At 43.0% G+C, this 222008-nt stretch overlaps 2 protein-coding genes across 6 annotated transcripts; both read right to left on the reverse strand.

Moving 5' to 3' along the window:
- Positions 1 to 68009: 68009 nt before the first annotated feature.
- Positions 68010 to 101183, reverse strand: PARVG (parvin gamma). Its single transcript, XM_073316502.1, has 13 exons — positions 100927 to 101183; positions 95575 to 95670; positions 94985 to 95049; positions 89043 to 89145; positions 86988 to 87128; positions 86478 to 86593; positions 85347 to 85402; positions 83343 to 83365; positions 81390 to 81451; positions 81224 to 81292; positions 79235 to 79336; positions 71382 to 71454; positions 68010 to 69784 (listed from the first exon to the last, which is right to left on the reverse strand). Exons 2-13 carry the CDS (start codon positions 95651 to 95653, stop codon positions 69705 to 69707), a joined length of 969 nt encoding a protein of 322 aa, XP_073172603.1. The 5' UTR covers positions 95654 to 95670; positions 100927 to 101183; the 3' UTR covers positions 68010 to 69704.
- Positions 101184 to 104023: 2840 nt separating this feature from the next.
- PARVB (parvin beta) lies at positions 104024 to 201566 on the reverse strand. Of its 5 annotated transcripts, none has more exons than XM_073316514.1 (13): positions 201366 to 201566; positions 165086 to 165175; positions 159025 to 159095; positions 146740 to 146842; positions 140997 to 141137; positions 139280 to 139395; positions 132666 to 132724; positions 130931 to 130950; positions 125427 to 125488; positions 121059 to 121127; positions 118355 to 118456; positions 113192 to 113264; positions 104024 to 107560 (listed from the first exon to the last, which is right to left on the reverse strand). In XM_073316514.1, exons 1-13 carry the CDS (start codon positions 201478 to 201480, stop codon positions 107484 to 107486), a joined length of 1098 nt encoding a protein of 365 aa, XP_073172615.1. In that variant the 5' UTR covers positions 201481 to 201566; the 3' UTR covers positions 104024 to 107483. The 5 variants fall into 5 exon arrangements, with proteins under 5 accessions (XP_073172615.1, XP_073172652.1, XP_073172635.1 ...); XM_073316551.1 differs by lacking the exon at positions 201366 to 201566 and adding an exon at positions 194539 to 194600; XM_073316534.1 differs by lacking the exon at positions 201366 to 201566 and adding an exon at positions 181527 to 181668.
- Between the last annotated feature and the right edge of the window lie 20442 nt (positions 201567 to 222008).

A 222008-nucleotide genomic window follows, 5' to 3' on the forward strand; every position in this document is an offset into this window, starting at 1 on the left:
CTGTATTACAGATGGGGAAACTGAGGCACAGAGCAGTTCAATGACTTGGTCAAGGTGAAACAAGACAGGGATAGATTTTACTTCAGTGATTTAGAACACAACAGCATAACTTACACTATTTTTGTAGAGGGAAAAGCAGTGTGATGCTGCTAATGGTCATTTGGGAAAATATGCTCAAATGGTTCACCATGAGCACGCATGAATGCATCATCGTTCATATGATAGTTCAGCTGAGTCTATGGCTGTGACTACACTGCTGGTTAAGATCAGGTGTAAAAATTTTCAGGAAACATGGAAAAACAACATCAATAATAGCCAAGACCACTGGGTTGGCTTTGAATGAAAGACAGAGTCATTCTGGAGGGGCAAATACATTAACGAGCATGACTTTCTAGTGAACTAGTTATGACAGAAGATCACTTGGGTGAAATGACTTTGCATCCCCTGGGACCAAAAACAGAATGCAGAAATGAAGTGCAGCTGCTACAGATGCTGTCAAGCTGAAGGCTGGAACTCCACCAAGACAATTTAGCAGTGGTCAGCCGTGACGAAGTGCTGGCTAGGATTGGGAAGACAAATGGTGCAGTTACCTAGCGGAGGACAGCACTGCTGACAGAAAAAAAAAGTCTTGACCTGATATTATTTTTAAATTACCATTTTCATTAACAGGCCTTGGAACCAAAAGGACATATTTTAAGAATAGAGGTCAGACTTTTTAAGCGCAGTGTGAAGATCTATTGTGGAACTAGATTATGGGCCATATCCTCAGCTGGCAATTTATGTGAAGCAGTCCAGCCTACACCAGCTAAGCATCTGGCCCATAATGTTCAGCAATGAATAGTTTCCTCTTCAGTGCAGTGCTGTATGCATTAAATGTGATTGACTTTAAAAGCTGATGACTTTACCCAGAAAAGCAATATATTTTCCTCACACCTATATTTCCAACAAATGGTTTCACTGGATTCCTGAGTTACTGCGCACCAGATTTCTGCCCGTAAGTAAAAATAATCTTTTGCTGTGATCTTGTTAAATTTCACAAGCTAAATAGGGGTTGGCCCTTGGATGGGAGACTTTCAAATAATCCCCAGATGCTACAGAAATAGGGGTGTTATTTATAGCTGGACAAGCAATGGACTTTTCAGTTCACTGGCAATTCAAGTCATTTCAGACAATGTAAAATGAAAATTTTTCAAAATGTTTAGTAAACTGAAAAGCTGGAAAACCTTTTTAATGGGGCAAGTGAATCATTTTGTTTGCCAAGTCTTGAATGTTTGTTTCAATTTCAGACATTTTAACAAAAGCAAAGGAGGACTAGACTCATAGAATGAGGGAAGGGCAGAAACTCCCTTAAAACTTTTAGCCCAGTGGTTAGGCTGGCAGGTGAGAGACGCAGGTTCAATTCGCGGCTCAGCCAGATATGGAAAAGGGATTTGAACTAGCGTCTCACACACAGCAGGCCAGCGCGATAGCCATGGGGCTATGGAATAGAATATGGTATGGGTTGCTCTCAATCTCTTCTGCTGAAGCGGTTCAAGTTTGCATAAATCATTAAATAGTCATTAGAAAAGGGACCTGAACTTGGGTCTCCCACATCCTAGGTGAGTGCCCTAGCTACCAGGTAAAGGCATTCTCACTCTTTCCCTAGCCCAGGGACTATTCACGGTCATTCATTCAGCACAAACTTGCAAACAGTTTTGAGATGAAAGTTTGTCAAAATTGCATTTTTTGGCAAATAAACTACACACCACAAAATTTTTGCCCAATTCTAGTGTTAATGAATAAGTGATATTCGTCCCTCTGAATCAGCAATGAATCAACATCTCTCGGTAAAGGGACTGAAATTTGGATTGGTCCAAATTCTGGCATATTATATATTCAGTCCTAAATCAACGTCAAAAACAAGACTATTAGACTGAGCAACCATTGACAGTTTTAAGGTCTGATATTTGATGAAACATCAGCACTGGGGAAAGAAAAGGCTTACTGCAAAATTGAACCACCAACCTTCCCCAGTGGTACAAAGAATTCTTTCCTAACTGTCCGTCTGAGATATGTTAGACCTTAACCATGTGTCATTCTGATTATCACCATGATTTTCCTCACCTGCTTTTCAAATCAGACATGCTTGTAGCAGCCACTGTTTTGAGAATTCCTAAACCTAGAAGGTTAATGCCTTTATATCCTGTGAAAACAAATGGAATGCCAGCTTTCAAACAGTGTACAGGGTTAATCTCCAGCTCCAGCAGTCACTGCTAAAAAAAAAAATCAGGGGGGTAACATGGATGAGTGATGCAAAGCTGCTTAGAGTTGCCGGACCAGTACACATGCTTTCAGAAACAGCCAGCATTTCCAAGAACTGGTCTTGGATCAATGATCAGAAAGAAAATAATCATCCCTGTGGTGCTAAAGGGCACTGGTGCTAGAGGTGTGGTTTTTAGAGAAGACAGAAAACCAAGGTCCTGAGCACTTGTGGCCATTAAAGATCCCAGGAGAATTTTTGTAAAAGGTAGCAGTGTACTAAATTCTAATGTGAATAGTTCCCACCTCTTCTGCCTACCCAAACCCCGCTTTTCACTCCCTGTCCCAAATTTTATGTTGCATGGCTGTTTGTGCTTCTCAAGAGTGGCCACATATCATGTCTGTTCAATAGTGGATGAAAAGATCTTTATACAGTTTGTTCAACTGTTAGGATCTTTTGGATCCTTAAGGAAGAAAAGTATTAAAAAAAACAAAAAAAAAACACCAAACCTGTAAGATTATCATAGCAAGTTAAACTCTTGGTTTCAGTCTGTTAAGAAAACAGTGCAATCTGTGATGTTCTTGACATTAAAGGACATTTTTCAAAGGGCATCTAAATTTGTGCCTGCCACAATAGCTATTTTTTACAAATGGTGTAGTTTGACTGCTAGCTACACAACTGCTAAAACAAAGCAAAGTTCACAGGTGCAATTTTAGAGATTTTCAAAGGGTCACAGCACAACGTGGCCCTTAATGTCAAGGGTTTGTCCTAAAGCCTTGGGAGCAGATCCTCAGCTGGCATAAATTGTCAGAGTTCCATTATCATTGACTTCAGTGATGTTATAACAATTTACATTAGATGAGAATCTGTCCCACATTATATCTAGAGTAAACATACAAGCTCTTTTTTTAAAAAGGTAATGCTTTCTATATGTATCAATGAAGCAATAATGAGCAAATACAATTGGTTTTGTGCTTGGTAATTCATCTATAAAATTGTAGAAACTTACAAAGAACTCTATTACACGTTGCTGCCGTCTCACACTACAGTTCTACATTTTCCCACTCCTTTTTCTTCATTCTCTTCCTTTAAATCTAGTGTCTTTGGGTCAGTTTCTACTGTGCAGTGTTTCCATGCGCTACTGACTTCAGAAGAGCTTTGCCAAGTAATACGAGCGGAAAATTTAACCCTTCATGAAAACTTAAAAGAGCTATTGGTAATTGTTTACTAATTAAGTCTGCATCCTAATGACTCATATTTGCATGACAAAAATGCTATAAAGGTAATTTGCTCTTTCCTTGCCATTTTATAAAACTACTATGTCAATCTATAAAACAATTCTACAACAGTATTATTAGGGTGCGAAAACCAACAACGATAATGAATTACCAAGAACACAACGTTTCTAACTGAAATTCAGGCCTTCACCAACAATGATGCAATTATTTGTGTGAACAAAGACAAAACCCATTAGAAAGCCAGTCCTGAGGAACTGGACAGATATGTAGTGAATTATCACTGGTCACCTAGAGCTGGGGTAAACGTATTTTGGTCAGCTGCCCTAATTGCCTATGAGATGTTGAACACCCTCAGTTCCCATTAGAGTAAATGGAAAGCAAAAGCGCTCTGTATCACCCCCAGGAGACAGCACTTCACAGGAGTGGGCCCTAAGTCTTTGACTACTCATTAATTAGCATTAGGGTTGGCAACCTTTGAGAAATGCCTCCTCCCCTGCCGACAGAATCCCAGGCTGGCAGTGGGCTGAGCCGCTCAGTCTGGGGTTCCATCCGCTGGCCCAGCTCAGCCCACTGCTGGCCCCGCTTAGCCCGCTGCTGGCCCGGGGTTCCGTCCATCCAGGCCAGCAGCAGGCTGAGTGGGGCCAGCAGCTGGCAGCAGAGTGCCACTAAAAATCAGCTCACATGCCACCTTTGGCACGCATACCTCAGGTTGCCAACCCCTGAGTTAGCACATGCTCCCTGCCTTTCATCTGTACACACTAACCACACTGGTAGCAGGGGCTGCTCTTTCAAGATAGGGTCTGGAGCAGCCCTAGCTCTGTGGTAGTTGATAATGTTGACAGCACTGGCAAGCAGTCACCAGCAATGCACCGGAGCCAAATACAGGGATTCAACAGTAGGGTAAAGTATGGGGAGCCTGAGTACTGGTTACAAAAGCCTAGTTACAGATCGAGATTGTGTGGGGGAAGTGGAGGGGGGGAAAAAGGAGGACTAAAGAATACAGTGAAAAATTGTGAGTGTGCAGCCTCCATGCTGAATGCTTGGTAGGGAGAAAAGTAAGAAAATTGATGCTAGGAGTGTATTTGCTGTTTTAATTAAATCAAGTTCTGAGAGAGCTCTGTGTAAAAAATTAGCTCTACAGGTGTCTACCACATAACAAGCTGAATTGACATAAGCGGAATTGACATAAGTGAATAAATCCAATTTGTAAATAGCACTTCGTACCATCGGCAATAGAAGTCTAATTTTTCTTGTAGAATAATTCAGCTAATAAGTGTGCTGAAAATATTATACAACTGAAGCTGATAAATCCCAAGCTGCCCTTTCTGACTGCCTTCTGAGTGGAATATCCTGCAAAGACACGTTCCAGCCACGCCCAGCTCTCAGAAAATACAGTCTGGGCTATAACTCAGTAGCAAGGTAACTCCTGGACTCTGCAAGGATATACGTTCAAAGCAGCAATTTAAAACTTTTGAAACACAGTTTGAAACAATGACGGTACATCTTTAATGATACATTTTAATCTTGCTGCAAATGTAAGACTACAAAATGTAGTCTTGTAATTTATCAATCCCTTGAGGTAACAGTATTTACCAATAGCTATGAAAAATATTACCCTGAACTGCAGGATTTTAGAGATGAGGTAGTTAAGTCCCTATTACAATACACGGACTCAAAAAAAAAAGTGTTAACACTGGTATGTTTTCACATCAACTCCCCCTATTACTGAGAATAAAGGAAGACAACAAAATAAAACTTACATTCCCCCCTCCCATTACCCTTCTCCCTCTTCCAGAAAAGGTCTCCTGTGACGGACTACATCAGCACAGACTAGTAACAGTTACTACAAGTGAATTTTAATAGCAAGAGAGAGACTGTCAGAGCATGAAGCTCAAATGGGCTATAATTACATTCAGGATTTTTTCTCCACTCTGCAGATGTGTCCTCACCTCCCAATGATGATATTCAGGTGGTGTGGATCTCTCATTAAGATAAATTCCAATTCCTCAGAATTGTCATTTGGTCCAATAACTAACAGGATCACTAAGTAGCAGTATCATTAGATGACTGATCTTTCACAAAAAGATTCTAAAAACTCCTGAACTGTCATCTAGGTAAGTTTTATCTAATCAAGAAAAATAAAAGTGTGGCCACTGAAGTGGTCACAGTTGAACTTCATAGGGTTGCTCTCAGGTTTAACTAACTATACAAATTGCTTTGAGCTCCTTGGGTGAGATGTGCTAGAACAGTTCAAAATATTATTTACTGATAATCTTAGTAGAGAAAAATTATAGGATTTTTTTAAACATCTTGGTATATCAGTAAAAACAGTGCTTTCCTGGGATTTATGGCACTTACTAAAACAATTTCTGATTTATACCACCCACAAACCCTGAGATGATCCCAAAGGGGAAACCAAGAAGTGGCATACAGTTCCTGACCAGAGCATTACAAACATATTAAGTAATATAACTGGTTGAAAAATTGAATTTGTCCCATGGGAAATGCCAATATTTGGAAATCTGGTTTTGTTCCAAATTTGAATAAAAAAATCAGAACGTCAGAATTTTTGCAAAACAAAATATTTCATTTTGGAAAAAGGTCAAAATATTTCATTTTGACTATCACTTCAACTTTCATGTAGAATATTCAACTATGGTACGCTATGGTAAAATAGTTGAAATTATAACATAAAAAAACATTTTTATAAGGTCAAAACCAACCAAAATGTTTCAGTGATGTCCTGTTGAAATCTTTGACAAAAATCCATACATATACACACACAAACACACACACACACACACACACACTCACTCTGTTGGAAAAAAGTTTGACCAGCTCTATTAAGGAGCAACATAAAAAGTTCAAGTCACTTTATTTTTTGGGAGAGATCTTACACTGGTTTAAATTGGCATAGCTCCATTGACTTCAGGTAAGGATCTATTCCTTTCCTCCTATCCACACACCCCCAATGCATTTATTGGCAAAAAGTTAGAACATCATTTCAGAAGCTTTCCCGCATAAGAATGGCCATATTGGTCAGACCAAAGGTCCATCTAGCCCAGTATCCAGTCTTCCGACAGTGGCCAATGCCAGGTGCCCCAAAGGGAATGAACAGAACATGTAATCATCAAGTGATCCATCCCGCCGCCCATTCCCAGCTTCTGGCAAACAGAGGCTACGAACACTATCCCTGTCCATCCTGGCTAATACCCATTGATGGACCTATCCTTCATGAATTTATCTAGTTCTCTTTTTAACCCAGTTATAGTCTTGGCCTTCACAACATCCTCTGGCAAGGAGTCCCACAGGTTGACTGTACGTTGTGTGGGAAAAAAATACTTCCTTTTGTTTGTTTTAAATCTGCTGCCTATTAATTTCATCTGGTGATCCCTAGTTCTGACGTTACGAGGAGGAGTAAACAACACTTCCTTATTTACTTTCTCCACACCGGTCATGATTTTACTTCTCTCCATTCTGAAAACTGACCATTTATTCCTACTCTGTTTCTTATATTTTAAGCAGTTACCAATCCATAAGATGACATTCCTTTTTATCCCATGCCAGCTTACTTTGCTTAAGAGCCTTTTGGTGAGGGACCTTGTCAAAGGCTTTCTGAAAATTTAAATACACTATATCCACTGGATCCCCCGGTCCACATACTTGTTGACCCTCTCAAAGAATTCTAGTAGATGGTGAGACATGATTTCCCTTTACAAAAAATCCATGTTGACTCTTCCCCAACAAATTATGTTCATCTATGTGTCTGAGAATTTTGTTCTTTACTATCATTTCAACAGTTTGCCCAATACTGAAATCAGGCTTACCAGCCTGTAACTGCCGGGATCACCTCTGGAGCCCTTTTTAAAAATTGGCATCACATTAGCTATCCTTCAGTCATTTGGTACAGAAGCTGATTTAAATGATAGGTTACAGACCACAGTTAGTAGTGGAATTTCACATTTGAGGTCCTTCAGAACTCTTGTGTGAATACCACCTGGTCCTGGTGACTTATTACTGTTTAGTTTATCAATTTGTTCCAAAACCTCTTCTAATGACACCTCAATCTGGGACAGTTCTTCAGATTTGTCACCTTTTATTGGCAAAAATTAGATCATCATTTCAGCAGCTTTCCCTCATATGGATTTAAAAGTGAAAATAAAATATTTGTGTAATCAAAATAAGGCAGATGCTTACCGTAGGATTTTCCATCTCTATTCCCGTGAGTTAACTATATATATATATATATATAAAAAAATCTAATGACTTCATGCAATTGCCCACGTATGCACAACATTTATCAGCAACATTTTCATTCCTTGAATTTCATTCTAATCAAGAAAAACGCAGATGGTTCTTAAAAGCAGCATCTTCGCTACAATGCTGTCCTATCCGTCTTCATCATGTGCTCTGCAGACACTTCACAGCATTATTCGTTCTGTGCCAACTTAATAGGAGCTGGATTGCTTTGTAGTGCAATGCTGAGCATTTTTAAATATACACTGTCACTTTATTAACAGCAGGTCTATTGTGTTGGAGTTTTTTTTTAACACTTACATGGTCATTATGACTAGTAGTAAGTGTATCTCAAAGCTATTAGTGACTTTTATAGGTCAGTTCATTCGAAGCATCTATTAGAGTCTATGAATATGTAGTGGAAACCCAATGGCTGGCTCAGGCTGCTAACGCTGAATTATTATTAAATCTCATTATAAGCCTTGAAGTACAATGGTTCTAATGGACTGAGCCAGCAAGGGAAGGAAAGTTCTGCACACTGCTATGGTTCTTTCCACTGCAGGCTGAATTTAATGTGATACAGGCAAGATGAAGAAGGGGGTGCCTCTCAGGTGTCTTAGATTGTACAAGCGCTGCATAGGACCTGTGTGCAGGGTTTTTAAATGAGGCTCCCAGGCACCCTACAGCAGTAGGCCAGCGAGGGGGATCATCAGGACCCAGTCATGGCAGGCAAATTCAAATTCATCTCAAACTGCCCACACGGAGGCTTTTTAAAGATATGTCTGCATGCTTGTATTTGTACCACCAGCCATTTTTGAGAGGTAGAGAGGCCCCTCAGCACCCACTTTGATAACACAAAGCACATCAGCTAGAAAATGCACTTTTAGAAATATAAGTGACATACAATGCAAACTGGACTCTATTCCCAGCTCTGACATGGACTCACTGTACCTCCTTGGGCAAGTCAGTGTTTCTGTGCCTCGCTTCTCCCCGCATGTCAAATGGGGGCTGAAGATATTCACCCTCCTTTGTGAAGCACGGCAAGGTTCTTGGATGGAAAGTGATATTTAAGTGCCAAGTTGTTGGTTTTTAAATATGTAGCTTGCCTAGCATGACAGTTCTGTGATCCACACACTTTGGGGGCTCTATTTCAACACATACTGTGCTGTTCTGAGGATGGACGGTAGTGCCTTGAGGCCTCAGAACACTGAAGCCTGGTGTCTGGGGGCAAAGCAGAACAAATATGAATGAAACAGTTGGTCTTCTGATTACAAAGCCAAAGAAAATTAATCTGATAAACTGACACCCAAACAGTCACACATCATATATATGCTGATGGATCAGCATATTATATATAGTCATTGCTGATCCATCTGCACAACCTGCTACATGCCAGCTGCTTTAATAAAGATGAGATGGGAATTGGAATTGAAGACTCTTTAGCTATAAGATCAATTTTCTTTTTCTGAACACACACACTCACTCTCTGAAGTATTCCTTTAACGTCAACAACATTCCTTTAGCTCCTCATTCTTTTCATTTTTTCTTAAACAGCTCTAGCTATAAAATATAAGATTAGTAAGTGGTGAAAGTGACTGAAAACTATACACCGACACCAACCCTCTTCATTAGCATCCAATTTAGCATCAGACTGATAGATTGCGTCAGGAGATCTGGACTGGAGTCAGTCAAGTGTAGGTGGTAAAAAGGTCTTAACTGGACATCAGCAATCAAATCGCTGGCATGTTGCTTGTCATATCAGCAACAAAACAGCCAAATTGCTATGAGTTGTTAAAGAAAAAAGAGGATTCTACACCCATTAGATGCAAAAGGCAGAGAAATAGACATTGACTTTTACTTCCTCTTTTAGCAATACTGTAGTCCAGAAAGCAAGGAAAGGGGGAGAAAATTCTAAAGAATATTCACAAAAAGAAAAGGAGTACTTGTGGCACCTTAGAGACTAACCAATTTATTTGAGCATGAGCTCAAATAAAGAAAGAAAGAAAGAAAGAATATTCAGTGCTTCTAGTAAGGTTTAATGCATGAAAAAATATTTCAGCAAGATCCCTGAATCCCAGAGCCAGGGATAAAGAGAAATTTAATTCTTAAACTTATTAGTGAAAGTGTGTTAGTCTCCCCACACACACTGTTTTGATCCACTGAGGATTTTAGTAACAGAACAAACTTATAGCAGGTATCCTTATGGATAGGACTAAATTCTATCTGCCTTCCTTTTCTTCAGCTGGATTCACAGTATAAATCATTGGACATGTTGAAAACAAATTTTTCTGTATCTTCTTGTCAGTCATGAAGAAGTCTTTCCACATACAATTGCACCAAAGTATTGCATGTTAGCCTATCAAGCGTAGCTTAGATAGAGCCTGAGTCATTATGGGCTATATCTGGATCTGGTGCGAGTTGCACATGCTTCCACCAGCTCTGAATTTGGGTTTTTGTCCTTGGAGCCCAAAAGGAAATAGTGTGCTACAGTTTCTCGCTTGGTTGTGAAAAGTAACACAGGGCCAGATTTGTAAAGGTATTTCGGCACCTAACTCAAATCCAATGTGGCACCTAAGTGCCTAGTATGATTTTCAAAAGCACCTATCAGCATCTTTAGCTGCCGAAATTCCTTTGTAAATCTGACCCTAATTCAATTGGAACTTCAAAATTGGAAGGGCATGTGCTTACCCTTCCCCATACTCCCCAGTTCAGTAAGGTTCTTAAGCACATGAGTAGCCCCATTGGCTTCAATGGGACAACTTAAATGATTAAAGTTAAACATGTGCTTAAGTACCTTGATGTGGCATGGCCTTTAATGGCACACCAATGTGCTGTTATGTGGGAACTGCATAATTTGGGTGCTCAGGAGAGCTGAAAATTGCAGTGAAATGGTTATTCAATAAATTTAGCCTCTTTTCCTGTTCATGTTATTCTAAAACAAATACATTTGCTATTCAAAAGCTTTTGAAAATGGAAAACATTTCAGCCTATGGACTGGTTTGTGAACTAGTCACCATGATGCTTGTATGGAGTTCTCTCTATGCATCATTCACAATTCATGCTGTATGACTGCTCACCTAAGTCACTAGGCATTATTTCTGCTCCCAAATCCACACAGAGCTTTCAAAATGGCCTAGTCAGTCCTTCTGGTGTGAATACCCTTCAAAATAATCATTTGCACAAATATCTGCCTGTGAATATATTTTTGCACAAGTGAAAGCCACACACTCTTTCTGCAAACCTTCTTACAAACAAAATTTCCCCCGGCACAAATATTCACAAAAAGTGAATGGAAGTTCTGAGACAAAATCATAAGGGGGTTGTAAACAAACAGGACTCATTAATACATTTCTGTAATATTTGCCTAGTTCTAGTGGCAAGATCCATTCTCTGTCCATCAGGACGGCATGGAACTAGAGTGGTGCACAGGAAACCTGGTCAGTCCCAGAAGCAGAGATTGGAAATGCCTCTAGCAAATCTCTTGTCTGTAGGTGACTCGTGAAAGGCATCAACCCCCCCTATCTAGAAAGATGAATTACTCTGCCTGTGTCATTAAGGGAAAGCAGAGGAGAATATTAGTCAAAGCAAAATGTATTTCCAAATCCAATAGCTCCTTGCACCTTCACACTTCTTGGCATAATAAATTGTTACAGCTATTAACATTTATAATTATGACAAGCATTTTAGATGTTAAAATAACAGTCAACTGGATGGTCAGAAAGAAAATGGGCAGAGAAGCATGCAGTGAAAATAATTCTTCACTAACTGCTTTTTCCCCTTTACCATTTTTGGTGGATTTGTTTGTTTAAATTCTTTTCTATGTAAAATAATCAATGTGATAAGACTCTTTACTATTCCTCATTTTTCCTTTTCAACTATCTGTCCACAAATGATTTTCCCCTCTCCCCTGCCTTTTTTTTTTTTTTTGAACATTTCATTCTGTCTGAACCTATGATAAAAAAAGAATCACATTTCATTGTGCTCCATGAACACAGAAGAAATTCATTAAAGATTAAATTCTGCTTGCAATCCATCAAACTGCATTTTACACTTTGCAGTAAGATTATAGATATTTGGGATAGGTATCACTAATTAATTCACAAAGTGCCACTTTTTTAGTTTTCTTTCAAAAGCAGTTAGTCAGTCCCAATTCAGTTCCAAGGCGAAGAGATTGCAGACAAAGCCAGTGGTACAGTGCTGATCCAGTATTTAGGAAACCCAAGTTCAATTTTCTGCTGCAACACAGACTTCCTCTGTTACCGTGGGCAGGTCACAAAGCCCCTGTCGACACGAACAGCAAGTTTGTGGCAAAATGGGGTTTGAATCCACTCCATACTGGCCTGATGCAGACCAAACTGTTGTGCGGACTCTGCTGAGACACATTAGCAGTTCATTATTGCACTTTGATCTAGTCCCATTTCAAAGGGACTAGATCAAAGTGAATTAAACTGCTAATGTTCCTCAGAACAGTCCACGTGGACAGTTAGTCCTTGGCAGGTTCACCCCTCCACTTGCCATGAACTAATTGTTCATGTAGACAAGCCCTTAGTTGCTCTCTGCCTCAGTCCCCTCAGTAAAATGGGGATAACCACACTGCCCTACCACACACGTGTTGGGAGGATAAATACAGTAAAGATGAGGTACTCAGCTACTGCAATATTGGGTGTCATGGAAGTACATAAGAGAAGATAGAGGTTTACAACATAAAAGTCACCACAACCACCATCTTTGCTGGCACTCTCATCACTGAAGCCTGTCACAGCACCATCTACCTTCCCTGGCTTTTGCTAGCCACTGCCGCAGTTTCCTCCTCTTCAGCCCCTGCAATAGCTTCAACATAGGCTTCTGTAAGACAAGTAACATCCCTCCATGGGGTCTGGATTTATTAATGAAGTTCCAAAGGAAACAAAAACTCCCACCCAGCCTTCCTAGCTGGCTCTCAACCTTTCATGCAGGGCTCTTAGTCCTATCCCTGCTTAGACTTTCCTCTCTCTCCAGCCTTCCTAGCTGGCTCCTGCTCCCTGCAGGCTTGCAATCCCCAAGCTCTCTGCCTGGGAACTAGGGAGAGCCCTCCTGCATAGAGCAGCTCATTCAGCTCTCCTGCTCCTTTGAGTCTTTTTGCTCTCTACCAAGCAGCAACTCCCAGGGCTTCCTACATGAAGTCTGCCCTCTCCCCTTTGACTCTCCACCGGCTTCGGTTTTATCTATACCCCAGAAGGATTGATTTTAGCCACTTGGCCTGCCTGCTGTGGGATATTCTTCAGTTTCTCCACCTGGGGAGGTGAGCTAAGTGGGACATGGCTGAGGGTGGACCCACCTCCCTTAAAATTGCCAGTCCTCTGGGAGGACACCAAAGAACGAATGGCTATGGAAACTGAACCAGATTCTCACCCCTTCAAAAAGAAAATATACATCACATTGTGTGGAAGTTTGTATTACCGCTACCCCTGCTAACCTTGCTGTTTTGGAAAGCAAGATTCCAGTCTACAGTCTAGTTTTTATTACAGGAGGACACACAGGGACCAGCTAAGATCAGATCTCCCTTGTGCTGAGCAGTCTGTGTCTGAACAGCAGACAGTCTAAACAGACAGGCAAAAATGGTGGGAGAAAGCAAGTTACAACATCCTCATTTTACAGATGGAAAAAGTGAGGCACGGAGAGATAGGGGATTTTCCCAAATTCTTCCAGGCAATCTGTAGCACGGTTGGGAACTGAACCCAGAGCTACCGAGGGCCTTAATCGCAAGACTGTCTTTCCTCTCAGTCCTCCGAGATCTTTCACCAGCACTAAATCCACCCCCAATAAATAAATAAAAATCAAAGAAAAGCAGCTGTTCAGCTGCTGATAAAAAACATCACACTCCACTGTGAACCAGCTGATGAGGCTGCAGCCCAATCAGAATCAGGGTAGACAGTGAGAAGGGGGGTATTAATCTTGATGTTTCAATAGCCCTTAAAGAACTTGAGGGGGGAAAGTGTTTTCTTTCCACTTAATGAACCTCTCCCCAAAAGACTAGCTTTACCCAATAGCCAAGGTAATAGCCTAAAATCCCTACAGGAACTAGAAGGGGGAGTCTGGGTCTGGCCAACAGGGAAAGGTTTAGCTTCAACAACACCACAAAAGCCTCCTTCTGACGTAGCTGAACTACAGAAGCCCTGTGTAATCATTAATAAAACAGAAGAGAAGGTTTGCCAAAAAACCAAACTCTGGTTAAAAAATAGAAAGCCAATATCCACAATCTTATTTTCTGATGAGATTAGAGTCCACCAAGTAATTTAAAGCAGCAAAAATCCCAGTCATGACGACAAAAAAAAAATCTAACTTCTTTTATGTTTCAACAGAATTATTATAACGAGCAGCTGAGGACAGCGGGATTTTCAGATGAAAGGTTTACCATCCTAGAATCAAAAAACACGAGGCATAGGCTCTCTTTATTTGCATCGGAAAGATACAGTATATTACACAAGAGACCATCTCACATGTATTGACATGCTACTGTTTACAACTGCTGATGAGAGCAGCCCAACCAATAAGGGTATTCTCAAATACCCCCAAATTTCTAACCTGCCTGCAGTAAACCAAGGATGAGGTGGGATTATGTCAAAGCATTAGCTAATCCATTTCCAAACTTATTGCTTTAAGAGAATAAGGTTTCTAAAAGTTACTAACAGCCATTGGTTTAAATGTAGGGCAGTTGTGCAGAATACCCCTTCTTCCCAAAGGTCTCCAAATGTCATTGGTTGAAATTAATGGCACTCCACCAGGGATAAATGTGGGGGGTCTCTGATTCTATAGAAAAAGGGGCAGGTGGAAGAGATGGAAAGAAGAAGTATAAATAAAATAAAGGAGAATTATTTCCATAGAAAGAGAGGTAAGAAGTGAAGGTGAGGACCATGATGACAAGGGGCCCTTTAGATCAACTAGCCCAGCCTCATGCCAGTATAGGACTCTTCCCTATTATGTATTTACCAGTTTTCTGTCTAGACTAGTTTTACAGGTGATGGTGTTTCCACCACTTCCATTGGCAGCCTATTCCACACCCAAAAACATCTCACTGTCAGAATAGGTTTTCCTGATATTAAATCTAATATTAGATTTTTTTTTCCCTCTACATTTTAGACCCATCTGCAAATGTGGAGGTAGTTTCCATCTCTATTTCTAGATCCTTTGTGACTCTGTAAAAAATTATCTACCTGCTCTTCAGCTTTGATGCATTTTATAAACGGTCTGTAATCCATGGATTAATTTTCCCACTATGCTTCAAGTTAACCACAGTTGAGATGGAAATATTTCCTAGTAGAAAGATAGCTCTGAATGGGCCACAAACAGAGGAGGGCTTTAAAGTTCCCTGGCACTAATATATTGTGAACAATTACACACACAGGCTCAGATTGTCAAAGGGGTCACAAGGATTAAGGCACCAATCAAGGCCCTGCAATTGAAAGTCAATGGGATTTGGGTGCCTAGTCTTTGAAAATTCCAGGCATACTAAGTGGCACGCCAAGCACGATGCAGCCACATTTGCAGATGATACTAAAACTGGAGGAGAAAGAAATTTTTATTATACATGTAATTTTTATTATATATTTATATCTATACAACTATATTGTATAGATCTGGCTGGGGGTTGCTTCCTTACACAGCTTGGAAACAGGAAGTATTCAGCTTGGTTCTTCTCTGCAATTCAGCTGACGTGACTAGATGTGAAAGTGAAGACAGCATCTAACAAATAGTGAGCCTGGCCTAATTAGGTTTGTAATGAGTAGCTGCTCTATACCAAAAAAGAGGCCTTTATTCAGACGGGACTTTGAATTTTTAACAGAACACATTTTGAAAGAAAGAATGACAGAACCTCTGGGAAGGATCTGACAGAAGTGATAAGAAAATGCAAAGTGTTCAAACAGGTATTTCATGGCATTGTGTCTGCCATCTGCTTTTCTACTGCTAACTGTGTGATGAATACAGTCAGGAGTAGAAACTGCCAAAGTGGAGGAACAAGGAAATGCAAAAATTAATCAATGTTAAGGGGGGGAAAAAGCCCTCAGAAAGGAACAAAATGCCAGGGTACCTTGTAGGAGGTAAATGGGAACATTTACAGAGAAGTGAAGGTGAATGCAATTCAGATAGAGCTAAAGCAAAGAACACAATGAAGGCTGCACTGCACACAATGAGGGATAATAAAATGTAATTTCAAGTATATAAGATGAAAGAGGTCAACTGAAAGAGTCAGTAAGGGCTCAGAGATACAGGCAATTCAGTGACAGAGGCAGAGATAACAGAAAATGTAAATGAATTTCTTGTTTCAGTGGTCACATGGTGGGGGGGACTGATGCCATGAAACAGAAGGATTTTTTTTTAAGAAAGGATAAGCCAGAACTGGTAACAAAGAAATCAGAATTACTGAAGACATCAGGGCTATTCAAACTTCAGCACAAATTTGTAGAGGCTGGGGTGGAGGTATTTCTATCTGGGGAATAACCTGAGAACTCAAAATATATACTATGTGTGATGGGGCAGGTCACAGAGACCCCCCGTGGGACTGTCACCTGCTGTGCTGAGACTCTCTCTGAGCCTGTTTTCTCTGCCAGTTTGGGACTCTGGAACCCTGCCTTGTTGATCCAGACACACAAGCCTGCTGCAACACAGACCCAGGGTCTGAACCACGTCCCCAAAGCTGCAGACTTAACTGAAAACAACTTAAGAAGTGCTCCTGTCTCCAGCACCCAGACCCCATTGGGCTCCAAACCCCAAATAAGTCAGTTAAAGCTTATACAGGTAAACTCATAAATTGTCCACCCCCTATAACATAAAGAGAGAGAGAAAGAGAGATGCACAGCTGTTTGCTCCCCTAGGTATTAATCACTTACTTTGGGTTAATTAATAAACACAAGTATAAAAAGTAGGATTTAAGTGGTTTCAAGTAACAGACAGAACAAGGTAAGTTACTAAGTAAAATAAATCAAAATACGCAAGATTAACTTAATACACTAAGGATATAGTTACAAATACTAATGTCTCATTCTAGAGGTTATCTCAGGTACAATCCTTTTCAGACCAATGTTGTAGTTTATGGCCTGGGTCCAGCAATCACTCACACCCCCGTAGTTACAGTCCTTTGTTCCAGTTTCTTTGAGGCGTCTCTTTGGAGTGGAGGGGCCATCTCTTGAGCCAGCTGAAGACAAAATGGAGAGGTTTCCAGGGCCTTTATATTCTCTTGTGGGCGGAAACCCCTTTGTTCTTCTGTGCAAAATCACAGCAACAAGATGGAGATTTGTAGCCACCTAGGCAAGTCACATGTCCATGAACGATTAAGCTTTTTGCAGGCCGACGCCATGGTTTAAGTGTTAGTTTGAACATTCCCAGGAAACTCAGATGTGGATTGGTGTCTCCCAAAGTCTATTGTTAGTTAAGTACTCCCAATTACTTGAATAGCCCCTTCACAGTATGTTCGCCAAACCTCCCTTATGTGTTTCCTACAGCAAACACTTTAAATATAAGCACATAGCCAACGCTCATAACTTCAGATATAAAAATGATACATGCATACAAATAGGATGAATATATTCAGTAGTTTATAATCTTTGCAAAGATGTCACATGCCATATCTAGCATAAAGCATATTCCAGTTATGTTATATTTACACTTATAAGCATATTTCCATAAACATATAGAGTGCAACATCACACTGTGTATATCGTAAAGTCATACAGAACAGACAGAAGGATCCAGGGACTATTAAGGAAATACAGATCGGAAAGGCTGACTCCATCAGAAGGGAAAATATTGATTAGAGAGACTAGATATACCTGACTGGAACACTTAGTTTGAATAAAGATATCATTTTGGTAAATTCATGCAGCATGTCAGAACAAAGCTGATAGAATTTCTGAAGCAACAATACAGAGAGGTAACCAAGAGAATTTGAGATGTGTAGCTTAATGCGTAGTGCACTGGACTAGGAACCAGGAAATCTGGGTTCTCTTCCCAGTTTGGCCACTGGCCTGCTCTGTGATCTTAGGCAAGCCACTTCACCTTTCTGAAGACTCCAGCTTCCCTCCCACCCTTTGGCTTGTTTTATCTATTTAGACTGTAACCTCCTTGGGACAGGAAGTGTCATACCCAATAGGATGCTAGACACTACTGTAATACCAATAATAATGACATAATTTACCTCTATGTTAAAAAAGACTGTGATAGAGTATCACGCAAAAATGATAAAATGCAAAAGGTCAGCAGGAATGAAATAGGGATTTGGTGGCCAATTAAATGTCCCGGAGGATTAAACTGAATAGCATTAGGGGAAACACTTCTGTATAAAAGAAGTTAACAAGAAGAGTGTGACTATAAACATTACTACATCTAACAGAGAGGTCGTTTCGTGTATCAATGACCAAGAAGAAAAAACATGCAATAAGGGACAAAGGCTGTAGATCCTACCAAAGGACATTCTGTGCTGTACAGGCAGTGAGATATATTAGACAATCAGCACTGCATAATAGAAGTGGGAAATCAAATTCAGAATAGCATGGGCAGACTAGGAGCCCTGACAGATACTGGCTTTGTAATGTAGAGGCTGATGTGTGTGTGTATTAACAACTCTCTGCTGGATGGACTGCTTGAGTGTGTGCAAGAACTAGAGCAAAGCAAATAATTTGGAGCAAGTAATTTACTCACAATCGATTTAAACCTTTCTGTTTCTGAACTGCCCCATAAGACATTATAAGTTTGCTTTAATTTATTTGTTATTCAAAATTAATTCACTGATTACTTCTTGTTCAGGAGATTTTGCATGAGCAGTTCATAAGTGAGTATTCTAACCCAAACATTTTGTCAACATTTTACCCAATTTTTCATTCTACTATATTATCAAATTTTGAAAACTTTAAACCAGCTCTGGCTTGCAGCATTTGTCCACCTCTAACTTTAACTCAGTAGATTATTCTTTAGTTCAAATAGCAGAAGCACCTGCTTTGAAGCAGAAGGATGACTGATAGGTCTATCAAGAGGAGGATCAGTGGGGGACAAAATTCAGACTTTTTTGGAACAATACTTAGAAGCACCAAAAAAGGCAAACAAAGTATTAGAAAGAGAGAGGTATTGAACCCAAGGCTAAGTACATTTTTCTGACCTTGCACAAAAACAGAGTAAAATGACGACGGTCAAATGGAGACAGCACTCACACAGTTTGATCTGATCATGGCAGCATGTCTGCTGCAAGTGAGGTGTACGTCGCAAGCAAAATACTGGTGCTAGGTCTGCATGCCCTATGGTGCAAACAGGAGGAATGCTACCTATTAGAGCGGATAGAAAATTTTCTATCAAAACTATTTTTAAGTCAGGAAATTGGATTTTCAACTAAACAAAATTTTAACCTTAAAGTACCCGCCTTCTGCCAAAAAAAAAAAAACCCCTCAATATTTCAAACTGAAAAAAGCTGAACATCTGATAACTGAATACGTTTTTACTTTTAGATTGAAAACTGGATTATTTCAGCCAACAGCTTAAATATTTTGGATTCTGAAATACTGCCACAGTGCCTCATGGAATTATAGATATAGGAGAATGGGTGCCTCATGCTCCCAATGTGCTGGGCTCCCCACTTGGGCTTCATCTTCAATTACGCACCATTGCCGTGTGACTGCCAGGACTTACCACCTCCCCTCACCAAGAGGGGAGAATGTGCTGTATTAAGGGAGAGGTAGTCTGACCAGGGAGTTGGGCCTACAGAGGAGAATGGGTGCATGAGGCACCCAAGCTTCACCTCCCGTTAGACAATGCAACAGCAGGTCTGATTTAGAGTATTTTGGTTTTTGGCAGAATTACTTCTGTTTTCTATTTTTGCCAGAAACTCAAAAGTTTTTCACCAGGAGAGGGGAGGGGCGGGGAACAAAAACAAAACCCTTTTTTGGATCAATTCTGCAACTGGTCTTCTTAATTGGAGGCTCAACTGCACTTGGGTGCACGCTGACCTAGTTTAAACCCACAGATCCATGTGGTCAAGCCTCTCACCTTTCAGTATGCCCCCTCGTGGCCAAGCCCTTGATAACAATGCTCTCACCTCAATTTCCCTTTTTATCCCAGTTCAGAAGCATGGCCTGTGGGGCTTGGAATCTCTTTACAGCTCCAGCCCTTTGGATGAGTCATTTGAGTCTGTCCCCTTTCGGAGTAGTAAGGGGGTCCCACCCCAAGGTGCTAAGAACTCCATGATGGCCTCCAATAGCTAGTCATAGGGCCCAAACTCTCCTTCTCCTGTCTTCAGCAGGGAAGGAACAAAAAGTAAGTCAAAACAGGGACAAAAATAAAGTCCAGTGTTTTTGTGCAAGGTCAGAAAAACATTAGAACCACCACCCCAAATCTGGGCTTCAGCAGTCTCTTCCCCACTTTGGCAAGGGTGCTGGTAGGGGGACCCAGACACACCTGGTTCCCAGCCCCAGTGCCCTCTGATAGGCAGTTAAGTCTCCTACTGCCTCCCCTCTCCCCAGGCTGCTTCCTACCTGTGTCCTTTGCAGGCATCTACGGTATAGTAACCTTCCCTGAACCCTTCTGCCAAGAAATTGTCTCTCTCTGAGAGGTTTTTCTCAGTCCAATGCTATGGAGCTCTCAGCTTCTCCAGTAGCCAGCCAGCTCTGCTGGCCTTGCAGCTTTTTATCCCAGCTATTGCTAACCAGCCATTCAGCCACAGGTGAGGGAGTGATTGCCCTTTTCATTAACATCTTAGGGTTTGCTAGCCATGTCTGGTCTATTGGCTATTTGAACTTGTGTCAAATAGGGGAAGCAGGAGACATGAACTGAAACAAGGGTCAGACCTTAAAGGAATTTAAGCAGAATTACTTTCTACATAGATCAGTTAACCTACTGTGTAGAACAGTTTGCCACAGTGGAAGCAACTACTTTAGGTAAGTTTTGAAAGGCAGTTAGGTAAATATATGGGGTAGGGCAAACAATACACAACTGCTGAACTAATACTCAAGGAATCAATGGATATCTGGCTCTCTTCTGTCTTTATTAATTACTATGATTTTGGATCTGGCCTCTATGATTCAGAGACTATGGGGGATTAGTCTAATTATTTTTCTAGATCTACTTTAGTTGCAATAAGTTTTAATACCATAGTCAGATATTAAATCCTTCAGGGGAAGCCTCTGTATTAAACAAGGTATTCCAATATTGAAATGAGGGAGTACTGAAAGGCAAATTTTAGGTAACAGTGTATAGAAGAATTAATAATGATGGACTAAGCTCTGTGTTCGTAGTGATCGTACATCACCATTCAACATGCTGTCTTTGTTAAAAAGGCATTAGGTTGCAGCCTTCAAGGTGTTGTACGTATCAATTTCCTTTCTGAGAAAACAATTTACTTTCTAGGCTGACGGCATGAGAATTATATGTTATTGCTCCCTTTAACATGTGATCATAAGGCATTATTGTTCAACATAGGACATTATTAATTTATTATTATTAGGTATTGTATTACTGTAGCACCCAGAAATCCCAACCTAGGTCTGGGCCTTGCTTTGGCACTGCACGGGCACAAAAGTAGTCTCTGCCCTGAAGAATTTACAATCTAACTAGACAAAAAAGTAGGAGGAAGAATTCTTATTTTACAGGAGAGAAATCAGGGCATTGACCAGTTCAGTGTCAGGCCTACAGCTGGTTGAAACTTTCTCTGTTTTCAACAAAATCTTTCATTGAAGATTCTGTTTTCTACTAGATGTAGCCTAATATCACACAGAAAGTCACTGGAAGAGACAGGAATTGAACCCATGTTTCCTAAATGCCCATCTACTGCCTTAACTTCAAGATCATTTTCCCTATCTGCTCTTACTCACAGAAGTAAACACTGCAAGGTTGGGCCCATACATTGCAATAACCTCTGCATATGATGCTATGTTATGAGAAATAAATAATACATAAGAAATAATAAGTGATCAGATTTCTAAAAAGTCTGACTTTATATTTCTTTTCCTGCAGCTTAGATAAAATTCAACTCTCTTCAAATGTACTAATTTGCTTGGGCTCATACCCATCTATAATATTTATTATTACATATATTTAGCTGTTGAAAGCTTAATCTTTTGATCCTGAATTCAGCAAAGCATTTAAGTATGTTCTTATATCCATCCCTATGCAGCAAAGCTTTTAGAGGTACATGATTAACCTTTTGCTTGCATCCCATTGAAGTCATTGATACCTGAAAATGTGTCTAAAGTTAAGCACATGCTTAAATGATTTTCTTAATGGGACTACCTAGCTGAATCAGCGTCTTCAATGTTAAATTAATTCTCAATCAAAATTTTACTTCATATTATAGGTGGCACAGGTGATAACACCTTTACTTAAGGTTGCCCAACACTTCCCATCATAAGACCCATTTGCTTATAAATTTGCCAGACTTTAAGTATCTGGACTGAAATTACCCATGCTTGGTGTTTGCTTCAGGAAAAATGGTTTTTTGGAAAATGTTAGCCAAAACAGTTCAACCATTTCTCAGAATGTGTCAAAGGGAAAGGATGTTGTTTTGCCCATGTTAAAAAAATCCGCACAATCATGTTGTTCAGAAGGTCTAGAGCCTCCATGCTCTGGAGCAGGGACTTGAAAATTGGTGGGGAGGGGGCTCATCTTGGTATCAGGGAGGGGGATGGGCCTTTTGCCATCCTGGTGGGAAATTACCCAAATTTAGCCAAGTTATAAGCCTCTGAAAATCTCAGTTTGTACATGCTCAGCAGAGACTTGTTAGGGTTTGGTTGCTAAATTCTTCAAAGATTCTGTCTACATGTGGCATGCGCCATCTTGGGGCTGCAGGGCTGTGAGCCGCACTTTCCCAGCAAGTGCTGCTTCTGACAGCCGGGGGCTGCTGTGGTGCTGGTCACTGGAGCCGACAGTAGCAAGACCATCTCTTATGTGCTCTCGATGCTTCTGCTGCTGGGGGCTCAGGCATCATGGAGGAGGAAGGAGGCAGCAGCCTGGCTGGAATGTAGGAGTGAGTAGTCAAGCCTGGAGGGGTGCTGACTGGGAAGACTGGGTGGGAAAACTGGGATGCAGAACTTAAATGGCACGTGCGGAGACTGGGATGAGGAGTCGAGGGGTGTGTGAGCTGACTGAAGGGAGGAGAATGGGACATGGTGCTGAAGGGGGTGGAGGGGAAAACAGGGATTTGGATGAGGAGCCAGTGGGGTCTTGGACATGTAATCAAGGTGCAGGGATGGGAATGAGAAGATTGTTGGGGGAGAAGACCAGGACGTGGGCAGACTGAAGGGACCGGGGGAAGAAGGATCTAACCACTAGAGAACACTGCCCTTACTACCTGGAATACAACCCAGGATTCCTGCGTCTTAACATCTCTCTGCTCTCAGCAAATATCTGCAAACCCCCTGGCAGTGTACATCTCATCCTCCTGTACTAGCTGGCCCACTCACTAGCTGGGTGACAACCTACATTTGCTTTCATTTCCTGTCTTAGCTCAAGTTGCAGCCATTTGTTCTGTGGATCTAAAGGTTCCAGTTCTGCTGGATGGAGAAGCCATGTGTAGGAGGGCAGACAAAGAATCCTGGACAGAGGTAGGACCTTGGACTCCTTAGAGGACTCTGTCCTATGCCAAAAGAACTGTCCAGAGTTGAGAGGAAACTGAGACAGGGAAAGGACATAGAATTGTGTTGTTATTTTGTCTAGATCTGTGCATCTCTTATGCTAAATAAATAGTAAATTACATTTTAGAATCCCATGCAAAGTCTGGGTGTCTATTTGTCTTCACTATCGCATACTCCTGAAGAGGTAAACGGTAAACCAGAAGTCCCACAAACTCAGTGAGATGCTAGGGGACGTGTAAGAGCTGCTGAGGAAGCTGGAGGGGGACAGCACTAGTTTTAGGACCTAAACAATTGGATCACAACATCCCCATTGCCAAGAGGGATGTCAGACATGAGGTCCCAAACCCAGGGACAATGCCTAAACTCTGCCCCATCCCAGCAAGCTACAGGCATGCGAGATTCAGCATTTGAATGCTCTCACAGAAGTCAGGAGAGCGTCCAGCAGGGGGAGTTCAGCTAGATCTATTACAACAGACTCAGGTTCTCAGGTATTCTAAGCGCTCAGAGGCTTTTGCACATTTCATTGCTTCTATAAAAGGGTAAGATTTTGTCAGTTATTTTGAGTAAAAGTCACGGACAGGTCGCAGGCAATAAACAGAAATTCACTGCAGCCTGTGACCTGTCTGTGACTTTTACTAAAAATAAAAGGGGAGTGGGGGGGATGACAGCTGGAGCCCCACCGCAGAGGGTCAGGGGGACTGACGGCCAGACCCTCACTGCCACGGAAGGGGGCACAGCTCTGGCTCCAGCTCCAGCCAAAGCCCCACCCCCAACTGAAGCAGTGGGGGGGGGGGACAGGATACACAGCCCCCACAGCCAGAAGGACACGTGGCCTGGCTCTAACCCCAGCCATAGCGGTGCACAGCCCCAGCTCCAGCCCCGGCTGAAGGGGTAGGGTTGGGGTCCACACAACTCCCGCCCTAACCATAGGCATGGGGGTGGGGGTCACACAGCCCCAGCCCAAGCTATGGGCAGGAGGAATACATAACCCCAACCCTGTCCAAAGCTATGGGTTACCTGCCCCAGCGGAAGCTCCTGGGTGGGGGAGGGGAGCGTAATGCTTCAGCCCCAGCCACTGGTAGGGTAGGGAGGGCAAATCCATTTCTTCCCTGATCTCAATGACTAAATTGTATCCTTACTTATAATTAGACTCTCTCTCAAGAGATTTATTCATAGAATCATAGAATATCAGGGTTGGAAGGGACCTCAGGAGGTCATCTAGTACAAACCCCTGCTCAAAGCAGGACCTAATCCCCAACTAAATCATCCCAGCCAGGGCTTTGTCAAGCCTGACCTTAAAAACCTCAAAGGAAGGAGATTCCACCACCTCCCTAGGTAACACATTCCAGTGCTTCACCACCCTCCTAGTGAAAAAGGTTTTCCTAATATCCAACCTAAACCTCCCCCACTGCAACTTGAGACCATAACTCCTCGTTCTGTCATCTGCTACCACTGAGAACAGTCTAGAGCCATCCTCTTTGGAACCCCCTTTCAGGCAGTTGAAGGCTGCTATCAAATCCCCCCTCATTCTTCTCTTCTGCAGGTTAATTCATCATATAGCATCTATATATCCAATAATATCAACTGTTTGCTTGGCCACCCACTGTGGTAATTGCAGGGCTAGATATTTGTGCTAATCAGTCACACTGACAATTAATCTCAATTAGCTATTTACCTGATTTCTTGATCCCTAAACCTCCTGTTTCCAGGGAGCCCTGAACCCCTCTCCCATTTATTGTTGTCCAACACCCCATTTCCCAGCCACCTAACACACACACTCCTTGATTCCACAGAGATTTTACTTGCATGTCTCCAAAGAGATGATTGTACAATTTGTGATTTTTGAACCAATTTGAAGCAAATGAAGATGGGAGGGGCTACAGGGGCTTCCACAGATGGCAGTAGGCATCATGTGATCTTTTTCCTGGCCGCTATTGGAGCCTGCCCATGTGCTAGCGTCTCCAACTGAGCTGCCAATACAGCCCATAATTACTAGGAAAGGTAACAGCAGAGGAGCTCACAGAGCACCATTGACAGCATCAGGACTTTAAAGTACTAAGGACAAACAGAAGTTGTCGGAAAGGGATGCAATTTGCATGTAAAGGAAATGATAGGTACCTGGCCTTCTTGTTTCCAAATTTTGTATTAGATTTTTGTATATAGATGCCCTCAATCCCAATGTTAGTTTCTTATTTTCATGATATATTGAGTGAACAAAACAACACAATCCTTCCCTGAAAGAGGGTCTTGGGCAAGTCGATTTCATAGGTCTTTTCTGTCTCTCTCCAACTAGATCAGATACACAGTCATAGATGGAACAGATCTAGTGTTAGCTAGTGGTGGGCTACGATAACTGTGCATGGTCTGAGCTGGTGTCACTGAATAGCATGCATGTGCCATGCAGAAATCTGACCATTTTCAAAAAAACCTCACTCTCTCTTATATATAAATAAAATTTAGCTTAATAATCCAAACTGTGTCTTTCAAAACAAAATATGTGAGAATCTTATTTATTTGCACTTTTCTTGTCCTCGCCTGCAGAAGTAACAATTTCAGGAGCTAACACTTCAAAGACACAATAGATGACTAGAAGAGGCAATGATGAAAGGGTAGTATTAAAAAGGTCAACATTCATTGTCCTCTTCTTTTTTTTTTTTTTAATAGAGAAGCCACTTGTTTCAAACTTCTTTGCTTGAAAATATATGTAGTCACACTCTATATGGTATAATAAATTACCATCAAAAGAATACAGACAGCTTCCACAATCAAAATGCCATGGTCACCTCAATTCCCTCCCTAACTTCTAAGGCACCATACATGAGAGCTCAAGTATAGCAAAGGTTCAGTTTAGGCTCATATCTATAAAAATAAATTTAAAAAATTAACACTAAAAGAATATTAGTGAATTCATGTATTGTATACAGCAAGTATCTCTTTATAGCCATAGGCCATCCAGAGGCTACATACTAATTCTAGGCTGGAGGGATTCAGTTCTCAATATTTCAGGGAAAGATACCAGGTTGTCAATTTGTTTTAAAAATGGAGCAGGTTTTGGACTAGCCAATGTGAATAGCACAGAAATTGGTTGAGGTAAACAATGCATAGATCATTGCATAGATCATAGATAATTTTGTCTACTCAAAGACAAATTGCAACCTGGCACAGGAAAGACAAGGGATGGTATGCAGATAGCCTGACATCATAGACATGCCCTCTGGAGATATGCATTAATTGGGCTGAGATTGCTAAACTCAAGGGCTGGATTATGGACCCCTTATTCACAATGGCAATCAGTAACTCATACAAATAGTCCCACTGAGGAACATCAATATTGAAGTCAATCAGTCATCTTAAGGTGGAAGCAGAGAGGTTCACTGAATAGAATTCACTGAATAATCTGAGAATTTAGCTGCCAAACTCTTACAAGAATGTATGACCTGCAATTTTTCAGAGGCTTACAACTTGGTCAAATGTGGGTGGTTTTTACACAGAAACAGCAAAAGGCACCAAGGCAATTCCCCAGCCAAAGGTCAAGCCCCAGTTCCAAAATATGTAAGTGCTAGATCTTCTCAACTAAACAATTGTAAAAAAAATTTAAACATGGGATAAACACTATTTTCCCTAACCTCATTTTCAGAAATGCTTGACATATTCTTGCTGAAACTTTAAAAAACAAGTTCCTTATGAGACACATACCTGGCATCGGAAATTTGTGCCCAAATGGTTGCAGTGTGGCAAAGTTATAAGCAACTGAAATCAGTCTTATAATGGGCAACCTTAAATATAGGCAGAGCTACCAATTCTTAAATTTACATAGTTTAGAATAAAAATAACAGACTGTACGAAAAACTATGGTAGTACAGGATTGATAATGGGAGAATGTAAGGACCCTTTCATTTCTAGGCCTCATTTATTTAAATTGTGCCCAGGTCAGGTGTGACACCAGCCTGTTCATTGGTCTTTGTGAAGTTAGCTGAAGGTGTCAGTCCTCCTCCTAACAGTCAAGTATACACATCACAAAAGTTGCCATCACCATAATTGGGAAGTCTCACCAGAGAGGTCACAGATTGAATGGGGGCAGGGGTGGGGAGAAGGATGAACTACCAGCACAGAAGTGAGGCAATGTGGGGAACAGGGAAAGCTTGCACTACTCCTACCTGTGCTGTCCGTGTTCTGTGGGGAAACAGAAAAGTTCCATTTCCTCAGCTGTCAATATAACATCTCTCACCAGCAAGACATCCACATTTATATATATATATATATATATATATATATATATATATACACACACACACATATATATATATAAAGAAATAAAGTAGGATTTTAAAAGGACATCTTACACAGATTCCATTGGTAAGTATGTTTTACTGCATTAATACAAGACATTTTAACAGAACAACACACATGCATTAGTCACAAAATAGTATCCTACAGCTGCACCTCCTTTTAAGGACATCAGCAAAAGGCTCTGCAACTTCTAACACACACACTCTCTGTACAGTGCGCTTATGAGAACTAAGGACTTGTTTCTGCAAGAGGCTGAGAGGCAGCAGTTCTGAAGACAATAAGAGGTGAGGGGTCAGCACACTTCATGGGATTGAGCCCTATTTTATTAGCTGCATATTGGTTCTTCTCTTATCTGGTCCTAAAATTTTAAGGCCTAGCAAAGTCCTTATTGTACAGATACTATATAAAAGTATTAACTGCCCTCTGTACCAAATTCCAATATATCAGACTATAACTAGTACTATTTTAAGTTATATGCCATGTATTATTATTGATTTTTAAAACAAACTGACACATATGGTCAATGTTTACCGACGTTTCACTATCTCTAGCATGCAAAAAAAAAAAAAAAAGGAAGATTTATTTGCAATTTTGAAATAACACTTTCAAAGTACACTGAGTCCACTCCTTCAAACTGCTGCAGTGTTTGTACTGCAAGAAATAAATAAAAGGGTATTCAGTTTTAAAAGGGTCTGCCAAATGACCCTGAAAGAAATTATGTACTCTGAGGAAACTAAAATATCATAAGGCTTCTTCCTAGATGTCAAATGAGATTGAGGGCTTTTTTCATGAAAAAAGAGCAGGGCACAAATTCCACCTTCTGATAGCAGGTTCAGCTATACAAGACTTTTAACCACATGGGTTGGTTTAGTGCTATAGTTCCAAACAGCATGTATCAGTTCATGCAGACAGAAAACTAAGATGGGACATCAGATTCATGTATCTGATGTCCCAGCTTAGTTTTCTGTCTGCGTGAACTGATACATGCTCTTTGGAACTATAGCACTATATATATATACATATATATATATATTATAAAAATATAAAACCATGTTCCTCAGAATGCTTATTGATAGCACCAGGTAGGAGGGAAAAGTGTTTTTCTCCCTGCTTGTGAAACAGTCCCCTTTTTCCACGCAAGGAGACATTCAGTAGCTGTGTTTTTAAGAGTTGGTGTAAGGAGAGGTTCACTCATTTTCTCTCTATTGTCAGATTATTAAAGTCTCATTAAATTATTCGTCTCTGTCTTTTACCTCATTCCCCCATCCCTGTTAGCTCCAACCCATACACCTTTCAGCAGCAGTCTTCAGCTTTAAATTGTATAGGAGCTCTGATCCTGAGCCGATCAGAGCCCCTTTGAAAAGCTCTGAATGCCTTCATCTCCCATGCAAATCACTCCACAAGTCTATTCCAAACTCATGGTAAGTCCTGCCTTCCATCTTCTCATAATTTTACCTTAGGATGGTCCAGACATCCAAGCACCCCTCCATCTGAGTTGCCGTGAGTGCATAAGGGCAAGAGGCAGCCCTTCTAGCAGGCTGATCATATATCTGAGACATTTCACTTTTTTCTAATCCTGAACTGTAATGTTTGTGGAGTGCTTTGAGGTCTAATTCAGCAGAGGCTTAAACTGGTGCAACTCACCTTGAATCAGCCTGAGAGGGGTGTTCATGCAGTTAATAAAATTCATGACTTCTCACCAACCAATGCCTTATAGTTTGCTCCATAAAGTGCTCTATAAATGCTAACTATTATTTGTTACTGTAGACCACTACTATATACTCTCTTACCTTTCCCCAGTAGGCAGAACCACAGCTTCAAGTGCTTATTGGCTGTACAGTACATGTAGAAACCTCTCTAAGCAGGAAGACACTACATACAGGTCTGCAACCTTCTGAACCCACTAAAAGCAGGGAGGAAAGGAATCGTGTGATATAAATCTTTTCTGAGCTGTGTGTCAATTAAACTTACATGGGCATTTCAGAGAGACAGTTTCATGAAACAGAATTCCTGCAGGATTGTGCGAGTACTCAGAGCAAAGCAACTGCACCCTTGACATAATTTAGAAAAACATATGCTACAATTTAGGAATCAGTTTTCTCCCGATAATATTTTGACACTGGTATGATACAAAAGTTTAAAACTACAATATTTGTGTTTGGCTGCTTCATCCTGTGCATTGGCTGAATGTATACTGCATTACTTTGGATACATTAATCAGTACTAATTAGTGTGAGGTGAAAGTGCTGTTTGCGTGAAAGAAATGGTGCAAGTTGGAACCTGCTTATGTAAGTGATTTTAAAATACAGCCAGATTACAATGTCACTGTGCAGTAAGTAAATGTGTTGTACAAGGACACTGATCCTGAGACATATTATCAGCCTCCTTCAGTGTGAAATCTTGAGTCAGATTTTCCAGTGTTAAATGTCAATGCAAAAATGCATCTGATACAGAAGCAAAGGGCTCGCTGCTGCTAAGCATCAAGAGTTTAAAAGAAGCAGTTAATCCTTCAAGTGTGGTTCTACTCTGAACAATGACCCAATGAAAATGGCATTGTAAGGTTCCATGTTTATTCTCTCACAGTGACATCCAGATCAAAATGTGTTCATTTTGCCAAAAGAAACATGTCCTCTTCTAATGGCCATCCCTGCAGATTCAACTTGGAACCTGAAATTCAACCTAAGCTCTTTCCTTCTTGTTCATCACCACTTAAAACAGAGGTTCTATAGACTGAATTATATCTTCATGTTCACCTGTGCAGTCACCATTCCAAATCTGCAAATAGTGAACCCCAGTTAAATCAGTACAACCTTCTTCATTGGGATTGCACTGCTGGTAAAACTGAGCTCCTGCCACTTGTTGTGGTCACTTAAGTTTCTCAGAGTCCGTTACTCATTGCAGCCAGTATTAGGCATGGTTCTAGGGGTGGTACTACTTAGGGAGTTGCTTCAGTTAATTCCTCCAGTCTGTTTTCTCCCTCTCTGCCTTAAGGGGTCAGAAGGTTGCAACCCATTCAAGGACTTATTGCAGTGTCTTTACCTCTACACAAGTCAAGCCTCAAATGGCCTCATTAAACACAATACTGATTATGAAGAGAAAAATCAGAATAAAACAAAATAAACAGTCTCCATAATATATCTTTCATGTATTATAGGGCCAGATCCAACTATCACTGTAGCCTAATAGAAATATCCCCCACTGATTTCAATGGGAGCTTGCTCAGAGACACAATCAGCAAAAGTTAAGTCATATAATTACAGCAAAGAAATCTCAAGTATGCACCTTCTTCCCTCTGACCCATTTGGCTTCTCAGGTGTCCTCCCTCTTTGTGTTCTCTGAGTTATAGATTCTTTGGATCTGACAGGTGCTAGCCTGCCCCTTACAATACCAAGCGTCTCCCGTACAGGAATTTACACAGTTGTCCTGTCTGTGGAGTTGCTATTGCCATTTCTTAGGAAATTGCAGGATTCCACCGTGCAGTTTGGATTTATTTCTTGCTTTGAACAAACAGTTTTGTTTCTCTTTCTTTCTACACAATTTTGAAAGTTATTGTAAAGGGAGATTAACACAACCCACAGTTCTCTAGCAGGATGTTAGTAAATGACCTGATGAAAAATTAAACAAGTCACCATAGGAAATGTTGCTGCCGGGAATTAAAAACAAGGAGCCATGGCATATGCCTGCCTATGCTCATGTCCCTCATACAGCAGTTCATCAATTTTGTAATTTTAAAGGCTAAATAACTATGGTCATGCCTGGACTAGAAAAATAGGTCATGTTTAAATATCCACCTATGGATTTTGTCATCCAGGTAAACCTCCCCAAAACCAAAGGCTATCTGTTCTTTATTCTTACTCAGTAATCATGATTTTGCTTGTTCATACTTTTGTCTGGAAGTGACAACCTAAAGCCTGGTCAGTCTGCTTTTAAAGACTATATAATTCTTAGAATTAATTCTACCCAATATCAAATATGAATTATGTATAGATGAAAAGTAATCTGGCACACAACTCGCTCCCTCTTACCAGCTTGGCTCTACAGGGCTCACAGAAATAAGAAGTAGCAAGAATTTATTTTTGCCACTTACAAACAGATGTAGCTCTGAAAACTCCAAGGGTGTAGATTACTTAAGTAAGAATATGCCTTTTTAAAAAAAAATAAAATAAAATTTTCAACTGATGCCAATTTAAACTTGAAAACACAGCAGAAACGAAATTGGATAACAATTTAATTTTGTCTCTCTTGGTTTTCAGCCAGCTGTTCTCTATTTTGAGATTAATACGCAATATGTTAATGGTTAGCTGTCCAAGTGCAGAGGAGGGGAAACCCAAAAGGAAACAAATTAGCAACATGTCCAACTAGAACACGCTTCACTGGATTACAAGGAGTTTGCATGTTCTTATTTTGAATTCATTTTCTGCCAATAATTTGAAGATGTGGCACCCTTTATTCCAGAAGTTATGAGAATGTAAAATGAATTCTACATTTTCAGCCATCATCCCAAACCTATTTATCATGTTGTAATAACACTAGTTGCATATTCTGTGGCCATTTAGATCATGTCTAGATTGGGGATATATAGACTGGTTTTAAAACATGGAAACTAACACACTGAACTAACATGATGTCAAACAGGGCTCTGCTCCTAGTGTAGACAATACAAGGCATATTTAAAAGTGTTTTACCTTGTTGTGATCCACCTAGCTAATGCATGTTAAACTGTGATTTGGCCTGTATAGACTGGGTGCAAAATCCTGTTTAGAATCATGTTACAATGTGTTAGCTAACATAATTTAAAACATTATCTCTCTTCCTAGTCCAGACATGACCCTAGTCATTTATTTTTAAAATGACAAAATTGACCAAGCTGCCATAAGAGGGCATGGATGCAGGAAGGCATATGCCATGGTTTATTGTGTTAAATTCCTGGCAGCAACGTTTCCTGTGGTGACTGGCAAACTTGTTTAATTTTTCATCAGGACATTTGCTCACATCCTGCTAGAGAACTGTCTCTGTACCAAGAATATCAGTGTTAAAATTGGGACAAATTTATCCCTCGTGCAACCCATTGGCTTCACCGGAGTTAACAGCGGGGATTAATTTGGACCAGGCAGGGCTTTGAAAAATGTGCATTAGCACACAGTCACGAGTTGTTTCTCCCAGGTAGATTTTGTACAATCTGAAATTCCTAAATTAGCTTTTTAATGGTGTTTAAAACAATTGTGTTTCTAGCTTTTTTTTATTGCAATAATAGCTTTCAAAATGTCAGCTAGCACACTGCTGCCTTTTTTAAATACCCTTGTAGAAAAGCCTGCCTCTAACGAACAGCACTAGCAAGAAACACACCTCTTATTCTCCCTATTTGTTTCAATGAAATGTGACCTTCAAGCTTAGTTGGGGGTCATTTAAAAGCTAACATCCAACACTCAAACACTAAATGAAGCACGTTTTAAACCACTCCCTTAACGCTTCCATTTTGACATTCCCTCTTCCAGAATCCCTTGATATTATGAAGCATGTTATTGCCAATCCCAAGTGTTGGAGGTGGGGGGGAATCATGAGTTAGACCCCCAAAAAACATGAGAGTTATGTAATTAATAAATGTTGGGTTCTTTTATTGGCTTTCTAGTTTCTGAACCTTTACAGTTTACTTTTTCATGCTTTTCTTCACCATCGTGAGGGCTAGGAACTTTCTACCACTTTTAAAATGAGAGTTGAGATTCTCATGTAATCACATGGCTCCAGAAGCTGAGAATATAAGAGAAACAGAGCTGGGAGAAATTTTTGGATGAATAGTTTATTCATTGAAAGTGCCATTTCAGTCAGCCTGAAAGTATTCACAAATTTGATCCCATTAGTTTTGTCTGGGAAGAAGTTTTTCAGGGCCAGCTTCAAAAATACCATGCTTATTGGTTAGGGCATTTGGCTGGGACGTAGGAAACTTATGTTTGAATCCCTCCTCTGGGGCAAGGACTTAAACTCAAATTGTCTGTTTATTAGGTAGGACGCCTAACCACCAGGCTATAGGTTAGTCTTCCTTCAGGTGCTTCTGTTGAAGCTGTTCCATGCTGTAAACAGAGAGAGAGAGAGAGAGAGAGAGAGAGAGAGAGAGCATATCTCTATATTGATGTGGATTGAAATCTTCTCTCTGCCTCATTCAAAGGAGGGATTTTAATCCACATCTCCTACCTCCCACGTGAAAGCCTCAATCACCAGCCTAACGAATCGTTCTCACTCTCCTTGGCCAAATGAATATTTACATAGTTATAAAAAGTGGAACAGCTTCAGGAGAGAGGCAGGCTCATAGCAGTAGTGCCAATAGCCTGGGGGGCGGAGCACTCACTTGGCAGAGGGGACACCTGGGTTCTAGCTCTTCCTCCGACGAATAGTTGAGTAATTATAAAAAGAAGTAGCACAACTTCAGTAAGAGCTATTGAGAGCAACCCACCTCAGAGGCAGAAGATCTGAGATCAAGTCTCTGCTCCAGAGTGGGGTCCCCTACATCCCGGGCAAGTGCCCTAACCACTGGGCTAAGGGCTGCAAGAGGATGGTTGGGTGGATACACGTGGTTTTCTGGAATGGACTAGGCTTTTCCAATTTGCTCAAAAAATTCCAAACATTTTCAGAAACAAAGCTATTTTTTTTTTCTGATTTTTCAGTTTTCTGGCCAAACTGAACAATCAACTATTTGCCCGGCTGTAAAGAGAAACACAAAATATTGTGAGATTCATGATAAAAGTCATGAGAGTTGTCTCTTCTTCTTAGCCTATGAGCAATGGGCCTCAGGTGGCACGTGACCAGGATTCATCACCACATTTGGTCTGTTGGTCAGATGATTAGCTTTCCTAGCCCGGGCCAAGTACTCACAGGGAGTGCAACCTGAACTCTGATCCATGCCCCTCCTCCATGTTAACCCAAAGAGGGATCAAACAGAACAGCAAAGCAGTGAGGCAGAGCTCCTTGGAAGTACAGGGACTAAAGAAACAAACTGATTTCAAATGGAAGATATCAAAAAATGTTTGTGCTAAAATTGTTTCCTTTAAACTAGTTACCAGAGTACAATGCATTGGCATTCAAAGAAAATAGTATCGCTAAGGAAAGGCTACAGAAAGCTAAAATATAACTTGTTTCATATTTTGGGTATAAAAAATAGTATAATGCCAACTTTATTATATGTTTAAAAACCAGTAATTATTAAGGGCCAGATGTTGCCACTCTTATGTTGAGTAGCATTTTACTCCAATGAATAGTATCATTGGTTTTAATGGGACTACACAAGGAGTAAGGTACTACTCAACTTGATTAATGGTAGTAGAATCTGGCTCTTAATAATTTTCCAGTTACTAAATGCAGACATACTACTTGTGTTAGGGTTAGAAACCTGCCTAGCAAAGAAATTAGTGAAAATGATGTTTGCTATAAATAACACGATCATGGCAAGAGGGAGAAGGAGAGAGCATACATACAGAGAGAACACTGGGGGTAATTATCAGAAGTGTTCCAAGATCAAAGATGCTTGCTATAAGAATACTATATTCTGATGGACAAAGCAGTAACTCTGATGATTAAGACTATGTTTCAGCCATGGGTATTTTTAGTAAAAGTCATGGACAGGGTCACGGGCAGTTAAAAAGAATTCATGGCCTGTGACCTGTCCATGACTTGTACTATATACCCCTGACTAAATCTTGGGTGCTCTGGGGGGGTGGCGATGGGTGGCCCGGAACCCCACTGCTGAGGGGAGGAGGCAGGCTGTGGCACGTGGCCCAGGACCCCCGCTGCTGCTGGGGGTGGGGGCAGCCCAAGACTGCCCCAGCAACAGCCGGTGTGGGTGGCCCAGAGACTGCACAAGCTGCTTGGGCAGCCCCCGGGCCAGCCGCACTGGCCACTGCAGAAGTCACGGAATCCGTGACTTCCATGACCTCCATGACAGACTCGCAGCCTTACTGATGATCCATTCACCAAGAAAAATACCATTTGACTTAAGCAATGAAGCCAAAGATGAAACTGATAAGTTAAAGCTGAGAATAGGTGGAACAACTTACAGAGTTCTGTGGCACTAACTGAAAAGCCAAACAAAGCATGGATATGCATCACTCTAATTTAAATAAAGCCATAGATGGTGAACATTATCTGATGGAAACTGCTGAAGAAGTGGCATCTGAGCTCTCAGAAGCAAAATCATTCTCAGTATTACAAGTAGGACATGCATTTTAGCAAATAAATTTAGATGAGTCAATTTCTAACTTATTTTTAATATACCATTTGGACATTATAAATGTAAGTGAATGTTGGCATTATAAGATGATAGCAGCAGATGAAAGTAAAAATTATTTATAGTAGAACCTTGCTCATTTGCACATCACTAATCTTCACGCCCTATAATTCAAATAAACAAAAACAGATGTCTCTCCCCACATCACAGCAAAGACTGAATAGCAGAGTGTGGTAGAGTGTTCTCATTTCACTAATTCTATTCTATTGATATAGGTTCTTATATTGTCCTCAACACTGTAGTACCTAAGGGTATGTCTCCACTGGCAGAGTTACCTCTCTGGCAGTTACAGCACCACTCAGAGAGCGCTGAAGGGAAACCACTGTTGTGTGTTCACACGGTCAGCTGCCTGCGCAATAGCGTGTTCACACTTGTGGCACTTGCATTGGTATTCAGAGCGGTGCACTCTGGGCAGCTATCCCACAGAGCATCTCTTCCTCTTCTGCCACTAAGAGCTGAGGGAAGGCAGAGGGGGTCATGAGGCATCCTGGGTCCTGTCCCAATGCCCTGTGATGCATTACTTTGCATTCCAGCAATCCCTGTGCTTCCTTCTGTATTTGGCACCATCATTCAACAGTTTGTGTACTGCGTGTCCTGCCTCTTTGGTCTGCAGGAATGGATCCCGCACTGCTAACCAATATGCTGCTTGCTCTCACTATCTCATCAGAAGTGGCAGAGGAGTTATTCCTTAAACTACAAAGGCAAGATGAGTGCGACATTGATCTTGCCACACATAGTAGCTACGACACGAGATTGCTTGTGGCATTCATGAAGGTGCTGACCACAGTGGAATGCCGTTTTTGGGCTCGGGAAACAAGCACTGAGTAGTGGGATCACATCGTCATGCATGGCTGGGATGATGAGTGGTGGCTGCAGAACTTTTGGATGAGGAAAGATCCATGCATGGGACTGTGTGAATTGCTCGCCCCAGCCCTGTGGCACAAGGACATGAGAATGAGAGCTGCCCTGCCGTTGGAGAAGTGCGTGGCGATTGCACTGTGGAAGCTGGCTACTCCAGACTGCTACTGATCAGTAGCTAACCAGTTTGGAGTGGGAAAGTCGACCGTTGGATTTGGGTTGATGGAAGCGTGTAGGGCCATTAATCTCATCCTGCTCCGAAAGACTGTGACTCTGGGCAACGTGCATGACATTGTGGATGGCTTTGCACAAATGGGCTTCCCTCACTGTGGAGGGATGATCGATGGCACGTATATTCCAATTCTGGCACTGGACCACCAAGCCACCAAGTTCATTAATCGGAAGGGGTATTTCTCTATGATTCTCCAGGTGCTTGTGGATCACCATGGGCATTTCATAGACATTAATACAGGCTGGCCTGCGAGGGGCGTGACGCACACATCTTTTGGAACACTGGCCTGTTTAGGAAGCTGCAAGCAGGGACTTTCTTCCCAGACCAGAAGATCACCGTAGACAAAATGCCCATTTTGATCCTGGAAGACCCTACCTACCCCTTAATGCAGTGGCTTATGAAACCATACATGGGGAATCTTGACAGCAGCAAGGAGCGGTTCAACAACAGGCTGAGCAAGTGTAGAATGACTGTTGAGTGTGCTTTTGGCCGTTTAAAGGCCCACTGGCACTACCTATATGGGAGGCTGAACCTGGCCAATAACAATATTCCTATGCTTATAGCCGTGTGCTGTATGCTCCATAATATTTGTGAAGGGAAGGGTGAAAGCTTCACTCAGGACTGGACCGCTGAGGCTCAGCACCAGGAAGCTGAGTTTGAACAGCCAGAGACCAGGACTATTAGAGGGGCACAGCATGGGGCCATAAGGATCAGGGATGCCTTGAGGCAGCAATTTGAAACTGAAAGCCACTAATATTTGTTGCTATGCTTGGGATTGCAGTGCTTGTAATGCTAGGAGCTGATTGTGATTGGTGCAGACGATGCACTGTGAAGGTTTAAGAAAATTGCCTGTTGCTTTGCAGGGCTCTGTTTGCTTTTAATTAATGGAATAAAGATTGCTTTCAAACCAAAAGAATTCTTTGATTAAAAAAAACAACAACTGGAGGAGAGACACAAACAAAAAAACACATCAGCACTGTGGGGGGTGGGGGTGGGTGGGTCCTGGGATGGTTAAAGATTTGTGTATGTCCAGATATCCTATGCAACCTTGTCCTTTGGAGTACAGTGCAGTGGGTACTGTTCTTCAGCAGAGCTAAACTGCAGAGGGATGGGTATTGAGTGCATTGGATACTGGGAGTCCGCAGGGCTGAACAGTGATGGGGCAGGAGTGAAATGCAGCAGGTACAGACTGGAGCCAGGAGGTTGATAACAGTGTGTTGGTGGTGTCTGGGGGGCTCATGGGAAAGAGTTTTGCAACAGCAGCTGCAGGGGAGGGCGGGCACGGAGCTGCTCGGTTTGCAGTGCTAATATCGCCTGGAGCATGTCCACTTAGCACTCCATAATGTTTAAGAGCTGCTCTGTGGCTTCATTCTGGTGCACTGCGTTCTCCTTTCAGTCCCTCTTCTCGCTGTCCTGCCACTCCTTCAATTGTTGTTTTTCGGCCCTGGAGTGCATTATGACATCACACAGAAAGTCCTCTTTAGTTCTTCGTGGCCTCTTTCTAATTCTGCGCAGCCGTTCAGCCGGCAATAACAAAGAGGGAAGCTGGGCTCCCAAGGTCATATCTGTGAAGCCAAAATGCAACATTTTACAGAAGCAGTATTGTTTGCAACAGGCAGACCGCTGATTCAGTGATTTAAAACACAGCCACTATTCACATACCTGTCACTAACTGGCCGACCCCAGGCAGGAACACATGAGCCACAAGACCCACAAAATGGTGAGTAGCCACAGGGGCAGGGGAAATCAGTGTTCCAGGACCGTACTGTGCACTGGGCACATGGCTCTTGGGGCGAGTCAGCACTGTAGGGGGGACTTATAATCATTACCATCCCCACATTTTCCACAGGCTGTGTTCATTATGGAAGATATCTCGCTGCTGAGGGTGAGCAGGGAATCAAGGGAGGGTCTTTTCCAAGACTGTGGCTTCCGCTGGCCTTTTTGCAGCAATGGTCCCCACCCCGACCCCAGTGACAGCAGACTGGCGTGGGAAAGTTACCGTTAATGGGGCAAGAAACAAAGCAGCTCTGCCAAAGAACCTGCGGCAGTGGATTGCCCAGTATCTCCATGGGAGTTTTGTGGAGATCTCTGAGGCAGATTCCAGTGAAGTGAGGGAGTCAATCAACACCCTGTTCCACCACTCAGCCTAGGCATGTGGTGGCACACGCATCATACAGACACAAGCCTTCTTTCTGCAACCCTCCTGCCCCCAACAACTTGCTTTAGCGATTCCCAAAATCAAAGCCACTTACCGGGGGCCCCCTCTCCTGTTTGCGCTTCGCCAAGCTCCAACAGCTGTGGCTGGCTAGCCTCCTCCGGGGCAGAGAAGAGCTCCTGGCTGCATGCATCTCTGGCCTCCAAGTCGTCCTCTGCCTCTGGGTCCCGCTCCACATCCTTGTCCAAGAGTTCCTCCTCCTGGCTCGGTCCACTCTCAACTGGCATGCGAGCCAACAAAGTATCCACAGTGCCTTTCGCAGTGGAGGTGGGGTTGCCACCGAATATCGCATCCAGCTCTTTGTAGAACCAGCAGCTCGTGGGCGCAGCACCGGAGCATTGCCTCCCACGCCTTGTGGCAGGCGTTCCGCAGCTCCTTCACTTTAACCCTGCACTGCAGTGTCTCCCGGTCATGGCCCCTTTCTGTCATGCATCGTGAAATCTGTCGGTGGAATCATAATTCCTATGGCCGGACTGCAGCTGTGACTGCACAGCCTCCTCTCCCCAAATGCTGATGAGGTCCAGCAGCTCCGCATTGCTCCAAGCTGGGGATAGCTGGTGCGTGGAGCAGGCGTGGTCACCTGGAAAGATGCACTGAGACCACTGCACGTGTCACCGAGCAAACAGGAAGGAGACTTTCAAAATTCCCAAGGAATTTAAGGGGTGGGGCTGATGGTTGGTCACCTGAGGGCAGGGCAGCATCAAACCGATGACCGGAGAGGTGAGAACAGGCATTGTGGGACACTTCCTGGAGGACACTGTGGGACAGGCATTGTGGGACACTTCCCAATCGCAGCACTGTAATCGACCTCAGTGTCTTCACTGGCACTGCGGCACTGTAGTCCCGGCACAGAAAGCTACGCCTCTCCTTGAGGTGTTTTTTTTACAGCACTATAACTGTGCACTTTCTGCGCACTAAGTGGCTTGGCAGCGTGTACACCTCGGGAGTTACACCACAGAAAGCTGCTTTACTGCACAGAAACTTGCCAGTGTAGACAAGGCCTACTCATTTTCCAGTAGTGCATTAAGCCATGTGACCTACATCTGTCACATATATTGCCATGTGACAGATTTTACTAAGACTTCTGTGTTCTCACAAAATATCAAAATATTTACTAGTATGCAATAAAAGTAGTCCTACAAATAATTAAAATTCCACTGATCAGGTAGAAGAATAAAGTGTTGCATTATCTGTCTGGGGTTTTAAATGATGACTATTCTCTTATTTACTAATTTGCAAAATTCAGGTCAAGTTATTAATGTCAATTGTTTATTTTAAAAATCTATTTAGTGAATAGTTGGTAGAAACTTCTCTTTTGAAATGTATTTTCAATGAAAATTGTCTTTAGCCAACAGATTTTGGGGGGGTAGGATTAAATGAAACACTGAAAAATTTCAGTTACTGAGGTGCTATTTTGCAGAAAAAACAAAATGTTTTGTCCAACCAACTAGCTGCAGAAAACCAAACACTGTTTGAAAATACTCTGTGTTTTGATTAAACCCCTCCAAAAATAGTAAACAAATGTCAACAAAAATGAAAATGTTTTTTGTTGAACTTTTTCAACACGAAACAACATTTCTCAACCAGCTGTAATTCTGGGTTATATGATACGTTAAAAAGTGCCTCTACAGATCAATAGAGGCCTTTAAACATTCAATCACGCTCATTCTGATACCAACAAGAGTGAAATCCAACAGATTTCACAACACCAGAAAATTACCAGCTGGTATTAAAAAAAACAAAATACCAACCTCACCTACAAAGACCAGCTCTCAGTGTACTGCTGCCTCCTAAAAGCCTGGGGGAAGAGATGGACTTTGCAACATCCCCTAAGGGCAACAAATTTAAGCTATTTTGGACCAAGGGAGAGGAGAAATAAATTTCCCCTGGAGAATGCTCTGGCACTAACATCTCTCTTAAATTGAGAGGGATCCAAAGCAAGCACTTATGCCTTCCTACCACACCTATGGTCTGCAGGGGGAAAGAGGTATCTTTTCAAGTAGGGCAGTCCCAAGTAATTTAGGATTTTTTAGGTAGAACTAGAGAAACTGCCAACATCTTTTTTTTGGGGGGGGGGGGGGTCAGAAAATGCTGATTTGTTGAAACCAATGCTTTTTAGAGGGATGGGTTATTTATGATAAATTTCTCAACTAAAAATAAAATTGAGAATAAAGATTTGAAATAGTCAAAATTAAATATTTTGACATTTTCAAAACAAACAATTCTGGTTTTCCAGTTGAAACCACTCTGTTTAAAAATTCAAGCTAATTATAGTAAAAAATATAAAATTCAAAATCAAAATGAAACATTTTGAAATTATAGAAACAAAAAGTTTTGATTGAACTGAACTGAATTTTTTTTCAAATTTTTGGTTTGCAAAAATTTTTGACCTTGGGGGGGCGGGGGGGGCAGGGACGGCCTGATTCAGGATAGGAAAAATTTTGAAATCTCAAAAATGTTTGGGAATCAGGAAAATTATTTCCTATCCAGCTCTGTTTATAGGTTAAAATTTACCTCTTGAAGTCTTGAGACTTAGCTGACACTACGGTGGCGGTAAAAGAAACCGTACTTTGCTTCCTGTGGCATAAGAACATATCTTTGTCTCTGCCAGTTTCAGCACAGAATTCCAGTTCCAGTTTTTAGCCATCCTACCTCCTGTTTCAACTGAAGATAGTCATCCAGAAGGCAATGTGACCTTGAGGATAAAGCCAGAGAAAAGGGCATGTAGGGATAATTATATAAAGGACAAAAGAACCCAATAAATGTGTATCAAAGCATAGTTAGCACGATGTGCAAGAGAAAGAATATTCTCCCTCTGACCCCACAGCAACACTCCGTTCCAATTAACTTTTGAGGATGGACCACCTGAACAAGAGAGGTGTGCCCCAACTTCAAATCCCATAAATCCATAATATGGGTAAAATTTCTTATTGTCCAATGTCCCAAAAACTAGCTCAACAATGTAGCCAAGCTTTACAAGCTGAGCCAGAAACCATGTAGGATAGTAACATGGTACCCATGAACTTCCCAAAAGCATGGTCACTGACACTACAATGTCAGAGACATGGTTATTACAGGAGTACTTGTGGCACCTTAGAGACTAACCAATTTATTTGAGCATGAGCTTTCGTGAGCTACAGCTCACTTCATCAGATGTTTACCGTGGATGAAGTGAGCTGTAGCTCACGAAAGCTCATGCTCAAATAAATTGGTTAGTCTCTAAGGTGCCACAAGTACTCCTTTTCTTTTTGCGAATACAGACTAACACGGCTGTTCCTCTGAAACCTATGGTTATTACAGTCATTGAGAACTCTTTGCCTTGGTGTTGCCAAGGCCACCACACACTGAGGAACCCCAGCAACCCGTGCAGTCTTTGTGTAAGGCCCCATGGAACTAGAACCCAAGTGCCTGGGACAGCTGATGTTCCCACGTTGCCACCAGGAGGCCATGCAGAGCCACATCCAAGAAGCACTGTGGAGATTAGACGCCACAGGAAGAACCACCTGAAGGGTTCAGAGCAACAGCATCCTGCAACCCTCTGATTGGCCAAATGCAGTATTTAAACCTGGAGCGAAATTCTCTGAGCAACCACACAGACTTCTGGCTTGCTGTGACTCCAGACCTCATCTTTCTCCAGTCTCCAACCCCGGCCTGACTCTTGTCTAGTGATCACAGCACTACTCTGATCCCTGTTCACTGACTACTGCCTCGATGTATAGACACCAGCCCAGCTGTGACCACTAGACCAGACCATCAACACCCCTGTCCCTTACACTGTGCGGAGAAGTGGGTGAGCTGTACACCATCTTAATTCCATCCCAGGACACAGATACAAGGACACACTGTACTGAGTATTGACCGCCTCTGTTTCAGGTTGGATGAATAGCAGACATTCCTCCTCCTCTACAATTCCACTTAGGTTCATGCCATATTCAATGCCCTACCAAAACCAATACGGTAAAAATACTCCCTGCCACATCATCCAGCCAGCTGTTAGGAACGCAAAGTCAGGACCCTTATGCTTTATTAAATAACAATCATTGATAATTTGCTAATCACCAGTCTTGTATTAAATAGCATGAACCAATTACTGGGATCCTTATTCACTGATAGCTCTTTAAAGGTTATGAGGTAACAATACAAAACCAGTAGATACCATACTAAACCTCTTCATTTTAGTTTACACCAAACTTTTTCCTGTTTTACTCAATACTAGAGGAATTGAGAGTCTCAAATTCTTACAGCCAAATCCCCTTCCAGTGTCCATCTACCCAGCATGCAATAGCATTGCCCCACCTTCTCAGCCATGTTAACCACTCCCGCTAAAAATATAACAAAAACTAAAATGAACAGTAAAAAGATTGTGCACACAGAGGGCTTTGCCAGAGACCTCCAGCACATCCCATCTCGTACAATGGGGTTCTGGTCCATAACTAGGGCTCCTTGGCACTACACTAATACAAATTATACAGAATAATAATGTACCACAAAGTACCCACCCCCTTCCTTCAAGTATCAGTCTTTCATTCCCATACATAAGGTAGGTGTCAAACCCAGTTATGCCACTCTGGTTGGAAAGGTGAGTCCAACCCAGATAAGTGTAAGAAAAATCTTAATTTTACCCCAATCCCAGGAGAGTCTCCCCTTTATAGAAAAGGGAGCTGGGAGAGGAGTTGGAGACGATAGGTGGAATCCACACTGTACACAACGCTAGAGGGGGGCAAGCCACACCATAATACTACTACTTAGCTCCTATATAGCACGTTTCATCTGTAGTTCTCAAAGCGCTTTATGAAGACAGGTAAGGTTCATCTCCATTTTACAAATGGGGAAACTGAGGCACAGGAGCAGTGAAATGACATGCTCAGGATCACGCAGCAGGCCCGTGGTAGAACTGGCAATAGAACCCAAGTCTCCTGAATCCTAGGCCTGTGCTCTACCTGCTAGACCACATTGCCCAGAGTGTTTCCTGGCCACGACTCCTGAGAGTGATGGTACTCTTGTTGCTGGTGTCAAAGGGACCTTTATAAAGGGGCTAACCCGCCCCCCCAGATGCAGTCACAATTGATTTGGGAAGGCCAAGTAAGAGCTCTGGGATAGTGGCAGCTCTTTAAAAACAAGCTGCTGCCGGTGGTTCTAGGGGATCCTTCAGCCTAAAGATGTCAAGGTTCTATCTATCTATAGTTGTTCACAGCTTTGAAAATGTTACACCGGCTACTCCTTTCAAGCCATTGGTACAAAAAAATCGAGAGTTGAGCCGCAGCATTATTACTACTGAGAACTTATAAATACTTTATTTCATAAGACAACATATTCAGAAAACATTCTAAGGATAGCCCTCATTAAGGCATGATACAGGGTATCAAGTTGGAAATTTGCCTTTTGCTGCTGAAGTGATTTCCCTGGACTATAATTAAGTAAATGCAAACTAGTTGGAAATGTTCTTATAATATGGGATGGAAATGTTTGAAAATTCGATATGCAAAGTTTTGCTTTTGTTGTATATGTTTTTATTTAAATATACACAAAAAGGAGACATAAAAATGCTAAAGATTATTATTTTTATTCAGTATTTGTTGAGCACCTATGACACCATTCAATCTTGGCTCAAGTGTTAGAAAAAAAACCGCTGTTCGGATATGCACAAATTATGGAATGGGAAGATCAGTGAGGGGCAAGAGCAGAGTCCTATTGTAAATAATTTACCCTGTTATCCCTGGGGCCCCAAAGAAATGTACAAACATTAAGTAAATTAAGCCTCCCAAAACCAGTGTGAAGGTGTTCATACATTCATTTCACAGAAGGGCAAACTGAGATAAATGAGGGGCTGAGACTTTTACAGCAATTTAGCAACAGAGCTAGAAACAACTCAGACCTGGGTCTGATCTAACTTCTGATGAAGTCAATGGAAGGACCCTATTAACTTCAGTGGGCTTTGGACCAGGTTTTACATTATGTCTTCATAACAGAATGGGGCAAATACTGGGGGGAGAGAGAATTGAATATTTGGTCAGATTCCTAACTGAATTGACTTTGTATTTGGGCTCTTTTTATGTTTCCAGTATGTGAATACTTTAGTCTAGGAATGCTTGTGGAAACAGTGAATTTTAAGCAAATTTGGAAGATATTTCCATTTGCACCAGAAGCTTCATTTTAAGAATTATGCTTAACTCAACTTTAATTTATCTCCAATTTAACACACAACGAGAGCATCAAATAAGCAATTGTGATTCTAGGTGCATTGCTGCTTTTCTCTCAATGTGATTTTTCTACTTAATATATTTATTCATTGGAATTTTCATATATCCATTTTACAAAGCCAGAGATATGTGATTAAAGGGTTCAGCCATTTTGAGGCCTGCTCTCTCTCCCTCTCTCTCTCTCTCTCACATACAATGCTTCAAAAGGGTAATATTTATAGCAACTCACTCTGAACTCGGGCTTTCAGAAAAATTAGACTCTAATTTGATCATTAAATATTCAATCGCAGAATTGCATTAAAGTGAAACACTTTTTCTCCTTTTACCACACCTAGGCTGTTTCATTTTCTTAAATCTTTCCCATGTTTGTCCAATGTAACTTCAATAGCTTTCTAAAGCTCTATTTTACATCACTAGCACTTCTCAACTGGTAGGCAGGTGGTGGTAGCACATGGGGGAAATCTAATTTATTTCCTGCTGGATATTTCACACAGCGTCATCTCAGCGTGCAGAGCCTACTTACCTATCAGCTTGTGTACTACGGGGTCTGTTTTCTCCTCATTATTCACCTGCATCACTCGCCTGAGCATTAGTGGGCATTACACATGAATATCAATAAAGTAACTTACATCAGACCTACATGGCAATAAGCTACCGATGACTTTCCCGATCTGCTAATTCTAGCTATTCTTGTTGGCTGTAATTTAGAATTTCCATCTATCCTTCATTATCAGGATATTCTCAAGGTACAAATTTGATATCTTCTTGTTGCTTCGAAATCTCACTGAACTAAGTTGGAATGAAAATGAGGCAACCAAATGACCCAAGGTTAATAAGTCAAGTTGGAGGGAATTCAAAGAAGAGCAACAAAAAATGATGAAGGGCCTGGAGGGACTGATTTATGAGGAAAGTTTAAAAGAGCTAAATATGTTAATCTTGGTAAAAGGATGACCAGAGGGGAATGTAGAGCTGTGCACAAGAAGTATCTAAGCACCAAGGAGGGAGAGAAATTGCTTATGGTATTTGTCCAAGGGGACTATAACTTGGGGTAATAGGATGAAATTGAGAAAAGGAAAATTTCCCTAAATATCAGGTTTAAAATGTATTTGATAGCAGAATACCCTTCCCAAGGGACGCTGCAGAAGTCCAGCTGCTTGAGACATTTAGAACGAGGTGCTACAAAAAAATTTGTAATGGCAGGGAGCAAAAAAGGGTCTTTCTTCCACCATCGGGTCAGCCTTTTAAACAGGCTGATGTCAGACGTGACAAGAAGGGCAAGAAACTACCTGATTTGTGTAAGTTGGTCAAAAAATGAAGGATGGGTGTAAGTGTTAAGTGAAATTAAGTAGTGTGCTAGATGAGTGAAAGTACACTGAGAAGGAAGAAGCAGAGGTAAACAAATATGTAGCATTTAAGTCACTTCCCTATGTGCCTCAGGTTACTCATATGAGCGATGGATATAATACTACTTACTTCCTCACAGGGGAATTGTGAAGCTCACTTAATTCATGTTTGTAAAGTATTTTGGGATCCTCACAGGACATGTTTTGTCATTTATAATATTTGTATTTGAGAACTACTGAACAAGTATGGATGAAAATATAGAGCTGGGCACTGATTAGTCACGCTAGGGAATCCTCTGTGTTCAAATATTCCCTGCTCAGAGACTGGGTACCGAGAACAAAAATCAAAAAAGGAGGTAAACAATCACACTTGAAACAGAAGAGGAAAATGTATATGCCAACAAGCAGCTCATTAAAGCAAAATGCCACAGGCCTTTGCAGCTGACAATTTCCATCATGTGGGCAGAAGGATAACATATACTATGGCTGTGTTGAAGGTTATATCTTGGAGTGAAGGTAGGTGCCTTGCTTACCACATACATCATTCCTGGGTGACCTCTGTCCTGTGGTCTGGTCTTGGGCTATGAGGTATAACACTGTGGCTGTACTTCTTAGCAACTCCACGCCTTTCAGGGTTCAAACCAAAAGGAAAATAGCCCCAAGACCCAGGAGGAGCCAGGTCCCCTTCCTCACACAAAGCAGGGGAGGCAGTCTTTCAGGCTCTGCAGGAAGTTTTGCTTCCCACCCTTCTGCTTGGTTGAAGGCCAAGAGTTAGTCTTGGGTCTTTCAACAAAAGAAACAAAACTGGTCCCTCTTGCTTCCTCAGAGGGCTCAGGCTGGCAGTACTCTCAAGCAGTTTATCAAGTGGGCTCTAGTTCTGCTTGTTTCAGAATGCCAAAGCTCCTGGGCTGAGTGCCTCCCTTTTAAGGGCCCACTCCCAGGCCAGACAAACTGGTGTGGCGGGTTGGGGTTAACTGTGACCACAGAAGTTCCTTAAGCCTGCTTTGACTGATGGGGGTGTTATGTGTCCCACCCTAGGCTGTATTTAAGTTAAGGGGAACTCTGCATTGGGTGCAGGGAGGATAATGTGCAACACCCTTGGACTTGCAGAAAGCTCTCTGCTGGGTCCAGAAAGAGGGATAGGATGCCTTATAGGTGGTAGATACCTCCCCACTTTCCAGGTGGGAGAGGAGTGAAGACCCAGTAGGGATGGGTCAGAGCCCCTCAGGAAGTTAAGTATGCCCACAGCCAGTGGTGAGCTGGAGCCAGTTCACACCGGTTCGCTAGAACCGGTTGTTAAATTTAGAAGCCCTTTTAGAACCAGTTGTTCCGCAAGGGCCAACCGGTTCTAAAAGGGCTTCTAAATTTAATCGGCCAAAAGCGGCGCCTTAGGCGCCAACTCCACGAGTGCTCCAGCCCTGGAGCACCCAAGGGGAAAATTTGGTGGGTGCAGAACCCACCGGCAGCTCCCCGCCCCACCCCCGGCCCCAGCTCAGCTCTGCTCGGCCTCCGCCTCCTCCCCTGAATGCGCCGCCCTGCTCTGCTTCTCCGCCTCCCCCAGGCTTCCCGCGATTCAGCTGTTCGCATGGGAAGCCGGGGCGGGCTGAGAAGCAAGCGGCGGCTTCCCACTCAGGCCCAGGGAGGCAGAGAGGAGGTGAGCTTGGGCGGGAGGGGGGCACGAGGGGGGCCACCCGCGCTGCAGCAGGTAACCCGGGGGGGGCGCACAAAGGAACCGCTCCCCGCCCCAGCTCACCTCCACCACCCTCGGCCTGAGTGGGAAGCTGCGGCCTGCTTCTCAGTCCTCCCTGGCTTCCCGCCGAACAGCTGATTCATGGGAAGGGGCGGGGCGCGGAGAAGCAGAGCGGGGCGGTGCGTTCAGGGGAGGAGGCGGAGGCAGAGCGGAGGTGATCTGGGGCCCGACGTGGGGTGGGGAGCTGCTGGTGGGTGCTCTGCACCCACCAAATTTTCCCCGTGGGTGCTCCAGCCCCAGAGCACCCAGGGAGTCGGTGCCTAAGGCGCCACTTTTGATGTGATCAGTGGGGGGAGCGGCCGCTCCCCCTGCTCCCCACCAGCTATGCTCCCCCGCCCCTAGGAGCCAGAGGGACCTGCCGGATGCTTCCTGGGAGTTGCTTCAGGTAAGCACTGCTGGGACTCCCCACCTCGCCCCCCGGCAGGTGCCTCCAGCTCTTAGGGGTGGGGTGGGCACCCACTACAGTGGCCCACGAGACCCTCCTGCCTGGTTCTGGGGGCAGTCAGAGGACAGGGGAGGGGGGTGGATGGGGCAGGGGTCCTGGGGGGGAGGCGTCAAGGAACGTGGGGAGATTGGATGGGGCAGGAGTCCCGGGGGGCACGGGTGGGCAACGACCCCCTCGTGGGGTGAGGAGGGAACCCGTTGTTAAGATTTTGGCAGCTCATCACTGCCCACAGCATCTTTTTTAAAAAAAGAAGCGGAACTGGTTATGTTATTTTCTAGTGGGGATCGCTTACCCTCCCTTGCTCTTTATTTGCTGCAAATTAAGGAGTCACTTGCAGGGTCCCTTCTCAAGTAGATTTGCAGTGTGACTATCAGTTCAGGACCCAGTTTCAATTTGAATTTTCTGCTGCACTTTAAGGCACTAAACTAGGCAAACATGGGAGAAGCTAATACAAATAAACAGGGATATCAGAAGTCAGCCTACACTTTCTTGGACTGCACTATCATCTTGTTTACATAAAGCGATCATTCTAGTCCAGGGATCGCCAACCTTTGGCACGCGGCCCGTCAGGGAAATCCGCTGCGGGAAGCAGCGCAGACCGAGGGATGTGAACCGCGGCCAGTGGGAGCTGCGATGGGCTGAACTTGCAGACGATGCAGGTAAACAAACCGTCCCAGCCCGCCAGTGGATTTCCCTGATGGGCCACATGCCAAAGGTTGCCGATCCCTGCTCTAGTCTGTCAACCACCATCCTCAGCCTAAGTTGAGCTGTTGCCAATTTTTGTTAAGGCATTTTTGTCCTGTGTGGCCTGCCCTGATTAATCATTCCCTGCACCAGTCTCTTGCTTTGAAACAACAAGTGGGCCGGTACTCCGATTTTAACATTTTTCTACAAGGTTCATGATTTTCTGATAGTTCACTTGTATCCCTTGCTAGTAAAAGCAAATTCCCTCAAGATATTCTGCACCTTAAAACTCGGCTTTAATAAAAAAAAAAAAAAAAGAATTACAAGTAAGAATGATCATTTCCAGACAGCGATCATTTACCTTGTAATACAGCAGGTCTTAAGCAGATCTCATACACTTCGCTGGCTGCTAGGTATACACAGATCCAACGTTTCTGACACTGCGGGCTTGATACAGCTGTCACACTGGTGTAAATCAAGAGTAGCTCCACCAATAGCCGTAGAGTTACAGTAATGTAAAACCGGTGCAACTGAGATCGGGAGGTGGCGCTGAGTTTCAGGATAAGATCAGTCTCACATGGGGATCAGGTAGTAAGAGAGTCATTGGTAGGAGAGAGGATGTGGAGCGACCCTCCATCCCGTGCAGGTGAAGCTGAAGAACTAGCTATATCCCTTGGTCAATGAGGAGTATAGATTCTTCTAGAAAATGGCTGCTGCTGTACTTGGCTTCCTTATCATGGATGAGGGTATAGCACCAATGCCCCAGCCATACCCAGTCTCCATCTTGAAAATGGCCCTTTGGGGATCCTGGCACCAATGGAGGAGGGGAATACCTCACCATGCCAAGCAGATTCTCTATACTATGCAGTTGCTGCCTCAACACCTACACAACGTATGTGCACAGTTCAGAAAATGTGTCTCTCATCTATGCATCACCCTCCCCCCACCGCCCTACACAGACACCACCTAAGAACTTGCAGCAGGTTCAAGCTCATGGGCAGTGGGTGTAAGAGGCCAGAGGAGACTAAGACTCCCCAAACAGGATGCAGCACACCTTCTTGGAGGTGTGCCAGCCCACCACCTTGGGAACTCCACCGCCGAAAGGGCGTCCAGGCTGTACCCCTGCCCGCACTCCGGCCCAAGGCCCCCCTCCCACTCATCCTTGTCCCCCATGGCCCCACCCATGCTGCTCCTCTCCTGCCCTCGCTCCACCTCTTCTCCCCAAGGATCCCCCGCCCGCCACTCAGGACAGAGAGGTGTGAGTGGCAGGCGGGGGTGGCCTGGGGGAGGGGATGAAGAGGCACGAGTGGTGGGCGGGGGGTGCCTCAGGAGAGGGGGCAAAGAGGCAAGAGCATCAGGCAGGCAGGGGGGTCTTGGAGGAGGGGGCAAAGAGGCACAAGCAGTGGGCAGGCTGGGCCAGGCCTGGGGTAGAGTGGGAGCAGAGCGTGGACGGGACCTCAGGGGAAGAAGGGTGAGCAGGGGCAGGCAGGGGGCAGGGCCACAGTTCAGGCACCGGTGGCCCCCCACACACACACACTTCTAGGGAGCTTCCGGAGCTCATGCCCAGCCTCCCCAAAGGCAGGAGTCATATGCTGCCCATGCTCAAGCTCCAGTTTCCTCGATGGCAAATGAGGACACAATACAGCCCATGTCTACCCAATTTACCTGCCACTTATTTTCCTAGAATCCTTCAATTCCTGAGTACCACAAGTTCTTCCACGAATACTTTTTAATCCTCTTTGAACAGTAGGGCTTACTTCATTCAGTGGCATATACAACCACTATGTCAGTTTACACACACACACCCCTCCATGTCAGTTTCCTTATATGGGTAGTTAGTTATAGTTCACCCTTTCAGCCAAACCAATCAGAAGTCCTTCCCTCTGGGACAACGAAAGTCCAGTGCAAACAAAGAATTCACACAAGCCAAATCCTCCAGTTCTTATTCTCTAAAGTACCATTCTACAGTGCAGTGATCCACCAGATCGGACTGGTCAGTTCACAAATACAAATACAAAGCTCTTCCTTCAATCTTCTCTAGAAGGTCTACCCATCTTCGCTCCACCCAACTCCTTTCACACCCCTTACCAGAAATCACTGGTGTTCTTATTCTTCCTTACCAGAGTCACCAGCAGTCCTTCCTCCTTCAGATCTGATCAGAGGAGCGGCCTGAAAACATCTACTTGCTCCCTGAAGGTCTCTCACTTCACATGAAAGCTGATCAGAAATCCCACATTTTCCCCCATAAAAATCTCCTTTAGACATTTTTACCCCCCCAAATTTTGGGGGGTTCTGAGAGTTTTTTCCCCAATAAAATGAAAAATGTTGTTTCTTTTGGACTTAAAATGACATTTTGTTATTTGGAAACACTTTTCACACTGTTCTACTGTTTTCCACCTGGAAAAAATCAGAAAACAATAAGAAAGTGAGTGAAAATAGGTATTTTTCACCTGGCTGCCCTTTAAAGAGCCAGGACGTCCTTGTGACACACCTCTGTATACAAATATTGTTTCCACTTTTGTAATGATTTGTGGCCACTTTATTTATTTCTGATAACAGTTGAACATAACAAATTAAACTAAGTTGGTGTATGCTTCAACCTTTCAGTTTTTGTAGCTGAAGCATTACTGACTTAAACGGCATTTTCGTTTAATTTGAGGGCAAAAGTAACACAGAGTGGACTGAAAACATGACTTGCAAGAACTGTTTAACATGCAATCAGAATCACCAGATAGATATCCCCTTTATCACTAATTCAAAACATAACTGTTCTTCAGTACCAACTAGAGCCAATGAGAGATGCATTTTAGGTCCACATATCCAGAGTTTTCAAAATACTGTTATACTAACTGACATAGCAACTTCCTTTTCTTTCCTGATACGTTCACTTCTACACCAAACCTCCAACAGAGCGTTCATTTTATAATTCAGAAACCTCAGCTCAATCTCAGGAATAATATTTTGGCACAATTATGAGATATTCTCCACTAGGAAGCTATATGTGGACCATCTGCAGATACAAATGTGTAAACAACCTTGATAATAAAAATTCTACTGATTAATTGTCTTGAGGCCAGCCACTCTGAAATCTACTGTATAAAAACCACATAATCCTTTTAACACAGGGGAGTGGGGAGAGCTTTCATAAGTGAGCACATTTGAAAAGAAAAACAGAACATTTATGCAAATACTTAGCCAGTATCTTTCCATATTCTTTTTGTCTTATACTTAGCCAGTATTTTTCCATATTCTTTTTGTCACTGTTGAAGTGTGTGTACTGAAGTCTCTCTCTCTCTCTCTCTCTCTAAGAGTCTTCGGCATTTCCTCATGGTTGATCCTGCACTGAAGCCAGAATCATGTGTTTATCCATTCATCTGTCTCTCTCTCAGGGTTTTTATTCTGGTACCAATCACTATAGTACCTGACCACCCTTCATGCGAAGTCAATAGCAAAGCTCTTAGTGGACTTCCTGGAATCTTTTGGCACTTCTCCCTTTTCAGGAATTAATTTTTTTTAAGGTTGATCAGTTTCTAGATTACAATTTTTTTTTTTGGTCGGTTGATTGGTATTTTTGGGGGGGTGTCAATATTGTGAATGTCATTCCTGTGATGAAAAGGCCTTTTTGAAGAAGACTGCACTTTTGGACAGAATTGGGATATCACATTTACGTAGAGCATTCTCACTTATTTACAAAGATCGAAGAGGCCAGGAGAAGTGACAGGCTGGGAAGTACTCACAAGGCATGCTCTAAGGGCCTGGTTTAACTTCCATTGATATCAATGGAAAGACTCCCATTGACTTCAAGTCCCTAGATCCATATTGCTTTTGCAGTAATTAACTAACATGGGAAGATCAATTTTTAAAGAAATATGTGGGCAAATATATACATTTTATTGTTTGTTTCAAAAGAGCTATTGAAAAGTGTGCCCTCTTCCCCCAGGCTCTGGGTGCCTCTGACAATCTTTAAATAGAGAACAATCCCATTAAGTTAACAGACCCTCCCACTAACACGAAACTTAAACCTTTTCCAACAGACCTGCTCATAAAACCCACAATCTCCCTCCTCCCTCAAAGCCAAGGAGGAAGAGCTGGGTGTTCCCTTTTAGTCAGAAAACGCGACTATTTTGGACCATCACAGGAGCAAATTCCAAAGGCTGGGGATGGACCCTATAAGAAGATACCCTGTCAGTAGTCCCCTCTTTTATACTAATGGGACTCCAGTTCTAGAGCCTCTGCTTACCACAACTGTGGTAGCATAGAAGCAAATGAGAGGAACTTTTTAGGGTATGTCTACACTTCAAGCTGAAGGTGTAATTTCCAGCATGGGCAGACATACCCACACTATCTCTGAATGAACTAGCACACTAAAGATAGAAGTGTAGCTGTGGCAGAGTGAGCAGCAGGAGGAGCTTGCCTCCCAAGTACATACCTAGCATATCTGATGGGAATGTGCTCCCGCGCTGGTCCAAAATATGTCACAACAGGAAGTGTAGACATATCCTTATATACGAAGGTCCTAGGGCATTTAGGACTTTATAAGTCCGTACCAATATTATAAATTCTACCAAGGAGCCCACAGGCAGTCAGTACAGAGCACTGCACTTATCAAGAGACCCTTTGCTTAACACACGGGCTGGCCCATTCTGCACTAACTTCCATTTCCAGATTAATTTAAGACATAACCCCCAGACAAAGAATGTTACATTCATCCATGGTGATGGATGACAGTCACAAGATCCGCATCCTGGATGATATACTATGAAAGTACCTCTTTAAGGGAACAGGACAGCAGCAGCCCAAAAGGTGTGGATGGCTCAGGCTCACACTAAGAGCCTGAGACTGCATACTTTGTTTAGCACAGAGATCACTACCACTCAGTTGGTACAATCACATTCTTTTATGTAGTGTAGGTTGAGGAATGTAACTTTATTTTCAAGTCAGAACCCTGCTTCCCCCTCCCCGCCCTGGTAGTCTTTTCTCACCTTTTGCAGGTCACTTCTTATCCCAACTCCGCCATCTGTAGCACTCTGTGGTGTCCTGTGTTACTTCGAATTACTACACTGAGACTTGGTACCAAAGTAAAACATAGCAGTTGTCCGTTTCATTGAATATATCAAGCTGGGCTGTTAGCTTACAAAGAACTAACTAAACATTCTTTAATATGTGTCATGGTTTAAGGATTATTTTTATGTTACTTCGCTCCCCAAAGCCAGTACTATGACGTGGCATTCCATTTCACAGTCTAAGGCTTAATTTTCCGATAACTACACACTATGTTAACCTTCTGCCCTTTTTCTAGGTGTTCAGAGAAAAATGGCCAATTACAAAGCCATCTGTTCTTTTAACCCGTTTCTTAAGTGACTGAAATGTTAACTGTGCAAAGATTGAAATGTTCTTAGATTATTTATAAAGCCTTCTGTATTGTCAAGTCAATTTCTCAACCAAACACTGGTAGAACAAAGAGAAAGGGATGGGGAGGAAAGAGAAGAGGCACTCCATTCTATTGTCTGTTGACATATTCAAGATAAATGTTGTCAGCTTCAGACTGAAGTTATGTACCAGTGACCCTTTCCTTGGGCAAGCAGAGCCCCTATCTAAGGCACTTATATGACCCCATATTACTATAGTGTCTGAGCACCTCACAATGTTGAATGTATTTATCCTCACAATTCACCTCTAAGGAAGTGCTATTATCCACATTTTACAAATGGGGACACTGAGCCACAGAGAATCTAAGTGACTTATCCAAGGTCATACACGAAGTCTGTAGCAGAGCAGGGGCTTGACTCCAGGTCTCCATAGTGCCCTAACCACTAGGCCATCATTCCTCTCAGTCCTCCCTGGTCCATCTGAGGTCAAGTTACAAGCCTGGAAGGGTTGTGAGGGCAAGTTGCCGGACAGAGCTTCCTCCTCTCTTCAGGTGGAAGGAACCAGCTGAGACAGAACAGGATGAATAGGCAAAGATCAGATTCAGGTAAAACCAAGTAAAATCCAAGACTACTGTCTGTGATTTAGAAGAGATACACAACTTGGAGCAGAAAATGAAGAAAAGCAAAGAAAAAGGCACTGCCAACATCATTTTTGGGGAGTATGTAATTTTTCAACAGCACTCCAGATTTTTTTTTTACAAAGGTACTAAAATCAATTAAAATAATATCTGACACATAATGAACCTGGAAACTTCTCTTAGGAATAACTCAGAATAATTTGCTGCTGCTGCTATTTCACTAGACCCATATCTGATATTTTTCTTATACACTTAGGCAATCCTAAAAAAGTTTTAGTTTTATGGTCACTATCATTTTAAAGATTTCTTCTGTTTTTCTAGAGATGATACCAGTTCCAGTGGTATTCCCCATTTTAAGTGCAGAGCATATATCTGAAAACATTGGAATCTTTGAAAACAGAACAAAATTGGAAAGTGTGCTCGCTGTACCTTTAAAAAAAATCCTAATAATATCTTGACTATATCAGCTTGTATAATCAGCTTGTTTAGACTTCAGAATGTTTCCACCTTATGAATCCACCAAGGTTCAGAACATTTATCTCAGCAGGCTACAGAACTTTCCATTTGTCTTTATTACATGAAGCTGGATCATTCTAATTTCTTGTTTACAGGCCACTTAGGTCATTTTTGTATGCAGTTTGATTGACTCCAGTGATGGGAGGGCTCATTAGGATTAGCATATCCAACAGAGCTGAGGCAAAGTTCAGCTAAGTTTTGTAAAGTGCTTATCAAGCGGCTCTCTCTCTCTGAGTTCATCTCTAATAGACAAGCAATAGAAATATACATCAGTGTAACTTCCTACAGGACTTTGAAAAGTTATCCAATGCTTGTTCAACACCACCTTAGGAAATTGGGAGACTGAACAGGACAAAGTGATGATAATAAGCTATGAAGAAGTGGTGGCAAAGAACTTACAACACAAAGTTACTTAAGATATAAAAAGCATTTAGATAGCTTCTACTTTCTAAACTGACAAGACTAAAAAGAAGCCTGGTCTCAGACCACAAAATGCCCGATTAACCTGTGGAATTCACTGCCACTAAATAAGGCTACGATCTCAGCAGAATTTTAAAAAATAGACATTTATATGGATAACAAGAATATCCAGAGTTAAAATCATGTATTAAAAATGAACAAGAGTTTTGGAAGCTACATAGCAACCCTCAAGCTTCAGGGCACAAGCCAACCTGTAATTGTTGGGGGTTAGGAGGGAATTTTCCCGGGGGCAGTTATCCCATAAATGCCTACTGTAGGATTTCTTGCACCATCCTCTGAATTATCTAGTATTAAGCCACTGTTGGTGGCAGGGGATAAGACTGTAGAGACCACTGGTCAGATATGATATGAAAAGTCCTATGACTGTATGACTGAATAGCCTAGGAGATATCAAAAGATCAGGACCTGTGCATTAAAGGAGATTAACCTACTTTAACGTGCTTCTCAGAAAGTATAAGGATATGCATGTGAGCCCTGTAGAGACCACCTCTAGCCATTTAAAGTATTTATATAGCCCAGATTATCTCAGATTATCTGAGCACCAAGAAAATATATGGCAGAAACCAGCTATTTATAAATAAGGCTATTTGTCGCACCCCAGCAGTTGTGCCCAAGAAACTGAACCTGTGCTAAGTTGGGGAGGGATGGCTCTAAACGAGCATCCTTATAGTGCTCAGTGTTCACTGGGGTGGGTGGTGGGGAGATCAGATGAGCTGTAAACATGCAAAATTCTTTGAAAGTCCTTTGAACCAATTTTTTAAAAAAAGATTGTTTCAACTGAGCTTGTAAACTTTTATTTTAACTTTGGGAAACAGTTTACATATTCCTCTGGTGTAGAAAGATGTCACAACATGCTGGGATGAGTGTGACATTTTCTATACAAGCAGACCCAACACAGATTAATCACACTCCTCCGTAAACAAACATTCCTGCTTAGAAACAAATCTGTTTACACGGAGAAACCTGCGATGGGCTAGAATTTGGATCTCCAGATGCTCAGGCTAGTTGTTCCTGCAACAAGCTGTACCAGCTTCAATAGTCCAGGCAGCTAAGGCTCTGTGGGGCAGGGACCATTTTTTGTTCAAGTGTTTATACAGTGCCTAGAGTGCAATGGGGTCCTGGCCCCTGACTGGGGTTTCTAGGCACTACTGCCGTACAAGTGATAATACACTGGATCAGGAACCTCTGTCACAGCACCATGTTTAGATTTTAGTTCATTATGCTTCCAGATCAAGAAAGGTTTCGAATATGGCTTGCTTACCCGGTACAGAAAGGACAAAACTGTGTTCAAACTACATTTCAGTATGTGCTCTAGCCTAACCCCTTCACCTTGTGCTATCTTTAACACAAAAACAAGACTTCTGAATGCACCTTAATTTCTGTTTTTCAACAGATGTCTCAAAATGGCAGTGGGGTGTGGTGAATAAGATTGGAGTTTGTCGTTTTAGAGACCTGGATTCAGTGATGGAAGTGACCTTGCATAAACTCTCTGCTAACTTACATTAAAAATGGAGGATGGTAGAGGGAAGTTTTCGGCAGCTCTTTCCTGACCGTCTTCTAGTTTGGGGTTCATGGCCTCAGTCAAAATAAGGGTAGCATATTGCATGGAAATGTAAACAGCAATGAGAAGAGTTAAAATGTGAAGTCCTAGTCCCCTCTTTCCCAGCTCAAGTAACTTCCTCCCTAGGCTGTAGAGTTGGGGGAGTTGGTCAGTCAATCACTCTGTTTTCTTTCCTGATGGTGTTTGCATCACGGCAGATTTGTCATCAACATTTTTAACTCACATTATTTTCACTCCATCCATTCATTTTTCATCAGCGCACAATGAAAATTCAAGTCATGCTCAAAATTTGCATTCTGTGTTTTGGTTTTTGTCATTTCAGTGAGATTTTTACAAAATAAAGGTTTAAAGATCCTATTAATCTGAAAACTTCTGACACAACTTTAATCCAGGAGTCTACTCGAGCTGTGCTAATAATGGCTTTTTCAGTTTGCTGGCAAGGCCAAAAAAATTTTAAACTATTTTTACTTTGGGTTGAACTGAAAACAATTTTTTAAATTTAAATTTAAATTTTTTAAAGTATTTTTTGGCAAATAGAAAAGTCAAAAAAAGTCAAGTTAAGTCTAAACTTTCAGGCACTTTGACAGAAGTAAAGAATGATTGGAGGAGGAGGAGGAGGCCCTTCCTTATAATCTTTAGCACCATGGTTACGGTCCTGGGAAACCAGTATTCAGCTCCCCCCTGCTCTTTATGTGAGAAGGAATTTGAACATGGGTCACTGTAGTGAGGTGGACTGGCCTTCCCCAAACAGAGGAAGAGGGTGGCTCCACCCCCTTGTGGGTGAAGCCCTACCCCCTAGCTTCATCCCCCAAAAGCCAAGGGGCGGGGCTGGAAGTATAAAGGTGGGACCCGGAAGCTCAGTAGAGGCCCAGCCACTGGAGGGGACAGGTGGGTCCCCTGAGCATTCGTGCTGGGAGATGTCAGCAGGCCCGCAGAGTGCAGACGACTGGCCCAGACCGCCTGGATTGACCTGACCCCAGGGGAAGCAGACAACAGACCCGGACCGCCTGGACCCCTGGACGACCCGACCCTGCAGGAGACAGATGGCTGGCCAGGACCGCCAGCTGGCCCAACCCCGGCAGAGCTTCTGCTGGCAACGGAGGCCCCTGCTGATCACCTTACCTCACCTTGGAGTGGGAGAGTGCAAGTGGCCCAGGGGTAGTAGACCCCTGTCTGGCTGCAAAGCTGACAGTGAGCGAGTCAGCATGTTGAGGTCAGGATCCCCGCTGACGCGGTGGCAGAGCACTCCGCCACCCTTAGGGGCCAGGGCTGGGGCGCAGTGGAGTGGGAGGGCCTGCGTCCCCCCTGCCACCCAACCAATGAGTAGCAGTCTCCCCCTCCCTCAGGCTAGCTGAAGGAAAGCCTGAGTTAACTGACTTTGTTTGCAGCCCCACCTGAGTGCAGGTTGGAGCTGAGAGGCTTTGTTTACTGCCCTGCTCTGAACCAGAGCCTAGGCTGATTGACTGCAGCTCCACCTGAGTGAAGGCCAGGGGAGGTACTAGGGCTGCAGGGAGGCAGCCAGGGCAAGAAAAGACAGCAGTCCAACCCACTTGCCAGTGATGGGGTGGCCACTTCAGACTGCAGTTTGCCCTTGAGAGAAGGGGGTAGATGACGACTGGGAGTAGCCACTGAGGCAAGGTGGGTATAGGGGGTTGGGGTTCCCCTGGGAGGGGAGACCCAGAGTGTGGGGATGCTGCCATGGGGCAGCACCCCAAGGTAAGGGGCACCGTGGTCCGGGAGGATGTGGGGCCTGAAGTGATGGAGATAGGGGGGCAGGTAAGGGCAGGGGAGGAACCGGCCAGAGGAGGGTGTTGGATCATATTAAAGAAGTTCTGTATTAAAATCACAAATGAGTTTGATTCCCCATAGTTTAAATTCCAGGGTATTACTAATTAAGAGGTCTCTTGGTTTTTGGTACTGTTTCTCTCCCTCTATGTGTGAAACTTGCAAGCTGCTAATTGCGTTAGTACATTCTAAGACAAAGTCTGTTCTCAAAGCAATTTTTTGTAACAACTACTCACACAGAGAGAGACTCAAAGCAATACTCTGTAACAGAAACAGCACCCAGAGACTCCCTGTCCTTTTGTTGTATTCATTTCGCTTTAACAATTGTGATTAAAATAGAAATAGAAGATGTATGTGGATGGATGCTTGGTGTGGATAGTAACTGAATGATCAGGGAGGTGCCAGCCTAAGAATCCAGTGTCCATCGGCTGAGGGAGGTGTCAAGTGGAAATAACCAGAGGAACCCCGGAGGGCAGACTGGAATCCACCCAACATCCTCAAGAATGGGAGAACCAAAGAACAAGATAACATCTGGCAGCACGGATCCGTCAGGAATGTGCCATCTGCCGATTGATTCAGCAACAGCATGATGAAGCAATTCCCATAGACTGGCATAGGAAGAAATTCCTATAAAAATGGACTCTAGAAAGTGAGAACTTTGGGGTCTGATTCTGCAAACCAATGTCCAGGAGCATCAGATGAGCATCTGACAAGGCCCTGCTCCCTCCTCGTGTCCAGGCCACCTGGCCAGTGGCTTGGCATGAACAACTCTAAGACTGGTAACTATGATAACCTTGCAGAACCTGTGTGTGTGTGTGTGTGTATGAATGAATGTGTGAATAAATATGAAATTGAATGGAATGTTATAGCTATAACTAACTGCTTACTATGATTTTTTGTGTATTCACAGTAAATGTGGCATTTTGCCTTTTTCCCTTTAATAAGATCCTGCTGGTTTTTATTTTATTGGTATAACAAGGGCACTCCTGAGCTGGATGAGCTAATTCCCGGATTGACGAGCAGGAGTCGCTGCGGCGGTGAGTGCCCCGCCTGGCTACAGTCACCTACATGGCAAGAGAGTTGGTTAGCCACCGGACTAGGGAGTATTCTGGAGTGGGGCTTTCTCAGTCTCTCCTGTTGAAGCTTTTCCACTTTTTATATATAAATACATAGTCACTGAAGCAGGGTCTTGAACTTAGGGCATTCACCTAGGATTCGGGAAACCAAACTACCAGGCTCGCTCTCTTTCCCCAGTGCCTCCATAAGAGTCACTTGACAGATAATGTGACAGTAGATGGAGCTCAACAGTATTAGCACACTTTCTAGGTTATGTAGGATCAATAAAACTTGTTGCGTACAGCAACTCGCTTCTTGCCATTATAGCTCTTTACAGAAAGCACTTAAAAAGCTAAATATGCCAGCTGTAATACAGCATGGCCAGAGAGCAGCAGGAGAGTGTTAGACGGGAGCCTTATTCCCTGTAGAGGGAAGAAAGTTTGCTATAAATTAATTAGCAGGTGGGCTAAGACCAAGACCCTAAGTAAAGGGATACCTGGTTTGTGCAGAGGGAGCGCAGGAAGCCTCACAAGCTGAAGGGCAGGAGAAGGAAGTAGCCCAGGGGAAGGAACCGCTAATTCTAGTGGTTTACCGCTATCCCTAGGGCCCCCGGGGCTGGGACACGGAGTAGAGGGCAGGCCAAGGTCCCTCCCTCTCCACTCCCCTCCTCTAGGACACTAGTGAGGCAGTTAATACCCCAGTTCAGGGGCAAGAAATGGTGCCCTGAACTCCCTCCCCACCCCCGCAAGAAGAGAAAGCACGTGACCCATCACAGTAGTGCCGGCAATTTGCCACACAGCATAGACATGGCTCAAGACTTAATTGCACTTACCTAGCTATCCTTCCAAGAATCAAAATCGCTATTGTGACAAAGAATTAATATACATGACCTAACTTTTAATACATTTAAAAGCTCAGTTTTCTCATATGCAATATTGGAAACAAAGTATGGTTTTACAAACTTTTGAAATGTGACACACTAGATGTAAGAGGTTTCCACTATACTTTAAAAAAAAAAAAAGTCTGGCAAGTAAATTAATCCTACACATACAAAAATGTCTTTTTCTACTCACAGTACCACAAGTCTTCTCCAAAAGGGGTACAAACACATACACCCAACTGTTGGCCAAATCATTTAACATGAAGCGACTTCCAACATCTATCTTTTAGTTTAAGGAGCTTTTAGTAAAGCCGATGACAAAAATTTCACTGACTGCCCACTTTTGCTGAAATGTATAATAAGCTTAAGCATCATGCTGCACTCTAAATTCAATTGTCTGCCAAGAGTGAAGAAAATTTCTAGACAATCTGTTATTTTACTGGCTGCAGTCAGTAAAGCCTGTTGCACCATCTGCTCTGTGGAAAGTACAAGGTATGCGTTTTACATGGATTCTCAATTAGAGGTGGGCCAGAGTCAAAATTCCTGCTGTGGGGATCGGCTAAAAGAAGTTTCAACAGCAATTCTTGACCTTCTAGCTTCATGGAAAAGCATCCTAGACAAAGTCCTTCCATAACAACGTTATTCTTTTCTATACCCTTGAGAGCGATCTGTCACAACACACCCGGTCAGCAATCTTATCAGAACCAATAAGAACTAAGGGAGCATCGAGCCAAAACTGCCTTCTTATTACTCCAACTAGTTATCAAGTGCTCAGACATTACTGGGGCTATTCCTGTAGGTAAGTAAATAGTTGGATTCTCCAATACTGGTTTGAGGTACGTTAATTTTCTATGGCATCAGGAAGGGAGTTTACACTGCCATTACTTGAGCTGTAAGTGTCCTGGTAGTAAACTGGAGGCTTCAGTCTCAAGGGGTGTTCAGCCAGCTACATTCACCACCGTTAAAGTAACATGAAGTCCATCATAAAAGCTGACAAATACAGAGAAAAAATGCTTGAGACCAGAGGTGTTAATTACATTGAATCATGAGGCATGCAATGGCACACAAGTCATGGTGAAGACACAGAATAGGGCTAGTGTATATTTTCTATCAAAACAGGTTTTTGATGGAAAATAAGGTTTGTAACTAAAGTTTTCACAAAAAGTGGCCATGGAAAATTTTTAATTTTTTGTCAAAGAAATGAACACCCAGAACCAGAAATATTTTTTTCCTGAAATGCCACTGCAGTGCCTCACAGGAGTTGCAGTTCAGTAGCCTCATGCTCCCATTCTTCTCTATGGACCAGGTTCCCAAGCCAGACTTCATCTCCCATAATGCACTGCAGCCGTATGACTTTCCATGATATACCCCTCACCAAGAGGGAGACCATGGTGCATCATGGGAGATGTAGTGTGACCAGGAATCCCAGCCTATAGAGCAGAAGGGGAGCATGAGGCATGGGAACTACACCTCCCATGAGGCACTATTTCAGAATCAAAATACTTTTATTTTTAATTTTTCACCAAAACCTCCAAATTTTCCACTGAGAAAAAAAATCATTTTCTGGCCTACTCTACTCAATACTTACCTCGTTTTATATAATTTCTGAGGCTATGGATCTTTTCCACCTGGGTGGGTGAGATTTCATAGGTTTAAATTTTAGAAAGGCACCCTGGAAATGTCTCTGGATGAAATCCTTAAAGCCTTTCATATTGCTTAGTTGCTAAAGTTGAGGGGCTCAGGACACGCTTGTTTTAATGGAGTGAGAGAGAGCCAAATTTTGGGAGCCTGCAGCCACTGGGGTGTGGACAGAAACAATCAATGAAAAAAAGGTGTTCTGATGTTCTTTAAACCAAAATTCAAAAGGGAGATTTTTATTTTCAATTTCAGATTCAACAACCTGTTGGCTGAAAAAGACCTCTCTGGGTTTTAACCTTCAGTGATGCTCCTGAATTATGATTCACTTTAATCTCCAGTCTAGTGTCTCTCTCTCTCTCTTTTTGTGTTCCCCCTGGAAATGTGAGCTTCCATGTGAAATCCACCAGCCTCTGCATCAATGGAGGGGATGATGTAGCATGGCCTTTCTTCTGCTTTGTTTTCTGCAACCTCCCTACTAATATCACCAGTTATTTCTAATTCTGAAATAAATTCCTTGAAAAATAAAGCATGCAAAACCTCAGAACGGCTGTTAGTCCTTAGAGCAGTGAAGTTGTATCTTTCTTCTGAATTCAGGGGGAGGGGAAACTTTGATTAACTGATGTCTAAGGTTTAAAACCTAGTTGCTAATGAGATGGTGGCAGGTAACTCTGGGGACAAATGATCTCTTCAAGAATTAGAAAAGAAAAAAAAATACTTACTGCTGGAAGGAAAAAAGGTTTTTGCCTTTAGCAGGCAAACGTATAATGGTCATTTTAGGACTACAACTGCTTGTTGCTCCCAAATTTTAAGGGCCAGCTACCTGGAAAGAATGCAGGGAGAGGTTCCTATTGCAGTTTGGCCCCACACTGGGGAGTTCAAAAGTGATTAAGGAATCCCATAGGAAGTAGCTCCTGTCTTGTAGAGGGCCAGGAATCCTGATCTCATGAGTTTTACAGAGCCTGCTGTATTCAAATTAGTTATGTCTATTTGTTTTCCTTTTCATTCTATAACAAGTCTAGATGCTTTTGCACATCCACTGCATCCTGTGCTTAAAGCGTACAATCAGTGCATCACAGTAACTCCACCCTTCCCTCGGCCCTTCTTTCCACAGGCCTCCTGCCAGCCAGTGCCAGGATTAAAGAATTTTGGGACCCTATGCACAATGGAAATTGGGCACATCTTCCCTGCCCCCGGAAGGATGGGAGACATTAAGGTCCTGCCCCCACAGGGTGGGAGCCCCTGAGGTGTTGGAGAATGAACCTGCCTAGCTGCAAACACGCACAGGCTCCTGTCCCGTGGGTGGGGCCTGGTTCCCTGCTCCAGCCTGTGGGCTTTGCCACACGAGGCAGACGGAGCCCTCCTCTGCCCCTCACCCCCTACAATGCCCTGCCCCTTTCCTGGCCCACAAGGCCCTGCTGCCATAAGATGGGGGCCTTGTGCAAGTGCACTGAGTGCATATTGGGTAACTGGCCCTGCTGCCAACATTCCTGTCCTCAGAGATTCTCTTCCCAGTAGGGCTCTTCTCTTCTGCTGTCTGCTAGACAGTATATCTGCTTGAGAGACAGTACAATCTAAAGGAATAACGATGGGAGTGAGGCTTAGGACCCTGTCAATACTGCTCAAGTCTTTGCTGGTGGCTCACTGTGTAGCTACTTACAAGTCACTTCTCTACTTCAGTGTACCCATCTTTAAAATGAGGACAATATAACAAGCTGATAACACCCTGAATTCACCCTGAATTGTTTAGCATTCACCCTACTAGCAGCATCTTGGATCACCTGTTGAATATTTAATAGAACTGTGCAATATTTTTTCTGTCTTCTAAAATTATTTGATTCACTCAGAGCCATTGGCTCCTTAGAAATACTTGCCAGTCTTCAATCCATCATAATTCAATTTATATGCCTACTTATATGGTGTAATGAAAACAGAATAGATTAGAATTCTAGTAGCACACCCAATTCTCCCCTCGGGGAATACTTAATTTCTAGGATTTAAAAATTACAGGAGAGTTACATTTGTATATTTAATTATATGGCAAGGCAAATTATTCCATGACATGTCCATATTGGGGCATTACTTAAAATGTCATGATAGATTTGCCAGTAAATACAGAACAAACAGGCTTATTTTTCTTTTATTGACTGATAATCATAAGAGAAAAAAGAGAGCAAGTCTGTCACTGGTTGTGCCAGGCACAAATAACATCTTAGAATAATAATAAATAACTCTCTTTTCCCCAGTTCCATGCTGATGGAATATGTGCTTTAGCACGGTCACTCTGTATTTACTAATCAATGACAAATCTATAACTGTGTCCCATACATAAGTAGTGCACTTGTACATATTTCTATAGAAAATTATGGAGTGGGTGGCTGTCTAATGGATTACCAAAATTCTAAAGTATGCTTTACGAATCAGACATAGGCTTTTTATAATTAAACATATGCTTATTCAAGACATCACGCACATTATGAATTGGCTTAAAGTGTGAAAGACATTAAAATATTCATTTTTCAGTCTCTATTTTAAAGTTACTGATTCAACTACATTAGTTGTCATCCTTTTGAAAACATACATCAAAAATAAAAATAAAAGATTACTCATTACAAAAGGGCTTACGAGAACTTGAGGTGGAAAGGAGAGCATAGTCCATCCAACTATTCAAGAGCTAGATAGGTATCTGGCATAAATCGATCCATTGTCCTCAAAAGAGCTGTATTTATTTACACTAGCTGAGGATCTGACCACAAGATTTTAAATGCTATGAGATGAAATCTAAATATTTGCTTTCCCACAGCCCTACCTTCCGTTCCATTACATTATTTACTGGAACTTCCCCTTTACGAAAAGAGCACAAGATGTTCCAAAATCAGGACCATCTCCAATTTTCAAGACAGAGAATGATTTTCATTCATTTCAGAGTAATACATTTGAAGAGCTTTTATGTGATCAGCTGTGGGAATTGCACTCTTGATCTGGTGATGGAGGGGGCATGGTTAATGGACAGACATGTTTTGGAGAAAGGAAAAGGGAAAGTTTGAAGGTGTGCTTTCTGGAGAAAGGGATTGTGAGCCAGCACTTATGGATCATATTCTTGGCTCTGCACTAACTTGCTAACCTTTCTGTGCTTCATTTTCTCCATCTGTAAAATAGGGATGTTAAAAGTAGGAAAGGGTCTGTAAAAAGTAGGAAAGGTTTATTTGTGTGATATGGACTACTGCCTAGCTAGGAATTGGACTGAGATCACCAACTCATTTCACATAGACAACAAGGAGGCCGGTGGCACCTTAAAGACTAACAGATTTATTTAAGCATAAGCTTTCATGGGTAGAAAACCCACTTCTTCAGATGCATGGAGTGAAAATTACAGATGTAGGCATTATTATACTGACACATGAAGAGAAGGGAGTTACCTCACAAGTGGAGAACCAGTGTTGACAGGGCCAGTTCAATCAGGGTGGATGTAGTCCACTCCCAATAATTGATAATGAGGTGTTAATTCCAGGAGAGGGAAAGTTGCTTTTGTAGTGAGCCAGCCACTCCCAGTCCCCATTCAAGCCAAAATTAATGGTGTTAACTTTGCAAATGAATTTTAATTCTGCAGTTTCTCTTTGAAGTCTGTTTCTGAAGTTTTTTTGTTCAAGTATGGCTACTTTTAAATCTGTTATTGAGTAACCGAGGAGAGTGAAGTGTTCTCCTACTGGCTTCTGTATGTTACCATTCATGAGGTCTGATTTGTGTCCATTTATTCTTTTACGTAGAAACTGTCCGGTCTCGCCAATGTACATGGCAGAGGGGCACTGCTGAGACATGATGACATATATCACATTGGTAGATGTGCTGGTGAATGAGCCTCTGAGAGCGTGGCTGATGTGATTAGGCCCTATGATGGTGTCCCCTGAATAGATATGTGGACACAGTTGGCAACGGGCTTTATTGCAAGGATAGGTTCCTGGGTTACTGGTTCTGTTCTGTGGTTGCTGGTGAGTATTTGCTTCAGGTTGGGGGGCTGTCTGTAAGCGAGGACTGGCCTGCCTCCCAAGGTCTGTGAGAGTGAGGGATTGTTTTCCAGGATAGGTTGTAGATCGTTGATGATGTGCTGGAGAGGTTTTAGCTGGGGGCTGTATGTGATTGCCAGTGGTGTTATTTTTCTTGTTGGGCCTGTCCTGTAATAGGTGACTTCTGGGTACCTGTCTCACTCTGTCAATCTCTTTCCTCACTTCCCCAGGTGGGTATTGTAGTTTTAAGAATGCTGGATAACGATCTTGTAGGTGTTTGTCTCTGTCTGAGGGATTGGAGCCAATTCTGTTGTATCTTAGAGCTTGGCTGTAGACAATGGATCGTATGATGTGTCCTGGATGAAAGCTGGAGGCATGTAGGTAAGTATAGCTGTCAGTAGGTTTCCGGTATTGGGTGGTGTTTATGTGACCATAGGCCACTAAAAATACATCATCTAGTAATGACTTCCAGTCACTAACAACATGGGCTGGATTCTAACCAATTACCTAACGGCAAAAGGCTGTGCCTATACCATAGTACCAGTCCCCAGAGTCATTAAATCCCTCTGTGATGGACATTCTATTTCTGTATCCTCAGTAATCTAGCGGTGTTCTAATCTTCATGTAATGTTCCGGTAAACGTATCAGTGAATAAAGAACACAAACTTTTAAGGTCTTCCCCTTCATTAGATGTTTGGAGCCCATCAGGAGAATAAAACAAGATATCTACAGAGATTCATACATGAGATAACCCTAAGAATGTATGTCAGATATGAATCTTTTGGAATAGCTGATTTAATTAACTTTTGCTATTGAAGCAGGGTGCTCTTTTTTGGTAACTTGTTGGCGCCAGACATTGGATTTTCCTTTGTAAAATGTATCTTGATAATTAGCATAAATGCAAATGGCATTATGATGTTCATAGCGGTTTGTGGAACTCTCTCCTTCAGTAGCTTTGCATAATTATAATTTTTCAAAGCCAAATATACATGAAATGCAAATTTAAAATAACTTTAAGGTCAAATGAAGCTGAAGAAAGCCGCAAAGGGCATAGGACTTAAACACCAGGGTGGCAGTTAAAGGAGAGGAATGTGGCTTTTGCAGCCACAGTTACATTAGGGTGGGGATTGCGTGGGTGCATACCTTAGTGGCAGCTGCTGGAGGTATTGTACAGAATAGGTATCCTGTATAGTCCCAATACAGTTTGTGTGCCCCACAAGAGCAAACTCAGAAGTGGCAGCTACAAAAAGGTTTCAGTATAAACTCCCGTCAGTGCTGGACTCTGAGTGTTACTGGGATAGAATGAGCCACACCCCAACCCACCCTCCCATGCACCCTTGTAAGGGGGAAGGTGGAGTCATGTTAGCCTCTCCCCTTGCACTTAGATAGTGCAAAGACTAGTATTCAGGCTGGCCATAAGTAGGTGCACAAGAGTTGCAGGGAGAAGAGGGCTGCAGCAGGCCACAATGTTGTGTTAGATTAAAGGGCAAATAAGGGGGCTCTTTCATGGTTTTTTAGGAGGTATGGAGGACCGGGGAAATCCACAATACTGTACAGTGGATGGCCTGTATAGTCTCACCAATGTAAATGTATTTTAAGAGGCAAGCAGGTTTTTTCAAACAGTTCATGCCTTGTCAAGTTTCATACCGCTAGCCATTTTTTAAAATTATTAATCTCATCATCCTGCCTGAAAATGTAGTACAGGAGTTATTAGACTATGGGCTTCAAGCCCCCTTGGAATCTATCCATGGACTTCAACTCCATCATGGTGCTGCAGCAACCTCAGTGCAAGTACAGGTGCGAAGTTCTAAAAATGACTTCCAGCTCCCTCGCTGATAAAAGGGTGAGGTGTTGAAGCAGGGGCTGAGGTAGCACATTGACAAGTCTTTACAGCATTTGGGGGCCTTAGACGAAGCAAGGGGTGGATTCTGTTTCTGTGGCAAAATTCACAGCCAAGGAACAGCAGAAAACACTGGCCCCTGAATACGCACGTGCACACACATTTATATTATAGATAGCACAAGTTATATAACTGCAACTTTGCAAGCATACACACTTTTCAAAGCATATTAATACAACAAGTGTCATACAGGGTGTGCGCATGTGCAAAGTGGCAAACACATAGCTAGGGACTGAAAATTAAACCCAGCATACACTAGCAAGAAAATCTAGCTCTTGGTTTCACTCTTCATGTTTCTTTGGTCTTGTATTTGGAATACAAGCAGTACAAAACCTGCAATGTAGTCTTCATATCTCTGTTCACTATATCTGTGGATACACAAGAAAGAAACAAGCCTTCACATGTTAAAACACTGAAGATAATCTTTCACTTTCCCCAAATTACAATCTAACTACATTTCCTGTTTTGGTTCTTGATTTAAAGTTTTTAGATTTTCTTGATAACTGTATTTTTTGTGATTCTATTATAATGTGAATAGTAGCAGACATTGCCTTAACTCTTCATTTCCTGGCTTTGTAGTGTTTGCACTTTATTCTGTGGTGTGTACTTCCTGCTTTTTGAAGGTTGCAGTTTTCAGCTGCTAACTTCCATATTCTGAAAGTGCACAAGGTACTGCTAAGCAACCTCAACTCATGTTTGACAAGGGTTTTTGCTAGTTAATACATCAACTTGTATGCAAACTACTACTTCTTCCAAACGATGAGAGACATAGAGGGCTTGCTGCTCCTCTTCAAGTAATGTAAATGTATGGCTTTGTACTGAACATAGACCAGCAGTAGGACCACTAGGCCAGATCTTCAGCTGGTGTAAACAGTGTAGTTCCATTAAACACCAACACTCATCAGCTGAGGATCTGGCCTATGTAGCTGTACATAAATGATACACAGATGCTGGAGTTTATATTTCCCACATTAATCAACATTAGACATTATTTGAGGCAATCCTCCACATTTAGAGAAATGGATGTCCAATGCTTTTAACCCACTCAAAGAAAAGGTATACCCAGAGGCTTTCACAGATTTAGCTTTCACAGTTTAACTAGACTGGTTCACTGAACTTCAAGTTCCAAGTATAGGGCATAAAGGCTCCAATTTTTCACTGCATGCTCACAAATCACTCACATTGACATTAATGACAGCTACCCATGAGTAAAGCTGGTTGGAAAAAAACATCGAAAATGTTAACGAAAAAAATTAAACAAATTTTCATAATTCCCACACCTTCCATTTTTTGATTGTCTCTACCCAATGACGTAGGTACAGATAGATGACCATTCCATGTGCTCATATGTACACATACCCCAATCTTGTTCATGAGCGGACTACCCAACTGGGAAAAGATGCCATTTTTAACACTTGAATCGCTTTCTGGGGAACATGGTAAAATGCCCATCACTTAACATCTTTAAATAAAGACTTGAGGTCTCTCTAAAAATATATGCTGTAGTTCAGCAACACATTATTGGGCTTGATTGAGGAATGATTGGGTGAAATTGAATGGTCTATGTTATTTAGGAGCTTGGACTAGAGGATCATAATGGTCACTTCTGTCTCTAAAAATCTACTAATACATTCACATCCTGATTTTGGCAACGAGGTCCCACAGACAACACACTTACTCCTAATTGGTAATTTCAGCAACTACAGATGTATCTTACATAATTTCATTCTTGCTTTAAATGGTGTTAACTTACCAAACAGTGGGTATTGTAACAATAGAACTTTTTTTTTAGTGTAGACTAGATTGTTAAAATATGGGATATATACAGGAGATGTGAAGCAAAGGAAATGTTATGAAATATGTGGTTGTCATGTTGGAGAAGATTCTCTAGCTGAGTATCTTAGCTTTTCATGAACCAGAGCAAGAATCATTCTCTTCCAGAACAATTACTATGTTATGACTCACCTTCAGCATTGACAGGAAAATCTAGAAGACCTCCATCTGTCAGCAAAGCCACTGCAAGGTTAACATTGTGAAGCTGTTGATCAGACGAGATCAATGAAACAAAGTGAACTCAGGCCAAATATAGATAGTGCATGCTTTATTTCTTTGGTAGTTGAAATGGGAGTTAGCATTGCTGTACCAACATTTTTTTCATACTCTCTTTAGTTCTGGTGAAAAGCTTATAATCAATCACTTCTATCAATTACCAAATCAGAAAAATAGAAACCAAATTTCCTTTAAAAATTACATGAGAAGGGATGCAGAAAGATCAATTCATTTAAAAGTTTTCTGAAAATCTTGCATTAATGAGAGCCCCAAAAATTAAAAGTTTGATAAAAACACAGGGAAATGTTTAACAAATTAAATTTGCAGAAAGTATTCTATTTTTCATTTAAAATCCTAAAGGTTTGAAATTTTCTGAGCAGCTGTAAATACAAACATTAGGATAATGTTTTAACATACAAAGGTCTACTGATGATATCATCATGGATATCGCACTTGAGATATTAAGGACACTTCTAGGAATCAAGTATTTTTCAAGCTCTTGATTTTTATTTATTTACAGTTACATTCCAGATCCCATTCACCTCTTGATTTTAACAATCTAAAGTCAAGTTGTCTATTTACGTTCTGTCACAAGACTATTCCTTTAATGAAGTAAGAACAAAAACAAAAATTTAAATTGCTTCCTTAACCATTCTACTGCTCCTGATCAGCTTATCCTCCAGGAGGTACTGTGTACAGTGCTGGCATGCTGTGCTTTTTAACCTCCCCATGTTACGCACTTATGTCCAACCATGCATAAGCTGAGCAAGAGCTTATTGCTCTTTTATTTTGAACTAAAGTGATACCTTTATGTTCCACCTGGTTTTGTGATTTACAGATAACAATGACAGAGTTTGAAACTAGGTTTAGATTCTTCTTCAAATCCATGGCAGACAAGGAAAACAAGAGGATTATACAGAGCTACTAACTTCACCTGGGGATGAATAAAATGATTGTTTAATGAAGTCACCGAGTGAGGAGGATCAGATGTTTCCCTCAGCAAGTTTATGAGACTTCCACATAAAAGTAGAATGCTGATCTTTTATATAAATCTTAAGACACAGTACTGATACTTACTACTGATAGGCAAAATGGTTTGGATAAAGGGAGCACATTCATCTTTCTGCACTTCCAGATGGAACCAGAAGCACTGTAATACTGTTCAGCATTTCCAGCCTGATAGGAAGTTGGAAATATGAGAAGTCTTGGATAAAAGTCTACTCTAGTGGTTATAGACTCTTCTGCCCCATGCCACTAGCTTGTCTTCCTCTCCATCTCTGACATGTCCTCTTTCCAGCCTGAACACAGAAGCGAGTTCATGTGCATGAAGTGCAAGCTGGTGGCTGTGCTGGAAGAAAAGATTCTTGGATTGGAGGAGAGATACTACTGAGAATCAGAGAAGGTGAAGAGGAAATACTGTTACCCCAGGTTCAAGGAAGAAGGGACCTGGCCACCAAGGAAATCAGAGAAGAAGCCTGGCAGTTCATAACCACCAGAGGCATACGGTCACGGTCAAGCTTGCTTGCAAAAAGTTCTCCAACTGTCCAAGGAAGACAGATAATTCTTGTTGGAGATTCATACTCAGAAGAATCAAAAGAAATTCTGCAAGGCACAGGCAGACAATAGGACAGTGTGCGGATTTCCTAAAGCCAAGAAATGAGACACCACTCTAAGACTGGATAGGCTTCTGAAGTCGACAGGCATCACCATTGGTGATGATGCCTATTGGAACTAATGACACTGTATTGTGGGATATTTTGCAGATAGTAGATGACTTCAGGGAACTTGGAAGTATTCTGAAGAAGAATGTCCAAGTGATCTCTGAGATCCTTCCTGTCCCACGAGTGAAAGACGACAAAAGGCAGAAGATTCTGGAAGTGAATTGTTGGCTAAGTAAGTGATATAGTGTTTTGGGTTTATGGAACATTGATCCACTTTCTATGGGGAGAGGGGATTATATAGTCTGCATGGCCTCCATCTCAGTAGTAGGGGAACCAATCACTTTGGGGACAGGCTGGCTAGAATAGTCAGGAGAAAGCTAAACTAATAAGGTAAAAAGAGGGAAGATATGAGCACTCAGCACAAAATTGAGATGTTGAAAACAAAATTAATCAAGGAACCAAAGGACACGAAGAGAAGAAATTATTGAATTGCCTATACACTATGTTAGGAGCCTGAGTAATAAACAAGAGGAACTGGAATTGCTCATTTATGAGCATAAATTTGGTCTAGTTAGCATTACTGAAACATGGTGAGATGATTCTCACATTTGGAATGTTAAAATCAATGGTTATAACCTATTTAGGAAGGATCAAGTAGGGAAAAGGGGAGGGAGAGTGGCACTCTTTGTCAACAGTGGAATTACCTGTTTCCAAATCACCAATAACTTAGAAGAAAATGATCTTCAATGCTTACAGATCAATGTCCTAACAGATAAAACACACAGATGGAGTACCAGATGGTGTCTGCTATAGACCACCAAATCAGTGTTAGGAACAGGATAACCACCTCCTTTGCACTTATCTATAATGTGAAGGAAAATAAGCTGCATGATCATGAGGGACTTCAATCTGCATGACATATGCTGGAGATCTCATGCTGCCAGTACCAAAACATCCCTGGAATTTCTAAACATTATAGATGACAATGTCCTAACAAAAAAGTGTTGCAGCCTACATAGGAGAATTCTTTATTAGACTTTCTCCTAACAGATGAAGAGGAACTGATCACAGAACTAAAAATTAATGGTAGCTTAGGTACAAGTGATCATGATTTGCAAGCAGAATAAAGTCCAGACCATTAATATGTACACCTGGTTCTTTAATGGGGCCAATTTCACAAAGCTGAAAACAATTATGACCCAAATCAGCTAGAAGGAAGAATTTAATCAGAAAAATGTGAATGATAATTGGGAATCATTTACGAAAATCTTACTAGATGCCCCAAAAGCCACAATCAAGGAACAAGCCTGTGCTGGTTAAAAAAAATGACCTGGTTTAGAGGAGAAGTAGGCAGCTATAAAAAGTAAGAGTGAGTGTGAGTGTAAAAACAAATGGCATAATGGGGAAGGTGATAGTAATGAATACAAATCAGAAGTTGGGAATTGTAGAAAAATTATAAGAGAAGCAAAGGGACAGAGGAAAATCTATGGCCAGCAGAGTTAAGGACAATAAGAAGGAATTTTAAAAATATTTTAGAAACAAAAGAATTCTAACAATAGTATTGAGCCATTGCTAGATGGAACTGGTAGAATTATCAATAACAATGCAGAAAAGGCAGACATGGTCAATAAATAATTCTAGTCTATATTGGGGGGGGTGGAGACAGATGATATAGTCTCTTCATATGGTGAAGATAACACTCTTTCCATTCCACTAGTTACTCTGGAGGATGTTAAACAGAAGCTACTAACGTTAGACATTTTATATTAGGAGATCCAAATAACTTCCATCCAAGGATTTTAAAAGAACTGGCTGAGTAGTTTGCTGGACCATTAATGTTGATTTTCAATAAGTCTTGGAGCACTGGGGAAGTTTTCAGAAAACTGGAAGAAAGCTAATGTTGTGCCAAATTTTAAAAAGGATAAACAGAATGACCCAGGCAATTATAGGCCTGACATCAATCTCAGTCAATATAATGAAACCGCTGATATAGGAATCAATTAATAAAGAATTAAAGGAGGGTAAAGTAAGTGATGCAAATCAACATGGGTTTATGGAAAATAGATTAAATCAAACTAACTTGATATCTTTTTTAGCTGAGTTTACAAGTTGGGTTGTTAAAGGTAATCGTGTTGACATAGTATACTTTGACTTCTTTAGGGCATTTGACTTGGTACTGCGTGACATAGTGATTAAAAAACTAGAATGACATAAAATTAACATGGCACACATTAAATGGTTTAAAAACTGGCTAACCAAATAGGTCTCAAAATGTAACTGTAAATGAGGAATCATCATTGATGGATGTGTTTCCAGTGGGCCCCACATGGATTGGTTCACTATTTAACATTTTTATCAATAACCTGGAAGAAACCAGAAAAACATCATTGATGAAGTTTGCAGATGACACAAGATTGGGGGAGTGGTAAATATTGAAGCGGACGGGTCACTGATTCAGAAAAAACTGGATCGCTTGGTAAACTGATCACAAGGAAACAATATATGTTTAATACTGCTAAATGTAAATGTATACATCTAGGAGGAAAGAATATAGGCCATGCTTATATGATGTGGGACTCTATCCTGGGAAGCAGTGGCTCTGAAAGATTTGAGATCATAGCTGATAATCAGCTGAATATGAGCCCTCAGTGTGACACTGTGTCCAAAAGAGCTAATGTGATCCTTGGATGCATAAACAGAGGAATCTCAAGTAGAGCAGAGAGGTTGTTTTACCTCTGTATTTGGCACTAGTGTGACCATTGCTGGAATACTGTGTCCAATTCTGGTGCACACAATTTAAGAAGGATGCTAATAAATTGGAGAGGGTTGAATGACTAAAGGATTAGAAAATCTGTCTCATAGTGATAGACTCAAAGAACTCAGTGTATTTAGCTCAACAAAGAGAAGGTTAAGGGAGACTTGATTACAGTCTATAGGTACCTACATGAGGAACAAATTATTTAATAATGGACTCCTAAATCTAGCAGAGAAAGGTATAACCCAATTCAATGGCTGGAAGTTGAAGCTAGACAAATTCAGACTGAAAATAAGACATAAATGTTTAACAGTGAGGGTAATTAACCATTAGAACAATTTACCAAAGGTCATGGTGGATTCTCGATCACTGACAATCTTTAAATCAAGATTGGATATTTTTTCTAAAACAGTGGTTTTCAACCTTTTTTATTTCCAGAGACCTAAAAAATTTTGAATGGAGGTGCAGACCCCTTTGGAAATCTTAGACATAGTCTGCAGAATCCCAGGGGTCTGTGGACCACAGATTGAAAAGCATTGTTCTAAAATATATACTCTGGGAATTATTTGGGAGAAGTTCTATGGCCTGTGTTATACAGGAGGTCAGACTAGATGATCACTGTGGTCTCTTCTGGCCGTGGAATCTATGAACCTCCCCCCATCCCAATTCCTGCTCTCCTCTCCCCTCCTCCTGCTCATCCTCTGGTCCCTAAATCCCTCCCCTTCCTAATCCCTCTGCATTCCCACTAGAGTGACCAGACATCCCAATATTGGGGACTTTGGCTTATATACTCAGCCATACCCCCCAACCCCTGAGAAAAAAAAAAGTGTTACAATTTTTCACATTTACTATCTGGTCACCCTCATTCCCACTGTGGCTTCTTCCTCCTTTTCCTCCACGCTACCTAGGCCCAGCAACTGGGAACACTGAGAGAACAAGAGACAGTCTCCCTGCTCTCAGTTCCAGTGCCCAAGTCCACAATGGCCCCAGCCCACAATGGCCCACAACTACTGAAGAAGCAACTGAAGAGAAAGTCTTGTGCAGCCTTGCAGCTCAGGGCTTGGAGCATGCTTGGTTGCTCTGAGGGGATGGTACACGTGCAGTCCTGTCACACAGAGGAGCAATGAGAGGATGGAGCGTGCTCAGTGAAGACAGAATCTTCAGGGAATTTAGCTGCCACACTCAAACAACACTCTATACTGACCATGTGCCAACTGAGAGGCTTACAAATTGACCAAATTTGGGCAGTTTTTCACAGGGATGGCAAAAATCCTCACAAAAACCACCTCCTGCTTCAAAGAATGGAGGAGCTAGAACTTCTCAGCAAATGGGTTGTGAAAATGTTTTTAGTATGGGCAAAACAACAAAGTTCCCCCTAACCTTGTTCTCAGAAATAGGTGAACTGTTTTAGTTGGAAAAAAAAAATTCAGCCTGAGGCAGGTACCTTGCCTGGAAAAGTATAGCCCAAATAGTTGAAGTTTGGCAAAGTTATGATCAACTGAGAACAAGGTCTTATAATGGGATTTATGGGAAGTATCAAGGCAACCTTAACTATAGGTGAGCCTTCCAGTTCCACCTATAATAAAGGAAAGGGGGGAAGGGATAGTGCCATCCTCTGACATCAAAGGGAGGGTGGTGAAGCAAGAGATTAGAGAGTGCACCACCCATTGTTGCCACAGGATGAGCAGGAGGATAACTCCAACCACTGATGCCCTGCTGAGGAGATCTCTAAGAGGTAAAGGATAGTTCCATCCTATGTTGAGCAGGGTTCTGCCGCCACCACATTTGGTTTCTTTTCAGTTTACATACATTCTAGATATATCCTAATATCGATTTTCCTTTATTTTTCAGTGTTTTCCCCCCTCACTAGAATTCACTCCAATTTCCTCTGCCCAAGATACACAGACTGTATTTACTGGTTTTGAACTATCAGCTTTCAACTTGAGTAAAAGACAATACACAATAATGATCCTGAAGGTATGGCTGGTTGTCACCACCTTTTATAACAGGAATGTCATGTTTTAAATCTCAAAGGAGTTCTGCAGTGAAGGTTACAGTGTCATGTTCTACTGTACCAATTAATGTCTAAAATGTGGGGGAGTTAGAGTACATAAGGGATTTGGGGGAAGTGTTTTAAATTGAAATAAAGTCTCTGAACTACAGTAGTTAGATTTTTATATCACTCAGGGTGTAAGACAGGGAAAAAAATTAGTAAACAATGCTTTGACCAAAAGCAGTACCTGGGATTAACTTTGCTAAAATGAAAATTCTTGACATATTCAGTATCACAGCAGAGTGCTTCACACTCTCAGTGGATTCCTCTCTGAAGGCAGTGTCCAATGGGTAGAGGCTAGGACTGGGAGTCAGTAGTTCTGGATTCTAATACCAACTCTGCCACTGTCTTACTCTGCAATTTACCTCCAAAAAATGGAGATATCTACATTCCTCACAAAAAAGATGTTTAGGCATCATTAACTAACAGGGCTGGTCAAAAGAATGGGGATTCTTTTCTACAAAACTCTTTGAACAAACCAAAAACATGTTTGTTTTGTTCAAACTTCTTCATGGGTTTTACTGATTTTTTTCCTTCTAAAGTGATTTGAAATTAAAATGTTTTGTTTCCAATTTAATGGAATCAGAGCAAAAGAAATAGTGGAGAAAGAAAAGGGAGAGGGTGATTGAAGATGGAAAACTTTCATTTTGATTCAATTCAAATTTATTTTTTCCCCAAATCTAATTATCAGAGTTTTAAAACAGGGTCAGTATTTGACAGGCTGTATGTACTAGGGCTCTCAGCTTTGCTAACAGAGGTCAGGTGAATTGATGTTAGCAACAGCAGGAAACTTTTAGAAAAGTTACCTTGCCTACGTGGGGCCTTAGCAGTGGTTCCATCAAGTTATGGTTGAGGTACATTTGTGGGACAATGTGAGGGAATCTCTGTGGCCCCTACACTTGCTGTGTCACCCGTGTGGCTAAATGGAAGAAGCTGTTGGTCTAATATTGCATTCGCATTCCAACCCATACAACACAGAGATGTTTATTTAAAGCACTATGAATTCAGTGCATTGGTCTGGTTAACAAATGCAAATAATGATCACTTTCATTTTGTAGGATCATGGTAGATTTCAGTATAGCCTTGGGGACAGGGACTTGTTTTTTTAAAAAATTAATTATAACATGCTTAGAACACTCTTGTGTGTTGTCTAAAGCTGCTATCCTGCAAACTCTTGATCATATGATTAACTTTACACATTGTCAGTAGTGTCTGTGATTTCAGTGGGGCTAATCATGTGCATAAAGTACAGGTAAGGTGTTTGCAGGATCCGGGCTTAAGTAAATAAATAATAACCTACCATTTCCGTAGCACAGTTTGGGTTCAGGAAGAACTCCCTTAAATTCAGGAAATAGCCCCCAAGTTGTCCAATTAACAAAAGCAAGATAACTCCATCTGCAAACTATAAGAAGAATCACCTGAGTATTATTTATTAAATTGGCTTTTACCAAAGCCAGGGAAAAAAAGATTCAAAGAGTTTTACTCAGAGAGATAAATGTTCTTCTATGGAAAGAAGAATTGAGAATATACAGTATAAATTATACAAACTGGTGACTTATTTCTTTGACCCCAATTTATACACACAATGTCATTTCTATCTATATAAGGCTCATAAATTCCTATTAGTGTAGCAGGAATGTAACACTGTGTGGAGGATAGCAATACAAATGTCCCATATTTGAAATGTCCCATGTTTGAACAGATTTCAAACAAAAATAAATACGCATCACTACATAAAAGGAAATTTCATCTAGGATTCCTGATAGCAGTCCCTTCAAAAGCTCCATTCTTGGTAATTAACACTGCAGTCTCCAGCCATACAATGCAAGCCAGTGGAATTATTATTGCGTCAAAGGTTTTAATGGTTGCAGTGAAGTGTCAGCTGTAGGCTAGATTTCCCCCACCCTTTCATGTGCATGCCAAGAAGGAAAAAAGCACAAGGAACTTCCGCATCCCAATCTGCTTCCACTTGTTCACCCTACTCAGAGGCATGGGAGAATCACAATTCCTGTACTCTCGCTAGCATAAGAACGGTTTCCCTCCCACTTATGTGCCCCAAGAGGTGCCAGTTGCACCAACGGGAGGTGGGAGGAGACAGAGTTATAGCACCTCACCTCCTCACTGGAGTGAGCAGGCTGCACCCATCCTCACAGATGGTGCAGTGTGAACTCTCCCCTGTGCTCTGTGAGGGATGTGTCTGATGAGTGCAAACCCTGTTGGAACTCCTCCAGAGGTGGTGGCTCCACGTTGTTCCCAGCGCAGGGCTGTGCCTCTGGAACAATCATGCCCTATAAATAAGGCTACGATTTTGTCACAGAGGTTGCGGAACTCACAGGATCTGTGACTTCCGAAGACCTCCATGACTTCAGCCCTGGCGGCTAGGAGCTGCAGGGTCTTGCTGCCTTCCACAGCAGCAGGGAGCGGTGAGGCCCCCAACTGCCAGTCACCATGGGCATGGGGGGTACCCCACAGCTTCCGGCCACCGTGGGCAGGGGGATCCCCGCAGCTCCCTGCCAACCGTGGCGGGGCAGGAGGACCCCCACAGCTCCACATAGCGGTGGTACAGGAAGATTCCCGCAGCTCCCCACCGCTGGGGCTCTGAGCCCCCACAGGTGGTGGGGTCCCCGGAACTCCCAGCCACCCCGCAGTTGCCCAGCTCCTTCCCATTTTATCATGGATATTTTTAGTGAAAGTCACAGACAGGTCACAGCTTCCGTGAACTTTTCTTTATTGCCCATGACCTGTCCGTGACTTTTACTAAAAATTCCCATGACAAAAATCTTAGCCTTACCTATAAATTATGACCTAGATTTTCACAAGTGTCCAGTGATTTTGGGTGACCACCTTCAGGCACTTTAAAGGGGGCTGATTTTCAGAGGGCTGGAGGTCAGCACTTTGTGAAAACCAGGCCTCTCGACCATGTCTTAAGTTAGGCACTCAAAAAATCACTAGTCACTATGTACAATTTAGGCCTAATTTTCAAAGATGCTGAGCACCCACATTTCCAACATAAGTCAGTGGAAGATGTAGGGGTTCAAGAGCCTCTGAAAATCAGGACCTATATGACTGCAACCTTGGGATGGTGTTCCATACAAACCCCTTATTTTCAATTACTTATCATATTGGCATTAAAAATCCTCCCAAATTGACACTTGATATGCCTGAACTCAGGCTATGAATGAATGTGTATATTTGCCAAGTTTAAAAGAGAAATATAGGAATTTTGGAGGTGACAGGGAATATTAACGTAACCGACAGACATTTTAACATACATCTCAAAGAGTGCTACCTGAGAGTCAGCATCTTTCACGTTTAATCCTAATTTTCCAACATGCTTGTTGACAAATTGCAAAAGCACCTAAAGAATGGGAGGGGGGAAAATGGAATTTTTAGAGAATTCGTTAATTATATCTTATAATGCAAATGTCAATGCCTGTTTAACGTTTAAAAGTTACCTTTTTCACAGCATCCAGTTTGTCCGGTGCATGTGAGAATAATTCATCAAAGGCATCAGCTTCTATGGCAAAATATTCAATAAATGTTAATTGGGATTCTCTGGAGTAACTACTAGACCAGTGGTTAAAATAAACTGAACTGGGAGTGTGGGAACCCTCCCTGTAGAAGCCCAGGAGAAGTCGAGTTGAGGAAGAGCACTGCTCCCTGATATTCTCTTCCCCACTTCATATAAAAGAGAAGAGAGAGCTGTGCTTCCCCTGACTTTAACTCCTATGTCAGACAAAATAGTTTGTTTTTAATCAGCTTCCCTAATTTTCACAGGCATGGGTTCTCATAGTTTGTGCTGCCATTAGCATGAGCCCTAGGCAAGCTGCAGTTCCATGGGCCCTATAGTTCATCTCTTTTCATGTCCGCACCTTAACCCTGAACATTTGCAATAAAAATCAGTAGAAAATAAGTGGCATATATTACCATTCTTCAGTACCTGAAATTTCCATTGACATCAATGGGAGTTTTGTACAAAAACTGAGGGTGGAGAATGGCCCTACATTCAGTGATAGAAATATTTGCCCATAATTCTAAATCCATAGATTTGAAGGTCAGAAGGGACCAGTCTGACCTCCTGCATAACACAGAGCATAGAACCTCACCCAGTAATTTTGAGTAACATTACATGTGAGAATTAGGGCTGGAAATTGGAATGAAATTCGGACATTTTCAGTGAAAAATGGAAATGAAATTTTTGTGAATTCCCACCCCAGTGACCCATGAACACAATTGCTTTTGCCTGAGATGAACAAAGTTCTCCAACTCGATTAAAGTCAGGGGCATTATGCCAGCGTAATTAAGAAGAGATTGGGGCTTCTATGGTGTGGGAAGTGAATTCAGCTTTGTTTAGGAGAGAGACTACTCATCAAAATTGGCAGCTATACTACATAAGTATTGAGAGAGTGCCACTGGATCTCATTCTCCCTATTCAATTGTGGGTTCAGTATTGTTGGGAAACAAAGAATAATAAATCAATAGCAGGAATGTGTGTAAATCCTACAGCATTGTCACAAACTAGAGAGCCTTCTTCTGGAGCTAAGCTTTGTGTTTTTCTTCCTTACTTTAAGCAAGATATATTTTTTAAAAAATAGATTAAAGACTGAAGAGTGAATTAAGGTTTCTTCCTTTGACAGATTCATCTGCAGGTTTTCTGCATTGTCTCAGTTTATAAATGAAGACCACTTAATGAAATAACTGATAAAAAATAAATACATGTTCAATGAAATACTTTGTCTCTGCACTGGCTGTTACTGGTCATATGAATTGCACAGAAGAGAATTAAAGCAGCCCCATTTATTCACTGAGGGTGAAATTTACCCCTTTGCAGATAGCAAGGCTCAAACAGGCCTTGTAAGTCCCCAAAATGGAGCATAAGTGGTATAGAAGCCTTCTGCTGACCCTCTTCACCAGGGTGAATTTCACAATGAAATGTTTTACTTCCTTTGGTGGTTCTGATGGTACATTCAGCTTTGGATTAACCTGGTTGTTAAGGTCTGTTATCAAATGATAATAAAGTTTCAAAACGTTATTTTGCAAACTAAAGAAAATAGACCTGAATGAAACTGGCAGCAAGTCAGAAGCCCAATTCTACAGCTATTACACACATGAATAGTTCAACTGAAGTAAATGGGATTCATCTCACTTCACCCCTCCATCATTTTGCCTCCCTCGATTTTATTTCTCATTGCCAGTATGGCTTTAGGCTCTCCTGTGGGGTGATCAAGTGGAACCATGATGGGCCCAGTTCTGATCTCCTCCCAGTATTATACCATTGTAACTCCACTGGATCTCATGGGGATAGCCCTGATTTATCATTACGTCAGTGAGATCCGAATTGGATACATACAACTTTTGAAAACAGTATGCAGTAAAGAAACACTGAATTTGGCCTTCAGAGTACTTACTTGACTGGCCTTCTAAATTCTCTCTAAAGATTCAACAACAAAAAGAGAATTAGCAAAAACATATAGCAGAACTAATCCAATTTCTAAGCAAAGCATATCTGTGCCATAAGGATCCCTATGAAGTAGGAGATAGAATACAGAACCTCACCAGTTATTTGCCAGAGGTAGCTTTCCAACAGACAGTTTTATAGTGCACTGTATTTATGTGTTCTTGGAAGAATATAATATTTTAATTGGCACACAGACTAACGCACATTTATTTTATAAGCACAGTTTTCCAACGAGCTGCTCACAATACTAGAATTTGAAGTTGTGTTAACATATAAAATATAATAGTTGATGATGGAACTGTAGAAGGGAAAAACTGTTTCCAGCTCACGGTGCGACCTCCATAATTTCATTGTGTCCCATGGCTGAGCTCATATAATAATTAGAGAATCTCACAAACTGAGCGAGATCAGATTGTTCTTTCTTTACTACCAAAATAAGGAAAAATTGCTGAACTCTGGTAATGTATTAATACAATAGCTATAAATTAGTAATATGTAAACTGGTTTTGTTTTTATACAATTGCAGTTTCAACCTCAGATGTATAAACCTAACATGCTTGGTTTACTAACTATGTCATTTGTCAGGTTTTGCTAAGACCAGTCAAAACCAGTAAGAGCTCTGCAAGATGAATAAATGCCTCTACTTCGTCCAATGGCAGTAGTGTTTATTTAGCATGGCAGTAGGTTTACTAAGCCCTGAAAATGCTTAAATTACTGAACCGATTGTAACTAAATGGCAACCAGACATGATGTATAATTGAACTTTTTGGTAATAGCAATTTCAGAATTTTTTTCTGATCCGGTCAATGTGTTGGTGTGACGTATTGGGAATATGTTTATATGAACTTATGACTTTCAGTTTGATTTTTATGAACTCTTTGTGTGATTATATGCTTATTTGATTCTGTATGCTGTCATGTAAAAATTACATCTTCCCTCTTTTGCAAAGGGTCTGGCACCTAAGGGGTTGACCCTCGATAAGGACAATCAATAGTTTAATAACCTGGCCCTAGGAGGACAGTGGAGACCACTGGCCAGAGATTACTGACTTACTAATGGCTGTTATCCATGGTAACAAATATAGAGGATGCTGAAGGCCACATCTAGAGTTAGTTGAACACTGATTCATTGAAATCAAAATGTTCTGATGAAAATTTTGTGAGGAAGGTTTCTAAAGTCCAGGATGGAGTCTTATTAGTGAGTGAGACACACCAACCCACCACAGAATAGCCAATGCCCTACGTCCACCTAGGATGTGGGTGACCCAGGTTAAAATCCCTCCTCCAAACCAGTGACTTAACCAGCGTGAATGCCCTAACCTTTGGACTATTGCCTATTATTGGGGTGGTGTATCTTTTTTCTGCCTCTCTTGTATTCATTCATAAAATGTTTTGAAACATTGCCCTTTTGATCTGATGCAGAACAAAAACAAATTTTGAAATCTGGAATTTTTTCATAAAATGAAATTGTTGCCTTCCAACCACCCCTAGCCACAGCCCATAGGGGGCTAGAGGCTGGAATAACCCCAGGGGAAGGCCAGGAAGAGAAAAGGTCTAATAAACAGTTGTTAAAAGAAGACTTACTTTAGCAAGGGGGCCAAAACCAGAAGACAAGACTGAACAGAGAATGGTGTCAGAGGATCCTGGACTCACTGAAGGATACTGATTAATACCAAAAGAGCTCCCAGGAAGGATGAGGAAATTGAGGGAAGGTCTTGTGTTCAGGCATTTGTTGTTTCAGATATGAATATCTCTTGTGCTTTGTCTATGAGTAAAGTGTGACTGGTTTAGAAATTCCTTTGCAGAATGTGTGTGTTCCCTTGTTTTAATTCACAATGTCCCAGAAAAGTGAAACTGTAAATCAGGGTATCAACGTGGGTGGAATTCTGGAAAGCACATGCTTAAGTTATTGGAAAATGTATACAATGTATAAAACAAAATGTTTCTTCTCTTACCTGTTCTCCGTGATATATTCCACTGCATTTTCTGTCCTTAATCCTGTTAAGGTACGCTGTTAAACAGAAAGCCAATATAGAATAATATTTAACTGCAAGGACTATAGAAGGAAATGTGTTGGAGTAAAGGCAACTTTTATTAACAGTTTGCAGCTATAAACTTTAAGTTTAAAATATTCACAAGTGCTTAAGTGACTTAGGAACCTAAGTCCAACTGTCAAAAATGACTTTACTGGCGTCTTGTATGGTCAAGATCTAGATCTTCCTGTCAGAGGCTATCCATACAATAAAGCATTTAAATCCAGACTTTCCTCGATGTAAATGTGTAGAGAGCAAGCCCAAGGTATATGCATCACTTAAGTCCCATGTGTAGCCCTGCAAATAGGGATTAAGTGGACTTTAAGGGGGATATAGGCCTCATGCTATGTTCTATATGCAAGGGAACTTCACCCACAGTTAAAAATCTGACTCAGTATTGCCAGCTTCCACAATTATATCACAAGTTGTGGGATATGTGATGTTTTTCTTAAAGCCCCAGATCCTAGAGTCATGTAACTATGTGAGGATCTCAGTTTTCATTTCATTACCTAAATAAATAAAATTCTGAAGGTAAATTCCTAGCCCTCATAGGTGTGGAGAAAAGCTTGAAAATGTGACCCAAGTGCACCCTAAAGTCACAAAAATCAGAAAGTAAATAAAAAGCCCAAATTTTTAAAAGAAAAATCTCATTATTTTTAGGCCAATCTCAGGATTTTGGGAAGCAGACAAATGAATTTTGAACAGTTGGGGTTATAATCAGTTATAATTTTCCATCCACCAAGAGTAACTCTGCTTTCAGTCTGAATGCCTTTTATTTTACATTAAGTGGAAACAGCAAAAGCGTAGCAGGAAAGTCTCAATGACAAAGCATTGTGTTTGTAGTCTCTGTAGAACGCTACCTCTGAACTGAACACAAAATGGCTGGTTACTCCTGCAAACAACAGATTTCTAGAATTAAAAGGTGAATTACACAGAAAACAAAAGCAGAACAGTTATACAGTGATATTCACCACACTTTTCTTCCACTGTATTTTTTAATTTCTTGTGAGATTTCTGTGACCCCATGGCAGCAAAGGAAAGAGCCATAATTACCTCAATGATTATTACTTCCACACTAATATTTGAAGGGATAGGCAGATCAGGTTGGAAGTGCTTTGCTATTGCAATCAGAAGATATAATGTGCTCAGTAAGTCCTTCTGGAAGATAGCTGTTTCATGCAAAGAAAGCAAATTATAAGTAATGTGCAAACTCATTACAGCCTAATAATAATACTTTGCATTCCCATTGCCCCTTCCTGAGAACATTCTAGTGCTTTACAACCAAAATATGAAATATGCCTCCAAATATGCTTGTGAGGAAGGGCAGATTAGTCCCATTTTATAGCTGTGGGAATGAGGCACAGAAAGATTAAAGAGACCTGTTCAGGGTCAAATAGGAAGTCTGCAGTTAGACACAGGAGAACTGGGTTCAGTTCCTGGCTATATTTCAGTGCCTTAACCCCAAGATCATCCGTCCTTTAGCAACATCATCTTAGCCAAGTAAAACCCCAGAACAATGTATTTTTATGAGGTAATTTCCTTGCATTTTACTTCTCCACATACAATCAACACTCCATTTCAGCTGGCTCTCTTCTAGTTGTAAACACTGGCCCACAGCTTCCAGAATAACAGCAAGTTTACGCTTCTGTTTTTTTTCCGTCAGTGCCATCTTCTCAACATCCAGCCTGAGAGATCCTAGTTTTTCTGAGATGGAGCATAGTTAAAACAAAACAAAGCAAGATTGATGTGTTTTAACAGCACTGTAGAGACAATACAAAATCATAGCAGAAATACCAAAAAAAGTCTTGATGTAAGTGATCAGTATAATTTAATAAATTATATAACGCAGACCCAAAACCTGCAATTGGATGTGCATAGGTACTCCCTTGGGTTCATGCAGAATCTCACTGACATCAATAAGGCTCCGCACATGGTTCTGACTGCATGGTTCTGATTGCCCTGCAGATTGACTTTTAGCCACAAGTGGTCCACACCCTGGGTTTTACCAGTGGGAACTGCAGGAATCCAATGAGTGAATCTGCCCTGTAGATTGGTATATGTGCTGAGCACATAGCAGTTCATATAAAAAAAAAATCTTAGCTCATAGTTGTGACATCACAGCCCCAAATTATAAAAGAAAACCAATCCTATTCATGAGCCTGGTGGCACCACTATGATTTATGAGATTTAATCAGAAGATTAGGAGGTGAGGGCCAATCCAGTTGCAGTCAAAGTAGAGTGGAGAAGAGGATGAAGACCGCAGTAATTAGAGGGACGGTCATGGGGGGAATGGTAGACCATAACTTTAGGCTGGGCATTGATTCAAGAGGCCAAACCTTCAACTAGTATAAAATTGATGTTGCTCCATTGAAGTGAATATAGCCACATTGATTTTCAGCAGCTGAAGTTCTGGCCTGAGGTCTCAGACTATGGCTTTTAAATATATATTGTGACAAAATTCCTCCTCTACCTTGGTGGATCCTGTGCTTACTGGCAGATTTTGCTCACCTCAGAGATTCACAGTAGCCCTCAGTTTGGCCACTTTCGTGGCTCAAATCTGCCATTCACTCAGATAACCTCATCACTGGCCAGCATGGGGAAAAGGAAGGAGAACAATCCCCACAGTCTCTGCTGGTCCACCTAGTGGGTCAGGGGACAGGCCAGGGACCTTCCCCTCTGGTGGGACCCACAGTCCAAGTCAACTTCTCCTGTATCCAATAGGGAGTTGGGGGGGACTTGGGCCTGCCCTCTACTCCGGGTTCCAGCCCAGGGCCTTGTGGATTGCAGCTGTCTACAGTGGCTCCTGTAACAGCTGCGTGACAGCTACAACTCCCTGGGCTACATCCCCATGGCCGCCTCTGTATCCTGAACGCAGGACCTTCCTCCTGATGCCAGATAGCATTTGTACTCCTCAGTCCTCCAGCAGCATGCCCTCTCACTCTCAGCTGCTTGCACACACTTCACTAACTGGAGTGACAGCCTTTTTAAACCAGGTGTCCTGATTAGCCTTAATTAATTCTAGCAGCTTCCCAATTGGCTACAGGTGTCCTAATTAGCCTGCCTGCCTGCCTTAATTAGCTCTAGAAAGTTCATGAGTGTTCTGGAATAGTCCCTGTTATTTTACCCAGGGAAAAGGGACCTGCTTAACCTGGAACTAATGTATCTACCTTCAACCGCTCTTTTGTAGCCATCTGGTCTGATCCTGTCACAATACATATATATGTATAATTGTAGTGGTGATTCCAGCTGGTATTTATGGTAATATCATAAATCATATTCACTGTCATGGCTTACAATGTCATCAGCACCTCTTGGAGGTGTTATAACCTCAGACTTCAAAGTTAACCTTTTTACTCTCTATATAAACAACGGAATAAAAAGACTTTCCAAAGGTTGGTGGGGAAGGGTAGATCAAGCACCTGTTCAGGATTAGAATTACCACATATGATTCACAGTGCAGTGCTCGTGTCTATTTGAGTGCATTAATAATTAGTACGATACCAGCAAGCAAAGCTGTTCTTACAGTTTAGTGTGTTTGGTTTTTATTTTATCTGTGAGCTTCTGCACTGAAGAGCATGCGAGATTTATTAGGGAGCAGAGCTCAAAGAAGCGACTTACCCAAGAGATGATGAAGTATCAGCCCATCAAACAGATCTTCTTCCAGGCTTTTTACTATGATGTGTTCCTCTTTCAGGGATGTGTTAATCCAATCTATCAAGAGCTGCAGGGAAAAATCAAACAGTCAACAATGATATATCTGTTGTTGGAACAAAAAGTGGGAAAATAAATGGTAACACTTGACCACCACAAGAGTGCACCTTTCTCCTTTGTCTTTTGTTTTGTTTTCATCCTCCATCGAGTCTCTCCTTGTCTTTATTTTATTTCAGTCCTCTCTCTCTCTCAACATCATGCCCCTATTTTCTCTTTCCAACTCTCTTCTCTCTCCATTTTCATTTTCTCTCCTCCTCACCCACATCCGCTTTATTTTCAATTCATCTCACTAAGTGGCATATACACAGTATGTAATGGAATACATCTTTGTGTGGTAAAGGAAGGTGCTCAGATTATTTGTGTCCTCTCTGCTGTGGTTGATCGAATGTGTTTCAGCACTTCAAAATATGAAATGCTTAAAGGGTAGAATTCATTCTGTGCAGAAAGCCAGTGAAACCCACCGGTGAATATGTGTTATGGGTCCTCTTCTGTGCCTGATCTGCAGAGGGTATTAGAGTAGCAGCCGTGTTAGTCTGTATTCGCAAAAAGAAAAGGAGGACTTGTGGCACCTTAGAGACTAACAAATTCATTTGAGAATAAGCTTTCGTGAGCTACAGCTCACTTCATCGGATGCATTCAGTGGAAAATAAACAGCGAATGCATCCGATGAAGTGAGCTGTAGCTCAAATAAATTGGTTAGTCTCTAAGGTGCCACAAGTACTCCTTTTCTTTTTAGAGGCTATTAGTCTGTTACAGCCCAGCTACAGAGATTTGGCTCTAGCTCAAGCTGTGACAGCTCATGCTTTAGTTCTGGAAGCCCCCAGTTCTATGGTCCATGCTCATGTCTGTCCCAATTAAACCCTACTTGGAGGGCTTAATTGGTGTATCAGTTTTGTGCTGCTTCTCTGCCCAGGGGTGAATGGAATCCTGAATAAGCCTATTTTCCCCTCATTAGACTGTTCGTCAGGCTGAAACATTCCAGTCCATATTGTTACTCTGAAGACATGCTTCTCAAAGAAAAATGTATGAAAGAAAACTTAAAAACCCTATGAGATGTTTGAAAATTCACAAGAAACTAAAAAACCTCTCTGCTCTATATTGATGAGCTCTCGAAGTGTGTGTAATGTATATTCAAAGCCAAGAGACAGCAGCATTTCACTCAGTGAACTGTGGTTCTCTCTTCACCTAATGCCTAGAGTTCAAGTTCTGACGATGCATTGGATTAGTGCAGTTTGAACTGGCAAGCTGAGGGCAGTGGCATAAGCTGATGAACTGCACTGCTGAAAATAGAGTCACAAGCTTCCTGGTTCACCTGTTTTATCTTTTAACAGCCATCTCCCTAGCCTACAGCTTAGGCAACATTGCCTTACCTCTAGCTACCAGGGTCTCCCCAGGCAGCAGTACAGAGAAGTGTATCTGAAAATACAGAAGAAAAGAACAGGTAGGGAAAAGAAAAAGAGTAGTTGAAGCAGAACTTTGCTACTAACTTCTTCTTGCTTTAAGCACTTCACATTTTACCTGTAGTTTAATAATCTTGGCAACTGAGGTGGCCCATCTTGCAGCTTATATTTCTTTGCCCCCAAAGCCACCCTGATAAGAACACCCAATTAAATCAGGAAACTAATTTAATATTTTCCACAAGTGAGTTTCTTTGCTTCTCTAAGGCAGCCCTTGAAGCGACTCCAATGTCTCCCATTATAATTGCCTTGCTAAAGGCTCGGTGTCAGAGCTGTGAACTCTCCAGACAAGGAAGACAATGCCTGCCACTCCCCGATATGCCAGAAGGAATTACTGATGGTGAGCAACATAAAGCATTCTCTCTCTTCCCCTGGCCAGTGAGGAAACGGGTGAATCCAGTGGTTCTCAAACTTTTGTACTGGTGACCCCTTTCCCATAGCAAGTCTCAGAGTGCGACCCCCCCCCCCTTATAAATTAAACACTTTTTAATATACTTAACACCATTATAAATACTGGAGGCAAATAAGGGGTTTGGGGTGGAGGCTGACAGCTTGCAACCCCCATGTAATAACCTCCCGACCCCCTGAGGGGTCCCAACCCCCAGTTTGAGAACCCCTGGGTTAGTCAGTCAAACCCAGGTTGCATGGTCTGTAACCATGAATGGGGTCAACAGCAAAGCTCACAGGAATCTTCACAATCACAGGCTAAAGAAATCTTTTATTTTGGCAACTTGTGAAGAATGAATTCAGTGTCTTTAGTGATTCCTTTTTGCTATACCACCTCTCAGATTCTCTCGTTTATTAAAATATGGTAATGGTAAACCCTGTTGCAAAAATTAAATCCTTCATGAACCGATTGTGAGCTCATTAGGTTTTAGGAAACATATAATATAGAAACACACAAATATAAGTTTAGGGATTTGTGAATATGAACTATACATACACACCAACACTCAAAGGGCATTTTTAAAATACCTGTCACAAAGTCTGTCCTATCTCGGGGCCTCTCCTTCTGCCCCTCCACCCCCACGAACATGATACAGTTCTGTGGTGACCTGGAATCCTACTTTCGACGTCTCCGACTCAAGGAATATTTCCAAAACACCTCTGAACAGCACACTAATCCACAGAAACCTTCCTACCAACACTAGAAAAAGAAGGATTCTGCGTGGACTCCTCCTGAAGGTCGAAACAACAGACTGGACTTCTACATAGAGTGCTTCCGCGGATGTGCACGGGCTGAAATTGTGGAAAAGCAGCATCATGTGCCCCATAACCTCAGCCATGCAGAACACAATGCCACCTGCAGCCTCAGAAACAACTCTGACACCATAATCAAAAAGGCTGACAAAGGAGGTGCTGTTGTCATCATGAATAGGTCGCAATATGAACGAGAGTCTGCTAAGCAGCTCTCTAAACACCACATTCTACAGGCCATTACCATCTGATCCCACTGAAGGTTACCAAAAGAAACTACACTATTTGCTCAAAAAACTCCCTGAAAAAGCACAGGAAAAAATCTGCACAGACACACCCCTAGAACTCCAACCAGGGGTATTCTATCTGCTACCCAAGATCCATAAACCTGGAAATCCTGGACACCCCATCATCTCAGGCATTGGCACCCTGACAGCAGGATTGTCTGGCTATGTAGACTCTTTCCTCAGGCCCTATGCTACCAGCACTCCCAGCTACCTTCGAGACATCACTGACTTCCTGAGGAAACTACAATCCATTGGTGATCTTCCAGAAAACACCATCCTGGCCACTATGGATGTAGAAGCCCTCTACACCAACATTCCACACAAAGATGGACTACAAGCTGTCAGGAACAGTATCCCCGATAATGTCATGGCAAACCTGGTGGCTGAACTTTGTGACTAACCCATAACTATTTCATGTTTGGGGACAATATATAGCTTCAAGTCAGCGGCACTGCTATGGGTATCCACATGGCCCCACAGTATGCCAACATTTTTATGGCTGACTTAGAACAACGCTTCCTCAGCTCTCGTCCCCTAATGCCCCTACTCTACTTGCGCTACATTGATGACATCTTCATCATCTGGACCCATGGAAAAGAAGCCCTTGAGGAATTCCACCATGATTTCAACCATTTCCATCTCACCATCAACCTCAGCCTGGACAAGTCCACACAAGAGATCCACTTCCTGGACACTGCAGTGCTAATAAATGATGGTCACATAAACACCACCCTATACCGGAAACCTACTGACCGCTATACTTACCTACATGCCTCCAGCTTTCATCCAGACCACATCACACGATCCATTGTCTACAGCCAAGCACTACGATACAACCGCATTTGCTCCAATCCCTCAGATAGAGACAAACACCTACAAAATCTCTATCAAGCGTTCTTACAACTACAATAGCCACCTGCTGAAGTGAAGAAACAGATTGACAGAGCCAGAAGAATACCCAGATGTCACCTACTCCAGGACAGGCCCAACAAAGAAAGTAACAGAACGCCACTAGCCATCACCTTCAGCCCCCAACTAAAACCTCTCCAATGCATCATCAAGGATCTACAACCTATCCTGAAGGATGATCCCTCACTCTCACAGATCTTGGGAAACAGGCCAGTCCTCGCTTACAGACAGCCCCCCAGTCTGAAGCCAATACTCACCAGCAACCACATACCACACAACAAAAACACTAACCCAGGAACCTATCCTTGCAACAAAGCCCGTTGCCAACTCTGTCCACATATCTATTCAAGGGATACCATGATAGGGCCTAATCACATCGGCCACACTATCAGAGGCTCGTTCACCTGCACATCTACCAATGTGATATATGCCATCGTGGGCCAGCAATGCCCCTCTGCCATGTACATTGGCCAAACCGAACAATCTCTGCGCAAAAGAATAAATAGACACAAATCAGACGTCAAGAATTATAACATTCAAAAACCAGTTGGAGAACACTTCAACCTCCCTGGTCACTCAATTTCAGACCTAAAAGTCGCAATTCTCCAACAAAAAAACTTCAAAAACAGACTCCAACAAGAAACTGCAGAATTGGAATTAATTTGCAAACTGGACACCATTACATTAGGCTTGAATAAAGACTTGGAGTGGATGGGTCATCATACAAAGCAAAAACTATTTCCCCATGCTAATTTTCCCCCTCCTATTACTCACAACTTCTTGTTAATGGTTTGAAATGGGCCATCCTGATTATCACTACAAAAGTTTTTTCCCCCTCCTGCTGATAATAGCCCACCTTAATTGACTAGTCTCGTTACAGTTGGTATGGCAATACCCATTTTTTCATGTTCTCTGTGTATATATATCTTCTTACTGTATTTTTCACTGCATGCATCCGATGAAGTGGGTTTTAACCCATGAAAGCTTATGCCCAATGTGACAAAGTTCCTCCTCTGCCTTGGTGGGTCCTGCGCTTATTGGCGGATTTGCTCGCCTCAGGGGTCCACGGCAGCCCTCAGTTTGGCGACTTTCATGGCTCAAATCTGCTGTTCACTCAGTTAGCCTCATCACTGGCCAGCTTGGGGAAAAGGAAGAAGAACAAACCCCGCAGTCTCTGCTGATCCACCTAGTGGATCGGGAAACAGGCCAGAGACCTTCCCCTCTGATGGAACCCACAGTCCAGGTCAACTCCTCCAGGATCAAGTAGGGAGTTGGGGGGATGGAGAGATGGGGGGAACCCGGGCCTGCCCTCTACTCCGGGTTCCAGCCCCGGGCCCTGTGGATTGCAGCTGTCTTCAGTGGCTCCTGGTAACAGCTGCGTGACAGCTACAACTCCCTGGGCTACTTTCCCATGGCCTCCTCCCAACACCTTCTTTATTCTCACCACAGGACCTTCCTCCTGATATCTAATAATGCTTGTACTTCTCAGTCTTCCAGTAGTACGCCTTCTCACACTCAGCTTCTTGCTCCCAGCTCCTCACATGCACACCAGAAGCTGAAGTGAGCTCCTTTTTAAACCCAGGTGCCCTGATTAGCCTGCCTATCTTAATTGATTCTGGCAGCTTCTTGTTTGGCTGCAGGTGTTCTAATCAGCCTGTCTGCCTTAATTGTTTCCAGAAAGTTCCTGATTGTTCTGGAATCTTCCTTAACCTGGAGCTAATATATCTGCCTTCTTTCACTCTCCTGTAGCCATCTGGCCTGACCCTGTCACACCAAATAAATTTGTTAGTCTCTAAGATGCCACAAGTACTCATCGTTTTTGTTTTTGTTTTTGCTGATACAGACTAACACGGCTACCACTCTGAAACCTGTAACCTGCTTAAGTACTTTGCTAGACTGGGGCTAGAGTGCTCAGTACCTTACATGATGGAGCCTGATTACAAAACATTTAAAAACAACAGTTCATGTGTAAATTATAATTTAGTAAAAGAAATTATACCATTTGTAGTTCGTCCAACTTAGCATTATTGCAGGATGTAGGATTTATTAATTTCCTCTTTTCTCCTATAAATAGAAGTGAACAATATCCATTACAATTCTCTGATGTGACTAATGCAAGTTTTCTATAACAACTGCCATCAGTTCAGTATTGCCCCATTTTGCTAATTACACCATGAAAAAGTGTACTCATTTGTAATTTTATAGATTTCCTATGAGAGAGAAAAGGGCATATCAGATCATTACAATTGCCTGTTAGAAATTATCTTTCCAGGGGATTCAAATTGATGAGACCAAAGGGACACTTTCTAAAAATAAACAGAAACACAGTTTGGTTTGGTTCTTTTGTGAATTGTAAACCTCATTTAGAGGATTAACCGGAACTTGCATTGACTCTTCATAATCCGCCTATGGAGAGTTGGAGGCTAAATTCCATGCAAAAGGGTTACTTACTTACACTTGTCCGAACCTGGGAATAATGTTGTGAAACAAGTGAAATTCATCTGTGCTGAGAACTTTCATTTTTTTTTTTTTTTGGTTCTTTGGGTCCCTCCTCTCTCTTTCTTCATTGCTGGTTTATAAAACACATACCTTGAACAATGTCATTCTTAGGTGGCGAATGATGAAGTGCACTGGGCTGTGCAAAAGCAGTGAGAAAGTCTGGTTCCATTGTATTATTTTTTGCTCCTAGAAAATTGAAAAAAAAAATTCAAAATGTGCTAGAGCCAAAATGAGTATGAATGAGGGAATATGCACCAAATGAAATTATTTCTTTCAGCAGTTTTTGAAGTGTTTGTGGGTGACCTACTTTTAAACATGCAGCAACGTATATTTAAGCAACATAAAAATTAAAATGAAGTTAATCAGTTTTTTCCTGGAGATGAAAAGCACTACAGTATTCAAAAAAAGTCTTAACTCCAGTCAGTTCTGCTTAATCTGAATTAGATCAGCAAAATCCTATTTCAGTTCAGTTGATAAATGCTTCAGCAGGAGACATCGGGGTGCAAGTTATAAAAATGGTCAGCACTTAACTGTTTGGGATGAATAAACCAAGAATATAGCGAATCTAGAAGACTGTATGTATTTTAGAAGGAAGTTCAAAAAAGCTCAGGTTTTGACGTTAATTCCCTTCCCAACTACTACTGTCCTGAAATAAAATGGGGATGGCAACACACAAAAGGAGAACAGACCAACGTATCTTGTTAACATATAGAAGACTATGGAAGGGATTTTCAAAACTGGACAGGAAGAGTGGGAGAGGGTAGCAGATGCCAAAGTGGGGGTGAATTGGATAGGAGCAAAGAGGGACAAAAACAGGTTGGAGCACAGAGGCAGAAGGGTCTATAACCACTAGAAAACATTCCTCTCTATCACCTGGAATTGTATCTTTCAAAAATTTAAACATATCAGGGAGAGCAGAATAAGTTTGTATACACAAACGTAATCCTAGAATTTCCTAACATTAGAATGCTTGACTTTGTAACCTTAACGTTCTTTTAACATAGGATTTTTTATATGTAATATAAAAGGCTGAGAAAGCTAGGCTTGCTTAGTCAGGAATGGTAAAGAGCTAAAGGAGACTAAGATTCTGAAGAGTATAGTTAAAAACTGAGCAGTCTCTCTTTACTTTGTCCTATAATATAAGAACAAGAGGTTAACTTATTACACTAATGGCAAGTAAATTTAAATTCACTGCATCAGGAAATCTTGTCACATACTGTAACTGGATGTTAAGGGGTTGGATAATAACATTTGTAATTACAGTATGCAAGCTAAAAATAGGGATATTAAAATCTTATACATCAGTGTACAAAATTATCATCTGCCGGGGTCAGAAAGGACTACAACTTGCATCACCACCAGCCATTTATAATTATTATTGCTCATTATTTGTATTACAATAGTCTGAGATTGGTCTACATCATGCAAGACTCTGTACAAACACAGAGTAAGAGCCAGTTTCTGCCCTTTACAATGTAAACAGACAAAGGGCAGGAAGGGGAACAGCATTGGATAGCTAATCAGGCGCATTCTGGAAGCGAGGGCCACAGTTCACCTTCCATTGAAGCATCAAATCTTAGCTATTGCTAGAGGCAGAATATCAGATATCACGGATAAATAATCTGCCCGGTATTATTAATGCTATGTTCCTATGGCCTAATTGATAGAGTACTGCATGTGGACTCAGCACTGCCATGGACCTGCTGGGTGACCGTGGGCAAGTCACTACCCTCCCTGTGCCTCAGTTTCCCCATCTGTAAAATGGGGATAATGATACTGACCACCCTTGTAAAGCATTTTGAGACCTATGGAAGAAAAGTGGTGTATAAGAGCTAGGTTTTATTATGAAGGGGAAACACATTTCCTTCTTATTAAAAAAAGTTCCAAGTCTCAAAAACATAGGGGAAGAAGTAAATTTAAAGGAAAGTGAGGCACGCCTTGTTAAACATTCACATTGTGAGAATAGGAAAGCAGAATAATCAATAGGTGAGAGATCCACTGCAAACAGTATTGCACATCTGACATGGAAGATCTCTAAGGTACAGTTTCTTGCTCTGACAGCTTAAAACTCCAAACAGCATTGGGAGGGTCCCCTTAGAATCGTTCTCACATTTTTATCGGGGCTCCAGTGTAAGGAAAGTGCATGTGTTGTGTTTTAGTACAGACTTTGATGGTTCCATTTTGAAAATATGCTTGGCGAGACAATACTAGCAGAAAACTATGATTAGATACTTTCACATGTCAGTCTTGCACAACACAACACAATAGACACGAAATGCACAAAACCGCTGGAGAGAATGTATTTCATCATTATGGTTGCAAAACCAAATGTCAGCTCTAGAAATGCAGTTGGCAAGAATGGAATAATTATAAGAAATGGAGCCTTTTACTGCCTACGTAAGAGCAACAACTGAACTATTTGAGGAACGCTGGAACAAGGGAAATGAAAAATGTAATTAATATAGTGGAAGATTTTCATATGCACTAGTGGCAATTAGATACCTAACTTGAAAGTCAATGGGGGTTAGGTATCCAACTGCCACTTTTGCCTTCAAAAATCTTTCTCGGAACTCTTAGACGTGGGTACACTTACTGTAATTCATACCCTATATTGCCTCAGCGTTGCTGTTCCCCTTACCTTTGATATCAGTCACCCTTCCTTCAATACTTATGGCTGAAAAAAACTTGAACTGTCAACAATTCTGCTTCTCTCTAATAAAAAGTTAGTAACTAAAAACACACATGGGATATTGGGGAGGCCCCCAAAATCAGACACCACCTTTGAGAGTTTGGACCTTGGCATCTCAGTTTCCCCATCTGTGACGTGAGGAGAGGAACACCTGCCGCTGAGTGGTTGTGTGGGGATTCATTTGATGAGGACTAGAGAGAGGTTTCCCCGCTGCCCATAGTAAGGAGCATCAGGTTGCTGTGCCAGCCCAGGCTCAGACTAGAACCTGACTTGTGACTCAGTAACAGTCACCGTTTGATTTCTACTTCCCCAGCCTTGCTCCTGTGAGGGAAGTAATCTGCTCTCATCTGATAGCAGGTGTCAGTGACTTCCCTCTCTGCACTAGCTCAGCAATGCTGACAACCACATCAAGGCTCTGCCCATTCCTTGCCTTTGCCTGTCCATCTGCACAGGAGGGCGGAAGGGCCCAATGGAGGTTGCTCTCCCCGCCGAGTTGGGGCCCACCATACTGACTAAACCACCCAGAAGAGTGAGGATGTGCCAGACACCCCTTTACTCCGCTGCATGAGCATGTAGGGTGAGCCACAGTTGTGCCCTAATTATTCATGAAGCACTTTAAGGCTATAAAGGGACTAGATTCAGTAGGTATGCCACCGTAATATTAAATCAATGGATTGATGGTGGCCATCTTGGCTGATACAGTATGTACACTGAGAAATCTCCTGTTAATTCCAGGGAGAATATTGATGTGGGATTGTTTCAAGCCCTTATTTTACAATAAGGGTGGCTTGGTGTGCAGTGTCAGGCTAGTGACCCAGCATTGCATGTCTAGCCCGGTGGAAACCTAGATTGTAGATCAGAATTTGCTGCAATCTTCTCCCTCACAGGCCCTTCACCTCAGCTTCACCCCATCTGCCCTTCTTACCCTCATCTTCACCCCGGTCCTATCTCCCTCACCTCCTTCACTACCGTGTCCCCTCCCTCTTCACTTTTCTTTCCATTTAGCATACTTCCTTCCACCTAAACCCACAAAAAGGAGTGGGGGTGGGGGAAATCACAGCACTAACATGACATTTGCCACTACCGTACTGGGCAGTCTGCTTGGGTGTTCTACCCTTTTCCTCTCCCTGTGTCTGACTTGTCTATTGGGTTGTAAGCTTTTAACTTCAGGGACTATCTGCTACTCTGTACAGTGCCCATTTTTGCCACTTTCTCACCTCCCAAGCCCACCTGGGTTCAGAATGCTGCGGGGCCTGCCTCCTGGGAACGTTGACTCCTCTGATTTATTCAGGAGCTGTTTTGGCAAGCTGAAAAAACTTGGGGATCTCATACAAATTTATGGCTTAAGCTGGCAAGATGCTGAGCACCTACTGCTACAGGAGTTGGAGATCTCAGCATGTCACAAGTAGTACTCAGGACCACGCAAGAACAGGCCTTAAATTAAAAATTGGTGGCAGCGTACATAAATATACCCTTAGGGCTCAATCCAATAACCTGCTCAGCAGCTGAGAATGGAGGGCCTCAGCATTTCATAGGATCATTAGTTATTATTATTAAGGTGGATTCTGGATCAGGCTCCAAGTTACTCTCTAGTGAAGGGGTGGCCAAACTGCAGCTCGCGAGCCACATGTGGCTCTTTTACAGTTAAAGTGCAGCTCGTGAAGCCCACCACACCCCGCATTCAGCTTCTGCCCTAAGGAGAGGTGCTGGGTCTAGGGGCTTCTGCCCAACAGCGAGGGGGGGAGGTCTCAGGGCTTCTGCCCCATGGGAGGCACCTGCCATGGGGCAGAATTCCCTTGCCCCACCACCTTGCTGCAGGGCAGGAACTCCAGAAGGCATGCCCCGCAGGGCTGAAGCCCCAAGCCCCAGCAGGCACTCCCAGCTCTCGAACTTCTGAAGATTATTATATGTGGCCCAGTGGGTCAGTAAGTTTGGTCATCCCTGCTCCAGTGAAATGCTCAAAAATTTGATACAATAAGTTTCAGTTCCAAACAACCCCCCAGGATGTCTGTACATAGCCCAGAAAACTGCCTGCTAAAGGTTTATATATTGCACTAACATCATGGGGGAACGTGACTGTGTTTGGAATCCTTTTTCTATTTCAGTTCCTTAATTGCGCTGGGAGAAGTATTAAGATTGGAGTTTGTCATGCAGGCCCGCTGCAATAGGGCTCTGCAGACTATCTTTTCTATTTTTCTTTTCACTTCTTTTGCTTTCAGGCTATTTTCTCCGGCCTTGCATCCATGCATCCATTATTTACTGGTACATGGAGAACAACACTTGGAATAAAACAATTGCTAGAATATTGATTGCAACAATATTGTGTACTGGAATTTTTAAATCATATTGGCCTTACACTTGACTCTTTGAGCAAAATGGTATCACTTGGTTCTGTGTTCTCAATTACTGAGAGAATATCCTAAATTTTCTGAGATCTTGAGAAAGGCAGAAGCTATTTATTTTTCTGCATTCTGCTAGGGGTAGTCAGTGAATAAGTTTTCAGGTATGTCAAGAGTTGCTATAAAATTATAAGCTGCAATGCTACAGTTCCTTACTTGCTGAAAATAGCAGTTAAGAAGGTTCTGGATTGCAGAATAACCATTTTGTATTAATAGTTCAAATCACCCAACTTTTCGTCTACTATCCCTTCACAATCTGGTTCCTCAAAATTTCACTGAGCTATTACATATATTTTACTGCTCATAATGCTACCATAATTATAATCTACCATAGAATATACACGAAACACTTACTTTTGCAGATAAGGACACCAAGAAGTTTGAATTGATTTATTTCCTGTTGGAAAAAGCCAAAAGTGGTATTCCAAATAAGCTCAAAATTAGTACCAAAGAAAAGGCTTTCTAGTCTGAAAAAATAAAAACGGCATGTGTCAGGATTCAATCAATCCACCTAATTTTATACTGCTGCCATTAGAACACCACGATGAGAAAAGTAGGCAAGAAACAAAAAGAAAGACTAGTTCTTTGCACTCAGTTTAGAACAGTCCCTTACTTCCTCATTTTGCACTGCGGTTTTCAAGAGGTTTGCTTGGTAGCAACAGGAAAGAGATGACGTTATGCCACATTTAGCCAATATAATCAATTTGCATATGAACATTTTACATAAAAGAACTGACACCATGTTGCCTTTAATAATTCTTTAAGTGTTCCTCAAGGGGTGTATTCAAGGAAAGGTCATGGGAAAGGAGTATGAAACCTAGCATAGGATAAAGTTTTGGGCAGCTTTGTGTTGAAATTGCTGCCTTGCATCAAAGCAGCTTGAACATTATCAAGAGGCAAGTTACACACAGTTCTTACGTTACATTTTAAAAATGAAACCACAATTCTGTTCAGAGTCCTAATATCAGCAAGTATGGTCTCTGCTAGCATCTATAGTAACTGCAGTAAATGTGCATCTAAACCAGGGGTTCTCGCAACAAATTTTTGGTGGCCTCAGAGTGAGGCCAGCAACTCTTGCTGGTGGCCACACTGACACCTTTTTCCTAAAATTATTTCTTTTTCCTAAAGTTAATAAAGTAATATGCACATATATACATCCAAATCATTGTAGTTTATTTATGGAAGGTTTTGGGTTTTTTTTTTTTTTTTTTGCAAACTCAATAATAAAAATAAATGCACAATTATCTCTATTCTTTACTGGACCTAACAGAATAGAAATGCAAATAAGGTACTTTGCACCTTCTTGTCTTTTTTATTGTTTATTTTGCATTTTTGGTAAAAGTGGTTGTCTGTACAATTCTGAAGTAAATTTAAAAATGCTTTGACATAATAGTCCAAATAATAATGAAAAACATATCTGGGTGGCTTGGGTCTGGGGAGGAGGGGGCAGGGCTGTGGCTGCCCCGGGGCTCCTCCGGGCAGGTGTGTGTGTTGGAGGCATCTCAGGGCTTCGGCCAGCCCGGGGCTCCTCTGGCTGAGATGGGGAGGCACTCGGGGCTTCTCCGGGCTGGGGGCTTTTGGCTCCAGCCATAGGGGGTGTGTGCGGGCGGAATGGATGGAGTCAGGGGCTAGCATCCCCAAAAGGGGGAATCCACCCACTGGCCATGGGCCCGCCACTCGCCTCCTCACCCCCCCGCCCACCGCTTGCTTCCTGCATCCCTCCTCAGTCCCCCACCTGCCGTTCACCTCCTCTTACCCCACCCCCACCCACTGCTCCCCACCTCACTCCCCTGCCACAGACACCCCCTTCCTGCAGCAACAACCCCCTGGTATTTTACTGACAGGGAAAATTGTGGTCATACTGCACAGAACACTGCATCTCTCTCAGGAAATATACAGTAGCACCTACCATTCAGGTGATTAAATACTTTTCTTTCTGAAGACAAAGAGGCAAAACCGCTCTTCAGGATATAATATTTAGATTTTCCCCTAGTCTAATTAACATTTTAAAATATTGTAATGGGCATACTAATGGGGAAAGCCTACTAGGTCATATCCATCCAGTTACTAATGCATGATGATTCCCTGAAGTAAATTCAAGTGGTTAGTCCAATTTAGTTTTAAGCATCATAAGCAGTAAGGCTTCCTTCCCCCACTTCCCTTGGGAGATTATTTCACAGTCTAATGGGGCTCACTCTGATATCATAAACCACCATATTTAAGCTAAATTTTCCTTTTTTAAAAATGTCACATTCTTACTCCAAGTTATAGCCCCCAAGCACTACTCAATTCCTCTCCTTCCTCACCATACATCCCCATCAGATAATGGTAGCTGATTGCCATCCCCTCCCACATATACTCATTCATCATTCAACCACACTGACTGGGATTTGTTCTCTAAAGCCTTCCTATCACTAACTGATGCATTCACAGTCATTTTTGTTGCTGTTCTCCAATTCCCCCCAATTGCTTTCTACCGATAAGATGCCCCGATCTAAGTACGATAGTCTAAGTGGCGTGTGATGGCGTGTCCACCCCACACGAGCCCTGAACTGGTTAATATGGATCAGAAGGGGTCAATTAACCTTAGATACCGCACCTGGAGGGGACCCAGGGCTGGATAGGGCCAAAGGGCAAATGAAGCAGAGCTGGGAGGCGGGGATTGGGACAGCATTATAAAGCAGGGAGTAAGCACAGGAAAGGGTTGCAGGCAGTGTATCTGCAGTTGCTGTCTAGAGTAAAAAGGTGTTGGCCAGGGATAAGGAGGAGCTCTAGGGGGCAAGTAAGCCCTGGTGTCCTGCCCTGGACTAGGGAATCTTACAAGAGGCCTAGGAGGCGAAGTGGCCCTGGGGAATGGAGGACGCTCTGGGGGTAAACCCAGACAAAGACAAGGAGATGGAGAGGTGGGTAGGAAGGAGTCCAAGGACTGCAACAGCAGTCAAAGGGTCCCTGGGCTGGAACCCAGAGTAACAGGCAGGCCTGGGTTCCCCTACCAGCCACTGGCTAAGTGGCACAGAGCTGGAGTTGGAATAGAAGACTGCCTGGGAGGACATATGGACAGCTTGTCTGGTGGGACGTCATTGCCCTGGAAAGGTGGGAGAAGACTATATAGTGACTGGCCGAAGGGCTGAATCATCAAGAGGAAGCACTCCAAGTCATGGAGGTAGGATAGAGAGAAAACAACTGATTGCAGGGGCCACCATATGGGGCAAAAGTTAATTCCCAGACCCAGGCAGAAAGAGGCACACCTGCAGTGAGTGAACCCCTTCATATGCTGCTCTACCAGTGCCAGAGAGACAGACTGTCACGTCCCTGCTCTGTTTTCTAAGGCCTATGCAGACCAATATCTCATTGGCATCTTGGTCTTCATTAAATGCATTCTTCATTCAAGTCCTTCCTTTTATTAGAACTTCATCCATTAAGCAGGCCAAATAAGAGCAAGAAAGCTATGTAATCATTATTTGTTTATTAGAATAAATACAGTTGTCACAAACCATGCATTAAGTTCCACAACACTCCTGCTGTGATTTTAGAAAACATAGGATTGCATTGTAATTTGCTTACAGTACACTACTGTTACACTCTCACAAAGCCAGACTTGTCCACGGTATGACAAGTGCAGTATCTCATCTGCAAGGTTGGTTTTTTGTGTGGGTTGGGGTTTTTTTTAGGAACAGAAATCCAGAGTGAACATTGTTAAAAAATAGTAGAAAAGATTCTTAAAATACATTAATACACAAAGCATTGGGTTTCTATTAGGGCGAAAAAAGAAAGCTCTAAGTTTTTACATTGATGTAAATTCTTTTTTGTTGCTTTGCAGTCTTGTGAAACATTACGCCATAGCTGACCATTGCTCAGGCCTCTCCTGAGCCATAGAACAAGTTGTACGACAACTGGCTGGAACGGAATCCACAGTTCTGATGGTGAATCTACAAGGCACATTACATAGGCTGTATAGGCAGCCAATCTCATTAACCATATATAAATGTGGAAGCTTGAATGCTGGGCATGCCGTGGTCAAGAACTATGCAACAAGCCTCAGAATTCCCTGGCCTTTTCTACCCAACTAACTCTACACTAAGAGGCAGAATTCAAAATTTCCAGTAATACGAACAAAATATTAGCCATCCTGTTCTTTAGCACTGATGGGGGGACACCTATACTTTTAAGCTTTAAACCCAAAACATATTAGCCCATTAGAACTAGAGTGACCAGATAGCAAGTGTGAAAAATCAGGACAGAGGGTGGGGGGTAATAGGAGCCTATATAAGAAAAAGCCCAAATATCCGGACTTTCCCTATAAAATCGGGACATCTGATCACCCTAATTACAACCCACATATCAGGTATGTGATAGACTAAGAATGAAATAAACAATATTAGTTGGTGGGGAGCTATATCAAGATGATTGTGTTTTAAAACTGTTTGCTTTTGGGGAAGCCCTTCTTAAGTTAAAAGCATCCTGTTGGCAATTTGCCCATGCATATAAACTAAAAGGTCCCAAATCTGCAGTCCCCTGCTCACAGGAGTACTCATATAAGGACTATCTAATAGTCCAGTGGTTAGAGCACTCACATGAGATGTAAAAAACCAACTTCAGTTCAAATCACCTGACTTGGAGTGGGGACTCGACCTCAGGTCTCCCAACTAGCCCTAATTGCTGGGTTATGGAATTTTCTGGGGTGGGGCTCTCACTCTCTCCTGTTGAAGCTCTTCCGCTTCATATCCAATATTTGAGTTTAAGCAGGAGTTTAGGGACCTAGAGGACTAGGCAGCAGCTGAGCAGGGGAGTTGAGGATCTACATTTTGGACTTAGGTGCCCAGTTACGCACCTAAATTCCTTTGTGAATCTAGCTCTTACAATCTAACTCACTAGTTCTTCAGTCACCATAGCATCTCCCACAGTAGATGCGAGCTGAGTTTCGAATGGAAACAAGTAGAAACCTCCTCCCGCTTTTTTTTAAATTTTTTTTTTGGACACTAGCCCCCTTAGGCCACTTTTATACCTCATAAAGAAACAAAAAATAAGTGTTTTCTCCTTTTGCAAGTCACTGTTAAAGTGTCAAGCTGAGACAAAAATGTTAATGAAGAGAAGACTCTTCTGTACAATTACACCACAGTTCACATAGCACAGTAAGGGGACATGCGTTTCCTCCTGGTCCTTAATGCTGAAGGGTAAATTCAGTCCTGGTGTAAGCAGATGCATTGCATTTGTAGTCAATGAGAGATGGACCTCTGCTTACAACAAGACTGAACTTGGCCCAGATAACGCAGTAACACTGTCTTCCTTGATAGGCTGCTCTGTTAAATGCTTTACATAAAACCTGGCAGCCCATAAAATGTGACTAATGTGATAAATAGAAAGCAATAAGATAGTAGTTTTGAATCTCCTCCACATTCTAAGGGAAGGAATGCTATAAAATACAGAGCCCACAAATAACTTGCTTTAGCATTATAATACTATTTCTTTCAATAGCCCTGCCCATAACCTGCTCACACAAACCACATCCTAGCCTTGCCTTCTTTGTACATTTAACTACACCTATTGCATCATTAGACACACAGATATGTCTGCACAATCCGGTGAAGTCCATCAAGTGCTGTAACAGTTTCTTGTGACAAGGTAGATACATTCGAAGGGTAGAGTCTTTTCTCTCACTGACCTCAATGGGAGTTTTGCCTAAGGATTACAGCACTGGGTCCAGAGTTCACAGCAGTAGCAAAGTATCATTGGGAATGATGGGATGAAGTCAACTCATCACAGCATCACTGAAAGGAAACTTATGTTATTTTCAGCCCTGGGCTTGCACCTCTAAACTGTTCCAAATTCGGTGCAGTCCAGTCTGTTTGATACTGGTGTACATTACATGGCATTGTCCAGAATAACCCAGGAAACAGAGGCAAAATCTTACTGAAAAATGACCTTGCTTCATTTAATTTTCAAGACAAAAACCTGTAGTTCTGTTTACACACTTTGGGCTCTGTCGTGCTGTAACTGCCGTTGACTTCAATGAGAGCAGGAGTAGGTGCTTTAGCTTTTCCACAGGAAAGTAAAGGTCAACCTTGCACCTCTAAGCAATCAAACTGTGATTCCCCCTGTTCATTCCACGAAGGGTTAAAAAGAATGCATAAATCCAGCCCATCCATCCTTGACCAGCTCCTGACCGAGCTGATCCAGACTGCACATTTCAAGTGTGGCTACAGCTCCCTCCTCAGCACAAAAGGAGGGAGAGAAAAGCAGCTATGACCAGATGGGGCAATAATTCCATTTCTAGTCTGTGTGTAAACATCAGGTGGAAATAATACTGGGTAGTATGAAGTTAACATGAAAGGTAGAAAAAGCCCTCATGGGTTCTTATGTACAGTTTCAGGTGGTGTCCTTGGAAACAAATACAGTAACACACACAAACCTTATTTAATGGAAACTGTGCAGTTTCTAAATATATTACAATGCAATGTTGTATTTCTCACACTCAAGCCTAGCATATCTTCCACCACCAATGGTAACCAAGCAGTTTACAAAAGAAAGTATATAAAGGCACTGCCCCATCAAGAAGGGTTCAAGTTTTTCCTGTTTATCAAAGTAGCTAGTAGTAGATTTCTTTATCAACAGAACAAGAAAGCTTGTTGACCCTAGCAAACAGACCCACCAGGATCTCAGAGCAAAGATGTAAAAATGATATTTCAAAAGGGAGCTAACATAAAATACACAAAGTATTTTCAGTGGGCACGTCATGCAAAGAGGTACATGGAGATAATGTGAACAGAAGAAGGAATGCCATCATGCAGCATGGAATATAGTGTAAGGCACAATGGGAACATAGAAGGTGTTTCATTTTTCCCTTTTTTTTTTCTTTTCTTTTTCTTTCCTTAAGAAGGTCGTGAGGATTAACATCTCAGCAGCTTCCAGCATCACTCAACATTCTTGTATTTTGTGAACAGGTTGTACAAAACCCTGAGGGTAGACTTCAGATCCAAGTTAACAACATCTGTGGAAGAAAAGGAGAGATTCTTAAGGTTGGTTTAGTGCTACCTCCCAGTTGCCTATGAATGGAAGAAAGTGTCTTCTGATCTGTGAACTCAAAAGAATAAAAAATCAAATCAAATTTAAAAAATACAGATCCAGTTCCCTTGAATAGCATCATACAATAATCTTCAAGAAACCTTAGCCATAACAGTACTTTAATCACTGATATTTTTAAACTTCTCTCTGGAGGGGGGGGGAAAAAAGAACCCCCATCCCTCCCTGATCTACAATTTATCATAGGCTGCAGTGTTCTTGTGTCTCAGACCTGATATCTCACAAATAACTTTGAAAAATACTCCATGTTAGATACCATGTCACAGCTTTAACAATTTCTAGTGAGTTTCTACCAGGGAAATTACTAACCAGGGGTCCAGAGTGGGGATTTAAGTCTAAATTGTATATTTCATGTGAGGTTCTGGACCCACCGTATCTAGAACCTCTGCAATGACTTGCTATGCAGTGAGCAGGACTTAAACTCCTGCTTTGTGTGCCAAACCTTCCTGCATCCCCTCTCACTGTGCCAGAGTGTGGGTACATTTTCATCTGAGAAAGGAAGGGAAGAGTGCATCAACAGTTACAGTCCACCATAAAGACAGGCCGTCTTCCACCCTCCCCATTCTTCCCCTTTGCAAACTTCAAACTTATTGCTAATGGGCTTGGTATTCCCCCTTCTCAGATGTACAACAGAGAGAGTCTCTCTCTTTGCTCTTCCTGTCCTTTTGCTACGATAACATAGAGGAAGTGCCAGAGAGAAGTACATTCCAAAGGCTGCCAGGGGAAAGTACAGCACAGAGTGCCCTTGCAAGACTGGAGAGAGGATCTGCCAACGTCAGCAGCGCAGGAGAGGGGAAAAGCAGCAGGTAAAGATGTGGGAAAGGAAGAGGACAGGAGGGAAAAGCAGGGGAAACAGGAAGATGAAAAAACATTGAGGAGGAACAGTTCGGATGGAAGAAGAGGAAGGAAGAGAGGTAAAAACAAAAAGAAAAACCCCACAAACCCCATTCCCAAAAAAACGACGTTTTCAGTCTCCTCTCACCCTCTCTTCCTTAGTCTATTATTTTGCACAGTTGAGTGAAGAGAGACTCTTTGTCTTTCTCGTTTAACATGTGGATTGAAACGTGCTGGCTATAGAGCTCCACAGAGAGGACCCAGCACAGGCTTCCTCACCATGCCCTGCAAACATGCCTGGCCTGAAATGATCCCTTGTTGGGTAGGAGAGAAATTCATGCTCCATGAACATATGCTTCTCAGCCTCCGTGACGGGATGGGCAACTGGCTCTCAATTAGCACCATTTGAGGGGACAGATTTGTGCTGCACACACTTGTTTGGAAAGAAATTAACTATTTTACACAAGCCTCCAGACAGCCACCAGCATTACTAAATGACGTGCAGCCTCTATCAGCTTGGCCGGATTTTAAGTCGTGACTTAGAAGTGAACAGCTACATATCCAATTACCAGTTCCCAGCGTCATGCTATTCCCCCATGCTATCCTCTCTTCCTAACCTGTGTACGTGTGCATAAGCAGCAGGAGCAAGGGAACTCCTAACAAAGATCTTGCTTGTATGAAAAGGACCACTATAACACAGGAAGAATAGTCCTAGTTTTAGCAGAATTGTTTCTGTATATCAAAGTTTTCCAGAAGGTGTAGGAAGCTGTTTAACACCACAGTATCCCCAGCAGCACAACACTCCCAAATGGCCTGGGAATGTGTACTACCTTCTGTGCAACAGATCGAGTTGCCTCAGAGACAGATTTAAATGTGAATTTAGCCCTGAGGAGCAAAGCTTCTTACCAGCCATATCCTCCACAATCAGCAAGCCAAGGGGAATCTTTGGTGTGGGCCAGGGAAACCGACAGGAAGATTCAACCTAACGGTGCTGGCAGCCAACTTGAAGTTCCAATTCCAAATGTATAGCTCTGGTAGTGCAGAGCACCCTTACAGCTGGCCTATGAGGCTAGCTGAGGTTACTGTGGCATGGGCAATCCCTACCTGGCATAGAGCCTGCATAGCCAACTCTACACCATCCAGCCAACACAGAGAGTACTCCAAAGGAGGGAAAGGTGGCCAGAAAGCACTGCGCTCCACCAATCCCCCTTGAGTCCACTGCAGGCAGCTAGAACTTAGAGCAGCTGAGACCAAATCAGCCCTGTGCATTGGGGGAGCATGAAGGTGACAAAGCCCCCTTCTACGGCTGCACTAAGCACAGCTCCGCTAGAGCCAAAGATCAAGGACTGCATCTCTAGGTGCCCAGTACTGAGATTCATTGTCTCTGCTCTTTGTTATAGTACCTGGTCTGCAAGATAAGTGGACGGTGCAGTTTATTTGCAATCATCACTTAACAGGGATGATTGTTTTTTTAAGGTGACAGGTGGTCCTCTGCCTTCAGGGATTCTTAGGGTATCTGTGCCATTTCCCATTGCTCCATTGGTTTACTTCTTCCCTTCCCTCCTATTCTCAAGGTCCTACATCCTAGAGACCTCCCTTGAAGACGTGTGGGTCTTCTTTCTGAGTCACGGCCATAACTTCTGCCTCAGCTGATAGGAAGCAATGGGGAGGGAATTATGACATGTTGCTCACTCCTCCTGCTGAAAAGGGATAAACCCGAGTCTTTTACTTGCTAATATAATGTAATGATTCATAGAATTTAAGGTCAGAAGGGTCTACAATCTTCTAGTCTGACCTCCTTCATAAAACAGACCAGAGAACTTTACTATGTAATTCCTGCACTGAGTTTAATAACTTGTGCTTGAACTAGAATATATCTTTTAGAAATACATCAACTTTTAATTTAATGAGTTCAAGTGATGGAGAATCCACCTCATCTCTTGGTAATTTGTTCTATTAGTTAATTACTCTCACTTATAAAATCTATGCCTTATTTCCAGTTTAATTTTTCCTTTCAAAGAACTTCTAGCCATTGGATCTTGTTAAACCTTTGTCTGCTAGATTAAAAAGTAATGTAATATCAGATATAGCCTCACTGCATGGGTAATTATAGGCCATGAGATGAGAAGCACTGACAAGAGGGACACCAGACATGCCCAAAAAAACCCCATGATCTCAATCTTCTGCTCCTTGTAAGAGGAAGTTTGTGTGGCCAAAGCCCAGCCAGTGCTAACTGACAGAATGCCAACCAAAGGTGGCAATAAATCATAAAAATAGCCTAAAATAGAGTTTAAATGAATAATACCTCTACAACCTGTCAAAATCCCTTGGGAAGATAATAAAGCCGCCCACTAAAATTCACTCTACTTTAATGACTTAGGGCAAAATTTTGTCTTCAGATGTGTCTATTGTATTTAATGGATGTAACAGAGACCAGAATTTGGCCTGTAATTTGTGCAATGTTGTATACACCATGCAAGATGACTTTTGATATTTTATTGGGGTGGGAGTGAGTGGAGCAGGATATACTAAAATATTAAATTGAATACTAGACCTATCTCTTGCGAGTACTGCAGAAAGCACTTAGACTGCAAAGTGGTGTTAAAGTGCCCTGTCCTCAGAAAATCCTACAACAAATAATTTAAGAGGCCTTTACTACCCGAGTCAAACCAACTGTCCATCAATGTAAATAAATAGCTTCAACTGGCGCTTTTTCCAGTCCATTCAGGCACAAAGTGACACCAGTACAGTAGGGCATACACAGCGAATCCCACACATAAAACATTCTGTGGAGCGTGAGAAACTGCACCACTGCAAATTGTTATTCAAAGGGACACTAAAGTTTGCAAATGCCTGTCCTTCTGGATTCCACAGCAAGATGAAATAAAACTACTGCAACAAAAACAGCCTCCGATGCTACTGTCCCTTCCACAGGAGCAGCTGTACAAAACAGTGTCTCCTCTGTTGGAAATCACAGCTCTGTGTGGTGTATCAGCACCCTCATTCAACCCAGAGAAGCAGATGTGAACCGGTGCTAAAGGGGAACAGTACACACAAGACTACCTCCTGCAAAGCGGGGGGACAATCAGACCAAGACGACTGCCATATTAACTAACCTTGCCCTCCTACTTTTATTAATAAATTTAATTTCTAAAGGGTACAATAATCAGCTGATTATAAGACCATGTAGACACTGAAACCTGTCCCAGTTCTCAGGGCATGTCTACATTTACCTCCGGAGTGATCGATCCAGCAGGGGTCGATTTATTGCATCCAGTGAAGACGTGATAAATCGACCGCCGTGCGCTTTCCTGTCCACTCTGGCACTCCACCGGACCAAGAGGCGCAGGCAGAGTTGACGGGGGAGTGTCAGCGGTCAATTTACTGCAGTGAAGACACCACGGTGAGTAGATCTAAGTACGTTGACTTCAGTTACGTTATTCACGTAGCTGAAGTTGCACAACTTAGATCGACCACCCCCACTCCAGTGTAGACCAGGCCTCAGTAGGATATCCTCTGCTGTACACTGAATCAGAGGGCAAACCACATGGAGTCCGGAGCAAAGAGTAAAGTAACACTGTTTTGAATGCTTTCCTGCAGTAACAAACAGTAATGGTCAGGCTAAGCTACCTGCCTTCACCTCTTCTCCCCCTCCATCCCCTCCACTCCACCAACGATGCCAGTCCTGATTTTGATCCCGCTGCACCCACAACCGTCCCCAGCCCCAGTATATGGAATGTATTCCTGCTTCTGGTCCTCCAGGCTAAGATGTTCACATCATTCAAATCTCTCCTTTAGGTGCACTTTGGGAAAGAAGAAAAAAACAGTCTGAGACATGAAGATGGGCACATGCCTAAATCGAGTAACTAGGCGATCCTGATGCCGTAACCTTTTCCCTTCCTCACCTCATCCCCTCCCTGCTATTTATTATCCTCACTTGTCTCATTTAAAGTTAGACTGTAAAACTCCTCAGGCCTCCTTGTCTTTCTGTGTGTGCTGCAAAAGCATCGAGCACACTTCTGGGGTAGTCATAATGAAAATGAAGATTGCTCGACTGACAGTCAAGACGACATAATTCCTCCTGTTAGCCAAAGAGCAAACAGTGCAGAGGTAGTGCAAGATTCTTGACACTGCTCCATTAATTAGCTTCAGTACTCGGAGGTACAGCCTTTAAAAAGTCAAAAGCATAATTCAAGTCTTCATGCTCGTTCAGTACTTGGCCCTGCACCATAGGAGCCGATGGGAGTTTTTGTCACTGATTTGCATAGGAGAAAAATTATCCCTTCAGTTATTGATCTCTGTGATCAGGCTGCTCGCAAATTAGTGCTAATTTTTTATGTAAACTTTCCACTAGGAAAAAGACTGAGAACACCAACTAACCTAACATAGGCTTCTGAACAGCTTTCACATAGCACTATCACTTACTAAAATCATGGGCCTGACTTGAACCTGTTAACAGTTGAGTCTACTCCAGTTACGATGCACATTAAGGGAGATAATGCAGATATGCATAAGGAGTCTTTTGGATAAGAGGGAGTCTGATAAACATAAAGTTTTTCTGTGTGTGTATATATATATATATAATACATGCACCCACAACATTATTTCCTGATGTAACCCTGTTGACTTTAATGGAGTAACACGAGAGATGTAATTGCCACTATGCCTGTATAAATAGCTTGTGCCTCTATAGTGTATATATTACCTTCAGGACGAGCCTTTGGTTTCTTGAGCCCTCCATCTTGCATCAACTCAAAAGCGAAGGAAACATTATGGACCTGCAAAGAAGCAATTTAAATAAATTCCCAAATTCTAACAAATTGATGAAAAAGCAGTTACTTTCTTCTCCCTTCTCTTGACATCAAAAATAATGATGCTGGGATTTATTTTGTTGGTTTTAAAATCAACAACATTTGTTGATCTGAATCGCAGCTGTTTTCCTCCCAGGAGTAAAGACAACAGAAATCAAATCAACCGAGGGACTCATTTAAGAAGAAAGTTTCCAAATGTAAAGAGTCAAAAATTTAAGATGGAGTACAGTCTGAATTAGGAAACCCCACAAAAACTTGGCAGAACAATCAAGTCTCTGTGTTGGAGACTGGGTGTGCTACTGAGATCAATAAATCATACAAATGTAGGGCAGGGAGGGACCTGGAGAAGTCAAGATGTCACAGCCTTTATATGAGGGCAGAAACATCTGCATTTCTGGTGAGCTTTTCCTGTCTGTATACTCATGATAAATTATAGTGTTTCAGACTCTACGGAACAGATCATCTGCCATCCAAGCAGTAATTTTCAACAGAAAGCAGGTGACAATTAGGAAGAGAGATTAGAAGTAAGGTCAGGCTTAACATTTTCAAATTATTTTCACTAGATCATTACAAACTAAGTACCAATCAGCAACAGTAAACGGCTGTCCCTCAGTAATAATTAAGAGCAGTATCTTGACAGAGGAAAAGAGGGCTTCTGGGTTCTATGAAAAAGAAGACAGTCACATTAACAGAGAACCCACAAAAACTATTCTTAGAATTAAGGCAAAGTCAGAGAACAGAACAGGGAGACACACAGGAAAGAAAAATATGAAGAGGATCAATTAGGGTTAGTCTACACTGGCAAAGCTAAAGCGTTGCTTGGCTTGTGTGGGCACAGCGCTGGGAGAGAGCTCTCCCTGCACTCTAAAAAAAAACAAACACCTCCACGAGAGGCGCGGCTCCCAGCGCTAGTGCACTGTCTACACTGACGCATTACAGAACTGAAACTTCCTGCGCTCAGGGGCGTGTTTTTCTACACCCGACCCAGAAAGCCGCTGTGCTGTAAATTGCCAGTGTAGACAAGCCCTTAGAAGAGAAACCTGTTGGGGAGAGAATGTTAGTCTGAAAGGATTTAACGTGAGCAATCAGCTTTTCTTCTGGATGCCTACTGACGTTTAAGAAATTCTTCCTCTCTGCATGTGGAAAGGTAATTTGTGCAAAGAGATCTTTGTATTTTTGTCCCTTTAAGTGATTGACTCTGGAGATATGTGCCATGAGGGGGGAGATGTAATTAAAACTACTCATCTCAGTGAGTGAGGGAGTTATGCATACAAAACCCCTTTGCATTAGGATGAGAAAAAGCTCCCTTTGTTGGATTAATTGATCAGAATTGTAATCTTTCCTTCTACTCCTGTTTTTCCTTGATTTATTTAGGCAAAACCAATTTCAGATGTAGAACGAGATGCACAGTTCACAAATAAAAGCAAACTAATCCCTCCCCACGCTCACAGAGACACTTTCTTTTTCCATGTCTGGTTCAAAACAATATCTAATAACTTTGGTTCAGCATGAGTCTCATGCAGCTAGACATAAACAAGCAACACCACAACCACAGCTGAGTAGCTATGGCATATAGATAAGCATTGTACGATTTTATACGCAAGAAAATTCAACCCATAAGAGAGAGAGAGAGAAAGAAAGAAAAACTGGAAGAAAAAAAAAAAAAGCTAAGCAGTACCCATGAAGGGTTTTTTTAATGAAATAATAAAATATTCATCTTTCCCAACCTGCTCTATAAACATAGTCCACACAGAATATGAAGTCCATCATCATCACCCACTCCCTTGGCATTTCTTTATTAGGAAAAGAAAACTCTAAGATAACAAAAGATACACTCAGATCTTATCCTCAGGCTCGGTTACTCCTAGGTGTTTCTCTCATAGGATTTCTCAGACCACATCCTGGATTCTCGTCTCTCCTCTCCAGGAAGCCACTCCTACCTCCCATACATCCACATCTGGCAACTCATCATCACCTGCCTAAGGGAGTCAGCAAACCCCAGGTTGCTGTTTCTCAGCGGAATCGACACCGGTTAACAGGACAAGGAGTTTCAGGCAAATTCTTCAGTCAGTTACAATACTTTCCTAATTTGGTAAAATATATTTTTTGCCCTACAGTATGGTACAATCCCTTCTGATGAGGATGAGCTATATCCATCAAAGGTGAGTTGGGCAGTGAAGACCAAGTCCTTTAAGGTGTTGGGCTCCTCCTGGTAGACGCTGGGCCTCAACCACCTCCACTAAAGTCAGCAGGAATTGAAGGTGCTCAGCATTTTGCAGGATCATGCCCTTAAAGACTACTAAGTTCCTGCAACGTTACTAACATGTCAACCCCCAATGCAGCCAGCTTCACTCCTATTCATAACCCTGGAATGCACTATGCGCTCAGACCAGAGCTCCACAGAACCCCACCAGAACAAGGAGCCAACCTCGCAGGGGGCAGATACATTGTTTGTATTCCAGAAGCATCTAAGGCCTGCAACCAGGGTCAGAGCCCCACTGTGCTTGGCACTGAACTCACTGAGAGATTACATAGCATCAGTGGTGCAAGTAGAAATCATTTCTTGCTGGTATGCTGCACTCATGGAAAGGACACAAAGGGGAGGCACGTGACTGCCCCATGTGACCCCACCCACGTGACTCGTCCCCGCTCTGTCCCCAGCCTGGGGCCCCCGCGCTCTCCCCGTCCCCTCCCCATGATCCACATCCATCCCACATTACATGGGTGGGGGAGGAGTTGGGGCATGCTGCTGTACAGACATCAGGCAGGAGGACTCAGGAGACACAGCTGCTTGGAAGGGCTGGGGGCAGTACACCTGGTGGCCCCATGTTCTGTTCCTTTCACCACTGAGGTTTCTGGGAGATCAAGGCTCTCTGGAACTGCAGCGGCGAAAGGAACAGAAGAATGTGAGGCAGAAGCAGCTGCTATATCCACCGTCCTTTGGCAGGGCTGCTCAGGACTCTCCTGGGAACCGCAGTGGGGCAAGGAGCAGAATGTGGGGCCATCGGGCCCCAACCCAACCCCACCCCACCCCTGCCCAGCCCTGTCCTCCGGCGGGGCTGCTCTACAGAGCCCAGGCAGGAGGACTCAGGAGATGCAGCTACGTGGAAGGGCTGGGGTGGGGCTGGCTCCTCCTGTGTCTTTCCAGTACACCATACCAGCTATAAATATCTTACTGGTATGGCGTACCAGACCACACCACCGTACTTGCACCACTGCATAGCATGGAGAAGGATTACATAGCACGGAGGCTAACAGTGAACCAGGATATCTAAACCAAGGGCCATCCCTGAAATTTTTCACATGGTACATTCCAGGGCTCCCTGCTGCCCCTCTCCCATGCCCTGCAGTTCCTCCTTCTTGTAGCAGGTCTTGAGGCTGTCACTCAGCAAGTCCTGTGGGCAGAGCAGAGAGGAAACGAGCTGCTGGAAGTGGGAGGAGGTCGGGCAAGCCCTGGTGTAGGAGCCAGCCCCCCAGCAGCAGTGAGGAGGAGCAGAGCTGGCTGCCCCTCTGCCCACTCAGATTTGGTCCTGCCACTTCTCCACCATGATGGGGGGATGGCAGGGCCAAACCTCAGTGGCACAGTGACCCCTGTGCACCAGGTTGCAATGCCACTCACTCAATTTCAGCCCTGTGGCACACCCATTGTGAAGGAGGGCCCATGGGACCCAACCCGAGTAGGCAGTCAGCAGCCAGCGCTGCCCCTCCTCTCCATGGCTGTTGGGAAGGCCCAACACAGACAACCTATCGCCCCTCCCAATGGCATGCAACATTCACAACTTGCTTATCACTCTAGGCACCACTGATCTAGGCCGCCCCCCGCTGCAACAGCGTGGCAAATCCTTACCCTCTCCTCACAGCTCACTTCATCTGTGATGCCCATCCACAATAACCTACTTTAGCTCAGATGCCATCATTCACATCTTACCATATGGAAAGAAATACATGAAAATGCTTAGCTAGATAGACAGAACACTGGGAGACCCAGAGGAAAACTGTGTACCTAGATTACAAACCCCTTGGGGAAGGAACAATGGCCCCCAATTCTGCAGTGACTTGTGCACAAGCAGATCCCTGAGCTGGTGTAGATTCCTATTTACTTCAGTGCGGTTTTGTGTGGCATGCTGCCAATAGGGTGCTCATTGCAGGATCAGAGCCTATGTTTGACTGTGCATCTGGTACAGAGTCAATCCCACTATCAGTGCTCAGCAAATGAGTTCTAACCCCAATACAGTCAGAGACCGGCTGTGTGGCCTTGGCCAAGTCACTACTGCTCTGCGTCAGTTCCTCATACACATTAGAGGTAATATTATTTATTTCCACATTTTACAGGGAAGTGACAAAAATTAGGAAAGATAAAGGATGGCTTTGTGGTGAAGGCACTGGACTGAGACTCAGGACATCTGGGTTCAATTCCTAGCACTGTGGTGCTGACTGCCTATGCTAGTCTGGGCAAGTCACTTAGTCTCTTTGTGCCTCAGTTTCCCACCTGTAAAATGGGGACAAGACTTCCCGTCTCCCACCTTTTGCCCTTCTTATGCCTTTCTTGGATTGTAAGTAGCTCAGGGCAGGGATTGTCTCTTATTGTGACTATATACGATGCCTAGCAAAATGGGGCCCTGGTCTCAGAGTGGCCTCTAAGCATTGCTGTAATAATAATTAAATAAGTTATTCAATCTGAACACGTAAAAGTTCTATGTAAGTGCAAACTATTTATTATTTTATATCCTTTGGGTTTATAAACATCATCTGACCACAACTGTGCTGGACATCGCAGGACCTAGCTTTTCTTCTCTTAAATATGTTTATAGGTATAGTCATTCAGGAAGTATTGGTAAAGTCACTGGGATTTACACCTTTGTTTCACAGGCAACCTTTAAAGTAAGGATTCTAGGAACTGCCAAGTGTTATAACGAATGCACCTTCGCTACAGCCTTTGAAAGAAAGGATATGCTATACTCTGGCTTAACTGGGCATGAAGAGAATTCAGCCAATGGATGGAAAATAGCATGTGGGATATGGTAGTGAGCGGAGTCCAGATTGGAATTTCTACTCACCTTCTGATCAAAACTTTCAGGTGTTAAATAAAAGTGGTGGAGTGGAACAAAATAGTCTTCGAGCAGACCCATGAGCAATACCAAATAGACACCATCTGCAAACTGAGGAGAGATACTGGTGAAATTCCCAGATGACAGGCAAGAGGCATTTGGTTTCATGCGAGGCTTTGCAACCAATGAGAAAAATCAAGATAAACGGCCCAAACCATTTACCTCTACTTGCAGCACTTCATTAGCTGGTTTACAGACATTTAATAATCTACCTTCTGCCCCATTCAGGACTGGGAAGGAGTTTACTGCACTTGTGTCAGAAACAGTAGGACCCTTGGCCAGTTCCTCTTCTCCCCAGACTCAACCATCAAGGCCCTGTATCATGGTCAATATCCTTTCAGCTGAGGAATGCCGAACGGGTTTTTCTTTGGAGTCCATTGACCTAGCCCTAAGTGGCTAGACAGGTTGCTGCAGAGGGGCACAGGGATGTCTCCCCACATCTGAGTGCACTGTTTTCACCACCCTCACTATGAGTAACTATGTGCTACATTGATAATGGGAAACTATATCTTTAAAAGACAACCCAGAAGACCACACAAAACTCTTTTGCATGCCTTTTCCTTGTTTTACACCATATGTATGTTCACGTGACTTGGGATGAGGTGCTCCAACCCAAGAGGAGAGCCACACCAAGCTTATGAAGAGACCCACCAGTAGAGTATCACTGCTGTAAACTCATACAATTCCTTTTAAATGTTGGTAGGTACTGTATCTTTCAAAAAGAATTATCTATATTGGTTCCAATATGACCTGTATGACATCCCCTGAACTTTTTAATCAGAGATAAGGTGGAACATGCAAAGAGTTCTCTGGGGCAAGAGCAGTCTTTGTTCTGTGTTGTACAACATCCAGAACCATGGGGTCCTGGTCCATGACTAGGGCTCTTATGCGCTACAGTAATAATAAAGCAGTGCAACAATCCACAGAGACCTACACTTCCAAAACCAGAGCCACATAAATGTGGCATGGGATAAGCCACTACCACTTTAGCAGAAGCAGAAACTCCTGTTAGCTGTCAGTAGACTTAAGGGGGAGATTTTCAAAGGCACAAATGGCAGAGAGGTGCCTAACTCCAATTGGAAATGAATAGGAGTTAGGGTCTTTGTTGCTATTTGTTTCTTTTGAAAAATCTTTATCTACATCCGCTTTGTAGGCCAGCCACTAGAGGAAGAAATTCTCAAAACACTTGACCAGGTCTCATTCCATCTAGTTAGGGACAGTAGTACAGAAAACCCAGCCAGCACGTTTATGTACTACTGCACTATCTGACCAAGGTAAGCAATAGTTCAATGATCAAAATTCCGTGTTATCTAGTAACTTGTCAGACATGACAGCCTCTCAACCTACTTTCCAGAGCATAAAAATCCTTGTTAATTCTGACCACTTTGCACTGCAGTCTAGCAACTGCTTCCACCGTAAGTGCAATGGTGGAGTTCCAAGATTCTGATTGATTCCTAAAATAGAAGGTGTCTCATCTAACCAATATTTCCATTTATTCTAACCTCCCCTGGCCCATTTTCTTGTATTTTTTACATTCTTTGTACATTTCAGCACTGGTGAATGATGCTGGATTGACAGCCCTTGGAGATGAAAGATCTGTATGCATAAATCAGATACCGCATTGACAGCAATCATACAAGACTCTTGGGGCAAGCGGGTGGATCAAGTCTCCATAGCCCAATTAATCACAGGTATCTCAGCAGAGAGCTCAAGTCAATTTTTGTGATAAAGATAGCCAGGCCCCAGAACTGGACTGAAACCTCCCATTCACTAAGGCCCCAGAATTTCCATCAGTGGATGATCAATTTAATCTGTATCAGCCTAGGCCAGATTCAGACCAATTACCCAGATGAAATGCTCAGTAGTCCATAACCAATTCCCTAGGCTATCCAGTGCCCACACTTACTCTCCTGGGCAAACAGCAAAGAATAAGTTAACCATGTAGTCCCATTTTAAAGCAGTCTTTATCTTTTATGAACTCTCTTCCATTACACAGTTTAATTGTTTCTATTACAGCAGTTAGAGCTATGCAAGCTTCTGATATGCTCGCAGCTGAGTGAAAGCAACATGCCCCAGTGTCTCCAGAACTCACGTTTGATTGGGTTATAGTGTTTTGAAGGATACCCAATATCCAAACTGAGTTAAACACAGACAGACCTATGCCACAACAATTACTGAATCAACTGAGGATATCCTGGTTCAGATCAACAGCCTGAATTCACACAGTTGGAAAAGACATGCCCGTCACCTGCTCTCATCCATAGTTTAAGTAATACAGCGAGTGCTTTGCACATGTTTTCTTTGATGTGTTTGAAACATTGGTCTGAAACCCAGCCATATATTACAGTCAATAACACAAACAAATATTAAATATTCTAAAACTTCTCTCGTTATCTGAAGCCAGGCGAGGTTACAAATTACCAGCTGCATCTGCTATAAGTCATGTGTGCAATAAGTGGGCAAGAGAAGCAGCCAGAGGCAAACATTACTGCAAATAACCATCACCTACAAAATAAGGCAAACACACATGTGTATCCCTCTAGCAGAACTATTCACGTGTATAAAGAGAAGCACATGCAAAACAGTTTGCACAACTGGGGCCTAAATTTGTAATTTACACCTTGAGATTTATTTTCTTGTCTAAAACGCCTACCTGTGTTTCTAATTCTGTCACTTCCAAGTTTAGCTTATTTAGGTGTTTGTTCACAAAGGTGATCAGAGACTGTAAAGGAAGATGACAAGGATTAATGAGATTAGAAACAAGAACCAATGTCCATATGGTAGGGTTAATACAGCATTAGACTAAAAAGATTGGTAAACAATTGTCACAATACCCTCTTTGTCAGTACACACAAAAATAAAAAAAATGTAAGAATTAAAGTGATACAGCAGTGTAAATTACTATCTCCATTGCAACAGTATTATGGCAGGAGTCACCTCTTACAAGTTATTTTTCTTAGCATGCAAGCACATTTTTAATCTTGGAGGAAATGCTATGGTGGTGTTGGTTCAGTTGCCGGTTCTTGGGGGAGCCATGGTAAGCAGCAGGAGTGTGCACTGCCTGCCCTAATTCTCCAAAGAGAGCCAATTCTTGCACCAGAACTGTTCTATGGGAATTGGGCCTTGGTACTGGGCTGAGATTCTTGAATGAAGGGATGGTCTGTGTGCCGTTTGTGACCCCTCTGCTCCAGAACTGGTGTGTGTGTGTGTGTATAAATAAACAAGTTACAATAAGAATATACCCAGGCTCTGTATGTCTGATTTCCATCTGAACAGGAAGCTGATCTGCAAGGCCCTAGACATCTGCTACCATTCAGCAGAGGGACAACAGCAGCATGAATATGTACAGTAACTCCTCACTTAAAGTCGTCCCAGTTAACGTTGTTACATTGCTGATCAGTTAGGGAACATGCTTGTTTAAAATTGCACAATGCTCCCTTATAACGTCATTTGGCAGCCGCCTGCTTTGTCCACTGCTTGCAGGAAGAGCAGCCCGTAGCAGCTAGCTGGTGGGGGCTTGGAACCAGGGTGGACCGGCAGCCCCCCTATCAGCTCCCCTCTCCCCTAAATTCCTTATGTGGCAGCCACCCAGCAGGCTACCAATTGCCGGCAGTTCAGCTGTCCCTCCCCCCACTGCCCTATGCTGCTCCTGCCCTCTGCCTTGGAGCTGCTCCCCAGAGCCTCCTGCTTGCTGTGCGGAGGGTCGGAGGAAGATGGGGGCTAATTTCAGGGTGCCCCCCTCCCCCCTGCTCCTGCACCCTGCTTACCCCATCTTCCATAGAGCAGGAGGAACACATGACAGCGGATTCCTAGCAGCAGCTGCCAGCTCAGCTTGCTGATCTACTTAAAAAGGCAATGTACTTAGAGTGGGGTCAGCGTACTTAAAGGAGCAATGCGCACCTCTCTCTCACACACAGGGTGTGTCTCTCTGTCTCTGTCTGCCATGCTGTCTCCCCTCCCTCCATTCGTGCTGCCTTGTAGAGCACGAGGCTACATTAACAACGAGTTAACCCTTGAGGGCTCAGCCAATTGCTAGTTCATCATTTAGCAGTAAGGTATTTCCTGGGAAATATCCCACCCTCTGACTTCACCACCTCAACCAAGCTTCACAATCATCATCGCTGTGTATAGTATTAAAGGGTGAAAAAAAATTCCCTAGAACTTAACCCCGCCTATTTACTTTAATTCTTATGGGGCAATTGGATTCGCTTTACATCGTTTAGCTTAAAGTACCATTTTTCAGGAACATAACTACAACGTTAAGCGAGGAGTTACTGTACTAAGATATTTATCCCAGCAATCTAGCCATCAGCTTAAAATATTTTTAGAGGGACGTGGAGTCAGATTTTAAAGTGTATATTAAATGGGCAGCATTCACTTAAAATTCAATCAACTTTTTAAAAATGCTTTAGCAGCAGTTTCAGAATGGAAAAATAAAAACGTGTCCATGCTACACGCCTAAACGTATTAGTTTAAATGTATCCTGGAAAACACCTCTTCTGTCCTGGTCCATGACTAGGGCTCCTAGGTGCTTTACTAATTAGGGCTGTCAAGCGATTAAAAAAAATTAATCGTGATTAATAGTGTTGTTAAACAACAATAGAATACCATTGATTTTAAATATTTTTGGATGTTTACTACATTTTCAAATATATTAATTTCAATTAAAACACAGAATACAAAGTGTACAGTGCTCACTTTATATTTATTTTTATTACAAATATTTGCACTGTAAAAAATAAAAAAATATTTTTCAGCTCACCTCATACAAGTACTGTAGTACAATCTCTTTATCATAAAAACTGAACTTACAAATGTAGAATTATGTACAAAAAACCTGCATTCAAAAATAAAACAATGTAAAATTTTAGCGCCTACAAGTCCACTCAGTCCTATTTCTTGGTCAGCCAATCACACAGACAAACAAGGTTGGTTACAATTTTCAGGAGATAATGCTGCCCGTTTCTTGTGTAGAATGTCACTTGAAAGTGAGATCAGGCATTCGCATGGCACTGTTGTAGCTGACACTGCAAGATATTTACATGCCAGATGTGCTAAAGATTCATATGTACCTTCATGCTTCACCCATCATTCCAGAGGACACACATCCATGCTGCTGACTGACACATGTTCATTTTCATCATCTTAGTCAGATGCCACCAGCAGAAGGTTGATTTTCCTTTTTGGTGGTTTGGGTTCTGTAGTTTCTGCATCAGAGTGTTGCTCTTTTAAGACTTCTAAAAGCATGCTCCACACCTCGTCCCTCTCAGATTTTGGACGGCTCTTCAAATTGTTAAACCTTGGGTTGAGTGCTGTAGCTATTTTTAGAAATCTCACATCGGTACCTTCTTTGTGTTTTGTCAAATCTCTGTGAAAGCATTCTTAAAACGAACATATACTGGGTCATTATCTGAGACTGCTACAACATGAAAGATATGCAGAATGTGGGTAAAACAGAGCAGGAGACATACAGTTTCTCCCCTTCCCCCAGGAGTATAGTCACAAATTTAATTGACACATTATTTTTTTAACGAGCATCATCAGCATGGAAGCATGTCCTCTGGAATGGTGGCTGAAGCATGAAGGAGCATATGAAACTTTAGCGCACCTGGCATGTAAACATCTTGCAGCGTCAGCTATAAAAGTGCCATGTGAACGCCCGTTCTCACTTTCAGGTGACATTGTAAATAAGAAGCAGGCAGCAGTATCTCCCGTCAATGTAAACAAACTTGTTTGTCTTAGCAATTGGCAGAATAAGAAGTAGGACTGAGTGGACTTGTAGGCACTAAAGTTTTACACTGTTTTGTTTTTGAGTGCAGTTACACAACCAAAAAAAAAAAAATCTGCATTTGTAAGTTACACCTTCACACTAAAGAGATTGCTCTACAGTACTTGTATGAAGTGAATTGAAAAATACTATTTCTTTTGTTTATCATTTTTACAGGGCATACATTTGCAATCAAAAATAATAACATAAAGTCAGCACTGTGCACTTTGTATTCTGTGTTGTAACGGAAATCAATATTGAAAATGTACAAAAACATCCAAAAATATTTAATAAATTTCAATTGGTATTCTAAGTGCAATTAATTGCAATTAATTTTTTTAATCATGATTCATTTTTTTAATCAATCACGTGAGTTAACTGTGATTAATTGATAACCCTACTAGTAATACAAATAATAACAATCATATAATGCAAAGAAGCAAATTTCAGTTCCAATCTCTATGTAAAATAGTTACTCAGTTTTATGCTCAACAGTTTAACACTGGTATTTGCACAAGCCAATGGAATAATGCAAAATCTTTGTCTGTTCTCTTCCAGATGGATATATTAACAAAAGCTGGCCCAGATTAATGGCTATTCTTCCTTTTCCCTCTGCCCCCAAAAAGTGGCATGTTGAAGGTGGAACAGAGGGTGGCCTGTGATCTGTATCAGAAGAACAGACCCAGGGGACTGTTCCAGCTGTCGTAAGTGAGCATCCCTTTGGACGCATTAATGAAAGTGAAGTTTAAATAAATAAAGAGAGCAAGATTGAGTGAGTGAGTGAGTGTGTGTGTGTATTACAACTTCTTGCAGCCATAATTGGTGAATCACAACTCATATCTGTCCCTCTGACAGCCACAGTACACTAGGGAGATTCTCCAGCTGTGGAAGGGCACCCCTTGTACAAGACAATTGCTCAGATCAGACACTGGATGCTTCTTTTGGATATTAATACTTGTAGTTTCTCTCAAAGTGCTGTATGGAAGAGGGCTGACAAACACCAAGAATCATCCAAAACCCACTTGAAATTATGGGAGTCTTAACTGACTCCAGTGAATACTGGGCCAAGCCACAAAGCTTCAAGATAAGCACTTCAGTTGTAACTTTGGAGTGAAATTTGTATGATTCTGATGGGCATATTTTTTCCACTGATACCACAAATATTTTCTACAGGTTTCCAGACTTCTGGGACCCCTTCCTGCTTAAAAATCCACTACTGACTACAGTAGGAAATACGTTTTTAAAATATTTTACCTTTTTCACGACGCTGAGTTTATCTGGTGCATGGTCAAAGAGGGTGTCAAAGGCATCTCGTTCTGATTCACAAAGAGACGAAAGCAATGTTAGAAAAATCAATTCTGCTGTAACAGTCAGATGTGGAAGCAAGTTATGTATGTTAATTTTCTTTGTTCCTTGTCTTAGGAAAAACACAATGGAGATTCAAACAAAAATCAGTCAGCCAACATAGGTGTCTAAAGGCCAGAGCAAACTGAATTGGGAATCTTGGGAGTAGTTGAAAATGGTGTCTTGAATGTGAAATGCAGAAGGGAAATCCCCCAATTTAATACAGAAAACAGACACATGAAAACAAAAAACATCTATTACAAACGGAAAGAAAAGTTGCCCTATGGCCTATTTTTCTCTATATCAAATGGTCATTGAATATTACTTGATGTTTGTGTTCTTCAGGAATTGTGTATGCCCGTTGCTGAGTGATACAGCAATCAGGCCCTGATTCAGCTAGGTACTTACTCGCAAACTTAACTGTAAGCACGCTAGGAGTACCATTGACTTAAATGAAGCTACTCACAGGCTTGAAATTGGGGCACGTCTTCACTAGCAACATTAAAGTGCTGCCGCGGCAGAGCATTAACATGCCTTCTGTAGTCATGGCTTGTATAGTCCACGAGGGGAGCAGCTCCCAGCTCTGGGGCATGGTCTACACTGGCGCTTTACATCCCCGAAACTTACAGCGCTCAGGGGTGTGTTTTTTCACACCCCTGGGTGAGGAAGTTGCAGTGCTGTAAAGTGCCAGCATAGACCAGCCCTGAGTCATGCAAGTAGGTGCCTTGCTGAATTAAGGCCTGAACGCAGACCTGATTTCCCCCCATCCTCCACCCCAGTATTCAATGTAAAGAATAAGCATTTAGCACTTCCATAGCGATTTACACTTCAACAGGTCTGCGCACTCGCTAATTAATCTCATCTAAATTGATTTAAACTAATTAAATATGAGTGCATTACTTCTGTTGGTATTTTAATGGTAAATCCACTGCATTTGATGAAGGTTGTATTCACGCTGAAGTCAATGAAAGTCATTTTCCTTCTGTATGAAGAGAGACTGTGCCTTCTCCAGCCGCTCCAGATTCACAGGCCCCAAAGAGGTTATCCAACTCGAACCCAACACTCCTTTTTTCTTGGTCTCACACAGTGCTTAGATGAAGGAGCGAGCAGGCTGCCATTAGGCTGGGGTCCCAGAGTGGGGGGATGTATGTTAGGGTATAGGATTCAAACACACTTAAGAAAAAGTTTGACAATGGGATGTGCAAATCCTGAATATCCCTCGACAGAGCAGTGGAATGTGGTAATTGCAGCCGGGTGCACTCTAAGAGAGCTAACAGCCAATCCGTGCTGTTTGAGCTGAAGGAGGTAGTCCAATCTGAGAGGTAATGGAGCTCAGGCAGCATCGACCTGTCCGTCGGCACACCGAAGTTGGAACCGGTTCCACGTGTGGGAATAGGTACGTCCAGTAGAATCGCACTTGCTATTTATCAAGATATGTTTTACTGAATCTCAACAGGTTATTTCTGAATCCCAGAACCACAAAGGACCAAGCTTTCAGGAGGAGCATCCGCGAATTAGGATGGTGAATGCATCCCCTGTCCTGAGAGAGGAGCCACGATGCTGGGGGAAGGTTTATAGGCCGAGAGAGTGTCATGTGAAGCAGGTACGCGTACCAGACTTGTCATGGCCATGTTGGTGCTATTAGTATAATCAGAGCTTGATCTTCCTGTATCTTGCATAAGACTCGGAACAGGAGGGGAAAGGGAGGGAAGGCATACAGAAGTGGCACATTCCAGTTCATAATGTATGCATCCCTCAGCAAATCACGTCCCAGGCCTGCTCTGGAACAAAATTGAGGACAGTGGGTGTTCTCGTGAGTGGTGAAAAGGTCTATGGTGAGATGACCCCATCAACAGAAGATGGGTCGGAGTGCTCTCATGACGAGCTGCCATTCATGCTCGTGCGAGAAGGTTCTGCTCAGCACATCCACTGTCATATTTTGATGTCCAGGGAGATACGCAGAAGAGATGGAGATGTTGTGGATACACCAATTCCATAGCTTAATTGCTTCTGAGCATAGGGAATGGGACCTGGCACCTCCTTGCCTGTTGATGTAATACATGCAGGCGAGGTTGTCCGTCATTACTCGAACAGTCCGGTTTCTGAGGAGTGGTAGGAAATGTTGGCAGGCATTGTGGACCGTCCTCAGTTCCAGGATGTTGATTGGTAAGGTGAACTCAGTGGGCATCCATCAGCCCTGTATAGTGTGCTTGCATAGATTCACTCCCCAGCCGAGGAGGGAGGCATCAGTGGTAAGTATCACAGTACGATACAGAAATAACCTGTTCAGATTCAGTAAAACATATTGTGATAAATAGCAGGTGCGATTCTACTAGACGTGGAACCGGTTCCAACTTCGGTGTGCCGACAGACAGGTCGATGCTGCCTGAGCTCCATTACCTCTCAGATTGAACTACCTCCTTCAGCTCAAACAGCACAGATTGGCTATTAGAGTGCACCTGGCTGCAATTACGGTAAGTATCACGGAGGTTGAAGAAAAGGGACCCTGGCACAGACATTGTCGGGCACATCTACCACAGCAGTAAGTCCTTGACCTGGGTTGGCATGGACAGGAGTTTTTGCATGCTGTGCTTGTGAGGAAGATATACTGTATGAGCCAGCCCTGAAGACACCCCGCACATGCAGCCTCGTGTGTTTGACCACAAATGTAGCAGCAGCCACATGTCCCACAAGTGGGAGGCATGTAAGTGCTGGGATTTGGGGACATGCTCGGGTGGTTGAAACTAGTTGTGTTATTGCTGTGAACCTGTGAGGTGGTAAAAACGCTCTTGCCCACTTGGCATCGAATAGAGAGCACCAATGAATTCCAGCGTTTGCACTGGGGTTAGTGTGGACTTTTCAAAATTGATAAGGAGGCCCAGTTTTGTAAAGAGGGTCATTGTAGTGTGGACTGCTTGGAGTGCTTCGGTCTTGGATGGCGCTTTGAGAAGGCCATCATCTAGATACTGGGAAATGGTGATGCCTTGTTTGCAGAGGAAGGCCATGACCACTGCGAGTACTTTGGAAAAAAGTCAAAAGCTGTGGATAGTCTGAAGGGTAGTACCCTGTACTGGTAGTGACCGTGGCCGACGATGAATTGTAAGAAATGTCTGTGAGCAGGGTGTACTGCAATATGAAAGTACGTGTCCTGTAGGTTGAAGTGGCTCGGGATCTTTCAATGAGTGTAAGGAGTTGTCCGTGCGCTCAGAAAAGAGTTTTTCTCCCTCAAATGGGAGATCCTCGACCGTATTTTGCACCTCCTTAGGGAATCCTGAAAGGTACAACCATGATGCATGTCGCATTGCTACTGCAGTAGCAATGGATGGGCAGTTGTATCAGCTGAGTCCAGGGAGGCCTGTGGGGTCATGACCTTCCGAAATGAGGTGCAGGAATTGTTCCCTTTTTTCCCCTGGCAGATCCTGGCAAAGTTCCTCCAGCTTAGAATAAACTTTATAACGATATTTGGCCATATCTCTTGGCCAGATGAATAGGATTTTCTGCCCAAGAGATCTAAATGTTTCCAGTCTCAGTCAGGATGACCAGATCGGGATTGGCATTGATGGCCATTCTCTTGCACCGCATTCACCACGAGGGAATTCGGGGCAATAACTCCACATTTTTTGCAGGTTCATAATATTTCCTATCTGCCCATTTGCATGTAGGGGGGGATAGAAGCTGGAGTCTGCAAAAGGTTTGTAGGTTCAAATAGTGCACCTTTAATAGGTAGGGCAATTTTTGTTGTCGAGTATGAAGAACGTCAATCAGTTCACGTTGTTGTTCCATGACTCCTCAAGTGGGATGTTTAGGGAGTCAGCCACTCCACAAAACAACTCCTGAAAGTGACGAAAATCATCAGCTGCAGTGGGAGGTGGTGGCATGATGGCTTCATCAGGTGAAGATGAAGAAAACGGCAGGACCAGAGGTACCTCCTCATCCTGCTCTCCTTCCAGTTCCTCCTCCAGTAGTGGTATTGTGGAGGCTGTGTTTCTGGAAGTTGAGAGATTGTTGAAGAGGGGATGGATGGATGGATGGAGGTCGGCGTGTTTGCAGCGGTGTGGGATTACCAAATTGTGCCATGGGGGTCCCAATATGGCCAATTAGAGGGAAAGGGAATATATGGTTGCATCCATGGGGCCCCTGAAAAGGCTGGGTGCCCTAATTGCGGCAGAGTAAGGCTGGTAAGTTGATGTTAATTGTCCTGATGTGGATGGGGCAAGAGAGTCTTGATAATCACCCACATCCTCCTCGACATCACTGAGGAAAGAAGATGCTGTCCTTGTGGGAGAGCACGAAGAGCGTGTTGACTGAGAAGTGGGTGAGATCTGGGACACCTCCTGTCTGAGGAGTGGAGTATCTGCAGTGTCAGCTACAGCGAGGCCTGACAGCTGTGTGAATTCCTGTGGGTGATCTCTGGTCAGTGCCTGTGTTGAGCACAGGGCTGAGGTGTGATATGGGAAAGAGTCAGCAGATGGCGCCAGAGAGCTCTCTAGAGCCACGGCTTTAGTACCGAGGTTCTCAAAACTGGGGGTTGGGACCCCTCAGGGGGTTGGGAGTTTATTACATGGGGGGCTGCGAGCTGTCAGCCTCCACCCCAAACCCTGCTTTGCCGCCAGCATTTATAATGGTGTTCCTCGGACAAGGGGAGTGAGGGTCAGCAGACAATCTTGCTGAGCATGAGTGTCTCTCCAGTGAGCAGTAAGAACTGGGGTCCGACACTGGTTGCAGGGACTTTTCCATGAGGAGTGGGAACACTTCTGGGAAACGTCCCTCTCCCAGGCAACGGACATGGCTGTCCGTTATAGAGAAACCTGCCCCACTTAAACCCAGAAGAGCCAGGCATAAGGGCGAGGGAGTAGCATCCCTGACGGGAATTAGGGAAAACAAAAAAATAATTACTTTTTTTTTTTAAAAGGATAAAGGAGAAGAAAAGAAAATGAAGAAGCTAGCTAACTACGAGAGGGAAAAACAGGTAAGAGACTATCTAAATAACCAAGTGGGCTCTGCGAACTGTTCCATACTAGACCACAGGCAGTAGAGAAGGGTCCGAGGACGGTCAGACCGCATAGCGCGGGGGAGGAGAGGTGCACGTGTGCGGTCTGATGGGCACTGCTATTGAAGACCTCTGACACAAAGGCGCTGCCGCACCTACGGTGGAGCACCGATCGGGACATCACTCCAAGTAGTAGTTCTGGCTCTTTTGGTAGCTGTTCCTTGTGCTCCAGTCCCCACTCCTCCCTGGTGCTTCAGGCAGTACTCCCCACAGCCAGTAACAGAGCTGTCCCAGCTATGTGCTCCTGCCCTGTGCAATTGCCTACTCCACTGCCCTGGACTACCCAAGACACACTTGTAAGAAACACAGACACTTTGTCAATGTGTTTGAAGGGGCAACTTTCAAAGGTTCATGTGTTACTTACCAAATCTTCCCATCATCATCCTGCAAGTGAGAACATGAGAAAATATTCATTTAGTTCATGAATCATTACCGTCAAGGAAAAGATCCTGGCCTTAATGGGCCTGATCCTGTGCGGTACTAAGGATCCTCAACCCCCACTGAGGTACAAATCTCAGCACCCAACAGAATCAGAGCCAACATGCTGGAGGAAGAGAATGGGCCAAATGTATCCCGGGTGTAACTCCACTGATGAAGCGTAATTATTACTTTTCCAAGTCTAAGAGTGAATGAATAAATATATCAATTTATATTATTAGATACCAAATCTCTGTACACATATAGATAATAGATTACATTACACAGTTCAGAATAAGCATTGCGATGGTTAGGTATACCACAGTTTTATTTAGAGAAAAAGAATATTTATATATATAGCTTATATATGGTATGCATATTTGTATGTTATGGAAATAACATAGGTACATACTACACATGAACCAAGTCCTCAGCTGGTGAAGTCAATGGAGCTATGCAGATTTACATAAACTGAGAATCTGGCCTATCTATATGCACAGAAGAGTTTTGTGAGAGTTCTGTCCAGGGTTTAGTTTTGTTGGCTGTTATGGGGTTAGGTTGTGTGTGTGTGTGTGGGGGGGGGGGTTGTGTTTCTAACTTGTGTCAGAGCACTTAGGTGCCTCATTTATTTAGATCTACACCATATAAAAATACACACTTAATTACACACCAAACACACAGTAGCACCTTTCCCCCTAAAACAAAACACTTTACAAACTATATCCAGCACCACTGAACCGCAGCCACCTCCGAGAAAGAGGTCTGCCAAGCACACTGCACAAGCTGGAGGAAGGAAAGTAGTTTCGGCCAAAGACACCATGGCAAACCTCCATTCCCCTTAAAAGGGCCACGAGAGCTTTAATGTCTGCACAGAAAAGCTGCGCCCTCATTTCTGAAGGTTTCATCCAAAAGGACCCCCACGGAGCAAACCACCTGGTACTCCACTTAGCTACAAAATGATAAAAGGTTGAGACATCCCTACAGGGAGCCTAGACACTGATGAGCTGGAGAGGGCTCATGTAAGCCCCTTGTTAACACTGCCTTTAGGCCCCATGATGGAGAGTCTGAGCTTTCACTTTTTAGCCAAAGTGCATTTCTATCCCTTTCGCTTTGGGAGAACTGTAAAAACAGCAAGTGACGTAGACCAGCTGCAAAGATTAAAAGGAGTATGCTGCTGGGCTCCCACTGTGCAGCACAAGGATGGGGAAACCTTACAGATCCTTCCCACACTCTATTTTTGTATGAAAGCAGTTAGTTCATTTTGAGGAGGTGTCCCAAGGAAGCATCTTGCTGATCCTCCCCAAATTCCCTACACTGCTCCTTTAACAGCGTGGTGTGATAAGGATGGACAGAAATGGATTATACACAGAGGGGGTAAGGGACACAGCAAAAAATTGTTGTGCAAAGATCATCAGTGATATATTAGGATATAGCTAAAATCTTTTGGCACACAGGCTTGTTAAGGAGAAATTTTTTTCCTTTGCAATGTATTTCCAGTGATAAAGTGGCTTCTGCATGACAAAAGTTGTGCATTAAGGGTTTCACAGAGTTGGTTAATCTGGTAAACAGAATTTTTTATGCTCTTTCATTTTGAGTAACGATACACCATACGTACTCCCTACACTCTCTCTCTCTCACACACACACTCCCCTCTGTCAGATGGATAAGGATTTCCTGCTTACTCTGTTGTGGTTGTGAGTTCCTCTGTAATGTGAGCCGTCTGGAGAAGGCCTTCCCGTTTCTGGAAACCAAGATATAGAAGTCAGAAACTGGAACTGTAGTGGAGGAGTTCGTAAGAGTTCTGCAGCATTCCTCTCCCATTAGCGTCCCAAAGGAGTGCACACATTTTATCTAGCTTTTAAAATTAAGTTTCTGTAAAGATGGGGCAAGGCAATTGACACAGGGGGTTGCGATTTAGCACAGTGGCATTTATCAGACTGACATCCAAATGAATGCTTAGGACGCATATATCTGCAGCCTATAAATTCACGAGCAAGTCTCCTCAGGAGACAGGCGTCAAAATTCTGCCTAGATCACAAATTAGAGAGAGAGTTTGTCAATCCCATCTGAAGCCCCCTGTGGATATTTGCTCATGACACAAACATCAGAGAATGGTTTAAATGAATTGGCAGCCCCAGAGCAGTCTGGGGCTGGGATAACAAGGGTTGTTACCAGAGGTCAGGGTTGAGGAGCACTGGCAAAGCTACCAGTGTGTGAGGGAAGCTTGCCCAGCACAGGAATCCAAATGTGGTTGAGTCAGTCGCTCTCTTTCAGGAGTAACCAATTCACCAAGGAATTGTAGCAGGGGAAGACTGACTATTTTATAATGGAAGTTATTTCCCTTTTACTGGACTTTTCAGGATGATTTTCTGCAGGACTAAGAGCTGCTCTGCCCTACAGAAAGCTAGTGCATGGTGAGACCCAGTTACAAAACAGGTTTCCCCAGACTCTGATAAAACGTGGCCTTTATACTGTAGACAAGACCAAGCTGAGCTTTAAGCATGTCCCTGCGCCATGCTGGAGCCTTGGGGACACACTTCATTGCTGTAATTGGGTCCTCCTGTATGGTAGTTTTCTAACTCAATGCAGAGCCAGTGTTTTTACTTGCTTACTTACATTCATAACTTGCCCTTCCACAGACTACATAGGTACCCTACAAAATTCAGGGATATATCATTTCCCCTCTGAAGGAAGAGAATTTTTTTTCCTTTTCTTTCTCTCACTGCTTTAGATGCTGTCTTAAAGAGCTCAGATCCCAGCTGCTGACTCCCAAGCAAGTCTTGTCAAATAGACTTATGACTCGGATTGCTGCTTCAGGACTAGCTCTAGTTCTGGTATACAAGGCAAACCACCCCCCGGCATGAAACCCTCCTATTCCTCCCATGCCCTCTCATTCATTCTTGACAGTTGAACCACAAACATCAAAAAGAAATGGTTGTTATTGAGGAAAGCACCAAAAAGAAGCACCCCTCTCTGAAGCATTTTGTTTAACCCAAGAACCATTGCAGGAATTCCTTCCTGCCACCCCTTCTTCACCAAACAAGAACAGTTTTGCTGTTTCTAGTGAACCAGCTAACCTGGCCTGGAGCAATGTTGGAAGCAGCTGTTATCGCTTGCTATTTTGCTGTCATGTCTCCACTCTAGGGCCTAGCCCTGTGCTGTAGTGAGGGCATCTGTCCCACTGTGTCTGAAGAAGTGAGCTGTAGCTCACGAAAGCTTATGCTCTAATAAATTGGTTAGTCTCTAAGGTGCCACAAGTCCTCCTTTTCTTTTTGCGAATACAGACTAACACGGCTGTTACTCTGAAAACTGTGTCTTAAGAACACATCAAATCCACTTCATGAATACATCCGATTCTGCACCCATCAGGCAGCTAAAGGATTACTGCCTGGATGGTCTAATAATGTAAGATGGGATGACCACAGGGATGGACAAATAAGGAATTCTGAGTGAGTGCCAACACTGAGTGCTAAGCAACTGCTGACTTGTTTCCAGCCCATTGTTCCTCTGCTCTGCTTCCTAGATGGGCTTCCGCAGCCACCAACCACTTTACAGCCCAGAGGCAGGAAGCAATAGCTGTGAATGAATGAATTCAGAAAGTAAAGCTGGTGAATAATGGGTCTTAAATGTGAAAAAGGAAGAAGAACAGAAGTGAATCCTGCTCCTGGGTTGGCTGGAAACAGTTACTGGAGGGAAAAGTGCTGATTTTTAGGAGCTGAGCATGCTGGTCCTACAGCAGTCTTGGAACCTAGTCCCATGGACCTGGCCAGCCCAGACACAAGTGATCAAGGTTTGGTCCTGACCCTTTACACTGCAGTCACTGAATAGACTTATTTTTCCATGAACACCACATACGTTCCTCATCTCCGGGCTTTGACTTGGGACTCCAGCTGTTGGAGGATTATTTCAGTGATACCCCAAAAATCTTTTAGTAGCACTGAGGCCAGATGTGCTGCACATTTGTGACATTAAGTGGACTAGGAGAGAGATGGACTCTCTAGGTAAGCCTTGAATATAATCCCACAGAAACTATGCACAGTGGACTTAAGCACTGTCGTTATGATGATTTATGAATAAGTCTTTCTATATTCTCCTGATTTAAAATAGTGCTCTATTATAAAAAAATTAACTGATGTGAATTTATCTTTCAAATGAAAGTTAAAACTCAGGAGGGGGAAGTCAGCTGGGAGCAAACCCTCAGGATTTTCAGTTTTCTGCTTTAGGCAAGTACATCCAGGGTTTCCTCTTTTTTTGAGGGGGGGGTCGGGGGTTGAGTGCTGAACAACTCAACTACTAAAGCTGCTCAGCAATGCAACCTTAGCCCTGCTAACTCAGTATCCGAGGCAGCCACTTATAGGGTCATACAAAACAACAAGTTAACTTGAGCTCAAGACTTCATGAGTAACTGCAAAAGTCAGATTGTCATGCTAAAAACAGTTTATATTTCATAGGCAAAGCATTTAAAAAAGAGATAAAATAAAATACCACTGGTCAATTTCAAGAGGCAATACATACTGATTTTGCAACAACCCACCCTGAAGTTAGACACACTGCCATCTTGTGGAGTCTGTCACAATACAGTTATTAAGTAGCAAGCGTACATTTATGCTGTACTAATCTCTCTGGTATGTGAAATACATTTCTTGCTATGTGTGGTACAGAGATTATAGTTCTTCCTGCAAAGAGAGAGAAAGCAGAAAGACCTGTTTTAAACATAAAGTTGCATTCTGCGTATACAGTGCAGCATGCACTCAAAAGTCTACGAGGTATAAACCCAGATCAAATTGCACAGATTTTCCAGTTCCTACATGTCCTCACCTTTAACTGAATAACTGAATCCAGACAGCATGGGAAAGCATTAGCCTCTCCCCTAAAATCCAAATCAATGTTTTAAAGAAACGGTAGAAAGGGCATTACATCTTTCAGGACCTGCATAGACTACTTGCTCTCACCTGCAGCATGGTGCTATGGTAAATTTGTTTTATTTTATTGAGCAGGCTCATAGAAACCAGAGAAGAAAAAGACCTATTAGATCACTGAGTGGCTTCCAGGTTATTTGTTGTTAATAATTCGCACTATTGTAGAGTTTTCACCCATAGATCAAAGTGCTTCATCAACGTGGATATGTTATCCCCATCTAAAACCTGGGGACATTGAGAAATAAGGAAGGTAAGGCAGGATTTTCAGAGACACTGACCTCAGTTGTAGCTGTGAGTGCTCAGCATCTCAGAAAACAAATAATCAGGCCCTAGGTGACCTGCCCAAAGTCACATAGCAAAAGCCAGGAACCGAACCCAGTTTCCTGACTCCTAGTCCCATGCTTTATACAGTTGACCATGTTCTCTCCCTAGGGAAGCTACTGCAGGTTTACCTTGCAGACCTCTGAACCAGCCGTGTAAATGCCAGGAATTCTACTCTAATCCAATCCACTCACACTTTTAGCCTTAAACAAGGCAAAACACTTCTATAAGGGATCCCACATCCCTAAGACACCAGGCGCAAATGACTACATTTACCCACAGAAGTCCAAACACTATGGCTGGAATTATTTAGATATTTTTTAAAAAAAAAAAACTGAAAAAAACACACCATTGAAAAAAACAGCAAATGTAGTAATAAAGAAAAGAAAAGAAGCTAACTTACAGCAGAATTTAAAAACAAAACAAAAAACAAACACTGGAAATACATATAGGATTTTTTTAAAAGTAGAAACTGGCAGGTTATTAAATTAACACCACTATGGAAACAGGCAGAGGTTAAAAAAGTAATAATTAAATGAAACCAAATCATGAAGCTGTGAATTAACCCGGTCTATGTAACCTCATCATCTTATCACTGCTACCCTCACCCTTCCTGCCATTTCTCCCTCCTATTGTTTGTTAGAACTTTTCTATATTGGAAATGGCGAGCCAGTTTAAGTGAGACCTTGTCTACACCACAAATGCTTTCCCAGTATATCTATATTGGCAGAGTCCCCTAAGGAAGACACAGCTTATGCTGACAGAAGGCATTTTTCGGCCAGCTTAGTAACACCACCTCCCTAAAGGACATTAGCTATGTTGACAGAAGCCCTCTTGTTGTGCCAGCATAGCTATGTTGGCTAGGAGGTGTGGTTTTTTTCACATCTCTGACCAACATTGCTATTCTGACAAAAAAAAAAAAAATCTGTCAAGGAGACCCAGCCTAAATCAATTTAAAGCTGATTTAGTTAACCCATGCAAAATTCCAAAGTGGACATACTTAGGCCAGGTCTAAACTACAAAGTTCTGTTAGCATACTTAAATTGGTTGGGGTGTGAAAACAAAAAAAAACCCAAACATCCTCTAGCCACTTATAGCTATGCCAACTAATCCCCCAGTGTAGATACAGCTATATCAACAGAAGAGGGCTTCTGTTGACATAGCTAATATGATCTGGGGAGGTGGTGTTACTATGCCAACAGAAAAATTCCTTCTGTTGCTGTAAGATGTGTCTACACTAGGGGGCTCTGCTGGTACTGCTTTACCGGCAAAGCATTTGTCATGTAGAAAAGGCTTCAAACAAATAAGGCTTATGTTGGTAAATTACGAAACTAAGCTAAGCCAATTTTAAGCAAGGGTTAAACTAGTTTAACTGAGTCTACATTAGGGGTTTGCATCAGCTGAACTAATTCAAGGTAAGACTTTTCTAAGGGGTAAAAATGTCGAACGTGCCTAAGCGATTTAAGAGTTTAAGTCCCACTGACTGTCACTTCTCGCATCTTTTCTTAAATGAAGGTCAAATTCTGCAGATGGTTACATACTCCAATCACTTTCCATGATGTTCAGTGATCCCCTTGAATGCATATAAAAGTGTTTGCAGGATCAGGGGAGGGGCCATCTATTACCCTGTTTCTACAGCACCTCGTCTAATGGGGCTCTGATTGTGACTGGGGCCTCTCGGCAATACAATGCAGACAATACATTATTATTATTAATATGTATTATTTAAAATGTTATCAATGCTGACACATGCTTTAAAAACTGACACATGTTATTGAACTGGTATACATTTCCTTAAGACTGAATCACGTACAAGTTCAACTACAAATATTTTACACCTCACTCAAACTCTTAAAATACAGGATAGTATACTGTATTTTAAAATATTACAGGATAGTAGCAGCAGGATAGTAAATATAAAGAAGTTTCTCAGCAAAGTGACATACATAGATAGTGCGCACACGTACATACACACATCCCCCTTGTCCCTCCACGGCAGGTCTACACTGCAGCTGGGAGTGTGCAGAATCATGCTAGCTCCGCTCAATCTAAGACTGTACTCCTGAAATGAATCCTACTACAGCAGGGGTGACCTCACACTACCTGCCAAATCCACAGTCAATGCCGTCAGCTGTGCATACGTTACAACCGCATGGACCATCACACTGAACATTTAAAGCAGGACATGAGAAAGCAGCCAGCCAGAAGTAGTCTTGGATTGGTAGGACAGTAGTTGTTCAGGACCCATTTTGGGGCTTCTGCAGCTTCATCGGCCAGAGAGGACCACGTGGCCCAGGTGAAGAGTGAATGAGTTATGATGGAAACTGAGACAAAAAACAAGAGTGAGAATGCCCTGCAGTAGCAAAATGCTCTTTGTGGACCACGAGAAATGGGCAAAAAAGCCAGGAGGACCAGGCAGCAAAGACAGAAAGGACTGTTGCAATGTCTAGAGCAGGAGATTAGAAATCAGGGTCTAATCCCATCTCTCTAATTGAGCAGAGCAAACAGAGGAACGGAGCTGTGAATGACCATGATCAAGGTCAAAATGCAGAACCAAAGGAACCAGAGTGTCACAACTGACATGACGAACTGGACCCTGGGAAACACAACGGGCTTCCAAAAAACAGATTCTAAACCTCTCCCCAGATCCTGGTGTTGTTTCTGTTTGAATGGTTCCCTCTTCAACGAGCAGGAGGTAACAATAATTTACCTTTAGTAAAAAGCCAACAAATGGAGCTCTCTGACATGCAAATTCCATTATACACTACTAATTTTTTTGTATGACAATAGCATACAATCCCGACCATTATTAGGGATGTATTGTTCTAGGTACCTTGTGAACACATCATAAAAGATTGTAAGATTCATAGATTCTGAGGCCAGAAGGGAACACTGTGACCATCCACTCTGGCCTCCTGAATACCACAGGGGAGGGCTTAGCTAAATAACTAAGACAGAGATGGGGCTGGGGGGGAGGTTGCAGCATATAAGATGAGTGATCAGGGTGATGGATGGCAGCCATTATGACACAACTATACTTGGGAGTTCATACTTACCCTTACAACTACCACTTGCACAGAAACGTGCTCAGGAAGTCGGATGGGAGCCCGGAAATGCATGGCCAAAGCTACCAGAAGGTGGAGAATGGAAATTAGATTCTTGCCATGGATTGCTGAAGTAAAAAACACAAGTCGAAAACAGATTTTAAACAACCAGTCTTTAGGGGGTGGAAAAAAAGGTTGAAAAACTTTATTGGTTAGCAAGGCAACACTTTAGGCCTTTCACATAATGATCTCAAAACAATTTTACAAACAATAAGAATTCAATTCACCTGTGTCCACTGGTGAAATATTATCCCCACTTTACAGATATGGTAACAGAGGGGAACCGATTGACCAAAGTCACAAAACAAGTCAAAAGTAGAGCCAGGTGTTGAAACCAGACCAGTGCCCAGATCATCCCTCTCCTCACGGAGGAGTAAAGGACCTGAGGGAGCATATTACATGTACTAACCGTGTACAGTAGTTAGGTGTATGCACAGCCTCAGAACTACAGCTGAGTCTATCAACAAAGTAGTGCATATTCATAAAAGTCACCACAGAAGTACAGAATTGTATTGGCTATTAAAGTGAATTAGCACATCTCCTCGAGCAAGTTCAGATATGCTCAACTGTATTAAATCAGACCTACACTTGAGAATGCCCACCTGGAATACATCTGTAGCAAAATTAAACAGGCTATGGTGTTCCTGTTTATAAGCCACATTAAGATGGTTCACTCCCTGGGTGGAAACACATCACAAATTCTTTTGTAGATAAAGGGCCACACTTTAAAGGGATGTTCTTTCTGCTTACTCCATCAGAAATAGTATCTCTAAACAGGTTTCAGAGTGGTAGCCGTGTTAGTCTGTATCAGCAAAAACAACAAGGAGTCCTTGTGGCACCTTAAAGACTAACAAATTTATTTGGGCATAAGCTTTTATGGGCTAAAACCCACTTCATCAGATGCATGGAGTGGAAAATACAGTAGAGAGGTATAAATACACAGCATATGAAAAGATGGGAGCTGCCTTACCAAGTGGAGGGGTCACTTTTGTAGTGCTAATGAGTTCAATGTAATCAAGGTGGCCCATTTCAAACAGTTGACAAGAAGGTGTGAGTATCAGCAGGGGGAAAAATTAGTGTTTGCATCTTTTCATATGCTGTGTATTTATACCTCTCTACTGTATTTTCCACTCCATGCATCTGATGAAGTGGGTTTTAGCTCACAAAAGCTTATGCCCAAATAAATTTGTTAGTCTCTAAGGTACCACAAGGACTCCTCGTTGTTTTGGTCTCTAAACTGGACATCCTAGAATGAATGAATGGGTCCAAGCTCTTAAGTCTCTATCTTGAGAGGCTAACAAGTTTCTCAGATCTATAGAGATTCAGCAAACAATGTTTTAATGATAATATATGCTTAAAGAAATGACACACTTCAAGAAGCCCAATTATGACATAACCCTCCTCATCTGAAGGAGTTCGAACCAGAGCTATAGAGGTAGGAGGGTATATGGTATAACAACAACCTTCTCATGCTATATATATGGACTACACATATACATTACTATTAGTAGTCTGTAAAAACACTGCAGCACAGAATATGTGATCAAGTTATTGGTTACCAGGATGGATGCTGCATTTCTGAAATGGGCAGCAGAAAATCATTTCCTCTGCATTCATGAACATGACACAGTCTCACTTCAAAGCAGACTTTTTTGCACATGGCACTTACAGTCGACATTCCACTTGATTGTCCAGCCGTGGGGTCGGAGTAAATCATGGACAGCTTCCAGAACTGTCTGCAGCTTTTGCTTCTGACCAATTTCAGACTGTGTCACTTCTGCCACATTCAATTTACGGTCAGCCAGCTTTTCTGCATTTAAACAAACAAACAAACAAAGCAGGACTTGTTAGACAAGCATAGGGGAGAGCACAGGACTCCTGGATTCTAATCCCCAGATCTGTCACCTTGGACAAGTAACCCACCTGTGAAATGAGAATATTTACCTTCCAAACTTCACAGTGATGTTTTCCAGTAACTTCAGTGTTTGGTAAGACACAGAGACCCTTAGTTAGTAGTATTTTAGAAGTGTTATATTATAATAATTTTCACAAGGGTACAACAAAAATTTTGCTGTTGTACCTTCCTTTTTCCTCCCCTATAGGTAAATGAGTTCAACACAGTAAGGCCTTGTCTGCACAAGAAAGTTGCAACACTTTGACTAAAGGTCTGATTTTGTTAAACTGGTGCAAAAGGCTGCGTGGACACTCTTATTTTGGTTGAAACCTGAGTTATTTCAGTTTAGCTGAAGTCAGTTAAGAGTCGGTTTAAGCTAAACCTAAGGCTATGGCTACACTAGAGAGCTTACAGCGGTTCAGCTGTACAGATGCAGCTGCACCGTTGTGAGCTCTCTAGAGTAGCCGCACTAAGCCAATTGGAGAGAGCTCTCCATCGGCTTAATTAATCCACCCCCAACGAGCAGCAGTAGCTAGGTCAGTGGGAGAAGCTCCACCAACATAGCGCTGTCCTCACCAGTGCTTAGGTCAGTGTAACTTGTGTCGCTCAGAGGGATGGCTTATTCACACCTCTGAGTGACATAAGTTACACCAACATAATTGATAGTGTAGACACAGCCTAAGTAGGCCAACTCTTAAACCAAAATAAACTTTTACACAGTGGTTTATACTGGTTTAACTGAATTGGTTTAAAAATAGATTTAAGTTAAACAAGTATAACTTTCTCATATAGACAAGGCCTAAGTCAATTGGTTGTTTTTTTTTGTTTGGTTGGTTTTGTTTTGTTTTAACCAGTGGACAAGGCACAGCAAGTTTTGGTAAAAATCACAGATATTCCTAACATTTGGGATTCCTCAATAGTTCGTCTGAACTATTCCCCCAGAACCACACACTAGTGTTTCTCCTTACCCCTCCCCCCTCAAGCCAATGAACTTGCAGTTGAGCTACCTCTATCTACTCTTCCTCAAACTGGTGGGGGGTGAGGCAAGGAGACCAAGCTGTCCTCCAATAAGCTGTACAGCAAAGGGAGGAGCTGGTACCTTCTCTTCCCTTCCTCAGGCCAGGGGAAGAATGGCCAGCTCACTCGATACCCAGCTAGAACATATTTTTAGGGGTGAAAGCCTCACATCCAATGGAAGTGAATTTTTTGTCATACACCTCCCTTGTTATTGATCACCTTTTAGTGCACAAGTTAGGGATCGGGTGTATTGACAGCCCAGCAAATAGGGATTTTGCTAATCTTTCATGCTGACACTATGTATATCATGGCATCTCAGTGGCAATACTTATCATCTTGATCCAATTCTGCAAACGAGGTTCAGCTTCTAAATAAGTCCATCACCCATTTGCTAATCTGCCACTCTGGGTGGCTTCAGAATTCTCCAGATGACAAGTTCCGATTTTCACCTGTCATACATCCTCTAAGGAATCTGAATTCTGTTCTTAAATCTCGGAGCATCTTTCACATGAATGAAACAATAACAATCACGCAGTGCACGAAGTTGAAGGAACCTACTTTATGAGCCTCTTGTGCATGCAAAAGGGTGAAATGAAGGGTCAACTTTGCTCACATATTGTGAGACCCCAACCAAAAGAAGCTCCTCCAGTGCCACATACTTCATTACCTCTTGCTGTGTCACTAGTACAAGACATTTAGCCTCAACGATGCAATGGCTATGGCTAAAGCAGTCAAGAAGCCTTGACTAGAGCACGAGATGGAGCCCAGTTGTGATGACTGTGGTTCTCCTGTGAAGAAGAGGCAGGCTTGCATGCTAGAAGATGCGGGAAAAGGCAACTCGGCAAGGATTCTGCAAACTCATACATGCATAATTTTACTCACAAGACCTCCCATTGAGTTCAACAAAGCTATGCACATGCATAAAGTTAAGCACATGGGTTTGTCTACACGTACAGCGCTGCAGCAGTGCAGCCTCGCTGCTGTCACACTTTAGTGAAGAGCTTCTCCCGTCGGCATAGTTCATCCACCTCTCAGAGGCGGCAGCTTCTCCTGTCGACATAGTGCTGTCTACACCGGGGGTTAGCTCGGTATCACTACATCGCCCAAGTGTGGGGATTTTTCACACCCCTGAGTGACAGTTATACTGATGTAAGTTCGTAGTGTAGACCCGGCCTAAATGTTTGCAGAGTTGGAGTTTACGTGTGCCACTGTGCCCTCAATAGAAGGTCACTGATTTGTATAAACTCTCCCTATGAGGAACACCCACCTCGGATTATTTAGTACAGCGCCACTTGCTACAGCAACAACGTGTGTAAGGGAGAGCAGAGACCATACTTCTGCCCTTTTATTATCCCTTGCAACTAGTTGGGAGCCACACACCAGAAATTCCCATAAGCAGAGAATTCCCAGTTTCTCACCATTGACCCATGCCAGCTCCCCAGCATGCTGAAACTGACTCCTAGAGAACGGACAGCACACCACAAGTATTCTGAAGTGCTGTCCAAGCAACACACTTTGTAGGAAGGAGCACCTCGGGATAAAAATGGTTGGCTGGGGCACCCTACGTGGAGGGATCCCTGCCAAAACTTTTGATTTATACTAACATGTCTGAATGCTTGTTATTCTAAATTGCTGTGGCTGAAGACCATTGGTTAGGAAGGAATTCTATAGAAACAACATAGTCTATTGAATGCAACCGCCAATCCATAGCCATTTGCACTTGTGCAAACACCTTCAGCTAAGAGGTACCCCCACCTTCAGTCATAGCCTGACCAGCCAGTGTTTAAAGCTCCCCCATTTAAAGTCATGCATTCTGCTTCTCAGTGCTCTAGAAAAGCGGATTACAGAAAGCTACCTTTAATAGAAGCAATGGAGTCTGGTCAATTAGGAAACAAAAAAAAATTATAACTATTTTATATCCATCTTTGCAGACAATGTTCCTCACAAAAAAGTGTTGATATATGACACGCTGGGACGAGGATGTGGACAGACAAATTACTTCAGAAGAATAGGGTTTGATGTGGAAAAGAGGACCAGCAACCTCAGTCTGTAGCACTAAAAAAGAAAAATTATTTAAAATACTGTTTCAATGGCCCCAACCATACAAACACTTAGACCAAAGTCAAAAAATAGAGAAAGACTGAATGGGGGGAAACGTTGGAGAAACTGGCGAAAAAGGAGATTTCATGCATATATGGTGGACATGTCCAGTCATTAGAGAATATCGGGATGCAATTTGTAACCAAATATCACAAATGGTTGAATATTTATTACCAAATGATCCTTTGGTAATCCTCCTGGGGCTTCTTAGGGGATATGGTCACACAAAGGAAACATCAGTGCTGGAACTAGGGGTGCTGGGGGTGCTGCCACAACCCCTGGCTTGAAGTGGTTTCCATTATGTACAGGGTTTGCAGTTTGGTTCTATGGATCTCAGCACCCCCACTATACAAATTGTTCCAGCACCCCTGAAAGGAAATGAAGAATTAATCTCTCATCTGCTAGTAGCTGCTTGGCCATTGCTAGCTTCTCATTGGAAAAAGAAAAATAGACCAACCACTGAGGAATGGTTCCAAAATTAATTATATATAAATATAAGAGGTTGTGGTTCTGGAAAAATTGACACACTGATTACGTGCCCAGCAAAATAGACAGGGGACAGATAGTCACTTAAATATTGGGTTACTTTTTATTCAGTATTCAGAGTTCACCTGCAAAAAGAAAAGAAGCTCCTAGCACAACTATCCAACTGTTTTTTGTTTTTGTTTTTTTTTAATATTAATATTTGAGAGAGATACCTGGTCTGTTAACTACATGTGCATAGAGATTTCACTCCATTTCATAAAGTCACTAGAAGCAACACAGGTATTGTAATGATGGTCACTCTGTAATATGGTAACACCCTGTTAGCTAGAAAAGAGCTAGTGACTATATTCCTAGATAGCGTCTCTTTACACAAAAGCTAATTGTTGTAATGTTTGTTTTGTTTCTGACATTTACAGGACAAGGATCTGTAAACTTGTTAAAACTTCCTAAATAAATAGTTTAAAAAAAATTTAGAAAGTTCTCCTCCCATTTTATTGAGCTCCCACAAGCTGTGTTTTGAGGAGTTTTCATTGCATAATAAAGCCGTTATTGTTAATCAATGTTTAAAAGATTTTGTGAATGTTTACTGGAACATTGTGGGGCTCTTTCTAAGTGGCACATGGGGGAAACTCAGAAAACAGCATCCATAAAGCCTAATGAAATTAGCATAATTGAAACCCCTCACTCCAGCCCCTCCAGATCACTGAAAACGTTCCATGGGCAGTCACTCTCAATCTGTGGCTCACAAGAATTAAGGAAACTATGAGCCTGTTTCTCTAGCATGTCTCTGATCTTCTACTACTTGAAGCTCTGAGGCTTGGTCTACAATATCACTTTTTTCGGTAAATCTTTTGTCAGTCGGGTGTGAAAAATACACACCCAGGACCAACACAAATTTCACCGACAAAAGTGCTGGTGTGGACAGCGCTATGTCGACAGGAGAGGTCTCTCCTGCTGGCAAAGAGCGGCTGCACGGGAGACCTTACAGAAGCACAGCTGTAGCGGTACAGCAGTGCCGCTAGAAAGTCTGTAGCGCACATATAGCCTACGTCTCTCCATGGGGTGCTTCTAGCTTATGAACCACTGCATTGATTCCTGCAGCACCTCCTCTGAGACACAAAGGATTCTGGGTAGAAGCTATTAGGGGACAATGGTTGCAAATGGAGAAGTGAAGGTGTAAGGGGGATGCCGAGTGATAGATAGAATAACTATTTACTTAACCTACTGATTGACTGAAGATCCTCTCTCCCCCAAACCCAAGACACGTGTAAGGGCACAGTGTGTGTACCCCACTCATGCCACATCGTACAAAGTTAATTTTTGAAAGAGCGTCCAGTCTGACCTGAAAGATGAACCATTATAATTTATGAAATGGATTGCTCTCAGCCCAAAGACTTTCAAAAGTGGACACACTAGATCTAAAGTTAGGCCAGTTTCACTTTGATTGACCAAGGTTAGCACATGTCTCCTCCCCCCCATTTCATCTATCTGGGATGTTCTCCTGAGCGGACGGAGTTTAGACATCAGCATGAATCACACATTCTGGGGAGCAGGATTCTCGTCTATTCCAATCCCCTACCTGGTCACATGAACAGAACAGATGGGCAGAAAGATAGGACAGGCTGACGCTGTGCCTGATTGCCAAGGTGGATGGGCTGAATATATGAACCATTATAATTTATTAAATGGATTGCTCTCAGCCCAAAGACTTTCAAAAGTGGACACACTAGATCTAAAGTTGGTGGATGGGCTGAAAGATGAACCATTATAATTTATTAAATGGATTGCCAAGGGGGATGGGCTGAATATTTAACTTTACCAAAGCTGCAGACAGCTAGTCTGTGGGGGGCAACTAGCCATCAAACCAAAGGGGCTGACTTCTTTGCAAAGCCCCCCTTCTGTAGCTTCAACTCACCCAAAAGCTTCTGCAGCACTTGCCCATCATAAAGGTCCTCTTCCAGCTGCTTAACGATGATTCTCTCTTCCACCAGGACATCATTAATCCAGTCAATTAGAACCTGGGAGAATGGAGATGGGAGGCAAGTGTCTAATCACTGAAGTGTGTTACTTGTATCACAAGCAGTGATCAAAGTAAGGACCAGAAACAGGTAACCCTGCATGAATAATCATCTTGTATATTTACTTCCAAACAATAGAGAGCTCAGGTGGTGAAGAGATGCTTCAACTTTTTTGGGAGCCCAGATCTCACAAGAATCCTCTCCCTCTCTAGAGCCAGTCAGTAATAGGTGATGAAAATATACAGCTCACTGTCATCTATTATTCCATTCAGATCCTTTTGCTCCCAAAACACAGGCTACCACTACTTGAGCTAAATCTCTGTTATATGTAATTAATACAGTATTGCGCTTTAAAAAGATCTCTAAACCAGTCAGAAAGACCTGAGCACAGCAGAGCAGCAGTATATATACACACTAAACAGTATTTTACAACTGTTTGGCCATTGGCCAGACAGGAACGGGTGTTTTACAAAGGCAATAAGCTCTAGCTCCTACTATAGGCTAAACAGGCTCCCTGAAGAATAATCCTAGTCCTTTATCAACCCAAGCAATAAATGGATGAGAAGTTGCTTGACCAGATAGCAAGTGTGAAAAATCAGGACACTTCTGGAGGAGAGGGCGGGAGGCAATAGTTGCATATATAAGACAAAGCCCCTAATACTGGGAGTCTGGTGACCTGAATGAGACTTTACATAGTGCACCCACAGCACAATATAGACAGACAGAGTAGTGTGGAACCAAAATGCTAGTCAGCTGGGCCAGTCTGGCAGTCACTCTGTACTGTGCGTGACAGGTCCCATATGCTAAATTAGCTTAACTATAAAACCTTGCATGTGCTAACTGAAGCAGGAAGGAGCATAAAGAATCTTTTAAAAAAGGAACAATATTAAGTTTGTCAAGCCCCAGAAATAACCCCCTTAAAAGTAACAGGCAAAACAGTGAAATGTCTTTGTTTAGTTGGCATTAGCATGGGAAAAAAGTAGTTCATCACTTGTTTTACTCCAGTTGACTATGTTAAGCTCTCTATATTAAAGTACATTTTGCTGAAGTAATGTAATTTTTGTAATAAGAGACCTTGCTTTCTGCTATTAAATCTTTGCTTATAAGTGGAGAGGCAGTATTGCCAACCTCAAGTCTTCAAAAACCATGAGTCAGGGCCCCCAAAAATCATGAGAATGGCTTAAAAATCATAAGGTTTTAAATGTTATATATACAAAATTGTGGATTCCATTGATTTGCTTTCTGGTTAGAATCCACATTTCCACCTTTTCTCCACAACCATGAGCTTTTGGATCTTATTTTGTTTTTCTACATGCAAGCTGAGATTTTTATGTAATCCTGCGATGACAGGAGCTGGGCTTAAAAAACAAATACTGCAAGACTTGTGACAAAAATCACAAGAGTCAGCAACACTGGAAGAAACAGGCATTTCGGGTGTGCTGGTTACAAGGTGTATTTGGCTAATTTATACAAGTTAGTGAGGTTCAGCTGTATTAAGCTACTGCACAGCAGCAGAGACACACACTTAGGGCTTGTCTACATGGGGCCAGCGAAGTGCGCCAGAGAGATGTAATTGGTAAAGCACACTAATGTGCTGCACTCTAATTGCCCCATGTAGACATGGCTGGCATGCTGTAAAAGGTACCTAGCTCATGTTAACACAAAATAGGCACCTTTTAGGGCAGGGGTCTAAAATGTAAGGTGTGCCAGCAGGATCTACATGGGCCAGTTAAAGTGCAGCACATTAGAACGCTTTAAAAAAAAAAACACACACCCTTCTAGGGTGCTTTGCCAGTGCCATGTAGACAAGTCCTTAATATTCATAAATCGCTTTGAGATCCTTATACATGTGCACCTCTAACATGATTCTTAAAGGTCTCCATGATACTGTAGAAATTAACAGAGCTACTAAAATCAGGGCTAAAAATAGAGCACAATTTTTCACAAGTTTCAGCTGGACAACATAGCAAGCCCTTGACTCAGGGTGAACTGGGATAGGTTTGCGGGTATGAACATCACATCTACCCTTTGCTTTAAGCTGCCTGGAAGCAAAAGAAACTTGGTAATAAAAAGAATGCTCTACAAGTCTTTTTTTTTTTTTTTTAATTAAAAATGTTTTGAACAGATTTCCGTGAGACAATAGCAGCAGCTCTTTAATGCTGTGCAGGATATAAGCACATGACTAAAGAGACTCATGTGTAATGTATTTTTCAATGGGGGGGGCAGGAGGGAGATAAGAGTTTAAAGGCATCTGATGACTGAGTGCTCTGCAATAGTTTAGACACTGCTCCTCCGTGAGTTCATAAAGAAGCTACGTGTATCTGCTTTGTCATTCACTCCAGCCAAGCAAACATCACTTCCTCAACGTATACAATAAAGTGTCCATCCTCTCCTCTGTGCACCACATGTCATAGCCCTTCAGTGATCTCTTCTCAGGCCGTGTCTTGATAGGGGCACCAACCCCTCTGTTCTTCTCCTCGACATTTAGACTGAGATTTTTCAAAAGAGCCTACGGGAGTTAGGCACTCACATCCTCTCAGTTTTCAACATGAACTAGGTGTCCTACTGCCTTAGGCTCTTTTGACAATCCCAGCCATTGTCAGCTGGCCAAAGATTACACCCAGCCAAGGCAGAGTAAGTGGGGTGCAACCTGTGTAGAAGAGTTTGGAAGGCATTGCACAATAGGGCAGTGCACGTTACCAGAGCAGCCCTTGCAGACTAGGTCAAGGAACTAACTTATAGCTCTTTTCTGGGGGCAGCAGGGCAGTACAGTCTCGTTGGTAAGGGGGAGAACGAGGTTACAGTAGTTTTTTTAAGGTAGGAAGGAGCCATTACAGTGAAAGGAAGAGAAGAAGGAAATGGGGATTGGGTGGGAGAGGAAGACAGGCCTCCTTTAGCATTACAGACCGTTCACTAACTCCAGTAAAAAGCAACTCCCAATTAACTAGATACTTTCTTGTCTCAGATGGTAAAATAGAGATATTGTAGCCTCTTCCTGAACTACAACACCTTGATAACTGTTGGACAGCAATAGAAAATGTTTAGCGAGAAAGAAGCCATAAAGAAATACACGGTTAGCATCATTCCTTAAAAGAAGAAGGCCAGATTTCTTTTTTCTTTTTTTAAGTGCATTTAGAGCCTGAATGAAGTGGTTAGAGTTTCAAATGTGCAAAAGTTCTCAGCCCACAGCAGCTTCCATTGGAACAATGGCAATTTTTGGGTGCTAAGCTCTTTAAAATCTAGCACAAAAGATTGTGACTGAAGTTACTTCATCACCTTTCTCGTATCACAATAGTGACAGAGAAGAGATTGAGAGAGAGAGAGACCATGGGTAAACAGATTTCAAAAGGATCTATGTGAATTAGGAGCACCAAGCACCATTTTCAAAATAGGAACCTAAATCCCATTGACTTCCCAAGTCACTTAAGTACTTTGGAAAATGTTACCCTATGTAAGGAGTTAAAGTTACAGCACTCACAGTTTAAATTTAGAATAAAAAAGACCTCTTGGCAAAAACACATAAAGGAGAGAGAGAAATAAAACAAGGACTAGTTGGCAGGTTTCTAAAAAAATTAATACAATGGCTACATTTGAAAAGGGGAGAAAAGGCAATAAATGTGAAAACTCATTTAATATGCAGCCCACAATATCAGCCCTCCTAGAGAAAATGATTTTGTAATTAAAAAATAATCCATCTGAACCTTTTTGAAAAAGCCCTCAGAGAATGACAAGAGCTGCAGTTTTCAAAAACCAAAGTTAGCCAGATCGCCCATTGATTTCCTGATTGCAAAAGCTTGTCTTGCTGAGGAAACCTGAACAAATGCTCTTTGCATTGGATCTTTTTAACTCTTTCAAGAGGAGAAACAGGAGTAATTTGGTTTATTTAAAAGGTACAACAGAGACAGAATTTTTTTCTGATTCATTGCCCACAGAGGCGTAACTCTTCATGTCTTCCAAGTCTCCCATTTACACAAAGACAGACACAATCTAGCGAATTTTCTGTAATAGCTGACTGTTTAAGCAGCTCAATATAGGTTCAGACACAACAAAGCACTTAAGCATGTACTTAACTGAGCATGTGAGTAGTCCCACTGGAGTCAGTGGGAGAATCTGTGTGCTCAAAGTTACATGCATGCTTAAGTGTTTTGTTGGATCAGGGCCTTAAATTCCTAAAAGTGGAATTTCTCTTAAGTGTTCTACAGTATTTGGCTAGTAGCAGTTTTAAAACTGCAATAAAATCAACTCCTCTCCCCACCATCACCTCACCTGCTGCCTCATACAGACAGAGACATATAAAAACAATCTGCAACTGTATCAGATCCCCAGACACATATATGCATAATAAATTGCATAAACATGCCAGTGGTGCTTTAAATTTTGACACACATATTTATTAAACCACTTTTAGGACAAACTCTTATGTCTGATTTAATGAGCCATGTTTTATTATCGAGTGCTGGGTTGAAAATTGAAATTGCTACAGGCAGAACCCAGAAATAAAATGGTGTGAATATCCTACAAGGAAAAAAAAAATCTGGTCTGCCTGGCTGACTCGTATTATGGACAGGTACGCTCATTTTTTGCATCAAACTTCACCAGTCCCATAAAGTGCTTTATTAGAAAGGCTGCCTGCCCCAGAGCACGTTGAAACTTGTTCAGAGCAAACTTGCAGAGATCAAGGACAAAGAGCCCTAGGTCACCGCTGTTGCAAATAAAGAACACAAAATAAAAACAAAACGAGTACGTAAGAGCACTTGGCACAATGGGAAAGCAGGAAGCCGAGCAAAGAAAGCCAACTCCAAGCAAAAGGTCATTAAAACAAGAGTTGGAAGAGCCTTCCGCAAGAAAATGTGAAAGCATGCAAAAAACAAGAGAGCTTAGCTCACTTTGTGGTTGAGTGTGGAAACTGCTGGTGTCATGCAAGTCTGCAAGCCTTTTGGCTAAACCTTCAGTGCAGGCTGTTTCTGGACAAGCGTTTTTTTATTTTTAAGACTGAACATCTAGCTTTTTTGAACAAAACTTGCACTGGTTAGTCACATGGTAGGCCTCTGTGAAAACTCGCAAACCCATGCTCAAAGCTCACAGCTTAATGGTTGAAATTTAATTTTTGTCTTCATCAGATCTGACTTACCCAAACTATGCATTTAACCTTGAAGGAGTGAAAACTAAATGAAAATGTTTGTTAAAATCAGGGCTTGACCAAGTATCATTGCTTGGAGCAGGATTCAGTTTAGGAGAGAGTGTTCAAGGTCCAAAACATCTTGCATCATCAGTTGATTTTACAAGGTTTCTGTGTCAAAAATAACTTGAAAGGTTTGGTTGCTGTCGAATCTGAACCTGAAAGGGATAGGTTTCAGGTTTAAATTTGACAACAACAAAATACTCCAAGCTATCTTTGCAAGATTTTGACCCTAAATGGCAAAACCTTGTAAGATCAGCTGATTGTAACTAGGGTGACCAGATGTCCCGATTTTATAGGGACACTCCTGATATTTGGGGCTTTGTCTTATACAGGCACTCTCCAACCTTTGTCCTGATTTTTCACAGTTGCTGTCTGGTCACCCTAATTGTGACAGATGTGAGACCTGGGAAGTGTACGGAGTTCAAACTCCTTCAATTATGCCAGACAGGCATGGACTTTTGAGACAGTAAGTGGGGAATCCCTGAGGAGTGATTAATCCAAATGCCGCAACCCTGGTTGTGCAAAAAAACAGCCTTTTGAAGCTACATCCTGAGGAGAGGGCCATTGACCTGTACCCAGAGACTGGAGATCAAAGGCACAAGAGCTGCATCAAGAAAGAGCTGAACTGACCAATCGGTATCAGTCGGTTTCTGGTTCCCAATTTAAAAACTGACATGAACTTGTAACCAAGGGGCAAAGCCAGTTGTGGGGTTTGAAAGACTGACGCCCACCAGAGCCTTATGTTGGGGTTGGGAATAACCTCTGGTAAGCATTTAGCATGTGTGTAGATTCTTTTATTGTTTTTATAGGTTTTTTTCTGTAATGCTTTTGCCCTAAGAATAAATGTAGCTTTGTGAAGGCTTGTTGGTAAATCGGTGTACAGTGTTATAGCCTCTGGAGAAAAAAGTTAATGACAGGTTCTGTACCCTGCTCAGATCTGTTGGAAAAACCACAGGAAGGTGCAGAGGGACTGCAAGCCTAAACCCCCCTGACTAACAGGAGAGAGGCCAGTTCTCCACACCAAGAGAAGTGAGTGCTGGGAAGTCTAAACCTTAAGTGGATGCCATCAAGGAGGGATACCAAAGGTGCAGTTAATCCTGAAACTATAACACAGATGTTGCAAGATCTCCCTCATCTTGAATGGGGGAAATCTAAGAGAATAGGTGTTTACATGAGATTTTGGATAAAGTTTTCAAAAGTGCTAATTGATTTAGGAGCCTAAATCCCACTGACTTTCAGTGAGATGTAGGCACCTAAGTCAGTTAAGAATTGTAATACTGAGTAGAGAAATGCCTAAATCCTTTAAAAATCTGGGTCTTAGACACTTTTGGAAATTACACTCTTTGGCTCCATCTGGACCAGAACCAAAAGTTAGGCCCCTTCCAGTTTTGGATCCAACAAACACCAGAACACATAGATGTGAGAGTTAAAGGGGATTCAAATCTGCATTACTCTCAAGATCACAATATTTGAAGTTGTTCAGTAGAACTGGAATAGCTTACAAATATCCCTGAGTACACATTAGAATTATTTAAATGGATTGGTTTCAACTATGTTCACATCACTTCGGTGTTTACTCTAGTAAACAATTTAATGGTAGGAATGTTCACCAAAACAGAGAATCTTAAAGCAGCGAGTCAGGATATTAACGGCAAACAAATGTTAAATATGTAAACAAGAACATTCATATTGGAAACCTGATAATAAGGGCTTGTCTACATGGCCCCAGACTTCAGTTTACAGGGGCGTACACTGACGTGCACACCAAAGTGATGGGTTGTAACTGCCCCATGTGGACGCTGCTGGTGCAAACGAAAAGGTACCTAGTTTGCATTAATTTATGTCCACCTGGGGCATTTACAATGCAGCACTTTGGTGTGCGCTACAGTTCACACCCTGATAATCCAAACTGCAGGGTCATGGAGACAAGCCCTAAGAATTATGACATGCTTATCTAATCAGAGAAGAGCCACATACCAAGTGCCTTTAAATATAAAGGGAAGGGTAAACACCTTTAAAATCCCTCCTGGCCTGAGGAAGAATCCTTTCACCTGTAAAGGGTTAAGAAGCTAGGATAACCTCGCTGGCACCTGACCAAAATGACCAATGAGGAGACAAGATACTTTCAAAAGCTGGGAGGAGGAAGAAACGAAGCCTCTCTGACTGTCTGGGTGATGCTTTTGCCGGGGACAGAACAGGAATGGAGTCTTAGAACTTAGTACGTAATCTAGCTAGATATGCGTTAGATTATGATTTCTTAAAAATGGCTGAGGAAATAAGCTGTGCTGAACGGAACGGATATTCCTGTCTGTGTGTCTTTTTGTAACTTAAGGTTTTGCCTAGAGGGATTCTCTGTGTTTTGAATCTAATTACCCTGTAAGGTATTTACCATCCTGAGTTTACAGAGGTGATTCTTTTTTACTTTTTCTTCTATTAAAATTCTTCTTTTAAGAAACTGAATGCTTTTTCCTTGTTCTTAAGATCCAAGGGTTTGGGTCTGTGGTCACCTATGCAAATTGGTGAGGATTTTTATCAAACCTTCCCCAGAAAAAAGGGGGTAAGATTTGGGAGGATTTTGGGGGGGAAAGACGTTTCCAAATGGCTCTTTCCTAATAAAAAACCCGGTTAGACGTTTGGTGGTGGCAGCGAAAGTCCAAGGGCAAAAGGTAAAAGTTTGTACCTTGGGGAAGTTTTAACCTAAGCTGGTAAAAGTAAGCTTAGGAGGATTTCATGCAGATCCCCACATCTGTACCCTAGAGTTCAGAGTGGGGAAGGAACCTTGACACCAAGCAACCCAAGTGACCAATCAAAAGTAACCATCAAAGCTGAATTCCAAATACTCACATAAAATTGTTTGCAAATAAGCCACAGACCAAGAACAAATGAGTTTGAGAAAAGTTTAAGAAGGTCACCCACAGCAAGAAAGTCCAAAAATTCCTGGATAAGCTATTTACTATGAATTATTGCCTCAGTTCTTATGTTTTGATCTGAGCTTCCAGCTTTGGGCCATCTAGTAAATTTCATACAACTCTAATCAGAACCTACAGTTCTACCAAGACCAGAACTGTAATTCGCTACACGCAGATGCAAATGAAGTGGAAAACAAGGACTGATGGCCACTGATGGGATTTATTTGATTATCTAGTTGTTCTTTGCAGCTGGATTTCCTCCTGACCCATTGTGCCAGACTATTTTTAAAATATATAATTATACTACACATCACTTTTTTTCTTTTGTAAGCCCACCTCTAGCTTGTGCTCATTTTCAGTTCTGTAAGAGCAGTCAAAGCATCTATTATAGAGTTCTCCACACAGCAGCCATTTAGTATAAGAGATTTACTATGCTTGCTTTAGCTGAGATGAAAAGTTATTTTCCCTTTTGTTCTTTCTGCATTACAGTGGGATTCTACAGTCTGTCTCCCCCAGAGCTAGGACAGTTATGTTTTAATCACTTCCAAATGCAAACAAAAGCCTGAGGTGCTTAATCCACTACGGATACAATTCTTATTGCAGCAGGGAAGAAGAGATTAAACATCCTTTTCTGTGGAGCCAAAAGGTATTAAACTATATGTCACTATTAGATTCCCTGGTTCATTTTCCCAGGGGCTTCCCTGCCCCGACTCTGCTTTTCACAACATTGATTTGTGAGCGTGTATGTGAGTGGAGTGGGAAAAATTAAGAAGAGGGATTAAAAATACTGTAGATGTATCCGCTTTTTAGAGAGGGGAAAGAAATCCTGAAAAGGTTTAGGATCAAAATTAAAGCTATAAAAGTCACTATTCAGTTTTTCCCTCTTTATTTAATGGTGATCTTAGATTGTAAGCCCTGTGGAGCACAGACTGTCTTGTTCTGGGTTTGTACAGAATCTAGCAAAATGGGGTCCTGGTCCCAGTTAGGGTTCTTAGGTGCTACCACAACTCAAATAATAAACAACAATAGTAATAGACAGCTTAGTGACCCATTAAAAGAATACAAAGCAAAGAGAAGATCAACCCACCACACTTTCATTAAGTCATTCAGGTACAATCACAGCATAATTCAATCCCCTCTCTGCCTCACAGTCTCACACCAAGTTCGTCCTCAGATTCCTTTCCAACTATGCCTTTCCAACTCCTGCTTTAAATTAAGCTTGTGAATGGTTAACGAATATTTACATTTATATATGGCTCTCCTCTCTGGAGTAGCCCCACAAGAATAAACACAAGGCTCTTTTTGGATGGTCCAGAGGAAACAGCCCCTAGTGGTTTCCAGGACATAGGGATCAGTTCTCCATTGCTCAAAGTGGGAGTAAAATCTTACCAGTCTGATTTGTAAGCAACTGTGCTGAGTAATGGTGAACCAGGCCCCGATCCTGCAATGTAACCCATGCATAGAGACCTTTGTGCCTATGAGGAGTACATTACAATATCAGGGCTCAAGTCTTCATCCTTGCTCTAGTCAGATTTTGAGGGGAGGAGAATCTTGCTAATTTGTATTAATGACTCAAAAGATTCATACCTGACCACACCATAAGGGCTTCAAGTCTCACTAAATTCAATAGCAAAGCTCCCACTGATTTCAACAGGATCAGGAACAGACCTTGTAGCAAACTAACAAGATTTTAAATCAAGTGTACTGCATTCCAGAGTGTGCTTGGTTCACTTATTCTGACCACAATCGTTCAGTTTTGATTATTCGTAGGACAGCCATGAACACCCTGTAGTACAGTTTGGAATAGCGGCACAAGACCAGTAGGGTTTTTGCAAGCACTGTTGCGTCTGAGGATTAACACAGTGAGTATGAGTGAGATTCTACAACATATTCAATGGGAATAATATCACGTGTACTTGCACACAGCTCCTCTGTAAAGATGGATTTGCAACTGGACAGGAAGCTGCAGTTATGTTTCTAAAGCGATGTCTTGCCACTGCAGTGCTGATAATACAATGATGGGTGTGTTGTAAGTACATACATAGGCTGCTGTGGTATTTCTTTGAAGCATGCATTCACTCCAGTGATGTAAAGATACCCTGACAAGAATGCATCAAAGCACACGTCCTTGCCTCCTTCATGGGATTACATAATCCAGATTTTTCTGACACATCTAAGCATTATTGCACTGTGGTTTCTATCCAAAGCAATATAAACCAAAAGCCTCGCACGCAGAGAGGCAAGTACAGGAAATGTAGTAAGAAAGTAGTAGGAGCATGAAAGCTTCTGGGAAGAAAGCATGCATTAGGGCAGGGGTTCTCAACCTCTCTCTTTCGGAGCCCCCCCCCCCCCCCCAACATGCTATAAAAACTTCACAGTCCACCTGTGCCACAATAACTGGTTTTCTGCATATAAAAGCCAGGGCCGGCATTAGGGGGTAGCAAGCTGGGCAATTGCCTGGGGCCCCATGTCACTGGGGCCCCGGCGAAGTTACATTGCTCAGGCTTAGGCTTCAGCTTCAGCCCCGGGTGGTGGGACTCAGAGCCCCAGGCTTCAGTCCCATGCGATGGGGCTTCAGCTTTCTGCCCTGGGCCCCAGCAAGTCTCACACTGGTCCCGCTTCGTGGCCCCCCTGAAACCTGCTCACGGCCCCCCCACCCCCAGATCCCTGGTTGAGAACCACTGCATTAGGGTACAAACCTGCCAACACCTCTCTCTCTGCTCCAACCTTCACTCCGTTAACCTCAACGCCCTAACCCTTAAACTGGCCCTTCTAAATGCTACACACTCTGGGTTAGACTCCTCCACCTCACACAGAGCATGAGTAAATGTGTGCGGAACTCGGGCTGCAGTGGGATGGAGTCTACAACCGTTATAGGACAGGCTGTGGGGCAACACTACAGATCCTGAGCTAGAACAACAGCTGCTGCCCCTCCACACACCTAGTGCAGATGCTCCCAGCTACTGGATATATGACAACCACAGATCCAGTCCCTCCTCTAGCACACAGGTAGATCAGAAGCTTCTATTCTCCCTGTCTCATAACACAAAAGCAAAGGGACATTCAATGAAATTGAAAGGAGGAAAATTCAAGACCAGCAAAAGAAAATAATGTTCACACAACACGTAATTATTCTGTGGAACTCATTGCCACAGGGGGTCATTGAGGCCAAGAATTCAAAAAGAGACTAGATATTTATATGGATACCAAGACCATCCAGAGTGAGCATAATAAACAACAAAATATAGTGGAAGGGATGTTAAACTTCAAGCTTTAGATCTTAACCGTAAGCCAATCTCTAGTTTTAAGAGACCAGAATGAGACACCTAAGGCGGGGGGCAGATTATGCCACCTCTGCCTACTGTGGGGTTCTTACATCTTCCTCTGAAGCATCTGGCTCTAGTCATCATAGAGGACAGCATGCTGGACAAGATGGACCTCAGGTCTACTCATTATGGCAATGCCAATAGTCCTATACTCTCAACGCTCCTCTCCACTTGGACCTAGCCTGGACCCACTCCCCCAGTGCGCAAATATGAAGACCACCCTGCACAACCATTTCACCTTCCCCCTTCCTGGAACAGGAGCACTGCTGGGGCTCCACAACATAGAGCATGGGCCCTCCTCCACCATGGCAGAATTTCACACCCAGCGAAAAATCCTGTTCCTCCCCTACATTTCATCCATCTGCACTCCTTTCCTGTAACCCAAACTCACACCTTCCAAAACTGTTTTCCCTGCTACCACAGTGACAGGGAGCCCAGTCTCTCACATCATGAGGAATGGCATTGTGATCATTGCTAGATTCAAGCTGAATTCTGCCTCACTTCAGTATTTAAAGGGATGAAACTGTAGCCTTCATCTCCCCTCCCTTGGCATCCTCAGGCTCTCAGATGTCTGCCAACCTCTTCTCATATCTTCTTTGCTGTTGGCTTTACTTCCTAGCACTTGTACGTGACCTCAATATCCAAGACAGTTCATGAATTATTATCCCTTTACATAGATATATATCTCTGGTTTGCAAAGGATTACATATAGCGATCTAAAGATTTTTTCATGAAAGAAAAACAAGACAAGTATTTACTTCCTACCTTGATCAGTTCTTTGAACTTGGAGTCTTCTTTGGAGTTGGGATCAATCATGGTACGTTCCTCATTTTCCTCTGGCCATTGAGAAGGGAAATGTCTAGTTAGAGCCATGACATGAACACACTGTCGAGGATACTGCAGGAGCTATTATTTATAAAGTTGTCTGGAAGTTGATTAAGAAATGGCAAAGTCTAATCATCATACTAGTGAGGGAACATCAAGTGATCAAAGCATGGGGAATTCTTTAGAGATACACTGAAGGATTACACAGTATTAACTTCCCTAAAATAAGATTCAACTGGCCTTCATCAGATCACGCAGCATAGTGTGTGTCAGGCTGTATCAGCTAGTCTCCTATATAATGTAGGCTCCTTGGGGCAGGGCTATGTCTTTCTCCAGATGGACCAGAGCGCATTAGTGGCACCCAGCTAACAATGATGATCATTTTATCCTTTCCTCAGTTATTTAGTTTTCATTTTAAGCTACATCACTAGACTGCAGCATCCCAAAGAACCCAGTAAGCTCACTGCATTGTGCTCCCTGTAACAGGGGTGATGCTGGATTATGGGTCATCCTCCTTTCTCCTGCCTTTTCAAATTCTACTGTAGAATTTGCTAGCTAGTGAGGACTGAACTTAGTCTGCTGCAACTGCACATAATGCTGAGTCAATGTCCGGCAGCAATACCAAGAGTGAAACTGACAAAGATTTAGGTCAAATTCAGTTGTGCCTGGAGGAAAGTGCCCAGAGCAAGTTTAGCAGAGGTGCAATCTGCTCCATTGCTGTGGAGCTGAAGAGTGGAAAGGAGAGAAATATTTTCTCCTTCTACCACCAAGGAGCTGCCAGACCAACACAATTTGGGAAGGATGGGAGGAGAAGGGAAAAGACACAAAAAGGAGATAGAAACGGAACAGGGACACAGAACAGGAAAGTGGAGTGGAATGAGTGGAAGAGAACAAGGAAGACATACACATGGGAAGTAGAGTGGGGTGGGACAGTTAGAAGGCATTGAGGAGGTGGCTGGCTGCATCAGAACTGGGGACCCAGCTTAGTTCCTCAGTGTTAGCAACAGCTAAGAGTACTGTAGCTAAAGCCACTGGCAAGGAAGCGTAGGGAGTGTCTTTCTACACAGTTTCTTGGGCCAACTGAAAGAACCATGCCAACAGGCTCTGGGGGAAGACCTATCTAGCTCTTCTGAGCTTGAGGAGGGTCTCCATAACACATGGGTGAAGGGAGGAGAGGCGAGACAGATAAAACAAGGAAGAGGAAAGAGAAGGGAAGGTGAAAGACAAAAAAATCCAAAGGAAGAGAGGAGACAAAGGAACAGAAGAGGGAGAGGGAGGAGTAAAGATTAATTTTAGAAAGATGATTGCATTTGAGGTTTTGTCCACTGAGCCAACACTTTGTTGAACTGGTAACAAATACATTCAAACAAAGGCTCCCACTATGTCTTTCCCCACCATAACTGAATGCATCTGTAGGTGCACACAACATTCTATCCTAGACGTGAATATTAAGGAGCAATGTTGTTACAGCCTGTTAAATTCTGGTGCTCCATTTCAACTAGCAAATTCAGCCCTCCCCACCTTTCCTCATTGTAATCTCCTTTGTTGCTGAAATGACAGTTGTGATTTAGTTTAGAACAGCTCCTATAAGTGGAAATGAAAGCACAGCTGCTACACTGCAACAGGAATGCAGCATCACAGCCTTGTTACATGATCCACTGCTCTGCAGCTAAAACAGAACGGGAGGGTTTAACTTTAGCTGTGCACATAGACATACAGGATGAAATCCAGACCTGCTGGAAGTCAATGGCAAAATTTCCATTGACTTCCACGGGCCAGAAGCCCATAGCATACACTTGCCTAAGATTTATGAGGCAGAAGCCTTTGATACATGAAACACATGCCTCACATCTCACTGTACCGTTTAAGAAGCCAGGCCTGCTTGAGTAGGTCTACTCTACAGCTGCGAGTGAGCCTACCTGCCCAGGCAGACTGACTTATGCTAGCTCCGCTCAAGCTAACATGCTAAAAACAGCAGCGTGGACACTGGCCCAGGCAGCAGCTCCACCCGACCCCCCGTGCTGCCACCTGACCTGGTCTACTCAGCCATTTTTAGCACTCTAGCTTGAGCAGAGCTAGCATGAATCCCTCTGCACAGGCTGGGAGGCTCTTTGCAGTGTGGACTTACCCTTTGTGTTGCCTTGATGTACACATGAATGGAAGATGGACAGAGATGCCAACACATAGTACCACAATGTGGTCAACCACACAAACAATATTATGGTCACAAAAAGGAGCTTTGATGGCCACAGTGCCATGGACAGAGAGCCCTCTGACCTGCACCACTATTCAGGCACCAGAACACAACGACCCACTGTCCCAGTATTACAGTTACACTGCTGTTAGTGATGAAGCTCTGCACTCACACTGGGTGGATATGAGAGACTGTACAATTGAGTGGGGTTTCCCTATACCTGCCCAGACATTTGAGCTCAGTTCTTTGCAGGGTGCACAATCTATTAAAAAACAATCAAACTGAACGTTGAAAACGTTTGCCAAATTTTCCACAAACCTAGGAAGAGCTTCTGATTCTGTAAGGTTTCCAGTTTCTTTTGGTTCTTTACTTCCTCTTGGCTACTGGGATGAGTCAAGCAGGCTAATGCTGAGGAAGTTACACCCAGCACACGCCCAGTCCATAAGATTGCAAGCTGGAACTTTCAAAAGAGATCTCACCCATGTTTGTGCAACACCCACATTTCCTGTGTGGGGCCCTAATCTTTCTCAGTCTCTCCCTCCCACCTTTAATAGTTAACAGCGGAGGGAATTAGAGAAGCTCTTTTTGTTTCTTTTTATATAAAGGCCTTGTATCCCATCTCTGAAATGAGTCAATACCAGATGCAGCAGAAGGCAGCATTAGGTCCCCCGCCTTTATTCCATTATGGAATAACCTCTACAGAAGTTAGTTTTCTTCCCCATTCTGGTCAGTCAGTGCCTGGCTTATGCCCAGAAGAATGCAGGTTTGTCTCTCTGGTTTCCTTTGCCTATTTAATGTAACTGTGGGTTTTCCCATTATCCATATAAACAGTTACTCCTTTTTTCAACTGCTCAGAATTATTTACCTCAGTGACATCCTGTGCCAATGAGTTCCACAGGTTAAAATATATATTGATAGGAGGAAAACATTTCCTTTTATCATTTTAAACTTGTTGCTTTTTAATTTCAATGTGCGCCTTCTTGTTCTCATACTATCAGAAAAGATAAATAGAAGCTCTCAATTTACCTCCTCTATTGCATTAATTATTTTATATACCTCTAGCATAGCTCCTCTTATTTGTCTTCTACAAACTAAACATTTATCATCTTTTCAATCTCTCCCACCCTCTGTTCATTCTCCAGACCCATATTTAGTCCCCTTCTATTTTTTCTATATCATCATTTGTGAGATGGGATGACCAGAACCCAATATAGCATTCAAGGCTGGAATGTATTATCCATTTATTTAATACGTACTTTGAGAAAAAGAATGGTCTAGTGGCTAGGCCTAGAGACCTGGAGCTGCGACACCCATGTTCAATTCCCAGTTCTCACACTCCGTGTGAGTTTGGGCAAGTAACTGAGGCTATGTCTACACAATGGACCGCAAGGCTGTACTGCTGCAGCTGCACCACTATAAGGTCTTCCATGTAGCTGCTCTCTGCCAGCAGCAAAGAATTCTCCCACTGGCATAAAAAAATCACTCCCAACAAGCAGTGGAAGCTACATGGCACTGTCCACACTGTCAGTGAAACTTATGTTGGTCAGGGGTGTGTTTTTTTCACACCCCAACTGACAAAAGTTTTGCTGACCAAAGTGCTAGTAGAGACATACCCTTGTGTGCCTCAGTTCCCCATTAGTACAATGGGAATAACAGGAATTCCCTACCTCACAGGGGTGAGGTGAGGATAAATACATAGCCTTAGTCTCTCTCTGCCTCAGTTCCCCATTTGTACAATAGGATAACAGAACTTGCCTACTTCACAGGGGTGTTGTGAGGATAAATACATTGAAGATTGTGAGGTGCTCAGATATTATGGTGACGGGGCCAGGTAAGTATAACAAGATATATATTCAGAATTATATTCGGTCTAATTATTTATACTTCCTAGCATTTATTTGCTTTTTTGACCACTGCTACACTATAAGCCAGGGATCGGCAACCTTTGCCACACGGCCCGTCAGGGAAATCCGCTGGCAAGCCGGGACGGTTTGTTTACCTGCGGCCTCTGCAGATTTGGCCAATCGCAGCTTTCACTGGCCGCGGTTCACTGTTCCAAACCAATGGGGGCTGCAGGAAGCGGTGGCCAGCACATCCCTCAGCCTGCGCCACTTCCTGCAGCCCCCATTGGCCTGGAACACAGGGAGCTGCGTTCGGCCGAACTTGCGGACGCTACAGGTAAACAAACCGTGCAGGCCCACCAGCGGATTTCCCTGACGGGCTGCATGCCAAAGGTTGCCAATCCCTGCTATAAGCCAATGTTCCCATTGAGATGCCCACAATGACGCCAGGTTTTTTTTCTTGTTGTTAGTTAATTTAGAAGCCAGCACGATGTGTGAGGATTTCAAATTATTCTTTCTGGTGTGCAAAACTTTGCACTGGTCAACACTGAATAACAGTGCCATCATGCTGCCCAGTCATCTAGCTTAATTGGGTCCCTCTGGATTTCCTCAGAGACTACTCTAATCGTAACTACCTTAAATACGCTATCTGCTCGTTTTTCCATCTCACTGCTCACCTCCTTTTTCAGATCATTAATGGAATACACTAAAAACATCAGACCTTGGCAAGAACCTTGGCACACCCCACCATGAAAACTTTTGGTATGTTGAAAATTGTTCCTACTCTATTTTCTGTCTCTTGACCAGAAACCACTGTATTCTGAACCACAACAGTACTTTTCATCTCATCCCAAGACTACTTAGGTCAGGTCTACACTACCGTGTAAATCCACCTCTTACCTCGCTCAGGAGCGTGAAAAAGACACCCCCCTGAGCGACACAAGACCTAAGCGCTGTCCACAGCAGCGCCACATTGGTGGGAGACGCTCTCCTGCAGACATAACGTCCGCCTCGCACAGAGGTGGAAAAATTATGCCGACAGGAGAGCACTCTGCCATCGGCATACAGCGTCTTCACCAGATGTGCTGGTGCACAGCAGCACTGGTGCAGCTGCGCCGATCTAGTGCTTCTCGTGTAGACCTGCCCTTGGTTTCCTTAATATGTGGCATTTTGCCAAAAACTTCTTGAAAGTTCAAATAAAATTATATTTATGGGCTCCTCTTTTATCCACTGTTTCACTGACATTCTCAAGTTCTAGTAGATTGGCATCCTTTACAGATGCTATGCTTGTCTGTCTTATCATATGATCATCTAGGTGTTTTATAATTCTATTTTTAATTACTGTTGCTTACAGTTTCTCTGGTACTGGAGTAAGGCTCAATGGTCTGTAATTCCTAGGATCACCACTAGCACCTTTGTTAAAGTTCGGTACAGTATGTGTTACTACACCAGGAACCTGGAGGGTGTAAGTGATATAAATGAGAGTTTCAATATTTATATGAGCACTTCAGCCAATTCATTCTTTCAGAAGTCTTGGAACACGACCCCTGGTGGCTTGCTGCCCTTTAATTTAGCTGTTTGTTCCAAGGCCTCCTCTTTTGATATGTCAATCTCTGACAGTGTCTCATCCTCATTACCTGAAAAGACTTTAGTTCCAGGTTAGGTATTTCCTCAATATCCTCTGTGATATGGAATGATGCAAAGAAATCAGTTAGTTTCTCCGCAATGCCCTTGTCTTCCTGATAGTCCAATTCTCTTGCTAGCTTCCTGGCTCTAACATACTTGAGTAGTGGACTCGCTGCTGTTCAAATTTTCTCTCAGCCCTTCTAATTTTTATTTTACATTTTACATACCATAGCTCATGCTCATTTCTATTGGCTTCAATTAACTTCAATGTTCAATACCTACGCACATACTGATCTCCATTAACACACACCCACTTATGCCTGTAGCATTAATACTGTACCTAATAGGGTATCTTCAGGGTGGATATCAATGGTGGTGGGAGACATTGGAGCGTTGATAGCATTTTTGCCCTCTTCCTGCAGGTCGCTCACTGAAGAGAAGAAAGGAAAAAGAAAAAAAGAAAAAAAACTTTTGTAAACGCAGAATTTTGTACATTTTACACAATTTTTAGCTACAGTGGGAGAATACATCCGGCAGGCCCATTTCAAAGCAAGTTTACAGCTTATGGAAATAAGAACCACAGCCGCTGTGGAATAGAATCAGAGAGTCAAAACATTTTGCCGTTTCATAAACAGCTGGTTAGCCTGGTGATTTAGCGGAAGTTATTTTGCAGGATCTTGAGCTTGCAGTAAAGACTAACTCAGAATTTCCATTTCCCACACTGGGAAGTGTTTAGAGCTCTGTGGACTCTCTCTCAGTCTGGAGTAAAGATTGTTCCTTTTGTGCACCTCATGGGGCTGCACATGAGACAGAAAGGGGAACTAAACACTAGTTCTTCTATGACGATAAGAATAATCTTTTCCACCTACGGTGACCAGATGTCCCGAATTTATAGGGACAATCCCGATTTTGGGGTCTTTTTCTTATATAGGCTCCTATTACCCCCTACCCGGTCCTGATTTTTCACACTTGATATCTGGTCACCCTATTTCCACCTGCAAGGATCACTATGTGCAACTATAATTAACAAAAAGCCTGAAAGAGCCCAAGGAAGACTTGAGAAACAGCAAAAGGGGTTTTAGTCCAACACTGGCACTGACATTATAAAGAGGCATAGTATGGGCTAGGGGATCAAGCATAAGACTGGAATCTTTGAACTCAAGCTGTAAACCCAAAGCTGCCACTGACCTCTCCGTAGGATCTTGGGGAAGTCGCTCAACTAGTCTGAGTCTCCATTCAGCCATTTCTAAAATGGATCTTTAGAGCAAGTTTCCAGGACTGTCACTCTGTATGCCCCTCTGAAGCCTAGAATGTCTGTTGAATCGGGGGAAGCGATGGAAACAGCAGCAAGCATGGCTGAAAGTTATTTTTGCCCAGAATACCACTGGGTTCACTTATGCCGGCATTCACGGTCTGTTACCATCCAGTTGTTAAGTTCTCAGCCATTTTGATTTTATGAATTACACCCATGTGACAGTAAGGCATGTATCTATGATACTCCAAGAGTCCTATTCCACTGCAATATCCGCAGTAACTCAACGAATCACCACCCTTTCTTTACAGCTAATTTTCGTTCAACAACAATTTCATTGGTTGTATGAGGGAGACTGAAGAGATGGTGGATTACTTGGCGCAGCTGTCACAGTTCCTCAAAACCACCCACACAACACCACAACCAGCACATATAATAACCCAAACATACATAACCCCTCATGGCAACACCACCCCCGCCCCCATCCCATTCACAACTCACACAAATCAACACATCTCCCCACACAATCCTCCTACAAACAAATCAACACAACTGACCCACGAAATAATCCCAACTGTCTCTCTGAAGCCTAGAATGTCTGTTGAGTCAGTATGAACGGATGGAAACGGCTACAGGCATGGCTGAGAGCCCTTTTTGTTTAGCATATCACCAGGTTCAATCAGCACTGGGATGTTCAGCCATTTACAGCTTCTTTTAGTTTTTTTAAAAACACACAACTTTACAAATTACACTGCTGCAGCAGTATGGCCTTTCAGCTACTAATATTAACATACCTAACTCTCACCAGTGTTGGATGGAATAACAGTGCTTGTGCACAGTTAGAAAAAAAGCAAAAGAATTGTATGTGCTATTAGTATCATCACATGTTATTAACGGATATTCACTTTAAAGCTCCTATGGATAACAAAATCAACCACTTATTTTAAGTTAAAGGAACAGATGGGTTTGAAATAAGACAAAAGCACTGTACAAGGAAACTATGTAGGCTACTGTAATACACAGCAGCTCAGTGTGGTGCTCTGCTGATCTCTACTAGTGGCTGGTATAGAGATTGATGAGCCTGCTACCAGCCTTGGCTAACAGCTGGTTTACTTTAGCTCAAGAAGAGAAGGTTCATGCTACTAGATCCAGAGGCACCATGTTCAATCTCTGCTGACAACAACCCATTGCAGGGCCTGGTGCTACACCGTGGTTAGGGATGGATAAAGTCCAGTAAAAAATAAAAACACACGATCAATCTTCACCCCCCTAGGTTGAAGCTTGGATAACTTTTGCTGCTGCTGACATGTTCAGTTTCACATCCTTCTGCACTGCATGGTCACGGTGAGGAGTGAAGGTGGAAATGCCAAAATATCATGAGAAAGCAGCTCTTGCAGTATTTCGGACCCATCTGAAGGCGGCAGTAGAATTAAGGTAGAATCCTTAGGATCTGGTCTCCCTAGGCTATCACGCTTTGAAGGAAGATCAGGAACCCAGGAGTGGAAAAAAGAATATCATCAAGAGCAGTGAGAGTTAGCAAAGGACTATTGGATAGGGGAGAGACAGGACTACGTAAGGGGGAAAATCTCAAAATTATGGTGGATCCTGGTCCTATTTATCCTTAATCTGCTTTTACCATGAAATGCTAGAAATCTCCTGTTCTCATGAGATTAACAGACCAAGAAAAAGTTAGAATACATTAGGGTGGTAGATAAGCTGCCACATTTATGGATGTTTCTCCCAACCTTTTTAGGTTTGCCTATTGTAACCCACACACCTCCTGGGTGTGGTGTTCTGTCCCATCGAGTGGCACTGAGACCACTGAGAGAGAGATTAATGAGTCTGCTCTACAGCCTTAACTAACAGCCATATGGCTTTCGTTTCATTCCTATAGCTCCAGAGGTCCCAGGTTCAATGCCACCTGCCAACAACTGGGGGTCTGTCGACGTTACAAGTGGAGGCTTGTCCGGGATTTCAACTGGGAAGTCTCTGAAGCTCGGGATGCACTTCCTCAGCTAGGGGAAGTATGTAACGCATACACCTTCTGGATGTGGTGTTCTGTCCCATTGAGTGGCAACGAAACCACTGAGAGAGAGATTAATGAGTCTGCTCTATAGCCTTAGCTAAGGGCCATATGGCTTTTAGCTCATGCAGTAGAGGCTCATGCATTAAGCTCCAGAAATCCCAGGTTTGATTCCACCTGCTGACGACTGCGGTTTGCCAGCATTACACTATCACCAGCTTCACATAGCATTGGCCACCGAGGAAGAGTGTGGTGGACAGGGATACAAAGACCTAGGTTCCAAGGCACAGTAAAAGCAGAACTTTAAGTTTGCAGATAACCAGTCCTTCTCCGACCTACCAAAAAAGAGCAACATCACTCCAGGAATGACAAGAATGTTTTCATTGTCTGTGCAGGAGACTACACAGGAGGCCAAAGTCCTTGAGGCTCTTTTGGGGCAAAGCAAGGATATCCATATAAACTGGGAAATAACCACAAGCTCAAAAGAGCAGTCCTTTCCTAGGGAAAAAGGCAATCTAAACCCCATCAATCTCCCATCAGGCAGTTCTTTAAAAATATATCCCTACTCCCCTTTCATGCAGTGAAATCAACCCATATACTCTAGCCATTTATATATATATTACACATGTCACAAAAAGTCCCATGTCACCACTCTCCACCTCCCCACCATACAGAAAGAGGATAACAGAGAATTAGAATGCTTGGGACACACACGTGATAATCTCCATGCAACATTTCACTGGCATCCAAAGAGAAGGCACTTAAAACCATTTATCACTTTTCCTAATGAGGATTTCAAGAGGTGAACTAGTTTCTGCTTTCTGGCAGACTATCAAGTAAGTATAAATTTCCTGAATGCCACATGTTGTCCTTATGTCCCCAGAAGCAACAAATGCCAGATTCATACATTTTGAGAGCCTATGGATTAAGATCCATGTTAAAGTGACCTGCTAGAGTTAATATGCAACAAGAGTGTGTGCTGCCGGTAAGAAGGTACAGCTCACTTTTGGTATTGTATACTTCTTGCAAAAGGACAGGAGCAAAACTGCATCCTCTACTATATATGGAATGTGTTGTATATACTGTAGCTTTTTACTTATACATAGTTAATTAAAAAAAAGACACTAAAGACATCTGGATTTTATTAATTTTTTCAAAATTCCCCTAAACAAGAAATCACAGAACTAAAAAGTCACATGCTAAGTTGAGTGTCTTTTCATAGCATGGCATCCTCTCTATGTGCCCACTAAGGGCTCAATCCTGCAAAACCTTACTCCCTCAAATAGTCCTTATGCTGAGAAGTCAATGGAAATACACGTGCAAGTAGGAATACTCACAAATAAGGTTTTGCAGATCTGGAACATGGAGATTTTCAAGAGCTTCCCAAGAGATTTGGACACCCAAATCCCATTCAACCAAGTTGCCTTTGAAAATCCCAGTCTAAATTATTAACTCTTCATGGCAGAAGTTTTATCTTCATTATTAGTAGCATTTACATCATTACTGTAGCACCCAAAATATCCCATCAGGACCAGTGCCTCCCTGCCCTGAATGTTAGGGAAAGATAGATGATGAGACAGTCATTGCCCTGGAGAACAAATATATTTTAGAGTACCTCACACCCACTGTGCGCTAAATAAATACTCAAGATGCTTTCAGAAAACTACATTTAAACAAGATAGTCTTTTGAAGAGACTTGGAAGGATTACATTTTTTAAATCAGTAAATGTCAGCAAACGTCATCTTCACCATACACACACACACACACACACACACACAGAAAAAGTATTTCCATCACTAATCGTCAAAATTTACAGAACAGCAAAGTCAGAAAAATGCTATTTGAGAACTTATTATGGTTTGATTTAAGGACATTTACTTTGCACGTTTTTGACATCTGATGTTGTATCAGGTTATAAAGCTTAACATTTGGAATCCTATCTGCCGCCATTAAAGCATTATTGTCTGGCCTCCCCCCATAATTTCCCACAACTATGACAACTGAAATTGAAAAAAATGCTTTAAAATAATCGTTGCTATTATCCATCGAAATTGTCCAGAAAAATAAAATTCTGCCAAGCCTACTTTTAAAATGCAGCTAAATTGCTTTTATTCCCCCAGGAGTTTGATTAAAAAAGGAAGCTCTCTGATCAGAGTAGATAAGGAAGGAGATATTTTTAAAATGCAAGAAATACATTTTGAAATCAGAACAAAGTAAAGTATTTTTAGCAAATAAAATCTCCTCCTTTCCACAACACCACTTCTATGCTAAGGGCTCAAAAACAGATAAAGAAAAAGTTAAAGGTGGAAATAAATACAGTCATGCATTAGGCACCCAGTGCCCACCTCACACACAGTTGAAGAAACATGTTTGATCTTGAAATCCAATTTGCTGGGCTGAATTCCACAAGAGCAAAAGGTTCTGTCCTATTTCTGAAGGAAGTGCCTAGTCAGAGCAAAGTGCTGCCATTTCAATAAAGCAAATTCTAAGAGACAGTCCCGCCGGCAGAGCCTCACTTACAGAAAGCCAGAAGCTCACAGCAAGATCTCTGCTCCACACAGGTAGCTTACAAACCTTAGAGTTTTGTGCATGACAAATCCTTTCGCGTACCTCCTTTTTTGCGTTTTTTACAAAGCAGCCCTGCCATTTTGGCTCCCTACAGTATGCGATGGTCCGGAGCGTACCTCTGCAGTGCAGTGTGGGCAGTGCAAACGTTAAAGGCAGAATGGCAGCTGGACAGGGACTGACACGCCTGGCCAGTCAAACTTGGGTTAATTTGGTCATGGTGACTTGGGAGGAGAGAACAAGGCAGCAGCAGTTATGTGGAGGGGAGAGTAGGGGGAGAAAAAATACTTTGCTTAGTAGCATGAAATTCAAGAAGGATGAACTCCCAGCATGAAATTTGCAACATACCTCACGTTCTGTAAAGAGAGACAAAGAAGCCATAAGTCCATCGCGGTCAGCTCAAGGCAACAGCTGACACACAATTTTTAAAGGTTGCACTTAGCCCACAAGAAGTCCCCGGTTAGTCATCTTTGCCCACTAGCCAGGGCACAGTCACATTCCCCTACCATTAAGCGATCACAATGGCTTATCAAAGAGAATACTGAAGTGCAGAGAGGAGTAAGAGGTTCAAAAGGCACTGATCACTTATGCAGATAGTCAGAGACACCTAATAGCAGGTCTTATTTCATCATCTTCCATTCCCCGTGTGGCTATGTTTGCTCTGAGGTTTAAGCTTCAGGTTTATCATAATATTCCACATGCCAGAGTTTCTGAAAATAAGAAACTGTCCCATGAAAGCAAATAAAAATGAAGCTGCAAAGTTCAGATCAGGATTATTCACAATTCTAGTGCACATGCCTGTGTGAACATTCATTTGCTGGGGTACTCTCAACATGGTGAACTCTGAAGTGTATTCACAGGGTTTTTTGGTAACAATTCTGCGTCACCGTTTTCCCCTTCACACCAATAGTCCGTTAATGAGATACAGAAATGAAGCAGGAGGGGAAAAATAACTTACAACACACACACAAAAGAGACCAAGACAACTCACAAACACACAATGGAGACAGCAACAAAAACAAATTATTCAAGATTGAAAAATGTATCCATGTCTGGGAAGAACCCAACAGATGTTTTAATAAAGGCTCACAAAAGTTATGCAAAAAAATTAGTCTAACTGAGACAAGTTTCACACGTCTCCAGATAACAAAAGCTATCTCCACACTGAAAAGGGCTTCCCAGGGTAGCTACTGTATACCAAAAGAGCTATACCAGCAAACCCCCCTTGTGGAAAAGCACCTTATACTGGCAAAAAAGGGGTTGCCTTTTAACCAGTATAGCTTATACCAGCTCCTCAAATGGAATAAGCTCTATTGGCAAAAGCATTTTTTTTTGGCAGTAAAACTGCATCTACACTACACTAGGATTTTTGTTGGCATAGCTAAGTGATTTTCCCCCCCACACTCCTACCAGACTCAGCTATGCCGGTAAAACATTCTAGTATAGACCAGCCCTCAGCCAGAAGGGGGGAAAGCTAATTTGCTTCTTCTAAGGGCATGGTGACACTTGCAGGTGTAAAGCGCTGAGAGTTAAACCAGCCATCAGAGAGCGCAGTAGGGAAAGCGCTGCCGTGTGTTCACACTGACAGCTGCAAGCGCACTGGCGTGGCCACCTTTGCAGCATTTGCAGCAGCATTGGGAGAGATGCATTATGGACAGCTGTCCCACAGAGCACCTCTTCCCATTCTGGTGCTGTGGCTTGTGGGAAGGGGGCGGGGGGGGGCATTCTGGGTCCTGTCCCAAAGCCCCGTGATGCTTCGCTTCGCATCCCAGCAATCGCTGTGCTTCCATTCACATTTGGCGCCATCTTTCAATGGTTTTTGTACTGCGCGCTTTGTCTTCCCTTTCGGTCTGCCAGAATGGAGCCCGAAGTGCTGAGGAATATGCTGATAAGTCTCGCCAGCACGTCACGTTTGGCAGTTGAGTTACTCCTTAAGCTACAAACTGACAGTGAGGAGTCCGACGACGATGTCGACCCGCATAACGCATACAACAACAACATCCCCACGGTTATATCGCATGCTGTACCAACGTTTGTGAAGGGAAGGGTGAACGATTCACTCAGGCATGGACCTCAGAGGTTCAACACCTGGAGGCTGAATTTGAACAGCCAGAGAGCAGGGCTATTAGAGGGGCCCAGCGTGGGGCTGCAAGGATTAGGGATGCCTTGAGGGAGCAATTTGAGGCTGAAAGCCACCAGTAATGTTTGGTGCCTGCACGGGAGTGAAGTGCAGTGGTTCCAATGTTAGTAGGAATCTGTGTTTCCTATGTATGATACACTGACTTGCAGTGCTTGTTTCTTTCCTGGGCTAAGGTATCTTCTACTTAATGCAATAATAAAGAATGTTTTCAAAGCCAAAAAATCCATTTATTGAAAAGAAACACAACTGCTTGGGAAACAGAAAGGGTAAGGGGGTGGGGTGGGGAGGGGAACGGTACAATCACAGATTTGCGTATCATACTGTTATCATTTTCCTGTTATCATACTCAGCCTTCCCATCTGGAGTGCTGTGCAATGAGTGCTGCACTTCTGGCTGGCTGAAATGCATGGTGATGGGGGTTGAGTGGGTTGGAGGTGACATGGGGGTACAAGGGAAAGAGTTTTGGAACAAGGGCTGCGGGGTGGGGGGGGCGGAAGCGCTCCACCTGCATTGCTACGAGCGCCTGTATTGAGTCCACTTGGCGCTCCATAATGCTTAGCAGACGCTCGGTGCTTTGGTGCCGGCGATCCGCATTCTGCTGGAGGACCCTCCTTTCTCTCTCCCGCCACTCCTGCAGTTTTTGATTTTCATTAAGGGACTGCTGCATTACTTCATGCAGCATGTCCTCTTTGCTTCTACGTGGCCCCTTTCGAATTCTTTAGAGTCTTTCGGCCGGTGATGACATGAATGGCTGAGATCTCAGGGTTGCATCTGTAAAGGCAAAATGCAACACTTAACAGAGGCAGCGTTGTTCACACCAGACAGATCAATGATTTGGCCGTACTTAAAGTAGACAAGCACAGTCTACACAATAGCAGAAATTGTCTGTACCAAAGCAAGCGCACATAACCCACAGGAGCCCCAAAATGGTGAGTAAGCACAGGGGCCAGGGGGACTGATTGTTTCACGGCTGTACTGTCCTCTGGGTTTCTGTGCCTTGGGGAGAACTAACAGCAGCAGGGGCCCCCTATACTGAACTCTGTCCCCACATTTTCCACAGGAGTTCATCCTGGAAGATATCTCGCTGCTGAGAGTGACCTAGGAAGCAAGGGAGGGTCTTGTACTACAATGCAGCTTTCACCCCAGCCCATATGCAGCTTGCCTGTGTGCAGCAATGGTCCCCCCACCGCTCATGGCACAGTGGCACGGACATGTTAGCCTTACAGGACTAGGAGTACCGTAGCTCTCCCAAGGAACCTGCACAAGCGCATTGCCCCAGCTTCTGCATGAGACCTTTGAAGAGATCACTGAGGCCAATTACAGCAATGTGAGAGAGCACATCAACGCCCTATTCCGCATTTAGGCATGCATGCAGCCCTAACCCTCCTAGCCCCAAGAGCCTGCACTGAACAACTTCCTTCCCAAAATAAAAGCCGCTTACCAGGAACCTCCTCTGGTGTTTGTCCTTCCCCAAGCACCGGCCGCTGCAACTGGCTACCTTTCTCCTGGCTTGAAAACAGCTCTGGCTGCATGCATCTCTGGATGCTGGGCTGTCTCCTCTCCTCCACAGCACCCTCACTCCCGCTTTCCTCCTCCTCGTCCTGCCTTGTTGAACTGGACTCTGAAGTGTCCATGGTACTCGGAGTGGAGGTGGGGTCGCCCCCAAGTATTGGGTCCAGCTCTTTGTAGAAACGGCAGGTCGTGGGGGCAGCACTGGAGCAGCTATTTGCCTCGTGGGCTTTGTGGTAGGCATTCCGCAGCTCCTTCACTTTAACCCTGCACTGCAGTGCGTCCCGCTCATGGCCCCTTTCCATCATGTCCCTTGATATTTGCCCGAAGGTATCGTAATTCCTGCAGCTGGGACTGGACAGCTTCTCCCCCCCCAAACACTGACGGGACACTTTTGGAGGCCGATCAGAGCGCACTAACAGACCAGGGCATCCACACTGGTGCCGTGGCACTCCAGCTGGGGCGCATCAAGCGTTATGCTTCTCGTCGAGTTGGAGTACCAGGAGCACTCCAGATGCGGAGTCCGGGCACTCTACGTGCCTTGCCAGTGTGGACGCATTATGAGTTAGAGTGCCAGGGGCTGCTTTAATGTGCTGTAACTCACAACTGTAGTCATGCCCTGAGTCACAAGGATTGGTCTCACTCCTGATTCACATCTGGTCTGTAGTATTGTGAGGGACTCTGCTAAACAGTTATAGCCCCAGAGTCAAATTTTCAAAAGCCTGTGACTTAGAAGCCTAGGGCCTGGTCTAGAAAAGTTATACAAGTATAACTTTGCGGATTAGGTGTGAGAATTTTTATTGATATAATTATACTGACATAAGCCCTGGTACAGATTGGTATAATTGTGCCTTATACTGGGGGAGGGGCGGGGGGAGGTTGGTGCTCTAACTCTATTAGTTAATGTAGCAAAACTTTCTAGGAGACAAGCCCTAAGTCCTATTTGCAAACGTGATTTAGAAGCCTACATTCCACTGACAGTCAATGGGACCTAGGTGCCTAAGAATTCTACCCTAAGTTTCATTGACAGTCAGTGGGGGTGTAGACTCCTAAATGCCTATCTCATTTTGAAAACAGGACATAGGCACTTTTGAAAAATGTACTTCCATTTTTGCAATCAGATCCTTGTGGGCAGACCTACTGGGGTTCCCCATGGGCATGGGAACGAGGGTTGCCAACCCTACAGGATTGGCCTGGAGTCTCCTGGAATTGACATCGATCTCCCAGTGACTACTGAAAGCAATCCGGGAGATTTTAATAGGATATTTTAAGAAAATGGCATTATGTCATGGGGGGAGAGGGGGGGAAGAGGAGGAATCTCCTGCAATAGCTTCAGTCAGAGTTGGCAACACTAATGGGGTCCCATCTGTGTGGATCCAGTTGCAGGATCGGGGCTTATGCTTGTTCCAGTGTCTGGCCATTAGTTGGCCAAAACACAAACACACACACACTCTTCTTTGAGAAAAATCATTTTTGAAATATTGCCAAACCCCCAAACATACTAAAATCATGATCTAGGCTCCACCCCAAAATAATGAGATTTTAATAAATCCAGAGTTCATTGCCTTCTCACTTCTGTGTCTTTTTGCTACACTCCAGTCATGTTTTCAGGCTCTTCTCTGCAATCAGAGAATAAAAAGGGTTTTTTGTAAAATAATGAAATAAATAATTAGTAAAAGAAATGAAAGCTGAGATTTTCCTGTAATCCCCTGAAGAATAATGTGAGTGGGGTAAGGTCATGAGGCTTGCAATAAATCACCTGAGCAGACAACAATGAGATAACTCAAATTGTTTAGCTCTAGGATCCCTATTCTAGCCCAATGCCCAGTAATATAGACAGTTAGGTGCTCAGTACAACACAACAAAAAAAAAAGGAAATCAAAGGTAGCAGAAAAGCAACAGTGAGAAGTCTTCAACCCCAGTTATGTGTTTTAGGACTCACCGAGACCTACACCTGTTCCATTCTGAACTTATTACGGCTTTAAAGATCAGTGCCCTGAATTGGACTACACTCTCATGCTTTTGTCATGGGCATTCAGTCAGCAGCAACACCCTCCCCTCCTTTCTTTGGCATGTACTGTGCCTCTTCTCAGGCACCACGAGTCATGAGACAAGGAAAATTAAACAACACAGCCTGGGATTTGAAAAGGGAAATAGGAGACACATATATCAGCCTCCCATGATACACGTCCTGTGAGATTTCCATGGAAAGTGCAGAGGCGGTCGTTCAAAACCCGGGACATCATCCTTGTAAATCAAACAGTGGTTTACAGAATCCCCTTTACTTGTGCATTGCCTGAACAGAGCCCAATCCTCCCTCCCACAACTGACACGGACTTGTGCCTTACCTCTCCAGTAGTTCCACTGAAATCAGAGTGAGGTACAACTATCTCAATGCAAGTAAGAGTGGCAGAATTTAGCCCTTACATTTTAATCTCTTCACAGCAGGGATCTCACTACTATCATGCACTTACACTGGCACTACTGAAATAGTAAAAAACAATAAAGAATCATTAAGTGACCAGTGGGTTTGTCAAACACCATGGAAGCTGCCCCAAATCATCCAGGCAACAGAGCATTCTCTGGCCTATTGGATTCTCACCGTGGCACAGGACCATAAACCACCCCTCTCTCAATCCCAGTGACGGGGCCATGGCTAGGGTATCCATAGGCTCTAACAAGCCTCAGATGCCATAACAGGCCCTGGTGATCATTGACAGCCAATACTATTTAGTTGTGCTGACTGACCTGGCCTTATCTACTTAAACTAATATACTGCCTGGACTGTATAGCCACATGTCACGCTGTACAGTTTATACCCACAATAGTAAGTTGCGCTGTTAAAGGCACTTTGGTTCCAAATATCCGGCTGCTTCAGGGCATGGGAATGCAGACAACTGCACAGAATGAAAGGGATCAGTAGCAAGAAAGTGAAAGCTCCAATGAGATTTTCAAGCATTTCTCAAGAGGCATGAAAGTGAATTTTAAACTCAGCTTGAACCCAGACAAAAAAAACAAACAAAAAAAGGAATTCCAATTAGGCAAATTCCACTACCCATAAAGGTAAGAACAATTTGATTTCAACATGAGGTACTTGCTTATCTGCTTCCTCAATAACGTCAGCATAATTAACACGGTGTTAGTGTTTTAGGATACAATGCAGGCCACCTTTAACTCACCACCATTAATGTTCTTGTTATAAAGGGCAATCACTAACTCTCAACTCTTAAAAAACAAAATAGAGTGATAACTAATTAATTTTAACTACAGTTATTTCTGACCCAAGGATTGAACCTCACCCAATAGAAAAGCAACAGCTGTCACAATGCTGATCATGGCACTTTGGACACACAGCACCTTCCACTTAGTTCATATGGTTGGTTAATTTCATCCTCTATTTCACTTGTTCAAAATTTCCAAATTGTGCGTGTAAAAAAGTAACACTGACACTGACAGCTTTTAGGGAAAAAATTGGTCTTGTGGTTAAACCACAGGTCTGGAAACCAGGAGATCCTGTGGGGTCCTATGCCTGGCTACATCACATACAAATTAACTGAGCACATCACTTCACCTCTCTGCCTCAAAGAAGGTGCAAATGTGATGCCTATGTACACATGCTAACAACGTGTGGCTCATTGTCCCCCTCTAGTGGCCAAGGATACACAGAAATTGACAAGCCTACTACTGCATTACTGATGTGTTAATGTTTGCAAAATCTGATGAAATCTTTGGATAAAAAGTGAGAGAGCAGTGCAAAATATTCATCAGTTAGGGATGCAAAAGTAGCAACAATACTAGGCAGTAACTTCAATCAAAATGATAGGAACTGACCTGATCACATTCATAGGAAGGGAAAGTGTTAGGAATTACATCCAAAACAGAAGTACTTTAATAAAAGGAAATGACTAGTAAGCCTGAATAGGCAGACAATACACACACTCACAGTAACCAGATAAGCCGACAGACTCACAGTGCCATTTAGACACAAGGAGGTCAGAAAGAAGGCAAATGCAAAACAACTGCTTTTGAGAAAGAGAGGTCTGATCACACTTCTTTTTTTAGCTCAGAGAAGTGGGTCACATTGGCTTCTATGGGCTTCTGTTAAATTGACAGTGACAGTCCCATCAGAGACTGGCGGGCAGTGAACAAAAGGTCTCCCTTATTTCCCCCTAAAAGGATTTTTTTAAAAAACAAACACTCACATCAGATAGAAGCCATACATTCTGGATCAGGATTGGCTGAAAATTTTCCATCAAAACAGTCTTTCAGTGGAAAATTATGTTTGACAAAACAAAATTTTCCACAAAAAGTGTCTGTTTTCCACGGAATATTTCAATTTTTCGCCAAAATCTTTTGGTTTTTGAGTTTTCAGCAAAAACAGAACATTTCCATGGAAAAATTTAAGAAAAATCTTTTTTTTTCTCCTATTGTTGTTGAAAACTGCCATAGGAAAAAAAAATAATTCAGACGAGCTGTATTCATGGTGTAATGCTATAACATTCAGTACGATTGTAATGTGACAGAGCCCCAAAGGATACATCTACACGACAATAAACCACCTGTGGCTTACCCATGTCAGCTGACTCAGACTGCGGAGCTATACAGCTGCACCGTAGCCATTTGGGCTTGCGCTGGGACCACCCCAGAGCCCACTTATGATGGGAAATGGAAGAACCATGCACTGTTTGGGGCCTGCATATGTTTTTCCTTTGCAATGTAGTTATGCAGCTGTTTCTTTTCTATAGTTAAAATGCCCACTGACCCACTGTATCAAAGAAACAGGACCGCAGGACAAATGAATGAAGTCTCAAAATTGATTTTTGTGTTTAGCCCATAAACAAATATCTCCGTACCCTTAAATAAAAGCATGTGTCCAACTCTATCCCCTGACAGAATCCGCTTTTAAGGATTCAGCAGTTATGAGTCCTTTTAAATATAACAAAAAGATATTAAACTTGTTACCTGAACTAAGCAGAATGGGATCAGGACAACAAAGAAGATATTGCTGAAATGAACACTGTTCTGGTCCTTATGTAGCTATGGGGCTTAATGAGGATCAGCATGTGGATAACAATTAGAGAAAGAAAACGTGTGCCTATTTAAATACAGGGGCTCAAATTCCATGTTACAGGCTCTACTGGGCCATTGATCACTATTTTTTTGTTTTGTTTTGTGTGTGTCAGCGGTCATTTCGACTATAGAAAAGAAACAGCCACTGACCTACATTGCAAAAGAAAAGCATACATAGGTCCCTAACAGTGAATGGTTCTTCCCTAACTCAAGAAGAGAGAGAAACAAGAGTCCCCCTCATTTAGATAAAGTCATCAGAGATCAACAATCCCAGCTCCTTCATTTATAATATATTTAACTCTCCCCATACATCATGGCAGTTTGCCTGCTTTGTTACTGTCACAATTAAGTCGCCGGCATGGCAGTTGATCTTTTTTGTTCTTCTGCACTTTGGAACAGAAAGTTATTCAACTCAAGCTTGACAAAGGAACAAGAGAACATGGGTCAGGAATGTCCTACTAACATCCTGTATTAATTGTTCTGTGACTGGGACCTTCCTCCTTTGTTTCCTGCTTCTTATCTCCACCTCTTCCCCAGTTTTGAATGCATGCCACCTAGAGAGGAGGTGATTACTTAAGGATAACTGATAACTAGCCATCTTCTCCACTAGCTTATTCACTGCTACCTAGTAAGTAGGGAACTCTCCCAAGCAAATGAAGGCCATCCATTTCTAGAATTTGAACATTTTAAAAGGAAAAAAATGTTTGTACAGCACCTAGCACAATGGGGTGAGGATCCATGAGTGGGACTCCTAGGCACTACCACAATACAAATAATAAAGCTTCTATCCTTCAAGACGTGAACTGAATGAATTCAATGAAGTATCTTCCTGAGCCTGCAAAAGGATTGCTTCAGTCCATGAGTTTGCACCCTTGCTCAGTTAAAGTTCTGCCATAAAAAGAAGGGATTTTCCACTCATTAAACAAGGATTTGTTGGTGGTGGAATGGAGGCGGTGGTTGGTCTTTGTTGTTTCCCACTGCCTCCTGCATGAATAACAGGAACCTTGTATTTAAGAGAGGGAGGTAGAGTCTGAAAGTTGCCTGTTAAAACATTAAGGAAAGAGAGAGTCTAATGTGCAGAGGAAAGCTATGTGGGGAGACCTACTGAAGTAAATGTCATCCTTTAGTATCCCTGCACTGGCCTTGGGCAACATCAATACTCCCTTTGGAGATACTTGTTCTTGACCCCACCTCCCCTACCCTCCAACCCCCAGCACCGCCCTGCTATACAGTTAATAAAGAAGTTTTTAAATTTCGTATAGCAAATGCTATATAAAGCATTGCATATTACTATGTAGTCCACACTACTACTTTGGACTTCTACACCAAAGAAAAGTTCAAAGAGATTTATCAGAATGAATTAATCTTCAGAGACATTATTGTATTATCATCTCCATTTTTAAAAATATAATACACACAGAGTCTGAGGGCAAAGTTTGGGAACCCAAATCAGGCACCTAAATAAGGGGTTAGTTTTCAGATGTGCTGACACCCCCCAATTCCCATTGAGCAATGAGTGCTGAGCACCTCTAAAAATCAGGCCACTAACATGAGCACCCAAGTTTCTAAGTTTTGGACAAAGTGACTACTGAAGGACAAATCAGCCAGTTAACCAGCAGAGCCAGGAACGTACCTGAAGAGTCCCAACACAGTCCATTCATTTTAATCTGTGATCACACAGCATTGTCCCCTCTCCCCAAAAAACCCACAGAAATTACTTGCTAACTTCTGTACACTTTAAATCTGGCCCCAAATAAGGGCTCAATGCTGCAAACACTACCATTTGTCACCATTAGCGATTCCGACTGAAGTTAATGTGATTCCACCAGGTAGTAAACATTACAATGAATGATATTTGCAGAAACAGACTCGAGGATAGGGTGACCAGATGTCCCAATTTTATAGGGACAATCCCAATTTTGGGGTCTTTTTCTTATATAGGCTCCGATTACCCCTCACCCCATGTCCCAATTTTCCAAATTTGCTGTCTGGTCACCCTACTCGAAGATAAACATTTCCACAGCCTTCTCAGTTGGATACGGATCATCAGGAGAAGTTTTACATGCTTCAGCTTATTGCTTTTCTTCTCCTCCTATTTGTTCTAATTGATATAAAGTGTTATGCAGAATTTTATATTAAGCATACATATGTCTACACATTTGCACATGTCAAATGTTTTTTTCTGACTATGTCAAGAGAAATAAAAGGCAACAGGACTCACTGATGAAGGCAATGACAGCAGATAAACACCGGTAGTAGCAAGAAAATGGCACTCTCCAATCCAGCCTGCGATATGGAAGTCAAGAAAGAAGCCGTTTGCTATATATGAATTCGCATCTACAGCTATGACTCGCAATTTAAGGAAAGGAACTCTTTTTGGTGCAGAAAAGTGACTGCAGGAAAAGTACACTGAAGATAACAGATGCTGCAAACCACAAATATAAGTTCTCTCTGAACTGTTACTAACAGCTCTAGATGCACAAACAACAACAAAAAAGAAAAGGGAGTCCTGCTGTGAGGTTTTGCTAAAAAAAACAAACAAACCTTGCAATTCAGATATTTAACTCAACAAATTTTATTGTTTTATAGTAAATACTGGGTCTGAATCCAGTACAATGTAAATAGGGTCCAGCCTAGGGATGGGCAGACTATTTCACAAGGTTGGAAACCACACCCAGAAACTCAACCAAAGCTTTCAAAGTGTTTAGCACCTCTTCCTGTCCCGAAGCAGCAAAACAGCAGCAGCCAGAGTCTACAACTCATAGCCATGCTGGCTAGTGCCTTCACTCTGTGAATACATTCAGTGATTTCAGCAGAGCTACTTGCATGGTAGGATATTACTCCACATATGGTAGAATCTGACCTTTTAAGGAGTTTTTCTAATGGTTCCGGTTCTGCCATATTCAGGAAATTATTATTTGTATGGCAAGAGCCTCTAGGGGTTCCACCAAGATCAGGGCCCCATTATGCTGGCTGCTAGACAAACACAGAGTAAGAAACAGCTCATGCCCCCAAAGAGTTTACAATCCAAGTAGTCAAATCAGACAGACGCTGGGAGATAGAAAGTATTTGTATTCCCATTTTACAGATGGGACCTGAAGCACAGAGAGACTCAGTGACCTGCCTGAGATCACGTGGAAATTTTGTAGCAGAGCCCAAATTGGACTCAGGTCTTTGAGTCCTAATCCAGTCCAGCATTCCAACCACATGACTATTCTTGGAATTTCAGGAGAAAACTCAACCATGAGAAATATCAGCCCAAGTACCAACCAAAAGAGGCTCCGAGTTTTGTGAGGGATCCAAATGTTTGGATTATAGATTTGGGTGAGCATCCAAGCGTTCAAATATTTCACTGAACAGGAGGTGCAGAGTTTTGGAGATGAGGCTAGAAATTCCTCATGGTCTGTCAGTCTAGCCTGTTGCATTTCCTTTTTATTCTAAGGAAACACATCAGTGGCATCAGGCACCAGCCTACCTCATAGTTTGCATAAGGCAAGACATTATTTTGTGCCATGAGGCGCAGCAGCAGCAGTCTTGGCAGGCAGATGTTCAGTGGGCTTGGGCACTTTGAAGAGGAAGTGAGCCCTTCAAATCCAACCATTGGCCAATCTAAATTTCTTTTTAAAGCTACACAGCCTGACCCTGACTCAGGTTGGCGGGGAAAAGTGGGCAGAAGAGCTACCCAGTGAGATACACTCAAAGCCAGGAAAGAGAAGCGGCTTTGCTATTATTTCCTGTTTCTAATGTAGTAGTGTGCAAGCACTCCAAACAGGAATCGCGGCCCCATTGCTCTAGGCACCGCAAAAAAATCCCACACAAAGGCAACCCTTGCCCCAGAAAGCTCACCCAGTATAAGAACAGCCCCCTTGAACCACACTTGCATAGATCCAGCAGCCAAGAATCATCACATGGGGGTTGCTGTAGGTTAGAATGGGAATCTTTCCTTCTCCACATCCTGCTCAGGCCATTCAGAGGGCAGAAGCCTGATTCCTTGGGTTCTGTTCTCCAGTGAGAACTCCTCCTTCATTCCCAATGTCAATTTACAGTCATGTTACTACCCATGGTGTGACATGCCAAAATACCCAGCATCCTTGGAACAACAGTCTGCGTCGCTTGTGCAGACCTGTCCATTACAAAAGTGAAATTTCCCAATCAGGACAGATTCTTGTTATCTGTATTTTCACTTCCTTGAGAAAACTCTCCACTGTACCACGCTGCCTCCCCACAGCTGGATTTGCTCTCAAGCAAAATTCCCTAGTGCAATGAAACTCCTTTCACCGTGACCTAGGAAGTCCCATATTGTTTTCAGGCACTTCAGTGGGTATGTAAATTGCAATTCCGATTGGCTTCAATATGACAGGGCTCCAAGATGGGGTGTGAATAGGGTGACCAGACACCAAATGTGAAAAATCGGGATAGAGGATGGGAAGTAATAAGAGCCTATATAAGAAAAAGACCCAAAAATCGGGACTGTCCCTATAAAATCGGGACATCTGGTCACCCTAGGTGTGAACAGCCTTACCAGTGAGTCAACAATGACATAGATCCCTAAGGGGTTAGACTCGGCATAGATTAAAGGTATAGTGCTAGCCACTCCTTCCCTGCCCAACATCCTGGTGAGGTGGCGTCACTGTAGCAGATCTCTGGAGCATGAGCAGGAAGGGAGGCAAACGATGATCCCAACGAGATGGCATGTGAATGAAGACCAGTGGAGAGCGAATTAGGAGAGGCACATTAAGGGAAAGTCCACAATCAGATGCCTGGAAACCCTTCCAAAACTCCACCGTCCCTGAAGAAAAGAAGATTCAATCCTCTGTGTGTGCCAGAGCTGTGTATTAGACCCATACCACTATGCAAGACAAAAACTACAGTATGCAAATGCCATTCTATTTTAAACTGAAAGAGACAACAATCTTTGCATCTATTTAATAATATGTCTTCAAACTCTTGCCAAGCAGGCTAAGTGGGAAGATGTGTTTTGAGGATCACACATTGTTTTTATTTAAAGATAATGAGAAACAGACAACATGCTCTATAAAGAGACTGTAATAGTTCCCCATCTCATCCAACTCCCACGTTTCACGACATCAGGAGTTTATTTCCCCACCCCAAAGAACTGGTGTACATCTCTCTCGCTTAGCTAATTAAAAGTTTTCACAGCCAACATATGGCAGCTTCACTGAAAAATACATCCTTTCTTTTCAGTGTATATTTGTATTACAGTTCAATCGTTTTAAATAAGAAATACTAAATGAGGAATTGGAAGTCATTAAAGCCAGAAGGGCTGGCCTGTTTTATGATCACTTGAAAATACATTTTATTGGGTGTTGAAAAGTGTTTTTATAATAATAAATAATAACAACAACATCAACAACAAGCAGCTCTTATAGAGATCTCCAGGTGTTTTACAGAAGAGGCAAGTATCATTACCCTCTTTTTAAAGTCTAAGAAACAGTCACTGAGAGATAATAGACTTGCTGAAGGTCACCAGAAATAAAACCATGTCCAGGGCCACATCACCTAGGCTACACTGCCTTCTCCTCTCTCCCTCCCCCATACCCCACTCCTCCAATACATAAATAAATAAAAAATAAATATTCTGCCAACCGACTCCTTAAGGCAAGACTGAACTGGAATCACGTTGCACACCATGTTTTTCAATTAATTTACACGCAGCACAGAATCCATGACTTCTGGCTGCAGAAACACAGGTTTCTTCGTGGCTAAGATGGAGTCCCAGTGTTGTCTACATGGTGACTTATTGCACAGTAAGCCACTGTGTGACTGTGTAGTGCACCAACTTGCTGTGCAAACATTGTTACACCACAGTGAAAGCCCTAGCATACGGCTTAGCATACTACTTCAAAGTGCAGTATGTTAAACCACACTCTCACACTTTTGCTGTAGCAGTGGCCACACCGTGAGTTACTACACAGCAAGCTGGGGTAATGTAGATTCACAGTAAATCCTCCTGTAGACAAGACCCAAGTCAAGAAATACATACATGGGCAGGCTGGACACATTCCATCCAGTAAAGGTTAGTAGTGTGTGCAGACATGTGCCTGCACAAACACAAGCATTATCCATCTCAGAGGTGATGACTAAAGAGAGTAACAAAAATAGCACATAAAGCAAGAGGTATTCCATATCTACCACACATGTGGCCAGGAAAACCCAACACAAATGCCATATTTTGCATATCATAGCATGTAACTCAATCTATTGCATCAACTGACCTAATACAGCCCCAGTGGGAATCAGTAACCTCCAGCAGTAACGACTAATGTATTTAACATATTTCAAAGACAAAATCCACTCAAAGTAACAACGCATCCCTCCCAACAGTCGCCATCGTCTGCTGGAAAACCATGTGATGGGGTGGAGGAATTATTTAAGCTCAGTACCAATGTGGACACAAGAACAAATGGATATAAACTGGTCATTGGGAAGTTTAGACTTGAAATTAGACAAAGGTTTCTAACCATCAGAGGAGTGAAGTTTTGGAATAGCCTTCCAAGGGAAGCAGTGGGGGCAAAAGATCTATCTGGCTTTAAGATTAAACTTGATAAGTTTACGGAGAAGATGATATGATGGGATAACATGATTTTGGTAATTAATTGATCTTTAAATATTCATGGTAAATAGGCCTAATGGCCTGTGATGGGATGTTAGATGGGGGCGGATCTGAGTTACCCAGGAAAGAATTTTCTGTCGTATCTGCCTGGTGAATCTTGCCCATATGCTCAGGGTTTAGCTGATCGCCATATTTGGGGTCGGGAAGGAATTTTCCTCCAGGGCAGACTGGAAGAGGCCCTGAAGGTTTTTCGCTTTCCTCTGTAGCATGGGGCACGGGTCACTTGCTGGAGGATTCTCTGCTCCTTGAAGTCTTTAAACCACGATTTGAGGACTTCAATAGCTCAGACATAGGTGAGAGGTTTTTTGCAGGAGTGAGTGGGTGAGATTCTGTGGCCTGCGTTGTGCAGGAGGTCAGACTAGATGATCTTAATGGTCTCTTCTGACCTTAGTATCTATGAATCTATGAGTATTACTGCCACGAGTTGTCACCAATCACCACATTACTCAGAGTCATGGAGGCCTCATGAGACAATAAAAATTGGATAGAGAATATACTGGGGGAGGAGGGAAATGTCAGCTGGTAATGAAAACATAAGAGCTCCATTAGAGAACCATTCAGACTAAGACATCAATAGAATCGACACAATGATCGCTGACTAGACATAGCCTGTTGCATCAATCAGGTCCCAAGAGGCACAGATTCAGGTTGACTAGCAGGTCAGGTTTTTCTGTTTTAGATACTGCAAGCTGACTTTTAAGTCACTAGCTTCTGCAGTAAATTATAAATAACTGCATGCAGTTAGCCCGAGATGTCAGAGAACAAAATCTGCTGAAGTCATGACTGCTTTGATGACTTGAGGTCAGTGCAAGAGAAAGCCTGCGGGTAACCAGCTTTTGTCTTCCCTACTTCCTGCTGTCACTAAGTCTTCTAAAAAAAACATAACGGGTTTGAGGGATGCCTCTTAGTTTGCTGATGTGCTGAGGAAGATGAACCACTGAAACAGGAACACAGTAAGGTTGAAAATATGAAACGGCGGTGCACAACTCTGAAGTTAACAGGGGAAGCATAAAGCAGCTCCAGTTACAGGCTCTACCAGCTGTAATGATGGTCAAAAGTCCCAAAGAGACACTGCTATATGAAAGCAGTGGGCCCTTCTTATGGTATATGCCAGTGTCAGTTTACTGCGTTCTTAGCTTTTCTGATGTCCCTAACAAGTAGTCATCAAGAGTTCTCTATGTCCCATGTATCCTCACATAACACCCCACACTTCCAAATTCATAAACACAGGCTGAGATTTTCATCCACGTGCAAGGGATTTGGAAACCTAATCACCTTTAGAATAAATAAAGGAAGCACAGGCAGGAACGTCTGTGAGGGGAGGGCTCCTACCTCATACTGAGAATGAGGGGCGATCAGCAGGTTATCTCAAGTGCCTATATACAAATGCACAAAGCCTTGGAAACAAGCAGGGAGAACTGGAGGTCCAGGTGATGTCAAGCAATTATGACGTGATTGGAATAACGGAGACTTGGTGGGATAACTCACTTGACTGGAATACTGTCATGGATGGTTATAAACTGTTCAGGAAGGACAGGCAGGGCAGAAAAGGTGGGGGAGTAGCACTGTATGTAAGGGAGCCTGCTCAGAGCTCCAGTATGAAACTGCAGAAAAACCTTAGTGTCTCTGGATTAAGTTTAGAAGTGTGAGCAACAAGAGTGATGTAGTTGTGGGAGTCTGCTATAGACCACTGGACCAGGGGGATGAGGTGGATGAGGCTTTCTTCCAGCAACTCGCAGAAGCTACTAGATCACACACCCTGGTTCTCATGAGCGACTTTAATCTTCCTGATATCTGCTGAGAGAGCAATACAGCGGTGCATAGACAATCCAGGAAGTTTTTGGAAAATGTAGGGGACAATTTCCTGATGCAAGTGCTAGAGGAGCCAACTGGGGGGGGGGGGGGGGCGGGAGCTTTTCTTGACCTGCTGCTCACAAACCAGGAAGAATTAGTGGGGGAAGCAAAAGTGGATGGGAATCTGGGAGGCAGTGACCATGAGTTGGTTGAGTTCAGGATCCTGACACAGGGAAGAAAGGTAAGCAGCAGAATACGGACCCTGGACTTCAGGAAAGCAGACTTCGACTCCCTCAGGGAACTGATGGGTAGGATCCCCTGGGGGAATAACATGAAGGGGAAAGGAATCCAGGAGAGCTGGCTGTATTTCAAGGAATCCCTATTGAGGTTACAGGGACAAACCATCCCGATGTGTCGAAAGAATAGTAAATATGGCAGGCGACCAGCTTGGCTTAACGGTGAAATCCTTGCGGATCTTAAACATAAAAAAGAAGCTTACAAGAAGTGGAAGATTGGACAAATGACCAGAGAAGAGTATAAAAATATTGCTTGGGCATGTAGGAATGAAATCAGGAGGGCCAAATCACACCTGGAGCTGCAGCTAGCAAGAGATGTTAAGAGTAACAAGAAGGGTTTCTTCAGGTATGTTGGCAACAAGAAGAAAGCCAAGGAAAGTGTGGGCCCCTTAATGAATGAGGGAGGCAACCTAGTGACAGAGGATGTGGAAAAAGCTAATGTACTCAATGCTTTTTTTGCCTCTGTCTTCACGAACAAGGTCAGCTCCCAGACTGCTGCGCTGGGCATCACAGCATGGGGAGTAGGTGGCCAGCCCTCTGTGGAGAAAAAGGTGGTTAGGGACTATTTAGAAAAGCTGGACGTGCACAAGTCCATGGGGCCGAACGCGTTGTATTCGAGAGTGCTAAAGGAATTGGCGGATGTGATTGCAGAGCCATTGGCCATTATCTTTGAAAACTCGTGGCGAACGGGGGAAGTCCTGGATGACTGGAAAAAAGCTAATGTAGTACCAATCTTTAAAAAAAGGGAAGAAGGAGGATCCTGGGAACTACAGGCCAGTCAGCCTCACCTCAGTCCCCGGAAAAATCATGGAGCACCTCAAGGAATCAATCCTGAAGCACTTACACGAGAGGAAAGTGATCAGGAACAGTCAGCATGGATTCACCAAGGGAAGGTCATGCCTGACTAATCTAATTGCCTTCTATGATGAGATTACTGGTTCTGTGGATGAAGGGAAAGCAGTGAATGTATTGTTTCTTGACTTTAGCAAAGCTTTGGACATGGTCTCCCACAGTATTCTTGTCAGCAAGTTAAAGAAGTATGGGCTGGATGAATGCACTATAAGGTGGGTAGAAAGTTGGCTAGATTGTCGGGCTCAACGGGTAGTGATCAATGGCTCCATGTCTAGTTGGCAGCCGGTATCAAGTGGAATGCCCCAAGGGTCGGTCCTGCGGCCAGTTTTGTTCAATATTTTCATAAATGATCTGGAGGATGGTGTGGATTGCACTCCCAGGAAATTTGTGGATGATACTAAACTAGGAGGAGTGGTAGATATGCTGGAGGGCAGGGATAGGGTACATAGGGACCTAGACAAATTGGAGGATTGGGCCAAAAGAAATCTGATGAGGTTCAATAAGGATAAGTGCAGGGTCCTGCACTTAGGACGGAAGAACCCAATGCACCGCTACAGACTAGGGACCGAATGGCTAGGCAGCAGTTCTGCGGAAAAGGACCTAGGGGTGACAGTGGACGAGAAGCTGGATATGAGTCAGCAGTGTGCCCTTGTTGCCAAGAAGGCCAATGGCATTTTGGGATGTATAAGTAGGGGCATAGCGAGCAGATCGAGGGACGTGATCGTTCCCCTCTATTCGACATTGGTGAGGCCTCATCTGGAGTACTGTGTCCAGTTTTGGGCCCCGCACTACAAGAAGGATGTGGATAAATTGGAGAGAGTCCAGCGAAGGGCAACAAAAATGATTAGGGGTCTGGAACACATGACTTATGAGGAGAGGCTGAGGGAACTGGGATTGTTTAGTCTGCAGAAGAGAAGAATGAGGGGGGATTTGATAGCTGCTTTCAACTACCTGAGAGGTGGTTCCAAAGAGGATGGTTCTAGACTGTTCTCAGTGGTAGCGGATGACAGGACAAGGAGTAATGGTCTCAAGTTGGGGAGTGGGGGAGGTTTAGGTTGGATATTAGGAAAAACTTTTTCACTAGGAGGGTGGTGAAACACTGGAATGCGTTACCTAGGGAGGTGGTAGAATCTCCTTCCTTAGAAGTTTTTAAGGTCAGGCTTGACAAAGCCCTGGCTGGGATGATTTAATTGGGGATTGGTCCTGCTTTGAGCAGGGGGTTGGACTAGATGACCTCCTGAGGTCCCTTCCAACCCTGATATTCTATGATTCTAAATGGAAATTGGATATCCAAATCCCCCTAGCCAACTTTGAAAATCTCAGTCATATATTTTTACTCACTCCCCATGTCCTCAAGTTTGAAACTCTGGACTTCTGTGTCCACGGTATTGACCATATGTATACCTGGTACTTCCTGTATCAGGAAACCTCTCTGCACTGTGGATAAAGTTATCACGTAGGCTGAGCAGCAAGCCTGAAGCTGCTAAAACACTGAACCCTACAGCAAGCAGAGTCTGCCTCACCTAGCTCTTGTCCCAGATCACCTGGCACTTGAACCCTTACCTAGAAACTGATAGATTTCAGCAATGGAAGGAGTTCACTAGCTGAGCCCCTGTTCTTGTGAAATAAAGGCATGATCCAAAGCCCAATGAAGTAAGTGGAAAGACTCCCATTGACTTCAATGGGCTTTCAATCAAGTCTTAAAAGCGGAACATTTTGGACCAGACAGAACATTCTCTTGGGTGAAGAATGATGGAGGCAATTTCGGTTTGCTGCAGAGAGTGAAAAGATGACAGAATAAATATCAATCATATGCGAATGTTTGGCCTATGCGGCTGCTTTTAAAATATGCCAAAGAGATTTAATTTTACAATACTCCTTGTGTATATAAAACTCAGAACTGTGTTGAATAAGCCCTCTGTACTCCCACAGTACTGAGCTGTGAATCACTTGAATAAAATTTACATTAATAAAGAGCCCTGATATGTTACAATCCATAAAAAGCACTGAAGTAGTTATGATTTCATGCATTGCAGATATAGTCCAACCTAAACCACCACAAGTCAACCACCACAAAGGAACTGAGCAGTCTATAAAATGCCTTTTCCCCTCCAACAATATTTTTAAAAACAGTTGTGAAAACTGATTTTCTGTAAATTATTTTGATAACTATTTTGCTACCATTTCTGAAAAAAGTTTTTAAAAAAATCCAAAAATTTTAGTGAAAACAAAAAAAGCTATTTCAAAACACTTTGAAATAAAAACAACTTCAGTATTTCAATTTTTTTAAAAAAGGGTGTTTGTTTTTCAACCTGCTCTAATAAAGATGCAGAGCTATTCTGCTGATTCTTGCTCCTGCCAGACCAAGTGAAGGTTTTTAGCTACGATCCAAGATCCATAAAAAGATCCACCATTTCTCTCAGAGGTACTGTCCACACTTAAAAGCTTTTGCTAGTATAACTTAGACAAGTTCCCTAAATGAAATAAACTATACTGGCAAAAAAATTCTTTTGTTGGTATAACTGCATATACAGCATTGCTAGGGGTACCAGGTGTCCAGTTTTCAACCGGAACACCCAGTCAAAAAGGGATCCTAGCAGCTCCAGTCAGCACCACTGACCAGGCCATCAAAAGTCCAGTTGGTGCAGGGCTGGAAGGCTTCTTGCCTGGCTCCACGAGGCTCCCCAGAAGCGGCAATGTGTCCCTCAGCTCCTAGACGGAGTCCCATTGGCTGGAACTGCAGTGGCGCCTCCGAGCAAAGGCAGTGCGCAGAGCCGCCTGGCCTCACCTCCACCTAGGAGCTGGTGTTTCTGTGGACTCGGGAGCCACCCAACCCCCCGCCCCAGCCCTGAGCCGCCTCCCACACCCAAACTCTCTCCTGGAGCCCGCACCCCAAAGCCCCTCAAGCTCCCCACCCGAACCACCTCCCACGCCCCAACCCCCTCCCACATTCCAAACCCTTCAGCCCCAGCCCAGAGCCCCCTGTTGTACCCCAAACACCTCATCCCCAGCCCCATCCCAGAGTCCGCACCCCCAGCTGGAGCCCTCACCCCGCCACCGCAACACTCTGCCCCACCCCAAAGCCCCCTCCTGCACTCCAAAGCCCTCATCCCTAGCCCCACCCCAGAGCCAGCATCCCCAGATGGAGCCCTCACCTCCTCCTGCACCCCAATCCCCTGTCCCAGTCCGGAGCCCCCTCCCATACCCTGAACCCCTCATTTCTGGCCCACCCCAGAGCCCGCATCCCCAGCCATAGCTCTAACCCCCTCCTGCACCCAACTCCCCTGCCCCAGCCCAGTGAAAATGAGCAAGTGAGTGAGGGTGGGGAAATGGAGTGAGCAGGGGACAGGGCTGCTGGGCAAGGGCAGGACCTTCGGGAAGGGACGGAGAAAGGGTGTTCAGGTTTGTGCGATTAGAAAGTTGGCAACCCTAAGCATTGCCAGCATAGCTACATCATTTAAAAAAAGCAACAACAACAAAAATACACTCCTCACTAACTGACACTGCTATGCCAGCAAAACTTTAAAGTTTAGACCTGACCCAATGCAGAGGGAACTAGTGGCAGGGGCAGAGGGGCCCTGAATGGTAGAATCCTATGAACAGCCAAGCTCAGAAGCAAATTCATGTTTGTTGTTATTTAAGGAAACACTAGGAAGGGCAATAAGTTGGACTCAATCCAGTGTGTGTCTATCAAGGCAGGAATGTCACCTGCCTCTATATAGGTACATGTATCATTTTAAAAGTATAACTCTAACAACATAAAACATGTAAATTCCCCTTCTAAAAACAATCACTTCTGCTTAACCAGCTTTCATTCCACCATTGATCTACTTATTTAACTTTATATAGATATGAGCAGCAGTGATGCTGTGTAAATGGATCATAAAAGCTAACCAAGTGCAGACCAAAGATTCTGCGCTGTCTCTCTCTTTCTTTTTGTTAATATATCACCCTTTCATATGCAGATCAACTAGAAATCAGTGTTTCCAACTCTGACACTGAAAGCTGTGTGCCACTCTTCCATTACCTCAGAATACCTCGCTGGGCATAGATGAACAATAAATTACACTTGGCTCTTACAGTGCTTTTCATCCACGGATCTCATGAGTTTACAAGAAGCGAACTAAGTATCATTCTCCCTACTTTACACCGGAGGAAACCAAAGCAGAGAGAGGTGAAGTGCTGTCAAAAGGCAGGTCGGTGCCAGAGCCAGGGACAGAACTCAGGTTTCAACGTTCCCATTCTAGTGCTCTATCTACCGCCAATGCTTTTCTTAAATAGCTACTGGAACTGGAAGTATCCTGCACAAATAATGGGTTATCTAATACACAACATTGGTGAAATATGGCATTTAATACCTAGAACATTTTCCATTTTATTATTAATTTGCTCTTTATTTAGGAACACTAGTGCTGCAGACCCAATGGTTGAAATGATGTACGAATTGTCTGGTCTGTTCTTCCACTTAAAGTTTGCATTTCATGGCTATGGCATTTCAATTGTACTGCAGCTGTGAAATATGATCCTCCAAACTGGCCCTGAGGTTTGCAATCATTTGTCAGAAATGTCACTGCAGAGCCCTGCGGCAAGAGTTTTTACTCATTTTTTCCACATGGCACACAATGGTGGCCAAGAGGGGAAGAACTTTGAAACGGGAGGAGGAGCAAACATCCGGCCAGGCAGGAAACAAAAGGGACACAGAGTGCCTTGTTAACAAGATAAGGAGGATACAAGAAGAGCTACAGTATTAGTTGTTTCCTGCTATGGAACGTGACTCTATGGAACACGGATGGGAGGGACTCCCACAGTCATCAACAAGACACAAGATCCAGTTCACAGACACAGAAAGGCAGAGCATCATTGAGGAAGAGGCTCAGAATCACTATTGTAGCTAGGGAAGGGCTCAATCCTGCAGCTCTTACTCGTAAAAGTAGTACCTCCTTATCCAAGCAGTCCCCTTAACTTCAATGGGGCTACTTGCACGTACAAGGATTGAGGGATCAGGGCCCCACTTATTTTCCGCTCCCTACACTGATGAATCCATTGCCACCTACATTTAAACACAAGCTTCCAAATTACACACAATATGATCCCTTCACATAGTGAGTGACGTTAAACAGCAAGATCTAACAACACTGGTCTCTGGTAACACTCTAAACACACAGAACACCACGCCAAGACACCGTACGCACTGCTTAGTGGAACCCTGTCTCAAGCTCCACCTCCAGGATTTGCAAGAAACAGGTGAACTCAAGAGGTTTCCTGTTTGGCAAGAAATACCACAACAGTGCCCAGCCGCTTGCAGTTATTTGGCACTCTGTACCCCTGGTCATAAAATGAAGACGACACACATCAGACTAAAAGTTACAGCAAAGGCAGCAGGAGTGCAGGATTCCATGCACCACCCCAGTACATGCCTCAACCCTGATGCCTAATGTCTCCAGGGCTGAGCTATCAGCTCGGCCTTGGCCCTACTTTGGACCTGTCTACAGCATAGCTGCACCAGTGCAAACCTCTGGTATAGACAGTCAACACCACTTATAAGTTACCCCTGCTTGAAATCTGCAGACCAGCAATGGCTGTAGCCAGAGCAAATCCCCAGAGCAGACAAGACTGCCACCAAGAATGACAATTGTGATGCAACGGGAAATACTGACCTGCTAGGTTTTGGCAATGGAAGAAGTTCACCAGCTAAACGACTCCTTTAAATGATCAGCTGAGGTCCAGGCCCAGGCTTCGGGGAAGCAAACACCAGCCAGAGCACAAAATGTAAGCATCTGAACTAATCTGAAAGCACATGAACTCTTGCTGAAAGGGATTTTCCTGCTGTTTACTCAGGCCAGGTCTACACTACAGACCTATATTGGTATAACCAAGTCGCCCAGGGGTGTGAAAAATCCAGACCCCTGAGCGACACAGTCATACTGACCTGACTCCCTGGGCAGACAGCACTATGTGGACAGAAGAGCTTCTCCCACTGGCACAGGAGCATCTTCACTTAAACAGTACAGTCAATGCAGCTGCGCCAATGCAGCACTTTAAGCGTAGATCTGTCCTCAGAAGTCATTCTCTCAATCAGCATTACGCTCTGCAAGGGACAGGGGAAGAACGTTAGGGTTTTTGTTTTATTTTAAATACTGGATCATTTCATGCCATGGGAAGCAAAATGGTGCTCACTCTGTAACAAAACATGTTGTTAAATAGAGAGATCTGGTTGTTATATTACTGTGTAAAGTTTCTCTAACAAAAGATCACTGTTGGAAAGATGATTGTATTGTCTCCGATATTTACATAGCTAAGATCTGTTAATTCCTAAATAAATAAAGCGTTAAAAAAGATAGTGGATCATTTAGTGTAGGTCTGTAAACTCAGTCACCAGCCAGGGAAAGATAACAAGCCACACACAGATCAGTTCATAGCCCTTACCTAAAGACTCTATTTATTGTCCAACACAAGAAATGCTGAGTGACAAACGAAACAACAGTCCTATTCTCAAACCAGATTGTGGGGGGCCCTGGCAGTTTAGGCTATGTCTACACTACAATTACAAACCTGCAGCTGACCTGTGTCAGCTGACTCCAGCTCATGGGGCTTGGGCTAAGGGGCTGTTCAATTGCGGTGCAGACATTCGGGCTCGGTCTAGAGCCCGGCCTCTGGGACCCTACGAGGGGGGAGGATCCCAGAGCTCAGTCTCCAGGCCAAACCCGAAAGTCTACATTGCAATTGAACAGCCCCTTAGCCCAAGTCAGCTGAAACTGGCCAGCCACGAATGTTTAATTGCAGCATAGACATACCGTTAGCAGTCAGCACCTCCACTGAGCCAAGACTCATCACCTCCCAGGCTTCAGCTGCATCCCCTATCTGGTAATCATTAGGCCCAATCATCTAACACTGCCAAGCGGGCCAGCTGATTCCCAGCACTTGCCTGCTAGGCTCCTCTTCCAGCACAGGGCTGGCTGATCTCTGACCTCATTGGCCCTTTAAGGGGCAGACCACCCTATTACATTTGTGTTGAGGGATTTAGATGGGGGATCAGTAACATGTTATGACTGAGTCAGCTGCTCCTGTTGCGGTGAGAAGCCAGCAAAGTAAGAGATCACTAAGATGAGAATCTCTCGGTGGGAAACTTCCGGTCAGCCAGGCTGTGTGGCACAGGTGATGGTAAGATTCGAAACGTGGAGTTAGCCCGTGGTGTCAGAGGCCAGGAAGTGTCAAAGTGGTCTTGTTTGTCAAAAGTGTCAAACAAGAAACCTTGTTCCTCCAAAAAGCAATCCCTTTATGGTTTGCTCTTTTGTCCTTCACCACTGGTGAGGCGGCCCCCTAGGTGCGCTCTTCACCAGCTCTATTCTCACATCACCCTTGTTTACGGGACAAGTGGTGCGAGATGTCAGTTTTTTGCCATCCACGTCTGGTCATTTCATTCAGATGTGGACTTTGAACAGCGATCCATGCTTTTGTCACCTCAGGATTAGATGACTGCAACATGCCCCCTATGTGGGCTACACATTAACCAGTGCTTTGGGATCTAAACTGGCTGCCCATTGGTCTTCAGATGGAGTGTTGGTTAATGACCTATAAAGTGCTAAATGCTTGGGACTGGCCTACCTGAGGGACCACCTCTCTCCCTGTGCCATACTGTCACAGCTGCTGGCAGTAGGAGTGCTAGAGCTGGATCCCCCTTGTTAGAAAAGAGAAGGGACAGCTGGCAGGGTGTTCTCTCCGAAGGCTGTGGGTCTGTGGAATGCCCCATATACACACTTTTGGTCCAGAATAGCCTGAATTTGGTATCCTTCAAGGTAGGCTGCAAAAACCATCTGTTTGAGAGGGTTTGCAGAGAGGGCTGAGGGTATGCTCACACAATGACAAAAGGAGAGAAAGGAGTTTTTGTAGGTGGCTGGCTGAATTCCTGTTGAAATTATTACTTTAATGTTCCTGGGATTTCAATGTATTATTAATGAGGTGTCAAAGTGCCTAAAGCCTTGGATAGGCATCTTTTCAAATAATTTAATCTAAATTAAATAAACAAACTCTAGCTAACCGCAGAGCAGCAGGAGGAATTAAGCTCAGTACAGAACATCAGTGGATTGGGAGTTAAAGGAGTGTAATTTTTTGGTACACCCCATCTCCCGTTCAGGCATTGTAGGATCAAATTATTATAGATTTGATGGCTCCAGAGCTCCCACAACAACAGCTGTGAGGCAAGCTTGGTCAAACTTGGCTAGGAGGTTCTGCTTCCATCCATTTTTCCATATAGAGGCAGTCCAATGGAGCAATCCTTAGCCTGAAAATCGTTGGCAAAACTTTCATGTGGAGGGATTGGATGGGCAGAGGAATGATGACTATGTCGCAGCTAATTGCCAATGATAACTTTAAACCATTTGTAGATCTTTGGCAACAATTTGGCTTGCCCTGCTCCAGAGCATGGACATATCTCCAGCTAAAGCATTTACTTATGAATGTATTTGGACCAGATGCATTGGGAACTCCAGAACCTCCATGGTTTTGGAGGAAACTTCCCGGATTTACTCTGCCAACAGTATCCTTTTATGATTTTCTGGTCCAAAAAATTCTGCCAAAGATTGTATGCCAAGCTTGTCTCTCTCACCAACAGAAATTGGGCCAATAAAAAAAAATATTACCTCACCCATCTTGTCTCTGCTAAAAACTGATCGTTTCAGAGATGCTTGGAATAGAGATTTGGATACACAACTATCTCTGACCCAATGGAATACAAAATTGTATCTAATGTTAAAAAACCAACTACAGACTCCAAGACTACATCTTATTCACCAAAAGGCACTTTTTCGAATATACTATCCCCAATACAGGCTATTGGTAATAGGCCTCATTAATTTTGACCACTGCTGGATATGTAACTCCGTTGGCATTACACTAACTCATATGTTTTGGGAGAGCCCCTGTATCAATAATTTCTGGTGAGCAATTTCCCACATTCCCAACCATAGATGAATGGGATTGACCACATACTTTTCAAACATCTCATTTCAAGGGACGGCACTCATTTTAGTCTTAAAGTTCCCTCTATTCCATGCCCTCTCACATTATTAATGAAAATTTAGACCAGAACTATCCAGAAACAAAGTACTGACAATGTAGATGACCTCTCAAGGTCCCTCCCAGTCTTACGTTTCCATGAGTCTGTGAATTCTGGCAACGTTATCTTGAGTCTCACAATTTTTGGTGTGTGTAAATCTGTAGTTCCTAGAGGTGTATCACTCGGGGAGAATCCCAGCTTTTATTTTTAAAAAGGTAGTTTCTAGCCCTGATGTTTGCAGAGCAAAGCTTGAAAATGTGCACCCAAAAAGCATCAAAAACCAGGAGGCAAAGAAAAAGAACCCAACACTTAAAAAAAAAAAATCCCATTATTTTTACGCCAATCTCATGAATTGTTTAGATGCAACTCATGATTTTTAAATGCTTGGAGTCTGCAACACTGGAATCATTAAACTAAGGTTAGAGAGAAGGTTATTTATATGAAAGAAATGAAACCCAACATTTGCTTTCAAGTTTCCTGTATGTGCATTTTTGGAGTCTTTCATTTTGGATCTTTGTCACATACTGCATTTGTGCCTTGGCGGGTTGAAAGAAATAGCTGGCTGGTGTAGGGAAGAAGGCAGAAGAAGCTAAAGGAATGGAAGCCACTTCCCTTTACAGTGAATAACCTCCATGCACTCAAAGTCATAATGCTGGCCCCGCCAGAACGTAAACATGAAATAAACAAATTGTTGGTAACTACACAGGTCTGTGGAAATTTTTTTTTCTTCATTTCCATTCATCCCATTTAAAGGAAAGAGTCACAAATTTAGATTTCCTTCCCATCAAGAAAAGCAATACAACTCAAGCAGTTTCCATCTGATACAAAAGACAATAATTAAAATAAGAATTCTATAGCCAGCGGGAGCTGTGGCCACTACAAGAGTTGGCAAAATAATGGGCAAGCTCAGCAAAACATGCATTTGGCCTCATCTAAAAGTGACTGCAGCAGCAGATGTCCTGAAAAATACAATCTTACAATGTGGAAATTGTTTGTTTAAAAGTGATGCTGGCAACCTATTTAGGCTCAAAGAGTCACCTTCAAAAACCAAAAACTTAGTTGTATATTTTGAAATTGACTTATATCAGGGGACGTTGTGACTATATTCCTTCAGTACCTCAGAAATGGAACAGTGGGACAAGGTCTGAGAAACTCTGGATTAAAAAAGTATACTAATCAAAGGAAATGCCTTTTCTTCTCCCGGGTTGTGGTTTGGTATGGCCTAGCAACATCTCCTTTGATCCAAGTTTGGATGCCAAACATTTATATTTTAAAAAAAAATGTACAGTTAATTGCTGTTCATAGAATAATTAAGTGTAATTAAAACATACACAATTTCAATAGGTTTCAGAGTAGCAGCTGTGTTAGTCTGTATTCGCAAAAAGAAAAGGAGTACTTGTGGCACCTCAGAGACTAACAAATTTATTTGAGCATAAGCTTTCGTGAGTCACAGCTCACTTCATCGGATGCATCCTTTTCTTTGTACAATTTCAATAGTTAAGTGAAAGGAGTTTCAAATTAAGTGATTTATCCCCTTCCCCCTCACCTCCAATCTTAATCTAGACCAGAGCCAAGAATGTCTCTGATTAGCAAGGTTTCAGAGTAACAGCCATGTTAGTCTGTATTCGCAAAAAGAAAAGGAGTACTTGTGGCACCTTAGAGATTAACAAATTTATTTGAGCACGAAAGCTCATGCTCAAATAAATTGGTTAGTCTCTAAGGTGCCACAAGTACTCCTTTTCTTTTTTCTGATTAGCAAGAACGTAAAAATTAGATTCAAACATAAGGAAATGACACTCGGATTTCCTGCTACCAGATATCAGTTGTTTGAGAGTAAGGATGATGATGCTGAGGGATACCTCCTATATAGGACTAGACATGCATTCAGAGTCAAAGAATCAAAGGGCAAGAAAGTGAGTTATCCTTAAAAGGGACGTTGTCAATTAGTTTAGGGGAAAATTTAAGTTTAGTTTATAAAGAATTAAAACTAGTTCTACAAAATCTAATTACAGTATCTTCTTGTTTACATAAAAGTTGCATCATTTTAACTATTCTGATACAATTAAAGCAGTATCACCGCCATGAGGGTTTGTCCATAGTTAAAATGGACACTACCTATGCTGATGGGAGGGGTTCTCCTGTTAGCGTAGGTAACTCACCTCCCCAAGAGGCAGCTAGATCAAGGAAAGAATTCTTCTGTCAACCTAGCACTGTCTACAAAGAGACTTAAAATGACCTAGCTATATTGTTCAGAGGTGTGGATTTTTCACACCTTTGACTGATGTAGTTAAGCCAATTTCATTTTCTAGCTTAGACCAGGCCTTAGTGTGGATGCAATTTATATGAACAAAACTGTGCGTTAGCTGGCATAGCCTATTCCAGGTCCCCCTCACTCCAAGAGAAATAAACTATACTAGTAAAAGTAGTGACCAATATAGCAATGCCAGCAAAACTTTATAGTGCAGACCTGGCCCTTATACCAGCACAACTGTGTCCACACTAGGGCTAGGTTTACACTTAAATCACACCTGCAGCACAGCTGCAACACAGCAGCTGCGCCATGGTAGCACGGCACTGCAAACACTCACTGCAGCGAGGAAAGGGATCCCGTCTCACCCCTAGCCAAAACAGGTAGGCCTGTAGCAAAACAGCATGTAGACCAGCTCTGGAAAACAGCTGGCGGGATTTACAGGGTCTCTTGCACTGTTTGCAACCCCAACACCACAGCATTGTGCTGGAGCAGTGGCTCTCAGCCTTTTCCCAACGATGAGCTCATTTTCCAACAGAAAAAAAGTGTCCGGGCTTATCACTCCTCACTGAGAGCCCACGTGCAAGAGCATGGGAGCTGGGAAGCAAAACTAGACAGAAAAAGAAGTGGAAGCGGCTCGTCCTGCCTAAGTGAACGAGGAGCAAATAAAGGAAGAGCTGGTAGTAAGCAGTGAAGGGGGGGGGGGGTTTCCAATATTCGGCAAGCTAGAGCCTCAGCGCTTTCTGTGAGAGCCGGGGCACGACCCTGCAGCCTTTGACGTTAGCACTGGCTACGCAAGGGCCGGTCTGTACTGAGCAGCGGCGCCCCCGCAACCAAGCTGAGCTGCGACCGCTCCCCCCCCCGCCCCCGACTGCGAGCGCCCCCCAGCCCCGCCGCGCTACCAGGCCGCCTCTGCCGAGCGCGCTCTCCGCAGCCCGCCCCTGCGGGCCAGGCCCTGGCACGCACCGCCCCAGCGGGGCGCCAGACCTGCCTGCGGGCTCTCGGCCCCCCTCCGCTGCCCTCAAGCCCATGGAAATAACAAAGGGGGGGGGCGGGGGGGTTGTTCCAAAGCGTCCCTGCCCCCGTTTCCCTGGCCAGCTGGGCGGGGGGGGGGGGAGCCCGCAGCAGCTGCTGCGAGTCACGTTGCTCTGATTCACTTTGTCCCCCCCCGCCTGACTCACCCTCCTTCGCTTTCTTCTTCCTCGCCAGGGTCCCGCCGAGCTTGCCCAGGAAAGACTCGTCCTTCTTCATCCTGTGGGGCCGCAGGGTGGGCGAGCGGAGGGGCGCCGAGGACATTTGGCTTGTCCCGGGGCAGGCGGCGGCAGCGGGCTGGGGAAGCGTGTCCTTGTCTGGCCGGGCTGGGCGAGCGGCGGGGGAGGGGAGGGGAGGGGAGGGGAGGGCCGGGCGGCGTGTGGGTGTGTGTGTGTGTGTGTGAGCCCCACACGCGCACCGGGAAAGGGGCGGGCTGGGAGCTGCAGGGACCGGCCGCTTTCCAGCCTGCCACAGCGCCCTGCCCTGGCGTGGAAGTCCAGGGGAGCCCCCTCGCTCAGGCAGTCAGAGGGCTCCCCCTACCCGGCTGGGGAGCAGCCCCGCTGCTTGCGGGGAGCGAGCAATGAAATCCTGGCGGGCTGAAACGCACACGAGGGTGGTTAAACCGCGCCTGTGTCAGCTGGACTGTAGGCTTGGGGTTGTGGTATGGGGCTGACCCACACAAAAATCCCACACGTGCGCTGAACCCCCCCTCCCCCCCCAAAAAAAAAATCCTGTCAAGGAAGATCCATAATCCAGGTGTCCCTCCACTGCTTGGTCTGCCTGGGTTTCCTTAGCACGCTTTATTAGCCAGATGAGGAGATGGGGCTGGCACATATTGCAAACGTGTAGATGTGTGTGGAAGAAAGACATGAGCTCTTAGAGGACCCCTCTGAGATGTAGGCACCACACACACACTGAGGAGCCAGCCCCCCTGCCCTGAAGAGCTGACAATGGAAACAGGCAGGACAAGGGAGGGGTTCAGGCACAGAGGTGTGAAGTCATTTGCCCAAAATCGGTGGCAGAACTGGGAATACAGCCTAGGGGCAGCACCTCAGCTGGTGGCAATTATCACAGCTCTATTACAATCAAAGTAGTTATGACAGCTTCCACAAGCTGAGGATCTGTCCCCAAATCTCCTATTCCCCAGTCCAGTGCCCCATTCATTAGACCACCCTGCCTTGCAAACAGTATATGTGTTTCAGAGTGGCAGGCGTGCTAGTCTGTATTCGCAAAAAGAACAGGAGGACGTGTGGCACCTTAGAGACTAACCAATTTATTTGAGCATAAGCTTTCGTGAGCTACAGCTCACTTCATCGGATGCATTCAGTGGACATTTAGTGGAGATGTTCAGTCCACTGAATGCATCCGATGAAGTGAGCTATAGCTCACGAAAGCTTATGCTCAAATAAATTGGTTAGTCTCTAAGGTGCCACAAGTTCTCCTTTTCTTTTTGAGTCTATATGTTACTGTCTCCTCTCCCACCCTGCCTGTGTCTCTTGTCACTTTAGGCAGCAATCCTCCAATGAGCTCCATGAGGGCAGATGCTTGTGCCTGCTGGGACCCCATTGATTTCAGAGAGACTCCCCATGGACACAGATGTGCAGATTTTATTATAGGGCGGAGGTCATTGACTCTGGAACAGGAACCATGCCTTGTGTATTAGTGCAGCACCTACCACAAGGGATGCAGAGCCCAGCTGCAGGTCTCTGCCCACTACTTCTATATAAATATTCGATTCTAATAAAGAAAGGCTACAAGGCAAAGTAACTCATGATCCTGCTGAAAGATGTACTTATTACTTACCAGTTTATAGCCCCCATAAGTGTGAATAGGTGCTTCACAGAACACACAAATACAGATCCCACAGAGGTTACAAATCTTAGGCTCTAATCCTGCCAAGTTTTATGTACATGTTTAATTTAAAAATTCCATTGAGTTCAATGGAACTGCTCAGGTGCTTAGCATTTAGCACATGCATTAGGCTCCAATCCTGCACTCTGTTCCAAGTGAGCATGTGACGGTCTATATCAGGGGTGGGCAAACTACAGCCCGTGGGCTGGATCCGGCCCTCTAGCCATTTTAACCCGGCCTGCGAGCCCCTGCTGGGGAGCGCGCTCCGGTGCTCCAGCCGGGATGCAGGGTTGGGGGTCGCACCATGTGGCTCCTGGAAGCCGCAGCATGGCCCCATTCTAGCTCCTACATGCTCCAATGGCCCCCTCCGGTGCTCCAATGGGAGCTGCAGGGACGGTGCCTGCGGACAGAGCAGCACGCAGAGCCACCTGGCCACACATCCAGGTAGGAGCCAGAGAAGGGACGTGCCGCTGCTTCTGGGAACCTCTTGAAGTAAGCGCCTCTAGGAGCCTGCACTCCCCAGCCAGAGCCCTCACACCACCACCCCCCGGACCTCACTCCCCCACCCCAGCCCGGAGCCTCCTCCCACACCGTGAACTCCTCATTTCTGGCCCCACCCCGGAGCCTGCACCCCCAGCAGAGCCCTCACCCCCACTCACATCTCAACCCCAATTTTGTGAGCATTCATGGCCTGCCAAACAATTTCTATTCCCAGATGTGGCCCTCGGGCCAAAAAGTTTGCCCACCCCTGCTCTATACTATTATACTTTTACAAGACTATGATGAATTTTGTACAAAGTATGCTTTGTGAGGGATCATTTGAAAAGTCATAATCTTCAGAATATTACCTTGTTATATGTGTAGCCACACTCTATGAGAAGTTATAAGATTCTACTGTATGACTATTAGTGAAATATGTTGTCATTTTGGTAGCACCCATAAACCAGTTTTTCAGAGACAAAGACATACTAGCACCCCGGATAGGTGTTAAAGGGCCATCACCTACTTAAGCGGCCATCCTCCAGCAGGGGACAAGGTGTGAACAAGAAATTTACATTTAATCACAAGGAGACTCAAACCTTATGTCCAGATGCTCAGCAAGGATGATTCGAGCATAAGAAATTGAATTATAAAGAGGGAGGAAAACAGTTGACTTCACCTCTCTTCCTCCCATCTCTCTGCTCATGACATCAATGACTCTCAAAGAACTGAACTAAGAGGGGAAGTGGTCCAAGACTGAAAGGAAATGCAGCCTGTGAAATTTACTACAGCATATGGTGAGGAAGGCTTCTGTTTTTAAGTTCAGATACCTTGTGTATTACTTTTATTTTCTTTTGTAACCAATCCTGATGTTTATGCATCATCACTTGCAATCACTTAAAATCTATCTTTCCTATAGTTAATAAACTTATCTTATTCTTTTGTCTTCACAAGTGTGTTTGGATTAAAATGTGTGGGAAACTCCATTTGGGAAAATAAAGCTGGTGCATATATCATTTTCCTTTGATGAAATGACAGACTTTCTATGAACTTGCGTTGTTCAGTAGCATGCTGGACTGTACATTTCTGGAGCAACAAGGTTGGGACTAAGAATTCACAGCTGTTGCCTTGTATGTAATTCACGAGTGATGGGTGGTCAGAGTGCTCATGTATTTGACTGGGAGTGAATTTGCTGAAGTCTGTATGAGCAGGCCAGAAGTGGATGTTCGGACAGTACAGCAATGTAAAAGGCACCCCAGGCTAGAGAATTAAGGGGACACAGCTGTTCAACTGTCCAGATTGTACCCTGGGTAATGTCACAGAGCAGACACTTCCCTCCACAGGGAGCCTCACAGAAGTCAATGGGGCTTTGCACAGGGATCCACTCATGCAGAACAATTGCAAGATTGGGACCTTAATGATGAAATATACAGTGAAATGAGAAACTGAGAGGATGGGGAGGGAAGAGGAGGAGACATGTTTCTGAGATATGACTGGGTGGTGACTCATTAGGCAAACATAATGCTTTGTGGTTTACATACAATGTTTTCAAATGGGGACACTTGTATTTCTTTAGGTGATGCAGCAGAGTTTTTGAGGAGCAATCTGAACACTGAGAGGGCGGAGGGGCCTCACCGATTTTGGAAGGGCCTTCCAACAGGACAGGGCAGCATGGAAGAATGCCCTAAGGCATATGTCAGAGCAAGAGACAAAAGGGGTGTCAAGGCTGTCACTGACCAAGTGGAAGTGGAGAGGAAATAGAGATCAGCTCAGATGTATGCAGGGTGTGTGTGAAAGAAAGGACAAGCAGTATGAACTCTTTGCATATGGAGAAATAGAGAACAAGGTGCAGTTTGTTTCTGTTTTAAACTTTGTACAAGTAATGGAAGTTATAGGAGGGGATTATGGTAATTGGGGGTAATCTGGCTCAGTAGTTTGTGTTTCTATAGCAACTTTCACTGAAGTAACTCAGAGCAGTTTATAAATATAAAGGGACATTGTTGTTAATTTAACAATCCCACTTCTCTCTGAAAATTAGGGCTTTTTTAACAAGCATCAACAGCATGGAAGCATGTCCTCTGGAATGGTGGCCAAAGCATGAAGGGTCATACGAATGTTTAGTATATCTGGCATGTAAATACTTTGCAATGCCGGCTATAAAAGTGCCATGTGAATGCCTGTTCTCACTTTCAGGTGACATTGTAAATAAGAAACGGGCAGCATTATCTCCCATAAATGTAAACAAACTTGTTCTGTTAGCGTGGCTGAACAAGAAGTAGGACTTAGTGGACTTGTAGGCTCTAAAGTTTTACATTGTTTTGGTTTTGAGTTCAGTTATGTAACCAAAAAAAAAAAATCTACATTTGTAAATTGCACTTTCATGATAAAAAGAACGAGGAATACTTGTGCCACAAGTACTCCTTGTTCTTTTTGCTGATACAGACTAACACGGCTACCACTCTGAAACCTTTCACGATAAAGAGATTGCAGTACAGTACTTGTATGAGGTGAATTGAAAAATACTATTTCTTTTATCATTTTTCAGTACAAATATTTGTAAATAAAAATAATATAAAGTGAGCACTGTACACTTTGTATTTTGTGTTGTAATTGAAATCAATATATTTGCAAATGTAGAAAAACATCCATAAATATTTATTAAATTTCAATTGGTATTCTACTGTTTAACAGTGCAATTAAAACTGGGATTAATTGCGATTGTTTTAATCATGATTAATTTTTTTTAGTTAATCGCATGAGTTAACTGCGATTAATCGACAGCCCTACTGAAAATCTTTCCCCTGCTATTGTTACAAGTAACATCTAATGTGGCTGTAACTGAAAGATGAGAGCTTTTTTTAAATTCCTCTATTGCTTTGGTTTGTTTCCTTTGTGTATTTGACTGGACTTTCTGTATAGTCAATTTCATGGTGTTCGTTGCATAAGTTTAGGCACCTGCTCCTGTTTGTGTGAATTTTTCACAAATCAACAGAGCAGAGAAACATTTTAAATGAAAATAGGGTCTTTAAAAAGCACTAAAACTGACAGCAGATCTCAATTACAAGTGGAGACCCATGAGCTACTTTTAACTTTTTTTAAATTGACTGGATTTCAAGTTTACAGTGCCCCTTTATTTAAGCCTCCTATTGTCCTTGTGAATCAGGCAGTGTTTTCAACCTGGCTTTCAATTATCTCAGTTAGTGGGAGTGATCAAGAGTAAATATTTTACTGTTATACATTCTGAATATAGACAACTCATGAAGTCAATACTGCTATATAATAAAACATTTCATTTAAGCTTTGCAATTGTAATGAATTTCTTAGGTTTGCCATTTAGTAAATATGTTTGTTTGGAAACTACAACCTCTAATAAATTTAATTACTTTTGCCTGTGATTTTCATATTAAAAGCATGGCTACTAAATCACACATCTTGCAAAGACGTAAGCGTGTGCATCATTTTACCACCATGAGCAGTCACATTGACTAGTCACATTGCAAGCATATTAGTCTTTGCAGGATCAGGACCTAAATGCAGGCAGTAACAACTAAAAACATCCAGGTTACAGTACAGGTAGTTAACAGTGTGGTTACTGGATGAGAAAGCAGACATGAAATATTTGGCCTACAGAACCAAATTGTCAAGATATTTGAATCATGGTGTAAAACATGCTTACTTAGTGATACGGTGTCATGGCATGATGGAGCCCAAGATATACTTGGGAGTCTGTGAAAACTGGCATTGGTCAGTGGCAAGGGGATAAGTGGCAAAGTCACTTCCACAACCTCAGTTCCAGATGTAGCATTTGGTTCACACTGAGCTTTCTGCTCTTTAGCTAGTTATCTCTCTGGGGTTAACAGAATCACAGAAGACAAGTGACTTGTCAAAAATCTCCGTATTCAGCAAAAGTAGAACTCAGGAGCTCCATACCTGTCATCATCTTATCAAGTACCCTGCTCAGCAAAGACTAGAACTCAGGTCCTCTAGGCCTGCCACTTGGTCATATGCCCCTCTACTTAACAGATGTGAGCTGAGGTGGTCAGTAAACAAAATATTTAATTGAATTTGGCCCTTAATGATAAAAGTACCCTCTTGTGTTACATTAGGTATATGTCTTGGTTGTTAAGCAGATACATGTAACAATTATATAATATTATACAGTATTTCAGTCAATTTCTCTTCCTCCCAGGGAAAGGATGGTTCATGTGGTTAAGGAATATGACTTGGAACAAGAGCCCTGGTTTTTGTTCCCAGCTCCATCAGACTTCCTTTCTTTAAGTAGGACACTTTACTTCTCTAGGCCTCCATCTCATTTGTTTAAATGCGAATAATGCCTACCTCATAAGGGAACTCTTCAGCTTAATCCATTAATACTGCTAAAACACTTGGAAAGCTTGGGCTGGAAAACACAGTGCAGTGGCTACCGTTAACACTTATTAGTATTTACTCCCACCACAGTATTTACCTTTTACTGCAGTATTTTCTCCATCCTGCCTCCTTGGTGAGCCAGGGAACTATTATTCCCATTTTACAGATGAGGAAACTGAGGCACAGAGGGAATAAGGTCCAGATTCCCAAAGGTACTTAGGTGCCTAACACCCATTTAAATCACTGGGGGTTAAATACCTAAATACCTTTGTGGAGCTGGACCTAAATGCCCATGGTGCCACAGTGAGAATGTAACCAGTACTCAAAACTCCCATTTCCATGTTCTAACCACTAGACTATCCTCCCTCAGGTACCCCATAACCTAGAACTCTGTTTCTTCAAGGGTCACTCCTGCACTATGATACACAAGGTTTTAAACAAAAGTCTTTAGCACATGGACATGTTTTTTTTAAATCTGCAGGATTTTCTGGAGCTCCTCATGCTTGCTGTGCTACTGTTCAGTATTCACTGTAATCCTAAACACAAAACAACGAAGTAGTTTGTGCTCTCTTAGATGCCTCATTGTCCCTATTTTAATCAGACATCCCTTCCTCAAGCCCTGGAGGTATTTGATCTTTGGCCCTTGTGACAGATTTTTGTTACCAACCTGCCTGAAGGCGTCAGTTGATCAGGCTGAGGCCAAGGATCTTTTAGGGAGGAGATGACAAGGCACACCAAGGGTCTAAGTTTAAAGCTTTATTGATAAAATAATAAAACAACAGCAAAGAGTGCTGGGAACACTCCCACGTCACTCAGGGGAAGAAAGAAAGCGTTAATGCCCCTAGCCCTAATTCACTTTCATACTCACATACGCTACCCAAGGCCGGCCAGGCCTGGGTGTAATGTCAGAAGAAGGGTGGGGGGAAGGGTGGATGGGAGTTCTTGTCCTGGGCCCAGGCCGTCCAGGTCTGCTGCTGATCTCTGAATTGCTCCAGCTCTCAGGAGGGTTTTAAGCCCAGGGCTCCTTTGGGGGTGTTCTATTCCACAACCTCTGTTCCTGGTGCTCTTTGTTTCAGTCCAAACCAGCTTGCTGTGGCCTTCTCGGTTTCCCAAAACATCCCGGCTCCGGAGACTTTGTTTTCCTTTCTATTGGCCTTCACTGTCGTGTCTCATTTGCTCTCACTGTTCCTGCTGTTAACTTTGCAGCTTTGCTCCACTTAGTTTTTCCTCTTCTTATGGCTGGTAGGGTGGGGGGGTGGGTTTGCATATTGCATTAATAAAAACACATATCTTGGTGAAACATTCCTGTGTTTCATAGATTTCAGTACATGCATTGCTGTCTATTACACTGGATTAGATTCTTAATAAGCTTTACTACTCAAGCATATTGTAGCAGAAGTATTTCCATAATATGGGAGTGAAATTACATAATGCTGTGGTTTAGCTATTGTACTAGGAAGATTTAAATAGTTTGTAGATGTACTTTGGTAGTCAAGCTGCACTTCACTAAATGGAATACTTATCCTATGAGGCTTTTTCTTAAATGTACAATGCAAATGCTTACAAGCAATCACAAGGCCTATACACACCCCTTAAGTTGGGACACAAATGATGTATTGGCTGTCTACAGAGAGATGAATTTCACCCTTAGAGAGTATACTGGTCACTCTTCAGTATTTTTCTATCCTAAATAAAGTTAACTCTCATACTGCTGTAATATTTTTTGAGGAAGGAAGGAGACTTGCAAGAAGAGGCAAATATGGTGGTAGTTTTTAATATAATTTAGGGAGGTCTAGAGAAAGCATTTTACTGCCTACCTTGTTCACACAATTTTAGGTCTGCATACAGCTTTGGGAAAAACATGCAATTAGTAAAGGAACTAATTTCCTCTTATTTGCTTGAAGCAAATGAGGCAGCTTTCCAAACTGATGTTTTCAATCTTTGAATACATTGAAATAAGGTAACTGAATCCAGAAAATATATACTAGAAACTGCTGAACAAACAAATGTTGATCAGCAGCATGACTAGCAGAGTGCATATTTCATTTGCTAAAGTTTCCACTGAAGTATTAAAATATGCATCATTTTTAGCAACATGGAAAACTAAGTACAGCAGCATCCCATTCAACCATTGAAATAAATGGGTGTGTAGCTGGTAAAGTAGATTATATGGTTGAATCAGTAAAGTATGACTCAGTAAAGCTCATGAGCTAAACATGCAGTCCAAAGAGCATATAAACCTTCACTGACTTAAGTATACCAGCAAATCAGAAAAATACAACACTTGAGATGTAAAATACTGTATGCAAACATCTTCAAATCTAGCTGTGTTTTCTTTTTTGGGTGGGGGGGGATAATATTTAAAATTATATTATGGTAAAATTTAGAGACTGAGCAAAAATGGACTAAATAGCTGCTGCATATATAAAAGAAGGAGAGATCGGATTATTAGGGAGCAGGACAGGGAAGGTGTGATGGAGTAGTTGGCATCAACACCTGAGCCAGCACTCTGATCACTTCAGCACCAATTAACCCCCCTGGGGTGGACCTGATTTGCCTACCTAGAATTGGCTGGGGAAGACCAAAGTGCTAATTAGCTCATTAATTCAGAGGAAGAAAGTGCTGGGGAGAGGCAAGATAACAGAGCCAGAACCAAGAAGGCTCTCCAGGTGGAAAGATCACTGCCCTTCCCTTGGTAGAAGATGGAGGTAAAACTGATGTCAACCCTGTGTATGGCTCAATGGGGTGGTGGGAAGAGTAATGACATAAATTGCATGGTGGGGTTTAACAATGAATAGTGTCTGAATACTCTTTGGATACAAAGGAGAAGACAGGAGTGTGACCTGGCCCTGTCAGACAGGGCATAAGCCTCTCAAAGGGAAAAATATTCTAGAATATTGGAGATCTTAAGTCTAAGTCAGATCACAATGGGTGTGAGCAAATGATCCACTCTTCTACATTGGGGATGAATAACTTAAGTCCCTATAATTCTACTAGTTGTTAGTCCTTAAAAACATTATTTAGTTCACGGCCAGTTTTCCTGACAGATGGCTTTTTTGATCCAGGATACGGAAGGCCTAGGAGCTTGAACCAGAGTACAAGGTGCCCCTAAGGATAGGACATGAGAGCACCAGGAAGGCAAAGTGCATTAGTCTTCTAATCATCTTCCAGACTGAATGATACCAGTATTATATATCCTAGAAAAATCACTTCTCCAGTGTTACCTTGCACACCAGCCATGAAATTCCTTTGACTGAGTATTCACTAGAAAATCTGCCAGAGCTTGTATGAAGAGCTCTGTGGAGCCTGAAAGCTTGTCTCTTTCATCAACAGAAGTTGGTCCACTATATATAATATGTCCTATTAGGAATAAAGGATTACATTTGGAACTTAGTGCAGGATCTGCTTTTGATTTCAGCATATGTTAAGTAAAGGATGTACCTTTAACAATGCGGAGTCATTTGAATGTTCCCAAAGTTCTTTCCCCATGGTTTTTCCATTTGCCTCTATTTTAAGTTGTATGAAAAGTTTTTTACTTAGTTTAATATTTGAAAGTATGTGAAGCGCTCATTAAAACTGAGTGTCAATGGAATGGTGTTTGAAATTGATTTTATTAATTATATGGTAAAAATGATAAAGTCAGCAATTTTTCAGTAATAGGGTGCTGTGATACTTTTTTGTGTTTTTATGTCTGATTTTGTAACCAAGTAGTTTTTAAGTGAGGTGGAACTTGCAGGTCCTCAAGACAAATCAGACTCCTGAAAGGGGTACAGTTGTCTAGAAAGGTTAAGAGCCACTGCAGTAGACAATATTACAGTTCCAATACTTTTTTCCTGTTAGTGTATTTTATTGAATTGAAGACTAGCTTATGCATAGAAGTAAAGATGATTTTATTTGTATATACACTAAATTGACTGGCTGCAGGCTGATTTCCGCCCCCTGGGACACTGTTTAACTTACATTAATCTGACTGGCACAGTATCCATTCAGTATAATAAGGCCATTCCCAGCATCAGTGAAACATTGCTGTAAGCACAGCAGTAGCTAATAGGGTTCTAGCACAAACCACCCTAGACAGTGTTGTAAAACTGTTCTAGATTTGGCTTCACAGTTTTAAGAGAAATCATGCTAAAACCTCACGCTGTGGTCAGAGAAATCATGCTAAAACCCTCCTAGCAATAGCTACCCACACAGCGGTAACCTTTGTGAAAAGAGGGCTTTTAGAGCAGGTTTAAAATCATACACACTCGGAATCCCACCCATTTTAGGCAGTTAGTCCTGCATGTTGTCCTACATAAACCTGAAGGTAGGGACAGGTATGAAGAGACTGCTGGTCATTTAAAGTGTTTATTTTGGGATGCCAATACTGACCTTCTTTGTAAGGCACGTTGGGCTAGATTCACAAAGGGACTTTGGAGTAGTGATGCTGAGCATCATGGTGCCTAACTTTCACGGGCCTAGAAAATCACAGGAACACCACTGTGCTGCTGAGTTAGGCACCTATATGATGACAAGGGGCCAGGGCAGTGATAGGTGCCTTAGAATGCGATCCACAAAGCCAGCATGCTAGTTGGGGAGCTGTCTAAGGTAGCCCATGGGAGATGTTGACCGGAGGGGTGTGGCCTAAGCACTGCCCCTCTCACCGAGTTTAGCAGCTAACGGGCTTGCAGGGAGATGCCCTGACCACTGCGTGATGGAGTAAGGATGATTTACTCTTTTGGGAGCCCTTTCCCAATTAATACTTAATTATCCAACTGAAACGGAACTTCAGCTGGAAGGAGTGAGGGAGCCCCACACTGGAATATAACATACCTCTCAGGAGAGTGCTCTAACCACTGAGCTAGCAGATCTCTTTTGAATCCCTTCTTATCAGGTGGGGGTGGGGCTGGGGCTGGAACCCATGGTCTCCCACATCTCAGCTGAGTGCTCTAACCACTGGGCAAACAGTTATATAGGAGGTTCTCCTCCCTCCCCCAAACTATTTTGTACGGAGTTGTGGCCTCTAAGCATGCCTAGTGGATCAGGCCCTGCCCATGACTTATGCAGACAAATGCCTATTTCTCTAGAGAACTGGTTCTCAACTGTTTCGGGCTCAGGCCCCATTTGTAAATGTTTATGGCCTGTCGTGACCTAGTAAATCTAGGGGTGGAGGCCCTGAGGCAGTTTTGGTTGGATCTGAACCAGGAGAGGAGCAGGGTCCTGCCCAGCACTCCTCACCGAGTGGCGGCTCCTGCAGCTCCCATGCTGTGGGGCTGGCTCTCCACTCCGGGCATTGCAGCCTTTGGGGTTGCAGCATTGCTCAGGTTTGGCCCCCCCAAACTGGATCAAATTTGTGAGTGTGAAGTAGTGACCTGGCTTATGAGTTGCACTGCCAGTCACTCACATTTGGCCTATCCAGACTCCCATCATCATGACAGCTCAGCTTTAAACATGAGTGGTGCTGGGATCCTATAGGTTGCAGTGCCTGGCCCAGAAAGGCAAGCCCACCCAGCCCCATAGGACAGGAGGCACCAGGAGCTGCTACACAATCTTTCAAAGCATTCTAGTAACCCAGTTTTGGGTCCTGGCCCACAGGTTGAGAAACCCTGCTATAGGACTTAAGTAGGAGATAGGCACCCCTACACTGCGTGAGGCAGCAGTGCACATGCTCAAAGGCAGAAACATAAGCACCTAGACAAATTTTACTGCACAAATTTAGACTCCTACAGCCTTAGGCAGCAGCTGAGCAAGAGTCTTGCAGATCGCAGTAGGGCCTAAACACAGGATTTTGGTGCCAATGTACCTTTGTGAATCCCACCCTTGAGATCAGTGGATAGAAAGCATTATAAGCAGTTGGTATTACTATTTTCCTTCATTACTTATTCAGCACGGCAAGCCATTGTTTGCATAAGAAGCTTCATTGAAGTCAAGGGAACCGGTTAGGTGAGCAACTACATGTGAGCCACAGTGGCATAAGCTGACACGTAGTCCACATTTGTATTCAAGTGTAATAAAACTGGCAGATAGACCGTTTTGATTCTGTACGTTCATGGTTGGTGCTGTCTGTCGTAACACCCCCTTCGTCAAACATTGCCCATCCCGTGGGCTAGATTCTCTCATCAACGTTTCAGAACAAATTATTGCTGATAGTTCGTTTGTCAGGCATTGTCTTACATATAGTAATAAGTGCCATAGTATTGGCCTCTGGCCCCCTCTATGTACTTCCGTTGACATTAAGCCGAGGTCTAGATCATGCTTAAAATGTAGTGGTTTTTATTAACTCATTTGCCCCAGTAATGTTCTCCTGTTTAGAAGTATCTAATTTTAAAATGTGGGGATTTTTTAAACTGCAAAGCAATTACCTTATTAATAATGTCATAGTAAACCTGCTTCCAAGATGTGAATCAATCCCTGCCAGTTTATTCTTTTGTCACATCTTGTGCTATGATCCTGCCAGCCGTCACAAGTGTAAAAGCAAGGGAGCAGCTTTTCACTTGGATAGAACAGTTTAAAGAGATCTCACCGCTAGAGGAACCAGGGGCGGTGGTTCATAAGGTGATACTATTCCTCCTGCATTACCGCTGACCACCCATACTATGGCCCTACCATGATGTGAGGGGATAACACAGCTGAAGATACCATCTTTCAGATAATATATGCTCACATACAGCCAATAATGAGCCCAAGGGATTTTCACAAAAATAAGTTGAGTAATTAGATGTTATTTTTCAACTTGTCGTACATTGTTGGGCAGGGTTACAAAGTAAAAGCATCTCAACCTACCTCCAGCTGAAGAGATGTATAAATCACCGGTTTAAAGGGCTACAAAAATGCTTCCTTGTTCAGTGAGTTAGCATTAACCCTTCCATTTTTTTCTGACCACTGAGCAAACTCTTTCAGAGAACCTTATGTTTCCAGTGGAGACTGACCAGAAGAAGTCGTTTGCTTCATGGTTCCGGGAGCAGTCAGAGTTTGGGGAATCTCTGGTGTGAGGTCAGCACAACAGCATTTTAGCAAGAATACCAGGGATGACCACGCATATCAGCAAATAGCCAAAAAACTGGCAGCATTGCAAATTTACTGGATCAGTCACCAGTGCAGGGAACAGATTAAGCAGCTGAAGACCAAGCACCAGGGACCAGAACTGTACCTTGAGCAACTTGCACACATCATAGCCATTTTATAAGGAATTTGACTGGATGCTGGGTACTGCACCGAGCACAAAGCCAACGTCAGTGCACACTGATCTGGTCAGCCAGGATGGGGCTCTGCTGGTTCCAGAATCCAGCATGGGGACTGATGGAGCCAGCAGCTGGTGCTGAGAGAGGCCAGCAAAAAACACCCCAAACCAGTTATCTACCTTTTCATAACTGCTGTTCTTCAAGATGTGTTGCTCATGTCCATTCCATTCTAGGTGTGTGCGCGTCCACGTGCACAGTCAGAGTTTTTGTCTTAGTGGTGGCCGTACGGTCAGCTGTGGCACCCTCTGGAGTGCCACGCTCGTGCCACGGTATATCAGGCGCCACCGACCCCACGCCCTCTCAATTCCTTCTCACCGACAACTCCGGCAGAGGGGCAGGAGGGCGGGTAATGGAATGGACGTGAGCAACACATCTCGAAGAACAGTTACGAAAAGGTAGGTAACAGTTTTTCTTGGAGTGCTTGCTCATGTCTATTCCATTCTAGGTGACTCAAGCAGTATCCTCAGAGGTGGGCTCAGAGTTCAGTCTTGCAGCATTACTCTGCCAAAGGCAGCATCATCTCAAGCTTGCTGGGTAAGCACGTAATGAGATGCGAACGTGTGGATGGATGACCAGGTGGTAGCCAGACAGATTTCTTGGATCAGCACCTGTGCCAGGAAGGCCACCAATGTCGTCTGTGCCCTAGTTGAGTGAACCCTCATGTTCGCCAGCGGGGCACCTTTTCCAGCTCATAAAAGTAGCGGATTCAGGCCGTATTTCAAGGCGTGATTCTCTGGGCAGACACTGAGCAACCCTTCATCCTGTCTGCCACAGCAACAACCAACTGTGTTGACTTACAGAACAGCTTGGTTGTATCTATGTAGAAGGCCAGCGCTTGCCTGACATCCAGGGTATGAAGCCTGCGTTCCTCATCCGTCACATAAGGCTTTGGACCAAAGACTGGCAAGTATGTGTCTTGACCAGTATGACACTGGGAGAGGACCTTGGGCAGAAAAAGCCAGGTGCGGACGCAGCTGGGCCTTGTCCTTTTTGAAGGCTATATAAGGTAGCTCCAACGTGAGCACCCTCATCTGACACCCTACGGGCCGAAGTTACAGCGACCAAGAAGGAGACCTTCAAGCTACTTCACACTACTATAGGTAAACTATGTACAAAGGCCCTAAGGCATGAAGTTCAAACAGGAGAAACCACTAGCTCTTGCTCAGCAAGAAAAGTGCTCTGACTGACCACCACAGGCGGTAAGGAGGAACTGAGAGGGCATAGGGCTGGTGGCACCTGATATACCGCAGCATGAGCATGGCACCCCAGAGGGCGCCACAGCTGGTCTGACGGTCTGACCGCTAAGACAAAAATCTCAGACGACCACGCGCCTAGAATAGAATCTACATGAGCAAACACTCGAAGAAGAACGGTGATTACTGAAACCGGCCCCAGAGGCGGCATTGCCGCAGGAGCAGCAGTGGCACATCTTGGGTCTATACTCGAAGAAGCTTTTTGATGCCCCCAACCAAAGAACAGCTCACTGTGGCGCCTGCAGAAGACGGGACAGACAGAAGCCGCTCCAAGGCCTGTAAAGTTTGTCTCTATTTTAATGTTTATTAATAGGGGAATAGGAAATTAATGAGGAGAGATTAATAAAACCAGGACTTTTCAGCTTGGAAAGGAGATGATTAAGGCAGGGATATGACAGGTGTCTGAAAAATCATGACTGGTGTGGAGAAAGTAAATAAGGAAGTGTTATTTACTCCTTCTCATAGTACAAGAACTAGGGGTCACCAAATGAAATTAATAGGCAGCAGGTTTAAAACAAAAGGAAGTATTTCTTCACACAATGCACAATCAACCTGTGGAACTCTTTGCCGGAAGATGTTGTGAAGGCCAAGATTATAACAGGGTTAAAAAAAAAAAATTCCTGGAGGATAGGTTATCAATGGCAAGGATGGTGTCCCTAGCCCCTGTTTGCCAGAAGCTGGGAATGAGTGACCGGGGATGGATCACTTGATGATTACCTGTTCTCTTCATTCCCTCTGAAGCACCAATCATTGACCATTGTTGGAAGACAGGATACTGGGCTGATGGATCTTTGATCTAACCCCGTATGGCTGCTCTTACGTTCTTCGAACCAAATGCAAAACATATCCACTAATGGCAAATTGTATGCCAGTGCCTGTGCTCACTCCCACCTCCTGTCTCCACCACATGGAGTTCAAAATGGCAACCAGAAAACTTTAACAGTAAAAATTGAAACCAAATTTTTACTTGAAAGGTGCAGATTTTTGCTAGGGCATTCCTGTTTGTCAAAAATAACCTTACATTGCCACTGTCATAAGTACACTGCTCTGTGACTGCTCAATGGTCTAACAAACTACCTGAAAGCAAGGAACTTGGAAGAGGGGCGAGGAGAGGTGGAACTGTGTTCCATTTATAAATCTAGTACGTTTTAGTTAAATACAGTTCACAGATGACAAAGTCATTTGCCCCAAAATAAGACTGGTTTGAATTTTGTCCAGAAACATGCTGGGAAGGGAGATGGTGTGAGGAGGATGGCCATGGAGTTCTGCTTGTTTGCAAGCAGTCATAACCCATCTCCAACAGGATTTCAATCTGCCAAATGCACATTCAAACAACCATTCTACACCTGCTGAAAGTGTAATTAAACTGTCTTTTGCCAGGACCTCTGATATCAGGGTACAGTTTCATAAGCAAAGGCAAGAGGTACACAGGATCCCCCAGAGTAACAGGAACTCTGTTTGTGACGATGCCATTTGGAGGCAACAGTGTCCCAGCCTGTCCATGAATGTAGACTCCTGATCAATGAAAGACATGAACTTTTCCAGTGCAACCCACATTGACATTCATAGAATGACCTCTGCAGTCCACAAGTACCTGTATAATTTTGCGATTTATGTACTCGTGGTCCTTGAGAAGGGCAAACTATGGGCACGAGTCCCATCAATGGCTCCATCAAAATTTGGAAACTCCATTGCCTCAAAGCCACCAATTACCTCAGGCATACCTTTTATGAACACCACTTTGGGGTAAACCACATGCTTGATTGACTCAGAAACCTGCACCGCCACTTTACCTGCAATTGACTTTCCAATACCAAACAGGCTGGCAACCATTGGCACCGACTTCCCCTCTGCCCGGTGGGTGCTTAACCCTGCCCCCCCCCCCCGGCTCCACCCTGCCCCCCCCGGCTCCACCCCCTCCCTTTTTCCACCCCTTTCCCCCAAGTCTCTGCCCCTGCCCTGCTTCTTCTCCACTTCCTCCCCTGAGCACGCTGTGTCCCTGCTCCTCCCCTTCCCTCCCTGAAAGCCCTAAGTGCTGCCAAACAGCTGTTAGACGGTGGGGGGGGGGGAAGGGAGGAAGTGCTGGGAGGGAGGGGGAGGGGGCGGGGTGGGGACGTGGCACATTCAGGGGTGGGGGGGGAAGAAGAGAAGTGAGGACGGGGGAGCTTGGCTGCTGGGGGGTGCTGAGCACTCACTAATTTTTCCCTGTGGGCGCTCCAGCCCTGCACCACCCACCAAGTCGGTGCCGCTGCTGGCAACAGACCTGTAGCAATCTGTAGCAGTTTCCAGATGTTTATAGCAACCCACTTCTGGACCAGCATGGCCACCCTCATGTGTCTTTGTGCTGAAGGGTTGGGGCAAGCTGCTCACAAAGTTCCAGAAATGTAGTTTTCTTTCGCAAAAGTTCTGGACCCACTGAGGATCACCTCAGGTCTGCATGACGATGTGGTCTGTCCACTCAGCTCCAGAAATGCCAGTTTAAGTCAGGGGTCATCAGCAGCTGTCATGAGCAGAATCAGCCAGTTTGACTCTGCCATGTTTGTGTCCTCCCCCATCATAACTGTCAGGTGCCCTTCAGTGGATCAGAAAACGCAGCCAAAATGTCCACCAGTGTCTCATGGAAGCTCTGCCCATTTCTGACACAGGAGTGAAAGTTCAAGCAAGTGTAGTTCTTCAAAAGGTGCCTCCTTCATGTTGCTCACTTCTGCTGCTGCAGAGCGCACAGACCAAAATGACTGCTCAGCAGGATGTGTTGGGGGTTGTTCAAACTTCCAGTAGTGTGCAGGGTGGACAGTCAAGTTTCCTCACATTGCACCACGATCAAAGAGCTAGAGTGGCTACATTTTGGGAGGGTGATAGAGGCTGTGATATGGTTAGTTTGACTCTGGTCTGTGTGCTGTAGTGTGGACACTGGAGTTCCGGGTTCAAGCCCAGGGTAGAAAATTATTAACCTGTGGTTGACAATCAGTGTAGATGCTTAAGCCCTGGGTTCTCTAACACATGGTCAGATGACTCAAGTCCCATTATTCTCAACTTATATTGCAGTGTAGACATATCCAATGAGGTGGCAGCAATAAGTTTCAATTGGAGGTATGTCAACTACAACCATGTTAGCCTGGAGTGATCCCTGGAAGGAAAAGTGTTTGATTTATATGATTGCTTCAGGGAAATTCTTCTACACATACCACATCAACTTTTCTAAAGGCAATATATGCCAAAAACCAACTCAGTCATTCATTATCCTTCAACACTTCAATATCAGATCAGTTTTCTGGAAATTAAGGTTGGGATTAACTGTAATTTCTTAGCATGAAAACTGAAGCAATTTTTATAGATGTTTAGGATTCAACTCAGGCACGTCACCTTGCCTTTTAAAATGACTGACGGTTGTGGCCTTGGTATTCTCTAGCGCTGGAAAGCACAAGATTTTAATTGACCTGTTCTTTCATCTGGCAACAAGCCTCATGTGTATATAAGGAGCTTTTCGTATCTCTGGAGAGAGTGACAAAGCTATCAGAAATTAATCTAGCTTAGAAGCCTGAACAACTTGGACAAATTCTACTTTTAACTGCCATGAAAGAATGCTTAGGTTACCCTTTATTATGTAAATATTCCCACTCCTACTAAAAAGGAGTTATGTCAAAATGCATAAACACTACCGGGAAACACTCATTTGTTGAGCCCCTTAACGTAATAAGACTTAACAGTAAAAAACAGTCCCTCGTAACTGCTTTGTTAAATATTAATTTATCATGTGGTCAATTTTAATTAAGAACTAAACTGCATTTGCTTTTCAATACACTGCTAATGATTCAATCAGCTAAAGGTTCTTTAAAACTATACTGTTACTGACAATCTATGCACTCCATTTCAAGTTTGCTATCCTGTTGATGCAGTATTTTAAAACAGACAGATGTTTGGGAAAGCAGAGGTTCACACAACCATGCAAATCAACACCATGTTTAAGTGGGTTATACCTATGAGTGGAGCAGCAACTTTCACCAACACCAAAACATCTGGGGTGAAATCTTGGCTTCATTAAAGTTAATGGGAGTTTTGCCATTAAGTTCAGTGGGACGAAGATCTTACTCCTGGGCTTTATAGCTTTCGCCATTAAAGTCACAGTATTTTGCAAGTGTGGTAAACCTGAGCCTTCAGCAGGACAGAGCGATTCAAGAGAACGTGTTCGTGCCCAATGACCAAGTAGTCCCTTGACTATTTTCTAGTTGAGGATCAGCACTGGATAATGGCTCTAAAGGACTTAGACACCAGGAAAACCAACTGAACAAAGTAAGATAGTTGAGCTGCATTAATAGACATGCAAGACTCTACTTCTCCAGGACAAGCCATTTTATTACTTATTTTTAATTTCTACAATGACTAACAAAAGAGTAGATTTTGATGTAAGGCAAGCAGATTTTATGCCTGTGCTGGTACATTTCAATGACAATTTAACAAATCTGTGTTAAGTAGATTTATTCCATATAAATTTAAGTGTCTTGAAAGCAGTCATTAGAACAGGGCAAGTGATTTACACTAGCTATCTTATAAGAATGCTTTTAAAACTCAAAAATATGCTTAGCCATTATAGCGGAGTGCAATTTAAAAGTGAAATGGATATAAAAGTCAAAACTCGCCTTTGATATACAACCAAGTAATATGATAGTGGTATCAGATCTCAAATATAGAAGTTGACAACTTTTTTTTTTTTTTTTTTTTGCAACTGCTGCAGAAAGTATTGAAGTACAAAATGCAGCTTTTAAACCTGGCACTGCAAGACTTGTCTACAGTACAATATGTGACAGGGTCGGGCCAGATGGCTACAGGAGAGTAATAGAGGGCAGATATATTAGCCCCAGGCTAAGTAGGTCCCTTTTCCCTGAGTGAGGTAACAGGGAAGGTTCCAGAACAATCAGGAACCTTCTGGAGACAATTAAGACAGGCTGATTAGAACACCTGCAGCCAATCAAGAAGCTGCTAGAATCAATTAAGGCAGGCTAATCAAGGCACCTGGGTTTTTAAAAGGAGCTCACTTCAGTTTGTGGTGTGCATGTGAAGAGCTGGGAGCAAGAGGCACAAGGAGCTGAGAGTGAGAATGCAGACTGTTGGAGGACTGAGGTGTACAAGCCTTATCAGACACCAGGAGGAAGGTCCTATGGCGAGGATAAAGGTGGTGTTGGGAGGAGGCCATAGGGAAGTAGGCCAGGGAGTTGTAGCTGTCGCACAACTGTTCCAGGAGGCACTCTAGACAGCTGCATTCCACAGGGCCCTGGGCTGGAACCCGGAGTAGAGGGCGGGCCCGGGTTCCCTCCAAATCCTCCCAACTCCTGGTCAGACACAGGAGGAGTCGACCTGGACTGTGGGTTCAGAAAAACGGCCAAGCTGAGGGCTGCCGTGAAACTCCAAGGCAAGCAAATCCGCCAATAAGCGCAAGACCTACCAAGGTAGAGCAGGAAATTTGTCATAAATATGACAATGTATTTTAACTGCCTGCTTCACTGAGAGTCTGACGAATCAGCTGTTTCTGAATCAAGAATGTCTACAAAATTTAGTCTTTGAATTTTACTATTCATTCATTCAGGACAGTTGGGTTCAAATTTTTGAAAAAAGGGCAGTCAAA

Source organism: Lepidochelys kempii, chromosome 1 (assembly GCF_965140265.1).
Source record: "Lepidochelys kempii isolate rLepKem1 chromosome 1, rLepKem1.hap2, whole genome shotgun sequence".
Lineage (NCBI taxonomy): Eukaryota > Metazoa > Chordata > Testudines > Cheloniidae > Lepidochelys > Lepidochelys kempii.

Bases quoted from the DNA above. Each gene is read 5' to 3' on its own strand.
- PARVG (XM_073316502.1), bottom strand. From the start codon at position 95,653: ATGGAACCAGACTTTCTCACTGCTTTTGCACAGCCCAGTGCACTTCAT. The intron at 95,050-95,574 runs GTATGTGTTTTA...TTCTATTTATAG, and splicing joins TAAGAATGACATTGTTCAAG to GAGAAAAGAGGAAATTAATA. The intron at 85,403-86,477 runs GTAATTATGGCT...TCTGTTTAACAG, and splicing joins TGGAAGTAATAATCATTGAG to CGTACCTTAACAGGATTAAG.
- PARVB (XM_073316514.1), bottom strand. From the start codon at position 201,480: ATGTCCTCGGCGCCCCTCCGCTCGCCCACCCTGCGGCCCCACAGGATG. The intron at 146,843-159,024 runs GTAGGAAGTAAA...CCATTCTCCCAG, and splicing joins AGTTCAAAGAACTGATCAAG to GTTCTAATTGACTGGATTAA. The intron at 141,138-146,739 runs GTGAGTTGAAGC...GTTTAAATGCAG, and splicing joins AGTGCTGCAGAAGCTTTTGG to AAAAGCTGGCTGACCGTAAA.